Genomic DNA, 226,726 nt, shown 5'->3' on the forward strand with positions numbered 1-226,726 from the left:
ATAAGTAATTTATTTATTAAAAAAGTATTTTAAATTATTAAATGTTTTTTTTTAAAAAAAAATCCTTCTTCCCTGACCCTACTGTCATGCCCACCCTCAAATATATACATATAAATATGTCCAATTATATATATATATATATATTTATATTGTACAAATATATATACATATATGTATAATTTATTAACTTTAATAATATTTAGTTATAAATAAAAATAAAAAATAAATCTTTTAATTTTATGAATATAAAATAATTTATACAAATAGCTTTTTAATTTAAATTTATAATCTAGTAACCAATTTTTATTAATATATTAATTAAACAATTTAATAGTTCAATTATTAAGAGGTGTAATCTTATATAGAAATTCAATAAAAAAAAGTAATTAATCATATTATTCATCTCCATATATATTATTTTGACACCTCCTCTATTTTTTATTAATTACAGAGACATCCTTGAAGGCATCTTTGTCATTGAAAAAGTAAATTAAAATTTGACTGAGTCAATAGGGGTATTTTTGAATTTTAAAAGCTATTAGGGATGGTTTCTATAATTTTTTAAAAGACAGTGATACTTTATATAAAAGGACAATAGGTATGGAGTGTAAATATAATTATCCCATAAAATATTATACTGCAGTTTCAAATAGAGGTGCAAACAATTCGGCCAAGAATTTGAGATCGAGCTCCCAGACTAGCTCGCGAATGCATTTACTCTGTTTAATTATCACAATTCTCTAATATCGCACTCTGTGAGCTGTATCTTAACCAACTATGATAATCCACATCTACTCTCACCGTCTCCAGAAACAAACATCATTCAATTTCAACAATATATCATTTGTCATTCCCCAACTATACACAACAACAGTGATACAAAAATAAATCAAACAAAATCAACAAAAATTCAATCAGGCATTTCATCAAACACTTGAAAGCAAAATTTGTTGAGAAAATTTCTTCTACAAACTATAAAAGAAATTTACAGAAGAAAAATCACCTGTTAATGGTAGAACCGGAGCGAAGTTGTGCCGTGTGCAGATGTTCGTGGACGTGAAGCTGGATTATGGAGTTCTGCAATTTTTTCTTTCGGTCGCGCGCGCGAGAGGGTTACAGAGACTCTAAGAGTTCTCAAAGTCAATTGACTCAATTCTCACATTACCTATTTACATCTCCAGACTCATCATACCTTTTCTTTTTAATTTTAATTATAATAAATTACTTCATTGATTTGTTATTTAATAAATATAGAGATAATTAATATATTTATTTATGTATATTAAATAAATATAGGATTAAGATAACTAAAAAATAAATGTATTTTATTGTACTAGATATCAAAATGTATTAAATTATTGATTAAACTTATTTTTAAGATAATATAAACTAAAAATATAACATATTGACTAACAATTCTCATTCATGATGAATTTTTAAATACATGCATTTTGTTGTACTGGATACTGAAATTATATATAATGATAAAATTCATATGCACTGTATAAAACATTTATTTATAAAAAAAATAAGAACTAATTAAATTATTGATTAAGCTTGTTTTTAGAGAATATAAACCAAAACACCATATTGTATTATCATCTGAAACTAAAATATGTGATGTGGACTGATAATTCTAATATATAGTCAATAACTGCATTTTGTTGGAATTGTAACGATAAAATTCACATGCATTATATTAAATACTTATTAACAAAAAAATATCAAAATGTAATAAATTGTTGATTAAGTCATATTTGAGATAATATGAACCAAAATACTATTTTTTAATATCATCTAAAATTAAAATGTGATATATTGACTAACAATTCTAATATATGGTGATTTCTTTAAAATAAATACATTTTATTGTGGTGGATATTAAAATTATAACGATAAAATTCATATGCATTATATTAGATATTTGTTTACAAAAAAATAATCAAAATGTACTAAATTGTTGATTAAGCTTTTCTTTAGATAATATAAACTAAAAAAAAAAATCATATTTTAATATCATCTGAAACTAAAATATTGATTGAAATTGTACGATAAAATTTATATTCATTATATTATTATTTATTCACGAAAAATAAAATCAAAACGTACTAAATTGCCTATTAAGCATGTTTCTTATATAAAACAAAATGTCATATTTTAGTATTATCTAAAACTAAAATATGAGAAATTAACTATAGTTCTAATTGATGGTGAATTTTTAACATTTATATACCAAAAAAGTATCAAAACTTACTATATTGTTGCTTCAGCTAATTTTTAAACAATACAAATGAAAATACATTATTTTATTATTATATAAAATTAAAATAAGAGATATATTGATTAATATCTAATATATAGTAAATTTTAAATATAAATTTGATATAATATTAAATATACATTTAAATAATATTTATAAAAAAAATAAAAAAAGGAGTGAGCTTGCGAACCAGGTCACAAATTCACAAATAAAAACTAAAAGAGCTGGAGCTCGCGAGCCGGGTGGGCTCAACTTGCAGACATGGGCTGGAGTTGAAAACAGCAACAACCAAGATGGATACTCAATTCCGATTTAATTTTTTGATTAATTTATGGTGGATGGGGGTGAATAAAGAGGCAAAAATGGATGGAGGTGGGAGTGGTGGAAAACAGAGGCGGCAACAGAGAGTTTCCGCCTAAGGGGAATCCTTGGCTTGTCTAATCTTTGAGCCTATAGGGGAAATGCATGCTATAATTCACTTTTTACATATTGTTACTTCACCTTTTCTCCAATGGTAAATTTCTGGTATAAAAGAGGGGAGTGAAGAACCAAATATAAACAAAATTACAGCGACACAAATTCTAAACCTTAATAAAGGGTAAACCAGTCATTTAACTATAAATATAGACTAATACCACCAAGTAAAGAACGTTCCGTTCATTTATCCCACAAAATAGTCAGTCTAAGTAAACTCCCCACGCATAATGTAGGTTTCTTTTTATCATACATGTAATTACCATTTTTTATCACCCATTTCTTGCATACATAAAATAAAAGTAAAAGGGGTTTTGTGTACATTTTTATAGTTTGTTACATTTCCCACGGTTCAAAGGGGCAACTTATATTTTACAGCCATTTCTAAATTAAATTACAAAACCATCCAACTAACCATCCCTACTTCAAAATAAAATCGACAGGGAAAAACAAAAAATTAAAGAAAAAGAAGATATAAATAAGATTAGCACACTAACATATAACGCATTTGCATAATTAATAATGATTAGCAAATTTAACCAGCATTGTACTGTTTATACAGCCAATGCACAAGTTCATAGGCACTCGGCTCCAATAATCTTAGGATACAAAACCTTGGTGCAGAAAAGAACAGAAGCATCTGAAAAATAATAAGAAAAAAGGCATAAAATGTTAAGATAACTCAATACTTTAATCTGCACTGGGGTTAATTCATAGCAACCCAGTGAAACTAAATCAAAAAGTTCCAACTCTGGAGCTCTCAGCGTTGGTTAAAGAGGGCCCTGCCAATGATACCTGTGGCCTCAATGTATCGTTCCACACACCTGGAGATGCAACTGCTCTCGCTCCCACTCAGACTACTGCCAGGTTTAGTGATGCACTTGTCAAAGCACTTTCCTCTAACAGTCTGCAAGGGCATTACAAGACTCAAGGAATAAGCCAACAATAATATGATACTAGAGTGCGCAACAAGAACATATGCTTTTATATGGGTGATGAATCCTATAATGAGCTTTATTGGTATTCGTTTTACCATAGATGAGATACTCTTATTAAATCAATTATGTAATCCAATAGATTCAGTAAACGCAACCGAATTCGCTTAAACTTGGGTGATAATAAATGTTATAGGATTTTGTCACACATTAAAGTGGTAGTTCAGAATATCAAAAAGAGCTTGCGAGAATTTAAATAGCTATTGGAATGAGAGGGCTAATCGTTTATATCATTGACGAAATCTTACCCCAAATATAGAATTAGAATCAGTACCAATTAAGGAAATTTACACCTGATCTAGATACCAACAATCACAAAGATAAAATAGAAAACAAGATTGCCAAATATTCTAGCAACAGCCACGCTTTATAATAAGTCACCACCTATTACATGATAGCAAGAATTGAACCCAAGCCTTTCTTGTTCAAACAAATTCTTGGTTCATATTAGCCAAGCTTCAGGCATGCAGAAAATTTTTGGAGGGTGCAGACACTTGATCAAAGAAAATTACGTCAAAGAATCAAGTTATTTGTACACAAACCAAGGACTTTGCCTGAAAAGCAGTGGTCTGCTGTTGTTCCAGAAGTTGCCAAACAGGGCCAAAGTAAAAAGGGCAGAGATTAATTCAAACTCTTTAAATTAATCAACCTCTTCTAGAATTAATTCAATAATTAATTATTCTACTTCTACAGGGATTTGTGTGTGACCCTTTAGGTTCACCTTCAGCTAGAATTAGGTTTGTGTCAACTATACAATTTAATTTGACAACTACTTTATTCTAGATTAATTAAATTATAAGTAATTACTCACTCCTTATTAACCGTTTAATTAAAGAGTATCCGCTATCATGAGTGGTTGTCTATCAACGGTCCATGACACCAGAGAATAGGTGAAAATGACATGAAACTGTAAGCTCACCATACAGGTACGGTCCTTTCATCACTATGTCCCAATCCTAGGGCATGAAATCATCAATCGATTTCCCCTGGATCAGACATCTGTGCATAATACTCTAATCGTGTTTCTCCCTTGAACTGGCTTTCTAGAGATGAATGTGGACCCATCACTAAAGTCCGAAGAAATTAGCCCCAAAACAAATTATTTTTCCTCACTGACCAAATATGAGTTTCTATACGCTCCGACTCTTCCATATCAAGATTAAACCAATCTCAGCAAGCACAGCTCCACAACCCTAAACGTTGCTTTAATAACTCCCAAGGAACTAATTATGAAATGAAATCTTCCTTTTGTCCTCAATGGGAGACCCCAATGGTTGAGAACCCAACATTTCATAATTGAGGTACTAGGTTCAAAATCTATTGGGAGCGTGTGTGAGAGGGTGCATGGTGGGGTAAAAAAATAAAAACTTCATTTTCCTTGTTTTCGAAATATCACACAATAAATGACACCAAAAAATTCTTGCAAGTCTGAAGTAAATGTGAGAAGGGCTAGTTTGGACAAAACCACAGAGAGATAATTTGTTCTAGTGCATATCTTATGTACCCAGTCTATATCGAAAAATTGGAACATTTCAGGACAGATCCTTAAATTACTTGGAAACAGGAATAACCAAATCTAACTTGGGGCAGTCAACTTCATTAACTACAGACTTAGAAACTACTATAATTCTGTCCGAGCTTGTTTGAAGCCAATTATAGGCTAAGTGTAGACAAAGATGAAGAATATTCCAGCAAGATCTGATTCACTCTAAGCCCAACAGGAAAAAAATAGCCATATAAAAATAGAGATAAGGAACGCAAAAAAATTCATTTTGTTGTTTCTCTTTTGATAATGAGACCACATGCTTAGAAATCAGACAAGAGTCTAATCAAAGGGTGAAGCATGTGAAAATCTACAAGTAACCTGATTAAATGACTAGTACCTTAATAACAATACACTCAAAAGAAACTAAACGAAAAGAGGAAGATTACGTTTTTCCAATATTTGACAGTTTCATCTCTTAGAAGGAAGAAGACAGCAAAGTTAAGAGGTGCCAATTATCAGTAAAAACAGAACAAGAAGTTACAACAGCACACCAAACTTCGCTGCAATCAACAGCATCATTCTCTCTAAATTTGCTATCAGCTAAATCAACTGTCCTACTCCTCCTCAATCCCCCAATAACATAAATAAAATCCAACTACCACCAACAGATTTGTCGAAACACCTTCCATTTCCCACAAAGTTTATCAACAAAAACACAAGAAAACTAAGCAAAGAAGTCGTAATATCCGGGATAGCAGCAGAATGAATCCATCCGTATTTTCTCTATAAAAAACAAATAATCATACCTCGAGAAACTCTTCAGCATAAGCCTGAGCAAGCTGAAGTTTAAGCTGGTCCATCAATTCGTCCGCTGAGAATTTCGAAGGAGATCCACTCGAGGGTGAGGAGAATGAATCCATCTCAGTTCTTTCTTCCTTTTTTCCTTCCCTCTCTCTCTCTCTCTAAACCCTAACTCAAATATGTGGCTGCTCCTCCTTACCCCTCTAAAACCCTTACTCTCTTTTTGCCCACCGCTTCTCTTTCTTTTTTCTTTTTTTAAATTTCCTCCTTTTATTTTATCTGGACAAAAAATATTGATTTAGGATAATTAAATTTATGAGACTTAGGGTTTTTATCTATTTTAAATTCACTAATTCCTGTAATATACTGAATTAAATTGATTTTTTCTTTTTTATTTTTTCTATCGAATTGAATCCAGTTTGGTATTGGGTACGATTCGGTTCAATAGAACCGAATGCACCCTCCTACAGTCAGATACCTGTGTTTATTTTAAAATTTTCACCATCTAAAAGATAAATTTGGGCCCGTCTGTTAATATTTGGTAAGATATGTTAATGTTATTGGGCTCCGTCAGATGATTTTGGGCCTCCGGAGCCCAACAACAGTATCATCATGGACTCTAATTCCATAGCCCAAACACCAACAGTACTATGGCTGTCCAATTTCAATTTTCTCTAATTTTCAATTTTTTCCCCATTTCTCTTAGTTCCCTTTTTGCTTATTTTCAAGCCGTACTCTCATTAGACCATTGTTTTGAAAGCGGATTGGATTTTCTTATTTTCAATTTTATTGATTTTTTATTTTATCTGATACTCGCGTATCAGTATAAAGATGACATCATATATTTTATTTAGGCAACGATTACATACATGTAAGTGTATATATTAAATGAAATAAAAGATGCAATAAATTTTGAAATAGAAAATTCAGAGAGGTATTTTACACAAAGTCGCAACAACAACACTATTTTCAAATCTCATCTCTGAGTGACGGAATCAAAGCTTTGAGTCCACCGAGATAGAAATCCAACCAATCATATCAAAACGATAATAAAAATTATGAACGAGACAACAAATAATTTTAATTTATATCAAAGGACAGTACTATAGCAATCCTTTTTCACTTGGGCACGTGAGAGAGAGAGAGAGAGAGAGAGAGAGAGAGAGAGAGAATAACGATGGGAACAAAATTATATATAGTGGTTAAATGTTAAATGAATGGAAATAGTTGGGGAGTAGTGGGAGAGGGATATTGCGTGCTGTGCTGAATGTGATAATATGAGGAAATCTTGAGGGGGTGGGGGTGGGGGTGGGGGTGGGGGTGGTCCATAGCCTACAAAACCCTACCCACAATTTCTACACACCAGCTTGCAACTTCTTGTACTACAATCTCTTCCCTAAGCCCCCCCCGGCCCCCCCCCCCCCCCCCAATACTTTTACTTTTGTTTTCTTTTTGGAATATATCTCAAAATAAAGTTGTTATTTTATAATAGAATAAATTATAACAGACTCTTGTCAAATTTATCATAATTATAAATACTATTTGAAATTAATAATTATTTTAATAAATATTCCCTCATGATAACCCGTAATAGGGGTATTTGTTTGACGATCGTTAATTTCAAAAGAGTATTTATAATTTTTTCAGACAACAATAAAATATTTATAATTATGACAATAATCAGGAAACTCTTTATAATCTACCTTTTTGTAAATAATGTGTTTTTTCATTTTTTTTTCCTATCTAGAATTACCCTTTATTTGAAGTGATAATCCCTTGGGAAAAATATTAATGGCACAAGATCCTCTCTAAACTTTTGAAAAAGAAGTTTACTGTCTCCCCTGTTGGGAGTGGTGTTGCTATTTTTTTCAAATATTCAAAGGGTCGAGCTGGATGCCTATTAAAGTCTTGATAAGGCACGACGTCATTAATATTCCAATTATTGGTTTTAAGTATAGTGATAATATAAATATAAAGTTTTATTTAATGCTTTTTAAATTTCTCGTATTTGGTCGAACTACTAAGTAAATATAAAGAAAATTTTAGTTTGAATAACATTTATCGTGACTCTAGCAAAATTACATAACTGACAAATATATGTAGTTTCTCGTGATATATCTATAATTTAAATAAAAAGATTGATTATACAGTAAATACATATTTATAGCTACATTTCAAATACAGTAACAGCAAATAATAGTATACATTGATCCTATATTTTCTTGTTTAAAAAAACAACTTAATAGCTAAATAAAATTAAATTGAATTAAAGAGTATTAGGGTATTAGCTAGCCAGCCCCGAATTTTGATACTTTAGGTACAATGACGAGAAAAGGGTTTTTTCCATAGACATATAAATTGGTACAGTCCCATACATAATCGGTACATATGTACAACCCTTGTAATTTCTCAATAACAAATAAATAAAACTTCAAATGTCCTTATTTTCTCTCTTTTTTTATTATTTAAATATTCTCTAATCAGGGCATTATAATAAACAATATCATTAGCAACAACATGATTTCTTTATAATTAATGAAATTCATTGCTAATTTACATTAACAACAAATTTATTAAAAAAAAATATTTATTTGATAATTAAGTCGTTGCTGATTTTACCATTGGTTATTTTTACTGCTGATTTTGCTCAATATTTGTTGCCAAGGCCAGCTATGAAAGTTTGTAGGATTAAAATTCCTTTATAAAGTGTAGCAAGAAACTATTTGGTTTCTGATATTAATTTTAAAATCAGTAAGAACTTAAAATTTTTATTCTCTATTAAATTCGTGGCTAATTACTAACAAAAAATTTCTCATTTCCAACTTTTTTACTAGTGATATAATTTTTTGTAGCGACGGAGTCAGGAAAGACTGTGTCTGTGTCATGTGAGAGGGCTAGGTGTACATGTAATTAACATGATGTCCTGATCAGGATGAGTTGAGTATTGGCTGCAGCCTTAATAATTATAATTAATTACAGGAGTAATTAAGCAGTAAAATGAATGCAACATGTGGTAATAATAAATTTAATTAATTAGGGTCTGATAAGACAAAAGATGTCGGGCTGGAAAAATTGATGGCTCAAGATAAGTTGGTCATTGCCTCTTTGGAATGCGGGAAATTAATTTAATTAGCCAATCAAGAAACAGATTTAATTTGGATGTTTACATGTTCATCACGCATATAAATGCATGCATCATCACAGTGGACAGGTCTTGATGATGATGGAGCAGTCATATTATAATTGAGGGTAAATTATAAGATTTTTTAAAATTTGGTGTAATTACGAGTAAAAATTTATGAATTTATAATTCATAAAGATATTTTGGGCAGTTTATTATAAAAATAGGATAAAAATCTAATGGAATTGGCTTGTTGTTAGAACGTTAGAATCAATGGGGTATTTGTAATTCTTTAAATAACGAGGATGTATTTGAAATTATACCAAACCTCAGGAAAAGTGGTTGTAATTTGCCCTATAATTAATTACCATTCACTAATTATTATTAAACGATTTGTTAATAATAATGACGAGAAAGTTATAGCTACCTCCCACATGATTTTTGTATAATTACGAATACCTCGAAATTACAATTACTCCACTCAGATGAAAAATAGTTATGTAGCTCTTTGACTGTGAGGTAGAAATTATTAATTTACCCTTATTGATATATTTTTTTTTTTAGAAACAAACATTTGAAAAATTGTAAAAAAAAATTGAAGTTGGGTAAAGTACATAATCTATAGGGTATATTAGTCATTAAAAATTTTAGAAAAAAAATATGTAAGTAATAATTCATAATTCAAAAGGTCGTCTTGGTTAGTACACCATAATAATTGAATGGAGACTTAATAAAGGCTAACTAGAATGGACATGTTGTTAGACGGACATTAAAATCAGGAAAATATTTGAAATTTTTTTTAAAATGAGGAGGTATTTATAATTATGGCAAATCTAATGGGATGTAGCTGTAATTTACTATAATAATAACAATAATAATAATTAAAATAATTATAACGGTGATGTTGGACTTTTGGCCATGGTTATTACAATGGCCAGAAAGATATATATTGTTGTGACAAATACTAATTGACCACGATTATAGAATGGCTATTAACTATTATCTATGTAGGCGATGCCAAAATACTAATCATAACTAGTTAAAAATCATGATAAATATTAATTAACCATAATTGACATTTAAATTTTTATATTAAGCTTGTTGACCGTATATAATAGATAGTATTAATTTATCATATTTTCTTTTAAGTACTGTGTACTTTGGGAAAATTTCTACTTTGGTAGTGGTTGATGAACTTGGGAGATAAAATTGGCGAATAATTTTAAAAACTATTGATAGATGATATCCAATAAGTGAGTAATAAGTCAATGGGGGGTAAATATGAATTTTTTATTCAACTTTTTTGTTAATCATGGAAAAATCTATTTTTTAGACATAAACAAACATCAGGATACTAAATATACTTTTTCAAACTATAAAATTTTTTATGTGTAATTATATCAAATATCAGAAAATAATGGTGCAATGATCCCTTTTATTAATAAGTTTGAAAAGAAAAAAATGTTTGCATGGATGGGATGATCCAAGTAGAGGAGAAGGAGTGAGTGATGAGCGGATGTAGGAAGAAGTTGGGAACAATGTAGATGGGCATGTGAAAATAGAACATGCCATGCCCCCAACTCACCTCTTTCTTCTCCAACATATTTCATTCTCCTTCTCATTTTTCTTTCCATTAACTTTCCAACCATATTATAATCTTTTTTATACTTTGTTATCTTTTTTTTTTTTTTTTTTGTCAAATCATTACTCAACCTTGCGAAATTTGCATTTCGCCATATATGACTGTTTTCTGATCGATTTTTGTGTGAAAAAACATTACATGTAGTGTACATGTCTGAAAAATATCACTATATTTGTCTTTAAATATCACATGTACATTGCACATGATGTTTTAGCAGCATAAATTAATTGTCTAGAAAACAGTCATACATGATAAAAGTGTAAATTCTGTAAAGTTGAGTTGATAAGTTGACAAAAAAATAAAAAAAAAATATAGAACTGAATATAGTTTGAATGATAAAATATAATTTACCCTTAAAAAAAAAAGAAGATTATCTAAGTGAATTATTACATCTTTTTATTTATTTTGCCCTAAATACCTAAACCAGTGCTCCAATCATCCTCTTCTCCTGTAACCAGTTGCTTCAAATTCTTTCCAATATATTGTGTTTGTTCTTTTCAATGAAAAGTCTTATTAAGCAAGCATCAGGAACCCTAGAAGGATTGACTTAGCTAAAGGAATAACATGTTTTTATTATTATTATTATTTAACTATTTTTTTATTTTTACGATAGGTGCCGTCATCTCACATTAAAAATAAAGCCAATCAAAATCGGAGCTGAAGCGAAAGAGTTAAATTCCTCCTAATAAGTCTGACTCTAAGATTTCAAACCCCTCTCGTTAACAATGATTCGTTTTAAAATCCAAACTCGCGTATCAATATACCGATAACTTATCGATTCGTGTCTTTGTTTATTAGAAATTAGCTGAATCTCTATCAATTCCAACTACTACTATCAAATCCATTGTTTCCTAATTTATTCATCATTTTGGTTATGTTCAATGTTCATAAGGCCTAATCTCGTTTGGGTCTTTGTCATCACCCTAATTGTGTATAATTAATAAACATAAGATTTCAATTTCTACGGTGGTATATATATATATATATATATATATATAAACGAAAATTTTCATTACTATTCAAAATTTATTTTTGGAAAAGATTTTTAAGATTTTTAAAATTTTTAAACTTTGGACAACCTTATTAATTAATGAAAGTTATATATATGCTAACATTTTTTAATAAAAAAAAGATATATGGAAAAAGTTATATATTCTTTAATTTAATAAATATATAACTATAAGTACTACAAAAGGTAATGCATATTTTCTCACGAAATAACACTTTAAGTCCCATAAAATAGAAAATTCAACATTAATTTCTAATCCTGTAGCTATTTTTCGAAAATTTTAAAATGGGCCCAAATTTAAAAAAACTCGACATATTTAGTTCTACGCTTTACGAAATTCTTAAAATATCTCCAAAATCATAAAAACTCGACACACTTAGTCCAATAAATTAATTTCCTAAAGCAGTGGAAAAAATGTATCGAATTTTCTCAATTTTGAATTTAAAAATTTTATAAAGAAAATGACTAAATATTAACATTTTTCAATTTTAAAACTATTTTAAAAATCCCATAAAACAAAAAATAAAAAATATTAACCTTTTTCTATACGACTAAGAGTATAATTTCGGCATGTGTTTTACACCTACGTTATTGATGTTACCACTAACAAGACTTTAGGTTAAATATACTACTTTTAGTATTATTTAATTTTGGTCCACCATATTGTTCCATTGGTAAATTTAACTTACTAATTTAAAAACTTTTTCATATTAGTCAAAATTTTAGGATTTATTATTAAAAATTTAGCAGGAAATTGAGCATATATCTATGTTCATTGCACGTGACGTGAAAGAGATTTCATCCATGCTGCCAAAATTGATGATTGGGAATCCAATTAATTAGATGGATTTGGAAGGGAACAATTATGGTATGATAGTGAGGTGGGGCTAATCGGACAAAATTGTAAATTTGTTACCAATGAAGTATATATGTACCCAATAAGCCATCTAAAATAAATAGGAATTTCATTTGCTATTTTAACTACCAAATAATTTAACTACTTTTAAACACTATGTATAACATATGACTTAATTTGTTGCATTTATAATTATTTTAATCTCTTATGTTTATTTTTTGACTTTAATTTTTCTAGAGAAAAATTCTTTTTTGGTCCCGTTGAAAAAAGATCATTTTCATTTTTGGTACCACAATTGTGGTGAGTGTCGCTTTTGGTTCCATAAGATACAAAAACACGCCTTTTTGGTCCCAAATTAACAGCAGAGGCTATGTGCCTCACACGTGGCCGTACGTGACTTTGACTAATTTTAACTTCAAAAGCCCTGTTTAATGATACCAAAAAAAATACAAAAACGTATATTTTTGTAACCATTAAAAGAAAAAAGTTGTTTTGACCAACTTCATCCACAAACTATAAGAATTTTTTGTTAATTTTTTTCAAAAGTAAAAATGTTAGGAAAATTTTATTTAATATATATAAGAAATAGTTCTAAAATTATAATTTTTTTATTTCAGATAATTTCTAAGATATATTTTACTATTTTTGAAATTAAATTATTATTTGATCTAAAAATATATTAATATTTGAGCACAAACCACAAAAAGTAAATTTGAATAAAAGTATTAGATAAATTTTATTTTATTAAATAATAAATTAATTTTTAAATTATAGTATTTATATTCGAGATAAATTGTAGAAATAAAATTAAAATTTATTTCTTACCTTTTCTGGTCAAAGTTTATTAAAATACTTTAAAATAAATAATAATTTAATTTTAGAAATAATTAAAATATGCTAGAATTTATCTAAACTAAATATAATTATAAATTATAAACTATTTTATTATTTATATTAAAATAATATTTCTTTATTTTTTATCTTTAAAAATAAAATATTATTTCTTATAGTTTATGGTCAAAATTTATTAAAATATTTTTTAAATAACAAAATTTCAATTTCAAAAAAAAAAATTAATAGTTGCTGCAGTTTATCTCAAACGTAAATACTTTTAATTTAAAAATTAATTTATTATTTTATAAAGAAATTTGATCTAATACTTGTACTCAAAATAAATTTTACTTTCTATACTTTGTGCTCAAATATTAATATATTTTTAGACCAAATAAATAATTTAATCTCAAAAATAGTAAAATAGAGCCTAGAAATTATCTAAAATAAAAATAATTATAATTTTAGAACTATTTATTATATATATATGTATATTAAAATAAAATTTTCTTAACATATGGATTTTTGTGAAAAATAAATTTTTTTTTTTATTGTTTGTGGCCGAAAATAATTTTTTTTTCTCTTAATAGTATAAAAAAAATACGTTTCTATATTCTTTTGGTACCATTAAACAGGGCCTTTGGAGTCAAAATCACGTGAACCAATAGAAGTTTACGGCCATTAACTGCCACACGTGAGGCACATGGCCTCTGCCATTAACTTGAGACCAAAACGACGTGTTTTTTTATTTTATAATACCAATAGCGATACTCGCCACAATTGTGGTACCAAAAATAAAAATAACCTTTTTTAAAAGGGACCAAAAAAGAATTTTGCCCGCTTTTCTAAATTTTAAATTTTGTTTCAATTTGATCCTTTTGATAATACCAACGAAAATATGGTTGAAAAATGATCATATGAACGACATATGACTAGTAGATCTGTAGGAAAAGTTTTATTATGTTAAATATTTTTAAAGAATGAAAAATAAAAAATAAAAGGAATTAAACACGATTAGGCCTTGTGTAGAGACAAGAACGTGTCTTCCACACAAGACTATTTAGTATTCAAACTTAAACGTTTTTCGGGCAAAAATTATTTTAGTTGAACAACTTCATTTCACTATGTTAAATACATCATTTACTATAAATTTTAACTTTATCACAATATATATGTATATAACGGGTTAAATGCATGTTACCCTCTTGTGATATTAATATTAAAAAAATTCCCATGTATTAAAAAAAAAATACCTACGAACTTAAAAATGTAGCAATTAATCTTCTTGTGATAGAAGTGGGATACATGCACCTATGTGAGCAGATCTTTTACCTGATTTTGCCTATTAAATGATTGAATTGCCCCCTTCTTCAACATAAAAGACCTAAAGTTTGAATCCTTCCTCAGTTTGAGTATGTTCTTATCTGATTTAAGCTTAGGAATATCTTAAATGTCTTCTTCATACGCCAAGGCCATGCAAAGTGTGAAGCAATCTCGTAACTTTAGGTGCCCTCAATATCCCATAGTCGTTGCAACGTGAAGCGTAGGATGGAGTCTCGAGAAAAACCCTCGATTGGTAAGTTATATTGTCGCAAATTTCATACTTGCAATTTTTTTCAATGTGCAGAACCAGAAAACGCATTTTGGGTTCCATGTGGAGAATCTGTTGGGGAAGACTACTGATTTTCAACTAAGAAAAAGTAAGTTAGAGGCTACTGATTTTCAATGGTTCGTCTTGGGCAGGACAGCATGTACCAATCTTTTTTGTAACAGACATCCTCGTAATCTTCAACCTCATGCCTCTGACTCTATTATGGTTAAATAAGCATGACAACAAACATAGCTATATGCCACGTGTGCAATCTTCTTGTCAAGATCAATTAAATCGACTGTGCCAAATATATTCTATGGGTATATATAGCCTCTTCATGCATGTAGTACGGTTCCAGATGAGCTAATTCAGTTTCCTACTTCACCATATATACACCTTAGTTATGTTCTCAAGATTTATGGGATGTATTAAATGCTCATCTTATCTTGCGGTTTAATTAATTTATCTCTATTTGATATTGTAAATGAATAAATTATTTTTTATTATAAAATAATAATAATTTACCCTCTATATTTTTTAAAATGGAGCAATTTACCTCTCTATTTAAGGAGGTGAATTGCTTCATTCTGAAAAACATAAGGGGTTAAATTGCTGTATCTTTAAAAAAACACAGGAAGGCAAATTACTATTCTTTTGTAATAAGGGGTAATTTGCTTACTTGCAATATCACAAGGAGTTCTTTGCAATTTTTTCTGTTATCTTTTGGTATATATTCTCGCGGCATGTATGTGTTGAGGCTAATACTTTGTATAGTTTTTTCTTCTTCCTTTTAATAACATACTATTCGTTACACAATTCATCATATACAAGTTTGAAAATTGTTTTAATACGTCAATAATTCAATTCAACAACAAAAAAACAACAAACTACTATAAAGGAAAAATATAATTTTAGTCATGTAATTTATGGTGGTGACATTTTTCGTGCTACACGAATCAATTTTTTTTTAATTTAGTTTGGTAACTTTAAATTTTTTATATTTATATTCCTTTTCTAGCCAATTTAATCAGAAAATTGCACGAGACTTGCATATTACCGAATTAAATTACAATTTTAATCCTATAACTTAAGAGGGGTTGACATTTTTTATCATGTATGAATTGATGTAACTTGAAATTAAATTTATAATCATATACAAATTCTATGTAGTTTTCTAGTCAAATTGGCCGAAAAATAAGTAAAATTGTCAAAATTTTAGTATTACACGACTAAATTGTGAAAATTAATTAGTACATAATAAAAAATGCCCTAAATTACAATACTGAAATTATAATTTTTTCTATTATAAAAGTAAACATTTACCCACATTTATGGAACTCGAACTCACATCAACCTTTCCCAACTTTATATAGGTAAAAAGTAATTGAAATTTTTTACTTATCAATGTTTTTTAAAAATAAACTGAAAATAATATATTTTTTTTATTTACAATTTCTGCTTTCAAATTGTTTAAATTAAATTTATTTAGGCCAAAAGTTATAAGTTTCTTTCAACAAATTGATAACCTTTTACTACATATTTAACTTTTTTTTCTCAACCTTCTATTGTTTTTTTCTTCTTCTTCTTTCTTTTTAATTTTTAATTTTTATTTTCAAACATTCTCAATTTTCAGTATCAAAATGCGAAATAACTGTGCTAATACTAACCCTAAAAAAAATAGCACGCAGTAAAGGGTTATTTTTACATTGAATAAAATAGTTTGCTACTTATCCAACATGATATAATTGTACTTAATTAGCAAAGTACAAGCATACATTAAATTGTCGATCCCGAGGAAATTGGCCAGAGTTGTCTTAAAATTATAGGACTAAATTATAAAATTTGATTTCAATATATTATAAGTTAGATGTCATGGTTAAAAATAAATAGTTATTGATCACGGTTACGCATCAATTAGCTGAAACCTTGTTGTAACTCGACTCGTTGAACTAATTTAATTGTGATTAAAAATCAAATTTGAGTGGTACTTTTTTGACTTAATAATGACATAAATGAGTTACATTTTGAATTGAGATGCATTAATCAATCATTTTCATGACAGATACAACAACATTTCTTTAATTACTATCATTAAAACAAATTAAATGATGAGCAATGAAATTAATTACCTTATAACTGAAAACAGCCCTATTATTTTGCAATAGGACATGCCATAGTTAAGACTGAATGAATAAATTTATATTGATATATAGATATCACTGTAAGAAATATAAGATTTAATTACAATTAATTATCATGATTAAAAATTAATAATTATACGTAGTAAAAAGTCACATTGGTCATAGTCGTGCAACAATTATTGGTTGTGATTTTTACGAGTGTGACTAAAATATTTATTATAGCCAATAGTCATGACAAAAATAACTTTTATGATAAACAAACTAAATTTTTGCATCGAGATTTATTTAATCATGGTTAATAATAGTTCTTTACCACGGCTTTCTTCCATAGCCAATAAAATTATGATCAATAATACATTTTCTTCTTGTGACGTATGTACAACTAGCTTGAAAATTGAAAATTTTCATTATTAACTAATATAAAACTTAAGAATTAGGTAAAAATAATAATCTTTCCCATATGCTAAATAGTTAAACAATGTTAAAATTGAAGATTTTGAATGTTACCTAAAATTAAATAGACATATATATATATATATGTTATAATAGTAAGCTCTAATGAGATTTAGCATAATTATTAATATTCCTCATTATTTTAAAAAAAATTATCAATACCTCCTAATAATTGATAAAATTATGTAATCTTTAAATAGAGGGTTGGATTTGCCAACTTTGTTTTTGCTTTATTTTTTTCGGACAAGGTGGATGGAAAATTTTGAAATTTAAAACAATTATATGCTCAGTCCACAAAAAAAAAGAAATTTTTAAATAAATAAATAAAATAATTCACTGTCCACAAGGTATTTTGGTTAATTTATTATAAAAAATAGATGAAAATCTAATGGATTGAACTATTGTTAGACGACCACTAAAATAAGGGGACTACTGACAATTTTCCGACCAATTAGAAGTATTTATAATGTTAAAGTACTAATTTTTTTCCCCTTATAATTAATGTGCCCAATTTTTTAATGTCGACATACTTACAAGGAAATCGACACACACACACACACATATATATATATATATAATTTACCATGCTAGGAATAATTAAATTAATTAATGTGCATGAACAATAATACGTAATTTTTTGTTCCAGTACGTAGAAGTCATTTACATTCATATAATTATATATGTGCATAATTAAGTTTGATATTCATGCGCATTTTGTTTACGTACAACTGATCATTTATTGTTCATATATACCATTTTTTTATTTTTTATTTTTTTACTATAAACCATGCTATTAAAGAATTACGTACAATACCTAATTTACGTGCATGAAACCGAACATTGATGATCTATTTTTTTTAAATAAAATAGATTAACTATTATTTCTTTTTATAAGTTGATTGGGATCATCAATTTTAAATACCTATATCTAACAACTAACAACTATAATAATCATATACTAATCATTAATATCAAATAATTATATTTAATCAACACATACTATTAAAATAAAATATTATATATTATTAAAATAGAATAATATCCAATAACCTCAATTTTGCTACCTAAGCTAAATCTCATTGGCCAATTTATGATCAGATTCTGATATGTAGCTCAAATAGATAAATAGCAACATCGCAATTTTTTATGTATTTGTGATTTAAAGGTAGGTGAAAATTAAAATAATAAAATATAATATTAGCCAGAAAATATTAAGTGATAAATTTTTAAATTGTCACTAAAAATATATAATAGTTAAGTAGGAATAATTTTGCTTTTGTCACCATATAATTCTTAATTACATTAAAATAAATATAATATTTAATTATAGATAATTATCATGATTAAAAATAAATAGTCGTAGTCAATAATAGTCATTAACCATGGCCATGCAAGGATTGTTGGTTGTAATTTCCATGAGTGTGGCTAAAATATTTGTCATGGCTAAGAGCCATACCAAAAATATTTTTCATGGTGAACAAATTATTTGCATCGATTTTATCCATAATTAATAATAATAATTATTTATCAAGGCTTTATTTTGTCCATGGCCGTTAAGGTGTAGGCAATAGCAATTCTTTTTTTAGTGTCGGTCACAAGAATTGTACATAAAATTGAAATACAGATAATTAGTGACACATGTATAGTGTCGACTTAATAAGAAAAATTCACGAAAACACAATTTAGTTACAATGATTATTTATTGTTACTAGATTGATACTATACATGTGTTACTAATTATATTCACTGACAGTTTTATATGAAAAACCAGTAAATCTTTTTAAGCACAAATCTTCAACGATTGTCCAAATCCATTGAGCCCGTGCATTTTTGAACGATCAGCTGCTATTAATTTATAGAAATTACATTCCCATTTTAAAAATGATTACTCAAATTTTCATTGTTTAATGTTCCCATTTAAGTTTTTTCATATTGAATAAATTAAATAAATAATAGTGGAAAAGAGAGAGCATGACATTAAAGTCAAATAACAAGAGTGGATATTAATTCCCCACATGTAAAAGTTAATAATCACTAATTTCTCTACCACACCTGGGTAGGTAAACTCCATCAATTGGGCGGCTAATAATGCCTTTCATCTCTATTCTCCACTAACCTACAAATTGGTATAACTATAATTTTAGGACCAATAAGATAGGTTTATTTTAGTTTTGATCCCTCATTTTATAAAGTTTTGATTTTAGTCCATACCTTCATAATGTATAACACATTTAGTCTCATCAAACATCATATTTGGTCCTTTTTTTTTTCTTCTTGATAAAAAAAATAACAGACGATATGTGGCTGTTAAATATAAAATTTTGAAGTCAACGAGGCCTTACTCGGTTAATAAAGTTGTGAGTAGGGGTGTGCATTTCGGTGAACCAAACCGAATTTTCAGTTAACAAAAAATTCAGTTTGGCAGTTTTAAAAATAAAAAATCGAAAATTCAATTCAGCGGTTTTAAAAAACTAAAAATCGAACAAAAAATTTGGTTCGGTTAAAACCGAAATCGGTTCTGTTTTCTGATTAAAAAAAACCGAAACCGGTTCAGTTTTCCGGTTAAAGAAATCGAAAAACTATTTTTTTTTAATAATATATATATAAATAATCTTGGTAGTTTTTCAATTTTATCCAAAAATACATATACCTAAATATCAAAATTTAAAAAATAAAATGTATCATGAAAAGAATATTTATGAATACAATTCAAAATTTCAAATCAAAAGAAAACAACACAATAACAATCCATTCATTTAATTTAAAAATAAAAAATAAAAACCGAACCGAATTTTTTGGTTTGAACCAAATTTTCGGTCTGGTTCGGTTGGATCAGTTTAAACGAACTTTGAAAACCCTTATTTGTGAGTTCGAGTCCTATGAACGTAAGTACTGATTGTATATATACTTCCTATATAGTAGATTTTTTTATTTTTTATTTTTTTGTGTCTCATTTAAATGTACTCGCTTATTTGAAATATTGATATATTGAATAAAATTTTGAATTTAAATACAGTGAATGATATAATGAATAACATATTATAAAAATAAAAAATTTTAAATTTTGAAAAAAATTGTACTGTATTTTTAGTCCCACATCATAAGTCTATTTCATTTTCATCCAGCCAATTGGGTGGCTAACTCCAAAATTAACTCCATAAGTACATAAATAGGTATAATATATTTACTTAGGTATGGGGTTGGGAAATGATTGCACATGACATTAATTATATAATAAAATAAACTAATAAATGTTGCAATTTAATGTGTAATTTTATTGTATCATCATGTTTGTACCTTTGATAGCTGGTAGTACTCTTATATTTATTTATCTGAAAAATTTAAATACTTCTGAACTGCCTCATCATACAATCATTCATGCACATTCTTCTTTATCAGGTGCAGGATTGACTTTTAAGATTATACGGAGAAAAATAGTATTTTTTATTTCATAATTTAGGTTTTTTTTTTTATTTATATTTGGTCTTCTTGATTATGAGATTTTTACTTTTGATCTTGAAACTTTAAAAAAATAGTAGTTTTGGTCCACGACATATTTCTATTAGATATTTAACAAAAAATGTCACATGATCGTTAAGTTCATGGGACAAAACGTGCTATTTTTGAAAAATTATAGGACCAAAAATGTTATGAGATCGAAAATGAGAAAATTTAATAACTAATAAGACCAAAAGTATAAAGGCCCTAAAGGCCACGTACTAAGCACGTGGTATTTGCGGTTAAAGTATCTAACGAAAAAGTGTAATGGAACCAAAATCACTACCTTTTTAAAATTATGAAATAAAAAATAAGAATTCTGAAATCAATGGGACGAAAAGTGTCATTTTCCCCTATACAGGTAATTGCAGTAACTTTTGTTTTTATGGTGGAATAAGCCGTAAGTAAAGTTGTTTTAAGAGCATTAAAAGTTAGGAAAATTTAAAAATAAAAAAAAAAGTTGAAGTTGGAGTATTTGAAAAAAACAGTTTAATATTTATAATTTAACTAATAAACTGTAGAAAATGATAGGAAACTTCTTATAGCTTATGGTTTTAAATTAATTTAATTTTAACAGTTAAAAAGCTATAAACTATAAAACAAAAAATACTATTTTTAACATATTTTCAATAAGCTAAGAAAAACTTATTTTAAATATTTACAAACACCCCTCATCTGTGACGGCAAATTAAAACAAAGATGTTTGAAAAAATATTTTTTTATGGTCGTTCAGTTCGATCACTTTTGGTAACTTAGAGAACGAAGTTATATTTCCGTACCAACTATCATAAATACACTAATTTTGTATAATGAAGAAAGGGCTCGATTTTGGCGATGGCTAACTATTGATGTAATCTCGATATTGTTCAAGAGTGTTTGAATTATTCTCTGTCTATATATATAATTATTATATTTTATTGAACAATTGATTTTTTTTTGCCTATATAACATATATATATATATAACTCCAATAAATAAATTAATCACATGGAAGGTACGATGTAATTGGATAGGATTAGCAAGCTATTAAGCTAAGGTAAGTAGGTAATTATGGACCACAAAGCATGTGGTTGGATTTAGCTTTGAATTTAGAGGAGGGGGTCCAAATTTTTTGGCCATAAAATTAAAATTTTGGACTTTATGAATTAGGAATGAAATGATTGAGGGAACATTAAGGGAACTAGGTGGCTATATCTCAGCCTAGTTTAAAATCTTGTCATACAAAATTCTTTTGATTTTATCTTAATTGAAAAATTATAATTTTAGTCCCTTAAGTTGATCATAATAATTTTAGTTCTATATGAATTTATTTTGTTGGTTTTGTTACATTATAAGTAAATTGCTTAATAACTACGGAAAAAAATTGATGTTCAAATCAACGTCGACGGAATTAGCAAGCAAAAATTTTGTTGCTAATCTATATTATTTAATATATACTTTATACAATTTATTGCTTGATTCGTTAGCAAATAATTTTCCTTGCTAAATTCATTAGCAAATAAATTTCTTGTCTTAAATGATGTAGATTAGCAATGAGAATTTTTACTCGCTAATTAGCTCAATGCTAATTCTTGTCCGTTGCTATTGAACCATTTTCTTGCAGTGATTGTGTACTTTTAAAAATTTCGCACATTGAAATAAAAATGCTCGAGTTTTGCTGAATAATTGAAAAGCGCACATGATCAGTTTAATTGTGTATTTTTCCAGCTATTTTTGTCTTTAATGTGCAAAATTTCGCTACAACAAAATATCACATTAGTGGCAAAATATCAAAGGATAATTTTAAAGTTGTCGACTTGTTGCTAATTAAGAATAATTGCCAAAGCAGAATAAAATTTTTTATCCCATAAGTTAGGCCCATTTTACTTTTAATCGCATTCATTACAGGATTAGCAATTTTAGTCCCATAACTTATAAAAATTAGCACTTTTGGTTCTCATCCACTTTTTCGTCTACAATTTAACAGTGTAGCGTACGTGTCTAGCATGTGATATTAAGTATTTTTGGCTGAAGAGAAGATTGGTTTCTTTTCCAACTTGGGACCATTTAAAATATAACTATATTTGAGAAAAAAAATAAATCTTGAAGGAAATTAGGGCAAAAATCATAGCGATTTCTCTCTTCTCTCATAAAAATTGAATTATATCTTCCCATATTTCTGTAAATTGAAGCCAAGTAGAAGCAATACAAAGAATCATGTCTTTTACAAGTGAATCAAATAAACCAAACAAAGCACTCATATGCTACAATTAAAAAAGGGCCAATTTTTCCTCCAATAAAAAATACTTAACAGCTAGCACATGATCTACATCATTAAATTATAGATCGCTGAAAAAGTGTATGAGGACCAAAAGTGCTAATTTTTTTAAGTTATGAGACTAAAAGTGCTAATCTCATAATGAATGTGATCAAAAGTGATGTGGTTATGAGACTAAAAATGCTATTTCTCCTATACTAAATGACAATAGTTATGATCTCATTGTACAATATAATTATTAGTTACAAAAATTATCTATAAGATTGTTAATATATATAATTATTGACACATTTATAGTGACAATATAAATATGATGAAAATAAATAATTGTTGTTATTGGATGGTCATTGTACATGTGCCACTATTGCTTTGATTGATGATTTTATGCATGATTTATTATTGTTAATTCTTGTTAATGATAATTTTATTTAATTATGACTATTTAAACTAAAAAAGATACTATTATGAATATTTTTTATCACAAAATATTTATAATTATTGATAATATTAAAATTATCACTTGATCTTTTGGTCACTGATCTTTTTCCTTTTTGTAGTTTTTTTTTTTAAAATTGCAGGTCAAGATTATCAAAATCAATTCGTACATGGTTAAAATTGTAAATCCGTAATACTTACAAGATTAAAATTGTATTTTTTTTTTTCTCCAATTACTCTCTAGAGAAAAAAGTAGAGAAAACTGCAATTTTATGCATTTTTGGTTCCGTAACCTAGGTCATTTGACATTTTCGTCCTTTTTAACTTTTTAGGGTAGCATTTTAGTGCTACATCTTTTTAAATTTTACGATTTCAATCCACTTTTTTTTTTTTGTCAGAGTTCAACTCTGCCGGCGAAAAGGATGAACTCCAACGAAAAAAGGACTAAAATCATAAAAATTGAAAAGATGTACAACTAAAATACTACTGTAGAAAGTTAAAAGACAAAAATTGTTGGCAAAAACCAACCAATATGAACCATAACCCCTATTTTAAAAGGTCAGGTGAGATATACATGTATTTTACTGTCGAAAAGAGTAAACTCGAATTAAAAAATAAAAAATATAAATCGCGATAATTAAAAGATGTAGAGCCAAAATGTCTCCCTTTAAAGTTAAAGGACCAAACACGCTAAATAATATAAATTACATGACCGAAAATTCATTTAAATTTTAGAGAGAGAGAGACCCATATATATATATATATTTACTTTATTTTCTAGGAAATAATGATGGACAAAAATTCATTATCCTATGTATATTTTTTAGAATTTGGGCCTTCCTCCGTATACAATATTCTTACCACTACAACACAATAAGGTTTCAGAAACACCTGTCAAAGAATATATATATATATATAGAGGGTATGGCACTATAAAAATATTTTTTATTGAAAAAAAAAGTAAATCAATACTAAGTATTATGCATACACAAAATAAATGCAAAAACTCAAGGACTAATCGACATTCCTTGTGATTTTAATTATGATTAAAATATTTATTATAATTTCTAGTGATAGTCATCATTTTGGTCTTATTTACAGAAACAATGACTAGGAGTTATTGTGTAATTATAGTTAATTACGATTTCTAAAAGTCATAATTTCTTTTGTGATTTGAAATAATTAAAAAATAATATACGTTGTAAAAATAAATTAATTAATTAATGTAAAATAAAACATGGGAAGTAGTACTGTTTTTTTTAGATTAAAATATATTTCAAACTTTAATTGAATGTATATATTAATTAATAACGACCATATTATAACAAACTATATTACTTATATATATATATTTAATATTGTAGGACGAAATTATTATAAAATAAATGATTAATACACCACAATCTGTAAATATAAGTATGTGGACCATATCATCATTGAAATAAAGCTTTCTCAGAGGCAGTAAATTAATTAAGGGGGTTGGGAGTGCTAAGTCGTAAAGACATGCATTAAGTATGTAGTGAGTACGTGCAAGTTAGTTAATAATTAGGGTAACTTACGAAGGCCACTCACCACTTTCCTCATAATACTTATAAATATGTTTTATTATTTAAAAAATATTATAAATACTTATTTAAAAATTATAATTGTTTAATAAATACCTTCCTATAATGGGCTATCACGAGAGGGTGTTTATTATATGACCATTAATTTTAGGGGGTATTTGTAATTTTTCAAACAACAATGAAGTATTTATAATTATGACAAATTTTAGAAGAGCTCATTGTAATTTACCGTGATAATTATATATAGAAAGTAATTATTAGTATAAGTGCAAAAGCAAATGTATAGTTTTCGTTTAAAGAATATATGTATCTGTACTAATATAAAAAAGAAAAGTCGTTTACACTCACAAATGGCGATTAATGACATTGTACGAACTTTTAAATATATAATAATTATACCTCTAATTAGATACTTTTAAAAATTAATTGTAATTATTGGTTTTTTTAACCTCAATACACCATTTTTTGATTGTGTCAATAATAACTTAATCTTTTTTATTCTTTCTTTCTTTATTCTTTTCTGAAATGTGTTTGTTGGTTTATTAATTTATTTTATTTTTATTTATATTATATTTTAAAATATGAAGAAATATCTATTATATGCACGAGGGACAGCATGTCAGACGGCTAGTACTATTATAAAAGGAAGAGAATTTTTAGTTTCAAAGTGGTAGTTTTCATACCACTTCACCAATTTATAATACCAAAAATACCGTACCATTGGTAGAACCTGTTTAACTTCATAGCTCACAATGTTGAATTAAGTACTCGATTACGTCCCTTTTAAGAGAACTAATTTCATACAATTACGTCTACTTACAAATTAAATTTATTTTTCTATTTAATTTATTATTAATTAAAATAAATATAACATACTCATATTTGTATTGCAGATCAAACTTTAATATAAAAGAGTTGTAAGTTTCAATAAAATAAAAATATTAATAAGATTATAAATGATAAATAGGCGTAAATCGTGTAATAAATGTAAAAGAGAGGGAGTTGTACGTATAGGTGCATTAGGGGCAGCCTTTTCTTTTCAAAAATTGAGCACCTCTTCTCATCCTTTAACTTGTCATGCTCCCAACCCAAATGGTCCATAATTCCCCCTACTACCCCCTATCACCCCCCACCCCACCCCTACACACACAGCTGGAAATATATCAAAAAATTCTTATTTAATGTAAATCTGGTTAATCAATCGATCGAATCACACAACAACATTAATATATTTATTATGTTATTGGTTACTGTTTTGAGATATACAAATTCAATCTAAATTAATCTTTTTAATATATATGTATACATGTGTGTGGGGGGTGGGGGTGGGGGGTGGGGGGGTGAATAGTGGGAGTGGTCCAGGGAGAGTGTGATAGATAGACTGCCCGGTTTAAGCAGTAGCAAAGCCAAGTTGAGGGTGAGATATATTATTAGGAAATAGTCATACCAATATATATAATTAATAATCAACTCATAATTAAAACCTAATTCAATTGCATGTGGACTTTAATTTTCATAAAGGTTTCTCTCTAATCTATTATATATATATATATATATACATATTTACATATTCGATGTGGAGAAACGCCGTCTAATTAATTACACTAAAAAATGACTTATTATTAACTATATAATATTAATGGCTAGAGCTAAAATTATGATAAATAATTATTATTAACTATAATTAAATAAAATCGATACAAAAATTTAGTTTTTCTACCATAAAATAATTATTTTCCACAATTAATTAAGAGTTATGGCAAAAATATAAAAGTCATTAAAAAATATTTTAGTCACCCTCACAAAAGTCATAGCCGATAATCTTTCCGTGACTATTTGTTATGGCTATTTATTATTAGTTATTGCTAAATATTATATTTTTTTGTAGTGTAATATATATTTGTATGTATAAGAAGAGACTTTTTTGGTCCCATGTGATAAAAGACATATGTATCTTAATTTCATGAATTGCATTTACTTTTATGTTTTTAAAGAAAAATTAATTTAATTTCTTCTTCTATATTTTCCCCCTAAAAGTAGGCTTTTAATTATATGTATTGGTTCACTTGTTGTGATTAGCTAATTAATATATAATTCAGATTCTTTCTGTTGTAAATAATAAAAAAATAATTAGTTACTTTTTGTAAATAGAGAATTTAATAATATCACTAAATACACACACATAATATATATAAAAAAGAATGTACGTAGATATAGGAAATTTATAGAAAATCAAAAAGTGAAAGTTTAGAAAAAGTCAATATAGTAAATTAATAAAAATATTAAATAATTTATCTAATTTAAATTAATTTATACACTGTAGCAAAACTCATCAAATTGTATATTCTATCAACGCTTAGTTGTCAATTATAAGATTTAACTTCAAACTATTTTATTTTAAATTAATTTATATATATTAACATAAATATTTCTCATGCATGATCTTAAAATATTTTCAAAAAATTAACCTCATGGTATTTAAATAAATACCAATTGATCTCAAATTAAGTTGAGATTTTTGTAGGGTTTTCTCCCCTTCATGAAAACATTATGCAAATTAATTTCAAAGAAATATATAAATCTTGAAATGGAAAATTAATGAATAAAAAATTAGGTGGAATTTTAAAAAATTATTTATATTTTTCCAAAAAAAAAAAAAGTGTCTTGGCTTTATGTTATGCTAGTTTGTGCCTATTATCATTGAAACTTCTTGTTCAAATAAAATTTAATTGGCAAGATTGAGACTCCATAACTTTAAGGTTATGATTTTGAATCCCACCAACGTGTGGGATGTTATTCTATTTTAATAGTAATTGTGCTTAGATATATAGTTATCTAATATTGATGATCATTAGTATATGATTATTATAGTTATCGATAGTTGTCAAATATAAATATTTGATATATTGATGATATATAATCAATTTATTTAAAAAAAAAAAACAATGATAATTCATCATTATTTTAAAAAATAAAATAAATTAGATCTGATGAAACCCAATTTTGACAGATTAAATTACATTTATCCTAATGCAAAGTAACATGAAGAGAACAAATTGAGAAATGTAAATTATTGTAGGGATGCTACTGTAGAACGTGTGGGAATGAGATGGGAGGTGAAGGGAGGGGTTACCTAAACTCTACCGGTAATAAAGAAACAAATTAGAGAAGTTGTACGGACAAACTAGGACAGCAGGTCAACAATAATCTAACCTAATGACCGACTACTTGCTGCTAATACATTAATATTAATTCGAGTAGACGACTTTGGACATTAATAATTGGAGACATGTCATCTTCTAAATACTAAGTACTTTTTACTTAATTAATGTTTGCAATAATACCACGTCCCAACTTGCATAAATACACGTAGGATTAGAAGCTTACCCTGCCCACCCCTATATAACAGCTGGCTCCTCTGCTTCTTTTACTTTTATCAAACTTTATCTCCTCCCACTTCACAAATATTCTATCCCTCATCAACTTGCTCCAATCCCAATAGATTATATGATAAATTTAGTATATTTATCTTGTAATTGATATACAGATCACATAAAATAATTAATTATACAATAAGTTTTGATTAGAATTTTCCGTTAAATTAGGCAAAATTACACTTGTAATTTTATAGGATAGGACACATTTAGTCATCGACTTTACGAAAATCTTGAAATGGTTCGAAAATTGAAAAAACGCGACATGTTTAAGAAACTCGACATATTTAGTCATCTGCTTTACGGGATTTATAGAACTAGATGTATTGAGTTTTTTTTTCTCAATTTTGGAACCATTTCAAAAAATTGTGTCAAAGCTTCTCAATTATGGGACCGTTTTGAAAATCTCATAAAGTAGAGGACTAAAAGTGTTGAAACCCGATCCTATGGGTCTAAGAATATAATTTCGTCGTTGAATTAATTATACCACACTACTGTATTATAATTTGATTTGAAGATTATGAATTAATAGCATGATAAGTATAATAACTACTATATATCAAATGTATACTATTCGTATAATAATAACATTTTAATTAATTTTTTATTTTAATTTGGCACATCCACTGCAACAAAATAACTTAATAACTGTGAAAAATATTTGATGTTAAAATCAATTTCAAGATAATTACTAAATAAAATTCTTATTAAATTCATTGTTAATTAATATAAAGTAGAATCGGATTTTTTACTATTTCCTTTAAAAAAAAATTGCATATTGTTGCTATTTGCTCAATCCATATATATAGATATATACATTATTTATTAAGAGGAAGACTCCTAAAATAATTATTTTGGTTGCCAAATCATTAATGTACTAAATTATCCTCAAATAAATAAATTTTCCTTAAGCACATTTTAAAAGTTAATTATTTTATGGATTATGATCAATTATTTTTATTTTAATTTTCTTTATATTTTTTAAATTAAATAAATATATCTAAGAACTTAAAATATAGACGTATTAAGTATGGTTGGATTAGAATATACAGGTATTTATTTTTATACATGATATATATATAATATGTTATGACCTAGGCAGACGACAAGAAGGAGGTCACATGAACCCAGCCAGATAATTGATGGGCCCCCACTCTCCCCCTTTCCCCTAGCTACGTATAAAGTCTTCCTACCTCTCTCTCTCTCTCTCTCTATTCTCTCTCTCTAAAGATATATACATACATAGTAGTAAAGGGAGGGGGGGGGGGGGGGGGTTGAGAGCGGGGGAATGGGGTACTACGTAGAATAAATTCAAGGAAAATGGCCTAACTTGAGAAGCTTCGGGGGAGGCACCCACCAAGAAAATAACCTGCATATATACATACACACATATATACATACAATCATATAGTACCCTCTTTCTCTCTCTGCATTTCCTCTCTCTGCTTCTTGAGAAATATTAAAGGTCAACAACTAGCAGAAGACAACACTAGATATATGAATCTTGCTCTTCAATCCCTCCATGCCATGGTTTTCTTGGGGAAATCCTCTTAGCTAGGGTCAAAGAACAAACCCCTTCATTCATGTATATGAATTATTTCTAGCTCTCTTTCCCAAATGAAAGAAAATTATATATCTTGTTAACCCTAGCTTATTGCTCTCTCTCTCTCTCTCTCTCTCTATCTACATATATTCAAAACCCACATTTTTTTTGATATATATATACATATATCAGTAGTTCTTGTTCTTGTTCGTCGTCATCTTCTTCCTCTGGTAGCCGTACGTGGAGCAGAGATCAGCAAGCCCAGCAGCAGAAGAGAGCATTTATTTATATATATATGAAAGTGTTTAATCCTTGTGTAAAAGTTAGCTGTAGTTGTTGGGGTTAATACTTCAATCTTCTTTTTTCAGACCCTTTGCTGTAGATCTGTCAGATTTTGAGCTGAGTTTGACAAGTTTAATCCTCGCAAGAATCATGAATTTCATGTCAGGTAGACCAGGGTTTTATGAAGAAATAACAGGCTCTAGAGGCGTCTCTTCCAGCTCCTCTTCCTCCTCCTCTTTTCACTACCATAGGGCTCCTCTTCCTCCTCACACCTACCACCACCAAGAATCCTACGGCGGTGCTGCTCCTCCGCCGCCGGCCTCCTCCCCCACCAATAATTGTGGAGGTGGTGATGAGCCCACCGACGATTCCGACGATCACATGCTGTTCAGGCGAGGAGGGGATGGGGGCAGCGGCAGCTGCAGCAGCAACGCTGTGGTAATCCAGAGGGAGCACATGTTTGACAAGGTTGTGACGCCGAGCGATGTGGGAAAGCTGAATCGGCTGGTTATCCCCAAGCAGCACGCCGAGAAGTACTTCCCTTTAGATTCGTCGACGAACGAGAAGGGACTTCTGTTGAATTTTGAGGATAGGAATGGGAAACCATGGCGATTCAGGTACTCATACTGGAACAGCAGCCAGAGCTATGTGATGACTAAAGGGTGGAGCCGATTCGTCAAGGAGAAGAAGCTCGATGCCGGAGATATCGTTTCGTTCCAGCGAGGGGTAGGCGATTTGGGTAAAGATCGACTTTTCATAGACTGGCGGCGCCGCCCTGATGCGCCGGAGCTTCCGCCTTCCCTTCCCACACTGTCGATGCCCCACCAGTTCTCCTTCCACAGGTCCATTCACCCCTGGAATCCCCTCTTTATGCAGCCACCGTCGAGGGACTATTCACACTTCCTAACAACACATCATCATCATCAATCTCATTACCATCATCCTCCAACAGGCTACGGTCCTTACTCCTACAACAACGTTGTGAATGGAAACCCTTGTCCGCCAGGCTCAATTGTGTACTTGAGATCAGCTCCAGGATTCGCCGGAGGCGGCGGCGGAGGAGTTTTGGGCGGCCCACAAGAGTTAGGAATAGCGGGATTAGCGCAAAGGAGCAGCGGACTAGAGCAAATGGTATTCGAGTCGGTGCCGGTGGTCCAAGGGAAGGCTGCAGCAAAGCGACTTAGGCTGTTCGGGGTGAACATGGACTGTCCCATTTCTGAGTCAGATGAATGTGATATACTGTCCTCCACCACCCTACCCCATCCCACCTTACCTCCTCCCCATTTTGATTATAATTCTTCTTCATCTTCATCAATTCCGTCTCTCCAGTTAAGGCCTAATTACAGTGACAATGATGATAAAGGCAAGGGTTCCATGTCTCTGGACTTGGACATCTGAATTCTGATGATCAGCAATTTCAAGAACCCCCAAAATTTCACAACCGAGGTAATAATCCATCAACCAACCGTGGCCATCATCATATACAGCTCGGTCCAGAATCCTGAGATCGATTTTCACTATGTCTTGATCACTTCACAATTCAGTTCTTCAGCTATGGTAGACGACAGAAACATTTGTCGGTAGTTGCCAAAGCACAGTTGTTTTTGGGATTTCCAGTACTCTGTGTATAATGGATGACAGAATACTACATAAATAGACGATAAACAGATTTGTCGACATTTCACCTCCCATTATTTTATGCTTAATTTTTCCATGTCCCTCAACATGTATATACATATATCCATCCATCCTCCAGTAGTTCATTCAGATTCTGTCTTGCTTCTTAATTTCATCAAGCAGGCAGAATGTGGTACGAATTGCCTGATGATGAGAATTTGACAACACAGAAATTAATCATCCCTTTTTCTTTATCACTCGTGTTATAATTATCTTCAGCAGGTTGTTATGATGTTGCGGCTGCTTTGATGTGCACGTCCGCCGGCCCATAACCAGAATTGTTGGGGAGCTTTGAAGAGGTACGTACAACTTTATCACCTAGCTGTCTTTATTTGCTTGCATTTATCATCTATCATCGATCCTGTTCAGCTTCTTTTTTGCTGTTCGATCTCCTTCTCTTACTTTTACACAATTCCGGGACCATTTCTCCCTTAAATTTCCTCTCTTTCTTGATCCTATACTGAAACTCCTTCATTCCATTGAAAGCAAAAATTTCCACATTTGCATAATCCCCGTCTTTTTTAGTAAAACCCGTCTGTTCCTATACGGGTTAGGCCATTTGCCTAATTCCTTGTACCTATGATCGATCGAGCGTTTGTGATGAAAACACAAGTAACGTACCAATATATGAGTTCATATTACCTCATGATTAACTCTCATCATGAGTTGTTTATGTAGTAATCTTTTCATTATTATGGACAAGAAGGTCGTTTTCCTGTTACTTCCAAACATCGGATTCATAAGAGTACAATGCTGACATATCCCAGAGATTTGCAAACAATCTTAACCCCAATCATGCATCAGAGATTTACAGATAACCTTAACCCGATTGATCATGGTGTCAGATATGGAGCCATATTTGTGCATTCTGCGTTTGCTTTTTTAAGTGTAACCTCAAAACAGTACGTAGTAAACAATTGGGACTGACAAGTACCCCAGCTTATTACAGTTAGCATATGTAGATATACACATCAACAGAAATATCACTCAAATTTGCAAGTTATCCATTGATTTTTAGAAAGCATACTGTATATATTTCTACATACTCCGTGTTGTCCGCTTGTAATAATCAGAATTTTCATTGATTTATGTTTTCAGCTAATTCTTACGGGGACGACGTTTGCTCCACCAATAAGTGATGGACAACTGGGCTCAGGATGGATAAGGTATGTGACGACGAACTTTCTTAAGATTCAATGAGAAGATTAATACATAATACTTTGAATTTTTTTAATATATATTTAAATAGGAAGAAGAAATATATAAATAAAAGTGATGATATGTGTGTATATATAGTCCTAGCTATATTAATGGCCTTGGACTTAAGGTTGGTCCCTACAGCTGAAAATGAATCATCTTCTTCAGACATCATATGTTAAAAGGTCAATTATGTGGAAATTATGTCTAATAGACATATATATGTCTTCTTCGACTTAACATTTGAGAATGATATGTGTTTAAATCCAAGAGGAAAGGGCATCTCTGAAATTAAAACTTGCATTGTTACATTATCATTATTGTTGTAGCCCAAAACCTAAATGCATTTTTTTAAACTGGTTTCATAGTTTATTTATTTAATTACTTTTTAATCTTAATTAGTCTACTATATATATGAACTAAGTGAAAATTTCAGTTCAATTTGGTTGGAAATTCAATACTTTGTAAATTTCCTACAGGCAATTAATTGATAAAATCCCGAGATTATAAGTCACAATTATCTGTCTACTTCTGCTAAGAGTAAAAATCTGGCATGAAAGTAGCTAAAGAATTCAAAAAAAAAAAAAATTGGGGATTTTTTGAGGTAAATTGCATATAAATAAATGTCGGGTTTTGATGGAATTTATCAAAAGAAGTAAAACTCCATATATATTAGTTGATTAATTTTCACCCAATTTCTACCAACATTATGCTGAATAAATAATTAAAGACCGAATTTGATAATTATAAACCAACTTTAATGATCAAACACATTTAATTAACATATATATAAAAATGTTAATTAAATGTCTAAACTGATCATATATATATGTAGGATGTATTACAAGCAGTAGGGGTTTACTGTCATCACTCATTGTTGTTGATAATATATATTAATGGATATGTTAATTAAATCATGATAAATAATACATATGTGTTAATTAAGTGATGACAATCATTTTATTTTATTTTATCATAATAATATTTATTTTTCATAAATAGACAAAAAATTTAAATTGGGTAAGTTGCCCTTCATGCATTAATTCCATCTCAATCACAGTATATAGTACATATATATTTTGACAAAGTCCTAATTGTATCAATTTGTTGTTCTTCACTAACTCTTTTTTGTTCATGTTGCTAATTAATAATTGTCACTAACACTGAAACTTAATTGTTCCAAATTAATTTAAAATAATTACTGGTGTGATAAAGTATACATTATTGTCACTTAAAGATATAAATAATTTAGTCGTGATTAATGATTCGCATATATATATATATATAATTCTCACATAACGTGTTAATGTTACGGCCAGGACAATCTTTAATCTCTTTAATTTACTTTTAATTGACAAAATTAATTGGCAATTGTTCATTTGTCATGATCTTATCATGATCATATATAACTTTAATTGTGGATCAGCTGACATGCAGGCGTAATTTTCTTCATAATTAATTGTTAAGGTGGTAATATATATATATATATATATGAGAATGCGTTACCTCGTCTACTTTGTCAAAAATGATACATAATTAAGGTTAATTAGGTCAGGAAGACATGCAGAACGCAGCTAGCTAGGTAGCTCAAAAGTATGTATAAAAGCTATTATAATATATACATATGCAAGAAAATTAGCAGTACGTTGGTAGTTGACACAAAATTACAGTACTGTGTTGATCTCCTTAATTACTATTTACAGTTGTTTTAGGTTGTTCATTGCTCAAAACCCATAAAGTCATCAATTATGTGTATGTATATATCTATAAATATATGCAGTCTCTTTTTATAGGTTTAGTTTTTGCAGCAGCAACTCATGCACATCATATGTGTCAACCTGAATAATTAACCTAATTGTATGAATTGGTTCTTTTAGCAAGTGTCGCCGCACTTTGCAGTTCTTGATGTCTATATATATGTCTGAAAGTGTATATACAGACACGTACGATATTTGCGATGTGTGTAATTATGGATAGAAAAATCAATACGTACGTTCATCTGATTATAAAAAGTTTCTACTCGATAAATATGTGAAAAAATCATCCAAATTGTAGATCTATTATTGATCGATCGATCCATCCTCTAGTACTACTCGAGAAGATCATCATGTTGACAGTAACATACATATATGCTTGGCCGAAATAAGAGGTCAAAAACAGAAGAAAATTGACTGTCTGTGGAGAAATATGCAGTCTCCAACTATGTTGTACATTGAGAGAATATGGAGTAATTAATAATCTTTCACAGCAACAAATTTTGACATCCAAACAGGACTTTATTTCCAAGTACATATATACACACATATATATATAGATAGCATGTTTCGAAGCTTCTAATCACAATAGAGCAAACCTCTAACATATAATACAATGAAGAAATCAATTCTCCACCAATTTGCGTGGCTAATTAATCAGACTATTCATGTGGAAAATGTTGCAATTTTGGTCTTGTATGCTGCAGAAATTTTAGTTCTATATGAATTCATTTTGATAAGTTCGTCTTATAATTTAAAAAAAAATTAAAATTATTAGAAAAGTGCTCCTAATTAAACTGATGATGTGCACTTTATCAACTGTTTTAGCAAATTCTGATCATTTTTGTACTCAATGTAACTTTTAAAATTATAGCACAACATTGTCAAAATAGATTAGTACATACATGCCTAAAATCATAACTTTTCCATTCATGTGTAACAATAGTACTCAAATTAAAATTCGATCTCATCATTTGTTATATATATTTGTATATTACATAATAACTACATTTATTGAGATATATATATATATATATATATTCTCATTGTACTTATAGAAATTTAAGCTATAGAGGTTGGGTTTATTGGGTTATTATCTACTGAAAAACCTCAAATACTTAAATTAGATCCAAATTTATAAAAGCTATACAGTAATTGTCGTCATACACCCACTGATCAGTGTGTCAACAGTGGTACTTATCTCTAGCTTAAGACGTGCGGCATAGTGATGTGCGTCAAATGTGAATACAAGAAATATGATTTTTTTTTTTTTTGTCGTGTCTAGTTGCCATTATTAATATTTAAAAAAATAATGACTAATGTTAATACTGTGCAACAACTATTAGTTAATGTTGTTGTTTCTGTAGGCGAGGCCGACACAATAAAAAATCATATTAAAATATTTTATCCATAACTAAATCATGATAAATATTAATTAATGTTGCAATCAAAACTCAAGTCTGCATTTATTTAGTTTGATCGAGGTAGATATGTAGTATTGATTCAATATAGTATTTAAGCCATAATCATTAATTTATAATGTAGGCCGGAATTAATAGTCCATTTCTCATATATAACGCATGTGACGATCACAATTTCCAATTTGAAATCTTGCATTTATTTAAAAATATTAATATTTTGACCAAAAGAAACAAATATGGATTTAAAGATGAATAAAGTTAGGGTAAAAATTAGAATGCAGCAGCCAGCATTGTGGTTCGTGCAAATAAAAAGCTGTGAATAGCTTTCCCATGCTTACAGCTTCTTTCTTATACATATTTATATGGGGTGGGGGGGAGGGGGGGGGGTTAATTAGATCATTAGTCAGGTCCCCCTCTACAAACCCTCTCTGTATATATATATATATATATATATGTATATGTATAACAGTACGTACAACACCAATACACTTATCAGCAGTAGAGAAATAAAGAATTATTATATTAAATATAGAAAAATAAATAGGGATGATGATGATGGTCATGTTTGTTAATGAATGATGTGTAAGGTAGCTAGGTGTAGAGGATAGGGGAGGTAGGATTGGAGGGGGGGGGGGGTTGGATGGATGAATGAGATGAGATGAAAGGCATGCAGTGATGAATGTTTATGGCTGGATCTGAGCAGACAATGGTAACGGAACCATTCACAAACCCCAGACATTTTCATCTACTTTGCAAACTCCCACCTCATCATTTCACTGTCCGAAAACTACTTATCCTCTCTCCCCCCACCCCCATTTTTCCATTAATCCATCCATCCTTCCATGCACACTTCACACTTACTCACATGTATCTATGTATGCATGTCATTCCTACTCCATCTACAGATCTATATTAATTCAATTATGAAATTAGTATTTTTCGTCTCGTATTTCAATATCAGTACACTTACATGTTCTACTAGTTATGAAATTTTAATGTAATTATCTTATAATTTGCAAAAAAAATCTCACTTTTAATTCTTTCCTCATATTTTTTTAGTATTAAAGAAACAATATGTAAATTTTTACTAGTTATGAAGACCTATAATTTATCTGATTAATAATTTTCATTATAATATTGTAAGTGCAAAAAAAGTTTGTAAATATAGGTAATTATAAAGAAAAAACCAAATTGTGTATATAGAATAATTAGTATAGTAATTAATTATATAATGCCACTTAATAACAATAAATATAGTTATCACATGTTATACTTGTGTACATAAACAATGCAGCTATTTTTTTTTTTTTACTGTAACTTAATTAATATAATTACTACTTTATTATCTTTTCTTCTATAGTAAACAAGAAAAACTAAATGCCTATTTGGTCCTGGCATTGAACAAGCATGAATTTGAGTGTCAAATGCAACACAATTTCTTTTTACTTTTTTTTTTAGGCCCCTTCAATGATCACTTTTAGGATTAATCAATTTCATCAAAATTCAAGTTTTCATAAATTATAGCTACATTTGCCCATGGCCAAAATTAATACTCGAAAAAATTACAATTTTAGTCATTTAACTTAGAGGGGTGGTATTTTGGGTTCTGCACGAATTGATTTTTATAATTTAGTCGTGTAACTTTATAAATTTTGATAATTTTTAGTCCTTTCCGATTAATTTGACCAAAAAATCAATTGACTTACGTATGACTCGATTAAGTTGCAATTTTAGTCCTGTAAATCAATTCATGTAGAATCAAATATGTCAACTCTTCTGAATTACATGACAAAACATACCAACACCCTTAAGTTACAAGGCTAAAAATGCCTATATCCCATAAATTACAAGACTAAAAAATTATTGGCAAGTTGCGGACAATTCTGGCCGAAATTTATAAATTGACCAGAAAAGTACGTGTTGCACATATAATTAACACGCTACTTTGGAGATTTCCAGTCAATTATCCTGAAATTACAATTTTTTTTTAATCTCCAGACCAAATTCTTGACCATCTTATATTTATAAGACGAAAATTATATTTTTTTCATTAAATAAAATAAAAGATGATGCATCAAAATTTGAAATAAAATTTTCAGTCCAATCTGCACTCACTTCCACCATTAAAGGTACCATTTTTTCCCCCTTCGATTCCAAAGTATGAGGGCACAATGTAAAGTGTATAGATAACAATCTAAGTAACTTTATATGGTTAATTGATTTTGATTCTAATAGTGCAGATGCTACTCATCCTATACATATATTTGCTGTGGACCGAAAGGCATGTAAAAGTAGAGACAATATTAATTAATAATTAGTACATTGTTTTTCTTTTGGGAAGCAAAGTAAACCCTATAAATGTATATAATTCTTAACACCATCTAAAAAGAGGGTTTGTAGCACTACTCAAATACAATTAGGAACCCAATTAGCAAAGATTCTATGGTTTCTAGCCACCATTAATTATTAATTTTGGATTATCCCTTTAAGATTGGGACTAATCATATCTTCGCGTATCCCTTATAAATTGTAATTAATGTTAATTGCACCAATCGAATCTAGAATGGAATAAGAAAAAAAGTACTAGTTATTGGGGCACACTCGACGTATGGTTGTGTTCATAATTCAAACTTTTGTTATACTTATTTAACTAGTTAAGCTTAAATATATTTCTGGTCATGTTATGTCATATTTTGGTACTTTTATCTTTATCTTTGTAGAGTTTCAAAATAGTTCTAAACTTTTTGACATTTCGTGATTTTGTTTCTTCCGGTACCGAATTTTGCAAAAAATATTGTAATAAATCATGATCCACATCATTAAAAAAAAAAAATCGTCCATATTGACAAAAGTGAACAAAACCCCAATTTAAATGAACTACGTGAGGCATACATGATTTATTTCGGCGACTTTTGCATAATCAGGCACAAGATCGAACTTATGAAATGTCAAAAAGTTATAACACTCTTTTGCAATTCTAGAAAGATAATGAATGAAAATGTCAAAGTACCTAAATTAAAAGTAATTATTCATATATATATATATATATATATTGAAACATTTAGAGTTGATTAATATTGGAATTTGTATTGTAGTTTTTTTTTAGCAAATTTATATTAATTAATGTCAATGAGAATTTCCAATGTGAAGAATTAATATATAATTAATCCATATTTTTAATTAATTATTCTAGAGTAGCTAGCTTTACTTATTGATATATAGATTTGAAGGTCTTTGCTTAATTCTTAGCTACTCCCTCTTTGTTTTTTATTGTCTTCCCCCAAATTAAAGTAATGGAATCTAGGGCAGACTTTACATTATAAAAACATGCCCCAAAAGAAAAACCCTACAACTCACTTCTACTTTCATTCCACATACATAGGCGTAATCAAAATATGCTACTCCACAATAGACATATTAATTAGGTTTAAGGTCCAACGTTGCTATGATTCAAAAAAATTAAAGAAAAATTAAAATCCATTAAATGTTGCTACGTCCACGATGTGGGTTCGAATTCTTGTCAAAGCGTTCAGTCGGAGTTAAACATACGTCCTGACCAGTGTGTTAATTTTCACGTAATTAGATCTTGATTCTAGCCAACACTAGATGAGTTGCAGAAACTCTGACCATCCATATAATGCAAGCACGATCCTCCATGACGGCTCTACCGGACATAGTTACATACTAGCTACGTATTTCACAAACTTAATTATACTTACTATGTATTTATTGCTCACTTCACCAAAAACACAACATTAATTAATTAAATAGTTTAAGTGACGATTTTGAAATTATCACTTACATTTTATTTTAAGTGATAATAATTTTAATTTTGTCATTAAATACAATTATTAGTCGACAGAATTATGAATTAATTTATCACTGTAATTAATATATCAGTGACAACACAAATATTTGTTGACGTTGCATTTATCGTTACATGTGTCAATCACACTTTTATACACAATTTTTTGTTACTAAGATGAAAATTATTACAGTGATAAAATAGAAATTCTTGTCACATAAGACATATAAGTAGTGACCCTTAGCCATTTTAATATCATCACTTTTTTATATATTTGTAGGGAAAAACTACAATTTTAGTCACGTAACTTTAAAATTTTAGGCAATTTTAGTCTTTTTTTTCTAAAAAGTTTTCAATTTAATTGTGTCATGTGCAAGTAACATACAATATACATTCAGTTTGATCATAAATGATTAAAATTATCAAAAAAAATTAAAATTAAATAACTGAATTATGAAAATCAATTCGTGCAAAACCAAAAATATCATTTTACAAATTTCAACCGGACTAAAATTGCACTATTTTCATATTTGTAGTGACAAGATCAGATGAAGTACTATATGAAAAGAGGGTAGTAGTGGATTAAATTGAAGTATACATAGGGTCTTATGTGTGTTAATTTCATGTTGATATTTATTCTTAGAAGAAAGTAGACAACTTTTTGGTAGCTTTGTTCTGTGCCTGGAAACAAGGGTTAAATCCCAACTTGCGAAACCTTAATCCAACATTGTCCCCACCCTACACATGACAAACAATACATATATATGCCCTTAGCTAGGTTACAGGCCTAATATGCCCTAATCAATGAAGAACAAAAATTTATTAAAAAAAAAAAAGGAAAAGAAAAGGTAGTTTTAGGATATTTACTTTTGCAATAAATACTATATAACAAATAAATATCTTATCCATGTTGTCATAAATAAAATTTAGTATCGCTTTTTTATCAAAGTCAGTTTGCAACGAGATAAATTCATGAATTTTGAAATTCACCTTCCAAAAGATGGGAGTTTTTTCAAGTCATTTTTCAGCTAACTTTCCTTTCATTCATCGAGGGGATATTAATACTTATTATCAATCGATCTTTGCTTTTCGGTACTATTGAAAAAGTAAAATTACTATTCAGTCCATCCTCTAACTCTCTCTATGTGGGTATAATTTATCCGGGCCGAATGGGTGCATCAGTAATTTCACATCTTCCTCATTGTCACATTCCCAACCACATACACACACTAGAAAACAGGGAAAATCCCATTCTCATGGACCACGTTTGATATTATTGTGTCTTGTTCCCCCATTCTATCTTTCTTGTTTTTCACTGCACAAACTTTTGGGACCCCATCAATCATCCCTTTCTCTCTGTTACCCCCCCCCCCCCCTCTCTCCTTTCATTTTGCCTTTGGCGTTATCCACTGGATCAGGTTTTACGTTTCAAATTCTATTGCATTTTTTATTTCATTCAATATAAAAATTAATATATTGTTCTTTTTTAAAGTTTAATGTAATTATATATAGATTTTATGTAATTTGAAAAGTTTCATTTAATACACCTAATGTTTATTTCTATTTAATAAATATAATTATTCGTTGGTCAAAATTCCACGAATTTGTTTATATTAGATTAAATTCTATATGTATCCCTACTCAATTGACTTATTACTGACTTGTTGTGGATCAAACAAATCTTTTTCAACTAAGTTACTCTTATACTTCATAGGATAATGCATGTGATGAGGTATCCACCTTAATTATAAGGGTATCAACCGAGGATAAATATAAATTTTCATTCAACTTTTTTGCTAATATCAGCAAATTCGGAGAATTTTGACTAACAGGTGGATCTATTTGTAGTCAGAAACAAACGTCAGGGATACTAATTTTAATTTTTCAAACCACATAAAATTTACATGTAATTATATCAAAATTTGAGAAAGGATAATGCAATTATCCCTATATAACATATATGTACATGTTATGTGTGTGTGTATATATATATTACATTATTGCATTATTTTATTTAAAAAAGTTTTTATAAACGTGATTGTATGTATATATTAATTGGAATAGAACATCAAATTCCCCTTTTGAACTTTTATTGAAGGCTATAGAGATGCACAGACTCCATATGTGGATTTCAAGTGTAGAAAGCATAGAAGTAGACAAGGTTATAAATTTGAAGAGTGGCAAACAATCAATACGAAACGAGGAGTGGAATTGATTGCATAGAGATAGAGAGAGATGGAGATTATAGGGAAACGGGAAGGGGTTTGCGAAAAAGGAGGGTTTGAAAAAGCTAAGGAAAGAAAGGATGGTAATAACAAGGTAAAAGGAAAAAAGCCTGCCTACAACCACAAGCTATACAACCAGCTACATTAACCATAGACCGTACGTTTACGCCTTTCCTCCACACTCATAGCTAGGCAATAGACACAGCATGCATGACCTGTATCATATGCTGTATTCATAGCTTAATAAATATTTTAACTCACGTGGGCTTGAGAAATTCCGCGATTAAAAGGGTTTAAGAATTATTATAATCTTTTTTTGTATATTCATTAAGGAATAATAACATAATAATTTTTTTAGATTTGATTTAATTAAACGTGATTCTTTTGTGGTCTGAAAAATTACATTTAATATCTTTAAAGTTTGTTTTGTGATTCAAAATTCATTGAATTTGTAGATTTTTGCAAAAAAAGATGAATGAAAATCCATATTTGTCCTCAATTTACTTATTGCATGTCAAATAAATCTTTTTTCGCTCAAACTGCAGTTATATATTCATACGTTGATGCATGTGAGGGATATGTATCTTGACCCTTATAAGATTAGTTTGGTAAGGAATTAAAAAATTGTTTGACCTGCAATATTTTCATCCTCTATGTGACGTGTGATTCATCAATGCACTATGACGCAAATTATATAGTGTCCGCTGTGATTTTATGAGGTTCACGATTTTGTTCTAAAAAAGTCTCACTAGGAAGAAGGTTTTGGAACTTATAAACTAGACAAGCTCCAAATCTGTAACTGATGTAGGACTCGTGCTAGCATCATCAACCCAAGTTTATTTTATGTAAGCCGCACAAGCTCAATATTTGTAACTGATGTGGGACACGCACGCGTCTGCCCCCAAATGAAAGGGTTCATGTTTACAACTAACTGAGATTGTGCCAGCATTATTAGCTATTCTCCGCAAACGAGAGACTCCATGTTTACAACTAATGTGAGACTGTTGCCAACATCATAACCTTAGTTTATAAGCAGCACAATATTTTATATTTGCAACTGATGTGAAAATGCATGCAAGCATCATCAGCCTCAAACAAGAGGCTTATATAAGCACATGACATAGTGTCCACAAACAATGCTAAAATTGATGCAGCACGCACTCATGGCACGAGATATTGTGATTTCATGAGTCTAACGATTTTATTCTAAAAAGACTTTGAGGTTCATAAGCCGAACAACTTCATTTTTTGCAATTAATACAGACGCACCATTAATGACATAACCATTAGAAAGAAAGAAAAAAAAAACAAAAAAGAGAATGATTCATATATATAGAGAGGGGGGGGGGGGTGGAGATGTATAGTATAGGGGGGCCGGGCATGGGGGGCATGTATGCGTCGCAATTACCAAGTGCGCAGAGGGAAGAAGTAATTGGCAGCAGATCCCAGAAATGAAAGCAGTAGCAGCAGCAGCAGCAGCAGCAATAATAATAACGAATTGTACAGAAGAGGAGAGTGGTTGTGAAAGCTACTTGTCATTCTGCACGACCTTCCATAACAGCCGTAAAGAGGACTTACGCATTTCTCAAGCAACCACAACGTTGGGACAGATATGTCTCTCAATATATGCCTAATTGCTCTGCACTCACCACCTTCCACATCCCTACCTACTTCAAACTTCAACCCTTCTAACACAAACCTTAAATTCATATATACATCTCACATTCATTGCAAACAAAAAAGATCTAATCCAACTACATATCAAGTTTTAATTTCATCAAACCATTCATCTAAATTCATGTAATCAAAGAATTTATAAACTTGCGGTCAAACCCTAGTTACATGGATGTAGGTAAGTTGAAAAGTAAACCAAACTATTCGATATTCGATTAAAATCGATTCATAAAAACTCGTTTGAGTTCGATTAATATACCAGATTCAAACAAAATTTTTGTTCGATAACTTAGTTTCAAGCTTGGTTCGAGCATATTTCAATCTAAAAATATTAAATTACTCGAGCTCGATTCATGTTAAATTGATCCAATTAAAAAGCTTGTACGAGCTCAATAATATATCAAACCAGATTCCAACACAATTTTTCAAACTTAATTACAATTCAAACGGCAAAATTATGTTTTTAGTCCTGCAATTATAGGCCGTTAATGCTTTTGGTCCAACAACTTACGTTAATTACACATTTAGCTGGTTTTTTTCAATTTTAATCATAAAAACTTAAAACATGATGTGTTCAGTTCGATTCGAATCAATATTACCGGCCTCAATGTAGGAAATGGAGGGGATGGAATAAGTGTGAAGAGAAGTGACATTGATTAAATCATTGATTGTTATTGGGGAAGGCTGAACAAGAGCAAGGAAGTGCAGCTTTCTCTCCCACAATTAATGCCGATGAGTACAAACCCTGATCGATCCTTCATGCTAAGGTATCATCCAAAACTGGAGCCCCTAATGCTGCTGTCCCCCACCCATTCCCCATCCCTCAATTCCTTTCCCTTTTTTCCTCCCACTTTTGTCCTCTCTTAATCCCTAAACCTATTTACTTGCTAATAAACTATGTATCCGCATAAAGACGGGCCACTTCCCGATCAGCAAAAAAAAAACAAAAAGAAAAAAAATTGTGTGTTCGATTTTTTATACCAATATAAAAACTGTATTTATAAACAATATATAAGTATTTCTATAAGCGATCTATGACTTTGAAAATCGAATGTCTTGGCCGGTAGTGGTACCGGCTATTAATTGGAGGGTGAGAAAGATTAGGAACAGAGAAGGGGGGGGGGGGTGGTTGGAAGTACAAGGATGACAGCCTATATAAGCAAGCATTCACCAACAAAGACAAACTTGACAGCTCCTGCCCCAGCCCCAGCCCCGCCCTCCCCCCACCGGGGACCTCTATACTTCGTTTCACTGGAAAAAAAGGTTTATTATTGCCTATAGTTTTATTAGGTATGAACTAAATTCGTGATAAATAACTATTATTAATTATAATTAAATAAAAATTTATGTAAAAATTTAAAATATTCAATATGGAAATCATTTTTGCCATGTCTATGAGTCGTAGCTAATATTTTTGTCATGGCTTTTAGTCATTATAAATGTCTTAGCTACACTCACAAAATCACAGTCAATAATCGTTGCGTAGCCGTGTTCAATTACTATTTACTATGATTATTTAATTTTAATCATGATAATAGTCATGGTTAAATGTCATATTTAATCTAGTGTCTCCGCTCTCAGCCTATGTATTCATCACCCTTTGTACTGTTTTTCTTTTTTTTTTTTTCTTAATTTTATTACAAACACCATCATGCATATCGTAATTCGTAGATAAAAGGTATATTAGGTCATATTTGAACCGATAGATTTGAATATGGGAGAAGAATTTGAGAAAATAATTCGAAATAACTATATATCAAAAGAATTTGAAATTTATCATTATTTAACAAAATATAGTTTAATTGAAGTTGACGGATGTGATATTGTTTGAACTTATAATTACCTAAATAAATTTAAAAATCTAAAATCCATGATTTGGAGTACGTGGATCCAAATGTAGGCCTAAGTGTTACCTTTAGATCAAGTTATAAATATCACAAAAATCACTTAAATATTATTATTATGATTTTCCTTATGATTAATTAATTTTTCAGATATCATAAATAAAACTAAATGTATCAACTTTGTATGATCTCTTAAAATCACTATAAACCAGCCCTTATAATCACGAGTTGAATTAGTAGTACAACTCGAAACTTTTGTGATTTAAATTAGGGTCAACTTTATTTTTAGTTTAAAATAAAAAATATAATTGAATATTCTAGAATTAATTCATTATGATTGACATTTAGAAAAAACTAATAAGTACCTAAATGTTATTGATTTTTTAATGAACATGATATATCACATTGTGTCTATATATATATATATATATATATTATTTGGTATGAAGTTTTTTAAATGAAAAATACCTGTCTCAAATTGAGACGGATATTGAAACGAGTTTGATTGGATGACGTCACCACATCTTTTAATTACAGGACACAAAATTAAAAGAAAAAAAAAAAAGAAGGGGTTGAATTGGAAACAAAACGAAGCCCAACAGAAATAAAAAGCCCAATCATGTATATGTTGACGATGCAGACTCCAGCCCCATACATTATCTCAATGGGCCATTGGGCCTATTAAGACTTATAATGGGACTACTTTCTTGTCTGGTCTTTTTAGGACAGCCCAATAATCAGGACTCAAAATTTCCTATGGAAGATCTAATGTTCCAATTTGGGTGTGTGCATTCAGGGAAAAAAAAAAAAAGAGAGAGAGAACATCCCTGCTCTAATTATAAGCTTGAAACCATAATTAGAATTCACTAGAAAAATTAGCCGTAGCAAATAGTCACTAATCACAGCCATGCAATGGGCCGTAGTATATGCGAGGGATATAGGATGTGTTTTATTACTCAAATGCATGCCTAATTCAAGTGTTTTAGAATGAATTTATTGCATAGATAATTGAATTGTGCATCTTTTAACTGAAGAATTGATATTATCCAAATTTAAAGAAAAGAGCACCAAAAAGCCCCAAATGAAGCCAAACAATAATTAAGGAAAAATAAGACTAAAACAGACTTGAACACTCAATAAGGCATGATCATGCCCTATTAATTGCTCGAATATGTTTGCATGAAAATGGGCAATCTGAAAAGATTTGTTATCGTGATTTGTTTTGGCCTCACTTGCAGAAACAATGACTAATAATCCTTGGACAACCATTTTTAATTTGTATTTCTACACTTTTTATTTTTAATTTAATTAGTCATTATCAAAAATAATATTTCTTACAGAGAAGCTCCTAATATATTATTTTTTGATCTTATAAGTTTTTGTTTTCCTCTAAACGTTCCGCAGACATTTTCAACATCTTATAATTTAAATTTTCATAATCTTATAAGATACTTTAAAAAGCTTATAAGTTCGACCAAACAGCCCTAGAGTTGTTCTATATATTCAAATTTAAAGGTGTGGTTAAATAAACAGAAATAGTAGCACTTAAATGTAAATAATTAAAAGTTGGAGAGATGACATTAATTAATTGATTTACATGAGGGTGCATGCATTAACATTGTCATCATTGAAGAAGTTGCTGACTTTGTCGTCACCACGGTGGGTGAGGTGAAGAGCGCCGTGGCGGTCGGCGGCGTTGTAGCCGTGACGCCAGTAGTTGTAGGTCTCTTTGTAGTCGACGGTGGTGTCCTTGAAGTAGTTGTTGGCGGAGGTGAAGTAGAGAGGAGGATTGGGGTAGGGCCAGAACTCCGCCCGCTTCCCCGCCCTCCTCACCGCCTTTATCACTTTGTTCCGGTCCACGTACCCTATCACCGTCACCTTCTCCATCTCCAGCTCCACCTCTACCGAGTCCACCCCTTCCAATTCAGTCCAATTACTTTGTTAGTATACATAAAATCTCTCAACTTCTTATACTATAGATACATGCATGTTTAACAGTATTTGAAGGGATTCTCCAATGGGCGAGATAATATTTTTTGTCTCATAATTTAAGGCCTTTATATATACTTATGGCCCTATTAGTTACGGGATCCTCACTTTTGATTTAATAAATTTCAAAAAGTAGTATTTTTTGTCCTATAGTACTTTTTTCGCTAAATATTTAATAAAAAAGGGCATATGATCGTAAAGTGCATGAGACCAGAAATACTACTTTTTTTTAAAGTTATTGGAGTAAACGCGAGAATCTCATAACCAATATGGGACCAAAAGTGTATAGACCCTAAGAGGGCCATGTACTAAGCACTTGGCATATTTTTTATTAAAATATCTAACAGAAAAGGTACTATAGCTAGGACCAAAAGTGGAAATCTCTTTGAACGTAATAAAACTAAGTACCTAAAGAAAAGAAAGAGCAACAAGACCCCTAAAGCGATTGTTGTCAGTTTTTCTTTGTTTAGGGGGAGTCTATGCCGTTTGTGTTTCCACAAGCCCCTCTTATCATATATTTTTGAACAAGGGAGTAGACTTAATTCCGTCTACACAATTTTGAAATAGAAGATCCGAACTGTATTGTGGAGTGAGATGAATAGAGCATTAAAAATATAAAAGATGATTTACCTCTAAGTTTGTGAATGGCTTCTTTGACAACCCTCACACAGCCAGTGCAGCACATCCTCACTTTCAGCTCCACAGTCTGTACAATTACAATTCATTAACAATACATAAAAAAAAAAAAAAGACTTTGTTTCCATTAATATGTATGAATATTTTATGCATCTTTTCTTCTTATTCCATTTAATATACAGATTCAGCCACATATATATATATATACACTTTTTTATAAACTTTAGTTATATACCGGGATAAGAGATTAAAGCATGCATATTAATTGTCCATGTCTATTATATATATATATATACTATTACTCCCAACATGGTGGAGCATCTATACCCTAATCCTTCATACAAATGCTAAAAGTACCAAAAAGTTCAAACAAAGCAAGTTGTCCAAGGATACCCTACCTACATACATAATAAACAAGTTCATATATATATAAACACAAAAAACCTATAGATTAAAGCCCTCGAAACACACACACAGACACACATATATATTTATATATATACACATAGTATGGCATGTTTATTTCTCGATGTATATTAACGACTCGACGTCTAGTTAGTTGTACAGCAAGGATCTCAAGAAAGCATCCGAGACATATATATTTATACCAATGATCCATTGGCCGTACAAGCTGGAAAGAAGGCCATCTACGCGTATAAGGGAAGTTCAAAATTCAAATAGAAGAACAAGTTCATAACCTGGCTATGCATCAATTAATACAAGTTGAATGTGATCTAAGGATATCGATGAAGGTAATAATATATAGTAAACCTGCAAAGAAAGCGGTCGACCCTTAGGCATGTTGTCCTAGTATTTGTCTCGTTCGTCGCCTTAATTTTGTTGCCGTTGTCTTGATAGTGAACGAAGCAATATATATGGAAGCAGAGACACGTACGTACGATGGTCGATAGAGCCAAATAGTCTCTTTGAGTAGTTTAAGCTGGTCCCTTTGATGTGTGTGTGTATATATATAAAGGGATGGAAGAGAGCAATGAAGAGTAGTAGGGTATCCCCATGTCAAGAAAATATTCCTCAAAAAGGCATCTCTTTCTTAAGTTTCAATCCTTTTCCTCATCATATATTCCACACCAAGAAAGCTGTTTGATGAAACTATTCCCTCCCCTCATCCTTTACCCTTATTTTATCTTAATCCTTTATTTTAACAGGTGCACGGGGCGCGTGTGTTTGTGTTTCTTTGCATGTTTCAAAAAATATAATTTTTTATTATAATTAATTATCTTCACGAAAAAGTAACATATCATGACGAATTAACAATTACTGCACAACAGCTATTAGCCATTACTCGAGGCTAAAATATATATAAGCACGATTAAAGATCGTGATAGATGTTGTTAAACACGATCGAAAAAACTTATGATTTTATAATTCGTATATATTTACAATAATTTTTAAACTGTGTGTATGTGGATTGTAATGATGAAGTAATTGTGTGTAGGGAAAAGAAAGTAGGGTTTTGGGAGGGAATGGTATCTATAGAGCAGCCTGCATTGCAGCATCAATATGGTTATGATGAAGATGTGATGTGGGTCAATCCCAATCCCAATCCAAAATGGCTGCTGACAATGAAAACAGAATATTGGGAAATTGATGGGCTTAAGGAAGTAAAAGATGTTTCAAAATGCGTTTGAATTTCTCTTTGATCAACAACACACAGTGCGTAGGCATATCAATTTCTATACGCAGAGATATATTCCCAATCCCCAACCCTCAATAATTTATTAGGTTTCCTGTTTACCCTTTCTTCCTTTTTCCTTTTTCTTTATTTATTTATTATCTGGAGATCTTGATCAGAGGAGAGGAAGGAACCTTGTACATGCAATTAGACCCATGGACACACATACTCACGTGTCCTCCAACAACTAATTTAATTTAATTAATTATATGTAATAATTAATCTTGAAATTAGAACATATGTAGTCTAGAAGTAAGTACTGAAAAGAGAGGGAAAAATATTAGATTTCTTTTTAATTGTGGGTTCAGATGATATGGACTAAAAGCAACAAAGATATGGATACCATTTATATATATATATAAATATATAATATTCCTGCCTATATATATACATATAATTTATGTCTGAATTCTTACACGTTAAGGCATAGGTTCTTTCTGGTTGGCACAATAATAATCTCATTTATGGTATAGTATATTTTGTGAAAGTTGAAGTGGGGTGTGATCAGATGTTGGTAGATTTGATCATTTGGGGTTGCAATAAAACTGGCAAAGTAGAAATCCAAGCCAGACAGCCCACTGTTTTTTCAGTCATACTTAGTATCAGAATATATGTAGGATTTAAAATTTATTATAATTATAAAAAAAAATTAATTGTTTGAAAAATTATATTAAGCCGAAACGAACACCAAACTCGTCTAAAATTTGACGGATCCAAGTCCAGATCCAGTTTTTCAGGCCCAATTATCATTCCTAGTTGTAATTCATCCTATATATAAATGTATAAGTGCAAAAAATAATAAAGTGATGGGTAATTAGCTGAGTTATTTAACATATTTATTTAGTCCAATGTTTACCAATGAGTTGGTGTGTGTAACGTCGAGTTATCTGCATCCATCTCTTTTTAGATTTTGGTTTTTGGCATTCACTTTTAAGTTTTAATATTTGGTTAAAAAGACCTCCCCGTCTTGTATAGTTTGGTCATAATCGTAACCTATTTATATAAAAACAAGCAATATATATATATATATATATATATATATATATATATATAATTGTAAAATCGTCCTACAAGTTTTTGACATTTTATAATTTTAATTCTTTCAATGTCGAATTTTATAAAAATTGTCGAAATAAATCATGTCCCCACAAGTTTGGTATTTTTATCCTCTATCTTTCTAAAGATTGTAAAAGAGTTCTGTATCTTTTTTACATGTCTCAATTTTTGTCTTTTCGCCCCCAAAGTCTGCAAACATCCCCGAAATAGATATTTTAGCCCTAAATCGAGTTTATGATAAATTATTGTGCGATAATAGGACTCCATCTGGGTTGATTGGTTATTCCACCCGGCTTTGAGCTAATACTATCTGGACAGTCAGTGACAAAAGGGTGCCGTGGGGGTGGCATTAGATTCTTGCTCTCCGACCATGGCTATTACCTTAATCGACTTTTCGGTTGGTAATGGGGATTTATTTTCCCCTTGGCAGGACCCTTGGCATCAATTGGGGCCATTGATTCATCACTTTCCTACTGACCCGATCGTTACGAACATCCCTTCTGACTACACTCCTACACTCGGTCATTGCGGATTGAGAATGGAGCTGGCCGCCAATAATTAATAAATTCATGGCGATCATTCACCTTTTGCCTGTCATTCATGGTGGGGAGAATCATATTATTTGACACTTGAATGGCGATACTTTTACAACGGCGGCAGTGTACCACCTCTTTTGTCCTCGAGGACCCAAGGTAGGCTGTACTTCACTATTCTTGGGTCCTTTCAAGATTTGCCGCAACTAATTTATCTTATGGCTTGCCATTTTGAAAAAATTATTTACTCTTGACAAACCATGGTTGCACCACTCAGGTGGGGCATGTGTCCTTTGCCAAGACGGGCATGTGTCCTTTGCCAAGACGGTATCTTTGAGACACATGAGCATTTATTCTTTTGGTGTCATTATATTCGTTAGTGCATTGCAAATTTTCAGAGGATTGTACGGGTCCGATGACCTATTTGATCGTGGAATATTGCCGTAGAGTGAATGTTGCTTAAATAAAGAGGGAAGCACATCATCAACGCCTCATACCGCGCACTATCGGCGTCATTAGTGTATCACTTGTGGCAAGAGTGGAATCAACGGATCTTTCAGCCTACTAGCCGTATATATGATACACTTGCTAGGATTATAGTTACCTAGTCATACCTCTCCTCAATAGTTAGTACATGTACTCTTTACCACCTTTGGAGGATCCCTTGGTTAACGGGGCCTCGACTGCTTGAACCGAGTTGTTGTATTTCTCTTTTTATCTATTTATGCAATTTACCTTTATCAAAAAAAATATCCCCGAAATAAATCATGTGCCATATTAATTTTTTTATGTGGCACATAATTTATTCCGATGAATTTTACAAAATTTAGGACCAAAAAAATCAAAATTTAAAAATGCCAAAAAATTACCGAACTCTTTTGTAATCCAAAAAAATGAAGGATAAAATGCACAAGTCACAAAATTACAGTGTCATTATAGTGACCATTAAAAAATGACATGTATCAGTTGAAATAAAGAGTCATTACATCAGTAGAAATATTTAAGCTTATCACAACCCATTGGTTATGTACACTACGAACTATGCAATTTACATAGCTACTTTGGAATTGGTTTCTTTATAGGGTAATTTACAGCCACCTTCTTAAAAATTTGGTATAATTACAAATACTTTCTAATTATTTAAAAAATTATAAATACTATTGTAATTTTAACATCCATCTAACAACAAGTTCATCCCGTTAGCTTCCGTTAGATTTTTTTTCACTTTTTGTGATAAACTGATCAAAATACCCTTTCAAATTATGAATCATAACTTTATATATTTTTCAGAATTTTCTAAAATACTTTTATGGGTCAATATTTCCTACAATTTTATTATACCCGCCCTGGAATCCTTTTCATATTTTTTCAAGTCCTTTTTTTTCATTTTTAAAAAACTTTAATAAGAATAAAATAATAATATTCACCTCACCATCTAAGGACTACATAATTTTTCGTTTCAGGAAGGTATTTGTAATTTTTCAAATAAAGAGAAGATATTCATAATTATATCAAATTTCAACAAGAATAGCTATAATTTACCCTTTCTTATATGCATATCATTTTTTCCTTTTTTTTTTCTTTCCTTTTGTCTTTTTTTTAAGAAGATCAAAATTATTTCCATCTCATTTCAAACTGGTGACCTATTTTTAACATAAATAAAGCGTTACTATTGAACCACTTAATCGTCCCCCTTCTTATAGATTCCGGGCAACTTAAGGGCGATCCATGTAGATAATGATTATCTGTTAAAGAACAAAGATAATAATAATAATTAGTATAATGGTGTAGTAAGAAGAAGCATCGGTAAGGAATACAAAGGGCAACGGTGTACTTTTCGTGTTGTCACTTAGAAAGACAGAGTATTGATTCCTATATTCCTTCATCTCCTCCATTTACTTTACCTCTTCTACTCCAAATCAAATTAGCCTTCACAATTTGATTCCTCTCCACTCCACTCCACAACTTTAACCTATGTTTCATTCTATTCTTTTCACTTTTTGTAACTTATATTTGTTTATCTTACACTAATACAAAACAAAAAACTAAACATATCAAAAACACGCGAATACACATAGTGATTATTACATTTAAATTCTCTAACCTATGATATGTTTATATAAATTATCCATATCTTTTACATAATTACAGAAACCACCCACCACGACAACCAAAAAACAGATATGGTTCATGTAATAATGTTGATGTTTTTTTAAAATGTATGTATAATTTCTCAAAAATCAGGGACGGTTTGTGTAAATGATGTTGCCTTTTTTAGTGGGTGTATGTGTAATTATCCAAAAGGCAAACATGATTTATATAAACAGACCATATGTCAGGGGTGTTAATGTAATTATCGCATGCAGACACGTCACCATCTTTCTCTCTCTATCAACCAAATATAAAGAATAACACCTATAGAACCAAACAAAGTCCTAGTTTCCAGCTTCTCTGCCCCAGTATATTCCTTACCTTCTCTGATATATTTTGTCAACAGAGAGACGAACAAAACTTCATACCTTAAGAGCTGCAAAATTTAGCCAATTGCAGTATTCTCAGTCCTGATCATTATGTAAGTGCTCCGAATGCTTGACACTAACCACCTTAAGCAGGTTAACTGCTGTCGGACATGTATTCTCAGCTTCCATATAGCAAACTCAAAGTCATCAAAGTTTTTGAAATTGAGAGACAAGAGATGGACTTGCCTGACCAAAGCAACAAAGATATAACAAGAAGGAATACGACATGAAGTTCATGCTACACCACTATATACTCAAAAGATCATCGTATAATAGTAGAACGTCATAATACATGTTAGTTCGTGCGGACTCAATATCATGTTAGAAGAGATGAACAAGTTGGATGGTTAGGATTCTTAGGAACTCCCTTATCACACGTTATTTGCTCCAAAGCGGCATCATATTACGAGAATATGAATCCAACTACCTGGTCCATTAATTGTTAGTTTTAAAGCAAATTTGATTTTTAAGACTAACCATGAGTATCATTTTTATTATGCAACATTAACTAAGTTTTAGATATCATGCTCTTTCTACAAGATAAAAATTTATACAAGCAAGCATGCAGTTCACTAATACCTAACATGATACTTACAGAAAGGAACTATATAATAAAACTAATCAAGAATGGATCGGATAACTTACATGTCAACCATGCACGGAATGCAAGCTGGGATATATCCACATCCCAAGAAAAACTACTGACATGATTATAACTAGATATGTGCTGACACCATACTCTTTCAAATAATCTGAACATCGGTGAACAGGCAATTTCTCTGATAACTTAATTGAGGCTAGGCCCGGTTTCACAGCTAGTGTTGGATCATGTGTTTCAGCAGTCTTCTTATTCTCATACAGAATTCTACCTTCCGACTCCTGACAGTTGGAAGTTCTATCAATATCATTGGTAGCCTGCATAGAACAGATGAAGAAGCAAAAAAAAATGAGGAGAAGTACGTGTTTTCATCACTCACGATTACATTCATTATATGATTGTTCAGAAAGACAAAGATATAGACATGTTGCAAATCATCTATAAGTCCACTTCAGCAGTAGGCTTGCTTGAATTAACTGTCTCTGGCTCTAAAAGTAAATATACGAGTCTATACAATTTCAAATGAATAAATGGAAATCACCTGCATCACAAGTGATTGTGGTTCATCTTTTTCACCCTTGGACTTTTCGCAAGATATGGATGTTGGTCCACAACCCGTGCACAGACGGATTCTTCTTGAAGCAGTTCCCTGGTTTGCAGGTTTCTCAAAACTAGGTTGATCTCGTGGCTGACGCAATCGAATCTTGATTCCAGTCTCAATAACAGGAATAGGATCATTTTTTATGGGATTTGTATCATAAACTGTCTCAACCGGTTTGTAGCACGAGTGCCTAACTGTATTGGCTGATGAATCGACTTCTTCAACAGCATAGTTGGGTTGGGAATTCTCAGTAGATGGCACTTCTTGGGGAAAACTTGGGCATAGTTGACCCTATACAGAGAATAAGTTCGCTATGAACATCAGATATTCCATTCAGGACCTACTGGAACTGGATAGTTTCAAGATGCAAACAAAACTAAATATCTGAAGATAGAATCATGTTTTAGAACAGAATTGCAATTTAATGTTAATCAGAATCGGGATATAAAATTATTTATTCAAAAGACGGTCAAGCTAGATCCTATAGTGCAACTAAAAGACAAAACAGAAATGCAACGTATGCAAGATATAAGGTTATATGCTTTTTACCTGTGGTTGGACCATTTTCATATCTGTACCGCCATGAAGTTTACAATCATTCACCTTACATATTGCAGATGGTGTGTGTTCTTGACCATCAATGCGCCCAGGATTAAAGCTCTCACTTGTGACAACACAGCTGTAGTCTCCCCGGTTCTGAAGGCCTTCCAATAGGTCTGACAGGGATGCATCCTGTTCAGATGTACCATCTTGAAAATGCAATCCATTTTGTTCATTACCAAAGTCATCAGCAAAGGGAGAACCTAAACAAGCTCCCAAATCAGTGTAACTCTGCGACTTCAATGCATCAAAGACCTTGTCATCAAATTGACTGTATGAAGCTTCTTCAGACATTGAAACTTCTCTTAATGGCGCATACACCTGATAAATATGACCAAAACAACTAATCTGGATTTGCATTCCTTGATTACTTAAAACTGACAGAAAAGATACTAGATGTTGACCAAAAAGATTTCAAATATTCATCTCTACCTCCGTAGCTGTTTCTTCTCCTGAGTGATTGACTCCATCAGATGCACAGCTTTCAACAGGTGCTAGGTTAGTAGGAGTCATACAGTCACTCTGATCTGCCCACCACTTCTTTATGTCCTCCGGTTCCCTTAGAACTTGCGTATCGAGCATTGGAGGTTCTCGAAACAAATCTGACGATATGTCATCTGGAGATGATTTGTTAGTAGAAGGAAACGATCCAGAACGTTCAACTTCATCATAATTCGAATTGTATAACTTCTCATCTGCCTTGTGGAACAAGCGACATAGGACATAATCTCCCTGGAGCACGGGAAAGAGAATTGACTATTTATTGTAAGGGTAAATAAGTAGAAAGGGAGGTCTCAATAAAAAAAGTGCAGACCAAGTGACATTATTAGGAAAACGATTTATGCAGATTCCTTTTAACTGTTGCTTGCTGTATCTATTTCAATTCTTTCGGCAGTGACCGTAAAGAGGTTGGTCCAGCAATACATAATCTCGCTAACAACTTAAACATATGCCTCAGAACACCATTTACTTTTCGATGCATAGAAAAATAAATAAATAGATTCTACTTCTAAGTGGATAAAGAAAAAACAGTGGCTGATTATTGTGGAATTTATATTGCTAAGAAGGTATAATAAGGCTATAGTGGTGGCTTCAGTGCGCCAAAATGGTATACCAAATACCAAATTGAACAAAATTCTATTCAATTCGGTTGTTTACCGAATTAACTAATTTAAAAAAAAAAAAAAACTACAGATTTATATATAAATACATAATATATAATATACGAAAAAATTGATGCTTTCCATACTCAAAGTAACATGAAGGTGGGAACTTTTTAATTTCAAAAATTAAAACATGCATATACATTTCTACCGCCCTCTGCTCTACATTGTCTCACTTTTACCCCTCCGGTTAATAACATCACTTAAACCCATGTACTCATATAAATACTTAAATTGCACCTCTAACTTAAGAATATGAAATTTTGTATGGTCTAGCAATTTGGTTCGATCAATAATATTAAGTAAAATACTTATGATAAAATTATGAAACTATTCTTTTTCATACTCCAAACATCTATGCATTACTAATCCAAAATTTCTAATTTAAACTATAATCATTTAAATAGTAACATAATTTTCAAAACTCAGCACTATTCACATGGATTCACTAGCCTGACAGTTTATTTCTAAGAAATTAAGGAAAATTATTATACATCGAAAAAAGTTGATACTTTCTATTCAAAAAATAGATACATCGGCGGTATTTCATGTAAACTTTTTGAAAATAAAGCTAATATGTTGTCATTTTATTGAATAACTTTTATCTCAACAGAGTAATACTAACATCCTAATAAGGTTTTTCTTGAACAATATGAAAGTCATATCGCTTCTTATTTGATTTTCAAAAATTACTGTAAGAAACTTAGCGTGTGACATTCTAAAAATAAATTTTGCATAACTGTTATATTGTTTTTCTATATAAATGTTTTTGTGAGTATACTGCCAAATTGCATAATCCATTTTAAATATGAAACATGGTATCCATTTTAAAACAGAAGAAAATGACATCTTCAACTATTTCAGTATGAAGATGTGATTGGACCTTTTGCGATGACTTTTTCCCCTCAATTTTGATGATAAAAGATCGCAATTGATCAAAATATATAACTAACTGATTCAGTCAAGAATAATATAACATTCAAACATCAAGGACAAACCCCTTCATGCTAATAATCTACAAAGCAGCAGGGTTTGAAGTTTCAGTAGATTACAATCACCAATTGTAAATAGTTCTTCAACATGTATTTAACTTCAAGAGTTTAATGTGAAACAGGAATAAAAGCGAAATCAAGTTTCTCGCATTAGTCTTGCAAAGAATAGAAGAGTTTTGAATATGAAAACCTGCACACTCAACTCGGGTAATCCTCACTTAGACATTAATGCAGTGAATTGATACAAATGGAATATTATTTGAGATGAAGCAGGTATTCCATGTTACACATCAGTTTGAAGAAGTGTATACATATACCAAAAATAAATTTGAATTCCAGAACGCCATACCCCCACTCAATGTGAGAAGTCAAACATTAGATCATTCAACAGATATCCTAGCGAAAGAGATTTTCATGATCAAATGATATCAGTGTGAGTTAGCACATTAATTTTCAGATTGCAAAGAATGTACTAGGGGCGCAAAAGAAGTCTATATGTCCATGAAACATGATGTGAATGTGAATATTTCCAAGGGCATGTTTGTATATGTCTGTGAGTGTATAGGGGGTGTGTATCTAAGAGAGAGAGAGAGTGTGGAAATAAACATTGACCTGTCCTGGGGCAGTACCATCAAGATCTTGCTCAGTTGCACGATACTCATGCATTATCCAGTTCGTACGCTCACCCTTAGGAGCACGACCCTTGTAAAAAACTAATGTCTTCTTCATGCCAATTAAGTGGGGATTAGCCCAACCAGAAGATGATGATTTGCGAGATTTTATAGTACGATCCTTGCCTGTGGCTTTCCAGTAACCAGCTTCCGTGGCCCGATTAGAGCGATGCCCATTTGGATATTTTTTATCACGGGGGCAGAAGAAAAACCATTCCCGGTCATCCGACTTTATCACAGAGAGTGCTAACAGAAAACAAAGAATTAATGAGGTTTAGTTTCACTTGCTCATTCAAAAGAAAAGGCCAAAAGATGTCTGTGAATACAATTGAGCTAAGTTTCCACTGATAGGGCATTATAATCCATAAAGGAATTCAACAAATTCCAGTCACCCTTATTACATATATATTAGGCTCAGCCAAATGCACCTTCATGTTCGGCTCCATGTAATTTCATGAAAAAACAATGCATGAAAAATCAAACTAGGAAACGAATGATGTGCCATAAGAAAATTGTTCATTGTGGCTAAAAGAAAAATCATCTTTCTATTAGTTTAGAACATGGCGTGAAGCTGATTGAATCTAATATCAACCAAATATATGTAGGAGTATCGCTTGCTCATTGCCAAGGATATAGTGCATGGTATCATTGTTTATTCCAAGCATGAACCCTTGAATGTGATGAATGCTTTTACAAGAGACATTTCCTTTTTTGAATTGTTATAGCTATTGCAGGAGACCTATTCAGGCATTCTTTCAGATCACTTGTCCCAATAAATTTTTTACAGGAGGGTCTTAGCTTTCTGACAAAACCTCCTCAGTCCTGGATTATAGGAGGCTCTTAGCTTTCTCGAGTGTGTTTCGATTTGAGGAATTCTAGAAACTTCTCAAAATACATCAGAAACAATGTAGAAAGATTATGATACTAAAGAAACATATAAAAAGGTCATTAAAAGAATTTTTCAAAATAAGAGATGGCTTATTTGGTCTAAATATGTTGATCTTAACTACTTTAAATTATTTTCAGCATAAACTAATTTCCTAGTATTGTGATAGTAACATTCAAAATCAACTATATATAGATATGCATGGGTCTTATTTAATATTCTTTTTTTTCTTGTTAAAGGGAAAGGGCCTAATTTGAAAGGATGCACATATAGCATGACAAGAACTCTGAGTAACATTGATTAATACTCAAGTAAAATATTCATAATAGCGTGCGAAAATTAAGAAATCTTATACATATCATCGTAAAGAGAACACAGTAGTTCCATAGAAAATCAGCACAAGTAAAAGGTTCCCTGAAAAAACAAAAAGTGCTCTTGGAGAATGAAGAAATAAATAAAATTTCCAGGAAACTGACGAATTTATGCAAATATCCCATATTTTAATTTTCATTACTTCGAAAATAGGATCTTTTCCTTAGCTTCAGTGAAAATGTTAGGAAATTTTAATCCTTGCTGAAAACGTAAATAAGCCTAAGATACAGGACGAAACTGCAAATTCCGTACTGCATATCGTGTTTCTTGCCATTCCAGAGAGATGGGGTGCGGTGAAAACGGAGTGTGCAAGAAAAATCAAGACATGGACACACATTGTGTAGAGAAAAACAAGAAGGACACACATCAACCAGTGACAGACAGTGAGTTCTGACATAGAAAGATGAAGAAAAACATACCAGGGAGATCCCATGGCTCCCATTTACAGACATCAACCTCCGGGATGACTTCAACCGCCGAATGACGGCCGTTAATCTTCAGCCTCAAATAATGGTTGACAAGCTCCTCGTCCGTCGGCCGGAATCTGAACCCCTTAGGCAAAGCCTCCAATTTCATCGTGTTCCCGCATGAACTCATCACTTCATCATCCACATCAACCCACCACAACTTCCCCCAAATCTCAAGCAGGATGAAGTAGAGATAATCAATCAATTACGTCCAGAAAAAAGAATGCTACTGCAACAGCCCCAGAATTTAAGCAAATCACAGCAAAGAAAGCAAAGAAAAACTTCTCGAGCTCCACTCCGCCGCACTGTTTTCCTCCTTTTCTTTCCCCCCTCACTCCAATCCGATTTACTTTTTCTGCCTCTTTTCGTCACGTTCTTGTCAGCTCTAATTTAAGCTCAAAAATCCAAACACCACGCCCCCACACACGCGCTCCCATGCGAGTGCAAATTACGATGATCATGAGCGAAACGTCGCAGTAATCCTCCATAATTGTTGGCCATAGAACAACTCTCAATTTCAGCTCAATTGCCGTTCCACCAAACTTTGACCTCAACTTCAAACCCCAAACTTGCTTTTCTTTTTCTAGTGTTGTTTCTTAAGGAAAATTTATTACTAAAATCAAGTTCCATCAAATAAAATTATATTTATTAAATTGTACATCTAGCCAACGTAATTTTTATGAATTTGATCAAATTTGATTAAAATTTAAAAAAAAAAAACATACTAAAAAAATAAAAAGGCACATGTGGCACTGCATATACTATATTAGTATAAATTCAAAGCGCTCGATTTCTTGCCTTCTTGATTCTTCTAATTTCCATGATGAATGAAAGAAATTAGGAATAATCACACTGTCTTTTTTTAAAACTTGATGTAATTATACGTAAAATTTAAATAATTATATTTAATATCTCTGACGTTTATTTTTTACTGACGAACAGATTTCTTTGTTAGTTAAAATTCATCAAATTTATTAATGTCAACAAATTAAGTGAATTTTGACTAATTGGAGGATCTGTATGTTAGATGTGAACAAATAGTATGGATTACTAGATTCAAACCACATGAAGTATCCATGTAATTATACTAAATGTGAAGGGAGAACACTGTGTAATTTTTCCATATTTGCTTTTAATCAAACAACTTGAGAGAATATAGTCTTAGGCCATGTTTACTAAGTGAGATAGATTTGTTAGCATTAAGATTGCGGTAGGATTATGAGGTACATTATTTGATGGGAATTGATAAGCAATATCCTGTTTACTATCTCTAACTCAATTTCTACAATTTCAATGATTAAACTCAAAGTTGGTCGTTGCTATGACTTATGAGGGATTATAAGGTCATTGGTCCAAAATTATTATTAATATTTATTATTTCCGAATACATGATGATTCCACTCAACAACTTTACAGATACGAGATGAGATGAGAGGCAAATACATGAAATTGTCCAACTAAAATTCCAATGGAGAAGCGGATAAATAAAATCAATGTTTGAAGGTTCGTTACTCATAAATTTCTCAATTTTTTGTAACGAAAAAGCACCGCAAAATAAGGAGAAAAATAGGGATAAAATGAAGAAAACAAGAAAGAATATTGGTAACAAGTGCAGGGGTGGCAGCCCATGACATGATAAGAATCCCACCAATTTTGATGGGATATAACATCTGGGGGCAATAGAGGCCAATAGGGTTCGTAAAGAAATAGTAAACGGGGCATTGTCATGAATATTCAACCCAATCCATATATTCTAACCTACTAAACATGACCTTAGGAAGAAAAATGTAAATTCCATAGACATCCCAAACTGATATTGACTTATATCATTATTAACAAACAATATTAAAACCAAGCCCTTATGGGGAAGTTATTTCAATTTAAGATTTTGAGTTATTATTATATCATATAATATATTTATGAGTTCAAAAAATCTTATGTCAAGAAGTATATTTTCAGTAGAATGTTAATAGTGGTAGAGTATGGTACGACGTCAGGGTATCACATTTTTGTGGCACATTGACGCATGATTAATATGCATCTTATTTTTAAATTATAATTTAGTTTAATGATATATTTTTTTAATTTTTAAGAAAATTACATGTAAAAATGTTATAGGAGATCCCTATCTGAAGGAGAATAATAAGAACAAATGACTAAATTAAAAACAGAGAAAATCCCAGATTTATATGAACAGAGGATATGCGGAACATGTTTTGTACATACGTAAGTTTCTTTTGTTCTTTAAAAGAAAATTCTCAAAACAGAAACTGCAAAAATTTACGGCTCTATTACAACTTCACAGAGAAGGGCTCAACTGTTGGAATTTATCGAGAACCACAAATGGGAACTACTCCAAAATAACGGCTCATTAGTTTTGTATTCACAAAAGATGAGGATCAATATATACAACAAAAGCCTCATTCACTACAAAAATACAACAGGACCAAGATGAGAAACACTTACGATCCACCTTCCAAATCTTGAATCTAGAGAAAGAATGGTAGCAAAAATGATAATGATTGGAAGGAGGAGAGTCGGAGACCGATCTCTCACAAAAGAACATAATTGCATTCATGCACAATGATTTTAACTTACAATACAACACATCATAAATTCACATGAAAGCAAGCATCAACAAGTACATTATATATACAAGTTTCACCTACAAAGCAGGATGATAACCGAGACTGGCATTTGCTTCCACCCTTTGCACTACTCTTCTCACATTCCACTCTTGGCAAAACTCTAGGGCAAGACGAAGAGCTGTTCCAAGTCCCAGCACGACAATCACTCCTGCATCATATACTTTTCAGTTTTGCAAACAGGTATGTGTAGTGGAATTTTGAATCTGTTTAAACCCATCGAGTGGAAAAGATCAGTACCAATAATGATGTTCACGGGGAGGGCAGAAACACCAAGGGTTACGGAAATCAGCACATCCAGCAAAAGACCACCAATAAGAATCGAGAATGCAACCCAAAGAGGACTAAACCAACCCTGTCATAAAGCACTAAATCAATAACTAACTTAGTAGTCGTCTTCTAAGCCAGGATAGTTTGAACTGCTTGTAAGTTGATTAACAGCCAGAAAAATATGGCGGCTATTTTACCCTTTCGCGCTGTTGAGCTCTAAAGGCTGGATCAACCCTCCAAATCCAGTAACTTGTCTGTCACGAATAAAAGGATCAAATCAGAGAGTGATTAACCAGGAATTAATTTTTTTTGTGCTAAGCAAGAGGCTTAATCCTTCGTGGATGGACTTTTCACACAGATGCATTGCAATTTCAGCAACAACAGAAGCAACTGAAACAACATGGTACAATTGCTCTAGCAGATAATTTAACAAAGCAATGCCTGGATTTCTGCTGGACTTTAGTGAAGATACGGAAACAGAGTAAATCACTGCACCAAACTTTGATATGCCAATTCACTAGGCATGACTTTAGTCAGCAAATATACCAAACAGATGCTCTCCATAGGCTAGAAATTAAGTAACACCAAAGACGCTAGGCTCATGATCAAAACTGTAATCAACGTTAGACTGAAAGATCAAAGAAATGCAGCTACCTGAGTATGTATAAAGCTAAGAGACAATAAAAAGATTTCAAATGCTCATAAATTCCATCTTAATTTCTTGATCCAACCAAAAAAGTACCAGCACTTGCCTGGGAATCAGGAGGTGATACATTTGCTGCTATTTGCCTACATGAGAAATGTGGAGGCTCATCATCATCCCCCATGTGTTAAGTTAAAATTATTTAGTAAGAAGTAGAGACTTACTGGCATATCTCACATTTATTTGAACCTCGAGTATTGAACCATTTGATTATGCATGACTGGTGTGCTTTTGCAAGCCCACCTCTACATTGGCATCCAAGATTAATCAAGACTTCTTCAGTTTCCTCCTGGCATACCCTGGAAAAGGAAAGTATAATAATAATACATTAAGATGGGTTCTATTAAGAAAAAAAGGTAGAAGAAATATCTCAACAAAGGTGACGGTCAATCGAGGTTTTTGAATTTTAAAAATGTCTCCTGACAATGGAGTAGATTAAAGTTTCCTCTGGCTGTCTGATGAAAAGATATTCATATCATCCTTGTTTAGTTAAAATCTGATTCCATTATAAAGGCTTTGGAGCAACACAAGCTTGGATAATAATTTGACTCGTTCAGAAATGCAAAATTACCACCTCCATTTAACTGAAGGAGCTGAAAGCCCCTTCAGAAAAAAAGGAGAAAAAAATAATTAAAATAATTGAAGCTGTTCTTTGTCTACTAAACAATGATTATACCAAAATCAAAAACAAACGACCACTACCACAGAAGTTAACAAGAGAATGCGATTGACAATTGAAATAAACCCCAGCTCCATGTGATCACTATGTTCAGGATGACAAATTTCGGCAATCAATGAAAAATCATCAATGACTAAATTATTTCAGCTATAGGTGACACCTCAATCCATTCCACAATACAAACATGGAGGTTGAGGGGGAAAAAAAGAAAAGAAATCATTGTTAGTAAGTCTAGCGAATCACCTCGTGAGGCAGAATCTTGCTACAGTAATAACCTCTTCTGTATAGAGATGGTACGAATAATATCTAGGAAGATATACATAACATGGAAAGTGGAGATCCAATTTGGAGCCCTTTGTTGGTAGTTTGCTAGATTCTAGCCTAAACTTGACGAAGTTAGCCATTTCTGAGTATGGCTGCTCTTATTTATTACAGGGAACAGTCCACTTAATACCCACCAGCCCTCACTGATTATGGATATGCCTTCTCATATGGAAGAGTCCACTTTACACCCTCCAGCTGTCAAAATTCTAATTATGGACATTGTTCATCAAACTGGATTTCCAATATCCAAAGGTCATTAACTTCTCAAATTATGCGTTCCTAAAGGTGCAGTGGTGAGGTAATTTCTACGATCATCAGTGTTCTTGACCGCAATGGTCTAGATTGATTTTGAAAGCCTCTAACATGCTCCGTTCAGCAAGGAAAATATTGTGGTAGGCAGACATACTGCCTCATAAATGACATCATAACTACACCCTTCTTTGTTCTCTCAATACTTATTCCTGTATAAACCCTTATTTTGTACCACTTAACAAACTGTTTCAATTAGACAAAATGAATTGATAAAGCCTTCTTAATTAAGATCATTTCTTTCAGCTAGTAAAAACCCTTTCGAACAGAAAATGAGATACTCCCTTTTGTATGTTTTCATCTATTTTCATGTGCTAACTTTATATGGCATTTCCGAAACCAGTGTGCGTGTGAAACTTCAAGCTACTTGGTTGGGCATAAAATGTCACAGTGCATTCAAACAATAAAAGGATAGCCTCATATCTAGAAGTTAAATTGGACCGACAGAATGAGGGTGAGTCCATATGGGTGACAAGGGAGGGCTTACTGTTATGATTGCTGTGAAACACAGGTGCAATGAAAAAAGAAAAACACATATCCTATAGATATTCATCAAGATTAGGTCTTTTTGCAATCCCAGCCAGATAGTTCTAATCAAGGGCCAGATGGTTGTTTCACTAACTTGCGAATCACATGTTCATTAATGTAGAGAGACCGGAAAATGTACAAGCAGGAGGAGACCAGCCACTTGATTGTGTAAAACTCAAGTGGGTATTGATTTACATAAAGTTGAATTCAGCTGTTTTCTTCAGAAGCTCTACTAATTTGTCCAATTTTTACATCTACTTTTGTTGAAGCAGTAAAAAGACGCATCATGTAGACTTATCAGATATCAGAGGTTATTAAATTTGTCAAAGTTTCCATGGACAATGGTTACACCCAGGATTAGTCAGTACCACCAGCATCCCAAAACATATTTTCTTATATGATGTCCACCTCACAGATGGATACAAATTTATTACCTTTAATAATAGATAACTTAAAGATAGCGCAAACATCAGTGAAACAAAACAGTGGCTCTAAAATGTTTGTTAATTTTTTGATTTACTTGACAGATAACATTTTTACCCATGCACACACAAGATACACCACTCTTGAAAGTGACCTTTGCAACTCTTCCGATGAAAATTTATAAACAAACAATAGTGTCCCCACTCAAATATTATTTTTACATCCAGAAGTACACATCCTTTCCATCTCAAACAATTCACAAACATCCAAAATCATATACTACTCTCGTCCCCATAATTTAATCACCAATTTTCATGTTTTGCAAATATGTCACTGCAGACAATATGCAACTACACCGGTGAACTTCTATAAAAGGATCAGAGCCCACAAAACTTACTTCTTATCTATGCAATTAGTCCAATTTTCTCAGTCTATCTCATGCCATATCCATCATAACTATCTCCAGCCATCACTCAAATTCGTACCAACAAGGACTAATTAAAGAAACCACTCCTAGTTTACGCAAGTGGCAAAGAGAAATATACCTGCACTCTTCATGAGAAGTTGAATTTCTGGCGAGTTGGGGCTCACCTTTGTCGGGGCAGTCCACCACTACCACCACGTCAATGACTTTCTCAACCAAGTCTTGGGACTGACCTCCGGCTATATTCTCTCTCAATCCGCCACCGTCCTCCCCTCCATCAGTCCGCTGCTTTTCAATATCAGTATCGGTTTCGCCCGCCATAGTAGCAGCACCACCACCATTCTGCATTTACTTCAGCTCGGCCTTAACTGATAATTGGCGTAGAAATAGATCGAGGATCGGTTGACTGGGCTTGGAATAGGAGAAGTGAAACAGAGAAGTAGGGATTTGGAAGGAAGAGCAAAAGGGGGAAAGAGAAGAAGAAAGCAGAATGGAATCAGAGTAGATGAGAGTTTGTTGTGGAATTTACCTCACACAGGCAGAAAGAAAGTGAAAAGATCGGGCCACGCTTCTAGTGTGCTACTGCTTTTATTTATTACTTTCATTCAATATGTTCAATTTTCCGTGCATAATTTAAATTTTTATAAATTATAATCAACTCTCTTAAAATTACTTAACAATAAATATTTTAAATATATTTAGATAATTTTATATTTTATATTTTAAAATTTTTATTTTAATTTAAATCATATTTTGATAAATATCGATGAATTTCAAATTCTAACAAATACGAACAAAAATCCCCAATTTTAAAATGTTATCTAAAAGGCACATGCAATTTTTTTGAGAAAAAAACGGTGAACTTTAGAGAAAAAAAGTTTAAAATTACAAAATTTAAAAAATATAAAACCAAAATATTACTTTATAAAGCTAAATAACAAAAAGGCTACGTGACCTAAATTATGGAATCAAAAATATATTTAAACCTTAATTATATATCGGATGTTAATATAATTAATATATTGATAGTTGATAATTAAAAATTCAAGACTACCAACTCAATAATCTTGAATGATATTACAAAACTGAATTCAGAAGATTTTATTTAAATATAGTAATTTTTACTGGTTACAAAAAATTAGCATATAAAAAATTAATCACGAGTAAAATTTAAATTCGGAGCTTAATTATGTTGAGCTTATACTTAATTTACGTTCAAAAGATTGTGAGTTCGACTCCGACGAATGTAAGTATATGTTTACTGTTATAACAGTTTATTATTTTTTGTCCCATTTAAATATTTTTATTGATTTGAATTATCAATAGATTAAATTAATTCTTAAATTAAAATATTAAATAATATAACGAATTACATAATATAAAAAATAATAATAAATAATTACTTCCACACTTTTCATCTCTGGGAATTTGTGAGGACATTTAATAATAAACGTACAACTCGATTTAAAGTTTTATAATAATTTTAAAATATTTAGATATTTTTACTTTTTTTTAATCCGATTTAATTTATTATCAATGTCAAAGTCAAAGTCAAAGTCAGAGTGAGCAAGAAGTTTAAACGGCCGCGACTAAACGTCTGTGAATAGTCTAAAAACACCCTACTATGGAGTATCAACATTCACCAATCAACATAGGTATGTGGGGGATGATAGTGTCTTTTAATTGGGGAGACAAAAGTCTCAGACCACTGTTTTGGGTAAGGCCAGGTTTTGCTTTTGGATTATGATAAACTGAAAATTTCGAGTGAATGTGATTGTGGTAATTTGGATTTTGTATTGACCTACATAACACTATTTGCTTATCAAAACCTCTTAGATAATTGTTAAAGGGAACTGTTTTTCTATTTTATGTTTTTGGGTAAATTATATTTTCTCATTTGAATTATGCTCGTTTTTAAATTTTGTTATTCTAACTTTTTTTTTATATTAATTTATCATTTTAATTTTGTAAAATTTACAGTTTGTCATATATAATGATTTTTTATTGATTATTCTATAGGAAAAAAATCACTTGCTATGCATATATGAAAACTATCAAATCACATAATCCTTAAATATCACATATGTACTATATGTAATGTTTTTTACCAAAAAGCTTGGTTGCAAAACAGTTATAAATGGTAAAGCGTAAATTTTTTTAAAATTGAGATAGCAAATTTACACACACCAAAAAAATATTTAGATGACAAGTATAAAAACAGTCATAATTCGAATGACAAAATATAATTAGCTCTTTATTTTTTATAAATGGATCGTGAACAAACATCTCCTCAAACAACAACTTGAATAAGCAAAAGACTTTGGGAGCATCTAGGAACACTCAAGCTTCTCCAGGTGGTACCAGGGACACCTTTAGCTAGGGTTGTGCAAAATTCGATTAACCGATTAAAAATCGATCGAACTGAAAATTTTTCAGTAATTTTTTAAAAAATCGATATGGTTTTTTTGGTTCAAGTAACTGTACCAACCGAATAACTAAATTCTAAATATATATATATATATATATTTGTATTTTAATTTTATAAATATAGAAATTGTATTATAAATATATTATTATATTATATATATAGAAATTATACTATTAATATATTATTATATTATATATAAATTATATTATACAAATTCTATATTATATATAAATTATATTATACAAATTCTACTATTTTCTGTTTTTTAATAAAAATAACAATATAACAGTAATTAGTATACATTTGTATGATTCTATTATTTAATTAGTGTCTTTACTAATGTAATTTATTCTATTCGATTTAGTGTTTAATCAAAAAAATTTATGAGTTTGGCTATTTAAGTTAGTGCCTGATTAAATGTCATATTTAACATAAGAATGTTAAGTTGGATAATTAAATTACTAGATTTTTTTTTGATAAAGATAAATTTTATTAAGTGTAAAATGTACAAACTATACAATTATATGATCGAATACGTGCGCCATGGAATTTGACATAATCTACACAATGCAATCGTACTAATTCTATTAGGTAGCTCAGCACTAAGCATGCATAATCTAATTTCATCTAGAATAAGGCGAGTAAGAGTTGATGCTTATCGTTGCAATTGTTGACATCTCCTACAATTCTGCTTATGCCAGATGTGATAAACCAGGGATGCCAAAAGATTTCGATAAGACGCATTAACAACATGCTTTCCCCGCCATCTGCTTGCAGCAATCAATACGTCAATACTCCATCCTCTGTTTGTCCATGGAAATCGGACCTCTCTACATGATAGTCGTATACATTGCCGAGCATAAGGGCAAGTAAAGAACAGATGTTGATGTGTCTCTAAAGTACCCCTTGCACAAAGGACGCACTTCCCAGTAAGATGGAGTAGCCACGGGCGATCCATGGTGGAGAATAGTCCATGTAGTGCTAACCAAAGAATAAACGTGTTCCGTGGAATTTTGAATGGGCCCATAAGGAGTCAATACTAGATTTATTAGATTTAATTTTACTATAATTATTTTACTCAATTTCATTGGGCTTATTGACCAAGTGCTTAATTATACGTACTAGTGTTTAATTAAATTCTATAGTAGTGAGAAACTAATAGAAAATCTATAAAAATATTTGAAAATTATATTTAAGAGGTAATAGAAAATTTTTATTTTGGGAATATTGCATTTACTAAAATGGAATATAACATTCTCGTGATAATTGAAATTGTACGGATAATATTAAAATTTTAAAAGATTCTTCAAATTGTACGGATAATATTTCATATTTTATTTAAAAATTATAATATTCTTGATATATTGATTATATGAGTTATAACTTGTTACAGGATAAATATTCTTAAAGATATATAATCCAAAAATCTCTTGATTTCCTAACACATAACTATCGTATATCGAATTATGTCATCACACCATATTTTAGGTGGAGCCCCCTATTTTATTTCAAGAATAAAGAATTATAACCAAAAGCACAAAAACATATAAATCTCTATCCAAAAATTTGTGTCGGTTGGGGTAATTAATTAGGTCGCAATTAGTCAAAAACAATTAGAAGCTTAATTAATTAGTATGGATATGATGCTGATGGGTGGTTGTTTGAAGTGATAAATGATATGATGAGATTGGAATTCCATGCATATGCATGCACGAGGCGGAGCGGGCAAATGCCAATTCTTCACCTTCCATCATAATTAGTCAAACATCAGTATTTCCAAACCCGCACGGGGACACAGCCAGCCGTCAATTTGTCTCTCTGTAGGGTCCATCCATGCATGGGAACCTCATCTTTTCGCGGCGGTGCACCATCCTTTCCTATTCTTTCCCCCACCCACCAATCCTTTCATGTCTTTTCCCGGCCCTCTACCAAATATTTTTATTTTTCTACTAATTTTATACCCTTATAAATATATTTTTGATTCCATAATTTAAGTTAGTATTTTTGTTTCGTAATTTTCACTATTTAATTTTTATTTTTCCGTCGAAGTTCATCTTTCTAGCGAGAAAGGTGAACTTAGCGAAATAGAATCGAAATTGCAAAAATTTAAAAAATATCAAATAAAAAAATACTACGCTAGAAAGTTAAAAAATGAAAACGTCAAATCACCAAAGTTACGAGATAATGATGTATACCCTTGTCATTATTATTAGAATAAATTACAATATATGAGCTTTTTTATATTTTATTATAATTACAAATATTTTTTTTTATTATTTGTAAAATTATAAATATCTCTTAAAATTATAATAGTTGTTTAATATATATCTCCCTACAATGATTTGTCACGAAGGAGTATTTGTTAGACAACCATTAATTTTATAAGATATTTGTAATTTTTCAAATAACAATAAGATACTTATAATTATGATAAAATTTAAGAGAGCTCGTTGTAATTTAGTCTTATTATATTAATTACATTGCTACATGAAGTCATAATTACCAGTCTAGCTAGAGAATCATAACTACTGATGTCATTTTAATTTTTTGAAAATATTTCACTCTTAAATTATTGTGGATCCAAATTTTGTTTTACAATCATTAATATACAAAGTTAAAAAATCCAATATTATTTAATATCCCGAGAATTTCTCCACTAATTAATTTTTTTGAAAAATATATAGTTTCTAATCAATGATTTTTTTCTTTATAAATCTATATATAGTAATCAAATCCATAAATATTACTTTTTTTTTAAAGGGTAAATTACAACCATCTCTCCTACGGTTTTGCACAATTATAAATACAGTATCATTATTTGAAAAATTACAAGTACTCCCCTAATTTTAGCATCCGTCTAACAACGAGCCCGATCTGTTAGGTTTTCATCTAATTTTTATAGTGAACTAGCCAAAATGTCATTTTGAATTATAAATTATAATTTTATGTATATTTTATAATTTTTTAAAATACTTTTATGAACTAATATTCTCTCTAAATTATTTATTTTACCCATTCTCAATTTTTTTTATATTTTTATAAATACTTTTTTATTTTTATAAAAAAAATCAGCAAGGATAAAATAGTATTTTTTACTTCATCGTGAAGGGCTAACAGAATTATCTTTTATTTGCGGGAAATTTAAATTTTTTTAAATAACGATAAGTATTTGCTATTATATCAAATTTTAAAAAAAAAATTATAATTTATCATTTTTTAAATTTTACACAATCACGAGTGTGATGGACTGCTAGTATTTATAGTACTCTACTTAAAGGTCAGTCGGCTCAGTCCATCAAATCTTTGAATAAAGTGTACGGCTACGCCATATCAACCAACCTTCCTCGTCATTTCCAGGGCCTAGACTACGCCACCGTCGGCTCCCCATTTCCGCAATTACTCTTTCGATTTCAGCTGTTCAAATTGATTATCATCATGGGCCGCCTGCCGAAGTTTCTTCTGAGATTCAAACTCAGGCGACAGAGAGCCGCCACCGACAGGGTCGCCGCCGTTGATCTTGAAGAGGAAGAGGAAACTAGTACGTGTGTTCGCAAGCATAGTTCTAACATGTGGTTATCTTGGGATGAGATTCGGAGAGTGACGATGGAGTTCTCCGTCGTCATCGGCCATGGAGGATTCAGCACTGTCTATCTGGCGGAATTCCCGGATTCTTCCAGGGCCGCTGTTAAGATGCAATGCGGCAGCCAGCGTCTCAGTCGTCGGGCGTACAGGCAGGAATTGGAAATCTTGCGTCGTCTCCGACATCACACCATTGTCAAGCTTCTTGGTTATTGCGACGATCGAGGTACTGTCGTAACAATGTTTCCTTTTCTCTATTTCTTTCATCCCAAAATTCTTATTCAAATATGCTTTTTGTCTCACATAGTAAATATACTAAGATTTTTTAACGGTTCAAGTCAGGAAATTATATTTCAGACCTCGTTAGACTAAATTTCGATCAATTATATGACAGTGCAGCATACTTAATATACTGTTAAGGAAAAATGATTAATAATTGTATCACATTTATACTTTAATTGGTTTAATTCGATTAATTTAATTTGAATTAGAATTTTCGTTCAAGACAAATTCAATTTGTTTTATAATTTTCTGACACTTTAATGTACACATCAGCATTATTTTCTTTTTTTTAAAAAAATAAATTATAATTTAAAATGAAATCGTCGGTAATACATATCAATGTGACATTGATATGATGTACATGAATAAGGAGGAAAGAGAAAAAGTAAAAATATACTTTTTTTTTCCCTAATAGTTAAGATCTTTCTTTCTTTTGTATGACAAAATTCTTTACATGATTAGATATATTTAGATTTATAATTTGATCAAATACATAAATAGTTTTAAAATAAAAAATATATTTAACAGATATACAGAAACAACAAATTAGTGTAAAATTAAATATTCATAATACTCGAATCCACAACTTTTTAGTTCTGATTTGAACAATGACTCCATAGAAAAATCATATTTGTTTAGAAAAGAATGCAATTTACTCTATGTGATATAGAAAATGAGTAAGAAAAAAAAAACTTATGTGAGACCCTATTTGTTCATAGCAATTCGAATCATATTATAAGATAATGCTATTTATATATCGTTTAAAATATATGATTTTGCGCGTATTTTATAGACTAAATTTGTTTTATGATTGATTTGGTTTGGGTAAGAATTTTGGTCATTTCATAGAGCTTTTCCAGCAGCTGATGGTACTTACTCAGTTCTTGTTGATTACATGCAGAAGAAGGCATACTGATCCTGGAGTATGTCCCCAATGGGAATTTGCAAGAGAAACTCCACGGATCAAGCACCTTTCTCCCATGGATGACACGCATGGCCATAGCATTCCAACTAGCTCAGGCCATAGCCTACCTCCACCGCAACTGCATCGTCCACGGCGACATCAAAGCCTCTAACATACTGCTCGACGAGGACCTCAACTGCAAACTATGCGATTTTGGGTCGGCAAAGATGGGATTATCTTCAACAGTGGCTCTCCTAGATTCGAACTCAAGAATGATGGTAGGTTCTCTGGGCTATACCGATCCTCTCTATCTGAAAACAGGGCTTGCTTCCTACAAGAATGATGTATATAGCTTCGGGGTTGTTCTGTTGGAACTCATAACTGGAATGGAAGCATTCAGCCCGGGGAGAGGAGAGGCTTTGGCGACGAGGGCTGGACCGATGCTGAGAGATGTGGAGAAGGTGGGAGAAATGGTGGATCGACGTATTCGTGGAGAGGTCGACTTGGAAGAAGCCAGAGCCATGGCTGCACTCTCAGCGATATGCGTTAGTGATTCCCCGAGTGTTAGGCCTTCCGCAGCCAATATCTTGACTAGGATGAGAAGCAAAATTCCATTTCTATCTTTGCTATTTGAGGAAAAGGTTTCATAAATAGGTGTAAAAAAACTTGTTAATGTGTGAGTTTGTGAGCTCATGGATTGTTGTAGATGGATGGATGATGAGATGAGGAACAGCGCTAGCTAGGATTCTTGATTTCTTTTTGCAATTTGTCTCAAGTTGAGATAAATTATACAGTTAGATTGCTTCAAAGTTCAAACTAATACAGTCTGATGAGATCCAAAGATTGAAATTATGCGGTGGCTATATATATGAACGGGCGTCTAAATAACATCAGCATCAGCATCACTCCAAGACCAAGTTGAACTTGACCATGAATCATGTTATGGAGGCTGTCATGATGCAGAAAGTGAAAAATGGCAGAAACAAAGAAATAAAATCAGTATCAAAAGAACCTCCAGAAATGTCTGAATCTCACTGTTACCATTCCCCATTTGAATTAAGTTTATTAGGCATACGAGTTAAGTGACCGATGTTCTCTGTCCTGGGCGGTGACTTTCCTTCGGAAGGGGCAGTTGGCTGCAAGGCACATTCAAATACACAATGATAGAAACAGGAAACATCGATCTAACAGTAGATATGCAATAGGGATACCTTGCTTGCATCAACAGCCAAAGTAAATTTCTTCTCAGCTTCAAAATCTTCCCAATGAGATTACACTCACAAAGATGTTGAATAAACTGACCGTTCTTGCTCTCAAGCAAGATACAACATTTTCCACATGATGATGTAAGAAGCCCAAATTCGATACCCTCGAGATGAACCATTCCGCAAGTAATTCTTTGCTTCATTCGGAAACACTGGAACCAGCTAAAGACATTCTTGCATTGCTAAGTAAGGAAGGAACTCTGTCCCTTTTAAAAATCTTTACCAGATTCCTCCCAGTACTCTCCTCTTCTCTCCTGCTTTAAATCTGATAGTAATCTTGATTTTCTACGATAGTAAGCTCTTATTTCAACTTCACCGAATCATGGCTCCTGAATCAACTAGGCCTGAAAACGAAGGTGAGAGGCAAAAAGGCCTTGATCAGGAGATCAGAGAGTTGATCTCGGCTCTCACCAATCGCCTTGGCAGCATCCATCGTACTCAGAAATCAGGAAACTCAAGTACCCTCAATCAGGATGATGATGAGCAGGGTGTCAGAATCATCACATTGGCCGGGAGCAACCTTGGAGCCACCATGCGTGGGGATATGGACGAGAAACCTGCCCAACTTCAAGGTTTGGACCTGCCGGAAGATGAAGACCTTGCTACCTACGTCAACAGCAATTTCCAGGCCATCAACAACTCTATCATGTTAGGTGGAAGCTACAAAACTAACGATCCAGGGGTTCATTTGGACATCACAGACTATTCGGAACAGGACGATCACCCCGAGTATGGAAAGAAGGGCAGGAAGAAAAACACGGGAAGCTCCAGAAGTGGTCGTCAAAGTGGGAACTCGGATGCCAGCGATAGTGAAAGAAGTTGAATATAGTTAAGGAGCCGCACGTTTGGTGGATGATACGTCTGACTTATAAATAAATGCTCTGTGAAGCTGGTTTTCTTTCCATAAGTATAAGCTGTGCCTTAGGTTTGGTGTGAATTTGTGAAATAATCTGTCGTTTTCCTATGAGGCTGGCTCTTTCCGAGTTCATTGTCTCATTTTGATTGCTTTCGTGAAAATCTTCTATATGTTTAACCGTACGTGGTAATAATGTGATGATACAGTGTCAAGAATATATGTTGCTGAGAGCAAAAGTAGATGATGGGCTCGAAACGATGACCCTCGTTTAACATGTAGAAAAGATGGTTATCCTTCTTATCTAACTTCAATTCCTTCGGATGAGTTATGTCTCGTGCGTTGCCTACGATAAAATGCAGATGGCATCTTGACTTGTTATGTCATAAACTTAGAATTTTTCACAGTTGCAAGTCGTACAAACTGATACCATCTCTGGTTCAAAATTAAGCAACTTCTGCTCAATCTGTTACACTGTAAAAGAGGTCGAAAATTGGAGATGGTAATTGCTAAACCTATGCATTCCAAAGGGAAGTCTTTGGATCAGAGCAGAATTTGGGTAAGCTGGTTGACATCACGGGCGCCCCGACTCAACTGATAATTTTATAACTTGGAACTCTTGCTCTTGATCCTTTATCTCTTCACTTCCTTGGACTAACTTTTGCTCCTGCTTTTGCATTTCTTTGTCCTTGCCCCACAGCAGAATGTACAATCCAGCAATAACAGTAGCTGATCCTATTAAACTGTTTGATGCATGGAGAATGAGTTAAAGTGGTCGATACAAGTTCGTAAACAGCAAATGTATTCTAGAATAACGTATCAACATTACCTTCCAAGATGAAGTTGCTCGTGTAAGATGGGCACATCGACTGTGGCTGCCATTATCTGCACAAGAGGGCTGAAGGCTGCGGTGAAAACAGGACCTCGTTTCTTGACACACCATGACATTCCCACGAAGCACAATCCTGATCCTATCATTCCCTGAATTAAAATTATCCAAATGACACGTTTAGATAAGCAAAGGTTTGAAAAATTATTTTGCACATATCTAGAACATTAATGTTTCATAATTCAGACTGTTCATCGAAAATTTGCAGCAGGGCTTCTTTTATTTCCAACAAACTGCTAAATATGAGTTCAGTGTATACTTACAGCGTAAAGGATGATGAAGATGTCAGATTTTCTCTTCAAAATCCAGACGGAGAGTTCCCTATCAATGGACAGACTCAAAATAGCCGACTGTACAGCACTGAAGGAAGCCATGATGGCAGTGCTGGAGTACTGGCATGGATATCTCTTTCCAATATTTGTTTGAAGAAGGAACCATGAGGACCAGCAGAGAGTTCCTGCAAATAAGGCCACAGAACCAATAGCCCATCGTTCTCTTCCAACGTGTGAATCCAGCTTTGCGTGCTGTTCCATGGATTGAGCAACCGATTGTGGGTCAGAGAAGTGGATCAACGGCATTCCCTTGTAAAGAGTCAACAAAATTGCACCTCCAACGCACACTAATGCACCTACCACCTTGGCTCTTCCGCTACTGTATTGTATGTTCACTCTCTCAAAACTGCACCAGAATGGAATGATTTAGATAAGAGAATCATTTATTTATATTTTCTGTTTGAAGAAAATCTAACACGATTATAGAAGTAAGGTGACGAACCCCACCCAAATGGTAAAGCCATTAAAAACGTGACGACAGGAACCATGTTAAGGAAGGCACACGAGAAAGTCGCAGAGGTATATTCTATACCAAGCAGGAAGAGATATTGTGTTACAGATGCCCTGCAAAAGCGTAAACTCACGTAGTTCAGAATTATCAGCGCATTCTTACTTCCACATTGAGTGGAATCAGATATCCAACTGACCCGATAATTGCACTCACGAAAAGGCCACACAATATGCTTAAAGTCAGCTTAGGCCTGCTTCCCCTGCAACACAACTTCTATCAGATGTTCTAGTACAGGAACATATCAATACATAAACAAAGATTAAGCAACTTGACATGGCTTAGAGTGAACACAAGGCTTCTACATTACTGAGTAAAGTTAGACGAAGAAATACAAGGTCAAGAATTCCGACCTTTCCAAAATGAAAGCTAACGGGGATAAAAAGACAGCAGAAATCAGCTGGCGGTAAGTTATGAAGACCCAACGGTTGATCCCGTCAGCAACAATCTTCTTGAGGAGTATATTACTAATTGCAAAGGCCTGATCAATAGCTATCATTGCTATAACCGGGTACCATTTGGCAAAGTTCTTCATACTGGTCTTGACAGAGAGTTGTGTTGTTTTTTGTACTTCAACTCTCTCTATGAGTCAAAGAGCAAATGTTTAGCAGACATCTGTGCTATATAAGCATTTGTTTGAACTCTCAAGAGGACTCCAAGCAAGATCAGAAATTCTTTCTGTCCCTTCAATGCTTCAATCTCCCAATTTGGCGAGTAGTTTAGTGCATATTGTCTTGCTTTATACTGCTACTTTCCAAGAAATCAAAGAATACTTTCTGAGAATCAATCAACAAAAAAGTCTACATTGCTGTTTGATATATCAACGAAGAGGGGCCAAGTCCCCCTATCGACCACTGAGTTTTTTAATGAGCATCTCCTGTGTTTGATTTGTTTAGAATTTATCATGTGAGTCAATCTCTTTCTTCTACATAATCCTACTCTAACTAGCCACCAGCATCTACGAGTGGGGTTGAAGGATAAATGGTTCTCACAGGTTTAGCATCCAATTCTCCTTTGAAATGATTGTCGGCATCCTCATCTTCACAGCACAGTGCCACACAAGGTAGAACAATATGTCAAATCTCCATCCTGCAACCGCATCAAACACTTGGTATTCTTGATTTAAGGCTGAGAACATTAATATATATGTTGATATTTAACATTTTTATATCCTAAAGCATCTGAACATAGCTCCATATAGCAATTGTGCCAAATGGGAGAGGCCCTTCATGGTGGCATGCACAAACTAAAGTTCCGTGGAACTTAGCATAAACGAATCAAAACCCGAATTTTCTTACAACGTATATATGTCCGTACTCGATCAATACACTAAACAATTCATGATAAGGACTCAAGATAGTCCTGGCAACATAAGTCAATTCCTCGTTGGCAATCAGCCTGCAATACAAATAAGTGTAAGAGGAGTTCTCTTTCACAGCTAAAACGATCCAATGCTCAAGTCATGGATATCGAAATCTTTAGTAAAAGAGAAAACAGTTATTAGAAATGTGATTTCACACATTTCTTGTACACGTCTTCTGATCCAGCGCAGTTGTCACACTTTTAACTTAACGTATTTTTGTCACATCAATGTGTAGTTCTTATGGAGGGCCAAATCGCCTCCAAACTCACTTCAATCATCATCTTATCTTTTCTCAAAGATTGTAGGCTCAGAATTCATTGCCAAGAAAAAGAAAGATATATAAATCCTACAAGAATATGGAAGGTATGGCCGCCGAAGTATATATGAGTTTTTTTTTTTATTATTTTATGATTACCTAACCTGAATCGTGAACAGCCCAAAAACAAGATGACCAGTCCCTTTCTTTAAACTTTTTGGGGAAAGCATTCCGACAATTTCCCCATTCTATCTCCACTTGTCCAGTGCTGATTCCCAGTAAAAGAATCGATGCAAGAAAAGGGTTTTGGGATGTCGTAAACCTTTCATTATCAATAACTTTTGACGTCATACGAGTGCATGAATGCTGATTGAGGAAAAGTAGGAGGGCAAAGAGCAATTTACCCTCAGGGGAATGATGGACAAAAGCTAATAATATATGCCCTCTAAATTCATTAGTAAGCTTAATTTGCCGACGACAAAGTCTTTGCCCAACCTATCAATAGTACTGCCAATTAGATTTTCTATTGCATATCACTTTGTATTTTATTTAAAATTTTGCTTTAAATAAAATAAAAATGATGTGATATTTGTATCTGGGGTTAAATATATTTTTTTTCTCCTAATTTAAATTATTTGGCTTTTTCCTTCTTTAATTTTTTAGTGTAGCATTTTCGTTGTACATTTTTTAAAATTTTCAATCTTTTTTCTCAGTGCGGTGCACCTCCACCAACGAGAAGAGTGAACTCCGATAAAAAGTAAGGACTAAAATGGCAAAATTAAAAAAATGCAATACCAAAATACTACCTTAAAAAGTTGAAAGACAAAACAAGAATTAGCTAATATGAACAGTAACCCCAATTTTAAAATATCACGTAAGATACACATATTTTTTCGGCGAAAAATGTGAACTCCGGTGGAAAAATGAATATTGAAATCGCAAATATTAAAAAATTGTATAACTAAAAGAGTTAAAAAGCGAAAATGCCAAATAATCTAAGTTACAGGACCAAAATTACATTTATGCTTTTGTATATATACAGTATATATATTAAATATAACAAAAAAATATTATAATTTATAATAGAAAATTCAAAAAAATCGTCAATGATGAGATATGAAGACCCTACGACCATGTTTTCTAGGGCGTATCTAACTGGACCAATCTAACTTCGTGAGTTGTTTACATGTCTTTAGGCCAGTTTAGGATTAGTTGAGTTGGGTTGTTCCAATAATACCACCTTTGCTCGGCCATGCAATGAACGAATTCCGCTTTCTTTCGCTTCCATTTTTTGCGTTGTCCGAGGGGGCCATTGTTCAATTCTTGTTGAGTTAGAGGGTGTTTGGATAAGTTTAATTGAAAACATCTCCTGCCATCTTTAGTTCGAAATTTAAACAAATTAAATCTTATTTTAAAAATGAGATCCTAAAGTGTTTGAGAACATAAAATGTCAGAGGTTATTAGGTCTTAAAGTATTTGCAGAATAAGCTATTCATATCGTAATATATATTAATGACAGAAAAAGTTATCAAAATATTAAAATTTAGAGCCATATGAATAAATATTCTAACTTTAAGAGGAAAAAACAACAGTTATAGAGGAATCTCCATAATATAAGAAAATGAATACTTGATTTGATAGTCGTTTTTCCAGTCTCCCCAACCCAGAAAAATCAACACAATATTTAGCACTTACATTAGAAAAACAAATCTAAATTTGTCCAACTGAACCACAACGGGTTTTTTGACAATCCTGAAAGAGTAAAAGCGGAAACAAAAACCCACCCACAACAACAATGGCAAGGAGCTTAACCAAACAAAACCATGCATGATTTTATACATGTTGCGCAAACTCTGAACCTACAAGTCAAGCAAGCCCCATACACACAAAAACGCAACAGACATAGCGTCAACTCAGAGAACCAGGCTGAATTTCGTCGGTTTCATTTTCGTCTCGAAGCTTATACTTGCTGAAATGGTTGACTCTGAATTTCCATTCCCCTTTCACTGGATCGTACGACACAAACTCAGCTCCTTGATCCTCAGCTTTTCTTTTAAGCATCTCCTTGTACTTCTCTATTCTTGGTCCCTCTGTGTATTGCTGACCAGTCTTCTTGTCGAAACATTTTATGTTTAGAAGAGTTACCTCGGCAGGTTTGTTCAGACCTTGTCCGACAGGAGGTTTCTTGCTCTCATCCATGTAAACTATCACTTCACGATTGTTGAATTGGATAAGAGACTCGAGATCAAGCCTCCGCACATCTGTCTCCCCAAAGAACTTGATGCTGCCATAACCATGTCGCCCAACCACAAAGTCCTTCACGTGGCGGCAAAAGCCTGGCTCAGCTCTTTCCTTTGCTGCTAGCTCCTGAATTCGTGGCTCTGTGAAATAATCAGAATGGCGAAGCTTTGGCATCAGCGCCTCAATATCAGCTCCATGCTCATAAACGATTGCTGCTTCACCAGCTCGGTGCCCCGTAAGAGTGATGTAAGAGTCTCCTTTTTCTGTAGAAAGACCATCATGGGCTCCATTCGCTTTATGGTTGCCTTTTGTAGGATTAACTTGTTCCTTCGCCAGGCCATTTTCAAAGGAATCTTCAGTCTGGACAACTGAAGTTGCAAACAGATAACTTTCAGTATTCGAAGAATGCAGCATATTTTCCATGAAAGAAAACAGCAAGGTATTTTCAGAAGTCACAGCAATAAGATAAGTTTAAAACATCACAGCACACTTCCCACTTATTATGTGAATCAGCAATAAAAAATCTGCAATTTTTCATATATGAATATGGTGTTTTCCCACTCTGTTTTCCATCTTTTGACACTTGTTCCATGAAAAAATCTTGGCATAGAATACTGACTACACCTAAGACAACTCATATAATCTGAAAGCAAAATTAAGCTGCCGAGATCACCAGCCGTCCAAGTTTTCGGCACGGTGGAGTTGAAAACACTGCTCTAAATCATGATATCACCACCACCATTTTACAAATCTACAAATACACCTTATCTCTATAGTTTTTGAAAGAGGGCTGCTATTAGGCAGCAGGAAACGTAATTTCAATGAAAGAACGTAACAGCCACGGCTACAGAGAGAAGTTATCGACAGAGAATTCAGGGTAATGAAGAAAAGTAAATTTTTATTTTCATTTCAGCTTAAAGTGGAATGAGTATTCCTAGGCTTGAGGCAGCAATAAGTTTTTCGAGTTTTGTTGCCAAGATTATTGGTACAATGGCTATTCCCAATTGTCTATTGTCCCCCAGTGTACACAAACTACAAAGGATGAGAATAACAAACTGGTAATGGCAATTCATTATATCAAGCACTCAAACAAATGTACAACTGACTCACTCAGGATGGAAGTACCATGTGTTCTTCCCAATTACGACATCTACATATTTTCAATTTTTCCACTTTCTTCTTTCATTCTTTCTGCATCGCGGGTAAACAGTAAGGCAGAAGATAAATGCAGCCAAACTCCTAATATATCTTCCCTCCGTTAATCAATTGACAATATTATGAAAATCTTGTATGCAAATTGCAGTATGTATTTCAGTATATGTTTTCATGAAACTACATTTTCCAATGCTGGGTTTGAGAAAGTAATAATCCTAACCATTATTTCAACAGCATTTTGAACCTGCTTCCATGTCAATGATGCATAACTGGAAACCATCTTATCATGTGCAACCACATCAATCTTAAAGAAGATTATATAGTCGAAAACAACTGCACTACCTGTTCATAAGAGTAATTTTACTTGATCCTTTAACCTTTTTTAGATAAAAGATAATATTGAACAACTGTGAACAAAAAACAAAGAATGGTCGGAAGCTACTCAAAGGTTCATCACATGTTATACATAAGAAATCATATGAGATACTAGTGAACTTTCACACAAAGCAGCACTCACCATCTTTGTCCTTGGAGCCATGCCCATTTATGGAATTGTAAACATCTTGACAAACTTTGCCTGCATAATAAGCAAACCAAGGACAGAAGGATCAATAAAAAGTATGGTTCAGTGCGGGACTGGAACACAAAACCCTAGCCACCATTTCCAGTTCACCCCAAACATGCAGCACCCCTACCAAGCTATAAGGAAAAGGTGCCACACACATAGGTAAGTAAACAGCAAGGGAAAAATATCTATCCTTATTCAATGATCTCAACTAACTGGTGAACTCTACAGCTATCAAATTTTCAATAACACTGTTCTGCTCAAGATAGCCCCATCTGATCCTAAAATTGGTGATAGAGATTCTTCACCATCCTTCAAAAATGAAAGAGACCTTTAACTATAACACTAGAGGCAGCTTTCAGATAATCCTCCCGTCAAGTCCAAGTAAAATAGTTCCTCCCTCCATCAATATCATGTGTTATGTTAAATCACCTCATGTAAACTTGATTCTTGAAACAACATGAGCGGATTCCCCTTCAGTCCTTCTCAAAGATGGATTGGCTACTCATCATCCAGAGCGGTTAACTAATTTAAATTAACCACCTTAACTGTTTGACTTGAAGCCACCATTTAATTTGGTAATGCCTGGATTACCTTACGATATCTTGTTGCTTAGTTGCTCAGGTGACATGTAACTCAGGTCGACGAATAAACAGAACTCAAACCTGAAGACTTTGCGCAGATGAAACATGCACTTGCAAACCAAAACTTCCAAACAAATAGCTGTAGCAGAGTTTCAGTGAGAACCCATTATTTATAACCATTGCACATAATAGTTCAAGGATAAGGGCAAGGCCCCCCCACTACATCAACAGAAAGGCTCAATCTAATCTTGCATACTGGAAACAAGTGAGAATCAAACAACCTACTCAACAAATTCGTTTTTTTATTAAGATGCATCCGACCTCCAAGCAATAATAAGCACATCAAGCACTCCATTAATACAAGATCTGTTATATAAGTGGAAGATGATTAAGTCAAGCACATCAAGCACTCTTCACATATAATCCAGCTTGCTTTAAGTCAATACACAACATCATCATAACATCACTCCCACTGATAAAGAGAAACTAACTTCCAATATCTGAACTTGATTAAAAGGAAAGTGAAAGAATCAAGAATGTAAGAAACAACCAGCTACTAGATAAGTGGCACCTTGTGTTATCAAGCTACAAGATGTCAACTGACATAACAACTGCCTCTGCTATTCTCACAAAATTATTACTAATCCTTTCACCATCAAAAAGCACAAAATCCAACAATCACGGAAGAAAGAGTGTGTACCATTCTCACGAATGGGAGTGCTCGGGGCCTTTGTTTTCTCAGCACTGGATCTAGAGGGCCACTGTTCCAGTGGACGAATCACTAGAGCTCTTGGATTCTCCCTTGGAACAAAGAGAGCATCTGCTTTTGGCGTACTGGGTGTTTCTTCATCATCATTGAAAAATGGCACCTGATTGGAGAAAAAGTAAGTGAAATGTGAACACAAATCAAACAGTCAACGTCCTTATGACAGCATATCATGGGACTGTAAGGAAAATATTAGAGAAAATATAAAGTATCATTGGAGAAGTAACATCACCTTTGGACCGTCGGCTTTTGGGTGATATTTCCTTACAGGCAGCCTAATACGCCGTTGAGAAAGGTGTCGAGATGTCAAAAGTGAAGATATTCTCACAGGCACTGGTTTTTCAACTACCTGCTTTAAAATGACAGTTATCACTGCTTTCTTTCAGTGTGAACAACTTATATCAATCAATACCAATCAATACAGTGGCAAGTCAAAGGACCGTGAATCAAAGACATCATGCAAGCTCCTCTGTGTTTAGTCAAGTAAAAGAATACTTACAGGCAAGCTGGAAATTCCATATTGAATAGAAGGAGAAGTGCCAGTGCGACCAATAGACATCTGAGGCATTGCTGGCAGAGTTCCAAAAGGATTTGTAATGGGGGCTGCTTGTGGAGCAACCATAGAGCTCTGGGTGCCTAACCTGAAAATTAAAATGCAAGACAAATTCATACATGATCTCAAACACACACAAGAAGAGGACATGAGGGTTAAACAAACTAACATTTACACACAACACAACACACTTTAAAACAATCAGGGATCTGGGAAGCCTATACTTATTCTTTACAATGTAAACATCCAAACGCCAATAATGGAATTTGTGAAGATTTGGGCGCATGTTTAAAGTCATAAATATGTTCTGCACTTGGGAACACGACAAGCCTATAAATGATTTGGCAAGGATACCAATTTGCTAGGAGAGGTAACAACTTACACCCAACATTTTCAATTTTCATTTGATTTTGAGTTCATTTGTTCTCATTATTTCCTTCTACTCCACCGCTGGATCAGAAACAATAAAGAAAATCTGTTTTATAGATGTGGAGTCCCCAACAACTGAAGATTGTGGTATAGGCAACCATCTTCTGAGACTCCACATAACATGAAGCATCATACATCCTTTTCGATCAGGTTACTTCTATTTTAAATATTAAAAAAGCTGCAAACCTCCACAAACTACACCAAGAGAAAAACATAAGACGAGGAAAATCCTCCAAAAGAAAAACACAAGGACCTGAAGTTGTGTATGGGCACATACTATCTCTACCCAGCCACAAATTAGTCACAGTGAACTTTCATCAGTGAAAAAGTCCAAAAGTAGCAACATTGAACATGACTTTCTGAAGGGATCACATCTATTTATGAATTCACATGCATTCTATCACTCCTCTCATCAAAAGATGGTAAGCAGCATCACCAATCAAAATTGGAGCATGAGGTGTTTAAAGTCTTGCCCTTCCAGTTTATGATCGTCCAGTTGAGAAGTTGATGTGTATAGTGAATATGTACAAGAATAATATGTAATCCATATTTATTACATGCCATTTTAAATAAAAAGCTAACCAGACAAACAAATGCTCTGAATTATAAAAACAAAAATTGATAAATTAAAAATAAGTTGAGGTTTACTGTGAATAAATGCTCTCGCTATATAGAGATGGATTAAACTGTGTTCTCTTTCACATCAATGAAATTTGATAAACATATTTAAAAATTGTGTATGGGGTGCACAAAAGGAACAGAACCACTTGAAATTGGTCCAAGACAGACTGCTGGTCGTTTGACATTGATCTGTAAATTTTGCAAATATCAAGAACTAACGCTCAACTTAGTTAAAGTTAAATTGTATTAAAGCAGGCTTGAGATCAACTCAGGTTCCATTGTATTAAAGAGGGCTGAGATTGTCTCTCTTAAAGCTCGGATTACCTACACACTTTCAAGCTCAACAAAAAAATAAAAAATAAAACCAAGCATGAAGATTCTCCATTCGAAACAACTCAATATATTTCCAGGGCGCGAATGTGGGTAGGCAGGCTTCGGGAAGAAGAGGACTGGGGCATTCAGTTCCAATCCAAGTAGAAATGGAGTTTCTTCAAATGTAAGAATGAATTTTTTTTTCTTCAATAACTCCACAGCTAAGTAAAAAGAATTGTAGGTAGAGTGCTATATTTCTAAATGTAGAATTGGAAAAGAAGCACATGCCACTGTGGCTCAAACTAGATAAAGTCCCTAGAATCAACCCCACATCCATGAGAAGAAAGGGGGTGAAGGGCGAATAGAGGAGCAAATCACACGAGTAGATCAAGTCAATCATCCGCATGAACAACAAGCACTTCCAAGATAAACTACGTATATCAAAGAGCTCAACTACTCATCAAAAAGTAAGTATTAAATTACAGCAAGATCAGAAAAATGAAGAAACAAGAAAAAAAGTGACATACGCTTGTCCAAACGCATTATTGCTAAACATGCCAGGGGTGCCGCCAAAGCCACTTGCACCTGCCATAAACATAAGATATTAATTGAAACAATAAGCACAATGCAATTTTCCACAGATAGAAGGAGTAACAAATGACATTGTTAAGGACGATAGAAACAAGCTCAATGCCGATTAACCTGGTTGTGACTGACCAAAGTTGCTAAAGCTAAAACCACCAGAACTCTGAGCCGGTTGTGCAGATTGAAATGGTGTAGCCAGAGAGGGCTTCAAAGAGAAGCAAGAAGAGAATAAATTAGTAGTCGAAGAAAAGGGATGTCAGCAAAGAAAGCAAGAAAGAACAAAATGTTGGAATTAGGCCAACAATCTAAGTTCACAAAATTGAAACAAGAACCAAAGTGTAATTAATTAATTTAATTTACACGTCATTTGTTTAATTAGCCAGGTTTCAGGTCAAACACACATCATCCTTCCATGCTTAAATATCTGAATAAACCTAAGTGGAAAACATATGATGGACAACTCCTCAATCTAATGACTATGGAAGAAAACTAACTCGAATGGACTGCTCCTAAAGACATATCTCCAAACACGTTCACCAATGATTCAGCTACAACTTTCAAAATAAACGTTCAGGCTCTCATTACACATCCATTTGAAATAACTACAACCTAATTGAATTTCTACCCAATTTAATGTCTATAAATAAACCAAAATAGTACATTACACGGATTTTTATAATAAATAACAAGGATAAAAGATTTCTAGTCTGAAATATAGTCTATAGACTCGTGCACATACAGTTGCTAGCTTCAAGTGCTTTCCCAACATAAGAATCGCTTAGCCCAAGCTCAACACAATATCTTAGTTGTGAAGTTCAAAAAATGAAATATCAACTCAGCATTGAATGTAACAGCCTTTAAGCCTTGTCTATGTTTGCTTTAAGAGTGCAGCACGGAAATGGCAAGTAGGAGTAAGAGAAGTATAGTTCATAGAAACTCACAGTTGTTTGACCAAACCCCAAAGTGTTGGTGTTACTTAGAAGTGATGAAGTGCTGGAGAAAAGATTGCCACCAAAGCCTGTTGAGGGAGTACTAAACAAATTTGACTGACCAAATCCAGGTGCAGTTTGGCCAAAGGCAGAGGAGGTCTGTCCAAAAGGAGAACTAGTCTGTGCAAGTGTTGGTGTAGTCGATTGGAATAATGGGGAGGACTGAGTGTTGCCAAAACCCAAGCCAGTACCAAAGGCAGATGCAGTCCCCTGTGTTGCTGTGGCACCAAAAATAGATGGTGATCCAAAAGCAGATGTGCTGGAAGAGCTAAAAAGAGAAGGAGAGGTATTGACTCCAAATGCTTGAGTTGTGTTGCCAAATAGGGAGGGCGTTGTTGATGATGTTGAACCAAAAGGGTTAGATGTATTCGATGTTCCAAAAGGTGAAGAACCAAATGCAGAAGTGGATGAAGATCCAAAGCCTGGACTACTAAATACTGGGGTTTTTGGAGCAAATGGATTGGAAGAGGTTGTAGATGAAAAAGGATTTGCAGATGATTGGCCAAACGCGGGAGTAGATGAGGATCCAAAGCCTGAACTACCAAAGCCAACAGCAGCAGTAGCCTGACCAGCAGGAGCTGGCCCTCCTGTATTTATTACAGTAAAAGATTATCAGTAACACATTATGTAACAAATTCTTCTGGAGTTCCTCAGATTTCAATGAGATTGGATAAGCACCTTTATCTCCTAACTGGTAGTCCTCCCATCTAAGTTCTTCATGGCTTTTATCTTTGTACACCGGCATGGCTGAAATAGATTCTAGTTTCCCAGCTGGCTGTGTACTAGTGGCACCATCTGTCTCAGGTGTTGGTGAGTAGGGTGACACCCTACTTCCCCCTCGTTGCCCTCCAAAAGCAGTCTGGCCAAAACCAGGGCTACCAAAAGCGGGGGTCGTAGTCTGTGCTCCTGTAAGGGTCAAAGCCAAGCTCAGAAACAACTATATATATAATCCCAACAACTGCTGCACTTGGAGGATTCCATAAAACACGACCTCATTGTTCTTGTTGGATCCAGGGTTTTAGTGAGGAAAAGCATAGAAAATTAAGTACCATGCATTCCTTATGAAAGATTAGGTACAATTTTAAACAATTGTCAATGTAATTGACCATCATTTGGAAAAAAAATAGACATATGTATAAACTGAAATACATAAACATTCCTTTGTGGTTTTCCTTCAAAACTGAACCAACATAGTATCTGCTTTAGCATTTTCCTCATTCACAACCAATGTCCAATCATACTAAAATAAAACTTAACACCATCAAATACTTGAAAACAACTCACCGAAAGAAGAACTTTGAGCTCCAAAAGATGATGTCGCACCAAATGGGCTACTTCCAAATGCAGAAGTTGACTGGCCAAATGCTGGACTGGATCCAAAGTTAAAAGACGGAGTACTTGAAGCACCAAATGCTGGAGTAGCTGAGGCACCAAATGCAGGTGCGGTTGTGGCACCAAATGCAGGGGTACTTGTGGCACCAAACGCAGGAGTGCTTGTAGCACCAAATGCCGGCGTGCTAGAAGCCCCAAATGCTGGAGTGGAAGCCGCACCAAATGCCGGAGTGGTTGATCCAAAAGGAGAACTCGACACACCAAAGCCACCACCTGTGCTACCAAACGTTGGGCTTGCTGTAGAACCAAAGGCAGGGGTACTGGTAGCACCAAAAGCGGGTGTACTTGGTGCACCAAATGCAGGACTACTCGATGAACCAAATGTGGGTTGACTTGGTTGTCCAAAAGGAGTTGATGAACCAAATAGATTATTCCCAAAAGCTGGTTGTGATTGCTGAAATGAGCTCCCAAAGGGACTTGTTTGAGTGGTGCTAGATCCAAAACCACCAAAAGCAGGCTTCTGCCCAAACACCGATGAACCTACATTTCAACAATGTTAATCAAAATAAGAATAAACAAGAACTGTATGATTAAGATATTCACTTTAGACAAAAGACCCGTAAGGCCAAGCTGAAGGAAAACAACATATAAGCCAGAGCTGGAGGAACAAAAACAGATGGTTCCAAATATAAACCAAAAGACAAAGAGAAAGCTCATAGACGATTTAACAAAAACCAACAACACTATAAGGGCATCTAGCGGAAGCCTGTTATTATAGCAAGGTAATAACAAGGACAATGCCCGCAGAAAAGTTAAAAGAAAAGGTCTACTCTCAATCAAATGACCAAATGCAGAAATTCGTGAAACAAACAGCTATGCTGAAAATCATTATGGGCACCGTTTAAGCATTGCCAACAATGCTGACAAACTAAATCCAGAATATACTTTGAACCGCATACTATCTTTGTAAACTTCCTTTTCAAGCTCTCGTATGACGAAGTTACATAATTTAGGAAACTTCGAGTCTTTAAGGAATGATTTTCATTTGAAGTTTTCAGCCCATATGGTCTAGCCATGTAATATTCCGTGAGTGAAAATTTGACTTGATTGCTATAAGCATGCTATGATGTGCAAGATCAAACACAATTGAGCATTTCTTAGCAGGTCAGGCGTCGTCAACACAACCGATGTGTCCTTCAAGACAACATGATTTTCAATCACCTGCACAAATTATTAACTTCAACGTGCATTGTAGATGGCTTTTGATGAAGCAGACAAGATCAATCATATGAAACAAAAAGACACATTTTGGAATGACATCAACAGCATGATCATAAATTCTTAAACACAAGTCCTTCTCTAAGAACTGCTCTAAAACCAAGTAGACAGAGTATGTCACAGAATACATGCTTCATCCTGATCCAATGAAACAGCTGTATCAGTTAATATAGGGAATGGCACCCATGCCCGTCCGCAAAAATAACACTTCCAAGCATAAAGTCATGCAGACACTCGATTACCAACATGGTAGCGAGGACAGGGGGCAGTAAGGAAGGAACATATTAAGCTACCAAAAGTATGCATACTTTAACGCTGGATACAAGGAGGGGGGGAAGGAAATACAGAGATTTGTGAGATTTAATGTGCCAAATTAATAAAATGGTGTTAAATTGTCATTTAATCCTTCACCTAACCCCTCTGACTGAGAGAGGAAAGTCGTGAAGGGTGAATTATGTCTTCAATTTCAATCCTGATAAGTTCCTTTCGTCATAAAGCAAGAGAATGAACTTTGAAACTCAACTAGATACAACCCATCACAACTTCACATCAGGAGGCATTAGATTGCCCTAGCTTTAAAGAAAGTAAACAAATCAACCCATGCATAAACTCCTACAAGGAGATCCAAGAATGGATGAGAACCATTATTTTGTTACTAGGTGGTTATATCCATAAATGCACTTACCACCAAATGCCGAAGATGAGTTTCCAAATGCGGAACCTGAGGCAGCTCCAAATGTAGGTGTTGAACTTCCAAAGGCAGGTGATGAAGAAGCACCAAAGACAGAAGTGGAACCTAAAGGAGAAGAAGACTGAGCACCAAAAACACCAGTAGACATGCTGCCAAAAATGGATCCCCCAGTTTGTGAACCAAAAGGGGTTGTACTACCGAAGGGTTTAGGAGCAAATGGGTTGCTATTAGCATTATTAGTCTGCCCAAAGACGGGTTGGGACCCAAATGGGCTACTAGATGACTGCCCAAAAGCTGTAACACAACCAAAAAGTTAGTACAGGAAGGCAAACAAGTCATAAACAAAAAAAGAAATCATCATCTACTGTGTACATGGACACTCATCAGTAAACTATTAATCATTTGTGTCACATTAAGCAGTAGGAATTGAAGGCTCAGCAATATAAATAGATGGAAACAAGCAATTAAATATACATATGAGTTCAGCAGCCAAAGTCGTGCTGATGCAAGTCAAATGATAGTTGGAACTTGGAAGTATTAGTACAACATAGTAAATTAAAAATATAGTGCCCACTGTACCATATGTTGCAGAAAACAAAAGGGAAGAATGAAAATTCAAGCTAAGAAGTCAATTATTCTTTGCATTTTATTCTTCATTTAAACAATTGACACTCTTCAAACTTAATTAGTTTTAATGGAAGTTGCAAGTACAATCCATTATCATTTCTCCGTCCCATTAAAACATTTATGTTTCCATTTATATTTGTCAAGTAATATCTGGCCCATGTGGAAGTCAAGGTTGTTCCATCCGCACAGTTTGCATTACTAAGTCGATTTTCTTTTAATTCTTGAACTTCTTCGCAATCTAAACTAACTTATCTAGAGTTTATACATTCCTAACATATTGTGCTTTGTGATTAACTCAAAGTGACTGACATCCACTACATGACTTCTACAATCATTATCCTAAATAGCTCTAAGATGAGGGATAATTCTGGAGAAACGACACCGGATAGGTAACTGAAAGTCCATCATTCTGCTCTCTTAATTTCTCTGAAAAGTTAAAGAAGAAGTCAATCATGGATTGTGCCTTTTTCATTAATGACATAAGTCACCAACTCTAATTCATTTATAAGCATATTTCTAGCTCCTTTAGGAATTAAAATCCAACTGCATCAATTGTGTCTTCCTTCTATTTCTGCAACTCCTAAATTTCAACCATACAACAGAACTCACATGTAACTCATTGGTGGTTGCTCCGCATCCCACAAAAGTACAATATAAAAATAGGGAAATTACTGCAACACCTTAGAATCAACTTTGGAACTAAAAAAGCTACAATAATATTTTTCCATCCGAAAAACCCACTCACCAACTTTTCATTTAAAAATTTAAAAAAAATCATATCATTAACACCATTATAAGTTCTTGATTTTTGGAGTAAATCACTCATGACATCTTAGATTAACATACTATAAGTATAAAGTGCCAAAAAAATGATTAAATTATTTAATGCTTGCCATACCCAAAAACGTATTCAATTTGAAAATCCAACAAAAAAATCCACAAAATGAACTCAGTTTCCATTTTTAATGTAAGAAACCGACGCAATTTATTCTAAAGTCACAAGCTTATAGACAAAAACTTAAAGGCCATTACAGAAGCTAATCTTTTCAAATCAAAAGTTGGTAGTTCTGAGTTTAAAAACATTTTCAAGGGTTCTTCTGGATTTAAAAGTTTATTCTAGGGGGTATGCAAGTATGACCCAATGCTGCAACCAGAACCAAGCAACAATTGCAGATGCTGACAGGAGGTGGTAATCATTTCTATACAATTATCTCTGTTTTTACTTGTCTCTACAATTCTCCTTGCAATTACACATCCATTCCTTCTTATCAATTATCAAAATTCAGAATTTAGACAAGCATATAGCACTGAGATTTTGCAAAATGGGCATATAAAATTACACAGCATAGCCATCCGAAGCACTCAGTTAAATGTTACAAGATTACAATATAATTCAAGATCATCATGGACTATTAATCTAACCAATAGTTTACACATTTTAAGTTTTTCCAAATTTGCATTCAAGAATAAAACCAGAGAAAGGAGAGGATATGGGAGAATATAAAATGAGTAGGAGAGGAATTCACAAGAATATATCGCCAAAGAGCAACCAATATTGGCATCATAGAATAATCAAAGCAAAGTCCAAATCAACAAACTGGTGAATGAGCACTTACGGTTGCTTCCAAACATCAGTTCTCAGCAAAGCAAAACAGTAGCGAGTTGCCGTTGATGTAAATCTGAACAGAAAACGTACAAAAAGAAAAACTTCGTTACCACAAGGAGAAAAAGGAAATCTCGCATAAAAACTTTACAAAATCCAAGCAAGAATAAATAAATTCGAAATGCAGACAGTTGTTAACACCAAGCACCCCAACAGGGGCAAACACTTAAACGAATAAATAAAAATCCAGGTATCAATATTGCGCGCGCGCTGCGTTGGTAGAAACCAACTTTCCAACAACAAAGGCATTTTTAATATGAGATTGTGCACGAAACTAGATTTCAAAACCTGAAACCCGAACTAGAAACAACGAAGAGCATCCAAACAGATAGCTAGCGTTATATATTATACGTTAATAGCGATACCTTCCGATAAAATTCCGGAGACGGTAGTGGATCCACCACCAGCAGCGGCAGCGCGGCGACTGCGAGCGATGAAAAGGGTCGCGTAATAGAAAAGCTGAGAGCTCGACGAGGACAGAGAGGAGAAGGTGAAATTAAATTACTTTAGGAACACAATGAGACGGACCAAATGGGGATTTAGTGTGGAATTGGACCATGGGCTTTGCTCTTGTTGGGCCTTTAGATATTTCTTGGGCTCGTATTATGGCCCAACTCGCTCTGGTCCTTAATGTTTTGAAAAATTATAATTTTGCCCCTTAAATACATACTATTGTTGTAATCCTCCTCAATAATTTGAATCTCACACATTTGAAGGTGATTTTCTTCACCATAAGTCATATTTGGCCAAAAGATGGATGGTGACGATGTCCCAAGACGAATGAGGATTATGTTATTTTAATGAAAATACTCTAAATATGAGTAGTATTTCACTAAATACTAAAATTATGATCTATAAGTTTAATTTTCTCAAAGTGGGAAATAATAAAACTTTATCATTATTATTCATTATTAGTTTTTCATCCTTCACTCGTCCCCTTTCTTTTAGTGTTAGCATTTTTAGTCCAAACTCCAACAAAAGATGCCAAGTGTAAAGAAAGAATTTTTGAAGAAGATTCAAGTGTAATATTAAAATTATTTTGGGAGAAAGTATAATTTTGGGCTAAACATAATTAATCCTAAAAGAATAATAATAAGTGAAGTTTATATCCTTTCTCAGCTGTTTTTATAAATCCCTGGATAAAATCACCCTTGGTAATATTTCAAAACTTGCAGGGTGCAAATGTAATACAAAATTAAAGTAGGTAGCCTTAATAAGTTGCGTTCTGAATCGTTTGTGTAAGTTTATACGCATATAAGCTATCACGTATAATTCCATTATTAACCAAAAGAATTAGTGCAATAGTGTAAGGTCTCATTGTGTTCACATGTGTGGGGTCGATCTATTTAATGCAAAATTTAATATTCGAACCCCATTTTGTATTAGATTCCCCTCAAACCAACGACAGCTACTTGAATCTTGATCGACGAAGATAACACATTATTATGTGTTAATCCAACGATTCAGAATTCATGTGTATATAATGTGGGCGACATCGGATTTTCCCGAGAAGCACAAGAGTGCCAGCAGAAGACAACACTGTTGTTGGTCATCATCGAAAAACAATATCCCATTTCTATATATCTACAGCATACGCACAGCTTCACCCACCCGTGATGCTGCCGCAAACCATTCTTATATATCTATCTATACTATTATAAAATAAAAAAAATTGTCTTATCAATTCTTTTAAATGCTCATTTATTTTTTAATTTTTTTTTTAGAATAGAATAGTTATATTTTTTATAGGTGAATAAAAATTTATCCATGTAATATTGAAAATAAGCACATTATCCTTTATGAAAAAAAAATATAGCAATTTACCCACTTATATATTGTTGTATTTTAAAAAATATAGGGAGATAAGTTGCTGTTTATTTTTTCATAAAATGGGTAATTTACTCATTTGCAATATCACAAGGGGATTGCTTACATTTTTTCTATTTTTTAATACTTTTATAATTATAATTTTTTTCCCACACGCACTACTCCATTATTTCTCTCATCAAATTTTTTCATATTTTTTTTTTGACAAATTTCTATATTTTTGTTAAATCTATAATTATAATATATTTTTTTCTCTCAGCTTACGTCAGACTTTTTTCTTACTCATTCTCACACCATGATTGTTCTTTTTCACATATTGTTTCTCTATCCTCACCTCGTAATTGTTTTTTATATGCTCGCATAAACTGCATGCAACGAAAACTAGTATTGATATAAAAAATAAAAGCCCTCCATTTTCATATGCGGCGGTTAATGACCCACAACACTAATTTTTTATGTAGCTATAAATGTTTTCGATTGATAAAATAACAAACTTATTTAACTTTTAAAATTTTATATTAATTGACAAATTAATTTTATTCTGTTAAAATATATTAATTAATATATTCTCTTATTTATAATATATTTAAAAATCTAAAAAAAATTATTATATGCAAACGCATACGAACACGTAATAAGTGTATGTATAGATACCCAAACAAAGAGAAGTTCATAAATGCATTTTAGTGCTGTAGATTACTTTGAAACTCGTAGTTTCTTTCAATGCAAAGCGGTACCATGTCAGAACTCTGTGATCTGCAAGTTCGTATCAATGGCCAACAAACTTTCCTCCTCTCTGAGGTAATGTCGGTATCTAAACTTTCTTGAATTCAATTTTTGAAATCTTTCTTGATTTCTGGGCTCTACAGGGAATCCTGTCCAAGTACTCAGGGAAGTTGAGAAAGATAATCAAACAAGAAAAGCGAAGGACCCAAATCAGGAATTCAGGGATTGAGATTGATGATTTTCCAGGAGGGCCTGACGGGTTTGAGCTGGTTTCAAGATTCTGTTACAACAATGGCAGCATTCCAATCACGGTTTCCAACGTTTCCCTCCTCCATTGCTGCGCTGTGTTTCTTGGGATGTCTGAGAAAGCATCCCGCGTCAATCTGTTGCATCAGACTGAAGTCTTTCTTGAAGGGATTTTCTACTGGTCTTGGAATGAAATCCTCACCTGCCTCAAGAACTGTGAGCCCTTTTTCTCCTGTGCAGAATCCTGTGGCCTTGTTGAGAAGCTCTTGAGCTCTCTTCTTGCCAAGATTGCGCAGAATTCTGATGTGAATTTTCGTTCTGTTTCGTCGTCATCGTCTTCATCTTCTCCAGATACCATGCCTGGTTTAAGATCACCACCTGTTTGTAATAGGTCTTCATCAAGAAAAGCTTGGGCCTGGTGGTTTCAAGACTTGGCCATTTTGAGTCCAAAGATCATCGAGCAGTTCATCAGGGCATCGTGGGCTTGCGGTAGTGATAACAACAATTTAGTCCTCACAAGATTTCTCATACATTATCTGAAAACTGCCCTCCATTCCAACGGCGGTAAAAGTGTCTTGAAAGAATACAGTGGCCTAGCAGGAACAGCAGTAAATGGTGTGGTTTCTATGGGAAAGACTGCATTTTCTTGTAGAGGACTGTTTTGGGTGTTGAGAATCGTCTCCGGCTTCAGCCTGAGCAGAGAGCGGAGAACTGCATTGGAGAGGCTGATTGGCGGGATGCTCGATCAGGCAACTTTAGACGATTTGTTGGTATCCGGAGGGGGCAACGGAGAGGTCTACGATGTGAATCTTGTGGTCAGATTGATCAGACTGTTTGTTCATTACAATGATAAAATGTCCTTGCACAAGATGAAGAAAGTTGGAGAGTTGATTGACATGTACTTGGTAGAGATTGGTCCTGATCCCAACCTCAAGATTTCAAAATTTGTTGGAGTTGCTCAGAGTTTGCCTGATTTTGCAAGGGATTCATTTGATCAAGTATACAGAGCTATTGACATCTATCTTCAGGTGATACATTGCTTCATTTTCTCCATACATACTAATTTTCATTTTTCTTTCTTTTCCATGTGATCTTCCATCCATGCTATAGAGATAATGGATTAATGGTGTGGGATTGAGGTTCTTGGAGTACGGTGGGGTGGGGGTAGATGGGGGCAAAAACAAATACAAAAAAATGATACAAAAGACAAAGAACATGTTTCTTCACTTGGACTTTTGCATGTTTTTCAACTTCAAAATCTTGAAATGAATGGATCAGGTTCCTAGCATTGCTTTTTCTCCTTCCAAGTGTATATGAAGTGAAAACAGAGTTTCAAGGGCCTTAATTTCTTCATTATCAATAATTAAGCATCAACCATTAATTATTCTCTGCTAGAACATAGTTTGCATGTATATTTCTGCAGTGTATTTGTCTTTTCTCCTTGTGTCTTGTGCTGTAGTCACCTGTGAATTCTACAACTCTTGGACATATACGAATTGTCATTATCTAAACTTTTAAAATGCATAATATTCGATTAGCGTTGTTTCTAACTTAATTGTCGTCTAACCTACCGGTCAACAATCAGCTGCTTATGTTTACAAGCAAAAGATATTAGCCTGTATTTTAAAGCTTAAAACAATAACATTCTTCCACTTGTGGCAAGTTTCTCCCTGGATTCCAGACAAAAACAGGACGATTTGAGTAACAATAAGCAATTAAAATAGAGAGTAGACGGCATTTAGTCACGGGATTTCACTCGCTTCTCTCTTACAAGTCAATACGTCTTCTACATTGATATAGACATTATCTTGATGGTGCCGTGAGTGATAGGTATAGGGGAAACCTGATTTTCCACAGAATAAGACAAAAACATTTATCTCTTACATTATTGGAGTGTTTCTTTTGTTTTTGATGAATTATTACATAATTTGACGCTTCTCATATTATGATTGATGGTGTTGTTTAGCAACTTATCAGAGAACTTATGAATTGAAATGCGCCTTTTATCCGCTGCAGTCCCATCCAGCTCTTTCCTTGGAGGAGAGATCAAGGTTGTGTAGATGCCTGAACTACGAGAAGCTAAGTCTGGAGACCTGCAAAGACCTTGCCGACAACCCAAGGATACCTCCAAGAATCGCGGTTCAAGCACTTGGATACCAGCACGCGACCACTCAAACTATGGAGTTTGTGAACGATGTTGATAGATCAAGCCCGAGCAGCAGGAGCAAAGGTAGCAATAACAGCAATGACTATCAGCTGGTGTTGTACAAAGGTAACGACAATTACAGCAAGTCGGGCACGTTGTGCTCGCCGGAAGAAATGAAAGTAAACCTGGAGAGAATGCAGTGGAGGGTGGTGGAATTGGAGAAAGTGTGCAGAGAAATGCAGGGTCATGTGGCGAGAATGGTGAAGCTTGCCCCTCAACACAATAGGCCACCGCCTAAATTGTGTTGATGACCTATGTTATGTTGTTCACACATAATTGCTTGACATGTGGTGGTTCTTGTATGTAGCTGCTATAAAAATATGAAAAAATGCGAATCATGTCGTGTCGATATAATATAAATTTTATTGTTGAGTGCTATCAAATTTGTCATAATGTCATCCAAAATTATTAAAATATTTAAATTACAACGATCTCTCTTAAAATTTGACATAATTATAAATATTTTTTATTGTATGAGAATTATCAATTCTCACCATGTTTGATGTATTTATGTAATTCTTATATGAAAACTTGGAATTGTCAAAGGATACTAAGGATTAGGCCAATTGTTCCAGTTAAAAATCAGGAGAATGTTAATATTTTTTTAAAAAAGAAGAGGATATTTGTAATTATGCTAAATTTTAAAATAAATCATTGTAATTTACCCATTAAAATGTGCTTATTAGAAAATAATTTTGATTTTCATTTCTGTATAAAAATGATCACATTAACTTACGAATTTTCATATAAAAATTAACCATAAAATCCAATATTTAGATAAGTTTCAATTGTCTAAATTATTTACTAGTATAAGACACCTAACTTTTATTTAATTAAATAATATAATAAAATTTTGAATTCCTAGTGTTGTTTAGTAATGAAAATTTTTACGCAAATCAAGTTTGGTTGGACCAAATTAATTAAAGCATAATATAATTATCATGTGATTGATTACTTTATTTAAGTTGTAGATCAATCATACGGCAACTATATTACATATTATATAATTGATTTAGATTTGATCGATAGTAAAATTTTCCCCATTCGGTAGTAAATAAATGAGATAATTACACTCTCATTTTTTCAGATTTGGTGTAGTTACACGTAAACTCCATGATTTGAAAAATTGCATTTAGCACTCCTGAGGTTTGCAAGTCTAACAAATAAATCAGTCAAAATTTACCGAAATCGTTGATATTAACAAAAAAATTGGATAAAAATATATATTTACTTTCAATTGACTTATTACTAATTTTTTGCAGGTCAAATAATTTTTTTTATTGAATTACCCACATACGTGTTCACACGTCAAAGCATATGAGGAAGTATATATTCACCGTTTAGCCGTGTTTGACCTAAAATAAGTAAATAATAAGTCAATCAAATGGTAAATATCAATTTTTATTCATTTTTTTATTGATATTAGCAAATTTAATGAATTTTTTTATTTATTGATAAGTCTGTTTAGTAGACGAAAGAAACTTCAAAACTACTAAATATAATTTTTTAAATTATATATTTTTTTAAGTATTATTACATTAAACACGGGGGAGCGTAATTAACCGTAAATAAATTGGCAGAGGAATTATCCAAGTAGCCGTTGGCTGTCGTATCCTTTCATGTCTAAACTTCTAGACCCTTCAATTTTCAAAAAGTTGAACCTCGCAGTACGCTACTTGTCGCAGCAATTCCATCGCCACAGCAATTTCGGAGTCAAGAAGAATCCGTCATTGGAGCTCTTGAAACTGCGGCAGATTCACTCGCTTCTCATCGTCTCTGGATTTTCTCACCACTCATCATTTCTCACAAGACTGCTCCTTCACTGCCTCTCCCTTCCTACCTTTCCTAGCGCCTATGCTGTTTCCATTTTCGACCAAATACGCGACGCCAATGTCTTCACTTACAACGCCCTTATCAGAGGTTTCAGTTCCGACCCACAAAATGCCATTTTCGTCTATATTAGGATGCGCCAAGAGGGTGTCTTACCCAATAAGCACACCTACCCTTTACTGCTCAAGTCTAAAAGCAAAGTGCCTTTGCAGATTTTCGCGCAGGCAATTAAGTTTGGTTTCGGTTGTGATCATTTTGTGCGCAACTCTTTGGTTTCTGCCTTATCCAATTGTGGGCTCATTGAGAGTGCTCGCCAGGTGTTTAATGAAATGACGCGCAAGGATGTTGTCGCCTACACTGCGTTAATGGATGGATATGTTAGGAATGCTCGTGCTTTTGAGGCGCTGGAACTCTTCCTAGAGATGAGAGTTTTGGGGGTTTGCGTGGACGAGGTTGCTGTTGTCAGCGCTCTGTGTGCTGTTGGAATGCTGGGCTGTCTTTGGCTTGGGAGGTGGATACATGGGTTCTTTGTTGAGTCGGGAAGAGTTGTCCGAGACTTTTATGTTGGCAGTGCTCTTATTGACATGTATTCCAAGGGTGGTTGCTGTGACGATGCACTTAAAGTTTTTCGTGATATGCCTCATAGGAATCTTGTTTCCTGGAGTGCTTTATTGGCTGGTTATGTGCAGTGCAAAAGGTTTAAGGATGTCCTGCTTCTTTTCCAGGAAATGCTAGTTGAGAAAGTCAAACCTAATGAAGCTACATTAGCAAGTGTTCTCACAGCATGTGCACAGCTTGGCGCATTGGATCAAGGGAGGTGGGTCGATAAGTATATAGTTACACGAAAATTAGAATTAAATTCAGTACTTGGGACTGCTTTGATTGATATGTATGCCAAGTGTGGGTGCATCAACAAAGCATTTTGTGTTTTCGAGAGGATTCATGCAAAAGATGTATACCCATGGACAGCGTTAATCTTTGGGCTGGCAATCAATGGCGATGCGATGGGCTCCCTGAATCGCTTCTCTCAGATGGTCAGTGGTGGGGTGCAACCCAATGAGGTTACCTTTACTGCTGTTTTAAGTGCTTGTTCTCATGGAGGACTTGTGAATGAGGGACAGCACCTGTTTTCATCGATGGGTGGTGTTTATGGTATAAAACCCACTGTTGATCACTATGGTTGTATGGTTGATCTCCTTGGTCGGGCAGGTCGTTTGCAGGAAGCAGCAAAGTTGATTGAAGACATGCCAATTGAGCCTAGTGCTGGCATATGGGGTGCTTTGTTTGGTTCTTGCATGATTCACAAGGACTATGAGCTGGGCAGAATTGTAGGGAATCATCTAATTAGGTTACAGCCATACCATAGTGGAAGATACGCCCTTTTGGCAAACTTGTATTCTAAATGCCGCAATTGGGAAGCAGCTGCTAACATGAGAAAAAAGATGAATGAAGTTGGAGTAGAGAAAACTCGAGGATGTAGCTGGATTGAGTCGAATGGTGCACTTCACGAGTTTGTTGCCTTTGACAAATCACATGCCGCCTCAGTAACTGTATATGGCATCCTGGACAACCTTACAGCTCAGATACAACAGCTTCCTTTTCTTCTGGATCCCAGTCTTCTCGAGTTTTAAACCTATGGAATTCTCGGAGAAATGGCTACAGATATTTCAAGCATTTTGGAGGGCACCGAGGTATTCGCCGTGATTTAATTATGATAAGTCAATCGAGGGTAATTATCAATTTTTATTTATTTAATTTTGTTAATATCAGCAAATTTAGTGAAATTTAATTAACAGAGGGACTTATTTGTTGGACGAAAGCAAATATCAGGAGTACTAGATACAATTTTTCAAATCATAGGGGTTCTACGTATAATTACACTAAACGTCAAAAAAGGGGAGTATAATTATCCTCATTTGTTTTCACACATTAATCTTGTGAGGCAATAAATTTTCACTGTTATAAAAGTAATTTAGTACGCAAAAAGTTACTTGACCTACAGTGAGTCAGTAATAAGTCAATCGATGGTAAATATCAATTTTTTCATTCAGTTTTTTTGTTAACATCAGCAAATTCGATAAATTTTATTAATTGATGGACTTATTTATTAACGGAAGCAAACTTCAAAGATGCTATATGTAATTTATTAAATTATAGAATAATTTACATGTAATTATACCAAACATAAAATGTGAGGAATATAAAATTATCCCTTAAAATAATTGCCATGACGGTGATGATGGTTCTTGATCTCACATGTAGCTAAGTTATTTAGGCCAATCTTCTTAGTGACAGTGGGCACATTTTAATTGTTGAAGGACCAAAATGTAATTTCATGCAAATACTGGGCCAAGCCTATATGCATAAGAAGTTACAACCTTTTAAATTGACCAACAAACCAGGGGATTTCATTTTTTGTCCCCATAAATAGTTAATTATTTGTGTTTGATTTCTAATGTTTGTGTGCCACGATTTTTAATGCTTAAGGTTTACAAATTTTTATAAATTTGATGGTAGGATCAAATCTCTAATAACTTGTGAATATTATGTATCAAAATTGTGAAAAAAAAATTAGGGATTAAAAGCAAATAAGTGTTATATAGAGACCAAAAATATAATTTCTCCATTCTTTTTACAATGAAAGAAGAAAAAGATTTTTATTTGCTTCAATTAAAATATATAGTAAGAATAAATAATTTGATTGTAGTACATAAATAATTTGATTCATTTTTAAAAATTTTTGTTTGCATATAATCGAGATATTAAAATTTGATTTCAAAAACTCAAATTTAGATTCAAGAACTTAATTTTTATATTATAAGTTTTAAAATATTAAACTGAAAATTGAATTTTTATTGAAGTGACAATATGTCGTGATTTTAGATTTAATATAATTAATTATTAAATAATAATTTAATTTTATAAATATTTATAAATAAAGCTAGTAAAAGATATCCAAAAAAATTATTATTATGGGAGTAAGTTACATTTTTTGTCCCTATATAATCACTTATTGATATTTTATCCTTAATGTTTGTGATATGATTTGATACTTAATTTTTATATATTTATAAATTTGGTCCTTAATTTGATGGTCGGATTAAATTTATAAAATATTATTATATTAGGGATTAAAATTGTGAAACATAAATAAATAGATACCAAAAGCGAATAAATGGCAATATATAGGGACCGAAAATATAATTTAGCCACAAATCGGAGACTGGCGAAATTTCCTCTTATCTGAATTTCTATCTCTATTCAAGTCAAGACAGCTCTAAAAGATAGACTCCAACCAAGAAATAGAAGCTGAGAAAATCACCCACCAAACGCCTCTACCGCCGGCCACCGTCACCACCACCAGTGTCCCAAAATGGCGGCTGCAATTACAGGTGTAGGGGTGTCGTGTCCATCAAAATTGAGTCAAACTGCCGTCGGCCGCCGCCAGAAGCGGTGTGCGTCGGTCGTCCGAATGACTTTGGTTGAGGAGAAGAAGAAGACCTACACTCTCAAAAAATCGGAAGAGGCTTTCAACGCCGCCAAGGTATTTGTGATAATTACTTCATTAACTGATCGATCAGTGTTGACTGTATTGTCCAACCATATGCGTGAAATATTCATGCTCTTGCCTTTCGATTTCTTAGATTTTCTTGTCTTAAATTGTCTCTGGGGGCTGAGATAATAATTCTATTGGTTGAAATTGGATGATGTTTGTTTCTGGAGACGGTGAGAGTAGATGTGGATTATCATAGCAGGTTAAGTTACAGCTCACAGAGTGCGCTATTGGAAAATTGTGATGATTAGACGGAGTAAATGCATTCCCTTTTCTTATTATTTTTTTGTTAGCCTATGAAATAGGTGGGAGCAGGCTGCAGGTTGAATGCTGGAGTTGCCAATTTTTTGTGGATAAAAACATAAACTAATTTTCTGATCTCAAAGAATGTTTATAGCTGAAAAATAATTCTGAAGTTTCTCGTTGGAACTTCTACCTCTGATTTGACTTTGAATATTTTGTTTTGGTGCAAAGCAGAAAAATTGAATATGCTTGTCTTCTTTTGTAGCTCAAATCAGTGGCTATGGATTTTTAATGCTATATAATTGATTGAAACTTTCCCTTTTTAAACTATCTGTCTGTTGATCAAAATTGAGACATTGTACTTACAGAGTTAAATAGTTTATCTGTTCACATTTCAGCAATTTTTAAATTTAATCAGCGAGAAACCTTTTTAGCATTACTTCTAAAAATGATTGGGCTTTCTTCATTCATATCTAAAAGTATTCTAAAATACAATATCAAAATACCATGAAAATACTTTACCACCCAGTAAGATCATGCACTTGCACACACCAAGTCCAAAGTCACTTCAGGTCTTATGATATGATATATTCCCTCCTCTTCTGTCAGTCTTGTTCCATTTGAAATAATGGGGTAAAGGTGATACTTTCTACATGAGGCAGAGTCTTATGATTATAGTACAGCATATCTTCAAAGATATATGTTAGTAATATATGCGAATCACAATATAAGACATGGTATTCTAATCCAATTTCCCATGATGTAAGATTTGCAGGAGGACAGAATTAACTTTTGGTCTTTATAAGATTGAGCACCTCTCCTCATAGTTGCATAGTATCATTAAAGCAATAGAGCAGTGATATATATATGTATATGGAAATAAATGATTAGTTAATAAAGTAATGTATTATCCATGGTTTACGTTTATTACTTTATAACAAGAGAGAGAAAAAGAATAAGAGATGAATATGTCACATCAAGTGAGAGAGAAGTTCTAGACAAGGAAGTAACTGAATATTGGGTTTTCTTTTCATTACCTTTACCTTCAATGAACTTAACTCTGTGGAGAAAAAGTTTTCATGTAATGCAAATATCTGTTGTAGGTACAAGTGGTGTGGTGGTCATCAGCCTTCTGATTTAGCATTTTGTTGTATCTCCTGCAAGATGAATTTAACTTCATTAATGTGTTGAGTCTTATGTTCTATCTATCTTGTATGGCCTCTGGTTAAATGTGCCAAAGAAATTTCAGCATTTAATTGAGCGTAATGTCTCTGAACGTTGACAGGAATTAATGCCGGGAGGTGTAAATTCCCCTGTACGTGCTTTCAAATCAGTTGGTGGTCAGCCTATTGTGATTGATTCTGTCAAGGGCTCTCACATGTGGGATATTGATGGTAATGAGTACATTGACTACGTTGGATCATGGGGGCCAGCCATTATTGGTCATGCAGATGATGAGGTTCGTTACTTGCCTCAATTATTGCCTATCTTGACATTAAATGGCTTAGGAATCTACGACATTTCTCGGGAACCTGTTAAAAGTGTGTTAGAAATGTTTCAAAGCAAATGCAGTTACAATTTGAAGGAAGCGCTTGGCTTCTCTGAATATAGAGTAGAAGCAGCCTAAAATATTTTTAACAATGTGTATTTAGGGATGATAACCATGAGGGATCTGCTTTTCCTGTATGATATTTACATTACAATTAAGAAATGGGTCGGGGATATGATCATTTACAAGCTTTTTGTGGCCTAGGGATCTTTTTGCACTTGCTTCCTAAGAAATTTGTGTTCATTAAGTGGTTTGAGATGTGGCCTTGAGCACGTGTGCATTGGTTGTATAATAGATGAGTGGATGATGAAAGGCTTAAACTGCTGTGTTTTATACAGTTTATGAAACAGATGTGGCATTTTGAAATTTGCAGGTACTTGCTGCCTTGGCTGAAACAATGAAGAAAGGAACCAGCTTCGGCGCTCCTTGCCTGCTTGAAAATGTCCTGGCAGAAATGGTGATTTCTGCTGTTCCAAGTATTGAAATGGTTCGATTTGTCAATTCTGGCACAGAAGCATGCATGGGTGTACTGCGGTTGGCTCGTGCATTCACTGGGCGTGAAAAGATCATCAAGTTTGAAGGTTGCTACCATGGGCATGCTGATCCTTTCCTTGTAAAGGCAGGAAGTGGGGTCGCTACACTAGGACTCCCTGATTCCCCTGGTGTTCCCAAGGCAGCTACCTATGAGACATTGACATCCCCTTATAATGACATCTCGACTGTTGAAAGCCTTTTCGAGGCAAATAAAGGAGAAATTGCAGCTGTTATCCTTGAACCTGTTGTAGGAAATGCTGGCTTTATTCCACCACAACCTGATTTTCTCAATGCCCTGCGCAGGATCACCAAAGATGATGGTGCTCTCCTTATTTTTGACGAAGTTATGACTGGGTTTCGTTTATCCTATGGTGGTGCTCAGGAATATTTCGGCATAACTCCTGATTTGACAACACTTGGAAAGATCATTGGTGGTGGTCTGCCAGTTGGTGCATACGGAGGAAGGAGGGAGATAATGGAGATGGTTGCTCCAGCAGGGCCAATGTATCAGGCTGGTACACTAAGTGGAAACCCATTGGCAATGACTGCCGGAATCCACACACTTAAGAGACTAAAAGAACCAAGCACGTACGACTACTTGGACAAGATTACCGGTCAACTTATTCAGGGCATTCTGGATGCTGGAAAGAAGGCCGGTCATGCAATTTCTGGTGGGTACATAAATGGAATGTTTGGTTTCTTTTTCACTGATGGCCCCGTTTACAATTTTGGTGACGCGAAGAAGAGTGACACCGCAAAATTCGCAAAGTTCTACAGAGGAATGCTGGAAGAAGGCGTCTATTTTGCACCTTCTCAATTTGAGGCTGGTTTTACTAGCTTGGCACACACTCCTGAGGACATTCAACAGACAATAGCAGCGGCTGAGAAGGTTTTCCGGACACTTTAATCCTTTGGCTTTCCATTGCTTATGACATGCTTGTCCTTTTTGTAGCCTACATATTATCTAGAATTTTGTTCCATTAAGAGTAGCTTTCAACTTGAGAAATTTCTGACTGTAGATCACTTGTAACACGTTCAGCCGACAAGCATTCCCTGTTATCTATTCGAAACTCATTTTACTGTTTGTCCTCCTCAACTCTTGCTTAGTTTTCAGGCTTCTGGCCATAATCCAAACCTCTTGCAAGAAATAGACATCATACTGATCTCCACACAATTACAGAATTTGGGTACATGTTCTGCCTGTGTTGCAATAATGCCACTGAATTAGGGATGTAAATGAGTCCCGAGTTTTTTTTGAAGTTTTTAGACTCGACCTCAAGGTAAAAAAGTTTGAAGCTCATCAAGGTGATCATTAATTATATGGCAAGTCTACTGTAAAATCTTTACTTGATACAATAATAAATATAATATATACTACAAAGATCGAACTTATTCATATTAACTAGTTTTATTATTAGATTTACTACAATAAATAACTCCATCAGTCACTTTATTTTGTTCCAGGAAAGTATTAGTTATTTTTTCATGGCATAAAGGACAGTTTTAAGAAAAATAAAATGCCTTGTCCCATAATTAAAACCAGTGTCCTTTGAAGCAACAAGTATGAATAACAATACGTTCAACAGTTTCGAGCTATCAAAATCATTAAATCAGCAGTTCCATAGGTTTTTAGCAGATATGTGAGCATCAATTCAAAACGAATTTGAAGAGCATAATTTGGTTTATGTAATGGGAAAATTTCTTTTCTTTTTTTCCCCATTCACTATAGTTCGAATAGCTTGAGCACATGTACAAGAGACATGAGAAGTAATCTCCTTTTTCTCTGAAGTACATACAGACATATATCAGCAATTCCTTCTATATCACTTGGACAACTTCATTAGCCATTAATCCTTTAGCAAAATCATCTCACGGTTGTCCCATCGTGAACATTGAACAATGGGCCATCATTCACAGGAAGCAGGCTCCAATAAGAACCTCCACTATCTATACATCCGCTGTGCCATTTGATTCTGTAAGAGCCCACGGGTAAAGAAGCAACGTCGAGCAAGCAAGTAGAGAACCCTTGACCTCGTTGATTTAGTTCAAAACAAACATATTCAGTTACCATCTTAGAATCATCGGGTTGGCCTCTAGTGTGCAGCCCATGTCTTTCCACGGAACCAATGACGTGTCTGAGCAGCTTTTCATTCAAGTCCATCATATCATCAATTTCGTGATCCTGCCTTCTAAATTGGGCTTGCCCTTTACTCTCTCCTGTTCCAGTTGTTATATGAGAATGTGGTTTACACATAAGAATGCAGTAAACTTTTTTCAGTTGACTTGGCAGGCTAGCTGGCATGTTCTTCAACTGAAGGCACAAACTCAGTGAGAGATGGAACCCCGACACAACTGATGATCTATCAATAATTTGACCATCTTCATTCGTCATAAAGAGCTCAGATGAAACAGCAGGGCTGAAAGTGTAAAGCGCCTTTAGATATAATCATACAGTAACAGCAAAAGGTAACTGCGACCGAGAGTTAGATATGAACTGCAGATGAAATACACTGAAATTCTAAAATCTAACTGAGACTGAAGAGACATAACTGAGAATTTACTTATCCAGGTAACACTCTTGTTTTTGCACTTTTAAATGATTATCACAGCAGAATTTAAGGATTTGAAGCAGTGAAATTAGACAGAAGATTAGCGAGAGAAATTAAACCTAGGTGACGTGCCTAAAACTCCAAAGAATCAATCAAGGTTTGGATTTGAATCACAAAATCCAATAGAAGCCCAGAAAGCAATTTAAGAACTCAGTATACATATTTATATTCCACTTCAGGTAATACTGAAGATTATATCTCCATGTATAGGCTCCAAGATTCTCCCAGTTCAAGGTTGATAAAGCTTTTATTGGGAAAGATGAGCTTATCCCAATTCAAAGCACAAAAAAGCCTTTACATAGAAAGCCTTACCATAGAACATGGAAATTTGCACTTCATGAAATCCCAAATGTACCCCTAGACAAAAATTACCAAAAAGAAACAGGTTTACGGACTATAAATAAATCCGGTGGTTGTTAGCTTCATAGATTTCTTACTTGCCATATAATCCGCTCATATTTGTATATCTTCAGTCTTTTACGGTTTCACATTATTTAGATGAAAAGGTTATATTTACTGCGATATTCAACTTCTCTTCATTAAAATGACAAATTTAGCATTCTAGAAGTTGCCATATATGCAGTAGATATGATTGGAAATAACGGTTTCTTATTAGAAATTTACTAGTTTATGATATAAATAACATTTGCGGAAACATGTCGGGAAAGCAAACTTCCAAGATGATAAACAATATATTTAGTCTTTAAAATAAACTAGAAGTTATTTATTATAGATTACCTTACTCGAAAGAAGTGATGGGGAGTCCGGAAAGGAATCAACATCAATTTTGAGATAGTGCCCAACAGCAGTTGCAGAACATTATAAAGAACTTGAGATGCTGCATCATCACATAACTGCACTCTGTTTGCATCACTTTGCAATCTAAAAATCTCGCCGACAGAATACTCACAGAGCTTGTGCAAGACTATTGCCTCATAAGAAGCATAGGAAACTCGAGACTGGAACCTTGGCAAAAAACAGCCTCTATTGTTGCGAAAGGACTTCAGAAGAAACAGGAGATTTTTCCTTGTTTTGCTGTCTATATGCCTCAATCGCCCAACTAAATCTTCTATAAGCAAGGCATGGAAAGGCTCCACCGAGTTATGAGATTTAGAAATCCTATAATTTTCTGAAGAATGCAAGTCTGGAACTAGAAAGGCAAAACCAGTAGTAAAGGCCACAAGTGAGCAGCTTAATGCAAGTGCAGAAACACTCGCCACACTTTGCCTGTCCATACCCATGAAAGATGCCAAGAGTAGATCCAATTCTCGAGCTAATTTTGTCATCCGGCAAGAAACCTCCATAGAAGAGTGTATTAAGGGACCAAGTGTCTGGGAAGTTGCACCTGGTAGCAGAATGCGTCTCTCTATTTGTCCACCAGAGCCAGTGCCATGTTGAGTAAAGGAAATTGTATCCAGTAGCTTCATCACATCGACAACAGTTCCCAGAGCCTTGGCCCTGACGGCCAAAAACCACCTCTGGAAACTGAACATATGCCCAATGCCAGAGGCTGCAAGGGTCTCTTCCGCAGAACGAAGTGCATCGCAAGCTCTGAGAAGAATTTCCATGTAGTTATAATAGTTACTCATCAATGCAATGCCTACCGTCGCATCTGAATTACCTTCAGAATGGGCAATAGAATTGCCTTGCTCAGGGAAGGCAAACAACTGAATATTCTTTTCTGCAGTTGAGAACTGAACCAAAGATTTCAACCAGCAGGAACAGGAAGCAGAATGAACCACTCCCTTAAGTTGTTCAAATATGAAAGCAGCTGTAGACCATGCCCCCTGACAGGCAGCATTTCTTCCAGCCTTATAAGAACACCAATAACTATGTCTTCCTAACATCTTCTTGGCACAATCCAAACCAAATATATCAAGCTGAAGAATTGAATCAAGAGAAAACAGACTCGAGTTTCTATGATGAGACATCAATTCCTCTGCTGTTCGCCACATGCAAACAAAAGCAGAATGCAGGTGCAATAAAAGACAGTAGCTCATGCTGATGTAGCTATTAAAAGAGCGGCACCGGCATACATTTTCTGCTTGACGCTTCAGCTCATCCAAAACTTGGCTCGTTTCAGCATCAGTTTGTTCAAGGTTTTGCAAGCAAACAACCACAATTTTCAATACACACAGCATGAGTTTTGATTCAACCACTAGTTTTCCATGGCTACCAAATTCTGTCACTTCATGATTTGACAAGCCAGTTTTTCCTGTGTCCATGACTTTGTCAATCATCCTTATCAGTTTGTCTATAAACAAGCATATATTGTTTAGAACAAGGCAATGAAGGTATGAATGCTTTTCAACCAGGTTGAATAAGATGTACAGCAAGCTTTTAACCTCAAGCTCCACAGAAAAGTCAGCCTGATGAATATCCACCTCTGGTGTTACCAGCAAAAGGATCTGATCTAAAACAAAGGATGTCACCTGGGATGCCAGGGCAGGACCACTTCCACCTGATACAATATCTTCTCTCCCCAAAACCTTTCCAGAAAGATCAGCCAGAACTCTAACAGCTAAAACTCTGGTTGACACAATGTTCGACTGTAGCATGCTTTTAACAACGACTAACAGCTTCAGGAAAAGGTCAGCAATCTCCACACAAGGAATGATGGATAAATTAAACAGAAGGATCTGCAAAACACCTGAAGTCAGAAACTCTAAGAAAATAATGAGGCCATAATTTAGTAATGCAAGCATAGAACACCTTATGCAAGATTCTTAAAGCTTCAAGCTGTACTGGTGGCTGACTTTCTGATCTGTGTAGTATGCCAAATAACTTGTAGACAGTGTCTTTAGTTGAGGGAAAATCACAAACTCCTCGTGCTAGGAAGAAGCGGTGGCATCTTAACGATGTAGCTTGCATGTGCAAAGATCTCTCTTCACTCACAAACACTGCAAGCAATTCTATCTACAACCAGAAGTAAGAAGCTACAGTAAAACCAAGTAATCACACTGCAGAAAAAAAGTAGAAAAGAAGCAAAAAGGTTCTACCTGTAACACAAACCAGTATAAACTTCGCTAACATATTAGCTGCATTTGCTTTTGCTTAGATCTGACACATTTTCAGGTTTTTACATTTCCAACCATCAACTCCTAATTATGATCAGCCAGCAGTTTATTGATCAATAAGCTAAATCCATGGAAAGCCAAATAGACCATCCAGTTCATAGTCCTACCTAGAAATTGAGTTCCACTATCTGCAGTATCCCAGGAAAACTTGGCCAACTTTCTCGTCCAGAATTTTTGAAGTTGTATGAGCAAGCAATGATTTAAAACTGAAAAATCAATAAGCTGAATAGGCACCTGAGTAGGAAGTAGAAGCATCCACCTAGAAGCTATTCTGGAAAGTGAAGTTAGCATCACAGCTGAGAGGCCATCTTCTGAAGAATCCATAAGAAGCTTTAAACCTGTCTACAAGAAGTATCTTTAAGAATTGCAACATGACCTTGTCACATAAAAGCATATGTCAACAACATGCACATAACATATGTAGAAATCAACATCTTGGTGCACCTAGCACACAGCATCTTAATCTCATAAATGGTGCATATTTTCAAATTTGTCTCCTCATAATAATTTTCTTATTAAACAAGCTTGCTGTCCTCAATATGCTTTAACTCCTGGCAAGAACGATCCAGATAATGGTATTTTGTTGTTAGAGAGCGGTGGAAAGATGCTGAACCTTATATGCCTTCTCTGCAAGCGAAAATGAGCACCATAGTTTGGAGAATGCTCTCCATCCAGCTAACTTTAGGTCCCTTGAAACCTCTGGTGATGAGACTATTACAGTAAGTATCTCCAAGAAAACATTCGCAAAGTCGTCTGACAATTCAGACAAGCATCCTGCGGCAAACAAAGCAGCCTTCACCTGCAAAGTGGCGGTAGGTTTTGTTCATCATACAACACAAAATTGTATTTCTATTTACTCTTGCAATCCTTAACAACCGTCCTAACGCGTAGCATAGAGCAAACAACAGCAGCCCACCAAGTGTGTATTAACAGATAGTTGGCTTACCTGTAAGTATGCATATATGCTTTATGGACATGAACAATTATCCTAAGAAACAAAAGCACAACTTCCAGTTCCTAATTTACAACATGAAATCTAACTGCCAGATAAATTTTATTCATTGAGATATTTTGCTTTTTCCCTCATTTTCCTCACTGAAATCCAAAGCCCACGTATATCTAATTGAACAGAAAGGAACCATGGGCTGCATGCTAAGTTCACAGACTAGAAACTTATAGCCCTTACCTCAAGAACATCACCAGAGACTAAACTTGATAGAATAATATACCGGATATCGGCACAATCTTTGGCAAAATACGCCCAGCAACCAAACAAGAGCAAAGCCAACGCCTTTTCCTCAGAATCCCCTTTATCAAACACTTCCTTCACTCTGCTCAACAGTTCCAAGTAATTCTCCAGTTTACCCTTGCTCAAAATACCTTCCCCATTTCTTCTCTTTCTCTTTTTCATTCTCAAGAAAAGCTTAACAACACCATTTTTAATCTGTTTGTTCCCTAACCTAAATGCATCCGCTAAACGCAGAAAAATCGCATTAAGGAACAGCTTGTCCTCGCCAGGGATTAAACCAAACATGCAGTACTCCGCAAATCTTAGCTCTGACTCGCTGTTCCACCACTCCAGCCGTCCGCCGATTTCTTCTAGGGCTTCAATAGATTTACCTAAACAACAATCATTGCTAATCAACGTTCCAATCCAGAAAGCAACAAAAAAAGAAAATATAATGCAGTTGCATGTATATACATTCACCTGGCTTTTGAGAACGGAGGCTTTTCTCAAGCTGAATGCTCCAGTCCATGGCGCAGGCCGCAGGAATTTTCTCCATGTTATGGGAAGGAGAGAAATTTCGAGGGAGAATTCGAGATGAACCCTAATTGTACCAATTGATGATGGAGGGGAAATTTGAACTGGCAATAGAAATGCAAATTGGGAAATCCGGACTAGAAATCACTCATATTCAAACTAATTCTATGTAATAAATAGGGTAAATTGCAGCTACTCATTTGAATTTACCGTAATTAAAAATATCTTATTTGAATTTTAGCCCTTTTATATTTTTATTTAATTTTTACAATGAATTAATTAAAATATCATTTTAAATCATAAATTATATTTTAATATAATTTTTAATTTTTTTTTGGAAGAAATTTATGAACCAATATTCTCTATCAATTATTTCCCATCTTCAAATTTTTTAGAATTTTTTTAAATATTTTTAGTTTTAAAAAATTTTAGCAATATAAGTAATCACACTTACCATTTAGGGTTACATGACAATTTTGTCATCTGAGAAAGGTATTTAATTTTCAAAATTAGAAAAGATATTCATAATTATATCATAGCTCAAGAAAGATAGCTATAATTACAATGTGATTTTAAAAAATTTTGAAACTGATTCGTAAATTAATTTTAATTAGAGTCTTATTTATAGTTTGGTATTTATTAGTTTTCAAAATAATTTATAGTTTGATATATGTTTTGGTACGAAACGATCAATTTATGAACCAAAATATTGTGGATGAGCCAATTAGCATGATGGAAAATGTCAAACTATTGTTTATATCACAAAGTATTAATTCATATGTACATAAAATAATTTTTCCAATTTCCCTAATTTTTTTGACTCACCTTTCTATTGTTTACAAATAAATAGATTTCATTAATTGGTTTTGTAGAACATATTTATGAAACTTAAAAGGGTTTTCAACAAATTTACATGCTTTTTAAAATTTTTTGCATAAGTGCTTTTAAATTTTATAAGAAGTTTACTTGTTTCATAATATGTTCACCATAAAAAGAAACGAAATTATTAGATATTAAAAGCTTTCGGAATTTTATTAATGAAATCTTAGTCTAGTAATTAAAATTAAAATCTCACAATCAAATTAAGGTAACAGGCTTGAATTTTACGAAATGCATGGGTATTTATTTTATTTATTGGTTGAATTATTAATAAGAAATTTATTATGTTAATTAATTATTAAATATTGGCGTAATAATATAATTATTATTATCAGAAACTTCATTCAAAAAAATTAAAAATGAAGCAGCAAGAAATCTCCATTTACTTTCCAAAACCAACAAACCCGCTTGTATTTGCTTTGAATTATATAAAGTAACAAAATTGTGATTATGTATAAAAAGTACAAACATCTCTTCAACTCTGAATCGAAAATTTTCATGTTTAAATTAAACCTAATATTTCATAAATTGAAGAAACAATTTATGAACTTGATAAACTCGTAGAGATTTAGCGGTTAAAATACGGTCATGTCGTGTTTTCCATAAACTACGAGCTTATAAGATGCTAAATATAATATGATGTCGTGTTTTCGATTTCTTTGTGTAAGTTTTACTGCAATACGATTCATTCCTGAAGTTGTGGTTCCATGTTCATCTTAGAATCAACAGGGTAACACTATATAGTGTCAACTATTATTCAGGAAACAACATTTCTTCTTTCAGAAATGCAAAGAAGCTGAAAAACTCACAAATTATTCAACTCAAACTTTACAAGAAGCAGTTGTTCGTTGTGTACTGCAACAGGACCAGCTCATGTGTAGTGCGACTGCAATATAGCCACTGAAGAACATAAAGCAGCAGGTCCCCCGTGTTTCTCTTACTTACGAGTAGCCAAGATCAGTCTTCCCAGCTTTGCTAGTATATCAAAGAATAGGCGACATCCTTCATGCACGCTATCTGCTTCAGAAGAACGATTTGAATAAGACACACAACTACGAACAGGGATTTACGTAGTAATACTAACACCACCTCTGTTATGGTCAAATCATAAAAAATATTTGTGTTATTTGAATAATTTCACTGATACTCCCCTTTTGATGATCTCTTCAGTATGTTGATGGGGTGTCAGAGTAATTATTCAAACCGTAATGGTGAGTTTGTAATTGTTCCTTGCGAATTAGGAAGAAGTTAACAGAAACTTTAACATGGCATACCAAAATAAGCCGATGTGTGGTTTTCCTGAAAAGGTTTACTTGTATATCCACTCATTTGCACGGCCCCCGGACTCATCCATATCTATAAATATGCTCACAGCCTGCAGCAAACAAGCAAGTATGAAGCTATTAGCGTGGACTAAATCATGGCCCATCTGAAAATTCGTGTTAACGTTAAGGATGAACTAAGCAGTTGCATAATGGTATCACATGACTTCTTTTTCTGCAAACTCTTAACGAATTAGTATGTCAGCAAAAATCGCCTGAATAAAAGCTTTGCCATTCTAAGAAAAAGAAACCAACATAGTTTTCTCAAATGCAAAACACCCGAGACAACGAAACTTCTGACCTATTAATCCCGACACCAGATTGACCTCTTAAAGCCATTACGACTTCATGCATGCAGACCAAAATAATCTCCAAGAGAAGCATTAGTCCTAGCAGACACGAAGTCCGTAATATTAAATAATGCCTCCGCTTCGTAGGGGTGTTTCTCTTGTTACTGACTGAAAACCTGACGAAATAGTTGTCAATAAGCCAAATCCTATCAAACACATAATAGTATAATAGCCTGCCGTCCACCCAGCCAATTAGGTGCAGTGTAGAAGCCTAATCACCTTCAGACATGCACTCGCTGCTTGAACAAAAATAGTCACTTTTAAGAGAAAGGCCAAATGGAAATACTGGGGATTATGTTGACCAAAATAATAAAATTTTCCAACAGTCTCTATTGAAGACTAGATGGAGAAGCAAAATGTTATACGACTATTGTTAACCTTTCTATCTTCTTTTTGAGGGACAAGATAACCAGTAGGACACATGCATAAATAGGTGACTTCAAGGGCTTTTCAGTATCTCAGTCAATATCTAGATCAAGTCTACAAACCTAGTGTGTTGATCTTCTCCGTCCTTCTCTTAGAACAGTTTCACGGGTACCCGAAGCTCACTTTTTTCATGGTTTCTTTACACTTTGCAACATAACAAAGCTGGATAAGCACTTCGACATTTCCACTTTGTTCTAATAGTACTTAATTTTTCGTGTACTTCATGAAATCACAAAATTGATCTTCAACTTTGCCATATCAACCTCCAGTGAGAATCTGCATAAACATCCTCCTTAAGTTCTTCTGGCAAAAACTATGGGAAGAAATGCTTCTGTCAACGTATTATTTGACATTTTCAAGTTTCTGCCAAAAACTTGAAAGAAGGTCAAACAAACTGAGGAAGAAACAATTCAAAGAGGAACCCCAACCTAAAGTCTGTTCTTATAGCACATGCAGATGTGAAGAATCGTCAACTATCAGAGTCACTTGCATAGAATAGAATGTCTATGTTAGTAGTATTTGAGAAACAAAGTTTCCCACTGAACAACAATGTAATCAGAACAAACACCTTCTTCTTTTGTTCGTATAGAATAATAAGGTCACAACTTGGAAGTAAACTTCGATCTAACCCTATCCTTTATTGAAACTATTGTTTACTTCTAACGGGGAGATACATCTGCATGAACATTCTTATTGAATTTAAACTAAGGACAAAATCAAGCGTCAAGGGGTTTACCTTTCCTATTCGAGGCCGTTCTTTCAACTTCTCAAGACTGCTTCGGACATGTGAGACAGCTCCCCAACATTTTAAAGTATTTGCCACATCATCAAGCCTTAAAATGTACTCTTCTTCAGTCAGTGGAAATGATCTCTAAGACAACGCAAGCACAACATAGCTGAGTAAGACTGAAAACAGAGCAAATTGGACTTTTTGTTTCATCTTTATTTAATCCACCAAGTCACACCCTGTAGAGTAAGTAGTCACATGGATTACATGGACTATATCTAAGCATGTAAATTCTTCAGTAAGAAAATAAATTGTTCAGAAAAACGAGGGATCGTGCTGTTCTCCCAATGGCTAGTTAGGCACCATAGTGCATACACCTTCCAGAGGATGCAAACTTAAGTACGACGAACTCGACTATGGTTATGGTGGATAAGTATTTAAAGTATCAGAAGAATATCATCTAAGTTTGAAAAAATGACTGAAAACTACAGAAAGTTTTTTAGGTAACGACCAGCTTTATTTGTGTTCTGAGCTCTGAACAACCCGCTTTCCAGTTATAGTTAGATGTTCCACCAAAATATCAGATACATAAGCAGCGTGAACCCATATCCTGATACACATACCTTGAGAAATATTGTGTTCACACTTGGAATCAATAGCAGGATTAAGCAGATCACTATACAAGCTAGCTTTGTTTGGTTCTTTCTGAAGCACGCAGGACGTGGCTAAATTGTTCATAGGTGGTTTCAGGTGACTTTATGATATTTGAACATGCAAGGATTCTTGTTCCAGTATACATGCTATAATTCACATGGGTCAAACCTAATGATGCTAAAAACCAGGCGAAGGAACACCGCGACAATAAAATTATTTGATGGGTGGAAAGGCAGATTTACCTCTTGCATGAGACAAGACTGTTAGAAGGAAAATTCATGGACAGTAGGCAAGAATATCTGCTTGTCTCGGGGGCAACACTTCCAGCCAGCAAAAAGTGGAATATAGAATGATAGATTTGTTAAAACCGCAACTGAAATGGTACAAATATACAATTCCAGCGAAGTGCTGAAAGGGACTCCAAGAGCAACTGCTGCAGGAGGTGTCCTATAAGATCAAATAGGCAAGGTGGTCTTTGCTTTTATGAAATTCTAGAGCTGGAATTTGTTATAGGCTGCACTAGCAGACATCCATCAAGTTTACAACTAGTGTTATTCTGTATCATGTGAATGCTAAATGTGTTGGTGATAAGATTAAAGATAAAGGCAGAAATATAGTTTTTTGCCGATTCAATACCTTACCATGGATGTCGTAAAGGTCAATACGAGCAACCAGGCATCTTTGATTTGTATATTCAAAAAGGACAAGATGGTAGCTAACTTCTTAGCTTAGAAAGTCCATATTTAGGTTAAAGTAGGTTTAGGTTAGGACCGCACAAGTTTCCAGGCTACATTACTGTCTCCCAGAAAGGCAAATTATATATTGTTAATTTTCATTTTTAAATGATTGTAAGTGAGTAAATGCTTGCTCATACTCCCTTGGTTCAAGTATAATAAACCAGTAGGTCTCCAATGATAAACACCCGCCTGTACATGGCAGTTCTTGTTATTAAAGAAAGATAATAATTAGATTAAACCAGAAGTGTTTCAATCACCAAGATGCCAGTATATTTTAATTCTTCTATCCTTTATACTGATGTGCGCAGTTGCAGTAACGCTTAAGGTGGCAGAAAATGCTGCAACAAAGTCAGCCTTATGATGCAACAACCGTCTTGGAAAGTCGGCAAATTGTATTCGCCACCTCCCCTCAAATTAGAACTCTTACTATTGAGCTTGACATTATAAGAGCTTCATATTTGTTACTTCTACATAACCAATTAGGATTTTGATATTGCTTGGTTGAAATTTGCAGTTTTTACTAGAGGAGCGATGGTCGAATCACCCTGGATGCATCAGTTCATAAAAAGTTTAAGGGGAAAAAATTACAAAAATAGATGATAGAAAACTAAGTTTTTTTCCCCAAAGATTTCACAAACAAAGCTTGAGAAGCATAGGCTATTACCTGTGACAGGGAGAAAAACTGGAGCAGCATAACTGCTACTGAAAACTGAGGGCCTAACCTTCTGCCTAAAATTCTATTCTATGATGTTATTCAGAAATTATTCTCTTGATTCTGCATACAGGCAACCAAGTTCCAAATTTTATTGGCTAATCCACATACTCAAAAGTTCTGAATTTTATTGGTCAATTCAAGCATACTCGAGGTCTCATTATTAATTCCGGCATAAGCACTGATAACATAATCTCCTATTAAACGATAGAAAAACTTGCTTACCTGCTCCATGTACTTCCACATGACATTCAAAGCAAGGAGATTTCTGCCCATGAACTCCTGCACCAAACAGAAACAATTTTTCAAGTTTTCATCTAGGCTGGAGCTCAAATAGAGTCCCCGTGCTAAATATTATATAAACAACCATCGATAAATGAAAACAAAAACTTAAGTAACTTGTTACACTGCACTTCACCTTTATATGTAGCAGGACTATTGCCGTCATGAATCAAGGGAACTAAAAATTATTTAATTTTGACTTCATATTTATTTTTGGAAGAGTCTATAACTTCTAAGGCTTACAACTAAAATAAAAGTTCTATTTCCAAACTGGTGGTAAATTTGGCTAGTCTAAGATCCTAAAAACTTGTTGTAAAATTGATCTATTTCAAATTTAACCTTTTGCAACATTAACAGAAAAAAGCCAGCTTGGCAACATGAACTTGTATGCTTGAAGAAATTCAGTCAATTTTAGCAATCCATGCAGTAATTAAGGAATGACTTGTGACATAAAGTACAAACAATAGGTTATTCCCAGTATAATTCATTAATATTGCAGACAAATCATGCTTAAATCGACTGTTGAAATACAAAGCTAAAAACAAGTATCCATATTAGCACAGCAAGACTCATAGGCACTACAGTAGCTTTAGGAACGTAATTTCAATCTGATTATTTACTCTCGATCAAATGATACCTTTAATATGCTGGAAAAACTTGTTAAAAATGGTTCATGGAATTTATGTATCCAGTGTGGCACAAAGGAAACAAGAATAGAACCATCAATTATCTACCTTCAAATAGTATTAAAGCATCAATCTTGAAATTCAGAATTAATTGGATATAACTAGTGGTCTGACCTAGTGCCATATAACAGTTCACCTGGTGGTAACTTTGGATGTGGGCCAAACTCCTGGACAACAAACATTCAACGGTGCTCACACGTTGAGGGATGAAAACACTAAATTGTTTAAGGTCAAAGAAGATATGCAAATCAGCAACCACCATACAGGTGGTAAAAACACGAGTTACAAATGCAGGAATCATGATTGAAAATCTATTACACCATGTAATTGTCTGCATACTCTTCGTCCACTTGCAAAGTCTTCAAAACACCATATGTGGCATATTAAATGGAAACGGAAAAGAGAAATCACGCACCTTCTTGATTAACTGAACATCATACGATCTCCCATATTTATTCCGTATAAGAGTTGCAAGATCTATCCCGCTGAAACTTGAGTCATCCACCCCAACAATTTTTTCTAGCTTTTCCCTAAGGATGTCACTGTTAACCTGAAAAACCTGAAATTATGATGCTTTCTCCCTAGTTGGCCAACAAAAATGGCCCACTACAAACCAGAACAGAAGTTTCAACATGCATACATCATTCAAGCCTCCATCACGCGAAAAGTTAAAGCCTCAAAACAGGGAAGGACGAAAAATCACATGGAAAAAGGAAGGGAGTAGGGAAACGGAGTAAATCAACTCACAGGGCTAACTCCGCTCTCTTGAGGATCTTCCCGCTTGACATCGTCCCCAGTGTCATCATCCCCTTCAACCCCATCCTCCAACTTACCAGAGAAAAGGGCCCATGAACTCCTACTGCGGCGCCGTTTAGGACCGCCGGAGACAATGGTACGGACGTGAGAGTCCTGATTGGAATACCCAAAACAGAGAATTCTGCCATCAATCCACCTGTGAAGAGTACTGAAACTCTCTCCGACGGGGGACAGCCGGGTCGGAGGGTGGCCGGCAAGAATAGTCGTCATCTCCGGGAGTCCAAGTATCAGATTCAGTTAACACTTGAGAGAGAATAGACAGAAGAAGAAGAGAATCAACGCAAGAGAAGGAAATGACTGGAGAAATGAGGACCTCAAAAAACCAAAAAATGAAAACCATGATATTTTTATTATATATATAAGATTAATATATATTACTTATGTGATCAAAATCATATTCTATTTTTTTATAATTATTAATGGCATTATCAAATTTTTATATATCTGCATATATTATTCTTAAAATTAAGGATAAATTACATGACACCACCGACGTTAGACTAAATATACAAAATTTTCATGTCTTTTACAAAATTATTTGTACACCTCCTGAGGGGTATTAGTATAATGTAACTCAAGGGCCATTTGTGTATATTTTTGTTACTGAACAAGGGGTATACTTATAATTACAATTACGACTTCAAGATATGTATTTATAATTGTACAAATCACAAAGAATATTTGTACATTTGAACCTAATTTATGCTAAAATTAAAGTTTTTTCCCAATGCAACATAGTATGCAAATTTTAATATGTATGTCGTCACACATCCCATGTAACTGCATGCTTATACGTTTCAAGCCCTTTTCTTTGCAAACAAATCTGTAAGACTCTATTCAAAGCGATTAATACTCCATGCGACATAGCACTGGTGACGACAGAAGTATCATCTTTTGATATCGTTTTTGGTAATGTTGCTATATACTCATCTCAAGCTCCTCATCGAAACTAAGGCCAAAACGTACAATATCTCATGCGCAACACATCAATCCAATTGCACGCAATATGATGTATTGTAATGCTACGCAAATCTAGTATTTGTATTTTTTATGCTTTTTGAGGATGTTATCAAATATCTAAACATATCCTTTTATTTGAATATCCATGGTAATTAATTAATCTATACAATTTTTTTAAGCTTAAAATTTAATTGACAAAATATATACTACCTAAAATGTCTTTTTTTTTCCCCTTAAGAAATTACATGGAACTATATAACATACCTAACTAAAAAATACATTTATATTTGTTGTATATGTAAATAGCCATATTTCTTCATCTACAAATAAATAAATACCCACAATTTTTTGAGAATTTATGATTATGCAAAACTTAAATAAATATTCTAGGAAAAATAACATTGTTAATCCTATACGTTCGATCCATGTCACTTTTGGTCCTATTTATTACGGGATTAGAACTTTTAGTCCCATAATTTACAAAAATTAGCACTTTTGCTCCTCATGTATTTTTCCATCTACAATGTAACGATGTAGTCACGTGCTTAGCACGTCAACGTTAAGTATTTTTTGTTGGAGGAAAAATTGACCTTTTTTTTCCAATAGTAGCATATGAGTGCTTTATTTTGGCCTACTTAATTCACTCGTGGAAAATATGATTCTTTGTGTTGTTTCTACTGTTTCAACTTATCGAAATATGGGATGGTTAAGATTTAATTTATGTGAGAGAACAAATAAATCTCTATGTTTTTTGCCTAATTTCCTTCAAAATTTATTTTTTTTCCCTCAAATGTAGTTATATATTTTTTTTCCAAAAAATGGTCCCAAGCTGGAAAACAAATCAACTTTCTTTCCAGCCAAAAATATTTAACAATCACATACTAACACGTGCACTACACTGTTAAATTGTAGACAAAAAAGTGGATGAAAACCAAAAGTGTTATTTTTTTTAAACTACAAGTGCTAATCCAATAATAAATGGGATCAAAGTAAAATACGCTTAACTTATGGACCAAAAATGTTATTTCCCAAATATTTTCATCCAAAAACAAAATCAAGCATAATTCAAGTTTTTATTGCTCAATGTGTATAATAAAAGTCTTAAATTAGGCAATGTTTAATAAGTTTTAATATATTGGCGTATATACTCTCCATTTTCAATATGTTAATTTTCTTCGTTATATCGACATTTGATATTAAATTTAAGTAAGCATGTCCACTCAGCAATATAATACGAATAGATAATTATTCAGTGAAAATAATTTCGATTTTGTCAAAATATTATAGATAATTAGTGACAACACAAGTATAGTGTCAAGAACAAATTGTTATCACTAGGTGGTCATCATATGTATGCATTGGCAAAACTACACTTTTAGTCCTATAAAATAGGAGATTCAACACGTTTAGTCCTCTATTTTACGAAATTTTTAAAAATAGTCCTAAAATTGACAAAATTCAACAGGTTTAGTCTTATGCTTTATAGAATTTTCCAAATGGTCCAAAAATTAGGAAAAAAACAACACGTTTCAGTCCTATGAATCCCGTAAAGCAAATTTATAATTTTTGGACTATCTTAAAAATCCCGTAAAGCATAGAATTAAATAAATATAATTTTTTTAAAATTTGTGAACCATTTTGAAAATCTCATAAAGCAGAGACCTAAAGAGTACTGAACCCCCGTCCTATAGGATTAAAAGTGTAATTATGCACACATACATTATTAACTGTTTTTAGAGACAACTTTATGTATAATATCTTATTACTAATTCTTGTTGGTGATAACATTTGCAAAATTTGTAACTATTTAAGACGATGAAACTCATCATTAACGTGACAGAACATAATTTTTAGTTAGGAAATACATATAATCAGTGACAATATCAAAATTTCTATTTTAACTTTTTTTTTTGGGGGGGGTTGCGGTTAATCTACTCTTTTCTTAAAGAAAATGAGTAGTAATGCATGAAAAGAAAAATATCTGATACATTGGTTGTTCAGTTGAGTGCCAACAAGGCTAGTTCTTGCAGCAGCAGGATAAGGTTATTACAACTTCTGCATATTCAAACTCTCCTTCTTCCTTCTTCTTCCTCTGAGAGAGATAGAGAGAGAGAGAGAGAGATGGGCGAATTTGGAAACATGATCAACAGATTCACATCAGTACAACACAAACTCGTGTACTTGCCAATTTCCCTACCTAGAGCTTCTGCTGCTGCCAAGAGAAATCAACTTCCTCCTATGGTAATCACTTAACCCTTAGGACACCAACCACCACTCCTTTTCATTTCTCTCTTCTAATTTGAACTCATCATGTCCATCACATATCTACTTCTTGTGATGTTTTATACAACCAAGATAAGTTGCAGACTGCTATATACAATAGTCTGGATCGTTTATTTTATTTTATATGTGTTTTTCGTGATATATAAAGCAAAATATGATAAAAATTAATGTATCCGAAATTTATACGTTTCCATTGGGGTTGATTAATGGAAAAAGGCAGGAAAGAAGAAGAGCAAAGCGCGGTTGATCACGATATCCCCATCGGACGGGAGATGGCATGGAAAATGGAACTCCGACTATACATTCTCCATACATGAGCTACAGCTTCATGATCTGCCCGACGATGTTCAAAAGGACACGGATGTTTCCGTTGCCCTTTCTATTCAGAAGGTGAATTAATTTTCCGAAATTCATTTACTTTTTGTTGTATTTGTTTGGTGATTAGAAAGTTTATTATGAATGATTATAAGTAAATGAGAAGTGAAATGTGAGACAGCATGCTGGACTTGGGCTGTCAGTGGAAGGAAAAATCACAACATGCTTCACCAGAAAGTGCTGCAATTGCTGCACCCCATACTTAAGAGAGGTATCTCCATCCTCGGACACACCCCATATATTCATCTTCATCGTCATCATCGGTAACTTGTGGTTTGATTTAATTCGGAAACCTAGTTATTTGTAGTTCTGATAATGGACCAGTGTGTATTGAAGACTGATTGCTTGTGTTTTGTGTTGTCCCATCAGATCAATACAACATTTAAGGTTTGGATTCTACCATCGACCAGGCAAATCAGAGAGTACCCGACTCATCATCATCATCATCAACAAGAACTTCCCGACATTGGTGCCGATGATCCTTCCGTAAATTTCCACAACATTTCTCATTTAGTATAGAGACCACATATACGTAAAAACATACACGCACACACGCAGATGAGTCTCATATATCATATGGAGCAGTGTGCATTGCAAGAGAGAGAAATTAAATGATGAATCACATATATTGAATGTGCAGGTAATATATGTGAAGCCTGGATATGAAGCTAATCTTGATCCCCTAATACAGGACAACATTCGGCTGGCCACTTCAGTTGAAGTAAGACATTCACTCCCACCATGTAATACTTTTATTTCTCTCCCTCTACATCCATTACCATAATAATGTATGTGTATTTTGTAGGAGACATGCTCAGAATCTTGCAACAACTCTCAACCTAAATTGCATCGTAAGTTGTACTATCCTTTATTAATTATGCTCTACCACTGCAATTAATTAACTATAATACAAATAATGAATGAACGAATGAATTGGTGGTGGTGCAGATTTGGGTGCAAGGAATAGAGCATCCATAGAGAGAAGGTGGCATAAACTCTTGGAGCTAAAGAAAACCAGCATTTGATCCCTACCCCTACCCTCTTTGTATATTACATATAATAATAAATGTACATATATGTACACATTTGCAAAAGTATGACAAGTCAATTACTAGAAATAGACAGGTTACTTCGATGCCATAGCGGGGCATAGCCTTCCGCAAAACTCGCCTTTAACTAATCAAAATTTTGGACACCATAAATTTCTTTCAGTAGAAGTACATTTTTTCAAAAATCATCATTTCAATTTTAATATATATCTATTACAATGGCTATTAATCGATTTATAATCATAAAACTCATCCAAATTTTGTATTAATAGTTATAATCACTGTTATAGATGTACTCCGAAAGTAATATTCTTTTAGCGTAGCTTAACAACTTTCCAGCATATTAGAACTCTAGCAAAATCACATTCTTCTTTACCCAAATCTTTAGCATTTAAATCCTCAAGCCAATGAAAAAAGGCATCCTACATAATGGCAAAATAAGGAAAACATAATAAATTTGCAGCAAGAAGAATAATAGTCACTCCCCAACTTCTGCATGTTTTGTCAAAAACTGATACCAACTAAATCTAACTCAATATAATTTAAAGCAGCACGAAAACTTTAGCCACACTCAAGCATCCAGCTGAGGCCAGAGTCCCTCATCTCCCACTACTTAATCGTCGAATGTTGTCTTCTTTCCTGCACCAATATATTGACAACAGGTTCGTTACATAATAGCAAAAATAATAGATACTAACACTATGATGCCCTGAGCATTCAGTTAGACTTGAAAATAATTAGGGAAAAGATGAAAGAGATAATGCCAAAAGGACATCAAGAGAAAACACATCACAGAGGTAAATTGTAGAACTGTGAACCAAAGTTGCGCATTCGTCCTAATTTCAACTGCCATTTCAGCATGTTATAATTGGAACCTAGCCTATAGATTCCAGGCATATTATAACAAGAGCTAATCCAGAGTAAAGGAAATTTTAAAATTGGAGCAATAAACAAGGATACAAGGCTCTATCACAGGACACAATATAAAATTATCCACTGTCCAGTTATTCTGAGCAGCTACAAAAAAGCAAATTCAATGTACAATTATTTTGTAATTAATATGAGAAGCAACCAACAAAATTGAACATGTTTGTTAGTAGAAACATAAAACTGGATGGCAGCTGGTTTTTAAATGGTCATCATATCAACTATATAAAAGGTGGGTGAATTCAACAAAATATCATTAATGCATACCAGTTCCAGCCGCAGCCATACTTGGTCTGCTGGGAGTCCCTCGTCCCCTACCACCTCCAAAACGACCACCACCCCCGCGCCCACCACCACGGCGACCGCCACCTCTCCCACCAAAGTCCCTGCCACCACCTCTTCCCCCACTCCTGCCACCACCACCTCTGCCACCACCAGCACTATCACCTCTAGGCTTTGCCTCATCCACTTGCAAGGTACCATCTCCAAATTCAGATCCATTCAATTCCAAAGCTTGGTTAAATGCGTTACTCTCCTTGAACTCGATATACGCCATCCTGTGAATAGACAAGTGAAATTTATTAGCCAGTACAACAAAATAAGGGCATGCAAAGGCAAGATTTATAGATCTCAGAGAAAGCACCACTCTTTTTCAGGGAGAACACCACATTGTTAAAATATGAAGTTACGTGTATAAGCTAGACAATGTTATCCTTTAATGAATAACTAGACTACATTTTCACTTAATCCTACTGAGGCCAATTCCAAGATTCTTCAAAACATCACCTAATAAATCCTACCACTCAGCATCATGTAGTGGTTACCAAAAGCAGAATGCAACAATCAAATTCACAGCTATTTTCCGTTTTAAATGGACATGATCTACCAGAAAGGAAATATCAAGAACAAAATGCCACGCCAAGCCCAATAAACATTCCACTTCTACATAATCAGAGTAAAAAATATATGTGATAGCATCTACTAAAAGTGAATACACAACAAAAAAAAATTCAAGGAAAACAAAAGGGCCATTCTAGGCACATGAAAAAGAAATAATAATGTCCAAATTCTATAATCAATTTTCTAATGCAGGAATCTACAACAATATTAGACAGATCCCAGGGAAAAACACACTAAATTGAGGATATTTTATATAGAAAACTAAATCGATGGGCAACTTAGCTATTACATAAAAGGTTAGGAGTAAGAACAGAGAACAGACCCTTTAACACCACCATCTTGATCTGTCGGAATGGAAACTCTTGCAATTTCACCACAAGAACCAAAATGTTCTTCCAGAGAACTTCTAATCTGCAAGTCATGTTATTTAAGTGATTCATCACATGGAAATGCAGAGGGGATACCAACGGATATGATGTCAAAATGATAATGCAATACATACCTGGTCTTCACCATCATATTTGTTAAATCCACGAACAAATATCGTTTGCCCCTGAGTTCTCCCTCCCCTCTGGAAGGATGGTGTATCTTTGCCACTAGAAAATTACATTAATCTTGTCACATGAATAAATATGGTTACGTGATTCAGCAGTACAGAAAATAGATCATACCCACTATAGGGAGTGTAGGATCCTCTTTCCCTGGCAAGGTCAAGTCTCACAGCACGACCCAGCAAATCTTCACCATTCAATTCACGGAGGGCCTAAAGTATTTGTACATCACAATTTCAATGCAGAGCTGATAACAAAAATGGCAGCTAAAGAACCTAAATAAATCTAAGATGTTTCAAATGTACATTCAGCCATGTGGCCTCCAATCCCAGGGATCTTCACATTTCTAATAATGCAGATGAAACTAGTGGCATTGCCAGGTAGCAAATTCTGTTAGCAAGGCATAGCTAACAAATTGCACAAAATAATAGATAAGAAATATTAAAAAAGGAAGCAAATTCAAATTTACTGAATTCAGATTAATGATCGATAGAACTACACAACCAACATCTCTGCAGCAGTTATATATCCCACTACATTTACTATCCACTCATTGCAGTTGCAACTCTAGATATCCTTTCAAGTAGAGAGCGGCGACGAAAATGCAATGAATATAAACTATTTTTGTTTTTTTCATATACAAATTATTTTGGTCGATTGATTATGATCCAGCAACAAAAGGAGTATAAGCTACACAGAACCATTACACCTAGCATGCACGAGTTTGTGTATGCGAAAAAGAGATGCATCAATAACTTACAGATTAGCTGAAGGTAATAGCCAAGGACTTCTTAGCAGTTTCATAATATCCAGAGAACATCCAGCGATATCCAAATATGCATGCCCATCTATTAAAAAAAACAAATGCTTGCCTGTGCCTATGTGCATGCATGTGTATATATGTAAAAGAACAAATGCATGAAGATGAATAATTCAACCGATCACTATGTATGATATGGATCAATACCTTCTCTGCTGCTTCTGCAGAAGCAAACTCAACATGACCAAAGCCTCTGAATTGATTATCCGCGTCCATGGCAAAGCGAACATCAACAACTTCTCCAACAGATTTGAAGAAATTCTCACTGGGTATTATAAAATTAAGTTTAGGCTCCAAAATATAATGAAACAAGAACTACTCTTCGGGTATGCTAAGCTTACACATCAGCTTGCTCAACAGAGAAGGATAGATTCCCAACAAACAGAGTTTTAGAGCCAGTTGTCTGCTCTTTGGGAGTGGCAGGGGTCTTGGGCTGCACAATGTAAAAATTCAACATTATAAGGTGAGCATGAAGCATGTTTCACAAGAATCACAACCATTTCCAAACATAAAGTTTATCCAAGACCATTTTGGGCATCCCAATGTAACACATGTATCTCAGAAAGCATTTAACTTCGCAAACTATCCCTATATAACCTAGATCAAATGCAAATTAGGCAAATATCAGTATGCATATATAAGCAGAGACCCTATAACAAGGGGGACTAAGTTATTATTTCACTTAAGTGCAGTCAAACAAGAGAACATGCAGCAGGCAGCACATAGACCACTTACAGTCTTTTCAAATGGAGAACCTCCTTTAGCAGCATTTCCCTTCCCCGTTTTGACATCAGTCATTTCTACATCAGTACCCTGTATCAACAAAAATATCACCACATGGGTACGAGTATATGAGGTAGAGAAAGTAAGGTCAAACTAGTCAATTCATCATGCATCCATAAACTGAAAGCAAGACTAGTTTTCATCAACAACAGTTCATCAACACACACCACATGCACAAAAAACTCAAGAAAAACAGAAAACTGCATTTGAATCCATTCATTCAAATGCTAGTAGCATTTACATTTTTCTTGGGAGTTTTAGAAGGCTTTTCCTCCTCTTCCTCTGAAGAGCCTTCTTCATCTTCATCTGAAGAAGATTCATCTGAACCAGCGCTCTTTGGGGCTGTAGCAGACTGCTAACAAGGAGCCAACCATGAAAAATGGGAAATAGGACATGAATAATATAAAACATAGCAATCAAGTGCAACAAAATGTAATAATATTTGAATTTGAATGGAATTAAGTCAACATACTGGAACTTTGATCTTCTTCGTCTGCGGCTCTTCATCATCACTTTCTTCAGAGCTGTCATCATCAGAGCTTGCCTCCGTCTTTGCCTGTAGAAGAGCATTACTAATTAATAATCATAAAAAACAGAGTGACGATACCTTCAACTTCAAAATCATCAGAAGAGCATTTGAGAAATCTGCTAAGCTAATTGACAACATAACATTCACAAAGGGATGCAGGTGGAGCAAAGTACCTGGTTCTTGCCAGCAGTGGCCCTCTTCAAAGAAGCAGCTTTAGGGGCCTGTCACATGATATACCAAACGGCATATTACATTGCAGTCCATGACAAGCCCAAATATCATAAATTAAAATAGAGAAAACTGTGTTGGCTAAATAATAATACTTCAATCACAGTTAAAATCATTTCATACAACACATTTTGAGAAGCTGCATTTAAATAAACTTCAATAAGTATGAAATTCATCACCTAATGGAGATGACATCACTCATTCAACTGCAACAAAACACCAAATGTATAAATCATACTCAAGAGACTCACAACCAAAAAATTGCACAAGTAGCAAAGAGGATGGCCCAGCCATTGCCCAAACCAGAAGTAAAACATTTAAAAGGTCTCCAGCCCATACTGGCTAGTGAATCGAATCATCTCAGAGGTTTTCTTTAAGGGTATCAATAGCTCACAAGCCATATCCCCTCAGCATTTCACCCACAAACGAGGAAAACAGAAAAAACAGGCAAGTTAACTTAATAAATGAAAACGGATTGTTAAACAACATTTGAGGTATAAATGATAAACAACATATACAAGGTATCATAAGCAACTATAACACAGAGAACGAAACGCACATTAGAAATACAAACAAGTCTAGCAACATGCACTTACATCATCATCTGATTCTGATTCCTCCTTTTTTTTCTTCACAATAGCTGCTGGCTTATTATTAGCTGCAACATCTTCATCAGAGCTTTCATCATCACTGCTCGAATCATCTTTCTTTTTCTGGGTAGCAGCTACAGGGGCCTTGTTAGTGGCAGCTGCTGGAGGAACTTTTTTTGCTTTGGCAGCATCCTCATCAGAACTAGTCTCATCTTCAGAATCAGATTCATCACTGCTGGAATCAGCTTTCTTCTGGGTAGAAACTACTGGTTCCTTTTTAGGCAGAAGTGGAGGAGCTTTCTTGGCTGCACCAACATCCTCGTCCGAACTGGATTCATCTTCAGATGAAGAGTCAGAATCATCACTTGATTCATCTTTCTTCTTGGCTGGAGTTACAGGCCCCTTTTTGGATGGAGCTGCATCAGTTTTCTTAGCTGCAGCAACATCCTCATCCGAACTGGATTCATCTTCAGAGGAAGAATCAGAATCATCACTTGATTCATCTTTCTTCTTGGCAGGAGCTACAGGGCCCTTTTTAGTCGGAGCTGCCTGAGTTTTCTTAGCCGCAGGAACTTCCTCATCTGAAGATTCCTCTTCAGAGGAAGAATCAGAATCATCACTTGATTCATCTTTCTTCTTGGCAGGAGCTACAGGGCCCTTTTTAGTCAGAGCTGCCTGAGTTTTCTTAGCCTCAGGAACTTCCTCATCTGAAGATTCCTCTTCAGAGGAAGAGTCAGAATCATCACTTGATTCAACTTTCTTCTTGGCTGCAGCTACAGGTGCCTTTTTGGGAGGAGCTGCATGAGTTTTCTTAGCTGCAGCAACATCCTCATCTGAACTGGATTCATCATCAGATGAAGAGTCAGAATCATCACTTGATTCATCTTTCTTCTTAGTAGCAGCTACATGTCCATTCTTTGGTGCAGTTGCAGGTTTCTTCTTGGGTGCACTAGCATCCACATGCCCATTCTTGGCAGATACCTTAACCTGGTAATAATTCACAGTGATGAAAAATATTTTATTGAAGCTGAAGAATAACAAAATCTGCATATGTAAGAAAAAGCCATTTACACGATTCAAATGGTTCAGGAAATAGTAAAAACACATTTGCTGAGGAGCAGGAAATTTGTCATAGTAAATCTATAATATGTGGTAATAATTTCCACAATATTTACTTTTCATTTTTTATAATGCAGCTTACCACTTGACTCATATAGGTAAAATTTCAATGCATATGATACAGTGTTTTCATGATTCTTAATGTCAAAAAAGCCAATTGGTTTTACATCTTCCAACTCTAAAGAACTGAAAGCAGACTAATAAGGATTACTCACTTCAAACAATCAACGTCAAAGGGGGTAGGGCAAGAAAACAAATTAAAAGGGACAGGCTATTAAGCTTTAAACCTTGAGCTCTTGCTCGGACTCTGAAGAAGTATCCTCATCAGAGGAGGTCTCGACCTTCTTTTTAACTGCCTTCTTCTCAACCTTAACCTCACTCTTCTTTTCCTCCACCTTCTGCTTCTTAGCACTTACTACTTCCTTCTCAATAGCGTCCTCCGCTTCTCTCTTGCCTATTCAACATGAAAAGAAACCATACAAGTAGATAATAATTAAACACCACACTAATCCGGAAAACAAAACTGACACTAATTCCAAATAACCCAATAAAACAAAGCACAAGGAAGAATCAAACCCAGAAACAAAATACAAACACAAAAACAAGAAGAGCAAAAAAAAATGGATACAATAAATCAAAACGGTAACCTTTCTTCAACGGTTTAGCCGGAGCGGCAACAACAGCAGCCGCATCGACCTACAACGAGAAAACCAGCAAAAACATCAAACATAAGCCAACGAACAGATAAAAACGAGTGAATTCAGTGAAGAAACAAACCGCCGCTTTACCTTGGAGGCAGATTTCTTGGTAGATTTACCCATTCTGAGGATTTGAGGAAAGAAATCAACTAGAAAGGAATCAGCTGCAGGCTGTCACCAAAGGAACGGCCAAACGATGAAAAAGACTTACTCTGCAAAAACCCTAAAAAGCGTTAGGGTTTATTGTGGAGTAGATACTTTGGTAGACAGCGTATGCCGAGAGGCAGTGGCTCCCATTTTATATTAGGGTTTTGATTTTGTTACTATTTTTCCCCCTTTTTCTCTTTCCCTTTTTACTTTATTTTTTCCGGGTAAAGGTGCATTGTGGTATACAAATTTTGTTATTATTGTCACTCGGTATCCAAGTAATTATAAATAACTCTATTGATATTTGATTTTTATTATTAATATTATTTTTATATTTAATTAATACTTTTTATTTATTTATATAATTATCAAATTATTCCTTTGATATTAAAATTAACAATAATAAATTTTCCAAAAAAAATCAATAAATTCTATCAAATATGTTTTTATAATTCTTTCTGTATTTAATTCTTTATTTCTAAATCTATGGTTCTATACAAATATAAAAAAATTATATTTTTACTCACAAACCATGATTTATGATACCACTACTTCAAAAGTTTGTTACACTAATAATATCATTAAGTTGATTTATTTTTATTTTTTTCATGTTTTTTTAATATGAGGTTAGTTTATATATAGAGATAATTACATTCTCCTTTTCTAATATTGGATTTATTACACGTAAATCTTCTGTAGTTTAGTAAATTACATCTAACACCCTTGAACTTTGCTTTTGTCTAACAAATAAATCCTCAATTAGTCAATAATAAGTCAATCGAGAGTATATATCAATTTTCAGCAATTTTTTTGCTAATATCAGCTAATTCAATGAATTTTGACCAACAAAAGAATTATTTATTAGACGAAGCAAACCTTAAAGAATTATTTATTAGATGAAGCAAACCTTAAAGGTGTTAGATGTAATTTTCCACATCACATGATATCTATGTTAATTATTCAAAACCTTATGGGAGGTGAGTGTAATTGTCCCTTATATATTTTATTTTTATTTGTAATACATTTTTAAATATGAAATCTATATTAATATAAAAAAATAAAAAATATTTCACACTCACAAACGGTGATTTATCACTGCACCAAATTTTTATTATATTGATAATATATATCCTTAAATTGATATTTTTTTATTTTTTTTAAATATGATAATGTATTGATTTGTATACATTATTCTTATTTGTAATATGTTTTAAAGCATACAAAATTATTTATGAAATGCACATAGAGACAACATGTCAAGAAAGCTATTTTATATATATAGAAAAAAAAAAACCATTATTAACTCATATATAAAATTATATATTTAGTTCTGTAATTTTAAGTCGTTAGCATTTTTTATCCTATAACTTACTCTATTTACATATTTACGAATTTAGTTCAAAACATCTCATATTTGATCATTTTTTGAAAAATTTAGTCCTGGTAATTTTAGTCCTAACAGCATATAATTATATGACCAAAAAGATAGTTATCACAATGTAAATGGGACCAAAATTGATAATATAAAACTAAATTCATAGAAAAAAATAACTAAATATATAAATAAAATAAATTACAATACTATAAATACTAACAACCTAGAATTACAGAATTAAAAACATAATTTTGCCTTAACTTATATTAATAGTCAGTCCTCTCAAGAAATAGATTTAAATTGAAAATTTTGTTATAGGACATACATTTGTTTCTCGACAAAGGTATTTTTGCATTCAATCAAGATATTAAACTTTGGTTGCAAAAACTTAAATTTAAATTTATATTACATTTTCAGAAATTTAAATGTAAAATTCCGTACAACAACAATACAATTACGAAGGCCATTAAAATTTTATTACCCAATAAAGCCAATACAATAATTTTATGGTATGCTATCATTTTGCACATTTCCGCATGGCATAATGTTTCCATCATTGCCAATATATATACATTAATAATAATTTATTTACAAGTCAAATGCATGGAATTAATTCAGGATGGGTCGAAATTGTATTTGTTTGGCCCATTTCACTGAAAAAATCCAATTTTATTGAAAATCTTGCAGTATAAATGATTTAATTATATGTTTTGTATATAACATGCAAATGTGATTAAAATATGAAACTACATTTACACCCATAGAAAAAATAAAAATAAAACTATATCAATTTTCTTCTATACTATTCATTTTAAATTAATAATTAAAATTTATTGTATACAAATATATATAAAATATCATAATCTATAGATTTAGAGTTAAATATGTATATTATTATTTATATATTTTCCAGCAAATTTTCATCAATTAAAAATAATTTTTAGCACCAAAAATATTTGCAACAAATATCAAGAAAAAATTTAGATTTTTCCCAAGAAAAAAGTAAAATAAAAAAACCTACAAAATTTTCATTATTGCCAAGAAACAGTTGCAACACAAGATTATGAAAAACGAATGGAGGCTCAGATCAACATATGGAGATGGGGCAAGACGTCGTGGCATGTTGTCTCTATATGCATATAATAAATATTTTTTTATATTTTAAATAAAAATAAAATATATAACTCAACCCATCACATTTTTCACATAAAAAGAAAAAAAGAAAAAGTAATAAATAAGATAACTAACTTATGATGTTAATTCATAAAATGTGGCATCAAAAAATTTCAAGATCTTATTTAGTGGGCTAAACAATATTTTGCCCCAATCCAAAACTAATCCCACTAGCCCATTGACCATCTCTAAATCAAACTAACAATTATAATCCTCTTGCAATTCTTGAATCTAATATCACTCATGCATTTGAACCCATTTTTTGTCTAACCAAATATGAAATTGATTCATTTGTCACCTCTAAATAAAATAAATAAATAAAATTATGGAACTCTAATTTATGAAATATCTTATACTATATTATAGCGGGCTAAAAAAAATTAGTTCTAAAATAAATAGGATTACACTAAGATAATCTTTTCAAGCATTGCGGAAACATCGAGTTTCTTAATTTGAAAAATTATGAAAACTATTTTAGAAGATCATGAAAAATCCAGTAATTTTCATTTTTTTTCTTATTATTTACAAACATGTCTTGTTTCTAAAGCCAATATTATTTAAACTACATCAAATTCCAATCAAATATTTGAAAAATTCAATGATAACTTATGTAAAGGATAAATTGTATGAAGGCAAAAAGAAAAAAGAAACCATGTTTTATTAAATCTAGCCGAAATGTCTTTTTTGTTATTTAGTGGTAACGGTGTTGAATATATGTTACTTTTACCCGTTATGCCCCTATGACCTAAAAGTTTCCTTTCCATTTGTTAACCATTTCGATAAGAAGAAAGACAAAAACTATAACAGGAGAAAAAATTACAGAGAGAAAAAAAAAAATAGGATTATCTCACAAGAAACCCTCTCAGATCTAATCATTTTTTAGGCCAAAGCAGACGGACATTAGTAGATTTTAGGGCTTTTCGAGATTTTGAACAACAGCCTGCGTCATGATTTAGAGCAAGAAGTTGTTCAGTATTTTAAATTTGGAGTTGGTGAGATTTATAACGAGGTAAGATTAACTCAAATTTGTTTATATATATTTTGTTCATGTCAAAATATGAATAAAAGTTGTCACTTTTTGGGAGTTGGATCAACATATTTGTCTAGTATTTTTAATAAATCTAGGATTTAAGATTATTGTAAACGATGTAGGATTTGTGTGTAATGTTTTTTCTATCTTGTAGTATATTGATTGTGAATCTTTCAATTTTTTTGTATTTCATAAAGATTTCGAACTCCCCCACCTCTTGTACATTTTAGTCTTTACTAACTACGGTTCTCCTTTCTTGTTCTAGTTTTCCATGATTTTGTTTGACCACTATTTTGTGCTTTCTCTGAGGATTGATGAGGAATCTCGATCCCATCTGCTTATAAAGTATGTCTTTATTCATTTGATGTAAGGTCTTATGTGAATTGTTGAGATTATTGTGTTAACTGCATATTAATTATTTAATATTTATTTTTGGTGTGATTATTGAGATGATCATTGAATGTATATTTTATGTGTTGAGATTGTTATAATGGTATTGAACTGTTAATTGATTATTTTTCTGTCTAATATACCTAAGCTGTAGATTTTTTTTTTTAGAAGATTTTGCAAATGATGATTTTGGGGGGCTAAGCAATGTTGGCACAGGGATTACAAAATGGGTTCATATTATTAGATATGTTGCAGGGTTGGAATGTGTGGTTATTTGGGGTAGATAAAGAGATGTATTATATGACAATTTCATTTCAATATACAAAAATAGCTGGAAGAAGCAAACTAGTTTTGGGAGTTATGGAGCTGCAATGAAATTTTCATATATATAGAGGGAAAGCTAGGATATATTTCAATAGTTTATAAACAAGGTAATGTAATTAAAAATTCTGAAATGTGTCACCAATTGTGTATAATAATAATAACTTTGAGTTGGTAGAGGATTCAAACATTGTAAGTTACCTGACTTTAATGAGGGGATAGTGCAGGTGATGCAAAGGGTGAAAATGATGAGGGTGTAGGCGTTGAGAGTGATAAGGGTGAAAGAGTTGATTCGGGTTATCGTTGGTGACCTGCCCAAGGAAATTCTCTTGAATTCAGAATGTGATCTGCGACCCTGAGTTGCGACCCGAGCTAACTCCTCGAACAGTAATTTTCTTGAGAACACAAAAGCGGTTAAGCCAGCCGGGTGATTTCTCGACGATGGCACTCCGACGCTCAAGTCAGTTTTTAGTGGATGAATAAGTGTATAGATCAAGTGTATTCTTGAAGGTATATGGACATTACCCATTAATGAACTCCATCCGTGACATTTATAATCTTGTCCATGACATATTTGGCAAGTGCAAATATGTGGTTGTTATGCTTAAGTCAAGCAATCCAGATTATAGCTGATTGATACTCCATAATTATTGTTGTTGTAAATCCCTCCTTAAGAGCATTTAATGGGATTTCTAACCTTTCTAGAAGACATTCCCGGTTGATAACCTCGCATTATCCACAATGAGGGGCAAATTTATCTTTAGATAAATTACCCTCATCAGTTGGGATAATGCAAGGGTTGAGTGGGATAAGGCAAGGGGTGTGGATGTTGGGGTGACGTTAGGGTTGATGCAAATGTTGATGGGTGTGAGGCAGGAGTTGAGGGTAGTATATCTGAAAGTACTTATAGAAAGTTCTTTTATAGGATGTTGGAGAACTTGGAGGGCCCTTGAGATGGTGTACTATTCGTGAATAGCATTGTAGATCATATTATGACAAAGTTGAAAATATTAAGGTATAAGAGATAAAAAGGAGAAGAACAAACAAATAAATAAAAACAACAAAAACAATAAGTTGGGACTGAAGGAAAAAGTAGAGGGTGAAAGGTGGTTTAGTGAATGTGATTATGGTGAATTGGATCTTAGAGGTTCAGATGATGAAGAGTATCCACTTTGGGATCACATTATGGATTCGAGGATGTGGAGTTTGTTCTACGAATGAAAGTTGAGACAAGTAATTTAGGGTAAAATTGATGGATTGAGTTGTGAGAAGCATTTGAGATTTAAAGTTTGTCAAAATAAAAAATATAAAACTACTGCATCATGAAATGACTGCAATTGGAAACTTTATGCTTCTTCAATTATGAAGTTAATAATTTTGCAATTAAAATATTTCAATGGCAAATATATTTATGCCCGTAGAATTGAGAACAAAAGTATATTAGCAAATTCAAATCTTTAAACTAAATAAAACAAAATTATAAAACCACAATGTGAAAAAAAATAAAAGAAAAAAAGAGAGCTCATAGATGTTGTTATGAGGGGGGGGGGGCGAGCATAAGAACAAGTCCAAAATACATGAAACAAATATAGGTCTTAACTGGATGTCAATTTAGTAAAATTCAGTCAAAAGTATGTCGAAATACTATAAAACCTCACATTTTTCCCCCATGGCAGGTGTCATCTGCTTTTTATCATTTATAATATTATAGGGGTTTCATGGTTCAATAAAAACATGGGCAGGAGTTTGGCTATTTTCTTACTACATGAGGGCTTTTATCATTTTTTTGCTATAATACATGGTGCAAATATGGAATATAATCCTTGAGCAAAAAAAAGCATCTTTACTCAAATTGATCACATTATGATTATTATGGTCTAATATGTATTTTATTTTTCAAGTCTAATTCCTAAAAATATTTTCGGCTCGAATATTTTTTTGCACGTTTTCAATAACAATAATGTGTTCAACCTAATGACATGCAGGTCTTAAATCTTGTTCCCAAGGGATAGCTTCCCTTGCGGACATCATCAAGTACTTGAATGTTGATGTTTTGAAATCAATATCGCCCATGTTTGCATATATGCAACCACTTGACATAGTTTCATGATCATCAAATTTCAAGCTGGCTCTAGCAGTGGTATCATGTTCATTACATGCTATAACATACACCAAATTGTTAGTTCTATAAGTATATGGTATATTCATAATATTCTTTGTCTTTATCACTTGTGATTTACCTCCACATAAGATGCTAAGTGTGAGTCCAGTTTAACTTGACTTGCAAGTGCAGTACTAACAACATTGATTTGCTCGTGTCGAAATTTTTATAAACATACCATTATATTGGATTGGACTGGATATCCAACCCAATATAGCTAAATAAACAAGATCTAAATAAATTTCGATCTGCAAACTATATTTTTCGACTTTACTTTTTGTAACTTTACCATATGATAATTGTTATTTCTCTGTCGATCTCCAGTGTTAGAATAATATTTACAAAGGGGGAGGTGGATAGGGTTTCATAAAAAATGATCTGAAACTTCACTTTAATCATATTTTTTACTTAAACTCTAAATACGATGTATTGTAAAAATATATACAAATTATGCACTATGTTTATCTGTTTACATAATAACCATTCTTTTAATTAATTCACTTTATCACTAAATTCTTATTTGAACACATTTATTTATTATTAAATAAACTAAAAAAATTTAAAATATGCTGCTAAAAAGACAAAAATAGACTTCAAGTATGCTCAAGGGGGCAAAAAAAGAAAAAAAAAAAAAAAGGAAATGTAACGGGCGTGACAGGCTGGGCACAGCAAACATTTGCGTGGACAAGTTTGCCCTTTATTTTACTTTTTTGGAAAAAAGTAGTAATAATTACAAAATTGGAAAATAAAAATGTTAAATAAAGAATGAAATAAATAAGAAATTGGAAAATCCGGACCCTCGCCTCCGTCCTCCTCCGGGCAGCCCCAGAGTTCTCCGCCGCGGTCTCCTCAATAAATTACTCTTCCCTCCTCCTCTCTACCGTCAATTCGCCGCCCAATACCCTTCCAGCACCTCACTCGCACATCTTCTTATATGTATGTGTATTTTAACAATGTGTGAATGTAAGTGGAGGTAGAAGTAGTCAAGAATTAGGGGTTAACAGTCGTGCGGACGCGAGGAGATGGCTCGGCAAATGACCAGTTCTGCTTTCCACAAATCCAAAACCCTTGACAACAAATATGTAAGCATTGCCGTGGTTCAGTTCGGAGTTCAGTTTATTATTACACTTTCTATTGTTATTTGCAGTTGCAAGATGTTTTTGAGGAATGGTTTTGCTTGCAGATGCTTGGAGATGAAATTGGGAAAGGGGCTTATGGGAGAGTGTACAAGGGTTTGGATTTGGAGAATGGGGATTTTGTTGCGATCAAGCAAGTCTCTTTGGAGAATATTGCTCAGGAGGATCTGAACATTATTATGGTCTCGATATTTCCTTTTTTTTATTAGTTGTGGTTGCTTTATCTTCTCCGAGCTTTATGTTTAGTCTTGTTAATGGGACTGAGTCCGCGCTGGATAACTTATTTCATTAATGTTTGGTAGTGGTTTTCCTGAATTCTGACTCACTGCTTGTTGCTTCTCTGTCCTATTCGGTAACTCAATTTCTCGTTTGGTGATGCAAATGTGACAGCAAGAGATCGATTTGCTAAAGGTAAATTTGGTGTTCTTGCAAAGCATCTTTAGTACAGCAAATTTGGAGTTCTTGCATCTTTTAGTACTATAAAATTACCGTACCCACATGAATTAGCTGCAAGTTGTTAAGGTTTCCCAGCGTAGGAAAATCCAACCTTATAATTCACACTGTTTAACATTTCATCAAAAATGGTAGCGAACTTGTGCTCAAATGTTTGTTCTCACTGCAAGTTGATCCTTTGTAGTCTCATGATTCTTCAGGACTTCATGCATGCAAAACTTATGATCTCTTTGACCAAACTTTTTGATATTGCTGAACTTGTGTTCAGAGAGTATGCTATATGCTTTCAACAGTTTCTTTTGGTTTTTAATGCTGCAAATCTTTTGGTAATAGAATATACTACTATGATGTGGTTTCTACTTGTAATCTTATTGATGCCCGGCCTTTTTTCTTGCAGAATCTGAATCATAAAAATATTGTGAAATATCTTGGATCATTGAAGACAAAAAGTCATCTTCACATTATACTTGAGTATGTTACGATTCTAACTTCTTCATTATGTTCTCGACTTACTTGAAACTGTTTGGCAAGCAAGAAGCGATTCTTATAGTCTTTATTTATCTTGATTTGAAGGTATGTGGAGAACGGTTCACTTGCAAACATCATCAAGCCAAATAAATTTGGGCCTTTTCCAGAGTCTTTGGTGGCTGTCTATATAGCCCAGGTCTGAGAGCTGATCTCAACTTTATCAGTTGATTTCTGTTAATTTGTTTGGTTTAAATATCTAGCAGCATGCTGTATTCAGGTATTGGAGGGTCTGGTGTATCTACATGAACAAGGTGTAATTCATCGGGATATCAAGGGGGCAAATATTTTGACCACTAAAGAGGTACATATAATTTTGTTATGCTATCTTTGTCTCTTCTTGCTTGTTTTCTGCATGTCATTATGTTCTAATGATCTGACTTTTCTCTATGGTATTGTGATAATTTGGTCACAAATATTAATAAGAATTCTGTTTGTTTTTGATGCAAATACCATGTCACTGTTTCTATTTTTTTGAGTGAATTTCCTCATGTTGTGGTGCCTCTGTTTCCTTGAATTGCTTTTGTGCTATTTATATGTGAACACATGCTGTTGTTGTTTTCTTGATTGTTTTTGGTGAATGAAAATTCAAGCTTGCTGAACTGCAAGTTCCTTGATCTAACTTAAACTTTCAGGGTCTTGTCAAACTTGCAGATTTCGGGGTTGCAACAAAACTTAATGAAGCAGATGTTAATACGCATTCGGTTGTTGGAACGCCTTACTGGATGGCCCCTGAGGTATATCTAGCTCCACTTGTTGGCATTCTTTCTATCATATGTTTTTGTTAAATTGAAATCAAAATTTTTCTTGCTTTTGCTTTCCTTCATTGGGTACCGCATGACCTGGCTGCTTTAAGGTTGTGTAAACAAAGGCAGAAGATATGTTGTTAATAGTAAGTTTGCAACAGACTTTTAGAGTTATCTACTCTAATTTGGTTTGATAAATAACACGGTGAGTTCTGTGCTGCATAGAAGGTGCAAGAATTTAAAGCACATGATTTGGCTTGACTCTTTATGTTTGAATTTTCATTGTTCATCAGACTACCTTATGAGGTCGGGGCATGTAAGAACAGAAAGGTTCTGCTTCATACATGCAAGCAGAAATTTATGATAGAGCAAAAAGTGAGAGTTCTCGATTTCTCTCAAGACAGAAAAGTGTCCATGGGTTAATATCATAAGGCTCTGTGAATAACAAAATGTGCTAAATGCTTTATTTTCTCATTCCAAATCTAGTTAGTCTAGCAGATAAAGAAATGAAATTGCCTGCTTCAGGTTTGACCAATTAATTTTGATTTTGAACTTTGTGATCAACATTGGATGTGTTGTTATTGTACTTGACATCAGTTTAGGTTTAATTCTGTCTGTTGAGAATCATGCTCAACATGAATTGATTCTCCAAATAATTGTAAAATCACAAGAGAATCACAATAATGTTTTAAGTGATTGATGTGATATTTATATGATTTGATCTTGTTGAGATTTCCTCCATTTTCCATTATCACATATGTAATTCATCTATATAAATAGTTATATAGGTGAAGGTTATATGTTCAAATTAAGAGAGAAGAAACATAATTTAGCTTTTTGGGCATTTGTCGTGGACCTAGGCTGTATGGCTGAACCACGTAAATCTTCGTTTCTGTTTCTCTCTTCACATATCCAAAACTCTGACAGGTATCTCAAATATCAAAAAAAAAGGGGGGGGGGGTTTGTCGGTCTCCTTGATCGGCCTTCTTGCTTCTGGTAGGCGAAGTGCTCTTCCACTACTGATGGTGTTCTAACCTAAACTGTCTGCCCATCTCCTTTTTTGATGGGCTAAGTGCCCTTATACTGGGGGTTTGTCGGTCTCCTTGATCGGCCTTCTTGCTTCTGGTAGGCGAAGTGCTCTTCCACTACTGATGGTGTTCTAACCTAAACTGTCTGCCCATCTCCTTTTTTGATGGGCTAAGTGCCCTTATACTTGTGTTTTGCACCAAACTGGCTGTCGCTGTCTTATACTACTCTGGATGTGTGTCCATGGCATCCCCTCGCAAGCCCAAGAGTGCAGAAATTTTCTATTCAAGAGCATGTGGGATGTTGGCTTGACCTATGGTCACCTCCTCCGGCTTTGCACTGAGGAGGTAACTTATATTGTTCAAGTGGAACACTCCCATCAAGATCTCCATGGTCAACTTGAGGGGGAGTTTTGAGAATCAAGAATTGATTCTCCAAATTCTTGTACAATCAAAGAGAATCACAATAATATCTAAGCGATTCTTGTGGTATTTATATGTTTTGATTTTGATGAGATTTCCTCCATTTTTCATTTTTGACATATGTAATCCTAGGTGAAGGTTATATCCTCTGAATTATATTAAGAGAAAATAACATAATTTAGCCTTTTGGGCATTTGTCTCGTGGATCTAGGCTGTATGGCTGAACCACGTAAATCTTCCTCTCTGTTTCTCTCTTTACATATCTAAAATTCTGACACTGTCTGTTTGTGTGTTTTCTCTGTCTGTCTGTCTTCTTTGTCAGTTGCTCTATAGCCTCGCTTGTGCTGGGTATGCAAAGCAATGTAGGGAGTTTGACCGTAATCCTTCAACGTCCCATATAAAGGTTTCTTCTGAAGTATGAGGGACATTAACCTATGGTGCAGAATTGTTGAAAACACTCTTTAATCTTATATATTTGCTTCCCCCCTATCCCCCGTTGGTTGATGGCAAGAAAGCATGGAGCTTGGTGAAAGTAATGAGAAAGGATTGGAGCAAGGGATGGGACTGTATTGAAAGAGAAAGATCTTAACCGAAATTGACTAGCAGATAGCAGGATGAAATACTTGAACCTGACTATGAATTTGTTAACAGAAAAGCTTGAATCCATCTATTAACAGTTTGATTTTTCCTTTCACAACTTTTGTGAATGCAACTAGCAATTTGCTACTATGGAAGAGAAAAATGTGTCGCTATTGATACACCCTTTTCTCTTTACATTCTTCCATTCCTGATGAAAGGACAAATAATCGTCCCTTCAAGTAGCTCCTTGGAATACTGTTGTGATAATGCCGTTGAGCAAATTTATTTTGTTGGGGAGGCGTTAAATCAGCAGAGCTGTACTAAGGGAAAGCAAGAAAAGACTTTGTCCCACAAATAAATACCGGAGCAATGCAACATTTATATTCCCAGTTAATTCTAAAAAAAAATGGAAACTGAACCAATCATGTGATAGGGGATATATAATTAATAATTTTGTGGTTATTCAAATGCATTATCTCCTCAATTCTTTGGCATATGAAGTGTATGTTTAGCACTTCTATTTTTCATTCATACTATTAAACATTGGTCGATTATTTTAATTGTAGAAAGCCATGATCAAGTTTAATTCAATGGACTGGATATTGTAATTGCTTTGGCACAATGACTACGGTGTTCAGTAAATTACACATTTATGTAATGCTTGGCGGTATATAAAGTCCGACTTCTGCGTTCTTGTTGTCCTACTACAGGTCATTGAAATGTCAGGAGTTTGTGCAGCATCTGATATCTGGAGTGTTGGCTGCACTGTGATTGAACTTCTAACATGTATTCCACCTTACTATGATCTGCAGCCCATGCCTGCCCTGTTTAGAATTGTACAGGTAGAGATCAGGTCTGCATTATTGTAATCCTTATCATTATCCTTGTTGAATCCAATATAGTGGGATAGCCGTGAACAATCATAGATGTTGCATTTTCATGGTTGAAGGTCCTTTTTTAATGTATCTTACCTCTTCTGTCTCCCATCCTAACCATAACCAATTGAAATAATGGAAAAAACAAAACAAAAAAAAGGAATATTTAAGCAATCAAAACTAGGCAAATCTTTTGAGTCTGTTTCAGCTATAATACTGTAACTTCTTTAAAGTTTGCACTTAATTTCTTGTTTTCCAGGATGAACATCCTCCACTTCCAGATAGTCTCTCCCCAGCTATTACTGATTTCCTACTTCAGTGCTTTAAAAAGGTCAGCAGGAAAATTAAGTGTGATTTATTGGTGATATGATTTTTCTCAACTTGTCTTTTGTTTGTTTTCTTGGACATGTATCTTAATGGTCCTGCTGTTGTTTATTTCTTTTGATACCTCTCGATGTTTGTGTTTCTTTTCCGAAAGGGAGGTGCGAAGTTCATCATTGGATTCAAAATGAAACTCCAAGGATATTCTTATAATATTCTCAAATGTAGAGACAAAATATTTGGTACTTCCACATCCATCATGCTGATCATTTTTACCTAAAAGAAAAGTTACCTGGAAGAAGTGGGGAATATAAGTGGGTGATTGGCCGCTAACTTACCTAAATATAAATCTTGGAGAAGTAGGTTAGCATGTTCTTGTTTCCTTTGATGCCTCCCCATCCATCCTTTTCTCTTTTCATCCTAAAGAGAAGCCGCAGAATATGAAATGTATGACTCTTTTCAATCATAATAATATTCATTTGAAAGAATAGGAAGGAAAATTGTCTTGCTCATTTCTTGTTAATCTTTGTAGTTATACCTCAAGGCATAGGTACAATGTGGAAGCCAATTCTTTCTGCTTATTTGTATTGCTGCCTTACTGTGCTTCCAGTAGGCCTTGTGGATCACAAAGTGGCCAGTTCTCTCTGAATAGAAATTGACTTAATTGATAGATCCTGCAACTCTTTCTGTGGATGTACAGCTTGATATCTGTAATGCTTCTTCTATATTGCAAGTGAAATCGTTTTGGATGAAACATAGTTGCTTAAGTATAGCAGTGAAGATAAATTGTAGATGCTAAGAAATGATTACCAACTTTCCATCCCAATTTAAGGACACAATCAAAGTGCTAAGACATGATCACCAGAAAGCCATTTATGTACTTAAAATCTACCATTGCACTGAGTCCTTAGAGCTCCACTTGAAGTAGTTAATTCTGGTATGAATTTGACTTTATGTGGGTCTGTGTATGCCTTCCCCCCCCCCCCCCATTAAATAGAATATTTAGTGAATAAAATGGCAAAAAGGAGTTTATCTTCTCAATTTTATCAAGTGTGATATTTTCTGCCATCGATATGTACCGTGCTGTCTTTTAAAGTTGATATTCACACTAGTGGGTGGCACCAGCCCCTGATTTGCTGTCAGCAGTTGATCCATAGTTTCTTGTTTCTACTCATATTAGATGTTATCCACCTTCATCATGGGTCTTCTTGTAGGAAGCCAAGGCAAGAAGATATTTATGTTGGGTTAACATTTCTACTCCCTTTCCATTGGTTGCTTCAGTATGAAGTTTTAGAGACATGTATTGAGGTCACATCACATGTTGTGTACTAAATTCTCTTTTGTGACTGAGGACATCTTGTTAGATTGTTTTACTTTATATGATCTTACTTAACCTAGGAAATTGGATATTTGCATGTTTTTATCTGTGATTGGAGACATTGCGTCATATAGGTGCATTCTATATTGTTGTTTGACATTAATTTGACATTCAGGATGCTAGGCAGAGGCCTGATGCTAAGACGTTACTTTCACACCCTTGGATTCAAAACTCAAGACGTGCTCTGCAAACTTCTTTGCGTCATAGTGGAACTCTAAGGTAGATTCGCACACATTTTCTCAAATTTGTCTGTGCCTTCTGGCGCAGTCATTCCTTCATTCTCTTTTTATTTGCTCATAGGACAGCTATGAAATTTGTCACTTTGCATATACATTGACTATGCTAAACGTCCATCTCTTTTCTCCAATAAAATGGAGAAAAAAATTGGGGTTCTTTTGTATGCTGGAGCCACTATTTTGATATTGTTATCAATGACTCAAGATGCACAGTGGCCGGGCTAGGTAACCCAATCCAAGACCGGATCGAACCAATAAAAAAATGCATTTGTTCGGGCCAGGCCCACTTGGGACTGGGCTGGTCCCAGGAATCAATACCTAGGACCAACCCAGCCAGTGGCCCAAGACCACCTGGTCCTGGGCTGGGCCTGTTTTTTAAAGTTCATTATACATTCTTAACTATTATAATTCTATATATAAATTTTTGTGTGATTTAATTTATTATTTATTTAGTTCTAAAGACAATTATAAATTTAAGTAATTGCTTATAAGGAAACCTCAATATCATTAAAAAAAATAAACAAGCACATTGGGGCCTGGTCCGGGCCTCAACTGGGCCGGTCCATGGGCTGGGCCTGGGTTTAAAAATGGATCCAATTGGGGCCCACTTAAAGACACGGGACAGCCCCAAGACCGACCCTAAACAGTAGTGGTCATGTCCCAGGCCAGGCTTTTTCGGGTTGGTCCGTGCCGGTCCTGGGCTGACCCGGCCCATTCTGCACCTTGGTCAATGACCTTGATGTTACACTCTTTAATTGAAAACTACAGCAACATGGATTGTTTCCTTTTCTATTGTAGTTAGTTTACCGGTAATGCAGTATTACATGCATGCTTGCATATATTAGTTTTTACTCACGACAGTTGCCTTTTTCACTAGGCAGACAGAAATAATTGGATTTTTTTGCCCCTATTCTTAAAAACTATCTTTGTTACCTCTGTTAAGCATATTAAGCTGGACTTTTTACTGCTCTGAATGCTATTTGTTTGAGGAAGTTTTTCTTAGTATTTCAAAACATTAGGATCAAGCACTACTCTAAGGAACATTGAAATGAAGATGTGTGCATGAGTTTTTGCTTTTGACTGACTAGGGTGTAGACCGTATAATGTCTGTTAAACTAAGCTACTACTAGTCCTGGAAGCCAAAAGTTTCTCTGTTGCAATCTTTTTACAACTCTTAGACTAGTTGATCTCTGCTAAATGGTATTTTCTGTTCTTTTCTGCTCCATATGCTCACCCCTGACCTTAATACCTAATGGTTCTTGTTATGACTGGAATATTCAAATTTGTCCTGGACTTCATTGTATAATCTTCGGCATCAGTTTCCAAGTTTCTAATGTGTAGATGAGAGATCTGCTGTAGTCTTATACAAATGGGTTTTATGACCTATGGAATAGTTTCAGCAACAGGTTTCCTCCTGATTTCATAGCATTTATTTGATTGTCTTTCCTATGCCACATCCAACTGTTGGTCCGTGGTTCAGTGGTGAAATATATTCTTTGTTTTTGTGTTGCTCTTCTGTAAAGCAACTGCATGGGGTTCCCTTATTGGTGTTACTTCTTTTGAGTGTCTTCATTGCTGCCATTAGAGTTCTTGACTAGTCGGCATTAGGATGAAGCAACGTTTGAGCATATGAATTCCTGCAATTTTGCAGAAACATTGATGGAGTTGAGTCCAATGATGCTGAATTAAGCACTGGTGAACAAGGGCGTAATGTCGAAGTCTCTTCTACTGAGGAAGTAAGTAATTGTTGTTTGAAACCTTCACATGCTGTAAAAATGCTTGCCACTATGACTCGAGTATGCAGTCCCTACTTTTTTTTCTTGCTTTAAAAGGTGATTCTCTACGCAATTTTTTACAATTTTAGAAGCTTTTTATGTGTTTCAGGAATGTAAAACAGAGCTGCAACCATCAGAGACTTCTGGGATCAGCAAATCTTCTGAGGTTGATAGTTCTAATGCTAATCTTGCTGAGGAAAGGAGAGACAACCTTGAGGAAGATGTGATTTCAGATCAAGTTCCCACATTTGGAATCCGAGAAAAGTCACCCATGCAAGACAACTCGAATGGATTGGTAGATAGTCATGAGGCATCAATTTCTGATTTCTCTGAGAACACGCCACCCATTAATCAGCAGGCCGAAGTGCTAATAAATGGTGAAGTAGAACCTGCTGCAAATACAAAGAGAAATGCTGTAGCTAGAAAATTTGAAAAGCAAGGAAGTTCAGTTGCTATTGAGCATGACAAATTTAATTTTTGTCAAAACAGTGAAGATGATAGCTCACTGAAGGTAATTTTGAGTATTTATTTTGTTTAGTGCTTCATTCCATATACGAACATTTTCATTGTCCAACTTTTCTTCAACTCTGATGATCACAGAGGATGTTTGGATGTTTACTTGGATATTGATTCAAGCTCATTGAGGGGACCATAAATTGTCATGAAGTATACTTTTACTTTAGTTGTTCCAAAGTTAATTACAACTAGGTCTAGGATGGGGGCATATTATGCTCTCAGGTAGAGCTTAAACCATGTGATGGGGTTATCAAACTATTCCAACTTGTAGCTTTTTTCCTTATTCTTTTGGACTGATATAAAATACTTCCCACTTTCCAAGAATGAAAAAGTTGATGTATTGTAAATTAATGTAGTTCTATCTTTGGCATCTTCATACTTGCTTTAGCTTCTTTTAAATGTCAGTCAAGTCTCTGTTTGAAGTTCCATTTATCCTCAAACATCACAAATTTCAATTTGTACATAAAGTACTATTAATGCAATACATTTATTAAATCTTAGATGGTATATGACATATGCACAGGCATAGATGAACATTGAAGAAATTATTAATATATAAGGCACCTCATTCTTACACAACCATTTTACTACTTGTACTTATGTCACGTTTGTAGTGTCATTTTAGACATGAGAAGAGACAACATGTCTATTTCTCTTCCCATAAACACTCAGATTCTGAGTTGATTGTATCTGTTCCTCGTTCTGTGCGTATTAATTTGTTTGTGTAGCATATGTTTTGACATTATGCTTTTGTACGAGCTAGAAGACTGAAAATATCTATTTTTCCTACCTAATAGGTAGTCATTGGTTGTGCAGTAATTGAGTTGCCACTTTTTTCGTTTTCTACTATTATATGAATTTCAGCCTGAAATAGTTGCAATTATTTATCTAACATGACACCAAAACGCCCTAAAATGTGAGTATTTAGATGTTATCCATGCCTTCTCATTCACAGGCTATTTGCTGGCCGGGTTCCCATCCTGTCTGCAATTATTAACTTATACCACTTTGGTATTATAATTATTTAAATGGCTGTCTGTAATTATACAGCCAAGTCGTATCACAGAAAAAGCAATCAAGACCTAATGCTAATGTGAAATATGAAATTGGTGTTGGTCATATCTTCTGTTCAATTAAGATGCCTAGAGCTGCCTGGCCTAAAAAAATATTAGTTTTACCCCATTTTGGTTCTTGGAGTTGCTTTCAACCAGACCTAGTTGCCTGAGTTGTATGTCCATTCAGAAGCTAAATGTTACTCTTGGCACTTCTCTCCAACATTTGTATTTCCCTTTATGATTACTGTTCCATTGTTTATTCATATTTTATTGATGCTTTTATACTAATCATAAATTGACTGTCTCCTGTAGGCTGTCAAGACACCATTGGGTTCAGGAGGAAATGAGCTTAGTAGATTCAGTGATCCTCCAGGTGACGCTTCTTTGGATGATTTATTTCATCCCTTGGAGAACCTGGAGGACAGAGTGGCTGAAGCCTCTACTTCTGCCTCCTCTTCACATATAATTCAAGGCAATGCAGTCTCTGATAGTGGAAAGAATGACCTCGCTACAAAATTAAGAGCTACAATCGCTCAAAAGCAAATGGAAAATGAATCAGTGCAGGCAAATGGTGGTGACCTACTTCGTCTAGTGATGGGTGTTCTAAAGGAAGATGTAATTGATATTGATACTCTGGTAAGATTGAGGTAAAGCTGGATTGCTTGCTTTCTTAATTGAATGCCTCTAATTGTTGTTTTATGCCGTGTTTGCTTATCAGGGATTTGAAGATAAATTGCCTGCCGAAAATCTCTTTCACCTTCAGGTACTCTTCTGCCTATTTCTGAATTGCTTTTCATGTTCATGTATTCCTTGTGTTTTTTTCCATACCTAAGTTATAAGCCAATAAAATTATAATTTACTAAAAAATATCCAGTTATTATGTTATTTGAACTGCTGTTGGTTGCTTACTTCTCGTAACTATTGTAGGAGGGGCTGATTGTAAGCAACAATTTTCTCTTGATGCTTTTGTCTCATTACTAAATTGTATTTTGACGGTATTCTTCTAGAAATGAAAAAATTGAACATGTTGGCTGCTTTAAGTTTTTAAGGTAAAGGGTCAATATTAGTAATTTTGATACATGAGAAAAGTGATTTAATAATTTAATATATTTGTGAGACAAGGAGTGATCTTATTTTATGTATTATGATTGACATCCAAAATGGCCACTTCTTAAATCCTTTTGTGCTTCCTGGAGTCAAATAGGCACCATATGCCCCATAAAAAATTGGCATGATATCACATTAAGATTTGGGAGTTTTATCCAGTCTTATGGTGTGATGATCTGTTTGTTCATATGGGATTTGATCTATTCATTTCTGATCTTGAGTTGTGGTATCATCTGTTCCGCAATATCTTTCAGTCCTTTCCTGATTATGTGCTTTCATTATCACGAAGAATGAAAGTGCTATGGGTTTCTGTGTTACAGGCAGTAGAATTTAGCAAATTAGTGTCATTGCTAAGGCCAGAAGAACCAGAAGATGTGATTGTATCTTCGTGTCAGAAATTGATTACTTTCTTTCATCAGCGACCGGAGCAGAAGGTTCTTTTCATTACACAACATGGTTTGCTTCCTCTAATGGAGCTGCTTGAGGTTCCGAGAACTCGTGTATGTACTTTGCATGAAGATCAATGTTTCCTTTACTTTCTTGTTTTATTTGCACATATTTATTGTTTCTCCTCTCTCCACTATGGGTTATTGTTTTTCCAAATTGCAGGTCATATGTTCAGTGCTCCAAGTTCTGAACCAAATAATCAAAGATAACACTGATTTTCAGGAGAATGCTTGTCTAGTTGGTCTTGTAAGTATTCTACAAATGCAAATCTACTTAGTTCTTTGTGTGGGCGTGTGCGGTTTAAGATCATGAAGGCAATTAGTAGATAAATATAGCAATGGATGCAGTTAAAATGTTATTGAATATTGATGGGTGAATCCCGTCAGTATGCAGTTTTTTGTCCCCTTCAACAACCCTAACACCTCTCCTCCCCTCCAAAAAAATGAACATGGAAAAGGCAAAAGATTGAAGAATTCTGTATCTAATGTTTTGATCCAATATACCAATTTATTGCTCACATCTAGCTATGTTAGAATGCATATAATATTCTGGTATCCATGATGGTTATTGTGCCAATGGGCAGGAATTACTACTCTTTACTTGATGTAATGCATCAGCATTGCACTCAGGCAGTTTTCTTTCCAATAAGAAGTTTCGCAAACTAAGAATCAACAACCACTTGATCGTTTGTTTCCTAATTGGAACCATTTTGGCTGCTGACCCAATTTTTGTATCAACATAGCCCTTTGGTGAAGTGTGCCATAAGGTGTGTTGTGAACATGATATGTTCAACTGACATTTGAGCAGCTAAATGAGGTCTGCATCATTAACTCTTTTGGGTGCGCAAATTTCCATCCAAATCCATTCGCACCACATTTTTCTTGTCCGTGCTATGCTGCAACCTCCATAAAGAAACGAAAACATGTAGCTCTGGAGAAATATGGAATGGCAGAAGCCAGTCTTGTGTACTTCAAACGGGCTACAAATGATGGTTACGGTAACTTCTTGGAATGTAGTTGGCCCTAATAGAGGGTTTGCCGCATGCATGGTATGATGGAAGGGACAAGATTTGTTTTGTCTGGTATGCAAGATATGATGAACAAAAGAACTACTTTTGTCCCCTTTATTCTTCAGCATTTTGGTGCTAGTTGTCCCCCTCCACGCCAACCCATAGAGCATGTCAATTTTCTCTTTTATAGTTTCTTTTTAAGTTGTCAGCAGTTCTCTCTTTAGTGAGCGTGAAAGAAGGCCAATACCAAACGGTGCCCTTGAATGAACAAATAGAAGCAATCAAATGGGATCCATGATTTTCTTTGTTTGTTCTCTTGTATAAGATTAAGGAGTTTGTTAGTCCCCAATCCAAAATGAAATGTAAAGAAAAGGAAAGAGCTGAATTATTCTTACGTCCGTCAAATGGTCACCCAATGTGATGATTATAAATGCAACCCATGTCTGCAAAGAGACAGCACTTTGTTGAATGCACCCTCCCAAAACACTCTTCCCACATAACTTAGTTTACCCAAAATGTCCTGTATTCTCTTTGTACGCTTTCTTCTTAGGCTTCACACGCTTGGTACTCCTAATTATAATTTCTAATGAGAGTCAAAGCAAATAGCTCACTGTAAAACCATTAAATATTAGATGCTGTGTACTTGTGTGGGTTCTGTGCAAGTACGGCATGTTATGCTAATAACCATGGATGGTAAACCCTTTAAGATCTACAAAGCCCTTAGCATTCTGTCAGAACTAATTCCCATTCACATGAACATTTTGTGTTCATTTCATTGTTCACATGTTCAATTATGACAACTATTCATTGAATCTGTCGATTTGCATTCTTGGTAGGAAACATCTTGATGTGCATTCATTTACTGTCTGGTAGGAAACATCTTGATTTTACCTTTTAAAGTGAACTTAGCAGAAAAAATCAACAGGAAATCAAGCTTAAAATAGAAATTGATGTGTCTACGGGTAACCACAAAACTTTGAATATTGGAGCGTAAACCAAATACCTTATGAACTGGAACAATATATAAAGTGAAGAAGATCTCTTACAGTTTGGGCAATTACTTATTATCTTGATAAAATCATCTTCTTTACTGCCTATTCTACTGGCTTCTCTTTTTTCCTTTCTTTTCTCTAAATAGATCAACCAATATACAATTTTGGTGTAGATAAGTTCAGTCTCATTCCCAAAACAAAAGTTGTTACCTGTTTATCCAAACATCACGTATTGCAAGTCCTCAAGCTAAATCGGAGCTTACTTATCAATATCTCTGCCGCATATCTTGGAAATGACATGTGGCATGACATACTGATATAAGAGATGGTAAAGTTGCAAATGATGCCATATTGGTGGCTCTACTTGCCAAGTTTACCTTCTCATCCCACTTTCAATATCATGATAATCTCTTACTCATAATCTTCATTTGCACTAAGTCTAACTTAACCACCTTTATTAATCGTACTGTGCTAAATTAATCACCCTGAATCACTAACTTTCATCCATATTGTATATTTGGATAGTGAAAGAACTTATGGATTTGCGCAAGGATAGATCTGCTGTTATGGTTTCTTGATTGGATCTCTACAAGATTAAAAGGATGTTATACCCGTTTGATCTTTTAGAATGAATTTGCTTAGTCAGTTTTAAGCTCCATAAATGGGGAGTTCTTTAATTTGTCATGCTGGGGCAATAGTTTGGATTTTCTATGAGTACCATACCAATTACTTAATGTTTAATATGCAAGCATGTGAACTTTTTAATATATTACTTTATAAAAAGGATTAAGTTTGCATCTAAAGCGTGACCTAGTAAAAACTAGACTAACAGTAACGGAATCCTTAATTCAGATATCCATATTTTGTAAGACCTATTTGATAGTATTAATTGTGGGATCCAATTAAATCCTCTTTCAACAAACTCGTTCCAATTATATGCTATTGGACATGCCCTAACTTTAACCAGTTGGATGTCATATGCTTTTGATTGATGTACCTGATAAAGTGAAACTTAAGCAAGTGATTGAAGTATATTCTGTTTGGTAAGAGATACAAAAGGGAAAAGATCCAGAGATTTTATTACACCCTGGTGCTTTGTCTATAAAGTTGTGAGAATTGAGAAACATAATTGAAATAGAAGATATGGATGAACATAATTGTAGTACTTAAATAATTGAATTTTTCAGGTCATTTATGCACATATTGATATATAATCGCAAAAAGTTACTTTTTCAGGTAACATTCTGAAATAGAAAAACATTTTTTGATTATTTAACGAACTTTTTTCTGGTTTTATTAGATACTTGGTGTTGCCTCTATTATTGTCTTGTGCATCTTGTGACTGCTCAATATCCATTTACAGGGAACTTTTTGTATGACTTTCCCAATAGTTACTTAAGATGCCACACAAGTGTTCTACTAGGTATTTGAACTAGGGTTCTTGTCTTGTGCCAGTAGATAAGGAATTGTTTCGTAGAAGAAAATCGAGTATCGATACGGACCGATTTTGGATGTGAGAGTTGAAGTTCTTGATTTGCAGCTTATAAGCGGAAAGTTTTTAAGTATGAAATAAATACCGCATTAATCATTGTAATTTCTATCTTCTCCATTTTGTGTCAAATAACCAACATATATATGAGCTATCAGGTTTTGATTACAACTCGTGTCCTTCTCTGTCAGAGTAATGGGGCGTATAGGAGGGATGAGAATCAATTTCTCTTTAATTAGCAAATTTTACCAGTCTGTGATTGATATCTACTTTTCTTCATAACTCAACCCACTTTCCGACAGGAAGGAAATCTGCTTAGATAAGAAAGTATCATTGAGCCGTAAATCTTTAGATTGTTATTTTGATCATACAAATGGCTTACCCTAAAATATATTCCAGATTCCAATTGTGATGAGCTTTGCTGTGCATGACCGGCCCCGGGAAGTCCGCATGGAAGCAGCATATTTCTTACAGCAACTCTGCCAATCAAGGTTAATTTTTTTCTCCCTGGTATTATTCTGTACCTAAATTGATTTGCTTTCATGTATGTGATAAAACACTTTGTTTGCTCCAGCTCCTTAACATTGCAAATGTTTATTGCTTGCCGTGGTATACCCGTCCTGGTGGGATTTCTAGAGGCTGACTATGCAAAATATAGGTCAGTAGTTTGAATTTAAGTACTTAATTTTGGTTGATTATTCTTGCAAAGCTATTTGGCTATTGGAACTACTTGTACCAAAGTTACTGAAACTTGAATGCTTAGAGTCGGTATTTATTTAGATTCATTGAAGGCCGTAATGCAAGTCAGATAGTCCATGAACTACCTCTAGTTAAATATGCTAAGCAAACTATGTGAAGTTACAATTGTTACAATTCTGGTGAATGATTAGTGGTTGATAGCTGTTAGTAATTGCCCTCTTTGTTCTATATTAACTCTATGGTGCCTATGTGAACTTTTAATGGAATCATAGGGTAACATGAGCTGTTTATCCAGTAGGAATTGCTTTTAGATCAGAATTTATCTTTAAATATTTACATATTTTCTCTTTCGGCAATAATTTACATCCTTTTTGGATTTGGATAAGTGCCTAGTTCAGTGTCTAAGGAAATTGGGTGTGGCACTATGCTGATATGTTGCTACTGGGGAGAGACTGGTTTTAGTCTTCTGTTGTCTGCTCTGCCCTTTTAGATTGAGAAGCATGATTAAGATATAGCACCTTATCTCAGCAGAATCAGTGCCAAGAGACCATTACCCGGATCATTGTTCATTCATTTCCCAGTGACCCTCTTGCATCTTTGAAGATGGATGATTGTTGTTTTGGGGGCTACAGACACATCCCAAGCACTAAATCATCTTCTATATTGTTGTTATTAACATGAGCAGGAGGTCCATGCCAACCCCACCAGCTGTGACAGCGGTGGTTTGTCTTATGAACAAGAGTTGTATATTTGAACAATCAACTTCTCCTGGTCAAAGAAGCTTGATGGCTGGTTGCATGCTCATGCTTATGAAAGCTTAATTGGTCTTTGAATAGTTTTTCCGGTCACTATTATTGCTACTCTTGAATTCTCTTTATTGGACGTACTTTACTAATCTTCAATCAGGATTTTAGGTTAGGGAAAGGAATTAATCAACTCAATCAGTTCCAGTGAGCCCTCAACATATTTTGTGTGATGGAGCATATTGTACTTGTAAACTAATAAAATAGGGCTTATAAAAGAAATATATAGAGAGGATTGCGCATTAGTTAGTCAATATATTTATGTGGACATGCTATTTGCATCATCAAACCTAAATGGTGAATGCAACACCAAACGTTTATCTGATTAAATTCCTCAAACTATCATCCTGCAACGAAGTCTCACATTGTTTTCCTTACTAGCTGAAAAGCCAAATTCTGCCATCTCAAAACACCAGCATATTTCTTTATGTTCATGTGAATTAACAAATAAGGACCATATTACCAGAAATATCAACACCTTACTTGCATGAATTGTGCTCATGCTGTTGATGTTGGATCATTCTTGCCTAAGTATATCCGCAAATTAGATAACGATTATCTATGAAGTGGGAGTGTTCAATACTTTTTGTTTAGAGTGAACTGTGGAACTCCATTTCTCTATGGATAATGTGTATTTTAATCACATCCATTAATTGAAGGCCATATTAAATTCATATGCATAATGTTTGTGAAATCATGCTGCTTAAATTCACGTTGCAAATCGATCAACTAGCATGACCACTTGATGAAATTGGAGGGAAGTGGAGTAAATGGCCGATACTACTGGAAGGATTCCTCTTTGGATAATAGGTACTGTAACTGGTATTCTTGTGATCGGTTATGCATGAATGGAGAAAGTATTCAAGTTTGAAAATTATAAGTGGTGAAGTTTCAAGACATGTTCAATGTCCAGCATTAAGCCAGGATATAATAAGCAAATCTTGTTGGTGGCATATTTACAAGGTGCACATGTGGGCTTCCTGTAGCAGCTTCATCTGTTAAAAAAATGCTATTATTGTTGCTCTGAGTTCTGATTTTTATGCAGGAAGACAACTACATTCATTTGCTTTTTAATTCAGAAGTAGAAATCTATTAAATTTGCATGACTGAGCGCTACACACTCTGCTGTGGCTATCTGTGAACACTTCGGTCATTTTACATCTAGTTTTAGACTATTGAATTATTTCTTGTGTTTATTAAATTTTAAAGTCATTTAGGTTTAAGGGTTTCTTTACTGGTTGCACATCTGGTTTCCTGAATTGAATATCTATGATCTCATTTTGAATTTTTGTCTTATAGATTCATAAACTAATTAATATGTTTGCTCTGATTTCAGGGAAATGGTCCATATGGCTATTGATGGTATGTGGCAGGTTTTCAAGCTTCAGAAGTCCACCTCTAGAAATGATTTTTGTCGTATAGCTGCCAAGAATGGGATATTACTTAGACTTATTAACACCCTTTATAGTTTGAATGAGTCAACTCGTCTAGCTTCTATAGCTTCTGGCAGTGGGGTCACTCCAGATGGTTTACCTCCACAACCAAGATATGATACTCAGGATTCTAGCAATTCTCCATTTGTACAGATGGATTACTCACTTTATGGGAGTGACCAGCCTGATAACCTTATTGTTAAGCAAGGAGACCAGGTATCACAAAGTGGACTACAAGAACCTTCTCGAGCATCAGTATCGCGATCACCTGATTCAAGATTTATTCCTTCAGATGCCGATAGGCCTCAATCAAGTATTGCTAATGTGGAGGCTTCAGGTGCTTTAAGAGTGACAGATCCTCCATCTTTGGACCGAGGATCCAGTCCTGCAGTAAGGGATTATCTTTCAGCTGTCTCTAGAGATCGTGGAAGTGTTGACCGATTGAAGAATGAAACTTCTAGAGCTGATGTTGACCTAAAGCAGCAAAGAGGTGCGAATGCAGCAAATAGAACGTCGACAGATAGGGCTCCAAAATCAGCAGATATGACAACAAATGGATCATCAGCTCACACTGGTAGCCAGCAAGAGAATGTTCGACCCCTTCTCAGTTTATTGGATAAAGAACCTCCATCACGCCATTTCTCTGGTCAGCTTGAGTATGTACGGCATCTTACGGGGATGGAAAAACATGAAAGTGTTTTGCCTCTTTTACATGCATCTAGTGAGAAGAAGACAAATGGACTTGATTTTTTGATGGCTGAATTCGCAGGTAATCATAACTGTTTTTTTAGTATAGTTCTCTTAAGATGAAGGCTGTACCTTATGCTTTTAAATGTTAGACATATATCCCAAAAAACACTATCTGAAGGTGATAGTTTACAATGGAGTTTTGAGCTCTGATTATTGTCATCATTGAAGTCTTGGGCTATATTTTCCTCTTTAGTGCTGTATTCCGAGTTGACCTTAGTTTTGTGGTTACTTGACTTTAATCTTTAAGCTGAGCACCATTATATATTATAACCCTAATAATTTGTCTCTGCACAGAGGTTTCTGGGCGAGGAAGGGAAAATGCCAATGTGGATTCGTTGCCTAGAAATTCACCTAAGGCAACTAATAAGAAGTTAGGTCCTCTGACAACAAATGGAGGAATTGCAGCCACTTCTGGACTTGCATCACAGAGAGCATCTGGTGTGCTGTCTGGTTCAGGAGTTTTAAATGCTAGACCAGGGAGTGCAACATCATCTGGGCTACTTTCCCATATGGTATCCCCATGGAATGTTGATGTTGCTCGGGAGTATCTGGAAAAGGTAGCAGACCTTCTACTTGTGTTTGCTGCCGCAGACACGGCAGTCAAATCTTACATGTGTAGCCAAAGTTTACTTAGTCGGCTTTTTCAGATGTTCAATAAGATAGAGCCCCCAATTCTTCTAAAGGTACGGCCGAATATTTTATGTGTTTTAACATTGCATTTGATCTCTATCATGGTAATACTTCTTATCGTTTTCTTTTTGTAGCTGTTGAAATGTATAAATCATCTGTCAACGGACCCACATTGCTTAGAAAATCTACAGAGAGCAGATGCAATCAAATATTTGATCCCAAACCTTGATCTCAAAGAAGGTGCCTTTGTGTCACAAATCCATCACGAGGTGAGTATACATTCTTGCCAGTTACTTTTTTTCCTATTTTGGAAAATAAAGTGATTATACAATTTAATATTTCTAAGTGCTACTCTAGACTGAAAATACTTTATGGGTGATGGCCATGGGGGGACATTTATAGCTGTTCTTTCATATTTCTTGATGCTGTTGATGTTTATTCTTCTGAGTATTCAGTGGGGGCAGGCATTTGGGGCCTGTTCCTTTCTTATTTCTATGTGCAGTTGAAGTATAATATACTAATAAAAAGACAAACTTTCTGATGATTGACCATGTACTAATAGATCTCCAATAGAAAAGACTTGGTTTGGGCAGAGCCAAAAAGAAAGGCATTTTGACAGACTCAAATAAAGCAAAATAAGGTATCTGTATGCTTGATTCTGTTTAAAAGGACAATCATCTAATGCACCAACAAAGAGAGACATATGCAATTTCTTGTTACATTTGGCATGCAACTAAGTGCAAGTTATATTTATGGGGTGCTATCTATCACATCCGGTGCATAAACTGAAAATTCTTTTTTTTTGGTTGATACATCTTGTTTAGTTCTTAGTACGAAAGGAGGTAGTTGAGTATGGAGCTTGTAATGTATTATAAATTTAAGAATGGGACCTTTGTGGGCTTTATTTGTTGGGTTCTCATGCATTTATTGAGTACTTGAACCTTACTCATCATATGACATTGTCTCACTAGTTGTTTTGCTGAAGGTCCTCAATGCACTATTCAACCTATGCAAGATTAACAAGAGGAGACAGGAACAAGCTGCAGAAAACGGGATCATTCCTCACTTGATGCATTTTATTATGTCAGATTCTCCTTTGAAACAGTGTGCATTACCTCTGTTATGCGATATGGCCCATGCATCACGAAATTCAAGGGAGCAATTGCGAGCTCATGGAGGGCTTGATGTGTACTTGAGCCTTCTTGAAGACGACCTCTGGTCTGTGACTGCCTTAGATTCACTTGCTGTATGCTTGGCACATGACAATGAAAACAGGAAAGTGGAACAAGCTTTGCTCAAAAAGGATGCTGTCCAAAAACTGGTTAAGTTCTTCCAGTGCTGTTCGGAACGACACTTCTTGCACATACTGGAACCATTCTTGAAAATTATCACGTATGTGGTATTTTTGCTTTTAACATATGCCATTGCCGTCTATATGTTTACATATGTATCTATCTGTTTCCCCCTGCATCTTGATTATGTTTCATTCTTTCACAAAATAATTAACTAGAATTAGCTTTGACCACTCTGAGTTCTGAGGTAATAAAATCAATTGAAGATGACTAGCATTTAATTCCTTTGATTTATGTTAAGTGGTTCTTTAACGTATCGTTTTGGGAAAGATTGAGAATTATAAAGAGAAAAAGATGTACTGTAATATGGGTGGCTTCTACCTATGTAGAAATTATGATCTTTGACGCTGTGGATTTGCAAATTCTTGATCTGGTGCATGAAGTGCTATCCATATGGAACCTGTGTGGTAAATATAATAAAAAAGGGAGCTGTTCATTATATTTCTGAACATTAGCATCAATGCTTGCTTATTTGCTTAGTTTCAATTCTCATTTCTTATGATCCGAAGCTACATCTCTGAGAAATCTATTGGTGGCTATACCAGTGAAGTGATATCAAACTGAATCAGTTTTGCTTTACCAATTTTAAGGGCTTTTGGATTATCAAAGGATGAAAGAGAATTGACATCAACCTCTGCAGTTAATACGACAGGAAATGGTATTTATTATGAGTGACAAGATGTGTATGAAAATCAGAAAAATTGGATTAAATAATTTGATCTGATTGTTCAAACACAATATATTTGTCAAACTTATTTCTGCAGGCATCCATAATTCTGTCCATCTACACCACCATTTCCAGAGTGATGATGCTGAAGAAAAATGAAAAAGAAAAAGCCTGTTATACTTGGTTAGGATTCGAGTAATAGTAAGGTCAATTGAGATGTCAATAACGTTGAACATTATTCAGTTTCCAGCACTTCTAGGATATATTGTCTAAATGTGTGCTGTTTCCAGACTTGCACTTAGATTGAAATGAGTATAGCTAATCCTTTGGCATCAAGATGGAAATTAAAAACGAGATGCTTTGCCAGTAAAATAAAGGTTATTTAGTCCAACCCTTTTTGCATATTTGACTAATTTCATAAGAGTCTTCAGATTACGCATGTGTTGTTAGAATTAGGACAAGGGAATAAAAAGATTTGTTTGCTTTCTTTGGGGTGGGGTGGGGCGCTGGGCTGGTGAAGGGACTGCTGGCAACAACAGCAGTAGTGAGGGGTGGTGGGAATGAAAGAATTGGCTGCAGTGTTTTGTGGTTGTTTTGCTGAGGCAAGCTTCTCTAGTGATAGTACCTGCTTAAGTAAGATAGTTTTTGCGGACTTGGACTTCTGTTCAAGGCACAGAGGGGAAGATAGGCATACAAGGGCTTGCAATCATACATTGAGATGGGTACTTTTGCCTGTCAGGAAAGTAGGGTATATAACTGATCATTGACCTTGCTGTTTGTATCAATTAGTCCAATTTTTACATATTCATCCATCTGTTAGTTTGCTATGTGCAAGCAATTTATCTGCTGTATCAAATAACTATATGTAATGGAACGTTGTATTTGGCTTTTATTACGGTGAAGGTAACTGACCATGCATTATATTGTGATGCAGGAAATCATCTCGAATAAATACTACTCTGGCAGTTAATGGTTTGACACCATTGCTAATCTCGAGACTTGATCATCCAGATGCAATAGCGCGTCTGAATTTACTTAAATTAATAAAGGTGGGTAACTGATGTTTTCATATGCCACATCTGTTGCATGCTGTGTATCATAAGATTTAGTCTTAAGTATATGCTATGTATTATAGAATTAGGCTTCAGTAAATGAAAAGACATCCTTGATACAGCTATTGAAATTTGCATGTTCGCATTCTGTGTTTGTTAAGATAGTAGAGCAGGAAGGCTTAGTCTAAAGCAAAAACTAATTTCTTGGTCCACTGAACACTGAATGTTCTTATTTCATAATCCAGCAGTGGCTTGAACTTGCAGGGTGTGTCTTACCAGTGCTGGTTACTCAGTGCAGAGTGTAATACATGGTCATAATGAATGAATTGTATTCCTTTCTAGGCATTTTAGCTATTTCATTTCTTGACCAATCAAAGGGAAATTCCATTCCATTTAAAATCTTATTCTGCCTGGAATGATCGGGCACTTCATAAAATGTGGCTTAGTAGGTAGCTTTGCATTTGTTCAATTAGTTCGATTGCCTGTGACAAAAGGATCCTGTAGAAAGTTCTATTTCCTCACCTTACAGTGTTGACTCACAGAAAGTTAACCACAAAGTTAAATTGGGGTACAACTTCCGTGTTCTCGAACCCAGCTTACTTGCCCTAGTCTTGACTCATACTTGATCCATTATCTTCTGTTAAGATGGCCACTAAAATAAATAATGGAATCAGCTTTCTTTGTCTCTTTCTGCCCATCTCCACGATTGACTGCCTACTGCCTCTGCTAAATTACTTCAATAAGAGCTAATAACCTTTCTGAAAGAAAATATCACTACGTACCAGAGTAGTGAACTCCCCACCACCACCATTTACATTATTTTAGTGTAAATGATCTAAAATACAATACCAACATCCACATCACCCTCTTCAGCAACTGAGGAACAACCAACCTCCAGGATTACCCTCTCCTTAGCTGGAAGTTTCGGTCAACATTAGCATCTGGCTGATTCTTACATCTAATCAGCATAGGCTTAGGGCATATGGCTTAAATCCGCTTTTTGTCTGTTGATGTAGTTTGCTGTCTTAAAATTGTTGTAGATTTCGACTTCTGGGACCTGCAAGATCTCTGCATTTTGACTCTTTCTGTTCCATTGTAGAAAAGCTATCTTAAGTTTTATCCACCACATATTGCTGTATTGAGAAAGGTTGGTGGGTGTGCGCTGGTTGCTTGGTGGTTTTTTCTAGGTTCAGGTTTGCAGATTTTTTCATATTATGTGGTAATTAATGGGTGAGGAGGAATAGTTGTCACTTGTCAACTTCCATACATAGGAATATTCAGAAACTTGTAGATTTCAGCAGGTTTGTCCTTAATGTTTGACTTTGAAATGATCGATTTGCATTTCCTGGCTGCAGCCTGAGTGTCTCTCATTACATAAACTGGTTTCTTGGTGTATCCTTATTACGTTCTGTTTACTCGAGCACTGTGTATGTATATTACTCGAGCACTGTCTATGGGGAGTTTATAAGATAATGCTTGTTGTGTTGAATACAGTCACCAGTTGCTTTGGATAATATAGGCATGAAGAACTTTTGAGATGTTTTTATTTACTTGATTGAGTGTCTTTTCATTACTTGGTAAATTAGTGGAATTTTGAAGATCTTAAACAAGCTTTATCAGTTCATATATTCATGGCTCATTTTCTAGGATATTTACCTTTGGCTCTCTAGATGTATCATGAGGCTGTTTAAGAAATTACAAGCTTGCTCAAAAGCTGAACATCTCGAATTGATTGATTGCTTATTTTGTTGTTTTTGTTGTCAGGCTGTGTACGAGCATCACCCCCGGCCAAAGCAACTGATTGTGGAGAATGATCTGCCTCGGAAGCTTCAGAATTTGATTGAGGAGAGAAGAGATGGACAGAGTTCCGGAGGGCAAGTCCTGGTTAAACAAATGGCAACTTCACTTCTGAAGGCACTCCATATCAACACTGTTTTGTAAAATCTGTAGTGTGGTTTTTAGACTCAAGCACATGTACCTGTTAGTTGAGGTTGTAAAGTTTGACTCAATTCTCCAATGCTTCTTTCTCCCCGTCAATTTGTATCATTAGTAGTTTTTCCCTTTGTTCTTGGCTGCAGCAGAAGTGTATGTTCTTGTATATGGCTTACTGCAGTGCTGCCAGCTTCCTGTCGCCCTATCCTCTGTTTATTAAAGCAACATTTTATGTCAATTAATGCAGCGTTTGCACAGGTGAGAAGTATATGCGGTTGTGATATGATATCATTAGCTTGAATGGCATTAGCGTATAGAAATATTTTGAATTGGAAGAAGTTTAGGATTGCCCTACCCTGTTGATGTAGGATTTGGTTTTGTTTTCATTTTAATTTACATTTTTTATCGGAACTGTTTATTCCTAATTATATATATATATAGGTCTTTGCGTGACTATAATTATGTACCTGGATCAGTTAATTGATTGTGTAATATATCATTAGTGGTGTAAAATTAATATATTTTCATAGTTCTATATTTTATTGTTAGAGGTGTCAAGTTAAAATATTTTTATTTAAATAAAATTGATATCATATTTACTGATTTATAATTGTTAATGAACGTTAATTTTTATATGTATTTTAAAGAACACTTGTAAAAATTAGAACCAAACAAAACCTTTGTATTGCGTTGAGGATCCAAAAGATGCCTTTCAATTTCCTAATCATTGGGGAACATTATATATTGGTTCAGCTATCAAAACAGTTCATTGATTTCATCCCAACCTCAAGCAAATGGGAAATTACTACAAATATAAATAGAACCTAGTAAGCATCATAATAAATCTTAGCAAGTTTCGTCGAAACAACAGATAGTACAACTACATGATTTAAATCCAAAACTTCTGCCGGATTCATAGACCCGAGACAACTGCATCCCCACCACTATTCTTCACCGAATGTCGTCTTCTTTCCTGCACCAATTTCATAACAGAACTATTACATACAAGCAAAAACACAAATTCATTAAAAAATTAAATATCAAGAGTTGAAATACATCAGGAGAGAACAACACAAAATAGGTAGAAAAGTTAAGACTTATGGACCATAGTTCTTTTCCCTTATTTTTCCCTTTTATCCCTTGTACTAAGAAGCATGAACTTTATTTACAGGATTGGGCCATTTTAGCATGTTTATACATTACTGGTTTATTTGCATATAGTTTGTATTGGTATGGTATTTTACAAATTCCAGGTATATCACAAATAGAAAAGATGTTCCAACAAAGCAAAATCTATAATTTGAGTATACCAAACAGATAATTTAAAAGGTAATTTAAGAAAAAACAAAGCTGTCCAGTTATTCTATGCACCTAAAACTACTAATGAACACAGTTTTGTTGGTAAATGGTAAAACTGGCTCACTGCCCATGTACTTAAGTCACCTACAGAAATAAAGAGAAGGTGAACTAAAAAAATGTTGTCAGTGGACCCAGTACATACCAGTTCCAGCTGTAGCCATACTTGGTCTGCTGCTGGGAGTCCCTCGTCCCCTACCACCACCTCCAAACCTACCACCACCGCCACGTCCACCACCACGGCGACCGCCACTTCTCCCACCAAAGTCCCAGCCACCACCTCTCCCTCCACTCCTGCCACCACCTCTGCCACCGCCAGCACTATCTCGGCCATCACCTCTAGGTCTTGCCTCTTCCACTGACAAGGTACTCTCTCCAAATTCAGACCCATTTAATTCCAAAGCTTGCTTGAAGCCATTGCTGTCCTTAAAATCAAGATATGCCATCCTGTGAAAAGACCAGTAAAATTAATTAGCTAGTACAAGAAAACGGAGGCATAGAGAGAAAACAGGGAGTCACCTCATGTCAGGGCACCATGCCGTTAAATTACCGAGTTTACAGGTAAAAAGCTAAAGAATGGTTTCACTTAATTGATAAAATATCCTAAATCCAAGAACCTTAGAAACATCAGACAGAAAAATGCTATTTTCCAGGATCCGGAAGTAACTAAGAAAATCTGACTATGACGACCAAAAGTTAAGAGCAAATTTCCCTTATTGTGTTTATATAGGCAAGTGAGCAAATTTTCCTTTCTGAGTTTATATATATATATATATATAGAGAGAGAGAGAGAGAGAGGGAGGAATGCCATGCCGAGTCAATAAAAACTAAACTTCTACATAAATCAAAATAAAAAGTAGTTCTCGTAGCATTCTATTAGATGATTTGCAACAAACAAAATTATACACATATTAGGTCTTCCTCTAAATTTTACAATCAATTTTCAAAAGCAAGCACTTCCTATATGGAAGCTCTTCCGTAAAAAGTTTACACAGATCCCTTGATGCAATGTATTTAATTTAAGATAAAAACTTCAAAGACAAATAGCTTTAGCTTTGACAACAAGGTTACGAATGATAGAAAACAGACCCTTTTACAGCACCATCTTGATCTTTTGGAATGGAAACTCTTGTAATTTCACCACAAGAACCAAAATGCTCCTCCAGAGAGCTTCTTATCTGCAATTGGTATCATTAAAGTGATGATTTTGATCCAACAGGTGAGCTGTGAGCATGCAGAGGGGACCTATTCAGATACAAGGTTAAATCAACATACAACACATACCTGGTCTTCGCTATCATATTTGTTAAATCCACGAACAAATATTGTTTGTCCCTGAGCTCTCCCTCCCTTCTGGAACGATTGTGTATCTTTACCCCTAGGAACGTTAAATTGTATTTTAGTACATGGATCAAATGTCATTAACAACTCCAGGGAATATAAGACACAGAAAGCTGCAGTCATACCCACTATATGGGGTGTTGGCTCCTCTTTCCCTCGCAAGGTCAAGTCTAACAGAACGACCCAACAACTCTTCACCATTCAATTCACGGAGGGCCTACAAATATTTACACATGGTAGCTTTAATTGAGAATGCCACATAACCAAAGAAAAACCAAGATGTTTCTGAAGTAGGGCCAACCACGGATCACAATCCATGGGAACATCTCATCTCCACGAGGCTTATGTATTTCAGGAAATAATGCAGATGATATTTGTGGCTATCCTCAATATTGATCTTTCTAAATATTAAATGTGCCCCAGCAGCAAGATATAGATAGTTAACTGCACTAAAAATAGATAAGAAAATTATAGAGGTCGAAAGCACATTTCAATCTACCAACCTCATAAAAATCATATTACACATAATTCACTGTCTTCACATCTCCTTACAACTGTAATGTACCCATTCTCCACATCAGCTGAAGAAAACCATTAGATTTAACATGCACAACTCTATATGCAAGGAGGCTAATGTACAACTTTCACTTGAACAACAATGATGCCACCAAAGTAAAAGTTTCACTGATGATAAAGTGATATTACCCAAAAATATTATGAAGATTTTCTTCAGAAATAGAAATGAAAATAGCTACAGAAGTTTTAAGCTCAGTGTCATCAACTTCAACAAAAGCATTTAGAGATGTATTACGGATGTGTATGCATCTGTAAGAATGTATAATAAATTATTTGTGGGCCTTATACTCCACACATATGCAACAGGGAAAGGCATGAAGAATGAATCATTTAGCTGAGCCCCAAGTATGACATAGAAAAATACCTTCTCTGCTGCTTCTGCAGAAGCAAACTCAACATGACCAAAGCCTTTGAATGAGTTATCTGAGTTCATGGCAAAGCGTACATCAACAATTTCTCCAGCAGCTTTGAAGAAATTTTCACTGAAACATTACAAAACTGTCAAAAGTGGGGAACCAGGGGGGGGGGGGGGGCGAACCCTCCTGAAACAATAATCAATCTTCAGATATGTTAAACTTACACATCAGCTTGCTCAACAGAATAGGATAGATTCCCAACAAACAGAGTTTTGGAACCACTTGTCTGCTGTTTGGGAGTGGCAGGGGTATTGGGCTGCAGAGTGAGAAAAATACAAACATTATAAGGCAAGCATCAAGGGTGCTAAATGCAGAAGACCATTTCCCAGGAAGAAGTTTATTCAAGTGAACATTTTGGACTGTCTCAAGATGGAGATTTATGTTTCAGAAACTAGGTTTAAGTTTAACTTCCCAAAACTGCTCCCATCTAATCAGTTATCTAGATCATACGCAGTCCACACATGAATTGGCCTTTATATTGCGGGTATGATAGCAAATTGGCATTACGTAAAACATGATAATGTAGATATGAATTTGTTCCCTCAAACAACAGCACATAAGTATGATAAATCAGTTTCATAACACTAACACATGGGGCATACAGCAAAAAGATCACTCACAGTCTTTTCAAATGGGGAACCCCCTTTTCCAGCATTTTCCTTGGCCGTTGCAACATCGGTCATTTTTTCATCAGTATCCTGTGACAAGAAGAAATTCATGCATCGCTATGAACTAGATATCATAACAATCAAATGAAAAGTCAGTTCATCATGCATGCATAAATCGAAGCAACACTAAAGTTCGTCAACAAATGTTCACCAATTTTTCTCTCATACAGGGAAAAATTCGAAACCATGGATAGCACTAGGCTCTTATGTGGACAGCATTGGTTGGTGCATAGCATCGTATGGAACCGTTACGTTCACGAGATTCAGGACAGACCAATTGTACAGGTAGCAAACACGGGCAATACCTTATACGCTCCCAAACATCTTATAAGATTTTTTTAAAAGCTTATAACCTCACCCCAAAAACCCTCTAAAATTAGATGACAACTTGTTCAACATGTTTAAAAGTATAACCAAGAGAATATGCACATTAGAATCACAAAATAGTCGAGCAACATGCACTTACATCATCATCTGAACTGCTGCCTTCATTGTCTGATTCTGATTCTTCACTGGACTCATCTTTCTTCTTTGAGGCGGCTGCTGTGTTGTTTTTAGCCGCAACATCATCATCAGAGCCATCATCATCAGTGCTTGACTCATCTTTCTTTTTTCCAGTAGCAGCTACAGGGCCATTCTTAGTGGAGGCTGCAGGAGCTTTCTTTGTTTTAGCAGCATTGTCATCAGAACTGGTCTCATCTTCAGAATCAGATTCATCACCACTGGATTCATCTTTCATCTGGGTAGAAAGTACTGATTTCTTTTTAGTTGCAGGAGCTTTCTTGGCTGCAGTGACATCCTCATCAGAGCTGGTTTCATCTTCACTTGAAGAATCAGAATCATCACTTGACTCATCTTTCTTCTTGGCAGGAGCAACAGGGCCCTTTTTAGTCTGAGCCATAGGAGCTTTCTTAGCTGCAGCAACATCCTCATCCGAACTGGTTTCACCTTCCGCGGAGTCAGAATCATCACTTGACTCGTCTTTCTTCTTGACAGCAGCTACATGTCCATTCTTTGCTGCAATTGCTGGTTTGTTGTTAGGTGCACTAACAGCTTCCTCTAAGCCACTACTTTCATCTTCGGAATCTGATCCTACATGCCGATTCTTGGCAGATGCCTTAACCTGGTAACAGATCACACACACAAGATTTATATTATTAAAGTTGAGAGTAAGATAAGAAAAAATCAACGCATGGAAGAACAAGTCGTTTAAGCCATAAAAAACTCTAGGGTAATTAAGAAGATATTTACTATGGTACATGTTTATACAATGGTAATAGCTTTCACAGTACTTATTCATCTTGATTGTGTAACTTACCACTTGATTCATAAAAGTAGATTGTCAAAAAGATAATGGAAGTGCTTGCATGATTCTTATAGCCATAAGGCTAACTCGTTAAATAGTTCAAGAAGAGTAACAAGGAAAAACACACTTCAAATAATCAAACTCAAAAGGTAAAAAGAATAAAAGAAACAAAAAGCACAAAAAGAAGGCGAAAACAAATAGCAGGTAAATAGGCTTTAGACCTGGACCTGTTGCTCAGACTCTGAAGAGGTGTCATCATCGGAGGAAGTCTTGACTTTCTTTTTAACTGCCTTCTTCTCAGTCTTGACTTCACTTTTCTTTTCGTCCACCTTCTGCTTCTTAGCACTCACTGCTTGCTTCTCACTAGCATCCTCTGCTTCTCTCTTGCCTATTTTGCATGAAAATAAATCATATAAGCAAATAATTTATCATCATATTAATCCTAAAAATAACTTGATACTGATACACCACATAACACAAGGAAACAAACAAAAGGAACTAAACCTAAAGAATATAATAAAAAGAAATACAACGGCACAAAATGAATTAAACCGAAAAACAACAAACTAAAAGACAAAGGAACCGGAGAAACTAAAACCAGAACCCGCCGACCCACCCCTAAAAAGAAGAAGAAACCGCCGAAAGAAACCAAAACACTGAGCACAACACAGAACAAAAAATGGGACAAGAAAATGAAATTGTAACCTTTCTTTAACGGTTTGGTCGGGGCAGTAACAACGGCAGCAGCATCCACCTACAAAGAAGAAACCACCCAAAATTCAGACAGAAGTCCTCAAACCGATAAAAAAAAAATGACTTAATTTCGCGACAAAACAACGTGCTTTTTCACCTTGGACGCAGATTTCTTGGTAGATTTACCCATATTTAGAATATCTGAAGAATAAATCAACGAAAGAAGAGTCTGCTATTTCCAGATGGGAACGGCCAAGTGATATATATAGACTTCTCTGCCAAAACCCTAAGAAAGGTTTAGGGTTTATCGTGCAGCAGATATTTCAGCAGACTGAGAGTATGGAGAGAGTGTAGTTTGCTCTTTATATTATTAGGTTAAGATGTTGGACTATATTATTATTATTTTTTTTTAATTACACTCTCCTACCTTGAAATTTGGTATAAATATAAATAGACCTTATGTGATTTAGAAAATTATATCTAACACCCTAAAATTTATTTTCATCTAACAAATAAGTCTCTTAATTAGCTAAAATTCACCAAATTTATTGATATTAACTAAAAAATTGAATAAAAAATTATATTTACCTTTGATTGATTTATTACCAACTTATTGCAAGTCAAATAATTTAGTTCTAATTAACTACCCTTATAACGATGAAAATATGACTCTTCTCATGTATTAATGCGTGAATAAATATGAGGGTAATTTGAGTATAAAAATATTTATTTGACCTGCAATAAATTAGAAATAAGTCAATATAAGGTAAACATATATATATATATATATATATTTTTTAATATCAGCAAACACGGTGAATTTGACTAACAAAAGGACTCATTTATTAGACGGAAGCAAATTTCAAGGGTGTTAGATATAATTTTTCAAATTACATAAATTTACGTGTAATTACACAAAATTTAGGGAAAGAGAATATATTTATCCCTTTTTCTCGCGAGCACGTAAAAAAGAATTATTGTATGAGATTAAAAAGAACATAAATTTGAGAAGAAAATCATTATGTGGAATGAGAAATAAAAAAAAAAAAAAACATGTGGAATGGGAAGAGAGAAAAAAATAAATTTAAATTAAGAGTTTATGAAAAACGTGAAAGTTTGTAAAAGAAAAAAATGTGAAGCAATAGTTGAGAGAGTGGGTGAGATAAAAAAATTTATAATTGTGATATTATTAATAAATATTAAAATTATTACTCTAATCAATTTCTTTATGAATGGAATAAATAAATTAAAAGGATAAATTTGGTATTAAAAAATTGGCATGATAAAAAAAAATCTCTTATAGTTAATTAAAAATATTAAATAGAAAATCTTATTTTTTGTTATCGAACTTTAAGTTACGCAATTAATTATTTAATTTAAATGAATATTTGGACTATTTTGAATTAAAATGAATACTGATATTTCCATTAACCTATATTGGATATATATTTTTTCCAAAAATTTAAAATAAATGTGTTGTTTTCCATTATTTTATATCGATCTATTGTATTAGATATTTATTAACTTTATTCTTCTAGGTCAGATAATCAAAATTATATTTTCATATCAAGTATTTTTGCTGTGAATTATTATGATAATCTTTTATTAATTTTTAGAATTTAATTACTAGATTTATTAAATAATTTTCCGCTATATCATAATTAAGAAAGTATTTGTACTGTTAACAAATAATTTGAAATTGAATTAAGATGATAATTAGTATATTAATGAAGGACTATAAAATAAAGATTATATAAGTATTTTGAAACACATTTCAAATGGATTTTAGATATAAAAGTTTGTGTAAAAGAATACTAGAATGTTGTGTAGTTAGCATTAAATGGACTTTGGAAAAAAAAAAGAGTACATTTATAAAATTCGATTCATTATTATATCACCCATAACGTTCAAACTCAAATACTAATTCGATATATTGTTATTTTTTAATTTAATAAATATATTCAAAATACTATGGAAAATAAACTAATATCGACATTCGTGAGACTGAAAACCACAACTTCTTGATTGTGAGGCCTTCACCTCATAACCCATAGGCCACGATTCCAAGACCAAAATTGATTCCAAGAATATCTCATCGTTGTTTAAAAAATTACCAATACCTCTTGATTTAAACGATCGTCTAACAATTAGCTCAATTCATTCGATTTTTATTTTTATTTTTTTGTGAACTGACTAAATGTCTTTGTGGATTAAAAATTATAATTTTATTTATAATTTTTTAAAAAAATTTCATCCATCCCGTTCGATTTTTTTATAAGTTCTTAATTTTTTTTAAAAAGTAAAAAGATATAGTAAAGGCAAAGTTGGCAATTTCATACGTCCATTCAAAAATTACATAATAACATCAAATATTAGAAGAGTATTTATAATTTTTCAAATAATAAAAGAATAGTTGTAATTATATTAAATTTTAAAGAAGTTGATTGTAATGTAGCCGATAGCTAATTATAGCAATAGTATATATGCAAATGAACTTAAAATGCTTGTTCCATTTTCACTTCTTTCCTACATATTAATCACATATTAAGAGAATGAGTGTAATGACAGAATAATGTTATGCTTGACGTATAAGAACTATAATACTAGATTATGTATTATTTGAGCTAAAGCTTTGTATTGGGGATGTAGCTCAGATGGTAGAGCGCTCGCTTAGCATGCGAGAGGTACGGGGATCGATACCCCGCATCTCCATCTGTTGTGTTTTTTAAAAATTTGTCCACAATACCAACAATAGTAGTAATAATAAACTCGGATAAACTATTTTATTAAAATCAAAATTACACAACATCTACCTGTAAAGTTTCAAATTATAATAATAGATTTACTGATTTGTTTCGATAGCACATATTTTTAAATATTTTTTTCGTTGTCTTGATAGATTTCATATTAGCCTAATATTGAACACGTTTGAAAATATTAACCCAAGTTTCTCTATTTTAAATATGATCTTAAAAGGACAATAATTTTAATGATCAGATTTAAGGATAACTTGGCTTACAAACTTTAGTCGAAAAATTAAAAAACATGTATTGAATATTTCTTTTTAGCATACTATAAGTAATCAAATTTCATAATGAATTTAGTGTTTTAGACACAATCATTGCGTCCAACAAAAATCCATATTTGTGCAAATAATGTTAATGTTTTTTATGAGTGTATGTATAACCATCTAAAAAAATATGAACAACTTATGTAAACAACATCGTAGTTAGGGAGAAAATGTTGTCCCTAAATTTATTAACTAAGAAGAAGGGTATGTTGATGGCATAATTTGCTGAATCAAAAGTGTGAGACACCCTACCTTCCACTAAACTAAAACATGTGGGAAAGACATATTAAGTTGTCAATCATCATAGTAGAAAAGGATGTTTTTATGAGTGAAGGATCAAATGCATGATTGTGGGCTTGAAAACTTTTCTCTGTTTCCATGTTGCTGTACTTGGCAAAAAGCCCTTCACACCTTTTCTTGTTGCTGTTTGATAACAACCCTACCAAGAAACCCCATGTGCTATCAAGCATGAATTTAGATGAGAAGATTCTTCCATTGACTTTGGACTTTCCAACTTTTCTATGGGGAAATTGCACATGCGGATCCATCAAAGAAACAGTAGAGTTTAAATCTGGTAATTACATCATGTGGATTGAGAAGTGTAACTAAACATATAGAAGAAGACATGTTGGCTGTTAAATTATAAGCAGTATAGTTATATTTAAATAAGAATAAGACAAAAGTATACTATTACATATGAATAATAATGATTGAATTGAGATGAGAAAAGAGTGCAAAGAAATGGCTGTCTTTTTTTATCACTTTGAAGCATCCAAGATTCCACAGCGGGCCAAGAATTTGTCACTCCCCGTACAATTGGAAATTCCAGTTCGAGTAAAATAAGAAACCAAACATGATGAAAGGGAACTTCTATTTCTATACATAAAATTGCACATGCAAAATTCACTAAAGTATCATGACAGGTTGATTAAGTCAAAAGTGGAAGGCATGGAAATAGCACCAGAAAATAGCGCAAAAAGAATATATGTTGGATATATATAAAATACATGTATAACAAATACCCCTTTACCCTTGTCACCAAAATGAACAGACGAGCGAATCTAATATACATTTCCTATCAAGATCGCATGATGCATATACATGTCTGTCAATTCCCTAAAGAGCATAAAAAGAATAAACTCCAAGCTTATCATTCCCCAAGTCATCGACTCGGTAGGAATTAGCTTCAACTCTCACAAAGTTGAGAGTGAGTATCGTTCGGCCAAAAACTATAATAAAGAGCTATCCGATCTTTGTAAATGCTTGTTTCTTTGTTTACTCCGATCCTTGTCTGCTATTTCTCACAGAACTGAGTCCTGTAAAGTTCAAGAACGAAACAATAAAATATGAAACTAATCAAGTGCTGCTTTGTTTCTTCGAGTCATAGGCTTAGGGAGGCCATCGAAGATAGGTCTCGTAATGGCTGCAGTAGAAAGAGCCTGAAAATCCGGCTTCAAACTCCACCTTGATGTGGGCCATAAAGAGGACAATGTCCCATTGTCAGGATCCTGCAAACATGATGTACTTGATGATTTTCGTACTCCACCAACAATGTCGGTTATGAAAGAATCCCCCAGACCAATGGGAATTGGGTTCAGTACTCCTGCTTCACCATCAACTCCTCCTGAGACAGTTCGGTTGGCTGACTTGGGCCTAAGTGCCAAGTTTTTGCCTGTAATTGCTGAAATTGCGCTGCTATTAGTGTTATCCTCCTTCAGAAGTTTTTCTGGGGTCCGGGCAGTAAAATCAGCTTCAGATTTTTGACGCCGTCTCACCAACTTCTCAATCCATTTATCTGAATCGCTGCTCTCAGCTTCTTGCAATGAAACCTGATCCATGAGATCATCATTCTCTGACAGTAAAGCTACACTTTTTGATTTTCTATGCTGACTCAGTGGCGGGTTAGAAACAGGTGATGATTTGGCAAATGGCCCATCCTCTAGATAATGAGATCCCCCTTTCCAGAACACAGCCATTTCACAACCTTCTGCTGTACTTTTTCTGTCTTCTGGTCTAAGACCATAATAACCTCGCAAGCTGGTCATGGCTGGAGATACTTTTTGTTCTGAAGAAGATTTTAATCTCAATGATGGAAATGAATCAAATAAATCAGAGTGCCTACGGCTGGATGGGGTCTGCTGAGAGCTGCTTGGCCTGCAAGTAGATATCAATATATTCAAATAAGAACCCCTTCATACATTGTTATTATAAGTTCTTTTCTGGGGTAGGGGGATGGAAGGATTTTTAACTTCCAATACAGAATCCATCTAAGCCATCAGGTCAAAGCACCTTATGTGTAGTTAGGAGAAAAAGAAAAACACGGCATTTGCTTATAACTCTTCTCAAGTCCAACACCTAGGCAAGACCAATTTCTGGCACTGGTATGCTCCTCCAATTAAACTAGTCCAGCTTAAAATATCTGCAGCTTGCTAGTCCATTTCTCTCTCTACCCCAACAAAAACATAAATGCCCAGAAAGGAGATGAAGGAAAAACAACAAAGCACTGTAAATCTGTTATATAGGTTTTCAACAGCGAACTATGGGCATTTTAATGAGGATGCATGTGTATCAGAAACAAATCAACAACAAAGCTCACCTAATAATAATAGCCTTTCAAGAATTCAAGAAAGAAATCTGCCGACCAGTTTCTTCTTTCGTTCAGTATCATGCATACCATTACAAGCACATAACTGAATCACAAAGATTTTCGTAACTTATTTATTAACAAGGAGAATATGAAGTCACAAATATATAGCAAAAAGATCCATCTTATTAAATATATTCTTAACCATATTTTTATTAGGAACTTCAAATATGGAAACGTGGAACAGCAGACAAACTCGTAAATAATGAGAATGAATGCAGTACCGGGGAGGAGTATCTTGACTATTGCACAAGTTGGGGGAAGGGGGGTGCCTCCCTGGCAATGGTATTTGAAGTGTCTTGAGTGCAAACATTTGGAGATCTGTCACCAACCCATTTAGCCTCTTTATGTCTGCCACCTAGCACATTCAAAAATCAAATTATATAGTCATAAATAAAGAGTTGAGCTATCTCATAGTTCAAAGCAGAGCATTAAAAGTAGAAACGGTGACATAAACAAGTAGTACGCAATCAAAATGCAGAAGACCTAGAGGTTAGAGTAAACCAAATCAACACCATATTTCTTTTATCAATCATTATATCTTGCCAATGTCTAAGATCTTTTATCTTAAGAAGTTCCAAAATGGAGTGCAAACTACCAAAAATCAATGTACATTTCCGCGCAAGACCAATAAAACTAGCAGCTCATTTATTTACCACCAAATAACTAAATAAGACACCTCGACGCCGAGGAGAAAAATGAATACATATAGCATCGGATTGCAACGACGAAAACAACAAATAAGGTGGACAAATACGTAAGCTGATTAACCAAAACGAAATTCAAAAAAAAAAAAAAAGAGTATCCATCAATACCTCGACGCCGTATTTGATGGCGACGCCGGCGAGCGTGTCGAATTTGGAGACAGTGTGTATTATGCAATTCACCCCTCCATTAACTCCTCCGGCCAAGGCGGCGGACTGTGGAGATGCAATCGGAGCCGATCTCGGGTGTGGCGATGATCTAACCATTTGATGGTGCGAAAATTCCCCTTCTCCATCGTCATTTATTTGCAACAACCAATCGCCCTCCATCCGAAACAAAAAAAGAAAAAAAGAAACGCAAAGAATCAGAGAGTACGAGACAAGTTTTGAATCTGTACAGTCCGATACCAGTTATGACCTAATGCGAAATCAGCATCGGCGTGCGATCAGGGTCGAAATTTCATCAAATTTTGGGTAAATAATTTAGGTAAAGAGAGATTTAAGTGAGGGAGACTCCGCAGATCTGGATGAGAGTATTGCCGATGCGCTGCCGCTTCTCTCTCTTCCTCACGCCCTCTCTCTCTCTCTCTCTATCTCTCTCTCTGATTGTATATATACACACACATCTTTTATGGTTTATTTTGTTTCTTTTATGGTAATATTTTTCTTTTCTTTTCTTTTCTTTTTGGTAAAAAAATTGCATCCAATAAATTACATAACTAATAAATTACAACAAATTCTTTCAAACTTATCATATTTAATTATTCAAAATTACTAATTTCCCACTACATTCTACTTCACTCTAATTATTAAACGCTCCTTAAACTGTTTATAAATTTTCAAACAATCAAATTATATTTATAATTATAACAAAATCCATCATAAATTATTAATAAATGGAAGAATAATTATTTGGTGAGGCTCTTTTTTTCCCTCCACGAATATTATTTTTATTTATAGAAATAATTGATTTAGAAAAAGAAGAAAAAAGTGATGATTGGAAAAGGAATATTCTAATTGAAGAGAGAGAGAGAGAGAGAGAGGGAGAAGGTGTTTGTGAATATAATAAATAAATAAAGAATGAGGTGAAAGAAAGTCAACATTTTAAATGTGGGTTTGGGGTTAAAAAATTGAGTGTTAGCTGACGCCCCCACCGACAGCTTCCGCGTTACCTATTTCTACTACTACGACTACTACTCATTTTGGGACCATCACCAAAATATACTTCCAAACTCATTTTTTAATATTTCTTCATCTTACTATTATTATTATTATTAGGAATAATTACGCTCTCTTCCCATAAATTTATGGTGTAATTATACGTAAATTCTCCATAGCTTGAGAAATTACATTTAACACTCTTAAAGTTTACTTCCATCTAACAAATGAGTCTCTCTGTTAGCCAAAATTGACTAAATTTACTAATATTAATAAAAAATTTAAAAGAAAAATTATATATTAACTCTGACTTATTATTGACTTATCACAGATCCCATAAATATTTTATTATCAAATTACCCTCATACGCCTTTACGTATTAATACATTTGAAGATGTATATTTTCACCATTATAAATGTAATTTAGTCCAAAAAAATTTATTTCACTTGCAATAAATCAGTAATGAGTCAAATGGAGGGGGGGGGGAATATCAATTCTCATTCAATTTTTTTTTTTTATTAATAGCAGTAAATTCAACGAATTTTGACTAAGTGAAAGGATTTCTTTGTTACACGGAACCAAATCTCAGGAGTATTAGATGTAATTTTTCAAACTACAAAGAATCTATGTATAACTATATCAAATCTTAGAGGTGGGGATTGTAATTATCCCTTATTATTATTAGTAATAATAATGAAATAAAAGTATGGGTTTTTGCATGATAAAATTGGGCGTCCAAAGTCGTAACACCACCCTGTCCCAGTTTCAACTTTTCATTTGCATTGTAATGAGTGTGCCCAAAGAGGGCGTTGATTTAAATATTATCCCAATTAAATAAATCATATTGAGGTAGGGAACATGCTTCATTACGCGTCTCCACCAACAACAAATTTATATGTATTCTTAGTGGAGTTTAGAATCTTATCATTTAAGTTTAATTCTACTTAAATCTCCTCCAATAGTATCAAACTATACTTTTTTCAAAAAAAAAAGAAAATCTAAAATTATATTTACACCCACTCTAAAAATTCAATATTTACACATGATCTCCTTTCGTTACGATTTAGATGAAAAATACTGACGTCAATGAAAAAATTATATAATTTTCAATTTTACCCCTTATTTAACTTGTCGTGTAATTTTGCACTAACAACAAAAAAAAAGTATAAAAATATTAACATCAATCTGTAAATAATAAATTTTCAGATAAAATGTAAATTTAATTTTGAGAGTTTGTGGGGGAGAAAGTGTATCATAGGAATTAAAGGTATTATTTATATAAAATGAAGATGAAGATTGTATTAAAGTGAAAATTGAAAGAAGTAATAAATGGCATATAAGAGTGATAAATATAGCTTATAGCCTTCCATTTATTTAATGAAAAAATGAAAGTAGAGATAGGAGGATGGTAACAAAGCCTTATTTCCATAGAAAAACCAATGAGACAGAGAGAGGAGTTTGGCGAGTAGCACAATAAATGATCATCATATTTATCTCTGCAAACTACAACAAATTAACCAAAACAATCAATATCCCACTTTATGTGTATGTGCATATACCCCACTTTATTGGATACGGTTCAACCAATCAAAATTTCAATTTCATTGCTGTTACCACAAAATATAATTCAAAATTAAGAGTTTAAGAAATATAATATGCAATTGTCCCTACTTTTAGATTCATCGCTCCAAACAAAATTCAAAATCTTCATCCAAATGATATGTGATAGATTTAGATGAGATAGAAATATATAACTTTTTTATTTGTGTTTGAATGTGATGACAGTCCACGCAATATGCAAAAATGTTTAGGTAACAAATAAACTACAATAATTATAAAATGTGATATGTCCCTTTTGGAAAATAGAAAAATATGTTTGATATGTGAAAAAAAATAAGCTAAAATGCATAAAACTCCCTATGTTTTAAAAAGTCTGCTAAAACCCCCTCTCTAGTTTAAAAATAGACAAAAATCCCCCCTCTGTTTTCTTAAACGTAACTCAATTGCCCTTCTCCATTAAATCCAACTAACAACGTTAAATTTTTTATAAAATGACCGTTATACTTTTATTTAATATATATTATTTCTTATTTTAATCACTGTTGGATCTCTTTGATCAAATAATGATTATTAGATCAAAATAATTTAATCTCAACAGTTATATTTTTTAAAAATAAAAAATTTGAATTTTAACAAATTATTTAATTTATATTATATTTAAATAATTTAAAATTATATAAAAAATTATTATTATATACATATATAAAGTTCAAAAAAAAAACACTTCGCGTACCCCCAACCCAATAACCGCCACTCCTACCCGCCAACCCCGCCCCCTCATAGATGGGGGCGATCAATTTTTTTAATTAATAAGAATAATTTAAATTATACTTTAAATTAATTTAAATATATAATTAATTAAAGATAATTTTACATAATTATAATAATTATTGTATTTAAATTAAATTAAATATACATGTTAATTAATTAAATTTTTTTTAAACATATAATTAATTAAGGATAATTTTAGATAATTTTTTAATTTCTAAATTTTGAATTTTAAAATAACAAAAACATTATAAATTAAAAATAATTCATTGAAATATTAATACTATATAATTTTCATAATTATTAATATTTATATTAGTTAAGATACTTTAAATTTAAAAAATAAATTTATTATAATAAATTTTTATTGTTAATTTAATTTAATATTTCAATTTGAAATATAAAACTTCAACATTTTATATAGTTTTTTTTATCATATTTTTAAGTAAACATATTTTAAAAAATATTTTATTTTCAGATAGATGAAAATACAAAAAAATCCTGAAAACAAGTAAAAATTCATATATGTGAAATTATATAAATACAATGAGGGTATTTTTGTCAAAGAGACCCAACAATAAGGTAAAAAAACAGTTAAAAAACAACCCCAAACGGGCCTGTGTGACGCATCTTCTGTTAATTACTAAAAAAAGAGGTGTTTTTGGCTGAATTTTACAAAATACAGGAAGATTTTAACCTATTTTGAAACACGAAAAGTTTTAGCTATTTCAACAAAACACAGGAGTAAAATGTATTTTAGACAAAAAAAAAATAAGGGATAACTACACTCTTCTCCCATGAAGTTTGATGTAATAATACGTAAACCCCTTGTGGTCTGCAAAACTGAATTTAGTACCACTAAAATTTGCTTTTTATGTAACAAATAGATCCCCATTAGTCAAAATTCACTGAATTTATAGATATTATAAAAAAAAAAGTTGAATGAAAGAAAAGTGTCATTATCCAAATTATAAATAAACAAACACATATTTGAGCCAAAAAATTGACAAGATAAAATGAGATCTATCTTACAAGCAATTAATTGAAATTTTCACATAACAATTAATGTACTTAACCAATTTTAAATTTTCAAAATATGTTTTACTTTTGGAATGACGGTGACTAAATATGTCTATCCCCCAATTAATAATGTACATACGCTTAACTCAATATTGTCAAAAGACGGTGACTAAATATGCGTTTATGATTTGAGCTCCACTCACATTCTTCTCCAGACAGAAGAAAAGCGTGTTTGTAAGATTGCTGGAATTCATCTCTCTATCTCTCCTGGGCAAACTTCATCTCGTTGCTCCTGGCAACAAACATTCGCAGAGTCTGAATATAGTTAGAAATTCAGAATGTAGGCATTAAAAAGCGTGTAAAACCATTTCACTACACTACCTTTCAGTTCTTTGTTTCCTTCCCCGTATCCATGCGCTTTTCAATCAGCCTCGGGAATGCATGGCCAAGAAACAATAATAGTTATACTTCTTCAAGATATTGCTAGAGGCATTTTATCAAATAATACTCCCTCCAATCAACCTATATATACGATGCTATTTACCTCGGTTCTTTGAGAATGCTCTGTCCTGGCGAGCTAAAAGCAACCCGCAAGATATTGAAATTTCAATAGTATGCGACTATGTCTGCCAAAACTCGATGTTGTTTATACACTTTCCCTTTTCTACTCAGGTCCCAAGTCGTCTGACCACAAACCCTGATCTGGAGCATTGCCCATACTTTGTCGAGAACAAAGACTACAAAAAGAAATCTAACAGCAACTTATCTGGATTCCAAGATTAGGTCAGTTCGAGGGGTGAGCAGGGCTTTCAGCCAAGACAACAGGGTACAGCAGTTCAATCCCAGAAACTGGATTTGGGTGCCTGGTCAGTAGAACCAGGAACCGTCTAGTTCACTGCCTAGTATGGGTAGGGACTAAAAGGCAATTCCTACAGCAAATTACACCATACCAAAGATTTATAAACACAGATGCCTGTCTGAGCAACTGAAAGTAACTGCATTTGCAATGCATGCTTAAATACACCAATACATCATCTTACGATTAAACCTTTTGCTGAACAATTTGGTTATCCAAATTATGTAGGAGAGTGCATATTCAGCATGCACTATATATAATCAATTCTATTATCCGAACTCCCCGAGAACAATACATATCTTTAATAATCACAAAAGGCAGACAAATCAAAAGGATAAAATGACAAAATTTTGTAAGGCCTTCTGGATCTATTCTAGTATTGGAAAGAAATCATAAGCACGCAGAGCATTTTTCAGCCAACCTAAGGATCGTAGAAGAACCTGGACTGGCGTGCACCATAGAGACAGTTCCAGAGTTGTGCAAGAAAAAGTTACTGTTACAAACACACAGAGTAGGGGAGGAAAGCCGACAAACGAGGGGGAGAAAAAGGTAGAATGCACTTAGCCCAGTTAAAGATCACAAGTTGAATTCGCATATCGTAACACTAAAAAACTAAAATAGTTTAAAGCTACGTCTCTCAACAACTTAAATATCGCAACATGCTGTTTATTTGGTAAAACATCAGTGAAGCAAACAGAAAAATCACATGCAAGCACACAACACATATGGGGAGCTAGGGATGGTCTGGAATGCAATAGCAAGAGAAAACTGGTAGTAGAAATTTGAGGCTGTAGCCTCCACTAAACTTGATTTATGATTAGTATGGTGTAATTACAAGTGTCAGTATAGTAAGCAAAATGGCTTACACTTAGAAGAATTTCTGTGTGGATGCATTTGTCAGGAAAAAATTTTAATATAGACAATCCTGCCAAGGGTCTCCACAACTTCTCAAAATTCCATTTCTTTTCCCATCCAAAACATCATCTCAGTTGAAGCATTATTAGGGTCAATTATCCTTGTGCTGTGGCCGATAACCTGAAAACACCTGGAACACAAGAGAAGATACAACTCATTCAACAGATAAGAAAGAAGTTTGATTTTAGTTGAGGGAAGCTGCTGAGTGGGAAGGTTTATGCCAACATTCTAACTGTTAGATTTGACATAGTGGATTTGTATGGTGAGTAGAATCTAAAATCTAATAATTATTACATGACATATGTCCATATATATGTTTGTTTAATAGGGTTGTCAATGGGTAGGGCCACGACCATAAAAAAAAAAAAAAAGAGTCCCAGACCGGAGTACATTATTGGGTCTCTAGACCCAGGCCCAGACCCACTAAAAAAATATATATTGGGTCTGGATAAATACCCATGGGTCTTTACACCCAATGTGGACCCTAAAAGAAAGGGTTAATTACAGTTGGACCCCCTCTGAAGATGCAAATCACACTTTCCCCCAAAAATGTTTTGAAATTACCGTTACACCCCTCCAAAAATTCATTGTTTACACCCGACCTCCTTTTGTTAGGATTTGGATGAAAAATATTGACATTAGCAAAAAACTTTGCATAAAATTTCAATTTTACCTCTCATTTAACATTTTCATGTAACAATGTTGTACTTATTGAGGGAATAAAGTAATGATGTTAACCTCACTCCACATGTATATTATATTTACCCCTTTATAAGTACAAAATATATATGGGAGTGTTTAATGAAGGGCAAAATTAAAATTTATGTAACTTTTGTTGCTTATGTTAGCATTTTCCGTCCAAACTCAAACGAGAATGGGGAAAGTTTAAATCGAGAATTTTTGGAGGGGTGTAAGTGAAATTTCATAACTTCTTTCGGGGAAGTGTAATTTACCATATTCAGAGGGGGTCTAAGTGTAGTTAACCCTCAAAAAAGTGCTCAATTTCTTTCCTAATTCAATTGGATTATTATCAATAAATCTATTTAAATTTAAGGGAACAAATTTAAAAAACTTAAGACATTGTAAAATTATTTATCATGTAATTCTTTAACCATGTAAAATTTTTAATCAATTAGTAATAGAATGATTTTTTATATAAATATATTAGTTATGCTAGGTATGTTTTTCAACATGTTGATAAGCAATAATATTTTATTGTAATGATAAAACTGAAGTTTAGAATTATGTAAGTTTAAATTGAATTTCTGTTAAATATGTTTGCTTAATAATTTTCATATTAGAATATCTTTAAATGATATAATAAATTATGTTCTTTAAAAGATTCAATTGAGAAGAGTTATTTGTGATTTGGGTCTCTATAATCATATTTATTAATAATTATTGGCAAGTATAAGATCCTAACCCAAATATTGAAATGGAATAGAAGCTGGTTGTTAGCATATATAAGCTGCTGTTGAGTATGCTATGATCTGGATTTTGGTCTATCAATCAGTAAATGAAATATTAAAAAAAATATATATATTGATAAATTGGATAAATTAAAAACACCTCCCCTGAAGTTGGTATAATTACAAATGCCTCCTAGTTGTTTGAGAAATTACAAATACCTCCCTGATTTTAAAATCCATCTAACAACCAGCCCATCTCGTTAGCGTTCTTTAGGTTTTCATCCAATTTTTGTGGTGAACCGACCCAAATGAACTTTAAGATTATAAATTATAATTTTATATATACTTTATAATTTTTAAAAATTATTTTTATGGACTAATATTCCCTATAATTTATCTATTTTACCCACCTTAAATTTTTTTATATTTTTCAAATATTTTTTATTGTCTTTTAAAAAATTTCAACAAAGGTAAAGTAGTAATATCCACTTCACTATCTAGGGGTACATAATTATTTTCCATTTGTTGGGGGTATTTATAATTTTTCAAACAACAAGGGAATATTCATAATTATACCAAATTTCCAAGGGAGATAATTGTAATTTACCCTAAATCTAATGTATATATTGAATAATAATAATTCTTGCTAGTTTAAACACAACTTTCTTTTTTGAGAATAATTTATTGATTACCCAAATACGAGCAGCTCATCTATTGGTCTCGTTTTGGTAATTTGGATTTAAGTAACTTTTTGTATAGTATGTAGCTAACATATTTTATGTATTCTGATTTAATTTTGTTCATGTCTTGACTAAAAATGCCAAACATCACCTACAAAAAATAAGAAAGAGAAACGGGTCCAAGTCTTGAGGAGGGTAGGGTAGGGTCTGGGTATAAATTAATTTATTGGGTCTTGTACCCATTGACACCCCTAATTTGTTATATATATAAAATGTTTAAACAGTTTTATATGTCAAAGGAGTACGAAATTGCTTAAAAGTAAAAGGTTTGGCTCTGAAAAAAGCAGGTAGTTTATTCTAGATGGTTCACATACCACTCAGGAGAGACCAAATGCATTTTGCTATGCATTTTCCCTTTTCGACTTTACATAACTTTCTTCTTGTGATAGTAAGAAGAATAAAATCCTCTACTAAAATAAATTCATCACTGTCCGATATTTGTGAAGTTATTCCAGATTCCTGATTCCACCTTAAGTGCAGTTAACCTCTAACAAGTTGAAGAAATTTTCCATTATATTGAACAGCTTTTCCACAAAAGGATTTTGCAGATGAGGAATTTGCTCCAATGGATGTAACTGAAAGGAGAAAGACCAGAAGCTCACCACATATCCTGTAAGTCTCAGATAAACTCTTATGCTGGCCTCCAATTGACAGCAGACATGTCTGGTCTGCAAGGCATCATCGGAACACCATGAACTGTGTGACAAATACAGCAGAAATTTGGATCAGACTAAATTGCAGAACAAATGATGATGAAATTCATTTTTGAACAAGTAGTCATCCAACAACCAGAAAGATACCTGGGATTGGAGTAGCAGCTGGTTGACTATTTGTTGAAGAGGGCGGAAAACTAATGATACCTGCAGGAGGCCTTTCAGGTGGTGGTCCAAAATAACCTGCTACAGATGAAATACAAATGCTCATGAGAATGGTTCTCACTTCCTAGGAATCTGGTTATTTGAAACATCAGAACCAAGATCAAACAAATTGATTATTGATTAACCTAACACCAGGAATAAAACAAGCACAACTAAACCCATCAAAGACCTATGATGGCAGATTGAACACCGGAATCCAGTTCTTACACAGAGCATAGCTGTCGACTCTGTACAACTCAAATTTGAGAACACAGCAGAGAGAAAGGTACAATTTTAGCAGTTATGACAGCAAATGTGAACATGCTTGCTAAAGTCATTAAAAAGAAATAAGGATCACCACAAATAAGAATACAATACAGAGAAACAGTAAAGAGCAAGAGATCAAAAATACTGCTGAACTTGTGTTAAAGGATATATACCTGGCTTCACATTTTGCTTACAAATCTTAGCTGTTAAGCTAGTAAATAGTGGCCATAAGTAAGGTGGGCAAGGTAGCTGCTATAAACAAAATAACAATCTGTACCTTCATGTGAATAAGGTGGACCGGAACATGATCTCCCTCCAGTCATCCAGCCTCCGAGTTGACAATCAGCATTCAACTCATTTGCAGGCATCCGCCATTGTACATCAGCAGCATATCTTCTCGGGCCATCAGACATATTTGGCAAAGAGTAAGGGGGATACTGATGTTGCTGGACTGAGTTTGGATACGAAAATTGACCAGTTGTTTGTTGAGGTGGGGGTTCAGGATGCAAAGGTCTCTGTACGAAAGGTTTACCAGGCAGAAATGGTTGCCTATGTTGCAAAGCTTGGGGAGTCATATATCCATCGCCCTTTCCATATTCTACAGACCTTGATGAATTATAACCAACATGTTCATGTGCATTGCTGACCCCGGCAGGGTGAAAGAAAGACTGCTGTGGCAGTACAGGCGCATCAGAATGAGACCCATGAGTATTTGAAACCATATTTGCATGTTGATTTCCCTGGATATGCAAGAGTTTACAATCTTTACACTCCTACAGATTAAGATAGTCATCGCAACATAAACTTATAAACTTGCAAGAAGGACACTTACAGTTGGTGTGCCACCAATTTCACGCGGTAAAGGAGGTGGGTGATAAGCCAATGGCTGGGAACTTGACATTGTGGATGGAAGAGGAGGCATGTGTTGAGACATCAATGCAGGATGATGTTGAGGTGGCAATGATTGCTGGGAAAGAAATGGTGGAGGACCGACAGGTGGTGGAGGAAATAGAACTTGATGTGAGGAAGCTGGTGGTGGCGGCGGCAGTGGAGGTGGAGATGTTAATGGTGGATGTGGAGGTGGAGGTGGGGGCGATGGTGACGTTGGAGGTGGTGAAGTGGGTAGCGGCGGACTTACAGGAGGAGAATCAGGTGGCAACGGTGGAGAGCCCTCAGGAGAAGGCAGCAACTCAGACGTGTTTGAAGCTGATTCGAAGACCCCATCTGAACTTTGCTCGAGTATAGAGACTTCAGTAATGCCATTGTCAAACAATGATCTCTCATCCTTTTGGTTTCCAGAAACATCTTCCATTTCGAGCTCACCATCAACATCCTCTAATACATGATGGCGCCGATCACTGGGAGTAACAGTATAGTTCTCAGGATCTCTGCTTCCAGGCGTATGCTCAGAGGGTGATGTATCTGCAACTTCCTTACATAAATTTGTTGGAAACTTATCTTCTTCCTCTTCTTCTTCCTCATCAAACACATGAGATGCCAGGAATCCAGGCAACTGAAACGTAGCATTGCTGAAACCAAATGAAACAGAAAAATAAGTACTCATTAGGTCAAACAAACATTTCAGAATTCAGAGAGTAAAATAGAGATAATGCTACCATGCAAAGACAATCTAACTACACTTTATTGACTTCATAACCCTCACACAAACCAGGCCCCACACTCATAATGCAACAAGCCTAAAAGGTTTTCATGTGGTATGAATTAGTAACTCAGGGAACTAAAACAGTTGGGAAAATACTAAATCCATTTCAGAATGACACCACAACTCAAGGACACCAACAAAATCACAGGAAATTTAGTACAGGGTAAGTGTAGCAGTAGAGCGAAAGATAGGATTGTCTGTCCAAAATGAACCCATACTTGGCTTTCCTTTCCACCATTGAGCAAAAAATGTTAACTATTTACTCCAAGTAAAACAAGCAAAAAGCACCAGTCAGATCTCTCTCTTCCTCTCTCTCATTGCACACTCGCGAGACTCACGCTCTACTTCCAGTTCAGGTATGGGACCTTCAGGAGCTGCAAATCAATGTGTTGGTGGCACTACATTGACCATAATTCGTTAACTATTTACTCTTTAAGTAAAACAAGCAAAAATCAGGCATCATAGAGCAACTCCAAACCCACACATGCGCCACGAGTTTAGTGTATCTACTTTCTTTACACTTTTTGGCCAAACAATCAACAAAAGATAGAGACCCATTAACTACGTCAACTGACTGAATTATAGATAAGTAGCACAAAATAAGCCAGAAAGGTCATGGTGTATCAACAATCAAACTAGCCAATTTGCAGTGCATCTTAACAGAGGGTTTCAAGAAAATAAAGCATCAGCACGGCTATACAATTACCTCTAACTCTTGTTTCTACCTGGTCTAAACAACTACCAACATTTAGCAATAGTTGAAGTTCACAGTTAGCGGCCTAAACCAGACCAGGAGCTGCTTTTTCCTCTTTTTGTTAAATGTTAGCGTGTGGGCGAGTTTTCTGGAAAAGCATGGGTGGTTTGCTTTGACGGAGTTTACAATCTCCTTGGTGCTAGAAATTGGTATAAAACCCATTCAACATCATTTATTTCTGGAAACGGAAACGTGTTGGCAGCATATCTATCATAACGAACATTTCTAGCAACAAAACAGTAATACTATGTTGGTGGTTAAATATATTTACAAGAAGAGCATCTCAAGCTAAAAGCAGAATTAGAAGGGAGGAATAGGAAAGAGAAAATGTCTCAATGGAAGCAGAGTTAGTTCCAGACCTCCCATACTCATCCACAAGCATGCCTTCCATTTCTCTGATAGGATCATCAATAGCCCGCTCAGCCCGGGAAGGACGCCTTAGGGAAAAGCCAGCAGATTTATCATCATCTGTTGCTCCTATATCATCCATGTGGCGGCGAAGAACAGATTCTGGCAAGATTTTCCTCTCAAGCCACAGACGCAAGACCTGTATAAATATTTTTAATTGGTATTTCACACTAAGTGTAAAGAGTTATTTTTTACATATATTATTAGTCACCTTATGACACTGACGCCGATTTTCTTGAGCACCTGGACCAGATGGAGCAGCAGCTCCAATCAGACGGGGCAAGGCTGCTTGAACAGTGGGAATATAAGAGGCCCCTGCAATTCCTGAAGACCATGTAACAAGGAAATAGGTTACCTCCACCAACGAAGTGGTAAACAGATACAGAAAAATGTGGGATCTTTTGCTAAGGGCAGCAACAGGAGAACAAAGAATTAAGCTAGGCTATATGCCTACAACACCGAACATCTAATTGAATTGATACTGATCTAGATTTCAAGCATTCTCAGCTTTAATATGTTGCTTAGGGTGGGTTGGCGGATTCCTCTTCTGTTTCTTTTTTTTTTTAATACCTTTCTGACTATGAGAGCACTGGGTTATCGAGTCAACTAGAAAAAATAAGTCCACTTTGTGACGAAAACTCTGCTCGTTTTCCAACTTCCGGATGAGTAGTTCCACAACCTGCATAGATACGGTTCGATGTTGTCAAACTGTCAAAAGGAAAACACATAATACGTATGTTGGATAAACATCCACCACAAGAAGAAGGCAAAATAGGAGTAAAATACACGGGAGTAACTGTACCTGCCCAACATAAGCTGAACCACATTTATCCTAGGGTGAATAGATTGTCATATTCAATACTTATTAGTTATTACCTAAGAGGAGCTGATAGTTTGTGCTACTTCTAGATTTGGAATTAACGTAGCAGTTCATCTTGGCAAAAGTTTCAGTATGCAAAATGGTTATAGAAGATATATCAAGTGCAACAGTGCTTTATTGAAATCTTCTGACTTCATGAAATCTCTCTACTGGGTCAATAATATCAGGTTTTAATCCTTTCTGCAACAATCACTTTGGAAACCTAAAGCAATAGTAAAGTAACTAAGCCATCGCATTTTGCCTGCTTTCTTAGCCCCCCACAGGTACCAGAGAAAGATATCTTTTAGGCTGAAATCCTGCAATTCTGAACAGTGAATGAGCACCAATAGAGGTAATAATCATTAACCCAAGTCCAGTAGGATACAAACTACAAAGGCTCAACATTTTTTCTGGACACTAGAACAGAAATACATGTAGCTTTCCTCTTGATCATTGGGTATAGTGATTCATGAGCTTTCACTCCCCAGGTCTAAATGGGTGTGTGTCACCATAACTTCACTTATAAAACAAAAATATGACAATGTTCTTACTTTATATATACATTTTTCAATAAGCTAAGAAATGGATTTGCCATTTTCATGTTTGGCTGAGTTCCAAATTTTAATTGAACAGAATTTTGCTAGAAAAAATAAAAATTAGAAACTTCAGCATAAAAACATACAAATTAATTTCAATCATAAAGTGCCCTAATATACCAGCTGTACAATTCAGAATCATATACCATATAACACCCAGAGGTTATCCACATTACTTGTGACCAAAGTGAAGATTTACCAATAACAATCTCAAAATTAGATCCCCAAATTCCACACTGAATTCCCATTCAGCAAACCAACAATTTAGCACATCGATAGCATCCATAATATCTTGATCAAACTTCATCTGTACTTTCAGCAAGGGATATTATAGTTTCTACTGCCTTTGGTATTTACAATAGGAGGAAAAGAGAAGAAAGGAAGTTTCTTGTCTCGGTGGAGTGTGAAAGTGCAAAACCAGAGGATGGAGGCCAAAACTGAAACTTTAATTCCTATATTGACAAAAAAATCATGTAAAGCATTGCTAAAAAATACGGATAACTTCGGGTTCAGCTTGTGACAAATTAACCAAAACCCAAGATCAGACCTGAAAAGAACTTGTTGGACCCTGAACATGCCCCGAACATGTGACCAGCTGGTTGACCCACAAAACTGGGTTTATAATTTTTAAAAATTAAAAAAAATATATCTTTTTAAAGTAATGTTATTCTAACTTTTTAAAAAATGACAAAAACATATTATTGAAAAACAATTGATGTCTTATATAAATATATGTGCATGTTCAGTTTTTAAAAAATTAAAAGCTTCCAAATATTCGTCACTTTTATATAAATAAAAGTATAAACTATTCTATATTAGTATTCTAATGTATCAAAGTATTATTTGTATGTATTATAATGTGAGTATGCATGAAATATACGCATATTCTTCCATATAAGCAAAAAACGTACATCATATAAATACATGCATAATAGCCCAAAAACAAAAAGAAATATTAAAGGGACAGGGTCTAGATCCCAAAACTATGTCATATCTGTACTACAATTCCCGTTTTACATCTACCACTAACTCATTATTCTTTCAGCCATTTTTTGTCATTTACCAGGTATCATCAAGAACATCTGAACAAAAACTTATTTAGATAAAAAATGGTGCAACAGAATAACCATAATCCTCGAAAATAAAACGATAGACAGCAGTACTTATTGAACTAAAGGAAAAAGGACATAATATCAACTTATAGAATACCACGCCACAGCACCCAAACCATGAACCTTGTGCAAACAATTTGATCTCAAAGTCCCCATTCAAGTACTTTATAGGCAACAAATTATTAGAATAATACTCACTGAAGGAAAGACCAGAGAAAATGAAGAGAAAGATAAGGCAGATATAGAAATGGGGAATATTGACAATATTATACTGAAGCAAACCATATCAAGAAGCTGCCTTTCATTTTGTATAGAAAATGCTACCACGAAATGCATCAGAGACATGATCATACTTTTCTAGGGGCCAAAGCATTAGTACATGTGCTCCATGCCTTTGAATAGAGGACTGTGCTAATTTTCTCTACTGAAGTAGGGACTTAAGACTATTTAGCAGGGCACCTTTACTATGGACTTCTTCAGAAAATTAATCTCATAATGAATTGGCTTAATAAATCTACCAAAACTCTGCAACTAATAACATCCTTTCTGTTTCAATCTTCTTGAGCATGAAATGCCATAATCAGTTTGTGAAATCCCAATAAATTTCTGCGCCAAAGAACAGAAACCTACACACAGTATATGAAAACCTAAAGTGCTTATAGAAGAGAAACCAGAAACCTTAGTTCATAGAAAAAGGGACAGAAGAAAAACTGAAGCAACCCTATGTTACATCATGACCTCTAACCAGAGACTCATAGGTTCAACTTCAAATAATCCACATTCTAAAAAAACTCAAATTTGACCATCGTGGATGATAAATGAACTGCATGCTGCTTATAACATGCCTAGTACGAGTCATGAAATTAGAAATTAAAACCAATCTATGTAGCCACAGGAACAATCATTAAGCTTTCTGGAGCAATTAAATTATCTCCTTTTATCCTCTCTTAGCAAATCCTGGATATTGCAAGAAGCTTGCAGCCCCCTAATACTTCCACAGGCTTTGGCACATGAAAATACACTTAGATTACTTGGCATAATTGATACCCCTCAGAAGTTTTTGTGTATATACTATATACTTTCTCATGCATAGATAATACAAATCAAACTATCCAACTCAAATATGTCAAATACAATGCCCAAGGTAAACCTGCTAATCTAGCCAAAATAATACAAAATAAGATAACAGGGTTTATTTGATAACTTTCAACCAGGAGACGCACCACGGACGAATGAATTTACTACAGTGAACAAAATAAAAATCATAAATGGGAAATGCACAAAAGGGTGGCCGGAGATAATTTAGCTCAGAAGAAGGTAACTTATTCTGGAAAAAAAAAAAGGTCAAATTAGGAGACCTGCAGAAGAAAGTTGTCAGGTGCCAATTACCTACCTCATTGGCAATCCCATATTTTGCACAATCAATTGCAAGACGAGTTGCACGACCAATACTCTCTTTGGTCCTTGATAGTGTCTCTATCATTCCCTCAAAAGCATCACGGGCAACAGCTGCCTCAGTACCCCCGCTAAGAGAACTACCAGTGGCCTGATGACCTGAGCTTACCCTCTTCTCCTCAAGTTCTTCATTCTCATGTTCATTCATAGATGAAAATTGGCGAACATCAGAGGAAGGTGAAGTAGGTTGTAATCCTTGTACATCCAGTTGGAGTGTGTTGCCTGATTCAACTGCTACTGCAGCAGGAATAGGGCTTGGGCTCCGTCCAAGCATGTCAGCATCATTAACCAATAAAGCCAAAGGATTTCCATATGAGTTTTGCAAGTGGGCTTGCCTCTTTTTTGCCTGAGCAGCAGCAATAAGATCTTTCATGGACATGACAGAGCCGGAATTTTTCAAATCAACGGGGAAGCTTGTTTTGATGTCTTTACCACTCTCCGGCCTGAGCAAGTGCAGATCAAAACATCAACAACAACAAGTAAAAATAATACAATTATTTATCTCCACTAACAACAATTTCCAATTACCTTTCGCCAAGTGAGGTAATGCTCTCATCTGGATTTCCAACCATAAAAACAGAATCACTGTTCTGGGAATCTGATCTTGGAGTAGTATTCCTTTTCTCCCCAGAAGAAGTTGCCTTGCTTTTTTCACTTATTGGTTGATAAAGAGATGTAGTTGACCTATCCGAAGCTGTAGCAATGGCCCTGTTGGCTCCCGGTGGAACTTTCTTCTGAGAAATACCGCCAGGTGCCTTGCTGAAGTGCTTCTTTTCTGGTTCTCCTGATGTTCCGGTAGCAGTAATAGATTGACTGGACCTTTTAGGAGAACCTACTGGTTTTGCCTCCACAAAGGATGATTTGTCGGACTCTAACTGCATTGGACCTAGAGATACATGTTCTGCTGATGATTCTCTAGTTCCCTTATCCATGCTTTGCTGAGCAGTTGCTGATGAAGCTTTATTGGATACTTGAGAAGATTGAGCATGTTCTTTTAAGGCATTATCTACTGTTCTCGAGGCCAGTTGATCATTGGCATTATTCTCACCACGCATAAGATCATTCTTCTTTGAATCTGATCCGCTAGGAATAACAGAAACCTTATGGATGTATCCTCCATGAACTGGAGTTTTTGGCAATTCATCATCTTCGTCATCACATAGGCGGACAGCTCTTCGTTTCACTGGCCGCTGCGGAACCGGAGATCGAGCTTTGTTAGGACGCACCATTCCGTTTTTACGTGTTGTAGAATTTCCGGACTTATTTTCAGGAACGGAAGCAGAAGTACACATCATCCCAAGTGCTCGGTGGCGCTTTGTCGGAGGGAGATCATCTTCATCAGTAGAACGATTGGACTCATTAGTTTGTTTTTCATCTTCATATCGGTACTTCATTTTTTTCCTGGAGATAACTTTCTTATGCTCCTCAAAAGCTTCAGAGTCCATTGGACCATCATCTGCCGCCTCAGAATGCTTTTTATCTTTGAGCAATCTTTTCCCCCTCCTTTGACTGCCAACACCTAGACCCAAACTGGATGACACCTTCATGCTGCCACCTGAAGCTAATTTTGTCTGCACCTCGTCACCAATATGTTCATGAGGTATAGCTCCACTATGCCTATGCATGAATCCCTCATGCTTCCTCTTTGGCCCCATTGCCAACTTTGGTTCATGGCTATCTGTCAATTCAGTCTGGTCAACATCAAAAGCCATACCCTCGACTTTGACATCACATGAACCTTCCTCCTTAACCAAGGAATCGGACGGGCTACATCCTAATACCAACTTCTTCACTAATTTAGGACTTCTAGAAAGCTTGTTCCTCTTTCCCAAAGAAAGATGCGGAGACAAACTATGATTCATGTCATCTGATAAGCTTGGCTTTACATCTTGGCATTCCATCTCACATTGTCTTTGTGAACAAGGCTCCAAAACAGAGCCCAGATCACTCAGCCCTTTTATCTCTGAGTTGCAGTTTGGTCCTTCCGTATCTATTCTATCATTTCCTTTAATCTCTAAGGCTTCATCTACCACTGGATCAACAGATTGCGTCTGTGATGCAAGATCTTGTGCATTGTCATCATCTCTTATACCGCTTAAATTTTTACGCTGCAACAGTTCAAATTCCTCAGAGATTTCCTTCACAGCTTGGGCAAAGTATTTGACTGTTTTACCCTGGCATCGAGCAGACAATTTATTTTTTGCTTCACTAGTAAATGCCTGGATATCCGCAGGAGCAACAAAAGCTCTGTTAAGATAAGGGAAAATCAGATCATATACCATACAAAAATCTTTCTATTCATCGAAGATGCTATACCAGAAACCAACAGACAAATGTGGAAGGGTGTTTGCAGATGAGGAACAAGAGGAAATGGCTTTATCAAAACCACTTTTAAGAATGCTGGGAAATTCTCAAGTGTATGCCAGCTGACATACAGCCTATATAATAATGCTATAAATGAGATAAATAAAGACAGAGCAAAGCACGTGTCAATAAATCACATTGCAATGAATCCAATGCATTTTCAGCCCCAAGTAAATCTAACAACAGCAGCCACCTTCGAGATGCCACATGCAGAGACTAGTTTTTAACTTTTTAATGTGGGAGATCAAAATGGAAAAGAAAAACTTCAAAACATTAACTACTATATGAGATACATTTCTGAGTAACACCAGGAACACACTACACAAATGCACCCATTTAAAAGCATGGTGGACGAGAAACATCAATGAGCTCAAGCAAATCTAGATGAGATGATAGCAGCGCTTGTTCAAGCATGGAAACACACAAAGCAATAGATCAAAGTACATGACTGACAGCAAGAGTGCTGGGCAAAGACCAGTCATTTAGACTCTTCGGCAAGAGAACTCAACCATAGCTTAATAAATGCATCAAGCACAAGACATCTTACTATAAGCTTACTGCTACTGCTTATAATGTACTGATATCAGACACCTAGCATTCGCCTACATTTAAGGCCGATAATCTAAGGAATATTTTCTAAAAAAGGATCACTCAACTAGGATAGACATGAAAAGTGTTCAATAAAGCACAAAACTATGAGACATAGAGCAATTAAATGATATCAAAGCTGCAAGTGGAAATTCAATATTTGAATATGTAAAACCTAGGATATTAACACTTATATTCCTTGTAAGACATAACCAATTTAGTAACTAAGTTATCATCGAAGGGCCAAAATCAAATCGGAAAATATCAAATTCCTCTGCGCACTCAAAAACATGACATTTAGATAGCTACAGATCATATTCCACTTAGTTACATTACGTGGCAGAAGATAAACTCCCATTACCCAAATTTATGTTTACTTTAAATGAGGGAAACCTGTAAATCCAAAAAGAGTCTCTTAAAAGTGTCAATTTACAAAAATATTCCTAAGCTTTTGCTCAAAAGCTGATTTAACCCACAAATTTTATTCTGTTGCTTCTTTAACATGTTTATCAATATCTCACTATGACAAGAGGCCTATCAGAGCTATCTTGGTCTAGAATACAATTCACATATGTGGCATGCAAATATCAGAGTCCCCCCTCCCCCACCCCCACAAAAAAAGGGGCACAAAACTAAACAAAAGAGACCACCCCCGTAAATAAGAAAGAAACTCTCTGTATCGTCTGATCAATCATTATCATTCCATGTCATGGCTCCGATGATAACCATCATATGCTGACATTTTCTTTTTCTATCTCCTCCCCCATTTTATGTTCATCTTATTCCCTGGTTCTTTTCTCTATCAATTACTCTAATAATATTTTCAAAGTTTTTTTTAGTCTATGTAACAGTATAAGTTGAAAAAAGCTGTAATCTTTTTAATAAACAAAAACAAATAATATATAGAAAATATAATTCTTTTTAAAATTAAGCAAACTCATCAATAGTGTGCGAATTTTGACTATGTGCCACATAGAAGAGTCAATTAGAAAAACTACAAATCCCTCTTCTAAGAACATTGAGTTGCATCACAGAACAAGACAAGCCTTCAGTAGAGGCGAAGCTTTAATTCTCAAAAATACCAGCAAAACCATCATAGTTGAAAATCAAATAAATCATCATCAAGATCAATATATGCTCATTTACCCATTCATTGAGGTGAACAAAATGAAAAACCTAAAGCTAACACACACACAGAAAAACAGTCTTTAAGATCTGTAGTTCTCTTCTGCCAGACAACACCTAGAAGACTCTCTGCAGCTATGTCGCCACAGATTAGTGCCTAACTTCTGTTATTTCTCAAATAATTACAAGTAAGAGACTTGAGATATGTTATTTTTCAGAGATTTGGGCTTCAAAAGTGATCACTCATATAAAGGTTTGACAGTCAAAAGAAGGTGATAATATGGACGGTAGTCTGTGTAGGTTCCTCATCGAAATCTACAATGAACAATCAAAATTTTTCTTTCATAAATTCAAACAGAGCTTTTGAAGGTTTTTCTGAATATGAGACATTACTCGAATCTAGTTGTAGGCTCCTGGATAAGGATGAGAGGTCATAATTTTTATGGCTATACTCTCTGTTCTCTGAGGTGAGGTCCTAACAACTTTAAACCCCTCGGTAGACTTCAACAATGGCTTCTTCTGATTCCAAGCAGAAGTTTCTGGAGATTCCTGACTGAAGACGGCTTGTTTTGGTACTTGTTAACAATACTCTCATAATATAAGTCAGATGCACATGCACTCTCCGGATATAAGCTTAAAGAAAAAGTGCTGGATACTTCCTCTTTGTTTTTATTTGGGCCCTATGCTTCAACTTGCTTCCTTATCTATTTAATCCAATAGTTCTACGGCTGTTTCTATATAAGAATATGTTCACGAACAACCGTGGATCACCCAACTGAGACTATAGTCAGTCAATTGAAATTTCAGGCTTAGATGTGATGAGCCAGAGGTCATCCTATATCATGAAAACTTGGCATTTCAATAAACAAAGTAAGTAAAGACAGCATAAACTCTCAAAAGAGGTATAAAGAGACATGATATGAGTACAACCAGTAACTTGGAGATAAGAAAATCGTTTCATCTTATGCCAAAAAGGTGGGAAAAGGATGTTGGCAGACCCCAGAATGATACTTGTTATCATTTTGCCTTTGGAGAACTACATCTGGCAATTGGAAGAACTATAAAATAAGCAATTGGCTGTTTTAACTGTAAAGCAAACAGCACATGAATGTGTTAAGCTGTGAAAATTTTGGATATCCCAACAAAAATTCCCACTGAACAAAACTTTTGAGTCCCAAAAAGTACAGAAACCAACAAACAGACTTATTTCAAGTATTTCGCTAACTATACTTGCTAAATGTTTCAGACACAGGGACAGGCCATCTACAAGGAGACACAGGAAAGAGAGTTTCTCATTTAGATTAGAAGATCCATTGCCTATCCTAAGAAACCCAACCATGAAGGTGAATTTTTCAAGGACCACAGACACTCAAAGAGAATACTTTTTCTCATGTAATATTAGTTTTACACATGATCCATCATGTAAGAGAAAAACTTTATCCTCATAATCATTTTGGCAACAACTTTCATAATTGTACAAGGGGGAACAAAAAAAGATATAAAGAAAGTGCTTACATCTCTGATGTACCAAAAAACTGGACAAAGTACTTTTTAGGGTCAGGAGCACGCTCCCAGTCTTCAGGTCTGCTAATCTGGAATTTGAAGCCATAAAAGGTTACCCAATAAGGAAACAACTGCAATTTGATATTAACAAATCCAAGATAATACATAGATAGAATCACCCATATTTTAATAACTAACACCGATGTAAACAAATAATGAACATAATGAAAATGCTAACCCACAACCTAATGTCCAATATCAGGGAGGTAACAGTTTGTTTTTACATTCAAATATTTGGTTAACTGATTTGCCATCATATAGTAGAATTTGGAAGCAAACAGCCACCTCATCATCCAAAAATAAACATATAAACGGCACTGTTGCATACGACAACTGAGGAGACCGTGGGTAGAGACAAAACCAATAAATGCGTATGAGACAAGGCCACGCGCATAGACATGGTTGAATACACATATAAGTACATAACACTTAACGTGGCAGCTGAATGGACATAAATGCATAAAGAGCACACCTTATCAACTACAATCCCAAGATTTCCCTACAATGTCCCATCTGGACCCTAATTCCCATGCCTCCGCTGTTTCCATTCTCCGAACCCCCAGACCCCTGGTTGTTCTACAAGTGGATCTTTCACCCTGGTTTTTCTATACACACAGCACTAACTGTGTTTTGCCCTCTTGTCTCGTAGTTAATGGCACAAAATCAATATCCTCATGCGCAAAGATCTAGAGTAGTTTCCAATCAAACTCAGCAACTCAAGGCAACTCCATAGAAGTGATAAGTTCAAATAAATGTAAAACAAATAAACTCCAATCCCGAACAAAGAAAACAAGAATCCTACAAGCATGGATTGTCGGCGAAAAGAAACACAGAATTAACTCAAATGTGCCAATAAAAGAATTACAAGAAAATTGGCATTAACTTAAAGTGTATCAGAATGTACCTTGGCAGGCCAAGCAGGAAAGCCCTTGACTTTTGCGAGGACGAGATCGCCCAAACTCAAGTCGCTCTTCGTTTTCACCCCTTTCGCCCCACGCTTCCGCCCTGGAGCCATAGCCTCCAAAATCCCGCCCTTTCTTTTTGCGATTGAGCAAAACCCACCAATGAAATACAATAAACAACAATCCTGTATGAAACAATAGTCCGCCCGGGCAAACCCTGAAACGCCGTCGGCTGCCGGTTCTTGGCCCTTGTGCTACTCTCCGTTCGGTTGTTCCGTCGATCACATTTGAGAACGCAAAGGCCAATTCTTCATATTGTATGTGAAATAAAATAAAAGAAATGAATAAATATAGGTGATGGAGAGTAAGAAAATACTCAAGCATGACAAAAAAAAATATAAATACATATATATATATATGCACACAAATGAAAAAAGTAAGGTAAGTTTTTTGACATAATTACGAATATTTTTTGTTATTTAAAAATTTATTAAACGTGTGATAAAATTATATAATTATTGAATGAATTTCTATTATGAACTTTATTTTTGTTATATTATTTTTTAAAAAAAATTATAAAAAAAACAAGCAATCAAAAATCAGAAAGTACTAATAATTTTTTAAACAATAAAAGAATATTTATAATTATATCAATCCTCAAATCAACTAATTGTAATTTACCAAAATAATATATAAATACTATTACATTGAAACACATTCAAAATAATTTGAATTTTTTATTATGGTTTATTGATTGAAATAGGGGAAAAAAAGACTGAATAATGGATCAAAATAAATAAATTAATTAATTTTAAAAGTATATCTAAATGAAAATTATCAATGGAACTAATTAATCAAAATAAATAATTATTTGTTTAAAAAATAAATATAATTGAAAACATTTCAATGCTAATATAGTAGTTACAAAAGTTTGAGCCTTAATAAATAGTATATTTTATATTCTATATATATATATATATATGTTTATTACCATTAGCATTATATATAAGAGTTGAAGTCCTTTTGATGTATAAAAGTTGTCAATGTTGTTTTTAATTTGCAAAAGATAATTCAACAGGTTTAGTATGTATCTAATTTTAACAAATATATCTTTTTTTTTAATTGAAGTAATTGCATAGTCCATACTTATGCAGAATAACATACATATCTAGCAATATATTGTTTTTAAAATTAAATAAAATTATGTCAATTAAATCACGTGTTGTAAAAGCAATTGTAAAACACACGAGTTGAATTGTTACAAACTACTAAGTTGGATTGCTGTGAAAGCTTTATGTGATATTAAGAGTTTAGACGGGTAGTTTATATAATGACATCAAGCCAATTTTTTATAAGGCCTTGAATATTAATAATAGTATTGATTCAGAACATCTTATATCAATGCATGCACGATATAAGGCCAACTTTAATGCTCATTATTAGGACAATGCGTGACGTTACGCTAGTATTAGTGGACTGGTTTAAGCTATTACTATCTATAACATCAACTAGTTGATCAAGTTATATGATGCGATTGCCGACAAACATCATCAAGCTAGTTCATGAAATCAAACCCGTGTTAAAGTGGGGGTCATCCCAAGATCTTAAAAATTTATACAAACGCCCAACTTTTTTATTAATCCCAAAACATATTGCCTAGCCTTGAAACCTAAGTATGTACGGTCCCACAATGAATATCTGATCATTATTGGATCAATGGTTCACTTGAAATAACACATCTACATATATCTAAAAATACTAGCCATACACACTCCAAGTTGGATTTTTTACATTTCGAATGCTCTTACGACCCTGCTAACTTAAGCATTGGAACCAGAGCCTTTCCCATTGTGATCCTTACAATTTATTGTATTGTAGGTGACGTTACAATATTTCCAACTTATCTAAATATATTTATACTTTTTTATATCGGATTAAACTCTTGTGAACTTTTTAAATTTAAATACACGTCGAGCGTTCAATACTTCGAATATATCATCAAACAATGTATGACATATCCGACGTTGAACAAAAACTCTTAATGAAAATAAATTAGAATTTAATGCAAAAAGATCTTATTTTATTTTGATGAGCTGAATCGAATAGGATAGCTACAACAATATGCATATTCAAATAATTTTTAATTAGGTTCAATATATATTCTTGAGTGATAAGTGCTTTTATTCAATTTTATGTATGATGATGTTAGTATATATTTTTTTCTTATAGATACTTACACACTTGAACACATACTTCTTTGTAATAAAAAAAATAATTTTTTTGCGACAAATTTCCACCTAACGACGTGCATTTTATATTTCTACAAGGTGAAAAGTTGAGTAATATGGCTTTCAATATACAGTCTGAAAGGAATATATATTAGCTTGTGTTTGGGGAAGTTGATGGTCATCTCAATGATACAAATGACATGCGTGTCATCAAGAGAACCAAAGCTAAATTACAACAAAACTATATTAAAATTTAACAAAACTACAAATATCCTTTAATTATTTAAAAAATGATCAATATTCCTGATATTTTTGATAAAATTACATAATTAACGACGGCGTGAATTGTCAACTTTACACTTGCTGTATTTTTTCTTTTTAAACTTTTTTAAGAAAAACTATGAAAAAATAAAGCAAGATGGATGAAATTCTTGAAGAATCATAAAATAAATTATCCATTTACTCCATAAACAATTTCAAAAAATTAAAAATCAAGTAAATTAATTTATAGTTCACAAAAATATTTTTGTCAATTCATTATAAAAAAATGAATAGAACCTAGCGGAAACTAAAGGATTAAGTCAATTGTAGATGATTGTTAAACGTAAAAAATATTAATAATTTTCCAAACAATAAGAAGATATTTATAACTAGACCAAAAGCTCATGGAATCTCATTGTAATTTACCCTGTAACCAAATAAAGAAGCATCATAGTGTACGTCTGTACACAACATCATTTTAGGACACACCCAACATAATCGAACGTATCCTACCACATCTAAATGCTATTCAACTTCTCAATGTGATCTTATAAAGCAGGAAAAACTCCTTGGACAAGACACAGATTTGGAATTGATATAGAAAGAAGCAATTAAAGAACCTTTGCTCGGGCTAATGGTAAAAATTAACTAAGATTCAGGCGTGTTATACACAGAGAACCTTGTCCGGTTATCTAACAATTCCTGGAACACATCCTTTGCCCAGAAATACCACATCAACTGCCAAGCAACATTAACATAGAAAAAATGTAATATCAGGACAGTTAAACAATAAGTTCATGATACCAGCATGGTACCAGTTCAACTACGATAATGAAATGGCCGAATGGTGCTGAAATAACGGATTGGAGGATAAATCATCCAGGAAGTTGTAAATTTACAACCCTTTCCTAGAATCAGAAACGAAAGGGGGGAAAAGAGAGAAAATATGAGAGAACCAGATGATTATATGATTACTGTAAGTTCTTTCTGAAGTAAGATAAACATAAACGCACAAGACACACTCAATAACGCGAGAGAATGGATTCATTCTTAATGGTATTGCATAAACTATCTCGCAATAAGGGGGAAAGAGGACAGAGATAATTATTGCTAGAATTAGTCAATACATTTCCTTTAATGTGCCTCAGACTGACGTACACTCCAAAATTTTTCCACGTACAATGTCAGAAATGCATCCCATGGATGAAAACAACTGCATCCAAATAAGAAAGCACAAGAGTTTTAGTTAATGCACCATAGAAATTTTAAGAATGCCAATAAATCGTGTATCAATTGGACACAAGATTGCCACAAAAACAAAGCTGCAGAAAACAAAGCATCTGGGAATGAAAAGCTCCACATGCTCTCTCACTCATATGCAACAACACATGTGAAGACAGAATACCCCCACCACCTCCAACCATATCTCCCTACCCCCACCACATTCCCTTACACAAGTAAAGAAGAAAAACTAACAGAAAGCAACTGAAGATGTTGCAAATCAATCTGACATGTGTCAAAGGTGCATGATGCAAAGAGAGATTTCATTTGTTCAGTACTAATTCTCACTCTCAGCAAAGATATCAGACAAGAAATTGAAGATCTGGTAAAGTGCGAGTGCAATGAGTTGGGTTAACTTCACGAGAGATTATCATATTCCCACAATCAATAGAATTTAAACCCTTTTCATGGTTGGAGAAAAGCCTTCTTTTTTGTTTTTGAATCCTTTCATTTTAAGGAATTGGTTGTTCGTATAATAATAAGTATTCTAATACAGTCTTTGACAGAAGAAAGAGAACAAACAATAAATAAGTTCGAATATGCATCAATTTAAAAATATCAAGTGAGAACCACAGCTGCTTGTTAGGATTATTTTGGAGCAAATTCGGCGAAAGACCATTAGTTCTCAATTTCCTGCTTAATTGCAAGTTATTGCAGTATATAGGATTTGGCGCATTGCATGGACTTAGCGCTGAGGTTGGATCTGTAGGTGCTGTTCTCCAGCTGATTATCAATGAAATTTACCTTACACCAAAACCAAAAAAGTTGGAATAATTCAGATCCGTGATGCAAACACTGCTTCATAGATCAAAAGGTTTCACCTCTAAGGTTGTTTAAAGTAATTTACGCTTCCAAAAAGTTGAATGAGCCCTGAACATGGCAGGCACCAGGATGCATGATTGCATCTTACATATAGAAAAGGTTTTGACATCCCTTTGGCAAACCACCCAATAGCAGGAAGTGATCACTTGAAAGCTAAAGAGTTTATTTCTATTATAACATTGGTTTCCTTTCTTATAATAATGTCTCCCTTTATTTTCCATCTTTCTCCTCTCAAACTGAATAGAACAGGGGAGCATCTCAAGATCACAAACCAAACTTTCATTAAAATACCCGGCTAAGGCCATAACTTGCAGGCAAACATCCAGTTTTACTCACGGGCTAGAACTGAGTGTAGATATGAGATCCCAACACGTAAAGAATTCATGGGAAAGGCTAAAACTAGAATCATTTACTGATATATGCGTTCAACTCTAAACAAATATATAAATGGATCTTAGAGATAACTACCTAGGCACTCCCTCAACGGTTAATATTTTCTTTTAAGACAAAAGAAAAAAAAAACCCTACTATTAGCATAATTGCATTGGGACCCTCTAGATTTACCTCTAGTCTTTCCACCTGAATAAGAGGACATATCACTACTTAACCAGATTTTCCGGGCCAAATACTTGGTTTTCAGTTTTAACCAGTTCCTCCGAACGAAAGCTCTCCAGTAGATGCGTGGACGACGCATGTGCCTATGGGTGTGGATGTAACTACCAAATAATATTAGGGGGTGTTTATGTTAATATAATTTTATCTTAACCATTCTTCTCTAATTTTTAAATGCTTCTATTTTCTTTTATTTTAGTTCTATTGTTTTAACTTATGATTCTTTTTCCCTTTTTTATAATGTAAGTATAACCTTAACTGTAATAATCAATTAAAATATAATTAATAGCAATTCTAAATAATAAATAACCATATACTCATTGAAGAATTAATTAATAAGTCTTAGCTTTAGTTTAATTAATCATTCAATCAAATAGTTTAACTAAATAATGACTAACTTACAACTTATAATAGATCAATAATCAAGCATTGATTTTAACTTTACTTATTCAAATAATTCACGACTAAATGACTAACTTTAACTAATCAAATAATCAATAACAAATACCGATAAACACAACTTATTTATGATGATATAGATAAAGTGAAGAAACCAAATAGAGAAATGAAATATAAGTTTATTCTTATATTTGATTATTGATTTCATTATTTTTCTTTTTATTCCTTTTTCTGTCATCTTCTCCAACCCCCTTACCTGGATCACCCATCTCTTTTCCCCAAACTCACCATCCAATCCCCCACTCGCGTCGCCAACCACACCCTTCTAGCCCAGCACTCAGCTGCCCATATACTCAATCAATGCTGGGATCTAAAATCCCAATTCACAACAAATGAGAAACTCTACAACCCCACTCCACCTCCAACCATGTACCACCGACCCATACACCCTACATATGTTGTAGGTATACACGTTTGATTACATCCAAGTATATGTGTGTGTGTGGACGCATGTCTATCTGCGAGCGTATAGATAGATAGATAAAGAAAAGCAAGGACAAGCAGATTTTAGAAAGAAGAAGGCAGGACCTTAATCATTTAAAATTTTTGGAAAGAGGGGTAAAACATCCAGACAATTCTCTTTTTCTGGGGACATTCTAGAAGAGAAACAGGTCTTTTGGTAATTATGCGCAAAGTAAAGATAGTTTCTATCAATTTCCTATACTTTACAGGATATTATGGTAATTATCCAGTAAGATATTGGAGGTGTCACTTGACAGAAAGATGAGCACTTTACATTTCTAGGAAGTTTTTAACCATTAGTTTCTTCTGATCAATCAACCAGCATGGACATTACTTCAACTCCTTTAGACAAGAATCTCTATGAAATCATTCACATGTTTAGTTTCTTTCACATTATTTACCTCTAATTCTTTTTGTTTTCAATTTCCTAAGTTTGGCATCCAAGCCATATACCATAAACTTGCAAGTTTCCTGTCAATTGCCATGATAACACAAGGCTTCTCGTCATCAGCTAAATCTTACATATTGATGGCCCACCCCTTCCAGCCTGCTTACAACTCATTTACCTCCATCACAGTGCATACTTAGTATAGTATTTCTGTGTGATATGTCCAAACAAATATGTAAGTATGTCTGGGAACCATGTGAGACCTGCTCCTTTGAGGTCAAATATCATGAATCTTAAAAAAACTAAAGCACCAAATGCAGAAACCAAATCAGCTTCCACCGAAGGAAAGTTCAAAGAAAAAGCAGTCTCAAAACAATCAAAACAACATTGCAGGACTTTATATACAAATACCAAGTCAAGATAATTCATGAATGTCAAAACTTTTATGATGGTGTATATATGTTCATGCATATATGTTAAATATGTGATATGGCTTGAACCATGTAAAAGACTGAAGTTTTTCATAAAAGCATAAAGGTCAACCCAAAAGTAGAAAAGAAAAGAGTAAAGAGATGAACCATATTCTCTTACACTGAATATCTAACTTGATTCTTTATCTTTGCTCTCATCAGCTACAACATCGGTCACGAGAGCTAATGGTCTCTCATTTATGACCTCATCTATAATCCCAAACTCCTTTGCCTCTTCAGCTGTCATGAAATAATCACGATCCATATTCTTCTGAATTATGTCAAGAGGCTGTCCAGTGTGCTTACAGTAAAGTGCATTCAGTGAGTCCCAAACACGAATAATCTGCTTGGTGTGGATACTTATATCCTTAGCCTGCCCACTATATCCACCAGAAGGCTGATGAATCATAATTGTAGCATTTGGGAGGGACCTCCTCTCACCCTTTGCACCAGCAGCCAAGAGGAGAGAAGCCATCGATGCAGCTTGACCTAGACATATGGTGTTGATTGGTGAACGGATATACTGCATTGTATCATAGATAGCAAGACCTGCAAAGATTAAAAAGTGAAATAACTGTAAACTAAATATTTCGCCAACAGAATACACTTGATTCCTTCTCCAAAATCACTAAAATCTTTAGAACAAAATATAATCTTTAAACAAAAACAGAATGAACAATTTTTTCCCTATTGGACTCCACGTAAATCCTTCAGTTCCTTACACTGAAGAAAAACCAAAAGGAGACAAAAGGAAGAAGGACGTTCATCAAATTAGTGGCACAGGGGAAAATGAAATGAACATAATGACTACACCACACTAAGCTTAGAACAGATTTATTGTGGAAAATGTACTTTCCTTTCAATTCTTACCCTGCTCAAACCCAGCTAAAATTTATTCATGGACCTGGAGTTGCTGATTTAAGGTTGGTATAAAATCTCATTCCAATTGTAATTTCTCAATTCCTCATACCAAATACTTCCGCCAAATAATTCATTCTCGGAGAGACATACACGGGAAGGAATCGTTTAATATTTTATGGTTTCTCCATAAGCTTCTCTGTGCACCTCAAATTTCAGTATTCAGTTATAACATCGGAAACACTAATTCCATTTCAACAGAAAAGTGCACAAAAAAGAAAACCAGGCAAGTTAAACAAAATACCAGCAGTTACAGCACCACCAGGGGAATTGAGGTACATGTGAATGGGCTTGGAGGGGTTTTCCGACTCGAGGAAGAGCAGCTGCGCAACGACGACGTGAGCGGTATCGTCGGAGATGGGGCCATTGATGCAAATGATCCGCTCCTTCAGCAGCCGCGAGAATATGTCGTAGGCGCGCTCCCCTCTCGACGAGTGCTCAATCACCATCGGTATCAGCCCGTACCATCTTCTCCCGCCACTGCCACAACCCACACCACCACCAACACAAGCTATCCGATTACCTAATGTAGTTGAGGATTTGCTGGCGGCGATTTTACGCCATAGGTTCCGAGATAACAGGCTCCGCATCATCGCTTGCGCTTAGGGCTGCTTCAGACGCTGCTGAGCTTCCAGAGAAGGGATGGAAACGCTGCTGGAGTAGGGTTAATCAGTGAAATGCAATAGCTGAAATCGGAAAGCGTTTCAGTTTCGGCAAAGGCTTTTCTTGTTTTTGCAAAAATATTAAAAAGAAGAAAAAAAATTTCTTAAAAAAATAATCACATTTACAGTGTAGGTGAAAACCACTCAAACTCCAAAAAATTACGACTCTAATTTTTAATTTTGAACTCGAGCTTGAGCTCAAATTCGACAAAAAATTTTGGTTTGAACTTTTAATTTTGGGCTCAAGCTCAAGTTCGACGAACTCAAAACATTTAGGTCGGGCTTAAGTATGAGTACAAAATTTCGAACTCGAGCTTTTTATTTTTTATTTTATTTATAATTAAAATAAAATTTACTTTAAAACATTTTATTTATTATATTAAATTGTAAAGTCTAAGCTATTTTTAATAAAAAAGTATATTCTTAATTTTCTTTAACTTTTAGATAATTTTAAAATCAATAATTAATATAAAATAGAAAATATATAGTAATAATATTAAATCACTAAAACTTATTGATTAAGTTAGAAATTAAATATGTAAATAAAAATATCATATTATTAGTTAAATATAAAATATATGATATTACATAATAATTATAATATTTGATTAATTTTAAAATAGAGCTGTTATAGTATTAAATATGGAGTTAAAAATATAATAACTTAAAAATAATAAATATATAAAAACAAATAAAAAGCTCGCAAGCCGAATAAACAGAAGAGTTTTGAGCTCGAGTCGAGCTCCAAATCTTCGCTAGCCGGCTCGACTTGTCTGTCATTCCTAATTTACACAAATATATATATACATATATATATAAAGGGATAATTATAATCCAACTTCCGAAAAAATTTGGTATAATTATACGCAAATCCTCTATAGTTTAAAAGATTATATTTAGTACTCTTGAAATTTGCTTCTGTCTAAAAAATAAGTCCACCATTAATCAGAAATCATCAAATTTGTTGATATTAAAAAAAATCAGATTAAAAATCTATATTTATCATCCACTTATTATTGATTTATTGTAGGTCAAATAAATCTTTTTACGATCAATAAAGGGTAAATATCGATTTTTATTTAGATTTTTGTTCCTATCAAGAAATTCAGTAATTTTTAACTAATAGAGAGACCAATTTATTAGACAGAAACAAACATTAGGGGTATTAGATGAAATTTTTCAAACTACAATGAGTTATATAAATTACCCTTTTTTTTTTTTATGTAATTACGCAGACATTACCCATGACAACTAAAATAGGATTAGTTTGTGTAATATTGTTGATATTATGGGGTGTATGTGTAATTTTCAAAAAGAGTGTGATTTGTAAAAATGATATTGATGTTTCTAATGAGCGTATATTTAAAATTTTTAAAAAATGAACAGTTTGTATAAGTCGACGTTAAGTCAGAAAATATAAATATAATTATCTCAAAAAGTAAATAATGCAATATTTGTATAAGTAACATATATCTTATAAAATAACTGGAAGATTATTTAAAAAAAATAAATAAATAATTAAAAGGTATTGCAAATAGTTATGTGTATCTTTCTTTTTTGGATAAAAAATAGTTAGGTATATCAACAATTCGTAAATATTTTGAAGTTGCCCTTATGTTAAACAAATTATTATTTTATTGTTGTTATTTTTAGGATAATTACACTACTTTTATCTTGAGATTTGATAGAATTATATGAAAAACCTCTTGTAATTTGAGAAATTATATTTAATATTCTTTCGTCTAACAAATACCTACTTATTGCAGATCAAATAAATATTTTGATTTTGTCTAAAACCTCCTGTTATTTTGGTTTTGTCTAACAAATAAATCCTTTCGTTTGTCAAAATTATTGAATTTGATTTTATTAGCAAAAAACTATAATGAAGATTCATATTTACCCCCCCCCCCATTGACTTAAATACCTACTTATTGCAGATCACATAAATATTTTCTGATCAAAATACCCTTATAAAGATATATCTCTTCTCACACAATAGCTCGCGAAGATGTAAAATAATAGTTTGGTCAAAAATTCGATAAATTTTGACAAACGAAAAGATCTATTTATTAGACAGAAACAACATAAATGATAATAGATGTAATTTTCTAAACCCTCAAAAAGTCTACGTGAAACAAAGTTTCAAGGAATGACGGATAATTCTCCCTTATTTTTATTATATGAATATTGATATACTATTAATTAGTCTATAAGTCCCCTCAAAAAATATTAATTAACATATACATGGATATTTATTATACTATATATGTTTTCATCTCTTTGAATTTATACGTGACTATAGTAGCTAGGCTATAAATATATAGATATCTTATAAGCATATTTATATAAGAGAATGTAATTTGTAATAAATACATAAAGGATAAATAATATTTATACTTTTTGAACTTAGATTTAATTATATAAATATTTTATATCTTTTATAAAATTATAATTACAACTCCTGAGATTGAAATTGTAATTTATATTGACATCATGTGGAGTAAGTTACATTGACACTCCTTGTGGGGTGTACTTGTAATTTTGCAATGATGAAAGAGTGTTTGTGTAATTACATATAATCTCAAAAAGTGTTGATATAATTTACCTAAATAAAAGGACAAAATGTATGGCACCTCCATGTGATATTGGATATGCGCAAATTATCTCCCTACGAAAAAAATAAATTCTAAAATTAAGCAATTTATCCACTTAGAGGCAATAGTATAATGTACACGCCCATTCCGCAACTCAGCATAATTATTAAGAAAAAAAGTATTATCTTTTTTTATATAAATATATTATAGATAATATATAATAATATATAAATATTTATTAAGTATAAAATATAATTTTATATATAATATATATAATTTTATGTAATATATAATATTCATAATAATATTATTAACAAAAAAAAAATAACCCAACCCCCCACTACCACCCCCATAGGCGCCCCAGTCTCGTTGCCGCCTCCATCACCCGCGCGCCACCACTTCTCTCTGACGCCCTCGTCGCCACCCCTTCTATTGCTTGCGCCACCACCCCGCTCCACCCTCGATTGCCCTCCTCCCCTTTTCTTACTCTCGCCTAGACGCCACCCACCCTCTCTCTTCCTCAACTCACTTCCCACCTCTGGTGCCCCCTCCCAACTCCTGCCCTCGTCAGTGGCCCCCTCTCCATTCGCCCAATCCCATCGCCGACGTTCCCTTTCCCTGTTCCAAATGCTTTTATAACGATTGGAATGATTGGCCAACTATAAATGGTACTGTTTCAAATTTCGGTCCTATATGATATAATTTGAGACAATTTCAGTCTTTAGAAATTCTTGTATTACAATAATCATTCCTAAGTATGATATTTATGGGAGATGTAGTTTGTGTTCAAAGTATTGTGCCAAAGTAAGTCATATTTTGGCACGAGTTTAGTAGATCGAAAATATTGTATTACAAGATCCATGCCAAATACACTACAAAGGCTTTTTTTGTGTTCCAAAACATGTGCCAGACCCCATTCCTAAATGTGGTGCAACAACTATATTTTAATGGTTATTTGTGGCGTTCCAAGTACCATTCCAAGGCCAGTTCCAAAATTCTTATATATAGTTGCTTTCATTTTATTTATTCTCATTCTTTCTCCTGCATTCTTATAAAATTGATAGTAAATTCCATCAATCTCTCTTTAAATTTTGTTGGTCTTTGAAACTATTTTGATCAAGTAAAAAACTTGAACCTTTTTTGGTCAATTTAAAATGCATGTGGTACTTATTAATTAGTTATATTTGATCTACTTTTGTCAATTAAAATTTATATATGTAATAATATATATATATGTATGTGTATGTATAGGAGTCATCATGTTAAAATAATTAAGGATATGAATGTATGAGAAGATCTTATGTCAGTGTCTGAGAATTGTATTATTGCCTTTGTAGAATTGGCCAAGTTCCAACATGCATATATGGACGATGAGAACATTAAGTGTTCATGTCAGAAGTGCGAAAATGAGATTTTTAAAACATCGGACGATGTAAATTTTGACTTGTATATGAAAAATTTTATGTTGGCCTTTTCATGACGAGGAGCGGGTGTAGGAATACTTTGACACCGTCACTTCCTCCCCTATGTAGGAGGAGCAAACTCTAGCTGCTCAAAAGGAAGGTAATACGCACTAGGATGATTGGGCCAGATAGGGGTAGGCATTTGGATTAGGTAATTCGGCTCCCATGGTTCGGGTACTTTTTTCGTGGTCCTAAGTTTCTTGAGGGTATGCATCCAACCTGACCCTTTGTGTCGACATAAAGGAGTTAAGGATGCACGTAAAGAATCATAATTGTACGTACTCATGCAGAAGTTGATTTTAGTTGCCTTCTGTGAGATACTTCCCGAGTATGTGTGAAGTGCGTAAACAGAGCTGAGCCTTTTATTTCAAATTCTCTGTTCAACCACCCTAGTTGTCAACAAACTACAAGCATTGAACGATAGTGTTGCAGTCATCTTGTGCAATTTCGAAAAAATATTTCCTCCGGCTTTCTTCGATTTAATGAGCATCTAATTATTCGCCTTCCATATGAGGTGCGCATGAGAGGGCCCGTGCAATATAAATGGATGTACCCATTTGAGATGTAAGTACACGAGAAAATATAATATTTTTTAGTAGTTCTAGTGTCATCCGTAATTTAATAAATATTTGTATGAATAGATTCCTGTGTGATTTAAAGAGGAAGGTGAAGAACAAAACACACATCAAAACATCAATTCTAAAGACATATATTGTCGAAGTATGAGCATCACTCGGTGCACCCACGACATAAAATTGTAGAGGCATACATTATGTAAGGGTGTCCCTACAACCACCCGAAGAGCCTGAGCATCATCACTCAAAGCATCCACGGCCTTCTGCTTGTTCAGACCAGTATTTGGCGTCTCCGTTGATTATATACCTTTAGCGCATGTTTGGCCTTGGAGTTGAGCAAATCAAACATATGTTTTAAGTACAAATGCTATATCTTTCGAAATTTGGCCATATTTTCAATTATATTTCGATAAAAACTACAATACATAACTTTTAGTCCCACCAACAAATATATATATATATTTTTTATCTAATTACCCATTATGTGCATTAATTAATTTTTTAATTCTTTATAACCTTAAGAATTAGGTTAATTTTAAAATTTGGCTATAATCTGCACTTGGTGCAATCAATTATGAGAGTATGAATTCAAGTGTTACAATCAATTTTTTTTATAAATTGAAGGTGTTAAATATACTCTGTATCTCTAAATTATAACTAGTATCATATAGATGCCCCTTAACTATGAGATGTAATACAATAGTCCTCGCAATTAGTGTATGTCCATTAAAAATATTGTTTTTGTTAAATCTGATAAGAAAGTTGTCGACGTGTTCATTATACATAAGCAAAATGTGTTGAGTCATTCGCTATATATATCATTATTCACGTCAAAGTCCAATTATTATTACAATTTTGATCTTTTGTATTAGAGAAATAAACTTCCCAATCTAAACCCTTAATTATTAATTGTTTGGTAAGCTTATTTAATTCATTACATGTAGATAATTAATAAGTAATTAGTTGATTATTAAAATATTTTAACTATTTTATTAATTAATAGCTAATCATGGTGGTATGTTTATAAATGAAGATGTGGTGAGATTTGTTGATACTGGGACCTCTTTTAGTTATTAAAAAAAAGAAATTGATTTGAAGAATTTCATTACCTTAGATCCGCCTCTTACTTACCTACCTTCCCTGAATAGCTAGTTGGGGCGATCTTAGCATTAGTCGTTTTGGCACGATAGACTCATGAGATTAGACGTCATGATGGGCTGTAAGCTCTATTCCTACTTTTCGACTCCCATGGTTCGCTAACAACACGGTCCAGACTATAAGCGTCCCTTCGGTCCTTTCCTTCCTCGGATTCTGCCTTCGGTGCACAGAGGATTCATTTTCTTTCTTTTTTGATTATCTTCCTCGCGTATGTATAAGACCGAATCCATTTGACTTTTAAAAAGATTACTAATCCTTAACTTTTCGAGGAATCCTTGGCGTATTTATTTCTCTAACATAGAATGTCCAAAATTTTATTATGAAATTATGCGGCATTAATGTTTTTAATGGATGGAAACTAATGTTGAGGGCCATTTTGTTATATTTCATAGTTCAGGGATGTATATACGTCATTAGCTGTAATTCAGAGGTGCAAAGTGTATTTAGCCCTAAAATCTTGTCGAATCAATTGAGTCTTGATATACATGGTAACATGGAGAAGTCTATTAGACAAAATCACATTTTTAGTCCTATAGGATATGTGGGATCAATACTTTTAGTCACTTATTTTATGAGAATTCCAAATTAATCCTAAAAGTGGAAAAACTCGATAATTTAGTACCATGTTCAAGTTTTTGTAAAAAATAAATGCCAATGACACATGCAATGTGTGTCTTCATCAATTGTGTAAATAGCTTGCGAACACATGGAAACTTGACGTGAGAAATGTGTCAAGTTTTTTCAATTTGACGATCATTTCAAAAGTTCTGTATAAGTAAAAGACTAAATGTGTCTAATTTTTTAAATTTTAAAATCGATCTTAAAATTTCATAAAATAGATGGCTAAAAATAGTAAACTTTTTATTTTATGAAACTAAAAATGTAATTTTATCAGTACTGTTATAACCACATAAATCCTCGTAACTATTTAATCTTTTATCTTGATTGGGTCATTAAACATAGAGAAAACTTCGTTAGATTAAGGAATTTCGTGTCAAAACTAAATCCCAACACACACATTCATTCACTAAAGTATACGTAGCTGACCAATATTTTGGCTAATGCGTGTTCATAGGTTTGTAGGTAGAGATAAAACTTAGGTCAACTGCAGCCACCAACCTTCCATCCTCCAAACCCCCAAAACCCACCTCATAAAAGGGGTCAAACCAAATACTAGAAAACACTCAATACTCAAAACACACCAATTATCGACCTATGAACTAACCCTTTCCATCCTCAACTTGCCCAAAATCAAACCAGAAGCTGCAAGAAATGCCACATATGGTGATGAGTTAATCCTACATCCAAAAAAGCAGCCTCTCTTTCTGCTCACCAAATCAGTCGACGTATCACACAAACTCATGCACGCCAAGAAATTGCTACTCACACTTGTGTCCTTATAACGCAACACACATGACTACTCCCACACCAATTCATCACTTCTCCAGCAGTTCTGCTGATTCCCTGCAGTCTCCTCATCACCATCTCTTTCGTTCTACAATCATGAATTCTTCTTGGCCTGATTGTAATTCTTCTTCTTTGTTATACGGGTCGGGGAGTTTTGCTCGGTATGGTGGGTTCTTGTCGTTCTTCTCCGAGATTCAGATGCTTGAGCTTCTGCTTGCTGTTGTCGTCTTTGTTGTTATACACTGCTTGCGGCAGAAGAGTCGTCAGGGCCTCCCCAACTGGCCGGTTCTTGGAATGTTGCCGTCGCTTATGCTGGCCCTCCGGGGGGATATGTATGAATGGATTTCTGAAGTTCTGAATCGCCAAAATGGGACTTTCACCTTCAAAGGTCCCTGGTTTACTAATCTCAACTGCGTGGTGACCTCTGATCCTCGCAACCTGGAGTACCTTCTCAAGACGAAGTTTTCGAATTTCCCGAAAGGAGCGTATTTCCGGGACACGGTGCGGGACCTTCTTGGCGACGGCATTTTCAGCGCGGACGATGAAATCTGGCAGAGGCAGAGGAAAACAGCGAGTTTGGAATTTCACTCCGCGAAATTTAGGCAGATGACCACTGATTCCCTACTGGAATTGGTGCACTCCCGTTTGCTGCCTGTCCTGGAGGAATCTGTTCAGAAATCAGCCCGGATTGACCTGCAGGACATTCTGCTCAGGCTCACGTTCGACAATGTTTGCATGATCGCTTTCGGCGTGGATCCAGGCTGCCTGAGACCCGGCCTGCCGGAAATTCCCTTCGCCAGCGCCTTTGAGGCTGCAACAGAAGCAACGACAGCACGGTTCGTTACCCCAACTCTGATTTGGAAGGCAATGAGATACTTTGAGATTGGGAGCGAAGGGAAGCTGAAGAAATGTATAAAACAAGTGGACGATTTCGCTCAGGAGGTTATCCGGGCAAGGAAGAAGGAGCTTTCTTTAGGCAATATAGAGCGGAGATCGGACCTTCTGACGGTGTTCATGGGGCTGAGAGACGATAAGGGGAAGGCATATTCGGATAAATTCTTACGGGATATTTGCGTGAACTTCATCCTGGCGGGGAGAGACACATCGTCTGTGGCGCTCAGTTGGTTTTTCTGGCTGCTGAACCGGAATCAGGAGGTGGAGGAGAAGATTCTGGCAGAGATTTGTGGGGTAGTGAGGGAAAGAGAAGGGGAGAAAGGGATCAGAGATGGTGATGACTTCGTGTTCCGGCCGGAGGAGGTGAAGAAGATGGAGTATCTGCAGGCCGCCCTGTCGGAGGGTCTCAGGTTGTACCCTTCTGTTCCCGTTGATCATAAGGAGGTGAGACTCGAAACTATATTTACGTGAAACATTTTTTACCACATTTTATTTTAAATTTTTACCCACTACGACTAATGATTTGAAGGTTTTTTGACTCTATATATTTATTTTTTACAATCATAAAATATATTTAATTATTTTTTATAATGAATATAAAGTATAATTTAATTAATTTTAAAAAGTTACATATACGAGATGTTAAAACATTAACAATGAATATTAAATCGTGCTATTAATACAATATATATTACACTGATCATATCAGATGTATAAAGATGACGTTTTTATTTTTATTTAAAAAAATGCTATACAAATATATATACCGATTGAAATAGAAGATATAATATAATTTAAAATAAAAAAATTCAATTTGATGCTCACATGATATGTATTGCATAGTTTTTCATTCAATACGTATGTACATTTTTGTTGGTAGTAAATACATAGTAAAAGTGTGACATAAGTATCTGGATTCCACCCAAAATAAGTTGTACATGTAAAAATAATGGGTTTCTTTTTTAAATATACAATGGGCATGGGGGTGGGGGAAACTTGGGTAGGAGTCTAGATCTCTTCTTCAAGGAGGAGAATTGACGTCAACTCAACTATTGTTGATGATAAAAATATGAGTGCTAAAAGACGACAAATTATTATTCAAAATCAAACTCCTCCTGGGATACTAATGTATGAACATATATAGGTGGTGGAGGACGACGAATTCCCAGATGGCACAGTGCTGAAGAAGGGAACAAAAGTAGTGTACGCAATCTACGCAATGGGGAGAATGCAGGGCATATGGGGCAAAGACTGCCGGGAGTTCAAGCCCGAGCGATGGCTGCGTGATGGCCGTCGCTTCGTGAGCGAGTCTGCTTACAAGTTCACAGCCTTCAACGGTGGCCCTCGCCTTTGCTTGGGCAAAGACTTCGCCTACTATCAAATGAAGTTTGCGGCAGCCTCCATTTTGCTCCGGTACAGGGTGGTAGTGGCGGAGAACCCCCCGGTGGTGCCGAAGATGGCGCTGACGATGTATATGAAGTACGGATTGAAGGTGGAGCTGGCGAGGCGTGATCGTTCAGAACTTGAGAAATATCTCAACGTAAAATTTTGTTGATTGCGTCAATTATTTGTTCTTTTTAGTCCGTACTGTATGAATGCCATTTGAATTGTGTAATGCGCCAACAATGTTTTAGAATAAAGGGAGATGATTTGGAGCATATATATGTAGTTGATTTGTGATGTAAGTAATTACCAATATCTGTTATTTGAAGGTTGATTTATATTTAATAATGGAGATTGAAGCTTGACTAGGCGGACTCCTCCGTAATGTTTGGATTTATATTTTGAGTATTTTATTTTGTGTTTTGGAGATAGAGAGAGAAAAACAAAAATAAATAAGTGTGTGTTAAAAATAAATGGTATGTTTGTATTTGTGTTTTGAGGTAATTTAAAATATTTTAAAATAAATGGTGCAGGTTTTATTTTGGAATTTGAGAAACAAAAATTACTGTTTATTGTCAAATGATGTCTCTTTTATATTATATATAGAAAATTAAAAAACAAAAAACTCACAAATAAGGTATAAAAACATAAAAATAAACATTGAGTGTGTTTTATTTTATCTAAAAAAATATGAAAACATAAAACCAAACATAGCTCTCATTCAAGTTTGGTCAAATGGCACAAACATCCAAAATTGCAAAATTATAAGTGCAATCTTTAAAATTATAATTATAATTATAAATACGTATTTTGTTTAAGGATAAAAATTTACGAGTATATTTTTGAAGTTAATTATAATAATAAGTGTATTTATAATTTTATAAAGGATAAAAAAGTGTTTGTATAATTCGATTTGACCTTAATAAATGTCGACGTGATTTACTCTTAAGATCTCATTTTTTATTTGTTTGTATTAATTTGGGAATAAATTGTTAGTAAATCGATGGCGTTTAATCTGTGATATAAGTTATTTGAGTAATAGAATAAAATCGTTATTAAATTGATGATGGAAAAATTTGTGTTATCAGGATTAAACCCAATCTAGGGGTGGCAAATGGGCCGGTTGGGTTGGGTTTGGGTTGAGTTCAATTGGATTGGTTTAAAAATGGATCCAGTCCAAAATCGGTTCAAATGAATGGATCCAAAATGAGTTGGATCGGGTTAGTATAAAATATTTTATTAATTTGAATCTAAAAATTTTAAAATTTTACACAATGAAAAAAAAGGACAATATATAAATCATTGAAAAAGATAACTACTACTTGTATTAGACGTTATTTCTAACTAATTACCATACACATTAAGATTCATTTTGCTAAATTATAAAATAAAAAATTCTACTAAGTATCTACAAAATATTACATTTTATCAAAATAATTTATAAAATTTTGAATGCTCATCTTAAATGAACACCAAGCCATCCAACCAAATTCTCTATATTTGTTGGGAGGAAATTTTTATTTTCATCATCTTCAGAATTATAAATTGTAATATAAAATAAAAAAATTACGTAAAATACGAAATAAATTACTAAATAATTTGAAATAATAAGAATAACATTATAACCTTTTAATTGAAAATTGAAAGTTCTGTGTGTGTGCGCGTATATGTGTGGAGAAAGAAATGAGTGAGTGCGTTTGATTTTTGATGTGTAGAAAGATAGGAGAGAGTGCGTGCGCTCGTGTGTTTGGTGAAAGAGGAGTGGGTGAGAATAGTGTGTGTGGTGAAAGAAAATACTCGGTTGTGAGTTCTTTGAACCTATTTAAAACTCATATTAAACTCATATAAAATATAATTTTATTTAACTTAAACCTATATCAACCCAGTTTAATTTATAACTAACCCAATCCAATTCAAGACTAGTTGGGTTGGGTTGAACCCACCTTTTCGAGAGTGATTCATCCTTCCCGAGCGCAGCATCCAACTCTCGGTTGTACTGCGCTCTCTAAGTGTGCTTGTTCCCCCCTTCTTCCTTACCCCGACAAGTCTTTGTGAAATAACTCCGACGAGAAGAAAGAAAGAAGGTGTTAAGAGACTCTCCTAGTCCAACTGTAGACACTCTAAGATCATTTTTCAAACTTGCTCCCATTTCGAGTCAAGAGATAGATAAATAAACACATCCCATTACACTGATCGGGGGCATTTGTAGTGACTGAGGGGGTCGAAGACCAAGAGGGTCTAAACCCATATTGACACCCCTAACCCAATCCCATGTTTATTTCATTTTTTAACATGCATGATAAGGGGCATTTTACTTATTTACCCTCATTTTCACGATTCTCTTCTCTTTTCAGCTTTCTGACTGAATAACGGAAAAAAAAATGGATGGAATATTGGAGAAGAATGGGAAACATAGAGGGCATGATTCTAATTTGCCAACAAAAAATTTGAAGAAGACGGTAATTTTACATTCTTGTCCAGATGAACTATGTCAAGCCAGTTAACATACCCACCTATCTTGGTAGGTTTAATTTGTCATTAAAAATATATTTAAGTGGCAATGATTTAATATTTTCATAACACATTTATTAATAATAGTCGTTTCCATGTTGAGCAAAGTCTTAGTGAAATATCCCATCAAGTAGGCCACTCCATTCACCAATAGTAATTATAAAATTATGAAATGTCTACCAAATCCATTCCAATCCTAGTGATTGGGTGGCAACTAACTGAACCTTCAAACCGGCCCTCATCATCTCCTTTTTTCACTCATTTTTCTCATAACACTAATCTCTCTCTCTCTCTATATAAAAGGATAAATTACATTTCATTCAGAGATTCGGTATAATTATAAATTAAAAAATAATTAATATTTTTTTAATATTTGACAAAATTATGTAATTTTTTTAAATTATCGATTTGTCCTTTTTGTATTTTTCAAAGAAAATATTACAAATTATAAAATCGGACGAGGTGGATGAAAAATTTTCGAAAATCATTAAAAAGTTGTCCACTTAATTTGTTAAAGAATTTCATAATTCTTTTTTAAATAAGTAAAATTATAATTTATAATCCACAATGGTGTTTTTTCAGTTCATATTTGTAATGAAGACTAATAAATTGAGCTGGACGACCGTTAAAATGAGGGATATTAATACGTGTTCAAACAACGAGAGAATATTTGTAACTATGTCCAATTCTAAGAGATACTAATTTAAAAAAAAAAAACATCTTCAAAGCGAAACATTAAAGATATATCCATGAGCCAAGAAAATGCACATAGAACAACAAATTACCAAAAGTAAAAATTAGTCTCTTACAATCTAAAATCATCTGAATAGCAACAAATCAATTAAGAGTTAGAAAATTCACACAAAAATTACAAATAATTTGATAAAATTTGTACATAATTCACTCAAGCAAAAATGTTGGCAAATTAATTTTTTAGGTGGACTCCCACCAACATGGAATTTTTTTTTACTCAAATCAGGTTTGATCGTATCTGAACTATACACCAATTACACGGCAAGTATATTGTACTTGTCATATAATTGGCTCAAGTTCGATCAAATTCGATTTGAGTTAGAATTTTTCCACGAACGTGCCGATTCCTGTCTAGCAATCCTCGCAAAATGACCCTTTTCTTGTAATCCCAGGAATCAAAATCACCATCATTTGAACTATTTGTCAATTTCATCAGTTCTTCATTGTAATAACGAGGGATGAGGTAAAACCAGGCAGCCATGCACACAACTGCACACGCCTTGCCCCAAATCAACATTACTATTAATGTCACTGTTGTGATCACTGCTCCAATCTTTGAGTCAAATTTGGCTGTTTTGCCCTTTCTGCCGCCGTCGACGACGGCCGTTGGTTTCTCTCTCGTCCGCCGTGGCTGTGGCGGAGGTACTGAGTCCGACGACTTTGTTGTGGTGTTGCTCTGACTTGTCTGGATTGTATTGTTGTTCTGGGAGTGTCTTGTTGAACCTGACTGGAGTGTGTTCCTTTTCTCAAGTATTTGGTCATCTATCTGAAGTCAAAAGAGACACTAATCCAAATTGGACCAATTCTTTGTACTTGGTGGATTAATTGCGAAAAGAAATAATGCCATTAACAACACAAATTTCTTACAAAATGGTGGAATTTTTTTGATAGTGTACGTTAGCAACAAATTTAGCAAGAAAAATATTTACTTGGTAATAAGCTCATCGCTGATTTTAACAATTATTTTTTTTATTATTTTTGTTAGAAATTTTACTAACAGAAATATTTCTTAGTAAAATTTGGGGGAAAATTTTCTTTTCTTTTCTTTTTTTTCTTTTTGGCTAAGGCCAGATACAAAGTTTTGCAATACTAATTTTTTTAATTATAACAAGAAAATATTTTATTTTTTATGTTAATTTTTCTAATTATCAATAAATTACCCTCTTTTCTAAATTTCTAGCTATTAACATAATTTATTGCAGTGCAAAAATATAACACGAGAGCCATCGTTCCCTAATTTACAGAACAATTAATTATAATTTAATATGAAAATCTAATCATAATCCATTTGCTAGACTCAAAAAATATTGACTACATACAAATAGATTTTATTTTATTTTTTGAGAAAAAACGATCAATTATATCATAAAATATAATTAATTAAATAGATCATATTTCCTAAAATAGCCCCTCTTGATTGAGGACTCGAGTCCTTAAAACTAAAAGTCTACAAAAAAAAAAAAAACCAAAAAAAAAAAAATCATTTTCGACCTTGAATAAATACACAATTTTTTCCAAATCCTATATCAAGATTAATTCAAACTAATTGATAAGAACACCATCCGCACACAAATATTCAACATTACCTTATTAGCCATGATCACTTGATGGGGTGGAGTAGGCCTAAGCTGCCTACTCTTCTCCATCGCAACGTTTCCACTCGAACCAGTCACATAAGATGGCGACGTCACAGACGTTGTTGTACGGCTGATCGAAATAGTTCTGACCAAACCCGATTTTTTCCTCTTAACTTTGACCAATTTTTCAACATATTCACTCGCGGTATCCGTCTCCCATCGTTCTTGAGCACGCCCGAAACAAGCCGTGAGAAAGGAGCACCAGCTGCGGCGTTTCTTGCATATGATCTCTCTGCTATGTTGAGCAGCAGCCATGGAGGTTGCAGGCATGAAGGGCTGAACAACACATCACTTTGAGATATAAATGGAGAGGAAATTGGCTTAGACTAGAATTGGCGTACATGTACATTAATAAATATATATGTATGTAGACTACAACTGTACAAGTAGTAGTTGTATTTATTTCTTAATTTGTGGGTGGAATTTTCGGCTGCTGATTATTATTAGGCAAAATTGTATTTTTTGTCCTGCAATTATAGGTTATTAGCACTTTTGGTCTTGCAATTTTTTCTATTTAGTCCAGAACATCTAATATTTGCAAATTTAGTTTTGTATTGACAATTTTGGTCCCCTTCACATTGGAGATCTCATTTTTATCTTGTAACTACATGTCGGTAGCATTAAAATTATCAACACATAACTAAATTTGTCAAAAAATGACTAAATGTCAGATGTTCATAACTAAGTTCTTCAAAAAAGGACTAAATTTATAAATGAAATGAGTTATAGGATCGGAAGTGCTAACAACATATAGATATAGGACAGAAAATATAATTTTATCTTACTATTATTATTATTGTTATTTTAGGTAAATTACATCGAGTAACACTAAGGTTTGATACAATTACAAATATTTTTTTATTATTTGAGAAATTATATATTAATAACCCATCTGATACGTGATATAATCATGTTACCTTAAACGATAAAAATGAAAATATCAATATAAAATTTCGATAAAATTTTATCAAAAATTAATAAATGAATCGATCGATGAATGTTATTATCAAAGAGTATTAATTATATTTTAAATAATAAAAAAATAATTATAATTTTATCAAAATTTAGGAGAGCTCAACGTAATTTACATTTTCTTTAATTATTATTATGTTTGTTGGTTTAGGCTTTTGGACTTTTAGGGAGTAGTGGGGACTGGGGAGGCGCTTTCAGGTTCACCTTCTACACTTTTCTCCAATAGGAAGAGTAGTCTTGAATTTATTACCTAGATAGGTTGTTTCTATGGTGCACGCTAGCTAGAGTTAAGAGTTTGACGGTTGGATTTGAAGGGTGTTAGCTCTGTTCGGTAATCGCGTGCATCTTTTATTACACTTTTATAATTACTATGACATGTCTTTTTTTAAAATAATTAAAATTTATGTAGTTTTATCGTACTTTTGTTGGTGCGACACCATTGTGTAACATTACAATGGGATAAAGACTCTTTAATTCACCATGATGTAGGACAACTAACTAAAATTAAGCTGAAAATGAATATCTATTTTGAAGATTGTGGGGCATGAACAAAAATATTATTTGAAACAACATACGACAAAAATAAGTTGTAAGAAAACAAAACAACAACCAAATAAGTGCAGTGACTATATTTATAAATGTGGAATATTATCGATTTAGCATGTTGAATTCCGACCATGTAAGTCTGAAAAATTCATCCAAAGTATAAAATACTGCCTTAATACCAAAATTTATGAGTTGGAAAAAGAACCACCCCGTGAGGCAACATTCGTATAATTAAAAACAAAAAAAAATGCTCTACCTGATCTTCCTCGAGGTCTTGGGGGCTTCGTTACCACAAGTAAGAGTTGTCTACTCTTCTTCACCCACCTCGAAGCCGAAAAGAGGCGAACCACTCTAAAAAATAAAAAATATAAAAAATTAATTACACACTAAAGGAGGGATAGACATAAAAATACCTTTCATTATTATTAGAGGAAGACAATTTGATGACCGATCGCACATTCCACAATGCATGAAAATCCTCTAGTATAACAGGGAGTCTCATCTCTTGAAAATGACGTCGAAATCCCTCAAACACATAAAAGAATTGAATAACCTTTACTAATAGAGAGTAGGAGTAAAAAAAAATT

General features: G+C 33.9%; 22 protein-coding genes, 1 long non-coding RNA gene and 1 other non-coding gene across 40 annotated transcripts; 10 read left to right on the plus strand and 14 right to left on the minus strand.

Moving 5' to 3' along the window:
• Nucleotides 1-3,218: 3,218 nt before the first annotated feature.
• Nucleotides 3,219-6,243, minus strand: TIM13 (translocase of the inner mitochondrial membrane 13). The gene is made up of 2 exons (XM_011072113.3): nucleotides 6,022-6,243; nucleotides 3,219-3,641 (listed from the first exon to the last, which is right to left on the minus strand). The coding sequence occupies exons 1-2, from the start codon at nucleotides 6,133-6,135 to the stop codon at nucleotides 3,495-3,497; spliced, it is 261 nt and encodes an 86-aa protein (XP_011070415.1). The 5' UTR covers nucleotides 6,136-6,243; the 3' UTR covers nucleotides 3,219-3,494.
• Nucleotides 6,244-30,204: 23,961 nt separating this feature from the next.
• On the plus strand, nucleotides 30,205-37,644 carry LOC105156077 (B3 domain-containing transcription factor NGA1-like). Of its 2 annotated transcripts, none has more exons than XM_088875344.1 (3): nucleotides 30,205-32,120; nucleotides 32,571-32,650; nucleotides 33,450-37,644. In XM_088875344.1, exon 1 carries the CDS (start codon nucleotides 30,825-30,827, stop codon nucleotides 32,070-32,072), a length of 1,248 nt encoding a protein of 415 aa, XP_088731470.1. In that variant the 5' UTR covers nucleotides 30,205-30,824; the 3' UTR covers nucleotides 32,073-32,120; nucleotides 32,571-32,650; nucleotides 33,450-37,644. The 2 variants fall into 2 exon arrangements, with proteins under 2 accessions (XP_088731470.1, XP_088731463.1); XM_088875337.1 differs by having other exon boundaries at nucleotides 32,574-32,650.
• Nucleotides 37,645-47,810: 10,166 nt separating this feature from the next.
• LOC105156078 (heavy metal-associated isoprenylated plant protein 30) lies at nucleotides 47,811-49,848 on the minus strand. The gene is made up of 3 exons (XM_011072116.3): nucleotides 49,668-49,848; nucleotides 48,891-48,966; nucleotides 47,811-48,187 (listed from the first exon to the last, which is right to left on the minus strand). Exons 1-3 carry the CDS (start codon nucleotides 49,695-49,697, stop codon nucleotides 47,865-47,867), a joined length of 429 nt encoding a protein of 142 aa, XP_011070418.1. The 5' UTR covers nucleotides 49,698-49,848; the 3' UTR covers nucleotides 47,811-47,864.
• Nucleotides 49,849-53,084: 3,236 nt separating this feature from the next.
• LOC105156080 (protein NTM1-like 9) lies at nucleotides 53,085-61,630 on the minus strand. Of its 3 annotated transcripts, XR_002286611.2 has the most exons (8): nucleotides 61,000-61,630; nucleotides 59,264-59,568; nucleotides 56,929-57,228; nucleotides 56,446-56,817; nucleotides 55,837-56,187; nucleotides 55,343-55,612; nucleotides 54,698-54,883; nucleotides 53,085-53,923 (listed from the first exon to the last, which is right to left on the minus strand). XR_002286611.2 is itself a non-coding variant. In XM_011072118.3 (7 exons), the coding sequence occupies exons 1-6, from the start codon at nucleotides 61,175-61,177 to the stop codon at nucleotides 55,346-55,348; spliced, it is 1,773 nt and encodes a 590-aa protein (XP_011070420.1). In that variant the 5' UTR covers nucleotides 61,178-61,630; the 3' UTR covers nucleotides 53,085-54,883; nucleotides 55,343-55,345. The 3 variants fall into 3 exon arrangements, 2 of the variants coding, with proteins under 2 accessions (XP_011070420.1, XP_011070419.1); XM_011072118.3 differs by having other exon boundaries at nucleotides 53,085-54,883; XM_011072117.3 differs by lacking the exons at nucleotides 53,085-53,923; nucleotides 54,698-54,883 and having other exon boundaries at nucleotides 55,228-55,612.
• Nucleotides 61,631-63,569: 1,939 nt separating this feature from the next.
• Nucleotides 63,570-67,925, minus strand: LOC105156081 (RING/U-box superfamily protein). The gene is made up of 6 exons (XM_011072119.3): nucleotides 67,474-67,925; nucleotides 64,830-64,964; nucleotides 64,715-64,751; nucleotides 64,160-64,216; nucleotides 63,933-64,047; nucleotides 63,570-63,843 (listed from the first exon to the last, which is right to left on the minus strand). Exons 1-6 carry the CDS (start codon nucleotides 67,698-67,700, stop codon nucleotides 63,713-63,715), a joined length of 702 nt encoding a protein of 233 aa, XP_011070421.1. The 5' UTR covers nucleotides 67,701-67,925; the 3' UTR covers nucleotides 63,570-63,712.
• A 5,122-nt stretch (nucleotides 67,926-73,047) lies between these two features.
• Nucleotides 73,048-75,297, plus strand: LOC105156300 (salt tolerance receptor-like cytoplasmic kinase 1). Its single transcript, XM_011072397.3, has 2 exons — nucleotides 73,048-73,585; nucleotides 74,543-75,297. Exons 1-2 carry the CDS (start codon nucleotides 73,216-73,218, stop codon nucleotides 75,193-75,195), a joined length of 1,023 nt encoding a protein of 340 aa, XP_011070699.1. The 5' UTR covers nucleotides 73,048-73,215; the 3' UTR covers nucleotides 75,196-75,297.
• Nucleotides 75,298-75,388: 91 nt separating this feature from the next.
• Nucleotides 75,389-76,074, minus strand: LOC148789241 (uncharacterized). The gene is made up of 2 exons (XR_016064121.1): nucleotides 75,757-76,074; nucleotides 75,389-75,681 (listed from the first exon to the last, which is right to left on the minus strand). It is a non-coding gene; the product is annotated as an uncharacterized LOC148789241 (long non-coding RNA).
• Nucleotides 76,075-76,082: 8 nt separating this feature from the next.
• LOC105156082 (uncharacterized) lies at nucleotides 76,083-76,883 on the plus strand. Its single transcript, XM_011072122.3, has one exon. It carries the CDS (start codon nucleotides 76,133-76,135, stop codon nucleotides 76,631-76,633), a length of 501 nt encoding a protein of 166 aa, XP_011070424.1. The 5' UTR covers nucleotides 76,083-76,132; the 3' UTR covers nucleotides 76,634-76,883.
• A 139-nt stretch (nucleotides 76,884-77,022) lies between these two features.
• Nucleotides 77,023-79,484, minus strand: LOC105156083 (WAT1-related protein At4g01440). The gene is made up of 6 exons (XM_011072123.3): nucleotides 78,746-79,484; nucleotides 78,532-78,594; nucleotides 78,332-78,448; nucleotides 77,816-78,230; nucleotides 77,493-77,644; nucleotides 77,023-77,406 (listed from the first exon to the last, which is right to left on the minus strand). Exons 1-6 carry the CDS (start codon nucleotides 78,925-78,927, stop codon nucleotides 77,238-77,240), a joined length of 1,098 nt encoding a protein of 365 aa, XP_011070425.1. The 5' UTR covers nucleotides 78,928-79,484; the 3' UTR covers nucleotides 77,023-77,237.
• A 2,141-nt stretch (nucleotides 79,485-81,625) lies between these two features.
• LOC105156084 (Nucleoporin autopeptidase) lies at nucleotides 81,626-94,920 on the minus strand. Of its 3 annotated transcripts, none has more exons than XM_088877493.1 (13): nucleotides 94,768-94,920; nucleotides 94,356-94,418; nucleotides 92,107-92,406; nucleotides 90,096-90,683; nucleotides 89,490-89,717; nucleotides 88,764-89,398; nucleotides 87,955-88,027; nucleotides 87,765-87,822; nucleotides 85,822-85,963; nucleotides 85,555-85,674; nucleotides 85,257-85,425; nucleotides 83,925-83,984; nucleotides 81,626-82,620 (listed from the first exon to the last, which is right to left on the minus strand). In XM_088877493.1, exons 2-13 carry the CDS (start codon nucleotides 94,369-94,371, stop codon nucleotides 81,920-81,922), a joined length of 3,090 nt encoding a protein of 1,029 aa, XP_088733619.1. In that variant the 5' UTR covers nucleotides 94,372-94,418; nucleotides 94,768-94,920; the 3' UTR covers nucleotides 81,626-81,919. The 3 variants fall into 3 exon arrangements, with proteins under 3 accessions (XP_088733619.1, XP_088733618.1, XP_088733617.1); XM_088877492.1 differs by having other exon boundaries at nucleotides 85,555-85,671; nucleotides 87,940-88,027; XM_088877491.1 differs by having other exon boundaries at nucleotides 87,940-88,027.
• A 1,950-nt stretch (nucleotides 94,921-96,870) lies between these two features.
• Nucleotides 96,871-99,742, plus strand: LOC105156086 (BTB/POZ domain-containing protein At1g50280). The gene is made up of 3 exons (XM_011072125.3): nucleotides 96,871-97,030; nucleotides 97,099-98,229; nucleotides 99,218-99,742. The coding sequence occupies exons 1-3, from the start codon at nucleotides 96,953-96,955 to the stop codon at nucleotides 99,653-99,655; spliced, it is 1,647 nt and encodes a 548-aa protein (XP_011070427.1). The 5' UTR covers nucleotides 96,871-96,952; the 3' UTR covers nucleotides 99,656-99,742.
• A 1,240-nt stretch (nucleotides 99,743-100,982) lies between these two features.
• LOC105156087 (Pentatricopeptide repeat (PPR) superfamily protein) lies at nucleotides 100,983-103,204 on the plus strand. The gene has a single exon (XM_020691429.2). The coding sequence runs from the start codon at nucleotides 101,027-101,029 to the stop codon at nucleotides 102,866-102,868; it is 1,842 nt and encodes a 613-aa protein (XP_020547088.1). The 5' UTR covers nucleotides 100,983-101,026; the 3' UTR covers nucleotides 102,869-103,204.
• Nucleotides 103,205-104,485: 1,281 nt separating this feature from the next.
• On the plus strand, nucleotides 104,486-108,212 carry LOC105156088 (glutamate-1-semialdehyde 2,1-aminomutase, chloroplastic). Its single transcript, XM_088877440.1, has 3 exons — nucleotides 104,486-104,781; nucleotides 106,319-106,492; nucleotides 106,956-108,212. The coding sequence occupies exons 1-3, from the start codon at nucleotides 104,611-104,613 to the stop codon at nucleotides 108,021-108,023; spliced, it is 1,413 nt and encodes a 470-aa protein (XP_088733566.1). The 5' UTR covers nucleotides 104,486-104,610; the 3' UTR covers nucleotides 108,024-108,212.
• Nucleotides 108,213-108,701: 489 nt separating this feature from the next.
• Nucleotides 108,702-114,734, minus strand: EMB1895 (ARM repeat superfamily protein). Of its 2 annotated transcripts, none has more exons than XM_011072128.3 (7): nucleotides 114,511-114,732; nucleotides 113,989-114,422; nucleotides 113,416-113,601; nucleotides 113,037-113,144; nucleotides 112,438-112,641; nucleotides 110,464-112,364; nucleotides 108,702-109,533 (listed from the first exon to the last, which is right to left on the minus strand). In XM_011072128.3, exons 1-7 carry the CDS (start codon nucleotides 114,584-114,586, stop codon nucleotides 108,981-108,983), a joined length of 3,462 nt encoding a protein of 1,153 aa, XP_011070430.1. In that variant the 5' UTR covers nucleotides 114,587-114,732; the 3' UTR covers nucleotides 108,702-108,980. The 2 variants fall into 2 exon arrangements, with proteins under 2 accessions (XP_011070430.1, XP_088733565.1); XM_088877439.1 differs by having other exon boundaries at nucleotides 109,369-109,533; nucleotides 110,469-112,364; nucleotides 114,511-114,734.
• Nucleotides 114,735-116,111: 1,377 nt separating this feature from the next.
• On the minus strand, nucleotides 116,112-122,480 carry LOC105156091 (uncharacterized). Of its 2 annotated transcripts, none has more exons than XM_020691863.2 (6): nucleotides 122,087-122,480; nucleotides 121,755-121,889; nucleotides 120,597-120,653; nucleotides 118,278-118,412; nucleotides 116,718-116,818; nucleotides 116,112-116,463 (listed from the first exon to the last, which is right to left on the minus strand). In XM_020691863.2, the coding sequence occupies exons 1-5, from the start codon at nucleotides 122,363-122,365 to the stop codon at nucleotides 116,753-116,755; spliced, it is 672 nt and encodes a 223-aa protein (XP_020547522.1). In that variant the 5' UTR covers nucleotides 122,366-122,480; the 3' UTR covers nucleotides 116,112-116,463; nucleotides 116,718-116,752. The 2 variants fall into 2 exon arrangements, with proteins under 2 accessions (XP_020547522.1, XP_011070432.1); XM_011072130.3 differs by having other exon boundaries at nucleotides 116,112-116,460; nucleotides 122,087-122,479.
• Nucleotides 122,481-125,111: 2,631 nt separating this feature from the next.
• On the plus strand, nucleotides 125,112-126,891 carry LOC105156092 (E3 ubiquitin-protein ligase, putative (DUF177)). Its single transcript, XM_011072133.3, has 7 exons — nucleotides 125,112-125,356; nucleotides 125,615-125,788; nucleotides 125,895-125,984; nucleotides 126,143-126,259; nucleotides 126,414-126,494; nucleotides 126,579-126,624; nucleotides 126,722-126,891. Exons 1-7 carry the CDS (start codon nucleotides 125,237-125,239, stop codon nucleotides 126,796-126,798), a joined length of 705 nt encoding a protein of 234 aa, XP_011070435.1. The 5' UTR covers nucleotides 125,112-125,236; the 3' UTR covers nucleotides 126,799-126,891.
• Nucleotides 126,892-127,260: 369 nt separating this feature from the next.
• On the minus strand, nucleotides 127,261-134,265 carry LOC105156301 (uncharacterized). Of its 2 annotated transcripts, none has more exons than XM_088877463.1 (15): nucleotides 134,058-134,265; nucleotides 133,917-133,965; nucleotides 133,557-133,723; nucleotides 132,157-133,137; nucleotides 131,506-131,553; nucleotides 131,276-131,359; nucleotides 131,045-131,155; nucleotides 130,756-130,833; nucleotides 130,362-130,453; nucleotides 130,168-130,285; nucleotides 129,321-129,412; nucleotides 129,152-129,245; nucleotides 128,972-129,060; nucleotides 128,017-128,306; nucleotides 127,261-127,461 (listed from the first exon to the last, which is right to left on the minus strand). In XM_088877463.1, the coding sequence occupies exons 1-15, from the start codon at nucleotides 134,088-134,090 to the stop codon at nucleotides 127,436-127,438; spliced, it is 2,352 nt and encodes a 783-aa protein (XP_088733589.1). In that variant the 5' UTR covers nucleotides 134,091-134,265; the 3' UTR covers nucleotides 127,261-127,435. The 2 variants fall into 2 exon arrangements, with proteins under 2 accessions (XP_088733589.1, XP_088733588.1); XM_088877462.1 differs by having other exon boundaries at nucleotides 131,045-131,158.
• Nucleotides 134,266-141,316: 7,051 nt separating this feature from the next.
• On the plus strand, nucleotides 141,317-166,237 carry LOC105156093 (MAP3K epsilon protein kinase 1). Of its 2 annotated transcripts, XM_011072134.3 has the most exons (24): nucleotides 141,317-141,646; nucleotides 141,748-141,882; nucleotides 142,091-142,111; nucleotides 142,551-142,624; nucleotides 142,727-142,817; nucleotides 142,899-142,982; nucleotides 143,314-143,415; nucleotides 146,162-146,293; nucleotides 146,586-146,657; nucleotides 148,141-148,244; nucleotides 149,913-149,997; nucleotides 150,146-150,547; nucleotides 151,920-152,243; nucleotides 152,326-152,370; nucleotides 153,035-153,214; nucleotides 153,324-153,407; nucleotides 157,051-157,142; nucleotides 157,226-157,309; nucleotides 159,490-160,355; nucleotides 160,631-161,019; nucleotides 161,101-161,235; nucleotides 161,952-162,358; nucleotides 163,920-164,034; nucleotides 165,802-166,237. In XM_011072134.3, exons 1-24 carry the CDS (start codon nucleotides 141,587-141,589, stop codon nucleotides 165,976-165,978), a joined length of 4,260 nt encoding a protein of 1,419 aa, XP_011070436.1. In that variant the 5' UTR covers nucleotides 141,317-141,586; the 3' UTR covers nucleotides 165,979-166,237. The 2 variants fall into 2 exon arrangements, with proteins under 2 accessions (XP_011070436.1, XP_088733561.1); XM_088877435.1 differs by lacking the exons at nucleotides 141,317-141,646; nucleotides 141,748-141,882; nucleotides 142,091-142,111; nucleotides 142,551-142,624; nucleotides 142,727-142,817 and having other exon boundaries at nucleotides 142,920-142,982; nucleotides 143,333-143,415.
• Nucleotides 166,238-166,783: 546 nt separating this feature from the next.
• Nucleotides 166,784-172,678, minus strand: LOC105156094 (uncharacterized). 2 transcript variants are annotated; one of them, XM_088877728.1, is made up of 12 exons: nucleotides 172,483-172,678; nucleotides 172,338-172,386; nucleotides 171,854-172,020; nucleotides 170,793-171,449; nucleotides 170,279-170,356; nucleotides 169,823-169,914; nucleotides 169,607-169,724; nucleotides 168,792-168,883; nucleotides 168,610-168,703; nucleotides 168,415-168,503; nucleotides 167,471-167,772; nucleotides 166,784-166,942 (listed from the first exon to the last, which is right to left on the minus strand). In XM_088877728.1, exons 1-12 carry the CDS (start codon nucleotides 172,513-172,515, stop codon nucleotides 166,914-166,916), a joined length of 1,800 nt encoding a protein of 599 aa, XP_088733854.1. In that variant the 5' UTR covers nucleotides 172,516-172,678; the 3' UTR covers nucleotides 166,784-166,913. The 2 variants fall into 2 exon arrangements, with proteins under 2 accessions (XP_088733854.1, XP_088733855.1); XM_088877729.1 differs by having other exon boundaries at nucleotides 171,860-172,020; nucleotides 172,483-172,677.
• A 2,286-nt stretch (nucleotides 172,679-174,964) lies between these two features.
• Nucleotides 174,965-175,037, plus strand: TRNAA-AGC (transfer RNA alanine (anticodon AGC)). The gene has a single exon. It is a non-coding gene; the product is annotated as a tRNA-Ala (tRNA).
• A 1,326-nt stretch (nucleotides 175,038-176,363) lies between these two features.
• LOC105156095 (uncharacterized) lies at nucleotides 176,364-179,350 on the minus strand. Its single transcript, XM_011072136.3, has 3 exons — nucleotides 178,855-179,350; nucleotides 178,264-178,397; nucleotides 176,364-177,549 (listed from the first exon to the last, which is right to left on the minus strand). Exons 1-3 carry the CDS (start codon nucleotides 179,071-179,073, stop codon nucleotides 176,748-176,750), a joined length of 1,155 nt encoding a protein of 384 aa, XP_011070438.1. The 5' UTR covers nucleotides 179,074-179,350; the 3' UTR covers nucleotides 176,364-176,747.
• Nucleotides 179,351-183,233: 3,883 nt separating this feature from the next.
• On the minus strand, nucleotides 183,234-202,010 carry LOC105156096 (ENHANCER OF AG-4 protein 2). Of its 7 annotated transcripts, none has more exons than XM_088877533.1 (15): nucleotides 201,686-202,010; nucleotides 200,734-200,810; nucleotides 195,670-197,388; nucleotides 195,080-195,584; nucleotides 191,690-191,798; nucleotides 191,331-191,443; nucleotides 191,071-191,258; nucleotides 189,127-189,823; nucleotides 188,572-189,034; nucleotides 187,971-188,069; nucleotides 187,773-187,866; nucleotides 184,973-185,151; nucleotides 183,795-184,179; nucleotides 183,632-183,680; nucleotides 183,234-183,542 (listed from the first exon to the last, which is right to left on the minus strand). In XM_088877533.1, exons 1-11 carry the CDS (start codon nucleotides 201,794-201,796, stop codon nucleotides 187,802-187,804), a joined length of 4,146 nt encoding a protein of 1,381 aa, XP_088733659.1. In that variant the 5' UTR covers nucleotides 201,797-202,010; the 3' UTR covers nucleotides 183,234-183,542; nucleotides 183,632-183,680; nucleotides 183,795-184,179; nucleotides 184,973-185,151; nucleotides 187,773-187,801. The 7 variants fall into 7 exon arrangements, with proteins under 7 accessions (XP_088733659.1, XP_088733661.1, XP_088733658.1 ...); XM_088877535.1 differs by having other exon boundaries at nucleotides 183,234-183,565; XM_088877532.1 differs by having other exon boundaries at nucleotides 183,632-184,016.
• Nucleotides 202,011-205,119: 3,109 nt separating this feature from the next.
• On the minus strand, nucleotides 205,120-210,318 carry LOC105156098 (ATP-dependent Clp protease proteolytic subunit 2, mitochondrial). The gene is made up of 3 exons (XM_011072141.3): nucleotides 209,829-210,318; nucleotides 208,788-209,215; nucleotides 205,120-205,385 (listed from the first exon to the last, which is right to left on the minus strand). The coding sequence occupies exons 1-2, from the start codon at nucleotides 210,175-210,177 to the stop codon at nucleotides 208,797-208,799; spliced, it is 768 nt and encodes a 255-aa protein (XP_011070443.2). The 5' UTR covers nucleotides 210,178-210,318; the 3' UTR covers nucleotides 205,120-205,385; nucleotides 208,788-208,796.
• Nucleotides 210,319-217,232: 6,914 nt separating this feature from the next.
• LOC105156099 (cytochrome P450 86B1-like) lies at nucleotides 217,233-220,088 on the plus strand. Its single transcript, XM_088876084.1, has 2 exons — nucleotides 217,233-218,781; nucleotides 219,482-220,088. Exons 1-2 carry the CDS (start codon nucleotides 217,450-217,452, stop codon nucleotides 219,890-219,892), a joined length of 1,743 nt encoding a protein of 580 aa, XP_088732210.1. The 5' UTR covers nucleotides 217,233-217,449; the 3' UTR covers nucleotides 219,893-220,088.
• The last annotated feature ends 6,638 nt before the right edge of the window (nucleotides 220,089-226,726 follow it).

The sequence above is a fragment of the Sesamum indicum genome, linkage group LG2 (assembly GCF_026168435.1).
Source record: "Sesamum indicum cultivar Baizhima isolate 11 linkage group LG2, ASM2616843v1, whole genome shotgun sequence".
Classification (NCBI taxonomy): domain Eukaryota; kingdom Viridiplantae; phylum Streptophyta; class Magnoliopsida; order Lamiales; family Pedaliaceae; genus Sesamum; species Sesamum indicum.

Coding starts and splice junctions, on each gene's coding strand:
- EMB1895 (XM_011072128.3), bottom strand. CDS start 114,586: ATGGAGAAAATTCCTGCGGCCTGCGCCATGGACTGGAGCATTCAGCTT. Junction 114,423..114,510: donor CCTCCGTTCTCAAAAGCCAG/GTGAATGTATAT, acceptor ATTGTTGTTTAG/GTAAATCTATTGAAGCCCTA. Junction 113,145..113,415: donor TTGCAGAGAAGGCATATAAG/GTTCAGCATCTT, acceptor TACTTCTTGTAG/ACAGGTTTAAAGCTTCTTAT.
- LOC105156084 (XM_088877491.1), bottom strand. Junction 88,028..88,763: donor TGGGGTTTGGTCAAACAACT/GTGAGTTTCTAT, acceptor TTCTCTTTGAAG/CCCTCTCTGGCTACACCATT. Junction 85,964..87,764: donor AATAATGCGTTTGGACAAGC/GTATGTCACTTT, acceptor TTTAATTTTCAG/GTTAGGCACCCAGAGCTCTA.
- LOC105156094 (XM_088877728.1), bottom strand. CDS start 172,515: ATGGGTAAATCTACCAAGAAATCTGCGTCCAAG. Junction 172,387..172,482: donor CCAAGAAATCTGCGTCCAAG/GTGAAAAAGCAC, acceptor TCTTCTTTGTAG/GTGGATGCTGCTGCCGTTGT. Junction 170,357..170,792: donor GCAGCAGTTCAGATGATGAT/GTAAGTGCATGT, acceptor TTCTTGTCACAG/GATACTGATGAAAAAATGAC.
- LOC105156087 (XM_020691429.2), top strand. CDS start 101,027: ATGTCTAAACTTCTAGACCCTTCAATTTTCAAAAAGTTGAACCTCGCA.
- LOC105156083 (XM_011072123.3), bottom strand. CDS start 78,927: ATGAAGAACTTTGCCAAATGGTACCCGGTTATAGCAATGATAGCTATT. Junction 78,449..78,531: donor TTCGTGAGTGCAATTATCGG/GTCAGTTGGATA, acceptor ACGCTTTTGCAG/GGCATCTGTAACACAATATC. Junction 78,231..78,331: donor TTAATGGCTTTACCATTTGG/GTGGGGTTCGTC, acceptor ATTCTGGTGCAG/TTTTGAGAGAGTGAACATAC.
- LOC105156080 (XM_011072118.3), bottom strand. CDS start 61,177: ATGAGTTCATGCGGGAACACGATGAAATTGGAGGCTTTGCCTAAGGGG. Junction 56,818..56,928: donor GAGAAGAAACAGCTACGGAG/GTAGAGATGAAT, acceptor CATATTTATCAG/GTGTATGCGCCATTAAGAGA. Junction 55,613..55,836: donor CACAATCACTTGTGATGCAG/GTGATTTCCATT, acceptor TGTTCTATGCAG/GCTACCAATGATATTGATAG.
- LOC105156096 (XM_088877532.1), bottom strand. CDS start 201,796: ATGGCTCCAGGGCGGAAGCGTGGGGCGAAAGGGGTGAAAACGAAGAGC. Junction 197,389..200,733: donor TTTTTTGGTACATCAGAGAT/GTAAGCACTTTC, acceptor TTATCTTAACAG/AGCTTTTGTTGCTCCTGCGG. Junction 195,585..195,669: donor ATTACCTCACTTGGCGAAAG/GTAATTGGAAAT, acceptor GCACTTGCTCAG/GCCGGAGAGTGGTAAAGACA.
- LOC105156082 (XM_011072122.3), top strand. CDS start 76,133: ATGGCTCCTGAATCAACTAGGCCTGAAAACGAAGGTGAGAGGCAAAAA.
- TIM13 (XM_011072113.3), bottom strand. CDS start 6,135: ATGGATTCATTCTCCTCACCCTCGAGTGGATCTCCTTCGAAATTCTCA. Junction 3,642..6,021: donor ATGCTGAAGAGTTTCTCGAG/GTATGATTATTT, acceptor ATGCCCTTGCAG/ACTGTTAGAGGAAAGTGCTT.
- LOC105156300 (XM_011072397.3), top strand. CDS start 73,216: ATGGGCCGCCTGCCGAAGTTTCTTCTGAGATTCAAACTCAGGCGACAG. Junction 73,586..74,542: donor TGGTTATTGCGACGATCGAG/GTACTGTCGTAA, acceptor GATTACATGCAG/AAGAAGGCATACTGATCCTG.
- LOC105156086 (XM_011072125.3), top strand. CDS start 96,953: ATGCAAAGCGGTACCATGTCAGAACTCTGTGATCTGCAAGTTCGTATC. Junction 97,031..97,098: donor AAACTTTCCTCCTCTCTGAG/GTAATGTCGGTA, acceptor TGGGCTCTACAG/GGAATCCTGTCCAAGTACTC. Junction 98,230..99,217: donor CTATTGACATCTATCTTCAG/GTGATACATTGC, acceptor TATCCGCTGCAG/TCCCATCCAGCTCTTTCCTT.
- LOC105156078 (XM_011072116.3), bottom strand. CDS start 49,697: ATGCCTAAGGGTCGACCGCTTTCTTTGCAG. Junction 48,967..49,667: donor GTCGACCGCTTTCTTTGCAG/GTTTACTATATA, acceptor GTAATTGTACAG/ACTGTGGAGCTGAAAGTGAG. Junction 48,188..48,890: donor AGCCATTCACAAACTTAGAG/GTAAATCATCTT, acceptor CTGAATTGGAAG/GGGTGGACTCGGTAGAGGTG.
- LOC105156099 (XM_088876084.1), top strand. CDS start 217,450: ATGACTACTCCCACACCAATTCATCACTTCTCCAGCAGTTCTGCTGAT. Junction 218,782..219,481: donor TTCCCGTTGATCATAAGGAG/GTGAGACTCGAA, acceptor GAACATATATAG/GTGGTGGAGGACGACGAATT.
- LOC105156091 (XM_020691863.2), bottom strand. CDS start 122,365: ATGACGACTATTCTTGCCGGCCACCCTCCGACCCGGCTGTCCCCCGTC. Junction 121,890..122,086: donor AAGAGAGCGGAGTTAGCCCT/GTGAGTTGATTT, acceptor CAGGTTTTTCAG/GTTAACAGTGACATCCTTAG. Junction 118,413..120,596: donor TGTGGAAGTACATGGAGCAG/GTAAGCAAGTTT, acceptor GCGTTGTCTTAG/AGATCATTTCCACTGACTGA.
- LOC105156093 (XM_011072134.3), top strand. CDS start 141,587: ATGGCTCGGCAAATGACCAGTTCTGCTTTCCACAAATCCAAAACCCTT. Junction 157,310..159,489: donor GCTGACTATGCAAAATATAG/GTCAGTAGTTTG, acceptor CTCTGATTTCAG/GGAAATGGTCCATATGGCTA. Junction 160,356..160,630: donor TTTGATGGCTGAATTCGCAG/GTAATCATAACT, acceptor GTCTCTGCACAG/AGGTTTCTGGGCGAGGAAGG.
- LOC105156088 (XM_088877440.1), top strand. CDS start 104,611: ATGGCGGCTGCAATTACAGGTGTAGGGGTGTCGTGTCCATCAAAATTG. Junction 104,782..106,318: donor AGGCTTTCAACGCCGCCAAG/GTATTTGTGATA, acceptor GAACGTTGACAG/GAATTAATGCCGGGAGGTGT. Junction 106,493..106,955: donor TTGGTCATGCAGATGATGAG/GTTCGTTACTTG, acceptor TGAAATTTGCAG/GTACTTGCTGCCTTGGCTGA.
- LOC105156077 (XM_088875344.1), top strand. CDS start 30,825: ATGAATTTCATGTCAGGTAGACCAGGGTTTTATGAAGAAATAACAGGC.
- LOC105156098 (XM_011072141.3), bottom strand. CDS start 210,177: ATGATGCGGAGCCTGTTATCTCGGAACCTATGGCGTAAAATCGCCGCC. Junction 209,216..209,828: donor TGGTGGTGCTGTAACTGCTG/GTATTTTGTTTA, acceptor TAATCTTTGCAG/GTCTTGCTATCTATGATACA.
- LOC105156095 (XM_011072136.3), bottom strand. CDS start 179,073: ATGGAGGGCGATTGGTTGTTGCAAATAAATGACGATGGAGAAGGGGAA. Junction 178,398..178,854: donor CCATCAAATACGGCGTCGAG/GTATTGATGGAT, acceptor TGAATGTGCTAG/GTGGCAGACATAAAGAGGCT. Junction 177,550..178,263: donor AGTCAAGATACTCCTCCCCG/GTACTGCATTCA, acceptor ATCTACTTGCAG/GCCAAGCAGCTCTCAGCAGA.
- LOC105156301 (XM_088877462.1), bottom strand. CDS start 134,090: ATGGGTAAATCTACCAAGAAATCTGCCTCCAAG. Junction 131,159..131,275: donor CGAAGAAGATCAAAGTTCCA/GTATGTTGACTT, acceptor GCTCCTTGTTAG/CAGTCTGCTACAGCCCCAAA. Junction 129,061..129,151: donor AATATGATGGTGAAGACCAG/GTATGTATTGCA, acceptor CATGACTTGCAG/ATTAGAAGTTCTCTGGAAGA.
- LOC105156092 (XM_011072133.3), top strand. CDS start 125,237: ATGGGCGAATTTGGAAACATGATCAACAGATTCACATCAGTACAACAC. Junction 126,260..126,413: donor TTGGTGCCGATGATCCTTCC/GTAAATTTCCAC, acceptor TTGAATGTGCAG/GTAATATATGTGAAGCCTGG. Junction 126,495..126,578: donor GGCTGGCCACTTCAGTTGAA/GTAAGACATTCA, acceptor TGTATTTTGTAG/GAGACATGCTCAGAATCTTG.
- LOC105156081 (XM_011072119.3), bottom strand. CDS start 67,700: ATGCAGAATGGTGGTGGTGCTGCTACTATGGCGGGCGAAACCGATACT. Junction 64,752..64,829: donor AATAAATGTGAGATATGCCA/GTAAGTCTCTAC, acceptor TTTCTCATGTAG/GCAAATAGCAGCAAATGTAT. Junction 64,217..64,714: donor TATCACCTCCTGATTCCCAG/GCAAGTGCTGGT, acceptor TATTCGTGACAG/ACAAGTTACTGGATTTGGAG.